Source organism: Peromyscus leucopus, chromosome 5, assembly GCF_004664715.2.
Source record: "Peromyscus leucopus breed LL Stock chromosome 5, UCI_PerLeu_2.1, whole genome shotgun sequence".
NCBI classification, from domain to species: Eukaryota; Metazoa; Chordata; class Mammalia; order Rodentia; family Cricetidae; genus Peromyscus; species Peromyscus leucopus.
This window is the reverse complement of record NC_051067.1, coordinates 67,404,270-67,692,627: the sequence shown is the minus strand read 5'-3', so window position 1 is coordinate 67,692,627 and position 288,358 is coordinate 67,404,270. Positions and strand designations below refer to the sequence as shown.

The window sequence follows — 288,358 nt, the reverse complement described above, 5'->3', positions numbered from 1 at the left end:
CAGACAAAACACGTTTTTCCCATTGGGTCTTTTCCCCTTTCTATCACATACACTCTTACACCATGGCCTGTCAGCATTATATTCACTTCCTTTGCCCCCCTATCTAAGCCCTAGAAGTGTGAATATTTTGGAGAGCTGTGTGCTATCTATTACTCAACAGGTGTACACTTACTGCATACCTGAATGAGAGTCCTTCAAATCTGGATGATCATCACACATCAACGTCTAGTGTATGTGGGGTATGTGGAAGTCAGCAGAGTAATTGCTTTGCATTTTTAAGGTACTGGGTTCAAGCCCCAGAACCACCAACAAACATGCAGCAAGAAGTAAAGCCCTAATAATGCCATCAAATGGCATCAGATTTTGTCAACCCCAAATGAAGCCCACTGTGGCATAGGTATTACTTACAGTTGGTTGAATGTCAACCATCAATACATTCAGGAAGAGTTCTGCACTCTCCCTGTTCTGCATAGAAGTTTAACACAAATCTCTCTCTGTGGCTGTATCTACTGCCCACACCCAGGCCAACATAAGTGACAAAAAAGCAGTTCATGTCAGTGGAGATCTTTGGAGACCACTGGAGTCAATACCAAGAGAAATTTGTAAGATGACATATTACCAAGGAAACTTTTATCTTCTGTTAATTCTTCTGGGTGGCTATCAAATTGTCATTTGTAGACAGAGAGCCCAAGGTGGTGGAGGAAGAATCTTTCCTCTTATTATATTTATTACTATTTCTTTTTATATCAAATAAATCTTTATTCTAGCTGTATTTGTTTCCTTATCCTTTATTTTGTCCTTTTATTCAAACATTTCAAAGTCTCAAATAAAAGCAACAAAATTCTTGATCCCATGGAACTCATTTGTAAGATTTTTTTCTTCTCATTAATATCTCAATCTCAAATATCCACTCTGCGTATGTGTTTCAATCTGTGCTTTGTTTCTTGCTTTGCCACAGTCAGAGATTGCAAAACTCACTTTAACTTACATGATTCTTATCAAGTGACACTATCTTGGAGATTCTTTCAGTAGATTTAGAAAGATAATTTTCCTTTTTGCCAAACTATCCCAAATTTGGATCTTCTTATAGGTATACTGAGACTAATATCTCAAAAAGAAAATGGGTTGAGAAACAAACCTGTCTGCCTTTTGCCATGGGTTTTACCCTGACAACTGGTGTGTGTGTGTGTGTGTGTGTGTGTGTGTGTGTTGCTGTTGTTGTTGGGGTATGGAACCCAAGGCCTTGCACATGCTAGGCAAGCACTGTCGTTGAACTACGTCCTAAGCCTTCTTTCAACTTTTTCTCTTGAAATGACCTAAGTTGTGGTTCCCCTACCTCAGCTGTCCAAGTACCTGGGATTACAGGTCTGCTCCCTGAAGCCCAGCTGACCATCTCCATTTGAGAAAGTTGAATATATGTCACTCATTCCTCTGTCCCACACATCTGACAAAGATATCCAAACAGACCAATCAAGTAAATCCTACTGGTATAATAAATGTGCTTTGACATGATGGCCTTCCATGAACAAGAAGTAATACACATTCAAGATTGCCAAGACACAGATAAGAGTTGGATGTGAATTGTCCCCCACAGGCTCATATGTCTGAGTACTGAGTTCCCAGCTGGTGACATTGTCTTTGGAAATCATGGAGTCCTTGGGACATGTGACCTACATAGCAGAAATGGGTCACTGAAGGTAAGCTTTGAAAGTTATAGCTAACTCTCATTCTGACCACTTGAGTTCTCTATTTCCTGACTATCCACGAAGTGAACAAGTCAGAAGGTTCTGCTATTATCTGCCCAGCCACAATGTCATACCACCTCCACCATGATGGTCTCTCTTTTCAAAAGGAACCAAAATCATTCCTGATTTCTTGTTTTGGTCAGCTATTTTTTTCAAAGATGAGAAAAGCCATACTCCCATGGCTTAGTTCTGTGCTGTGTTCTGTGAACACAGAAGAGACTACTCCTACCTGGGGGTCTATTTGCACAACCTTGGGAATAAGTCTTAGACCTACAGTGATGCTAGATGATGGGAGGAGGGACATCAAAAGCAGGGGAAGTAAGTGCCTTATGCACCTTTAAGTAAGTACAAATTGTGTTTAGAGATTCTGGAATTGTCCTGGTGGGCTAGAGTATAAAGTTTAACAGGCAGATGTGACATCTCCAACTAGAAAGGAAGGTATTTGATGGTAGACTTCAGAACCCTTTGAAAAATCACCTATGAATTGGAACTTTTCTTATAAATGTTAGAAAATCACTGAAGGCTTTGTGATGAAGATAACATGACCACATATTCTTTTAAAGTAAATTCTCTCTTGCAAGTTTTAGCTCCAATTCTTTAGATATGAACATATAACCTAGAGTAGCTACAGAAATCAGGGCAGTACAGAAGAACCATAGGGGAGGGGTAAAGGAGCCCAAGAGAGGGAAATAGAACAAAGGAGAATTGGGAAAATAAGGGAAGGGGAAGTAACGTCCCTTCCAAGAGCCATAATCTAAGAAAACCCAAGTGCCAGGCATAAGAAACTTCCAAGTTATTGCTGGGAGGTCCAGGAGACTCCAAAAAATGATATATCCTATTGCCATTGCCTGTGGTTGCCTCCCAGAACTTGAAAGTAAGATGCTGTTGCTGAGGACACTACATATTTTGGACATAGAACTTGGGATGAATCAAGCTGGAACTGACTTAGAAGCCTTCTCCTTGAGAACTAGCTCCCATAGCACTGGAATGTGCTATGCAAGCTGCCAAGAGAGAACCAAAATCAGTAGTTCTACCCAGCTGAAAGCCTACCAACCACAACATTGACTAGTATGGCAAGATATCCCTAATGATGCAATAGTGACTCATCTTGGGGGTTACCAACAGCTGTCTAATTGGACTTAAGACTTGAGCAAGAGGAGGGAATCCATGCTTGGTATTGTAAACCTAGCCAACTACCTGTGGATGGTGAGGTCATCAACCCTAGAGAAGAACCTACTATAGCCATTTTTTTTTAACCAGTATAATTTCTAATTGCACTTGAAATACTTATCCTTGTACCCACAGGAACATGCTTCTCTCCCTCCCAAGAAGCTTGGTTTTGTTTTTTTTTTCAGTAGGTTAAGATTATTACAGAAACACACAACAAATCAAAATGCAGAGAACCACAGATTTCAGGGTTCTGATACATACACAACCGACTCCTAAGGCTCAGGGAACAGAAAGACTGTAAGAGCCACAGAACAAGGAGGTCTGCTGTCAGACAGTGTCTTCCATACTTGACATGGAAGTTATGCCCATAGAATCACAATGTGGTCACCTAAACAAGACCTGCATAATGGCTACACTGGTTGCCAAGCCAATGTGAGTGTGTGGGGGGGGTGGAATCTCACAAGGCACACACACACACACACACACACACACACACACACACGTGCACACACATATATTACATAAATAGAATATATTATGTGTAATGTACCACTGTTCTCTTCAGGCATTATGATTAGGGATAAAACAGACATGACAACCCTGGATCTGACGACAGATATTTAAGAAACAATCTTAGGTCTGAAGCTCAGTTCTGGACACCAGAAGGCCTTTGCAAACCTGTATAAAACTGAGGTAGTAAAAGTTTTGGAAATATTCAGCATCCCCATTCCCTATTTATAGTGCACATCACATTTGTCTGTTCAGAATTCACTGTGTCTGGACTTCGCTGGGGTCCTTCAGGCTGCACTAATTGCTGTCACTATGAGCAAGTTACCACTGGCCTTTTGGCTTTGGACAGCACAACTCTAACATCTGGGAATTCTATAAATTACAAATCTGACACACTTCCCAGAGGCCTGAAAATGGGATTTGAACTATGGTTTCTTTCCAGAGGCTTCAGGGAAACCCTATTTTCTTCTTGCCTCTAGAGGCTATCCATATTCCTTGGCCTCTTCCTCTACCTTCAAATTTGTCTATGGAGGATAAAGTTCTCATACAGACTCATGACATTTCTTTGTGTATCCCTCTTCCATTTTTAAGGCCTTATCTGTGTACATGGGACCTAAACAGGTAACTCAGTAACATCTCCATATTTAGGATCATCTAATTCATAGCCTTAATTTTATTTTCAAACTTGAATTCACTTTGCCATTTCCTTAGATCCCAAAGCTGAATGAAACTTTGAAGTCTCTTTCAACATACAAGGTAACATATCTACAAACTGCTGGGGTTAAGACGTGAACATCTTTAGGTAGATATTATTTTGACTACTACAAATATATGGTTTTATTTTACCTTCACCACTTTATTGCTTATTTTATTTCTACTTTCCAGAGCCACACAACCCTAGGACTATCATTATTTTGTGTTATAGGCCATGAACCCACTGCTAAGGGGAAATAACACACAAATATTGAAGTGGTAGAGCTAGGATTTGAACTTGTATCTTTCTGTCTCATGCTTAATCACTTAATCACTGTATTAACTCCCCCAGATGTCATGTTCTTCCCCTTTCCTTTATGAGCACAGATGAACCTCCTTTCCCATGTGGGATACATCCCAAACCCCTTAGTGTGTAGCTGGAACTTCAGCAGTACCAAATCCTATATAGATTATGGATCATTTTACATATACTACCTATGATAAAATTTAATTTATGAACTAGACACATTAAAAGATTAATGACTAATAAAACAGAGCAATATTACACTATAATAACCTGTATGTGAACACAGACTCTCTCCTGAGGTATCTTACTGTACTATCTTTCATTCTTCTTGTGTCAGATGATACTCCCATGCTTCATTGTTTCTTTACATATGTGAATTGGCAACACCACACTCGTATGCTTTAGAGCGTTCTCAACCTTCCTCATGCTTCGACCCTTTAATACAGTTCCTCATGTTGTGGTGATCCCCAACTATAAAATTATTTTTGTTGTTACTTTGTAATTGTGATTCTGTTACTGTTAATGAATTGTAAATATCTGTGTTTTCTAATGTGCTGTGGGATGGTCTGTATGTCAAATTGTTCTGATTGGTTAATAAATAAAACACTGATTGGGCAGTGGCCAGGCAGGAAGTAGGTGGGACAAGGAGAGAGGAGAATTCTGGGAAGCGGAAGGCTGAGGCAGAGAGACATTGCCAGCCGCCGCCAGGATAAGCCACATGTGAAGACGCCGGTAAGCCACCAGCCACGTGGCAAGGTATAGATTTGTGGAAATGGATTAATTTAAGCTGTAAGAACAGTTAGCAAGAAGCCTGCCACGGCCATACAGTTTGTATGCAATATAAGTCTCTGTGTTTACTTGGTTGGGTCTGAGCAGCTGTGGGACTGGCGGGTGACAAAGATTTGTCCTGACTGTGGGCAAGGCAGGAAACCTCTAGCTACACTAATGGTCTTAGGTGACCCCTGTAAAAGGGCCATCTAAGGGGTCCTGACCCACAGATGAAGAACCCCTGCTTTAGAGTGCTTTTTAAGTAAAGTCAGGATTACTTGAATACATGCTGTCATCATAGTTGACATGGTAACCAAGATGTCTTCCAGGGAAGAGTATAACCTATACAGTGTGGATACACTAGATAAAGGATTATTCATACCCCATATGCAGTGAAACATGATGGGTGTGACAATCCATCAGTGTTTTTTGGAAGACAGTACAGCTTAAAATTTATGAACTGTTTATTTATATTTTGGTCAATATTTTCAGATTTTAGTTGGATGGCTCAATGGTGCTAAAGCCTCAGATTAATGGAGACTATTGTGTTATTCTTTTTAATGTCTCCCCTTAGGGACCATTATGGTAGGAAAGTATTCATAATTTGTCGAAATTTTAAAGGATGATGGATTAGGGACTGGAAAGATGGCTCATTAATGAAGAACCTGTACTGCTCCTGTGAAGGATCTGAATTCAGTCACCAACTCACTTGTCAATCAGCTCACAACTGCAAATAACTCCAGCATTTAGGGCTCATATACCCCCAGCTCCCATGTCAAGCAGCTCACAACTGCTTATAACTCCAGCATTTGGGGCTCATACACGTCTTCTAGCCATCATGGGCACCTGCGCTCATGAATACAACACATATAGTTAAAAAACAAAAATAAAAATAAAAATTAATAGTGCTTAAATAGTGCTTTAAATGACATCTATAGATAGTAGCCTTTTTGGAAGGTCAATAAAACATTAATATCAAGAAATAAGGCACAAGTTGGAGAATCTATAAATCCAAGTGGGAAAATTTTGAGCTTGGGACCTTTTGAAGCAAAGCTGTTTTCTGCTTGGCTTGGTGTAGGGAGAGCCTTGATCTCAAGCAGTGACTTTGGACACACCAAACCTACTGGCCCCTTAATCTTAGACTTTCACTCTCGGGAATGGTGAGAAATAAATTGCTGTTCTTTATTAAATTAACCCATCTGTGGTATGTTGTTATAGTACCAAAAACTAACACAGGATCACAATATGGAACCAGTTTCTGCCAATAAGCTGAATTTAGGCCCACGTAACCTGTGTAATTCTGAACTTCAGAACTATGAAAAATACTTGGGTACCAAATTAAGCTGATCAGTTTGTGCTGGCTTATTACAGTAGCAAGAGAAGCAGAAAGCTCATGCATCCCATAATCACTTAAAATGCCACCCCAGAGACCTCTTAGTCATAAAACCTAGTGATGTTTCCCTTGTCACCTTCCTTTTCAACCTCAGGTGTGCTGCCAGACACAAATGGCAGTGGGGGAGACATGTTTGTTTGTTTGTTTGTTTTTGAGGGGAGGGGGCGTGAAAATCTCCAACCTGATTTTAATTAATATTCCTACTCAAGAATTCATTCCTAGAATTTCTTAGAAGTGTTTTTCAAGATCCTGAGAAAAATCAGCTGAGAAATTAGGGAAAGGGGACAAATATACCAATTCTCCCAAATGAATAAAGAGTTTAACAATTAACATGAGAAAAGACTCCTGGAGATTTGGCCAGTCTTCCTTGTAGCCATTAACGCTCTGTACCTGTGTGTGCCTGGCTGCTGTGGATATCACTCTATATAAATGAAACACTGATGGCCAGTGACCAGGCAGGAAGTATAGGCGGGACAAGGAGAGAGGAGAATTGGGGAAACAGGAAGAAGGGGGAGAGACCCTGCAGCCACCGCCAGGACAAGCAGCATGTAAAGACGCCGGTAAGCCACCAGCCATGTGGCTAGGTATAGATTTATAGAAATGGGTTAATTTAAGATAAAAGAACAGTTAGCAAGAAGCCTGCCACGGCCATACAGTTTATAAGTATTATAAGTGTCTGAGAGATTATTTTATATGTGGATTATGGGACTGTGGGGCTTGGTGGAAGCTGGACAGAAGCCCTCCAGCAACAAATGGCGCCCAACAGCTCCAGTTTTCACCTTAAACCTGAGAATATTTAATAACCAATTCTAAAAAGAGCCAAAACCAGGTTCCTGCTTTTTGTCTCATACGGGCAGCTAGACGCCGCCAAACGCAGGTTTGAACACTGGTAGTTTCCTGGCATGTGTGTTTGACCGGCAGTATGGCGGGAATGAGGCGTCTGCCAGTGGCACATTACGCTGTGTGGTAGATTTAGTCTTTACTAGTATTAAAAAAAAAAAAAAAAAAAAAAAAAGAGGTTTCTGGGCTACACCCTGCTTTGATAAGAAACATAGACCCACTATTTCTGAGAATTGATGGCTCCCAGAGCTGGCGGAAAACGTACCACCGCCATGTTGGAAAGCTGAAGTGGGCGGAGCCAGCAGCCACAGCTGCTGTTTCAGGCTTAGAAGGCTACAGTCAATAAGACTGATTCAGATGAAATAGTTTATAATACATGTAAAAATGTATGTAGGCTTAAAAGACAAAAAAATATACCATTATATAAACAAATAGTATCTAAAAATAAATTGTTTTTAAAAAAACAATAAAGGTAATAAGCCACATAAAGATGGCTATCACACACAAAATCTGGATTATGTTGTCTTTGATATTCCTAACTAAAGAAAAACATTTGATTATAAAAGCTGTTCAGTTATGCCAAAATGTAAATTTTAAAGGTACCTTGACTTCAAAATTTGGATATAACGATATGTTACTTTGGAAAAGAGGTTCTGCTTTTGTTTCCACAGAAAGCCAGAGGCTATGGATTTGTTCCAGATTAAGATACATCAGGTTTGACCAGCCAAGACCCCCTGAAAGATCTCCGATGACACCATGGCCCAGATGATCCAACATCCAGAACAGTTTCAAGGCAACTGGCTCCCACAATACAGCCTCAAGGACTACCCCATAGGCCTAAAATTTTCTTTGCATCCCCATAAGATACAGCGCCCCCCTCCAGCAGGAAGTAGTAAGAGATGCTACGCCCAAATTCCCAAATATACCAAGCTGGCTTTGGAGGTGAAATTGGCTCACTCCCCCTCTAAACCCAGACATATTGCTTTAAAAAAATGGTTAAGAGATTCTTGTGTCCCAAATCAGAAGAGCCCTCTGGTGTGAGACAGAGAAAAACCAATATTTTTTATTTAAAGCAGGTTGATTATAAATGTGATCTCTTTCTAAAAAAGAAAAGGGGATATGATATAGATATATAGGAGGATATAGAGATGATAAGATAAAAGGGTAGATTAATCAACCTACTTTTAAAGAACAACTTGTTTAAAATGTTTTACATTGGTATAGATTTTAGTTTATGTTTAAAATGTTTTACATTGGTATAAATTTTAGTTTATTGATACAAACTTGAAGTTAATTTTGTTATTATATATATATATATATATATTTCTATTCTTGTTTGAGGTATTATGTTTATGTAACTCATTTAAAATTGTAATGGATAATTAAAAATAGATTAATAATTAGTCATTTATGATAATCATATTTGTAGCCATGTTAGTTAAGTCTTCTAGGTATACATAGATATATTTCAGATAGATAGGTAATCTTCAAACACTTCATAGACCTAGAGAATATGGCATTTAAATAACTTAGAATTCTGTTGACATGAGACACAATTGCTCCTGGCTGCACCAATTTGATCCCAAGAGAATGTTGGGCTTCTAAGACATTTCCATTTGGAAGTTTGTCTTCTTGGCACAAAATGGCCTACTGGGCAAAGAACTGCCCTTGCCTTGACAGCTGACAGTACGAATACAATGCTGTCCTTCCTGGACAAGCGGGACACAAGGAAAGTGACCACTGTACTCTGCCAAGACAGGGTAAGATGGTCTTTCAGAATTCCTACCTCTGAAAATGGTCTGTCAGATACTCTAGGCCTGTAGCCAATTTAAATGCACCAACAATGCTGAGAAACATTAGGTGACTGTCCAGGCTGCCAGCTGCCTTGGTCTACTCTGGCAAGATTCCCAAAAGTTGCTTGCATCCATCTACCATTTCTCAGGAATCATTATATTCCTTCTCAGGTCTTTTATGTGGTTAAAGACTAGATAGTTGTAATTTCCTCAGTTATGATAAAAGATAAGTTAGATATAAAACCTTAAACTCACAAATATAAGATAGATAGGACATCTTCTTTAATATTGTAACTGTAATTCTTGCTTGATAATTGTTTTGTTATATGTAATTTTACTATGTTAAAGTTAAAACCTTCCTTTTTAAAAAAAGAAGAAAAGGGGAAGTGCTGTGGATATCACTCTATATAAATAAAACACTGATGGCCAGTGACCAGGCAGGAAGTATAGGCGGGACAAGGAGAGAGGAGAATTGGGGAAACAGGAAGAAGAGGGAGAGACACTGCAGCCACCGCCAGGACAAGCAGCATGTAAAGATGCCGGTAAGCCACCAGCCATGTGGCTAGGTATAGATTTATAGAAATGGGTTAATTTAAGATAAAAGAACAGTTAGCAAGAAGTCTGCCACGGCCATACAGTTTATAAGTATTGTAAGTGTCTGAGAGATTATTTTATATGTGGATTGTGGGACTGTGGGGCTTGGTGGAAGCTGGAGAGAAGCCCTCCAACAACACCTGGCCTTATTTGCTCTGAACATTGACTCACTCTGGCACATAAAATAAAAATAAAAATAAAATACACACAACTATACAGTGCATAAGTTTCTACACATTATATGCATTATTTAAATCCCATCAATGCTATTCTGGGAAACAACACCTTATAGAAGTGACTGAGTAAAGTTGGCAATTTCATCACACGATTCTCATAGTTCTGTTGGCTTTGCTAAAAGACTTAAATGTCAAATTGTTTGAACACTTCCCAGGACTATTTGCTGGCCATATGTGTAGTTATGAACCTTTTCTCTACTCATAAGCACCATTCAAATTTGTTATTGATGAAGCCTTCATAGTTATTCATGACAGCAAAGTGTGTGAGACTGTTCAATGACTCTCTAGAAGTGTTGGATACTGTTTGATTCAGGGAACTCCTAAAAACCTGGTGAATCTGGCTGGGTCCTAAATACCACCCTGTCCCCAGTTACATCTATGAGGAATTTGGAAGCAACAGTTCAAGTATTGGCTCTACCAATTTAATCCTTCTACAGTCTTGGGGAAATTACTATTTTGAGTTTGAATGGCATTATCAATAAAAGGGGGACAAGAACACCACACAAATTTGTTGTGAAGGTTTAATAAAAGCATACTTTCAAGGTGCCTATCAGTGTTAAAACTAAAAAAACAAAGGGTTTAAGAAAACCTCGGGGTACTTTTTCAAGACCTTGGATTTGTCAATAGAGTTTTGGATGTAATACCAAAATTACAAAAATCTATGGGCAACTAAATATAAAACAGATAGACCAGGCTTCATTAAAATTAATTTTTTCATACATTAAAAAAATTAAAAGAAACCTACTGAGTAAGAGAAAATACTGGAAAGTTATAAATGCAATATCTGATCATACATCTAGGGTATAAGAATTCTTCACTCTCAGTAGCACAAAGAACTAATGAAAAGACTAGCAGAGGGGGCTGAGGCTTAAGCTCAGCTATGGAGTACTGATCTGGCTGCCATGAAGGCATATGTTCAACTCCTGGTACTTCTACAAATCAAATGTAAAAGATAGCAGAGGGAATTCCATTCCCCCCTTTACACATTAAGAGCTGGCGAGTCGCTGCTTTGCCCTAAGGATGGTTAAAAAGCAAAGCTCAGTAACTGAAAAAAAAAAACTTAAACCCACAAAGACCGTGATTTGTTGTGAAGGAGCCCCTGTTCCAGAAACCAAAGAGACAGACAGGAGACCACAGAGCCTCATGATTTACCAGAACCTCTCCCAAGCAGGAACCTCTCCTGAAACTGGCCAGTCATCACTGATTCCTGAGTCTCGGTGTGGAGAAATCTGATTCAAAGACTCCTGTGGGAGGTGGGCAAGCTCTGGGGATCTTAACCTCCAAGGGTATGACCAGGTTCTCGGAAAAGATGGCTTCCCACAGGGACGGGTGGGAGAAGAGAAATACACCATTTTGAAAAACATCAGAATGCTCTCAGAGGAAACTAGTCAACCAGAGTCGAACCCACTGGGCATTCATTAGAGTTCACGCCTCTGCGACTCTGGGGAGAGTAAATGCCAATCTCAGCTATTCATGCCTTCTACCTAGGAGAAGGAAAGTACCTCATACAATCCACTTATCCATCTATCCACACGGCGAGTGGGAAGAGAAACACTGAACACAGCTGTGAAGTTTACTGAGGAGACTCTGAGACCCAATAAAAGGACTATCATGTAAATAAATCCTCCTCAACCTTACCATGGTATTATATAAGAGCTGTTTACAGCTGTTCCTTTTACTATAATATTTGTAACTCTTTAGCCAGGGTTATTGCACGTCTTACCTTTAGTGGTGTAGACTTCAATATCTACCTATCTGTTAGAAATAGATCCAGCTGGCAGAAAATCACTAAGGTGAATTCAATGCCGCCTAATGTCAGTCAATAGGATATAATCAACATCTAAAGAGTACTTTATCTAGCAGCTCAAGACACGTTGTTTTATTCTCATGTAGAATAGCCACCAAGACAGGCACGTTTTATTCATAAAATACACATGAATAAATTTTTTAAAGCGAAGAGCCATACAATGTTTGCTCTCAGGCTATGATAGAATTAACCTACAAAGAAGGGAGAAAGTTCCCGAGAAAGTCCCTCAACAGTTGAAGATTAAGCAACATACTTCTCTCTAGATAAAATACTTTTCAGAAAATGAAAAACAGTAAAGTTGTGTAAGAAAAGGAATTTAAGGTGAAGTTTGTATTATTAAGTTCATAGATATTAAAAAACAAACCTTCAATCAAGGGATGGGGAGATGGCTCAGCAAGGTGCTGTACAGATGTGAAGAGTGAGTTCAGCTCCCTAGCACCTGCATATAAAGTCTGGAGTGACAGCCCACGTCTGTAACTCAGGCACTGAGGGCAGAGACAGGCAAATCTCCACAGCTTGTGTGTAACCAGTCTTGACATATCTATGAGCTCCAGGTACAGAAAAGGACATTGTCTCAAAAAAAAAAAAAAATAGGTAGAGAGTAACTGAGAAAGATACCTAATGTTAATTTTTTACTTTCACACAAATGTGCAAAGTTATGCATATGTACACATACACCTGGGCACACACTCAAACACATATATGCACATATACCACATATACACAAAATAAATCAATTATCTAAGTTACTGTTTCAGGGAGCTAGAAAAAGAGAAACTAATCAAAATTGTGTATCTCCATGTCTGATGTCAAAACACTCTTCAAATCTCCAACTCCTTTCTGCTTTGTTGGCTGCAACACACTTTTTTCTGTTGGGCTGGTTCCACTCCCAGTTAGCAGCTTTTCTCAGCAGGTATCCCACAGCTCTGACATCTCCAATATCTTGAGATCTCCAAGGAAATCCAGGCTTCAACTTCACAGCTTCATGCAATGGCCTCTTTAGGCTTCCATTCAGGGACACCCCTGACATATGACTAGCCTTAGCAACTTTCCTTAGTCTGGGGGGGGGGCAAATTCCATAATCCCTTTCTTCTATCTTTGACTCTAAAGCCAGAACCACATGGCCAAAGCTGTCAAATCATGCTGCTTGCTGGGGCTGGAATATGGTCCCATAGTTCAATTGCATCTACACCAGCTTTCTATCCTTTACTGCCTAAGCTTGGCTGTCCTGAAACTGGATCTGTAGAGGTTAGCCTCAAACTCAGAGATCTGCGAGCCTCTGCCTTCAAAGCACTGGGATTAAAGGCATGTGCTACCACAGCTGACTCTAAACTTTTCTTTAATTCTATTTCACAAGTTGGAAACTTAGCTGAGGGGGAAGATCTTGCCTCTTTCTCCAACAAAGCCACATCTACTTCAGCAGGGTCATATCTCCTAATAGTGCCACTCCTTTTGGGGTCCATTTTCTTTCAAACCACTGCAATTCCTTGTCTCTTTTTTTCATTCAGTCAAGAAGCCTGCCTGTGGAGTGGTGCTGTCCACATTGGATGTTGGTCTTCCCATCTCAAGCAACCAAATCTAGAGACTCCCTCACTGGTAAATGCAGAGGTCTTGTGTCCTGTGGGATTCAACCCTGCCAAGCTGACAAGGTTATCTCACACAGCAGCCCTGCTCCACTCTCCGGTGACAGTCCTGGGAATTGTGTAGAATATGTGCAGTGGTCTTGTCCACTAGCCAGTGGCATTTCTTTCTTTTTTTTAATTAAGGAATTTTTTAATTCATTTTACATTCCAACCACAGATCCCTCTCTCTTCCCTCCTCCTGCCCCTCCAGCCTTCTCCCCTATCCCACCCCTCACTCCATCCTCGGACATGGTAAGTCCTCCTGCAGGGAGTCAGCAGACCCTGGTCCATTGAGTAGAGGCAGGTCCAAGACCCTCCCCCTGCATCAAGGCTGTGCAAGGTGTCTCACCATAGGTAGTGAGCTCCAAAAAGCCCACTCGTGTACCAGGAATGGATCCTGATCCTACTGCCAGGGGGCCCCTTAAGCAGATCAAGCTACACAACTGTCTCACTTATGCAGAGGGCCTAGTCCAGTCCCGTGGAGTCTCCACGGCTGTTGGCCTAGCCAGTGGTATTTCTTGCTTGCTCACCTCCACCTTAGCTCAATATCTTCTTGCTGTGCGGTGGACTGCTTACTCTATGGGGGGGGGTCGGCTACTCTGCTGGAGCAGCTCTTATGAAGTCCTAGGTCGGAGCACTTAGAAAGCCAGTGCTGCCAAAGGGTATTCTGGTATCAAAGTGGTTAAGGAGAAGCATAGAAAAAGGAAAGGAGTATGGGGTGGTGTTGAGTCAGACTAACAAGGCTCTGGTACCCAAGTCCCCAGGTTCTGCCCAAGAGAGGGGGCATGTGGGGCCCCTGGTTGTTTGATATTTTTCTGTGAGTTTCCTCCGTAGAATCCAGGCAACTCGGAGCCAGCGTATCTGTCACCATAAAGCACTAACACGAGGCCAGGCCTACTGCAGTGCTGACCTTCTCTGAAAGGCCTTATGTGATGAGAGGAGACTTGGCAACCTCCGCAGACTCTGCAGGGAGGAAAGGGCGGCGGTGCCGATGGCTGCGGTGATGCCCGCTGCCCCAGCTCATTTCAGCTCCGCTAAATGAAAGCCTAGCAAACAGGGTGTCAACGTGATGACTGAGAGAACACAAACCAGAGACGGCCTCGCCAAGTTAAGTACATTCAAAGGAGAAATATTTATATTTTACATTTTAAATAGTCCCCAAGGGATGTGCAATATGTTTCTCATCTCACTTGTGTTTAAGAACGTACCGTACTTGAAAAGCAAAGCAGGCAGGCCCCCAAGCTGTGTATTCAAATGATAGTGAGCGTCTTATCAGATGGATCAAAGTAACAGACTCTGAACACAAACACTTTCTGTGCAAATGCACAAAGTACAGGTTATTCAGATGAAAAGAGAAAACATTGTCCTAATGACATGAGCACATTCTGTCATAAGACCTGGCCCCCTGGACACGGGGGACTAAATAGATAAGATGTGTGCTGTGTTTCTCCTGTGAGGTTATGTAACAGAAATACACACACTCTCTGGAATATGGTTCCGGGGACACTAGAGGAAGGTACAGATCTTTGCAAGGTGAGAATCAGGACTATTTCAGAAACTCAGAGAGGGACAAATCTGGGTGATCTAAAACTCCCAGTGGGAGGAGAGACGGCATCTTTCTAAACTGCAATTAGGTTGGCAGAGCATAGTACTTCCTCAAGGTCTCTAAATGATCAGGAAGAGGTCCACGCAGTTGTGTTCATCTCAGTAGAAGCCCAGGCTGATAACCAGATGGAATTGGACGTTAGAGGATTGAAAAGCACTACATAAGGAAATGTGGAAAGAGATAACTGTTCAACAGGTGAGTCATAGTCCCCATTCCCATCAAGGGCTACAACTTCTGGAAAACACCAGAACAGGTTCTGAGGGATGTTCTAGTCCCATGACTTTGACCAACTTAACCCATGTGAACTGCTTCCTCCTACTGAGGAATCAGGTAAAATAGATTCATCTCTGTCCATTTTAATAAATACATAAAGTTTATGCTCTGTGGCAGAAACTACTTCAGGTAATTATTTAGTCATTGACACTTATGATGACAGTTACACTAGTTAGAACTTATCAAGTGCTCACTATGTGGCAAAAGCCATGGTAGAATCTGTTAGGGTATGGATGTGACATGACTTCCAGAAGTTCATGCGTTGAAGACCTGGTTCCCAGTACAGAGTTCAGAGACAGAGCACTGGGACCTGAAAGGATCATCATGGCTCGAACCTAATCAGTGGACTAACTCACTGCTAGATTCACAACCCAATGGCATCATTTGTTGGTGATGGAAATTAGGAGGTGGAGCCTAGTTGGAGGAAGTGGGTCACGGGGGGCTTGCCTTGGAAGGGCGTGCCAAGCTCCTAGCACCTTTTCTCACTCTCCCTGCTTCCTGGCTGCCTCCCAGTGAGAAGTTCTCTACTGCCACATGTTTCTTCTATACTCTGCCTTGTCATGCCCATGTCATGGAACCAGCCATTGACTGGAGCCCCCAAAACTGTGAGTTAAAGTCATTCTTTCTCCCTGGAAGTTGTCCTTCTAATTATTTTGTTACAGCAATGAAAAGGTGACTAACATATGTTCCTTGCACATATAAATTTTGCAAATTAGAAAGTTCCATATCCAAGATGAGTAGTGAGACTCAGATAACTTAAAAGATTTACCCAAATCAACATAGGCAATATCAGAGGCACAGGTTGTAGAATATTATTTTAAGACACGTTGCATTCATTTATGCTGTGGAACATTTGTTAAATGATACCAAGTTGTGTTTCACTCTTTTATGTTGCATTTGTTTAACTCTGTGAAGCTGGTGATTCTTTGCCTGTTTAGAACACCTGATTGCTCTAATAAAGAGCTGAATGACCAATAGTAAGGCATGAGAAAGGATAAGCGGGGCTAGCAGGCAGAGAGAATAAATAGAAAGAGAAATCTGGGAGGAAAAGGTAGAAAGAGCAAGAGAGATCAAGCAGTGAGAAAAGAAGGAACCAGCCACCCAGCTACACAGCCAGCCATGGAGTAAGAGTGAAAGTAAGATATACAGAAGTAAGAAAAGGAAAAAGTCCAGAGGCAAAAGATAGATGGGATAATTTAAGAAAAGTTAGCTAGCAAGAAGCCAAGCTAAGGCCAGACATTCATAAAAAAGAATAAGACTCTGTGTGTGATTTATTTGGAGAGCTGGGTGGCGGGCCTCTCAAAGAGCTAAAAGAGCAAAGATTAAAAAAAAAAACAAAAAAAAAAAAAACAACCAACAACAGGTACACTTCAAAACTCATATTCTCTTGCTGCTTTCAATCTATGAAGGTTGGGACTGATAAATGAAGTATAGTACTGGTAAATAGACTACAGATTCTTCTCGACTTAATCGGGTTACTTAAGTTGAAAATATTATATGTTGAAAGTACATATAACACATCTCACATACCGAACATCAGACACTAAGCAGCTCTCCCTTAAACAAGTGGTAATCAGCATGTAGGCAGGCAAAACCATATGGAACAAAACCGATTTTATGATACAGTGTTGAGAAACTTTATTGGATTTCTACATTAATAACATGCTGGCAACTGGAGGGTATCAGTTGTTCCATGTGTTCTCTGTGTAAAAATTGATACATGGTAGAGCAAAGAAGGCATGATGGAGGTCCTCATATGAGATGAACCTACTGTATTTGGTGAGACCTGCAGAGTTCAGAGAACTTCCAGAGGAGGATGTGCTTACATCATGTCCAACAAAAAGACTCCTTGGCAAATACACAGAGGTGAGAAGCCACAGGTGTGCAAAGGAAACACACAGGCATGCAATTTTGTGGGAGCACAAAACACAAGGAAGACGATGGGACATGCACCAGGAGCATCTGGAAGGTAACTCACATGCGGTCTTGATTTCATGTAAATCAACAAGGGTATGTCTGGAAGGCAATAGAGAGAAACAAGATGTTTTGATTAGGAGAATTATGTGACCTGATTTGTTTTCTACATAGTTTATCTTAATTTTGCATTCACTATCAAGACAACAAAGATGTATGGCAGCTGGCATATTTGTTACGTTATTCATATATTTACATGAAAAAGTTAATTCTGGAGCAAAGACAAGCAAGAGTTAACTCTGGAGTTTCTGTTGAGTGCTAACACATTAGTGTGAATATTTCAGAAGAGCATACTCACATACAGTTGGCAAATCCCAAACAGCTCCAAAAATACATGGGAAAATGCCTCCCTTTCCTGAACTGTATGTAGAACAAAGTTTGCATCTTTGTAGGGCAAAAACATTTTCATTCTCCAGTCTGCCCCTCTTACAGCAATATCTGTTCTCAGACGTTTGGTGTCTTAGAAGTTTCCCAGCTCCCCTCTCTTTAATAGCCTCCCCATCTGGGGGACCTTCCCATACTAAAGTAGCTTGTACACTTCTAGGAAGCAGGTACAAACTGTCTCCTTTGTTCCCTTCACTCTTACCTGGTGTCAGGCAGAAGACATTTGGGACAACAGAATCATATTGGCAATGCCTTGTCCTTATTGTCTTGTCCTTGTAAAGTTTCTGAACTGTTCTGACTCAAGCCGCTCATTTCGAAAGTGTTTTGTGTGGTACTTAAGTAACCAGTGAGAACAAAGATAAAGCACTTAGTGAGCACCATACAAATATTCAATAAATAATCTTTACTAGTACTTATTATTTAAATCCAACTTCTACATATGCCTTTACACACACTTCTTTGCAAAAACATCAAAGTCATAACCAGAAAGACTTTACTTTATGTGGTCTCTGTGGTGATATATTGGGTACCTCAATAAAGCTTGCCAGAGGATCAGAGGACAGAGCCAGCCACTAGGTTAGACATCGAGGTCAGGCAGTGGTGGCACACACCCTTAATCCTATCACTCTGGAGGCAGAGATCCATCTGGATTTCTGTGAGTTCAAGGCCATACTGGAAACAGAGCCAGGCAGTAATGGCATGTACCTTTAATCCCAGGAAGTGATGTCTGGGCAGAGAAAAGTGTATAAGGCCTGAGGAATCGGGAACTCACTCTCTTTAGACTGGGGATTTCATAGAGGTAGAAGCTGGCTTGCCTTGCTTCTCTGATCTTTCAGCTTTCACACCAATATCTGGCTCCAGGTTTTTTATTATAAGACCTTTGAAGATTCATGTTACAGGTCTCTTCAAAGGATTTTTACCAACATTAAGTTGTACCATATTTATTGAGAGTCACTTGAACCCAGAGTTCATTAATTTAGCCATTTTTATATTTGGGACCAGCTTATCAGGTATCCCTTCTCTCTCTCTTGAATACTGGATGACAAGGGCACTTCCACATCCACCCAACATTTACATGGATGCCGGAGCTCCGAACTCAGGCCGTCATATTGACACAGCAAGCACTTTTTCAATTAACCTATCTCCCTAACCCTGATAACTCATCCATTCATTCTGCTCAACTGTACTCAATCAGATGACGAGCTCGGGGTCTATTCATTCATTTACCTACTGAAAACATCTCACTGCCCTTAAGTTTTGGTAAAACCTAGTAACATTGATTTAACCTCGTATATTTTTTTATTTAGATGTAAGCTTGGTGAATCATTTGAGTAGATGTCAAAAGTCAATTAAAAGTACAAAAATACAAGATTTCACTGTGTTTTCATTCATTTCATCTCTACATTTTTCATTGTTGATGGAGATCCAAGTTCTGGCCTCTAAAGCAGTTTCTTCCTGAAAATCTGTTTGAAGATTTCTTACAGGAAGAGTATATGGAAAATGAATCCTCTCAATGCCTGTTTTGGAAATTTTTATTTCTCCTATACTTTTGAGGACAGTTTTGTTGGATGAAGTAGTATATGTTGAGGGTTCTTATCCTTTCAAGTATAATACGTGGCATGGTGGTGCATGTCTTTGCAAGTACATGTCTGTAAGTTCAAGGTCAGCCTGGTCTACACAGTGAATTCTAGGCCAACCAGGGCTATAAGGAAACCTTGTCTCATTACATTAAAATAATAAAATATTTTACTTAATTCTTTCTCAGCACTGGGGGTTGAACCTGGGGTCTCATGCATTTAAGTACTCCACCACTGAGTTAAGGCCTGGCCCATCCATTATTTCACATGGATGCGGAAGAGAATCTGATGATAATTCCTATCATTTTTTTTTGGTTGTTGTTCTTATGTAGATTTTTTTTAAGTTTGCCTCTGGCTTTTTTCCATGTATTTTCTGTCTAGGTTTCCTGCAGCTTGAAAAGAGCACATCCAGGTGTAGATTTTTATATTGTTATTCATCCCATTCGATGCTCTCTGATCATCCTGAGCACATGGCTTGGAGTGTTATTATTTCTAAACCATCATTGTTTCAAACACCTCTGCATTCCTTCCCTTTCTCCCCTCCCCTGCATCATCTGATTTTACCTGTATGTCACATCCTCCCTAATTGATCCACAGCTCTGGAACATTCTGTCCTGTGTTTTCCAGTTTTCTCTGTATTCAGGTCTGGATGTTTTCAGGAACACTCCTTCAAGTTGACTGGCTCTTTAACTGGGCATGTTTGTTGATTTAAAGAATCTCCCAACCTATTCTTCACATTTCTGGTTTCTCTCTTAAGGATTTATAACCACATCACCCCCTCCTCTCGTTTTTGAGAAAGAGTTACACACTGAACGCTGACTGTTCTACTACTATGTAAACCAGGCTGGACTTGAACTCGTGTGATGTTTCTATTGCTCCTTCCTTAGTGCTAGTCATAGTCTAGGAGTGTACCTCTAACCTCCATGTCTAGTTATTTATTCTTCACAGTGTCTTTTCTGCCTACATTATTCTTCTCTGCTTTTTTCTTTTTTTTCATTTTCTTTTTTCTTTTCTTTTTTTAATTTTTATTTATTTATTTATTTTTATTCCTCTATGTAACCCTGACTGTCCTGGAATCCTCTCTGTAGACCAGGCTGGCCTCAAACTCAGAGATCCACCTGTCTCTGCCTCCCGTGTGCTGGGATTAAAGGCGTGCGCCACCACCTTTAATGGCATCTCCTCTCTGCTTTAAAGATGGCCCATTTCTGCACCATAAGCTTTATCCTATTAACTACACCTGTTTATGTCTCCAGTCTGATAACTCCAACATCTCTTTCCCTCTTGAGTCTGGTGATGACGCTTGCGCTGTCTTTCTACCTACACTCTTTTGTCTTGTTGACTGTCTTGTCATTTTTCTGATGAGAGCCAACATGTCCTACTGGATAAAAGGATGTGACATGAATAGACCTTTAGCAGGGTTTTGTGATGATCCGGCCACGAGTTATGCTTTGTGTACTCCCTACCATCTCTGCAGTCAGAGCATCTCCTAAGTTATTCTTGTCTCCCATATTCTGGCTTTCCCTAGAGAGTCTTCAGCACTGTGAGATTTTCAGTTGCATTCCCTTCTGATTCTATGGGGACTGCACTGTACTGTGCTGTGGGGGGGTGGGGGGAGAAAGTTTAATCCCATGGTTAAATCTCAGCTTTTAGCCTGGAGTCCTGGACCTTGACCTTTATAACTACATCCCTGCTTTGTTTTATTTTGCATTCTTACATGTATATTGCCTGCACACGCGCACACACACCACACAGTCATATTTCAGCATGATTAGGAATGTGGAGAGGTTTAACATAACAAAGACAGAGAAGCATCAGGAATTTACAGATTTGCAATGTGGGCTGACAGCATGTGGGGAAGGTCTTGTGAAGCAGATAATCCATCTTGGGGACAAGAACACTGGGCTGGATATAGTGAATAGATCATTTAAAGACTTTCTGGTGTGGGGGTTAAGACCCCTCCTGGCTTATGGTCTCCACTTGGCCCCTCAAAACTTCTCCTACATTCCATTTGCATTTTAAAAGGTAAATGACAACCTAAGGTTTATTTCCCCACACTAAAGGACGTTGGCTTGGGGTATGTTCAGCCCCTGAAGCCCAGGGTGCCTCTCCTAGGAGTGCAGACTGTTAGTACACTCAGCTTGAGGAAACTGCCTTATCTAAACAGACCAGGCCTCCAGCAAGCCAATGCCCTGCTTCTTTTGGGGGCTGGCTTCATCCCATCAGCAGGTGCGTTGGAACAGGGAGGTTCAGTTTAACCATTTTTTTTTTTGTTTGTTTGTTTAGTTTTGTTTTCCTTCAGTCAGAATCAAGTCGTGACAACAGCCATGACCTCAGACATGTTCTTCTCAGCCAGGTTCCATTATTCACCCTCAGAAGTATAACTGCAGTGACGCATAATAGATTCTCACTTATTGTGAGAGAGAAAGAATATGTTAAGGGGATGCCTGCTGAGCGTAAGTACTATGACACAGGATGGAGCCTGCCTGGGAGGTTGGGCAGAGTAGGGTAAGCCAAAGGAGGCCCCATCCATTCTCTAGAAGCGAGTCAAAACGAAGCACACACACACACACACACACACACACACACACACACACACACACACACATTCAGGATGGTATTAGCTCCCTAGGGGAAGCTGGCTTGGAGGCTTTAAAGAGAATTATAGATGGATACAGATTTTTAATATTTTTTCCTCAATGTTGAGGATTGGACTTGGGGGCTTCTTCATGCTAAGCAAACAAGCTCTCTACTGTGGAGCCTCAAGCTCAGGGGCACAGGTATACAAAAAGGTTCAATCTCCATTCTACATCAACAAAACAGTAATTTCCTGGTGAAGGGTACAGAGCTGAGAAAGAATAGAAGCTATCAGGAAAACAAAGTATCAAGGAGGAGGGGTGTTTTTAATCATTATTAATATTTTTGCAGGCTCTGTGCAAAGTGTTTCACAAGCAGTATTCTATACTAACATCACCAGAACCTTATTTCATTGGGGAAAAAAAAAGAAATTGTTGTTTCAAGCAGTATGGCCGAGATTTGAACCTAGATCTCACTTTGGCACTGTTCTTAATGACTCAATTGATGAGCCCAAAATAACCTTAGTAATTAGTATCCTGTGACCATGACCTTTATCTTCAGTCCAAAAAAGAAACAATGTTGTAACTGTGCTGTGTCTTGAGAAATGAGTCTCAAAAAGAGATACAAAGTCTCACCTGCAAAGCGGGAAGGTGGCAGGACAGTTGGGAGTGGCCACAGTTCACAGATGCATTTACCTAAGACTCTGGTCTCCTCAGCCTTCAACAGCGAAGCCATCTTTCCCAGACTTTGCATGGGCCAATTCCTCTGTCTCTAAAAACAGACCTGTCAGTAGATGATAGATGCTCAAATACGAAAACTACATGGTCCGCTCTCATTTTTCCCCAGCAACATTTCTAGTCCAGTGATTTATGAAAAAGAACAACAAAAGGAGGAAGGAGGAAGAGGAGGAGAAAGAGGAAGAAGAAGTAAACAAATCACCAGCAGAAATACAGTAGAAACCTAAATTGAGTTCTAGGAAACAGACACACCCCAGTATTATTGAAAAATCTGTGTTTAAGGCATATAAAGTATATTTAGCCTAAAGGGAACCACTGTCAGCCCACCCCAAATTTAGACTTGGTTCATTTTTAGAGGGTCTAGAACTGTCATCTTATTTTTATTATTATCACTCAATTTTGAAGACTAGAAACATTTTAGTAAAAAAAAAAAAACAGTATATGCGAATATTGGTACATAGTTGCCACATTACACATAAAGAGACCAGAGAACAAATTTTGGGAATTGTTTCTGTTCTTCCATTTGGCTTTGAGGCCCAACCCCACTTGTCTGTCACTCCAGGCTACATGGCCCATGAATGTGAAGTCAGTTCTCCTGTCTCTGTCTCCCATCTTGCTGCATGAGGGCTGGGATTGCAGGTACAGGCCACCATATCTGACCTTTTATGTGTGGTTTGGGGTCTATCTCAGATTATCAGGCTTATGTGACAAGTGCTTTTTACACTGAGTCACCACCCTGGCCTGGCTTAGCAACTCTAAGATTACTTAGGGTATGCTGTCTGGAACACATTTTGATTATCAACAAATCAATGATAAGGTGAAGGAGAGAAAAGGGGAACCCAAAAAGGTGCCCTTAAAAGCTACTACATCCTACTATCCTTAGGATGACCTCTGAGTGGCCAGGTCTCTGCTCCCAATCAGAGAACACGAGTGATAAGCTTGCGAAGTACTCGGAATGTGTCCTGATAGCTGGCTCCACTCAAGCCCCCCTGCACACCGATTCCAACTCCACTGGTATCAAAATCACTCTCATTTGAAGGTTATAGAGTACACAGCTCACATCTCAAATTTTAATTTAGCCAAGGCTTCTCTAACCTTGGACCAGAACCACAGTCATCCATCAGAGCTCTTCCAATTAAGTTAGCCTAAATGATGGCTACATGTCCAAATCAGAACCTGGACATTAAAACACAAACACAGATAGTGTCTGGTACTTCTCATTTGCAGCTTCTCCCCCAGGCTGGCCTGTACAAAGGAGTGTTTGTTCAGTTTAGCTTGCTCTCCACAATCAGAAGGCTGAGGTTCTCTGTGCTTCCCTCTGAGGAAAAATATCAAAGAACAGAAGTGTTAACCAACTTAGTCAGAAGCACACAGCTCTTGGGTAATAGGCCTGTGCTCTGTTCTCAAAGCCAGGTCCATATGATTTCTTTCATCAGTGGCATTCAGAGTCTGGCCACAGCCAGCTGCTTTCAATGCCTGAAAGTTCTCAGTCAAGGACTCAGGACTCTCTCAGACCCCTAGAGTCAGAGGTTCTGATGAAGCCTGTCATCTGTGCTCTCTGTAGCAAAGTCCTTAGCTGTTTCTGGTGTACACTGAGTTCTCATACACAATAACCCAGAGTCTCTAGGTAAGTACAAAGACAGATGGAGAAGTCCACTTCATATTGAAATCAAAGTAGTTGTAAAAGATTATGTTTGGGTTGGGGCATGACAAAGAACTTTCACCAGTTGGTGAGTAAGAGGTAGGAGAGATACATAACTGAGTGCCATGAGTCACAATTATAATAAAACAACCTTTTCCCTTGTCAAGACCCATCATTAAACTCTAAGAAAAACAGTAGGCACCATGTTCCAAAGGACAATGTTATTAAAGCTTGAGTTGTTTTCTATTTTAATAATATTCTAGGTTACCAGTAATATTCCTTGTTCATGAATTCACCTACTGATATCCCATTTAAAGTGACCCCAGAGACAATGCAAACATATAACTCATCAGTAAGATTACACACATACACACACACACACACACACACACACACACACACATACACACACACACACACAGCCTATTATATAACCTATGAGAGCTGAGTCATTGGATTCCTGCCTGACTCTTTGTTACCTTATTGATTCAGGAACATCAAACAATTCTTGCCTTGAACAGATGTGTGCTGACTTTTACAGGAGAACAGGTAGACATCCTACTATATCTTTTGAGCTTCCCAAATTGTTTATTCATATCTACCACTGATAACAGGCCTTGATTCTTCCAGGTGAACACACTATAGCAGCTTGAAAGACAGGATTTGTGTAGAAAGCAACAGAAGCTAATTGAAACCACCACATTAAAACTAGCCTTTATTATATTTCTATTCTCATATTTCCTTATGGTCTATAAATCACAAATGTATTATTAACATAAAAAAACCCCACAAGACTGCTGCAGCTGATTTTTATCCCAAAGGGCACCTGTATGCTTCAAATACAACAAATAAACATTCTTCTTAGAGAAATAATATCTTTGCAGTTGACTAGAATTCAGAATTTACTAACATTAACCATTACTGTGGTCCACCACAGTGTCAGAAACAAAATTAAACATTTCAATACAAGACAGACTCAACCTTTATATAATTCTAAAAAAATTACAATAGATAATCAGCAAGTTAAGATAAAAGACAGATTCTTTGCCTAAAATAAAAATACCAAATTTAGTGATCAGCATAGAGTACATGGAAGAAATGAGATAGGACTGGATAAATTCATTTTGTAAGATATTGGAGAATCTTAACTTATATTCTAATATTCTGTTCATATACAGCTAAGAGCAAAAGAGAAAGCCAGCCTAGGATCAATCCAATGTTCTGCAGGAGAAACGTCATCCAGGGTCGTTGTGTTTGAACATGAGTCATTTCAGGCAGCTAAAAAAAGAACGAAAAACCAGAATAAGATCCAGAGATATTCAACTGCTGAGAAAAGCTTGGTGGGAAAGCATGAGTGACTGTTATTCAGAACTTAATAACCTTCAGAATTCCCCAAATAGTTACCAGGGTTGAGTACCTATTCCTGCCACAAGTTTGAAATGTAAGCTAAATAGAGCCACTTGCTGGTGGTTGGAAGGACTCTCACATTGTCAGAAGTCTTAAAATGACATAGCTGTTAATGCAAGCCAACTTTTCCCCTGTCTTCAGAATGTGTTTAAGTGTGAAATAAATAAGACATGAAAGGTACAATTTCTGATTGCTCCATTAGGCTTATGAAACATCTAAATGTACTAGCTTTTGCAAAGCACTCGTGGTTATTGACTGTCAAAGAGAAGACCAAGGTCCCCATGACCTTTAGAACAAAGAAATCATTTCCTAGGATTGTATTTTATTCTTGAAGAGACAAGTGGAAATAACTTCATGTCTATCAAATGTCATTGCACCATTTGGGAAGAAAGCTGCATCCAGGCTTTTGTAGGAAGAGCCCAGTGGGGTTGGGGCTTGGATTAGTTCAAATTCCTCACCCTAACAGGGTCAGAGAGAATATCATGGTATGATTGTTTCCTTTGGAATACATAGAGACTCAGGTCAGTGTGGCCTGGAGATATAACTTAATGTTGGCATCACTGAGAACTACTGTTGGATGCTCAGCTGTCTCCTTGGCTTCCACTAGATGCCATGGTCACCTTGGTCCCTTGTGATGACACTCAGAAACAGATAACAATTTTTCTAGTACCATGGTAGTTAATCAATATCCAAATTATATTAAAGTTCATGTGTATAGTGGACATTATTTATTCTTAAGAGCTTAAAAATGGATTTGTGGTGATATTCTTAAAGAATCAGCAATATCAACTGAATTTTCCCGATATCTTTGAATGTCAATAATTTAAAGCAATTTTTGACAGTTAACTCCAAAGCTAAGCAACATAATTATATTTCAATTATATCACCTATGGTCATTTAACGGCTCATATTTTGAATAAACTTATTTCCAAATACTGAGCTAAGATCCTCTCTCTTACTTAGTTTACAAATATGATGGTTGTCATTTAGTGGATGTGGCTGAATTAGCAGCACACTCCAGGCATAGTGCCACGTGCCTGCAATCCCAGCTCTCGGGAGGTGGAGGAAGTAAAATCAGAAGTCATCTTCAACTATATAGGAAGTTTGAGGCCAGCATGGGATACGTGAGACTCTGTCCCAAAAACTAAGTAACAAAAATATAAGCAATTTTTAATTTCTTACTGTTCTCGTTAACCTAGGCCTATAGACCTGCTGCTTACTTGGAGCGTCTAACAAATGGCAGAGAGGAATGTACCTGTCTATAACAGCCACAGAACCTCTGCCAGTGAGAAGGTCATTAGTCTTGTATTCTATGCAGATGGCGTCACGCTCAAGCAAACACCACAAACACTTCAAGCTCCAAGAACAACATTCACATAGAATATACTTTTAAAATGCTTGTGCTACAAAATCTGATGCACATTCTATTTATGCATCCCTTCCTTGTGTTTCCTCTGCATCCCTTACTCCTCACAATCCGGTGAGAGATAAAGTGCTTAGCTCCTTTCAGTTATGTGGAATCCTGTCTCTGGGAACATAATAGCTTACCCACCACTTTGCAGATGCGATACTAGATCCAGGGAAGAGCCAAGTGAGCTCATTCGGGAGTAAAAAGGCCAACTCAATCTGAAATTCACCCTTGCCTGTTATGAAAATGCCTTCTTATGTCATTAGAAAAATAGGTGGGAAATAACAGTGTTGAAAGGTGTTCCGCTAGATGGAAAACCATGACTTCATATACAGGAAATGATAAAGATACAGGACAGAACCCAGCATCTTTCTGGTTCTGCAGCATCTTTACCACAAAGACACCATAGCACTGGTTCTGTGTTTCTAAGACATATAATGTGGATTAAAAATCTACAAAGCCAGACTGCCTTACGCTGCAGATGTGAACAAACAATGAAAGTCATATTTTTATAAGTTTTATGATATTTCAATCCCCAGATGGAAGTTTTAATTTTGATGTGGGGAATCTGTCTGAATGTCTCCTGCCCACTGCTCAAATGACTTGATAACAAACAGCAGCAAATTTGCTTTTGAAACAACTCTGGGTTCTTTTAGCAAGTCCATGGGTAGACACAGGAGTCACAGTGTGTCTTGGACATGCATCAAAAACGCCAGAAAATCCTATGGAAAGTCTTTTTAAGATAAGAGAGACAAATATGAAATACCAAAGGTCAAGCCATGTCTGATCATTGCTTCTCAACTCTTAGAGTCCACTCAGAGTCTTCCCCATTTCAGTCAGTAATTTTTCTAAGAAATAATGGGAATTAATTTTTAAGGGCATATATTTCTCCCCATTTTGAAAATTCTTAACAAGAATTGAAATGCACAACTCTTGCCACCCCAAGTCTTTCATTAAGAAAAGTCTCCCTGCAGTCTAGGGCAGTAGAACTGTAATATTGTACATTTTTTAATCTCTCTGTAGTCTATAACATAAAATAAGAGGAACTGAAACTGTGGATAAGGTATATTATCACTGAGGTATAGAGACAGGAATATAACTTCAGTAAAAGCATCTTGCTCAGAGACGCACTAAGGAAAATGTTCTTTATGGTTCTGCTAGAAAATTTGAAGCCTTCAAGTAGAAAAGCAACTTACCTCTTTTTTACTACTGTGTTTATTAAGTTGCTTGACTCAAATTAACATCTTATACCCAAGGAACTTTAATTTTCTGGGGAAAACTCATCTTTACCTAGAACAGTTCTTTTTTTCTATTGTCAATTTGGCTAAATGTAGAATCATCATGAAAACATAACTCATGGAACATCTATGAAGGTCTTTCCACAAGATTCTAACAGAGAAGCCTTAATGTGAGTGTAGCACTATCAATCCATGGTGTGGGACCCAGAACTGAATGAAAAGGAGAAAGTGAGCTGAGCACCAGCATTCATTTCTCTCTGCCTGCCATGAACCCACTGCTGCCACTTTCCTAAACCCTTACAATTTCTAACTACACTCCCAAATACTTATTCTTATACTCAGAGATAAAAGTATCTCTCCTTCCTCATCATACAAACTTGTTTTTGCAACAAACAAAGGCAGGTTCCTCATGTCCCTGCCACCGTGTCTTCTCCATATGATCAAAATGCATTGTAGGGAATCCCAAAAAGCTGGAAAATCTATAATAAACTGATAAAGTTCTAGACTCCTCTAAAATTAAATCAAGCAAAAATAAGCCTTTCAACTGGATATTTGACAAACATTAATATTGAAGAAGCATTAGTCTCCCAACAAAGACAATTTTAGAAATGGGTGCTTTACTGCTAAGTTCTGCCACATTGTGATAGAAGAGCTAATACAGCATTCCCCAAAATATTCCATAACTGACCCAGAAACCTCCTTCCTGAGGACTAGCTCTCATAGTATCCAAAGATGCTACGCAAGCTACCAAGGGAGAAAAGAAATCAACAGTCCTACACAGCTGTAAAGCCCACCAACCACAACATGGCAAGATGTGCCCAGTGGGGCAATGATGGCAATTACATCTTGGGGTTAACCCACAGCTGTCTAATTGTACTTAAGTCTCATTCAATAGGAGGGAATTCATGTCTGGTATTACAAACTACCTATGTCTGGTGAAGTCATGAACCCACTGCTGTCACTTTCCTAAACCCTTACAATTTCTAACTACATTCCCAAATACTTATTCTTATACCCAGAGATAAGAGTATCTCTCCCTCCTTATCATACAAACTTGTTTTTGCAACCGACAAAGGCTATCACAGAAATCTGCAACTGGTTAAGTGCAGAGAATAATAGACAGTTGTGAGTATCAACTCTAACTGATAAATATACAATATTTACACTTAAGGATCAGGGAACATCGTGGTAGAGGGGGCACAAAGACTGTAAGAGGCAGAGGACCATGTTGTTTATTGGGACATAATGTTATCTACAAATGACAGAAAAGCTTCAGAAATGAAATCTCAAGTATACAGTCACCCAAACAAGACCTTCACAATGACAACTCAATCGACATGCCAATATGGATGCGAGAAGTCTCATAAGACCCCTTCCCTAAATGAAGAGCTACAGGCAACTAATGGCTGCTGAGGAAAGAGAATCAGTCTTCCCAAAGGATGACAGATGATCCAATTCCTTGTGGTTAGCCATAAACACATAGACATTTGAGCAACAAACGTTAAGTGGACTCAGCAGGATGTGTGAGTGTGTGCGTTCATATGTGTATTTACATATATGGCTGCAGTGAAAGTTAAAGAAAAATTCACGAATTTGAGGAGAAGAGCTGGGGGGAGTTGGGTAATGGAGTGTGAGAATTAGAAATGATGTAAGTATAGTAATCACATATGAAATTCTAATATATGTATAATTTTAAGAAAGTCCCATACAGTTGAGAAGGAAGGAACACTACCAAACCAGTTCTATGAATTTCTAAAATAATTAATAAATGATGGATGAAAAAGAAACATATAGATCACTTTCCTGATGAATGTAAATTTAAAGTTTTCAACAAAATACTTGCAAGTCAAATTTGACAACACATTGAAAAAATCATATACCACAATCAAGTTAGCTTCATCCCAAGGATGAAAGGATGTTTCAACATATGCAAATCAATAAATGTAACACAGCACATACACATATTTAGGTATAGCAACCACATGATTACCCCCAATGAATGAAAAAAAGACCTGTGACAAAGGTCAATGTCCTTTCATGAAAAAGCCCTAAAAAATACTAGGAATACATGCTGGTTGGATATTTGGGTTTGTTTCTTTTTTTTAATTTTATCAATTTGACACAAGTTAGATTCTCTAAAGGCATCTAGGAAGAGTGAGAAATTACCTCTACCAGATTGGCCCACAAGCAAGTCTTTCAGTTATTTTCTTGATTGATGATTGGTGTGGGAGCATCCAGCCTGCTGTGGGTAGTGCTACCCCTAAGCAGGTCCTGGGTTGTACAAGGAAGCAAACTGAGCAAGCCAGTAAGCAGCATCCTTCCATGGTCTCTGCTTTTGTTTCCACTTGAGTCCCTGCCCTGATTTCCCTTAAAGATAGACTATGAAACGGAAGTGTAATCCAAATTAACTCTTTCCTCCCTCAAGTTGGTTTTGGTCAATACTTTATCATAGCAATGAAAACTAGGATTGCATAAAAGAATAATATCTCAACATAATAATGCCTATATATGCTAAGTCCTTTCCAACATTATACTGGGAAAATTAATGTATTTAATTTAAAATCAAGAATGAGATAGTGGTATCCACTTTCTAGTCATCCAATATAGTGTTTGAAGTTGTAGCTAGAGCTAAAAAATACAAAATGATACAAGAGGAAAAGATGATATGGTAATATACTGAAAGATACTATATTCTCTACCAAAAAACTCTTAGGTCTGATAAACACAGTAAAATAGCAAGATAGAAAATCTACATATAAAAATTAGTAACTTTTCTAATAATAACAATTTTCTAATAATTCTAACCAATAATAAACTGATGAGAAAAAAATCAGGGAAAGATTCTCATATACAATAACTTAAAATTTAAACCTTAAATAAGCCTAAACAAGGAGATAAAGGACCTCTACCATGCAAACTTTTAAAAACAATGAAGACAGCTGGGCAGCAGTGGCACGCTTTAATCCCAGCACTTGTGAGGCAGAGCCAGATGGATCTCTGTGAGTTCGAGGCCAGCCTGGGCTGCAGAGTGAGATCCAGGACAGGCACCAAAACTACACAGAGAAACCCTGTCTCGAAAAGCCAAAAATAAATAGACAGACAGACAGACAGACAGACAGATAGATAGATAAGAAACTGAAGGAGATACCAAAACACTTCTCAAGCCTATGGACTGGGAGAACAAATACTGTCTATATTATGAAAACTGATCTACCAACTAAATCTAATCTCTTTAAAATTTCTAATGACTTTTTTTTTTCACAGAACTAGGGGAAAAAACTAACATGCATTTGAAGATACAAATGACCACACAAATAGCTAGGTCAGTCTGAAGCAGAAAGAACAGTGTTGGACGTAACACAATATTTGATTATAATTGTACTGCAGACCTATAGTTACAGAACAGTGTAAGTTAGCAGCAAAATAAAAACTTTATGAAAAATGAAATAGAAAAGAGGCCCCAGAAATAAATTCACCTAATTTTCAACAAAGACGCCAAAAGCACACGTTGGGGAAAAAAATGGCCTCTTTAACCAGTGGTGCTAGGAAAACTGCATCCACTGGAGAAGACTGAAACTAGGTTCTGACCTATCACTGTGTAAAGATAATCTATTTGAAATGGGCCGAAGACCTGAATGTAATGGCTAAGAGAAAACACTTCAGTACACAAATCTCACTGAAGACTTGCTGAAAAGGCTCCAATAACCCCGGAAATAATGGTAAGAATTGACAAGTAAAGCTGTGTAAAATCAAACAGCTTCTGCACAGCAAGGAAGCTAACTGTGGAGAAACAGGCAACAGAATGGGAAGAGTCATTGCCAGCCACACATGTGACGGGGACTTAGTGGGTGAGTGTGCTTGCTACATAAACAGGAACACTTACGTTTGAATTTCCAGCACCTACCAACACAAAACCAAGTGTAGCTGCACTCCACAACCTAACACTGTGTGTGGTACAGTGGTGCTTGCTGGCTGCCAGCATAGTTCTAGGTTCAGCAAGAGACTCTGTCTCAAGGGAATAATGTAGAGTAGGTATATGCACATGAATGCATAGACACACATGTGCAAACATACACACATCACACACACAGGTGTACACACATATATACAGACATACACACGCACTCAAACACACACAACGAGAACTCAAAATTAAACACAAAAGCTCCAAATCATTCAATCCATAAATGGGAACTGAACAGACAGTTGTGTGTGTGTGTGTGTGTGTGTGTGTGTGTGTGTGTGTGTGTGTGTGTGTGTAAATGGCTATATGAAATGGTATGTGAAACAGATACTTGACATTCTTAGCTATCATAGAAGTAGAAACTGGAACTACCCTGCATTTATTTATTGATTTATTTTGGAGATAGAGTTCATTTCTTGCTAACCAGGATGACTAACATCAAGAAAATCAGTAAGAGGTTGGGGATCAGACTCAGTGGATAAAGTTCTTACCATGCAAGTGTGAGGACTGGAGTTCAGATCCCCAGACCTCCCATAAAACCTGGATGGGTGTAGCTGCCACCTGTATCTCGGCACTCAAGAAGCAAAGATAGGGGATTCCCACAGCAAGGCAACCAGTTAGACTATCCACAGTTGGTTCACTCTGGGTTCAAAGACAAACTGTACTCACGTAAAATAGAGTGTGATAGAGGAAGACACCAAACATCAACTTCATGTCTCCACACACATGTATGTAACATGTGTGCACGATACACATATGCATCCATACACATATATACATACATGCCCTGCACATATGTACACATGCAAGAAAAGTTTCTTGGATGCATCTCAAATGATGACTATGAGTATTAGGTTCTTCCTGTCCTCATGTGTTATTCACTATAGGAAAAGAAGCTCATAATGTCTACTTCAAAAAGTAACTCTTGCAGGCACCTGGGTCTGTTTTCCTTAGTTGGACCCAGACATTGAAGTTCCATAGACACAGCTCTATCGGCTAGCACAAATGGTTTCTTAGATGTGCATTTCTAAGTCTATGAAGACAAACTAGAAAGGCAGCATACTAGAAAACTATATAATGATCTGGAAAAGGCAATAGTACAGAGGCAGTAAAAAAAAAAAGCAGTTTACATATGTTAGAAAAGAAAGAAAAGATAAGCAGAGAGAGCATGGATACATTTAGGGAGGTAAAAGTTCCCTGTATAACACGACAGTGGTGGATACATGTCATCATATATCTGTCAAAATCCATGGACACAGAAGACTCAGAGAGAAAACTAATATAAACATTAGACTCTGAGTCAAACTATTAACTCAAAATTGATCAAAGACCTAAACATATTAGATTCAAAATTACAAAATTCTTAAAAGCAAGTATGGAAGATTCATGAAAACTGATTTATTATTGATTTTTTTTAAGACATAAAACTCAAAGGCAAGAAGAGAAAAAAGTAGGTCAAGTGAACATAATAAAAATGTATCCTTGTACCCACAGGGAAGTACAGCTCTCACTCTCATAGAAGAAAATTCATTTTCAAGCAGGTAGAAACTATTGAAGAAATTCACAGTTGGTCAAAACACAGAGAACAGATCGTGGGGTGCCCAACCCCAACCAGTACATCTTCAGGGCATCTCCTACTCCTAAGGGTCAGGGAACATCCTAGAAGAGAGGCTCAGAGGCCGCAAGAGCCAGAGGAACAAGGCGATTGCTACAAGATCGTATCTTCTACATATGACAGGAAATCTGCACCCATTAAATCTGAACAATCTGTTCCCTAAAAATGCCCTACAAAATGGTACCAGATGACATGGAACACAGATGAAGGAAATCTTAGAAGGCCCCACCCTTAGATGAAGAGCTGCAGGCAATTAGTGTCTACTACGAGAAGAAGAACCAGTCTTCTCTAGGGGTGACCCCCTTTTGGGTTTTCCAATCCAGAGTGATCAAACCTAAACACATAAACATATGAGCAGCACTAAATGGACTTAGCAGGATACATATATGTGTTTGTGAAAATAATAACTAAAGAAAGGTCAATAATTTAGAGGTAGTTGTTGTATGTGGAAAAGTTGGAGGGAAAAGTGTGGAAATGATATAAAAATAGTACTAGTGCATTAAATTCTCAAAAAAATTAAATTAAAAATGTAGTCTTTATAAATTGAAAAAAAATAATCTTTGTGCGGACTTAAAAGGCAGTCAATGGCATGGGAAAATATTTGCAGAGCATGTGGCCAATAAAGACGGTATTCAGAATATATAAGGAGCTCCGAATTCAATAGCAGGAATAAGCAGAGAACTTGAGTAGAAGCTTGTCCAAGAAGATATACAGATGGCTAAAACCACAGGACATGCTCCCTAGAGTCACTCCTCCTTAGGGAAAAGCAAGTGAAAACCACGGGGAGATGGATTCACATCAGCAAACCGTCTCTTCTGCGGTCAGCTAGGGCAGCTCTGGTGTACTAACTGCTTGGGCATCTTCAACAGTACTTCATGAAGCTCTGGAGCTTGGGAAATCCAAATCCAGGTCACCTATAGAGACTGTGGAATTTTAAATCTAGTCTTGGTTTATGAAAGTCTACCTTCTCTTGTATGTTCACATAGCCTAGAGAGCACCCGCTTCACTCTTTTCTTATGAGACATTAAACCTGTTGGGCAGGCTCCATCCACCTGACCCCATCAACCCTGGCTCCCATCAAAGCCATCCTTCCTAATATCATCATTCTAGGGATCAAAGTTAATGCATGGATTTTGCAGAAGTGCTAATATATAATCCATAGCAGCTAATCACTTTAAAAAAATAAATAGTATGTTTGTGAAAACAACACACATAGGTGAGCATATGGGGAAATTTAAGCTTTTCTCTGTTGATTATGATCATCTAAATTGGTGTGGCCACAGAGGAAAACAGTCTGGCAGTTTCTCAAAAAACTAACTGTCAAATTGCCATACTTCCCAGCAATTCCACTCTTAGAAATTCGCCCAGTCTAAATGTAATGATTTAAGCCATCTGTTGCCACATAGTCACAGGTAGATTTAGCCAAAATGCTTTTATCTAATAATATTAAAAGTCTGGTCTCATCTCTGTTGCTGTGATAAAACATCCTTTCCAAATGCACCTTAGGGAAAAGAAGGGTTTATTCAGCTAACATTTCCTGGTCACAGTCTATTCTTGAGGAAAGTCAGGCATGGAGTTCAAGTGGGAACTGAAGGGAAAACCGTGGTTGAACATTTCATTGCTGGCTCACTTGCAGACCCACACTTAGCTAACTGTCTTAAGCAGTCTAGACTGCCTACCAAAGGAATAGTGCCACCCACAGTGGCCTGGGCCAGCCTACATCAATTAGCAATCCTTCACAGACATGTCCCTAGGGCAACCTGATCTACATAATTCCTCAGTTGAGATTCTGCTGTCAGATGATTGTAGTCTGAGTCAAGTGGATAGCTAAAGATGACCAGGACCACTATTCATAGCAACATCAGTATCTATTGATTAAAATTATTTTTAAAAATGATACTCTGGAAAGTGTGCACATGTAAGTGTGTTCAGGCATTCACAGAATGGTTTAAAGGAGCAGCTAAGACATGTGGTAAGGGAGAAAATACCAACATCTCCAGGAGCTGGTTTCCTTGCCTTACAGACTGAGCTTGATATGTTAGTATCTTATTAGAAAGTGTCAAAAGTATATTTAACTGATTGTCATTGTTTTACAGAAAGATCAGAAGTCTTTTGAAGTTGTTTGTACAAAGGATTCATACTTCTTCTGTAAAGAACTAGCTATCAACATCAAATAATATTAATTTTGTTTCTGAAATGGGCTCTGAATGCTGGGTACACTTTTTCAGTGAATATCCAATACAATGCCATTGATATATACTGTCTAACATTCGTTGAAAACAAACATGTACATAAAGGCTACCTTACATGCCTTTAAATTTTTCCTTTCTGTGAATGGACAACAGTCAATAGGATTTACTTATATATTGTCATACTTCTAGATAAAATAATTTACTAGTTTTTTTGTTTTTTTTTTTTTCGGATCAGAAAGGGCTTATTTGTTAGAGAACCTGGTGGTGGTCGATACTGAATGAGTTTCATTGAGTTTCTCTTAAGTAGAAAAAGTTAATGAAATAAAAGGAAAGGAAGGGGTGGTAGGTTGGGAGATAGCTCAGCTGGTAAAGTACTTACCTCTCAAGCTTGAGGACCACAGTTCCATCCCTTGCACTCAGATAAAAAGCTTTATGTGCTGATATATGCTTATACTCCCAGCATTGTGGAATCAAAGGCAGGAGGATCCCTGGGGCTCCATAGCCAGCCAGCCTAGCCTATCAGAGAGCCCCAGGCTCCAGTGTGAGATTCTGCCTCAAAAAGTAAAGTGGCAAAGAACTATAGAGAGAAGAAGTGCTTAGAGTAGCATAAAGTGTATTCCCAGGAAGAGGCCTCCAATTGGTCATCCAATACCACGCCATCAGCCCTGAAATCATAGACAGACATGTAATGCTAAACGGACTGAGCAGGGTGTGTGTGTGTGTGTGTGCACGCATGCGTGTGTACATGCATAAGAATAACAGAAGAATCAAACTCAAATTTCATCTCTGGCCTCTATATGCCTATGCACACATATGTATACCTGTACAAATGAACACGCACACATATCCCCTAATACATACATACACACATGTACACACACACACAAATAAATAAAAATAAAACAATGTTAAGGATACAATTAAATCAAAAGCCTAAAAATGGAGGATCCAGTTCAATTTTGTAGTTACATGATCAGAAGTGCAGCCTAGACATGTGTCTGCTTTGCATCCTTCTCATCAAATTTGCTGTCTTGAAATGATGGTAACAGTGACCGTAAGTATAACATTTGCTGAACTGTAGTCACAGTGAAGCAGCCTAGAAGACTACTGACAGTTCATTTACTGGCTGAGTTTAATGATGAGGTCTTCCTTTTTCACATTTTCCACATAGGTTTTAAAGGTTCAAATTAAAAATATTCTGCCCCTTCCTTTCTCACAGAAAATATTCCCGGCAAGCTGGGAAATGCTGCCGGAAAATCTGGCTGTGATGTCCCTGCTGAGAGGCACGTCCTTTCCCGAGGACAGTAGCAGTAAGGTAGTAAATTCCTCTAAACAATGCCCTTCACTGTGGCTTTTCTTCGTCCAATATTACACGAGGCATACATTCAATGGAAAATTATTGATAGTCTTGAAAAGGACAAGCTATTGAAAAGGAACATTTAAAAAAGTATGGGGTGAGGGCAGAGAAAATGATTCAGAAAACTGGTGATAGATTGATTGGTGGGTGGTGTGTGTGTAGGGGGTTTGATAAGAAAGAACCTGGGTATATAGTCATTCCTCAGCCTCCAGGGGACACTTATTCCAGGAATTCCCTCCAATGTCAAAATTAGAAGATGCTCATGCCCCTTACATAAAGTAATTCAATGATTGCATATAACTGATACACATCATCCCCTATACTATAAATCAACTGTATAGAGAGCAGGTAGAGAGAGAACTGACACAGAGCAGATACCATATAAGTAATTGTTATTCTGCACTGTTTGGAGAAGAATGACAAGAGAAATGTCCGTGTCCAGTGCAGATGGAATTCTCTCCTGGGATCTCTGGTCTGTGGTTAACTGATTCCTGAATACCGAAACTACAGCCGTGAAGAACTGCCTGCATTCTCGACTGCCATTTCCTAGGATCTTCATGGAAATGGTACCTGAACTCTGCCCAGTTTTCCTTCTTTCTGTACTGCCACCTCAGTGAGTTTGAGCTCTCCCACATCCACTAGAGGTCTAGTAACATAGTGGACCCTGGGCAGTTGTCCAGTTACCCCAATTTCAGGGACATCTCTAGTTACAGTGCAGTTGGAGTCCCTTGAGGTTTCTACTCACTTGTTGCTATAGAAACTGACTTGCAGGATCTAAAACCTTAGGAAAAATGCCTGAAGGTTTGAGACTTTGCCTCAGCTCCAAAAATAAACTTTCCCTGGCATAACCATGTATGTCTTTAAAAATTAACTAATTTATGCATTATAGAATACATGATATTCACTAAAAAAAAATGAAGCCTCTCCATCCAAATTGCTGAAGAAATTACTTTGAGGGTTCATTCCTCCTCACATCCAAGCTATTTATTAAATTGAGAGATGCTGAGTCTGAGAAATCAGTGCACTTTCAATTCTGAAAATTTTCTCAGAAGAGATTTTAGTTTTGCAGACAGAAAAAGATGCATTTACAAAGCTGTCTCCATTTCAAATTACATCTAAACAGAAGTTGATACCGAGGGATGGATTAGTTTTCAATGGCTGCTATTAACCAATGACCACAAACTGGGTGCCTTGAAACAATAAAAGTGTACTATCTTAGAGGTCTGTAAGTCCCAATTTTAGCACAAGTCTTTTCAGGCTAAGACTCCTGTGCCATTAGGGCTGGACTCCTTTCTTAAGCTTTGGAGAAGAGTCAATTTCCTTGTCCTTTCCATCTTCTGGACTAGAGAGTATCCATGTTCCCAGGCTTCTGGCCTCTTTCTCTGTTTTTAAAGCCAGCAATGTTACATGTTTATGATCTTCGTTTCATTGTTTTAGCTCTTATTCCCCCCGATCATAGCCAGATCAAGGCTTCCTATTTTCAAGACTCATCTTGAAACGTTTAAACCTCAATGACATTTCCAAGTGCCTTTTGACATTAGTTAACATAGTCACAGGCTCCTACAGATTAAGAGGCATTATATGTATATCACTTTGATAGAATATTCTATGTATAAATATTATTTCTCATAAAATATTTGTGGCAAATTCAAGACTTTGAAAAAGTTATCAAACAAATAAATCTAGTTATAATTAAGATTTAGAGCACATGTACTATGAAAATAGAGGGAAGGAATACTGGGGATGGTAAGGTATAAAGAGAAATCGGAAAAATATGGAGTATAGGAAGGTATTTAAGAGAAACTAAGGATGTATAATGAAGCCATATGGAAACTCATCACTTTATAAGGTAATTTAAAAATATTGGCTTAAAAAAAACTTTGCATGACAGTACCAGGCATAGATTGATAGTGCTGATCCCAGAAGCCATGGTTTATTAAATGAAAATCCCAGTGCCAGATATGGGATACTTCCCTGGGAGTGGTTGGCTAGGAAGCCCCTGTCCACAAAAAATTTGTATGGTTTATGGTTATTGTCATTAGTTGTCCACCAGAACTGGATGGTAGTAGTCTATTTCTGAAAATAACACACATCATGGCTGCAGAATAAAAGAATCCAGGCTAGAACTGAACTGGAAGGTTTTTCCCTGCTAGCTAGCCTCTACTAGTGATGAACATTGCTATGTGGGCACTTGGAAAGGAAGAGCTGGCAATGGTCTTCCCCAAGTTTAGCCCTTGCATGCTACAATATCAACTGCAAAGCAAGGCTGCTTACTGGTGCAATAATGGCATGATGAGTATAGAGGAAACCAACTTATTTCTGAATAGATCTAAGGACTGCTCCATAGAAGTTCATGTCTAGTGCAGAAGACCTGGTCACAAAGGCTCATAGGTGGTGAGACTTATAAGCACTAGGAATGAACCTACTGCTGTAAGGGCATGTTGTCAAACTGCCTCTAAATATTTTGTCTCTACCAATAGACTAGTGCTATCCTAGGCATAAAAAACCCACTTCTCTTTGCAGCAAACAGGATCAAGGCTGGAGAGATGGCTCAATGGTTCAGAGCACTGGCTGCTCTTCCAGAGGACCTGAGTTCAACTCCTGATACCCATGTGGCAGCTCACAATTGCCTGTAAGTCCAGTTCCAGGGGATCCAATGACCCTCACACAGACACATATGCAGGCAAAACACAAATGTACATAAAAAACAAAAATAAATCATTTTTAAAGGTTGTATTAAACAGGATCTATTGCAAAGATTCATGGCTGGTCAGGATACTGAGAACTGGCCACTGTTGAATACTCATGATTAAACAGGACACCCATATCCCCTCCCCAAGATTCAGGGAACATTATTAAGAAAGGGCAGAAAGAATAAAAGAGCTGCATGATAGGGAGGGACTATAAAATGCTGTCTTGTGGGCATGATATGACTGTGGCACTCACAAACTCAGAATAGCTGTGGCTGCTCACATAGGGCATGCATAAAACAAAGCCAGTAAGCATTCAGCCATAGATGGGGGAGGGGCTCATGGGGACCCCCATATCCCCGAAGGGACCTAATGGCTATCCAGGGTTGTTGAGAAAGAGAAAGTCATTGTCTTCAGTGATATAGCCACTAATGAGTTACTCATCGTCCAGTGGACAACTTCATATACATACCAAAAAAGCCAAAAAACATGAAAGTGGGATGGAGACTAGGTGGGAGGAAGGTAATGGAGGTTGGAAAAAGATGAGAGGGTAGAAAAATGAGTGACTATAATAAAATACACACACAAATAAAGTCATATATTATAAATATCTGGGGCTGGAGAGATGGCTCAGAGGTTGAGAGCATTGACTGCTCTTCCAGAGGTCCTGAGTTCAATTCCCAGCACCCACATGATGGCTCACAACCATCTGTAATGAGATCTGGTGCCCTCTTCTGGCCTGCAGACATACATGCAGGCAGAACACTGTATACACATAATAAATAAAATAAATCTTTAAAAAAAAATAAAAAAAAATCTATAAAAGTATCAGATATTGTTGGAAAAAGATGAGAGAAGATGGTAGAAAAATGAGTGACTATAACAAAATACATACACAAATAAAGTCATATATTATATCTATAAAAGTATCAAATATTATATATGTATAAAATTGTCAAATATTGTTTTGATGGCTACTCTCAGTTGTCAACTTGACTACATCTAGAATTAGCTAAAACTCAAGTGGCTGGGTAAATCTGTGAGGGATGCTGTTATTAATTAAATCATTTGGAGTGGGAAGATCTACTTCTATCTGGATCTTTTGAGGTGGTAAAATCCACCTCTAATCTAGGCCACACCTTCTTGTGGCAGCCTACATAAAGGACATGGAAGAAGGAAGCTTCCACTCTGCCTGCTTGCTCTCATAGGCAAGTCTTCACTGGCATTAGAGCCTGCTTCTTTGGGATTCCAGCATTTACTGAAGACCAGCTGAGACATCCAGCCTCATCGACTGAACAACTACTGGATTCTTGGACTTTCCATGGGTAGAAAGCCATTATTGGACCAGCTTGACCACCCTTAAAAGCCATCCTAATAAATCTTATATCTAGATAGACAGAGTGGGGGGGTAAAGAGAGAAAGAGATTCTAAATACATAGGATATAGTTTTATTCTATAGGTTCTGTTCCTCTAGAGAACCTTGACTGATATAATTATATATGTGTGAAACTGTCATATATTATATTCTTGTATGAGACTATATATTATATACATTTGTTAACACTTCCATATATCATATGCAAAACTGTCATATGCATGTATGAAATTGTCAGAGGACAACTGTTTTAATGATTTGGAGAACTTGAACACACAAGGTAAATCGAAAATAATCAAAGATCGTTGGTTATGTCAGACACTTCTGCTGGGTCCTCCCTTCAAACATTCTACCTGAACTGTACCACTTAGTTCCCAAAAGGCGTGTGAAAGGTACAAAGATAGAAAGGACACCTCAGCAGTAGTTAAGGAAAACAGACATCAAGACGAGGATTTTCCCCAGATAGTAGAGATGGTGGAAGTGTCAATTCACCAGAGAAACACAGCAGCCATGAGAGGAGTGGATTAGGTGTAGTCTCCCCAGAACTTACAGGTTAAAACCCTAACCTATTTACCTATTATAAAAGTATTTGAAGATGAGGTTCTAGGATGCCTGTCATCTGCTTTTCTACAGCTAAAATATCCGACACTGACAACTTATAGAAAGATCTGTTCTAGCTCACAGTTTGAAAGGGTTGATCCCATGGACACTTGGTCCTGTGATTCTGGGCCCATGCTGAGGCAGAATATCATGGAGTGGGCAATATATGGAGATTTTTTATTCATGGTGGACAGGACTATGAGAGAGAGAGGTGGGGGAGAGAAAGGAGATGAGGATAGAAAATATACCTTTCAAAGACACACCTCTAGTAGCCTACTTCCTAGAGCCAAGCTTCACCTCTTCAAGGTACTGGTACCTCTCAAATCATCCAACCAGCTGTGAACCAAGCATTTAATATGTGAACCTGTGGCACACACATCATATTCAGACCACATCAGAAATTGATAGGTCACTCTTATGAGGCCATCATAGTAGAATTAGAACCACTGCTAGAGATGAGAGATTGAAATTCTCAAATCTCCATTCACTGCCGCATCCCCACATGAGGACACAGCAAGAAGACATCTGTTGGAAAACCAAGAAGAATGTTTTAGTGGGGCCCAAACAGGCCAAAAACTTGATCTTAGACTTCCCAGGCTGTACAGCTGTGATCAGTACATTTCTGTTGCTCAGTCCACCGAGACTGTGGTGTTTGTCATAGCAGCCCAAAATGACAAAGACAATATCCAAATCTATGTGTAGCAAATGACAGAAACCTAGACACACGAAACAACATCAACAGAACCAAGAGAAGAAGTGGGCAAACCTACAAATAGGAACTGATAATTGAGCATTAAACCAGTGGGAGAAATCAGGAATTAATTTGAAAATAGAACCCAGACGACTAATCAAGTCAACTTAACTGGTGCTTACAGGACTCTGTATCTAACAACTAAAATATCACTCACCAAAATGGACTGTGTGATATACAAGTCTCAAAACACACCTCTGCACTAATATAAGAAAAACATGCCTGCTCTAAAAATGCATTTAATTAAATTGGCAACTGAAAGGCATTTAGATTCCAAATATTGCTTAGACAATATACTTCCACATAGTCCATGCATCAAAAAGGAAACAAAATACATGGGAAATTTAAAAACAATTCAAAAGGAGCACCCTGAAAGTATAAAATATATGGGAGTCAGAAGAGATGCCTCATGGAGAAATGCATAGCTTTAAATGCTAATGCTAGAAAAGAGTTCAAACCCATGGTAGATACTACATTCTACCTCATAAACTAAGAAAATAAAGAAAAAAACTATAATTCAGAGCATAAAGGAGGAAATGCTAGAAATTACAGCAGAAGCCACAGCAACAAATCACAGACTCTCAACTCCTCAACAATGTTGCTGTTAGTGTTTCCATTTGTCAGGGTTGTGCTTCCTGCTCCTATAAATGTAGCCAGTACCAGGCCAGAGACTGTGCCTGGAGACAGTGCAGCAGATCCCAATGAACTGGAAGCTATGACTACAATTTGAACATCTGGGGAATCCATAAAGAGCTCAACCAACAAAGAAAGTTGCTATGGTGATGGGAGAACTCACTGATGACTACTGTAAGGAGCCGGGGCTTCTGCTGTGAAGAATCTATCTAGAAACTGGAAGACTCCTTGGAGCACTGGCCATCTCTGTCTAGCAGGAGTGAGCAGGCCACTGGAGGAAACATGAAGGTAATGACCAAGGCTCAGACCACTCAGTGACACCTGGATTGTGCCTGCCAGGAAGGGACCCCCAGCTGGCCCCCATACTATCTGGAAGTAAGGTGAAACCAGAGTGTGTTCTGGAGGACTAGAAGACAAGCAGCAAACAGGACCTCAAGAGCAGCAAAGCCTTGGACATTTTCTGACAATTTTTGTGTTAAGTCTTTGTGGACTGTTTGGGTGGCTGGTACTGGCAGAGAGAAACCTCGGGATAGAGGGAACTTGAAATTCCAATGAGGGCACGAGCAGTTCTGACAGGGAAATTGTTAGTGGCTTTTACTAGGGTCTCTTCATACTCTCAGCCCCATCTCCCATCCCAGCACTGCAGCAAAGAGTCCAGAAGAGCATGATCAGTCTTGCACAGTTCCTTGCTCTAATCCTATGCTCATTCCTCCCTCTGTCTTGGGGTTCTTGATGTCACGGCATTGGGGTTCCTGTAGAAACATCTTTGTCCATCAAGCACAGAAGTGTGGAGAGAGAAGGCCTATAGGAATATCTTTGGACAGTGGAAGAAAAGCCCATAAATAACAGCATCTTTCAAAGCTGAGGGGATAGTACCATTGGTAAAGTGCTTGCCGCCCAAGCCTAGAAGTCTGAGTGTTGCCCCCAGCAACCACATAGAGGTCAGGTAGAAAGACATGCACTTACAATCCCAGAACGGGGAGGGAAAGACAGGTAGGTCCCTGGGGCTTGCTAGCCAGCCAGCTTAGCCTAATCATTGGGTCTCAGCTCCCAGTGAGTGACCCTGCCACAAATACAAGATGGGCCCTTCCTGAGGAATAATATCTGAGGTTGACCTCTGACTCCTAACACACACATATATATGCCCACACAGAGAGAGAATGGAAGAGAGAGAGAGAGAGAGAGAGAGAGAGAGAGAGAGAGAGAGAGAGAGAGAGAGAGAGAGATTCCTTTTTGTCTCAGGAAAGGCATATTTTAAGTCTCAGAAGGTCCTGAGTGATGGAACCTGTAGCCATCTGTCTCCTTCCCTGCTTCCCTCCTCCTGCTCTTTGCTCTGGGTCTCCTCCCAAAAGAATTGTTCTCATGTGTCTTTGTCCTCGCTTTGAGGAAAACCCAGTTGGGACACAGATTTTCATACTAGAATGTTGATTCCCCTGGCCGCACAGAGCTGTGGTAACTCTTCATGTCTTTTAGAAAGGGTTAAACACAACTTGGAGTCCATGTATTTGGATTAGGCCACCCCACTTGGGAGAATGAAGGCTGGCAGTTTTCCCTGGGGAAGATGTCCTTCCAACTTGACCCCATTTCCAATGGCCCCTTCTTGCCCACAGTTCCTTCTCTTTAGGAGTTCCATTTCTTTGAAACAAACAAACAAGCCAAACATGTAGCTTATCTTTTCACATTAACTCTCCTTGGAAGGTGCCTGGTGCACTAAAGGATTAGCAAACCTCATTTCCCTAAGGTGATCCTTCAGCCCTCTAGTTACATTTCATTTATTTTCTTTGCTATTTCACAGTCTCTGAACCATGTTTTCCTCTTTTTAAATGGACAGACTGTTTTCTTTGGCACAGCCCCAGAGTACAGCAACAGTTAAAGTCGCTGCTATGTGAAAGATCTGTATTTGTTTAGAATTTACTCTGAAGGCCGTGAGAGCAAGCGACCTGGATTTTAGAAGCAGCCCCAGGAAATTCACAGTATTTTCTTTCCTGTCTTCTTGCCAGGATGCTGGCTTTTCTTTGGCCAATGGCAAGTTGCAGTAAGGTCAAAATTTATGCTAGCTGGGCTCCCCTAAGCCATCGGCTACCTTGCTTTCTCCCTTACCCTTATGGTATACACAGCAGAAACAGCGAGAGGAAAATGACAGCATTGGCTTGGGCTTCCACATGACAGATGAGACAAACAATCTTCCGGATCTATTTTGGAAGTATATATAACCTAGCAAAGGAGAGGGATTGACTCTGCACATATACATCCATCATACCTTGAAGAGTGATCCAATCTAGGCTAAAAAACAAAATGAACCTCAAGGGAACCCTGCAACCAACCCATAAAGGGTGAAAGAGAATGCTGAAGCAGGAGACTCAGGATTCAACGTGAAGACTGACAGATGTTTGAACAATGGGTAGCTCACATCATTTGATGGGAAGTGGTGTGTGTTTTCCAACTTACACAAGGTTAGAAATCCAGATTGCTTATCTCAGGAGGAACACAGGAGTGACACTGGCCTTGGATTGGGAGACAGGTCAGCGGTAGAATTTGATCCACCTTCAGCTTCATTATCAAAATGAAAATGTTTTCTTACCATGGCAAATAATGTTTAAAAAACATTCGTAAATATAGAGCATGCCTGGTGTTGACTTTGTCCACTTGACTCTCAGTCATTAAGAAAAGGTGCCAGGGTTCAGAAGCACAGGGTTCAAATGCTGGCACTTGTCATGGGAACCTCTCTGAAGTCTGCCTTCAGGATGCTCTGGTAATCTGGTTGTAGAAGTTCTGCTTCATATTCCCTGATTTTTTTTTCTTATGAAACAACTCTTTGTACTTACTTCCTGGACAGTAAATAACTGGATTCTGCAGCCTTCCTAGTCAATCCCTAAGGATGTGCTCCACAAATTACCTTCAAGCCTGTTTATTTTGCTTTATCTTCTCCAGGATACAGGGAATAACAGAAGTTGCTTTTGTTCAGGATGACTTAGCCATTCTTTTCATTTTTCCTTGCTGCCTTCTAACTCACAAGAAGGGTTGATAATTAAGGTTTTACTCTAAAGACTTTTGTTTGAGTTTTGAGACAAGGCCTGTAGCTTAGGCTTATAGAGCCAAGGATGAATTTTCACTTCACGTCATCTGCCTCTATCGCCTAAGTGCTGGGGTAACAGGTGTGCAGCTCCATAGTGCTTTGGTAGCGCTGGGGACTGACCTTGGGGCTCTATGCGTGCTAGCCACATACTCTACCAACTCAGCCACTTCACCTTCCCCACCCTAAAGATATTCAAAATGTGAACAAGTCCAACAGATGGTGACTTTAAGGAAAAATGGCCCATCTTATGGAGAGCAGAATTGTACAGCAAAGAAGGAAATAAGGAAAAGAGGACAGAAGGAAGGAAGGAAAGAAGGAGCCAAGAAGGAAGCAGGGAGAGAAGGAGTGGGCAAATTTTCCTAGGTTCCATTTTTAAAAATAAGATTATAGGTAATGAAAATTAGTGAGCAAAGTTTCATTATCATTAGCAAGGATGTCTTTAGGAAATATGTTGCAGTTACAGACAGCAAATGGCTATCATAATCTTCCTTATTTCATGAGAATAACAGTTCTTCCATATTCAAAAATGAAATCATATTTTTAGAACATATGGTTGGTTAACTAAGTCCAACAGTTAGTTATAAATCTACTGACAAATTTTGGTTGAACTGTTGTGCATTATAGAGGCAGAACTGTTGTGCATTATAGAGGCAGAACGGCTGTTTGAGAGAACTTTCCATTTTCAGCTGCAAGTCAAGGCATTTTGTACAGACACAAAGTCAGGTCACTGGTCTTTTGCCCAGTTGGGGTCTATGATACAGGGTACTTTCCTCTCAGATCACCGTCAGAATGTCACCATTTTCTGCATCGAGTGATATGTCTTCTGCCTACAACCCACCTTCTTGGCTTCCACAGAGTATTTATTTATCTCTATTCTATCTAGCTACATTCCTCAACTCCTACCACTCTCCCCTTTAATTGATTTTCCCTCCTTTCTTTCAGTTGGTTTTTACGTTTTTGGGTGTTAGCAAAACAAAAGAGAAAACTCATAAATCTTACCATCTCCACCAAGGATAAATATAAGAACATTCCAGCAGTCACTGTTAAAATCCAGTCTTGGACATGTGGATCAGCGGACACTGAGAGACCAATGTAGAGTCCTATGTAGGCAGTCAGGGCACTTATAAAATTCATCAGGATGGCAGTCCTGATGGAGAGTCCCGAACTTAAGAGCACAGCGAAGTCTCCTGGAGTTTGGGTGGGAGTGAGGGGGCAGGAATGACCATCATTTATTTGAAGATGCTTTTGACAAATTCACGTCCTACTAGTTTATGTTTCGAATTGAGCAAATGGAACTGATTAGGAGAGCAAAGATGAATGATCAGTTAGTGAGGCATAGCCACCCACATCTCTGGGGCTCACTGCCCAGTTGAGTTGAGGCTGGAAATGGATCTATCCTTTTCCTCAATACAGCCTGTCCAGAGAGGTCTGTGGTCCATTCTCCAATCTCTGATACCCTGCAGCATTTTCAACTCAGAAAAATGGAACCTAAAGGCACCCTCTGGGCTGATGTTCCTCAGTTCATTTCTGTTGTTGCTTTGGCCTAGACCCTTGCCAGGAGAAGTGTGATGCAATACAGGCTTTTATGACTTATTTATTCGGGGTCTGTTGTAGGGAAAGAGGAAAACTGCTTAATCAGAGATTTTTAAATCCTTTAAAAGTTGATTTGAGAAACAAAACCTCTCTTTAGAAAACTGTTTTCTACAATGACCAGAGAATATCATCCCTTCTTGTCTTTCCATACCTTTGTGCCAAATGATGAAAATTCTACCTGCAAATCTAGAGTGTCTATTTCTCAGTCTCCATCACCAAACAGAGGCTGAAATTGAAGAGATAACACATGGGACTCCATTCCCTAATTCCATTGCATAACTCGTCCCAGAAATAGCTTGTGATACCACCACACTGGCCTTCTACACACTGCTACACTGCCCCATGATTTGAGGTTGAGGGTCAAGTACCACACCACTAGCCACTAGTGTAGTAGCTTAACACATGGCCATAGGGTTTGATTCCAAGAACAGTTAAATTTTAATGGGCTCAGAAAGGACCTTGGCTAACATGAGTCAATAATAACTTGGTAATGAGACTTTGGGGAATGGAGATTGAACACAAGAGGGCAAGGACGGCCCATGGGACAACATGAACTTGAAATTGAAAGCATAAGCATGAGCATGTCCTCTTTCTTGCTCTGATTAAACACCCTAAAAACTTAGGGGAAGAAAGGCTTTGTCTTGTGTTATACTTCCATGTCACAGTCCATCATTGAGGGAAGTCAGGGCAGCAACTCAAGCAAGACCTTGAAGCAGAAACCTTGGAGGGATGCTGCTTGCTGGCTCACTCCAGTTCATGCTTAGGGTCTTCCTTATACAGCTTAAAACCACCTGCTCAGGGAATGGTGTTGTCCACCATGGGCTAGGTTCTCCTAGCCCATCAATGAACAATGAAGACAATCCCTCACAGACATGTTCACAGGACACCAATCTCATCTACGAAATCCCTCAATGTATATACCCTTCTGAGGTGACTCTAGGCTGTGTCAAATTGACAATAAAGCTAATTGGCTGGAGGCCTCTCTCTAGGACATCTGTGTAGGCAGCAACTCCTCTACTAATTCTAGGCCTGTTTCAGCAATCCTTATTTTAGTCAGTCTTGGTTCCTAGAAAGCAGATTTGGTATACAAGGTTACAAAGTTTATACAGTAAAAGCATCTCCTAGATATCTGGTACCTTATACATGTTGCTTCAGTTTTATGCTTAGCCTTAATTATTCTGTATTAATCAGGTTGATTCATGCTTCTATTTTAATTTAAATGTTGTTTTATCTCACAGGCCCATTTTCTGGCACAATGGTTTCTCTCTTAACTTGTTTACTATATTTAACATGCAGACTTTATCATTTATGCCAAAGTTCTTTAGAATAAGACTTCTTTGAATGACTCTTCTGTAGTGAATTAGCTGGAATTCCTGGGGCATGATTCCTGACCCTTGGAAAGAAGAAAAGGAGCCCCCTTGAGCTTTATCTTGAGGTACAATGTCTTTGTTTGTTTAGTTGGTTGGTTTTTGTTTTGTTTTGCTTTGCTATGCTATGGTTTAAATAAATTAAAAATTGAAAAATAATGTAACCATGTTTTAAAGTCTAGAGAAGAATCCAAGCAAACTATTGCTGGGGATGTATAGGACACCCTCAAGAGGCAGGAACACTTACCCATTTCATGTGGAATTTCATGACACAAAATAGCAATCGTTGTGGTCACTCCTGACTCCAATGAAGATGAGAAGGCTGTCCCTATTACTAGGCCATCTGCAAAATTGTGCAGGCTATCCCCAACCAGTATCATGATTGCCAATAAGCTGATAGTTTTGCCTAAAGAACCAAATGAAGGAGTGAGAAGTATTAACAAAGCTCTACAGATTCGAGTTCCTTCCCATCCAAGCACCTTTCCCATCCATTCGGACATTCTTACATTGCGCTTCATTAATCAGCCCTACTGTACTCTGCTTTTTTAAAAAAAAAAAAAAAAAAGCCAGAACTGGAAATGAAATGTGGTACTCAAAAACTTGAAATGGCCACGGTGTTTTAACTGCTTTGACCAATTATAAAATAAATGATGTGCTGACATTTGGCCTTTTCATTTTATTTAGCTAAGTGATTTGAATGAGAATGGGCACTGTACATCATATGTTTGAATGTTTGGTCCCAAATTGGTGCAACTGCTTGGTAAGGGTTGGAAGATACTACCCAACTGAAGGAGGCGTCTCCAGGGACAGGTTCTGTTTCATTCTGGGTGCCCTCTCTACCTTCTACTTGTTGTGTGAGATATGAGCTCTCTGCTATTCCTGCCATCATGGTTTTCTTCCACCATCATGGACGCTAACCCTCTGAAGCCATAAGTACAACTAAACGCCTTCTTTTAGAAGTTGCCTCGGTCACGGTGTTTTGTCACATCAATAGAAAAGTAACTAATACATATGCCAAAGATAAAATCTAAAGCAGTGGTACAAACCCTAAAACATTATCAATACCTTTTCTTCCATGCTCTGTGCAAGGCAGTCTAAGATAACTTAAGAACCCTGATGTATGCAGGATGCTGATGACTCTCACATTATTCATATGTTGAAACTTGACTTTCTGATGTGATGCTATGAGGATGTAGAGCCTTAGGGAAGTTGCTAGGAGATAAGATGGGGCTACTGCCTTACCCAGCTTGCCATGTGAGGGCACAGTGAGAAGACACCATCCCTGAACCAGAAAGGGGGCCCTTACTTCACCTTGACTTTGGCCATTCAGGTTCCAGACACTGGAAAAGAAATTTCTATCATCTATAAACCACCTATGTATAGAAATTTGCAATGAAATTGGCTCACAGCAATGGTAGTAGATTGAGTCAACTCTCCCAGTGGGGTACCACTGGTGTGATGCTGACCATCCAGAGCTCTTGTGCTGATCCTGATGCTCCTGTACCAGTCTGCTCAGTATACTTTCTGTCATCATGAGATCATTGGTTGCCTGATCTGACTGGTGTTAATGACTCTCCTAAACTGCCTTCTTTGCTCCCCAACTGTGTCCGCAACAGAATCACAATCAACTCATCCAGCTCCCAAATTATCTTTGTAACAATTACTCTCTGTACTTGTCTATCTGCAAAATAACTTTCAGTACCAGACCAGTTAGATACTGAACAAAATAAAGAGATGTTTTCATTTACATAGGATTACATTATATTGTGCTTGCTATCTGCTTAGTAGTTGATGAAAAGATGATCATAATGGGTTTTAATAATGCATTTTAATAAAAATAATTTCTATTTTAAAAAAACAATTGCATAGTGCAAACCAATTACGAACTTGAGCAACTAACAAAAAGTTCTTTGAGAATAACACTTGTTCTGACAGTAAGCAACCTGGGTAATTTCAGTTAATAAGAATAGACTTCTAAAACTTCATTATTCAGCTTCAAATATGCTGTGAAAGAGGTGTATGTAGTAGCTGTTGCCACTACTAGAACTGAATATATTTTCTGAATAATTGTACTTAGCAGAAATAAGAAGAGGGCAGTTTCTCAGCCATTGGCATTCATGGACTAAGAATGAGAGGGACTGTTTGTTGTATTTTGTAGTAAGACTGATTTGACACACTGTATACTTAATTAAGTGATGAACATAGTTTTTATATTTTCAAGCAAGATATAGCTGCATTGACTGTCTTACAAAGATGGTCTGTGAAATTGACTTCTAAAGCTCATACTTGTTTGCAAATACTAAGAATTGAATTAATGTGTTAGGGTCTATAGTTCAGTGGTAGAGCTCTTGTCTGGCATGTATGAGGGGTTAGATTTAATCTCCAGTCTGGAAAACAAAAGTATAGAACAAACCTATACCTTTTTCAGGGCTTACTAACTTATTTAATCCTTTGTTTAAACTGGAGAAAGTTCAGGAAGTCATCATAAACACACAGGACAAATACCAAATTTTTGAATTCAGGAGGTTCACTCCAACATTGCCTGAAAGTTCTCAGCCTCTAATGACACTATCATATCACTTAGCTGTTCCTGCCAGTTTTCAAGAACAAAGTTTCTTTTTACAAAATAATTTAATTTAAAGTGATATATTATAGCAGAGCTGCCTGCAAATAACACTGTGTTTTCCTTATGCCTACATGTAGTTTTGATACTGATAGAACACATTCAAGTGCAAGATTTTCAGCAATCTAGCCCTTTCTAGGAAACTATATGGCCTATTTTCATTGTCTATTACTTTATTATCTCTAGTTACAGGCTTCTAAATGTCACAATATGGAAATGTAAGAAGATACAAGTCAAATGCACACAATTGCATGTAAACCACAAACAACACACCACACATCTATGCATATTCAGCATGATCTTTTGTGCATTTAATGGGAGATAAGCATTTGCTGACAATTTAATATACTTGACACCAAAATATAATATTTCACGTTTGTTCATGCACCTGGCAGTCTTCAGAGTCACGCATGTCTGAACTATCTGAGATTCTTTGCCATGAAGCATGGGCTAGAACTAATCCGATTTAGGGTTTTGCTTATTTAAATCAGACTGTGGAGAGGATTTTCACATCCTTTCTTCTGAAATACAAGTTGAGTCCTACCAACGAGGCAACACAAAAGAAGTGACCACATAGTCAAAGCTAACTTGGTGTTTTCCTGGCAAACGGCAGCTGAGTGTTCTAATTTGGATTTACTCACTGTCCATTCTGTATGCCAAGCATGATCCCAGCAGTGGGAAGATGATTGCCATGAAATGGCTGTAGCTCCTTGGTGTGGTTTCTACACTCTGCTCCTAATTTGACTTGACATATCCCCACCCCCTTTCCTTTATTTCAAAAGTAAAAACAACAAAGCCTGACATAGACCCTCTCTGTGCCAAATATTCCAAATTCATGCTGGGACTAAAAATTATACAAGGATTAAATAATATTCTTGAGCTGTAGAGATGACTCAGTAGTTAGGAACTCTACCACTCTTCCAGAGGACCCAAGTTTGATTCCCGGTACCTACATGGTGGCTCATAACCATCTTTAACTCCAGTTCTAGGGGCTCTGACACCTTCCTCTGACCACCAAGGGCACTGCACTTGTAAAGAGTACAGACATACAGGCAGACAAAATATTCACATACATAAAACAGTTTTTAAAGATATTTATAAAAGAATTAAACAGTGTCCTGGAAGCAGAATGGTACAGAATATGAAATTAAATATTTTAAACCAAATTAGTAAATTACAAGACTTAGTAAAGCTAAAACAAAGCAAGCACTGTCATAATAACATCTATGGTAGTAATGTGTGTTTATTCTTATTAGTATTTACATTCCAAGCTACGTGGCAAACTACAGACAATGAAGATATGCTTCTTCTCTTCTCCAGAACATACACAAAGCCTCAAGCATAGCACATCTTCAGACTATTTTGTCCATGCTGGTGATCAAATTCAGGGTCATATACATGCTAGGCAAATGCTTTACCGCTGAGCTACTGCCTCAACTCCCCAAAATATATCTTGAATGAATAAAAAAATTGAGAGAATCCATCTATGTATGCACGGATGAGCACAAGGAAATTTTGATGCAATGCCATTGCCTTTGTTCCTGGATGCTAGGGCTCACTAGCTGTGTAACTTCTTCAACAACTGCTTCTTCATTTGTATAACTTAATAGTGCCTACTCTTACTTCATCGTGCTTGGGAGAATCGAGTGAGATCATCCATCCCAAGTGTTTACCTCAGTACCTCATTCCATGATAACTTTTTATACTCGATCACCTAATTTACTATGGGAGAATTGGAGTAGCTAGTTATGACTAACTAGCATTCAAACACCACGAAGTTTTTGTTACAGAAAAAGTAACATAAACAGGAAAGGGGCAGGTATAAGAGCAACTGATGAGAATCACACCAAACACAAACAAAACTTCAAAGGCTTATCCAGAAACAGAAGCAAAGAAGAATGGAGGTAGAAAGTACATACGTTAAATTCAGAAATAAGAGAGACAAACCAAGCATGATGGTTCATGACTGTGTGCCCAGCTCTTAGGAGGCTAAGGCGAGAGGGTTGCCATGAGCGACCGGTCAGCTGGCCTACATAATGAGTTCCAGTCCAGTCTGGCTAGAGGGTGAGACCCTGTCTCAAATAAAAATCTTCCTCCCCACAACAGAAACAAATTAATTGAGGAAATCACAGGAATAAATATTGATAGTTAACCATCAGACAAATAAATGAGTCTTAGAATAAAACGTGAGTGAAAACCACTGACTGGGATGCGGCTGTTTCAGAGACAGTGCAACAAATGAGACAGCTCCTTAGATAAAATAAGAATGTAATTCTGCCTCCATAAGTAACAGTGAATTAGCCGGCCACAATAGCACACACCTTTAATCCCAGCACTCTGGAGGCAGAGACAGGTGGATCTATATGATTTCGAGGCCACCGTGGTCTACAGAGCGAGTTCTAGGACAGGCTCCAAAGCCACAGAGAAACCCTATCTTGGAAAAAAAAAGTAATAGTGAATTAAAGGTCTGGAATACTATAGAAGTTTGATTTTAAAAGAACCCTAGAAAATACATATGCATATACCCTAATGGAAGATTTCAGAAAGTGGCATTAAAAAATTGAAGAAATCAATTGTAAATAATGGAATGAAGTTAATATTGGTATGTGGTGTTCTTAGGAGGCAGACAAGAATGGGTGCTTACTGGTGATCTTATTGCAAACCTTTTCATCAGGAAATAGAGACCCACTATGCAATCTTGTTGGGTTTGACATATTTGTTTAAAAACAGATATAATCATTTTCTGTGTCAGTTTTTATATTTAAATTTTAACTACGTAAAATGGGGACTCACATTTTCTGTTGGAGGTTAACACATCGCCAATGGGTAGCTCAGCTGTCTGTGAATCTTCTGGGCCTTTCTATGTTAAATTAAAATACAATTAGTGAAAGGTGAGTAACTGTCACATGAGGTTGAAACATGAAACATCTAAAGAGTTACATTGACATTTAAAAAACATTTTACTACTCCAGATCCATATTAGAACTGCCATCTTACATATACAACATACAAAGTAGAACAAGGTCTATGAGGAGAACATAAACTTTGTATTACCCATGTGCAGGGAGAAACTGCATCCTCCACAGAGGACTGATGCTTCTGAGCTAACCTGTTGTTCGCTCAAATCTTTTAAGTTACATAAGCCTTTACTAAAGACAAAAGTTTAGAAAATGGTCCTTGACCTGATTTGACATGTCTCCTGAAGGCTGTCCTTGCATTTATCTCTCAGTCCATAAGTGGATAGTACACTCTGGCTAGAGAAGAAAAGCCCAAGTAAACCCAGTCTTACTCATTCTCTTTAGCACAATGCTCTCTTATTGCTTTGTCAGGCAGTGAGAGAATTTTGCCCATATACAATGTCAAACAATAGACACAAAAGACAACTAGATTATTCAAAGCTTTCAACTTTGTGAGATTCTGAAATGGCCATGGGCACGAGTTAAGATTCTAATTTCAGAAATTGGACTGTATGTAGTTCAATTTATGATCTTTATTCTCTGTCTGTACTTAAGATTCTTACTCTAAATTATAAAGAGGACACTTTTAAAATAACCATTCCACCACAGCTGAGCTTGTTGGCTTACTTCTAGGGACTTGAATGAGGGGATACTTGGAGGAGCGTGAGTGACCCACAATGGTCACATCACCAAAAAGTTTCACCCCAGTGTGGATTATGACTTTCCCTTAGCTGTATAAATGGAATATCACCAAGGATACATTTTATCCACTACTAAATATTTCCTTTAAAAAGTGAATGCATATAATTCTTTCAGCCAAAGTTGTGGAAACTGACAATAATTTAACATAAGACAAAAACTTAAGGTATCATTGTCATTGTTACATAAAAGTAAAGCTGAAGTTCACAGGTAACAGCAGCTGTTCAAAAGATGGACTATTTGGGGAGAAGGAGGGCTGTGGTGGTATTATGTCACCCAAAATATTGTGTACCCTAATAAACTTAACTGGGGTCAGAGAACAGAACAGCCACTAGATATAGAGGCCAGAAAATAGTGTCATACATGCCTTTATTTCTACCATTCCAGAGGCAGAGATCTGCCTGGATTTCTGAGTTCAAGGCCACACTGGAAACAGCTAGGCATGGTGACTCACAAGCCTTTAATGCCAGGAAGTGAGCCTTTAATCCCAGGGAGTGATGGCAGAAAGCAGAAAGATATATAAGGTGTGAGGACCAAAAACAAGAAGCATTTGGCTGGTTCAGTTTTTAGGCTTTGAGCAGCACAGTTCAGCTGAGATTCATTTTGGATGAGGACTGAGAGGCTTCTAGTCTGAGGAAACGGGATCAGCTGAGGAACTGGTGAGGCGAGGTGGCTGTGGCTTGTTCTGCTTCTCTGATCTTCCAGCGTTCACCCCAATACCTGGCTCCAGGTTTGATCTTATTAATAAGAACTTTTTAAGATTCCTGCTACAGAGGGCTATGAAAGGGGAGGGGTTATGGGGCACAGCGTATCTCCTTGCCTGAAATGAGTGAGCATAGAAAAAAAAAGCCAGTATGCTAATTATGCCTTATCCAGACATGTACTTATGATCACAAGCTCTATGGTTCTACTAAAAGACATAAACTCAAATATTTATGTCATCCACTTTACCTGAAATCTATATATCATCTCACAGTATAATGGAATTTAGAGGCAAGCCTCCAAGACCTTGCACATGAGGAAAAATAATAAAGTTTCCTTCTTCTACTTACACTTTCCCCAAAAAAGGAAGAAAATCAAATCAATCTGATATTAACTCAATTTTTCTTTCAATACTCTGCTTAAATGAAAAATGAATTGTGACTATGTTAGGGTAAGGAGTGTCCAGACAGTTCAAAGCTCATTAAGTCATCTTCAGAGATTTGCTTTCAGAGATGTTGGAGCTCCAGACCCCTCATTTCAATCCCAATAGTAAAGATAACAGGAATATGATTTTTCAAACTAATCCTAGCCTTAGGTTATCCTCTGTCACACCACATTTTAATGTACCTAAACAATAAATATACTAAAACATTAAAAGAATTTCTATTTCATTAACTAATTATTATCATCACCATCATTATTATTATGCTTTTCTGAGGCAAGATCTCACTATGCAGGTAGTTAGGAAATCACTATGTAGACCAGGCTAGCCTTGAATTCAAGGAAATCCACCTGCTTCTGCCTCTCCAGTGCTAAGATTAAATGTGTACACCACCATGATCAGCTTTAAAATAATTTTATTTAGTTAGTTTATTTATTTTCCATCCTGACCCAGTCTCGCTCCCTCCTCTCTGCCCACTCTCTCCTCATTCTTCCCCTCTGACCTCCCAATCCACTACTCAGAAAGGAGCGGGCCTCCCCTGTGCATCAGCAAAGCATAGCCTATCAAACTGTGTAAGACCAAGCACCTCTCCCTGTGTTCAGTGTGGGCAAGGCAATCCAGCATGAGGAATAGATTCCCAAGAGCCAGTCAAAGCACCTGGGACAGCCCTGCTCCAATTACCAGGAGTCCCACAAATAGATCAAACTACACAATTATTACATATATGCAGAGAGAACTAAAATCATTTTTAAAGGAACTCTTTTATGTCCCCATCTCAGAGTTAACATTAGATCTGCAATCTCTGGCTCCTTTCTCATGCTGTGTGTATATTACATGTGCGTCTAGCATCTTTTCTCTTAAAACTTCTCCTTAAACTTTGACCTCCATACAAAAGTCATGCTCACAAGTTTACAGTTGTTTGCTATTTCCCATTTCCCCTGTCCCTATATGTTTTTGTTTAAGAAATAGAATGAGATTATTTTTGAACTTGATTTGAATTTTATTTTTAAAATTAATATGGAAAATTTTGTTGTGAGAAATCCATCTGCATCGATAGTACTTACTATGGCACACATCACTAGACAAAATAGGTTCTCTTTTAGATTATAAAAGGAACATTCTCTTCCTAGACAAACTAGCAAATCCCTAGTTTGTTTTCATTAACCAAGAAATGACTTAGAATTATACAAAATGGAAAACCCAAAGGTCAACTGGCTTGTGAAAACAAGTAACTAAAATGATGAAAATTATTGTGTCAACCTGATCCGTGGGTGTTACACAATTCAGACAGTGGTGAGTTAACACATTATCTGTGGATAGTGTGCTTTGTGCAAAAGGAAGGAAGGAAGGAAGGAAGGAAGAAGGAAGGAAAGGAAGGAAGGAAGGAAGAGAGAGAGAGAGAGAGAGAGAGAGAGAGAGAGAGAGAGAGAGAGAAAGAAAGAAAGAAAGAAAGAAAGAAAGAAAGAAAGAAAGAAAGAAAGAAAGAAAGAAAGAAAGAAAGAAAGAAAGGGAAAGAAAAGAAAAATAGCTTTCAGGTGCTTGGCAAAGTTTTCCAAACCGTGTTCCTAATGGTCAAGAGCAGGCAAATGGGGAGGAGGTCCTGCTCATTTACCCCGCTGAGCTTCCTCTATGCATGTAAGCGCACAGAAAAGGCAGCTGAAACTATAGACCACTTCAGACCTGTGACCTACCAGTTGGATGGTCGAAACAGACTTGCCTCCACCTGACCGGTCATCTAATTCAGGGTTGAGTGCAAGGTGGTGGGCATGTCCCACATGTCCATTTACCAATGGCAGGCCCTGCAGGATGGGGACAGTGCAAAATTAGTCAGAGGCCAGAAGCACACAGATGTAGACTTTTTCAGTTCCATGCTCTATCATTTAGCTTATCAAAGTTCTGGTGAAGACACATGAAAAAACTACCTGGAAAATCTCGTAGTGATAAGTATTTATTAAAATATCTCACCTTGGAAAAACATTGCACATACTCAGAATATATTAACAATGTGACTTCAGAAAGTCTAGCTGTGACTGAAAGAGGTTGAAATGGAAGTAGTTTAATATTATTGTTTTATTTACTAAAAATTACGATTGCAGAAAAATTGAATTTTAATTCTTTCTGATATAGGTACAAAAATTATTATCAAATTGTATATAATGTCTCCCCAAGTACATTATTATTCAATTAAACATTTGTGAACATTTGAACATCTGTATTCCTTTTATTGTGTACAATAACATGGACCTTAAAAATGTGTTGTCATTATTATTAATATTGCTAAATGTGTCTCACACACATGAGACACAGTACTTGTGTGGCGGTCAGAGGATTGCTTTGTGGACATTAGGCCCTCGCACTTCTCAAATCTGAAATGATCAACTTTTTAAACCAGTCATGAGGGTAAAACCAAAGATTTCAGCAAGGATATCAACTGCCCAGTAACAAGCTTTTAAAAAACATTAATAACTATAGTTTAAGAAGAACATGTTAGTCAGATGATCTGTAGGTTATTGAAACTGCTACGTCTTTTCTTACATAGATGAATTCATGGAAATGTCACTAATTTTTTCTCAGGACTGGGGATCAATCCCTGGTCCTTGCACATGCAAAGCAAGCACTCTACCACTGAACTGATTCCCAGTGTTTTAGTTTTTTAATGTTTAAATTAATTAGATAGTGAATTAATTTAGTTAGTTAGAGATAGCCCGGGCTAGCCATGAACTCTCTATATTGCTGAGAATGACCTTGAACTGATCCTCCATCCTCCAAGTGTTGGGGTTATAGTCTTGTGCTATCACGCCCAGTTCATATAGTGCTGAGGCTCAAACCCTCAGAGCCTTGTGCATGCTAGGCAAGCACTGTAAGTTGAACTACATCCCTAGTCTCCCTATTTATTTATTTATTTATTTATTTATTTATTTATTTATTTATATTTTTAAGAAAGAGTATTGCTCCGTAGCTCAGGCTGGCCTTGAAATTGTGAACCTCTTGCCAGCCTCTAAAATTCCTGGGATGAAAGGCATGCACTACAACATACTGGTTACTTTTACGTTTAAAGGAGTATTTCTGAAATCAATATAAATATAATAAAACCTTAAAGCAAAGGATAAAGGAGACATATACCTTGGTATTTGGTGGTACAAGAAGGATAAAACATTTTTCTATTATGAAAAATCCGTGGATGCCTCCAAGCAATCCTAACAGCTTCCAAATAGGACTCTGGCTATCATGGAAATGTCCAAGTTCTGAGGCTTCCTGCTTATGTAAACCAAGAACCTTAAAAAAAAAAAAATGAAAGAAGACTCAGGCCACAGAAGCAGGTAGGCTAACAACAGAACTTCACCTCTCCCTCCAGTCCTGCAAATCCAGCTCCCAGTCTTATCCCCAGCTTTGTGGCAGAACACTTGCTGTGGCCTCACTTCCTCTCTGTCCCTATCTCCAGTGGATCACACAGATCTTCCAGTCCAAATTTCTCTCTCCTACTCAGTACCTTACCCAGCCTCCCAACTCCAGCAGGCACTACCTGGCAACCCACAGGATACTCCCACCAGGGAAGCAGGTAAGCTAACTTCAGATCTTCACTCTTCCTCCTCTCCTCCAAATTCAACCCCACTTGCCCCACACCAGCTCTGTAACAGACCTCCTGCTGCACCCTCACCTCCTTCCCTGCCCCCCATCTCCAGCTGAACACACAGATCTTCTCCTCCGACCTTTCTTTGCTCTAGTTACCACTTTATCCCAGGCCCCACTCCGGCCAGGGAAGCTGGTGACCAAACTGCAGCTCTTCACTGCTCCATCCTCTCCTCCACATCCAATGCTCTAGTCTCTTAGTTTTACCCCTGTCTCTGTGGCAAACCATGTGCTGCCCCCTTCCTTCTCTGTCTCTATCGCCAGCTGATAACTCAGATCTTTTCCTCAATCTTCCTCCCCACTCCTTCTGTTATTCCAGCCCCCACTCCAGCAGCCTTTCCTGGGAACCCACCAGCCAAACCTACCAGAGAAGCAGGCAGGCATGCTTCAAGTCTTTACTTTCCCTCCTCTCCTCCACATCAAATCCCTCAGGCTCTCTTCAGCTCCTTAGCAGACTGTTTGTGGCCTCTCCTCACTTACTCTCTACCCCCATTGCCAGGGGACTAAGCAGATCTTGGTGGAACACCCTGTTTTTCTCCCTCCTGTGAGTCCCCTCAGCTCCCTATCCTAGCCCATACCCATCCCTAAGTGTTACCTCCTAACACACATTTTACCAGAATCCAACAATAGCTGCACATATTATATCCCAGAGGAATTTCTTAACAGGTACCACATAGCCACCACAACCTAAGAACCAGAGAGGGCAACAGAAACGAAGGAACAAAACACTCACCTGACAAAGACAAAACCAGATATCAGCACCTAGAATTACAATCTTCCAAACCCAGATGTCTAGATACCAGTATAAAAACACAATCTATAACAACCAGGACAGAATGTCTCCACTAGAGCCCAGTAACCCTACCATAGTAGGCCTGGAAAACTGCAACGTAACTGAAGCACAAGACAAAGATTTTAATAAAGCTTTTATTACTATGATAGAGGTCCTTTAAAAGGAAATTAATAAATACCTTAAAGAAATCTATGAGAGCACAAACAGTGAAAGGAAGTGAATAAAACATTTTAAGATCTGAAAGTGGAGCCGGGCGGTGGTGGCGCACGCCTTTAATCCCAGCACTCGGGAGGCAGAGCCAGGCGGATCTCTGTGAGTTCGAGGCCAGCCTGGGCTACCAAGTGAGTTCCAGGAAAGGCGCAAAGCTACGCAGAGAAACCCTGTCTCGAAAAACCAAAAAAAAAAAAAAAAAAAAAAAAAAAAAAAAAAAAAAAAAAAAAAGTAGTAAAAAAAAAAAAAAAAAGATCTGAAAGTGGAAATCGAATCAACAAACAAAACCCAAACTGAAGGATATCTGGAAATGAAAATCTAGAAACCCAAACAGGAACCTCAGAGACAAGCATCACCAACAGAATGCAAGAGATTAGAAAAAAGAATCTCAGGGCATTGAAGATATGATAGAAGAAATGGATACCTTGACCAAAAAAAGTTAAATCCAAAATAATCCTGGCACAAAACATCCAAGAAATACGGGACACTATGAAAAGACCACATCTAAGACTAATAGAAATAGAGGAAGGACAAGAAACCCAGGTCAAAGGCCCAGAAAATGGTCCTAACCTAAAGAAGAGATGCTATCAAGGTACAAGAAACATACAGAACACAAAATAGATGAGGGTGAAGAAAATTCTCTTGGCACAAAATGATCATAACACTAAACATACAGAATAAAGAAAGAATATTAAAAGCTGCAATGAAAAAAGACCAAGTAACATATAAAGGCAGACCTATTACACTAATACCTGACTTTTCAGTGGAGAATCAAAAAGCCAGAAGGGCCAGGACTGATGTGCTGAAAACTCCAGGAGATCACAGATGCCAGTCCAGACTACTATACCCAGCAAAACTTTCAATCATAATAAGTGGAAAAAATAAGACATTTTACAATAAACCAAATTTAGGCAATAAATATCTACAAATCCAGCCCTATAGAAGGGGACAGAAGGAAAACCCCAAATTAAAGATGTTAACCACACCCAAGAAAACACAAGAAATAAGTAATCCCAGACCAGCAAATCAAAAGAGAGGAAATCTCTCTCTCTCTCTCTCTCTCTCTCTCTCTCTCTCTCTCTCTCTCTCTCTCTCTCTCTCTCTCTCACACACACACACACACACACACACACACACACACAGAGAGAGAGAGAGAGAGAGAGAGAGAGAGAGAACATCAAAACAGCAGTAATCAAAAAATGCTAAACCTTGCCAATCTCTCTCAACATCAATGATCACAATTCCCCAGTTTTTTTTTTTTTTAAAAGCACACAGATTATCAGAATGGATGCTAAACAGAATCCATCCTTCTGCTGCAACCAAGAAACATACCTTAACATCAAGGATAGAAATCACCGCAGAGTAAATGATGGAAAAACTATTCCAAGTAAACGTACCTATAAAGCAAGCTGATGCAGCCATTTTAATATCTGAAAAAAATACACTTTACACCAACACTCATCAGAAGAGATAGAAAATGACACTATATACTCAAGAAAGGAAAAAATCCACCAAGAGGACATTACAATTCTTAGCATGTATGCACCAAACACAAGGGAACCCAAGGTCATAAAAGAAACACTACTACAGCTTAAATCTCATGTTGATCTTTACACACTGATAGTGGGAGACTTCAGTACTCACTCTTGCCAATAGACAGGTCATCCAGACAAAAACTAAATAGAGAAATGCTGGAGCTAAATGATGTCAGAAACCAAACATGAAAAACCAAACACATCCACCCAAACACAAAGGAATATATTTTCTTCTCAGCATCTCAGGAAACTTTCTCCAAAACTGACCATCAGGCACAAATCAAATCTCAATAGATGCAAGAAAACTGAAATAATACCCTGCATCCTATGAGATCACCATGGATTAAAGCTTCATATCAACAGCAACAAAAGCAACAGAAAGCTTACAAACTCATGAAAGCTGAACAACTCTCTACTACATAAAAAGTTAGTCAAGAAAGAAATTAAAGATTTTCTAGAATTGAATGAAATGAATATACAATATTCCCTAACTTACAGCACACAATGAAGATAGTTTTAAGAGGCAAGTTCATAGCACTGAGTGATTACATAAGAAAACTAGAGAGATCTAATACTAGTATTAGAGATTGAATACTGGTCATTTAAAAGCCTACCTGAAAGCTCTAGAACAAAAAAGAAGAAATCACACCCAAAAGGAGTAGAGGGCAAGAAATAATTAAAGTCAGGGATGAAATCAATAACATAAAAACAAAGAAAACAATACAAAAAAAATCAATGAAACAAACAGTTGGTTCTGGGATTTTTCTTCTTCCTTGGGATTGTTGGTGCATTGGTCCATGATGGAGGAGGAAGCAGAAGCAGAGAACAGGGTTCAGAAGGCTGTGGGTACAATGGCAACAGCCCTTCTGGGAGAAGACTTTGGTGAATCAGCTCAGCTTTATTTCAGAGTATGGGATGTATGTAGGATTGGGGAATCTGGGGACAAACCCTAATTTGCATTAAGTGGCACACTCCTATCATAAGGCTTTGTATGTGGCAGTTGGGTCCTATACAAAGCTCCTAGTACAAGTCTTAGTTACCATATGTGCAGTAGGGGAAAGGCTTCTAGCAGGAAACTGTGCCAAGGGTCACACTAGAGATAAACCAGGCATCCAGGCTTAGAGGAGGCTTTCAGATAAGGTCAGTCCTAGGTCCCAGAGACAGTCTCTAGGTAAGGGCAGGCAGGGAGCAGGAAGTCTCACTGGTGGAGAGGGAGTCCTCATGTTGCCAAGCTTTGGGGAAAGCTGCCAGGCCATGATAAATTGCAACCTCTGACCAGAAAAGCCTTCCAACAGGTTGCTGAAGAAAATGAATAAGATCAGTGAAACTTTATCCAAATTAACAAAAAGGAGGGGAGAAAACACACAAATTAACAAAATTAGAAATGAAAAGAGGGACAAAACAACAGACATCAAAGAAATCCAGAGAATCACAAGGACATACTCTAAAAACCTGTACTCCAAAAAATTGGAAAATCTAAAAGAAATTTTCTCAATACTTATCCCTTACTAAAGTTAAATCAAGATCAGACAAGCAATTTAAACAGACCTATAATCCCTAGTGATATAGAAGTAGTAATCACAAGTCTCCCACCCACACCCTCCAAAAAAAGCCAATCCAAGAGGGTTTCAGTGAAGAATTTTACCAGACTTCCAAAGAAAGTTAATGCCGATACTCCTCAAATTATTCCACAAAATAGAAACAGAAGTAACATTGCCAATGTTTGGGCATGAAAACTCACTTTATGAGGACACTATTACCCTGATAATGAAACCACTTAAAGACCCAACAAAGAAAGAATTACAGATTAATTTCTCTTATGAACATATATGTGAATATTCTCAATATAATACTTGCAAATTGAATCCAAGAACACAACAAAGGAATCATCCACCATAATCAAGTAGGCTTCAACCCAGAGATACACAGATGGTTCAAAATATGTAAATCAATAAATGTAACTCACCATATAAACAAACTAAAAGAAAAAAAAACACATGGTAATCTCATTAGATAGAGAAAAGGTCTTTGAAAAAATCCAACACCCCTTCATGATAAAAGATTAAGGATACAAGGGACATACTTCAAATTATAAAGGTAGTTTATAGAAAGCCCATAACCAACATCAACTTAAATGGAGAGAAATTCAAAGCAATTCCACTAAAACCAGCCACAAGAAAATGTTGCCCACTCTTTCCCCATACCTATTGAAGATAGTAATTAAAGTCTTAGCTAGAGCAATAAGACAATTGAAGGAGATCAAGGATATACAAATTGGAAATGAAGAAGTCAAAATATTTTTACTTGCAGATGATATGATAGTACATATCAGTGACCCTAAAAATTCCACTGGAAAATTCCTACAGCTAATAAACACTTACAGCAAAGTAGCTGGATACAAAATTAACTCACAAAAATTGACAGCCCTCCTAAATACAAATGACAAACAGACTGAGAAAGAAATCAGGAAAACAACACTTTTCATGATAACCTCAAATAATATAAAATATCTTAGGGTAACTCTAACCAGGCAAATGAAAGACTTGTATAATAATAACTTTAAGAAACTGAAGAATTTATTATAGATCAATAGGATTAACAAAGTAAAAATGACCATTCTACCAAAAGCAATCTACAGATTCAGTGCAATCCCCATCAAAATTCCAACAGGATTCTTCACAGATCTTAAAAGGATGGTTTTTCAGTGTCATATGGAAACACAAAAATCCCAGGATAGCTGAAACAATCCTAAATAATAAAAGAACTATGGAAGGTATCACCATATCAGATTTCAAGTAGTACTATAAAGCAATAGTAATAAAAATAGCATGATATTGGCATAAAAACAAATATGTCAATTAACAAAATCAAATTTGAGGACCCAGACATAAACTCACATCCCCATAGACACCTGATTTTTGATAAAGAAGCCAGAAATACAGAATGGGAAAAAGACAGCATCTTCAACAAATGACACTGGCCAAGCTGGAGGACCTAATGTAGAAGAACCTAAACAGACTCATACTTATGACCTTGCACAAAACTCAACTCCAAATCGATCAAACCTTGGTGTAAAACTGGGCACACTGAAAGTAACAGAAGTGAAAGTGGTGAATAGCCTTGAACACACTGCACAGGGAAAGACTTTCTAAACAGAACACCATTAACACGGGCACCAAGATCAACAATTAATAGATGGGCCCTCATCAAAATGAAATGCTTCTGTACAGGAAAAGACAGTGTCACTTGGACAAAGTGACAACCTACAGAATGGAAAAATATTTTACCAACTACACATTTGATAGAGGGCTAATATATATATAATATATTAGCTAGTACATATAATATATATCTAAGTATATAAAGAACTCAAACCATTAGATATCAAGAAAACAAATAACCCAATTTAAAAATTGGGTATAAATCTAAACAGAATTCTCAATAGAAGATACTCAAATGGCCAAAAAACACTGAAAGAAATGTTCAACACCCTTAGTCATCAGGGAAGTGCAAGCCAAAACTACTTTGAGATTTCATCTTACACCTGTCAGAATGGCTAAGATAAATCCAAAAGCAGCTCATGCTGGCCAAGATGTGGAGTAAAGGGAACACTCATTGTTGGTGGGACTGCAAACTTCTACAGCCACTATGGAAATCAATGTGCTGGTACCTCAGGAAGATGGGAATTGATCTACCTCAATACAGCTTTGGGATTTGGAGCAAGGCTTTATCATCATCTGCAGACAGATTTATTCTTGCTTTGAGAGACAGCTCTTTGCCTACTATATAGTCTCAGTGGAAACTAAACCTCTTGAAATGGGCCACCAAGTTACCATGCAGCCTGAGCTTCCTGTCATGATCTGGGTGTTATCTGACCCACCAAGTTATAAAGTAGGATATGCACAGCAGCAATCTATTACTAAATGTAAGTGGTATATACATGACTGGGCCTGAGCAGGTCCTAAAGGCACAAGAAAGTTACATGAAGAAGTTACCTAAATGCCTCTGGTTTCTACTCCCATTACAAATGCTATCTGATGTCAGGTAAGCACCTTGAGTGTCATGGGGTGTTCCCTATGATCTGCTGACTGAGGAAAAGACTAGGGCCTGATTTACTAATGGTTCTGCATGTTATGCAGGCACCACTCACAACTGGACAGCTGCAGCATTACAACCCTTTTCTGGGGACAACACTGAAAGACACTGGTGGAGAGAAATCTTCACATTGGATAGAACTTCTGGCAGTACACATGGTCATACAGTTTGCTTGGAAGGAGAAGTGGACAGACGTGCAATTGTTCACTGATTCATGACCTGTAGCCAAAGGGTTGGCTGGATGGTAAAGGACTTGGAAAGAGCATGATTCAAAATTTGGTAAGAAAAACATCTGGTGAAGAAGTATGTGGGTAGATCATTCCAAATGGGTGGAGGATGTGAACATACTTATGTCCCACAAAAAAAAAAAATGCTCATCCAAAGGTGACTTCAGCCGAGGAGGAGTTCAATAATCAAGTAGATAGGATGTACTGTGGACAATCTGCCTCTTTCCCCAGCCATTCCTGTCATTACCAAATGGGTTCATGAACAAAGTTGGCCATGGTTGCAGAGATGGAGGTTATGCATAGGCTCAACAACATGGGCTTCCACTCACCAAGGCTACAGCTGCTGCTGAGTGCCACATCTGCCAACAACAGAGACCAACATTGAGCCCCAAATATGGCACTGCACCAGGGGTGACCAGCCAGTGACCTGGTAGCAGGTTGACTATATTGAACCACTTCGTCCATGGAAAGGATAACATTTTGTCCTTACTAGAAGAGATACTTATTCTGGTTATGGATTTGCCTTTCATTCATGTAATGCTTCCGTGAAAACCACCATCGGTGGGCTTATAGAAAGCCTTATCCACCATTGTGGTATTCCACCAAGTATTGCTTCTGATCAAGGAAGCTTGATCACTTGACACACAGAGAAATGCAATGCTGAGTCCAGGATCGTGGAATCTTCTGGTCATACGATGTTTTCCACCATCCTGAAGCAGCTGGCCTGATAGAAAGATGGAATGGCCTTTTGAAGACACAGTTACAGTACCAACTAGGTGGCAGCAGCCCGGAGGCCCAGGACAGGGTTCTTCGGAAGCAGTTATGTGTGTTGGATCAGCATCCAATGTATGGTATGATTTCTCCCACAGCCAGGGTCCATGGATTCAGGAACCAAGGAGTGGGAAAGGGAATAGTTCCACTCACCATCACTCCTAATGGCCCACTAGGAAAATTTTCGTTTTCTGTTTCCAGAACTCTTATGTCCTGCTGCCTTAGATTTGGGTTCCAGAGAGAGGAGCACTCCTGCCAGGAGCCACAACAAACATTCCATTGAACTGGAAGTTCAGACTTCCCCCTGGTTACTTTGAGCTTCCAATGCCCTTAAATCAACAGGCTAAGGAAAGCATACCAGTGTTAAGAGGGTGATTGATGCAGATTACCATGGAGAAATTGGATTTCTTCTCACCATGGGGTAAGAAAAATTATCTCTCGAGTGCAGGAGATAGTTTAGGGCATCTCTTGGTGCTACCATGTCCAGTGATTAAAAATCAATGGGAAACTATGACAGCCTAATCCAGGCAAGGTGACAAAGGGCACAGACCCATGAGGAATGAAGGTATGGACCACTCCTCCAGGAAAAGAGCCAAGACATGCTGAGGTGCTTGCAGAGCGTGGAAGAAACACACAATGGGCAGTAGAGGAAGGTGGTTGCAAACACCAGCTAAATCCATGGGACCAGTTACAGAAATGAGGATCATAGTTGACATGGGTGTTTCTGTTCTATTTTTTTAAGAATGTGTACATATATTGTCAATGGTTATCATATTTAAGTTTGAGATACTAAAAAGAATGTCCCTCAAGGGACATTGCCACCTATTCTAAGTTTATAATGCATTTGCAGTTGTATGAGGGACAATTAGAGCATGTTAGGCATAATTATGACCTGGTTGTACATATAATGCATATGTGATTGCACATGGGATAATTATATCATGTTCAGGTATTATTATGACCTGGTTATTGCTTCCATTGGGAAATTAATCACAACATAAGGAGATATGATTGTGTGTCAAGTTGACAAAAGGTGAATTTGTAATGGCTATTCTTGGTTGTCAACTTGACTTCATCTTGAACTGAATCCCAAAAATGGAGGACGCACTTTTGAAAATTTGTTTAATTTGAAGTAGGAAGATCAACTTTTAATCTAGACTTTTGAAGCAGGAAGATACACTTTTAATTCAGATCTTTCAAGCCTAGAAAAGATTCGCCTTTAATCTGGATCTTGAGGAGGGAAGACACACCTTTAATCTGGGCCACACCTTCTGCTGGAAGCCTAAATAAGGACATGGAAGAAGAAAGATTTTGCTCTTTGCCTGCTTGCCCTCATCTTGACAGCAATTCCATTCCTTCACTGGCATTAGAGCTTACTTCTTTCTAATTTCAGAATATACTGAAAACCAGCAAGACATCTAACCTGGTGGATTGAGAAACTACTGGATTCTTGACCTTTCTGATTGCCACCAGCCATTGTTGGAATAGCAGCCTGTAAGTCATTCTAATAAATCCTCTTTCTATATAGAGGGAATAATTCTATAAGTTCTGTTACTCTGGAGAACCCTGAATTATATAACTCTCAGGCATATACCCAAAGGATACTTCATCCTACCACAGAGATACTTGCTCAACCATGTGCACTGCTGCTCTCTATTCATAATAGTCAGAAAGAGGAAACAACCTATATGTCCCTGAAAAGAAGAATGGATAAAGAAAATGTGGTATGTTTACACCATTTACACAATGGACTATCATTCAGCCATTAAAAAAAATAAAACTATAAAATTGGTAAATGAATGGAACCAGAAAATATCATCCTGAGTGAGGTGACCTAGACCTAGAAAGACAAATACAGAATGTATTCATTATATGTAAAGATTAGATATTAACTCAAGATAACCAAGCTATAATCTGTAGAACCAAAGACTTAGGCATAGGGTAAGGGACTGGTTGGGAGAGGGGACACAGATAGATCTCCCTAGGAAAGGAAAATAGAATAGATAGTTATGGATGGATGTGGAGGACTGGAATGGGAGGATTAAGTTGGAGGGTAAGCGGGGAATAAAGAAGGGAATACATGGAGATATGGCTAATATTAAGGACCATTTGAGGGGTAGTATGCAAATCTAATACACTAGATGCTTCCTAAAACATATACACACATGAAGGCAACCTAAACGAAACTGCCAAATAATGCGAGAGACAAAGCCCCATGTGGCCATCTCCTGTCACCAAATGAAGCTTCCAGTACTGGAATTGGGTTACATCTCATTGAGTTGTTGGCCAAGGGGGTCCCATGGGAATCCTCAAACAACCCAGGCTGTTCAGGCTGTGCCAAGACTATAGGTTACTCTCCACAAAAGAAAGAGCAAGTTCTCCCATTGCTGACTATATATAACTATATAACTCACTGAACATGGAGAAGTCAAGCTGGTGCCTCTGTAGGGCCTTCAGCCCTATGCTCTAGCATCTTTAGCACAGGAAGGCAGTCTGCATGCCACCAAAAGAGAAATGTAAACACCAAGTCGGCTCCAAATGCTTTGATCTACAATACAGAGACCCATAGCCAGACATTATACAATGAGGGACCTCAGAACACTCAGCTCAAAATGGGCTGTCTTCATCAAATCTAAACTCAAAGTTCAGAGAACCCTCTGGAAGAGGAGGAAGAAAGAATGTAGGAGCTAGAGGGTATGAAGGACACCTAGAAAACAAAGCTCTCTAAAGCATGATCGATATACATATGAACTCACAAGAGACTGCAGCAGCATGCACAGGGTCCACTAAAGTCAGCACCATTTGGGGCCCTAGCGCTGAAAGGAGAAGTGGACACATGGCCCAACCCAGAAGGATTTCTAATTGATAACCACCTGCAAATAAAACTTTAGTTTCCTCCAAGTATGTCTCACCAGAGAAAACAAACTACTCTTAAGGGAAGGCTGCATGCCCAGCAATAGATGGCCAACTGAAAATGAACTCAACGGCATTTTGGAAGTTCCTTGTCTTATAATGTCATATCTTATATAATTTTATCTCACTGTTTTTATTTATTTTCTTCTCTCTTTTTATCCTACAGTATTTTGCATATATATTATGGCTTCCAGTTTAGTGTTTTTATGGGATTCCTGAAAGTACAAGTGAATGGGTCTGTTTCCTGTGCTTTCCCTTAGGTGTTTTTCCTTCTGTTTGTTTTGTTCAATTCTAATGTGTTGATTTTTGTTGTATTTTACTATATTTTATTAGTATCCCATAGAAGCCTGTTTGTTTTCTAATGAGAGACAGAAGCAGGGCAGGGTGGATATGCGTGGAAGGGGAGATGGGGAGGATCTGGGAAGACTACAGGGAAACCACAATCAAGATGTATTATGTGAGAAAAAAATCTATTTTCAATAAAGGGGAAAATAAAACAATGAAAGAAGGAAATAACTTTCAGTGTGTAGTGGGTAGCCATTCCAGCTTGGATCTGGAAGTTCCAACCCCCATTGAGACTCTGGCAACTGTCACGCCTACGAGGCGGGGCCAGGGGAGGCGCCGGGGGGACCCGAGAGCTGGATGGGCGAGCGCTCTCTCTGAGCGCTCTCTCTGTGCGCTCTCTCGGTGCCGGGACGCTGAACGGTGAAGATTGACTGTGCAGAGCTCTGGAGAACACCTTCCCCAGACCCTGCGACCTACCCATTACTTAATTTGTGAGTTACGCCATTAAATAAATATCCTTTTAACTACGTGGAGTGGCCAAAATAATTTCTCCAACATCAGTGACTTAAATATCAAAGAGTAAACCTAGAAGTTGAATGAGCTCAACTTTTAGTCTGTGGGAATGCCATGGCAACTGAAATCATTCAAATTTCAGTGTACTGTAGGGTATGTAAATACCTCCATTACATAGTGTGACCAGTATCAAAGAAAATGTAAACAGCAGAAAACAAAGGCAAATTTTGAATAGCTTCTGCTAATGAATAAATAGATGCCAATGCTCTATGTTAGCACCTGGCCTCATTTTCATACATTTTGTCTTTAACTGGTTTCTTTTCAGGAGTTCTGTGTGTATAATAATGCTTCATAAGATATCAATATGCTTTCTGCATGGGACACACACAAAGTGTGTCCCCATGTCAATGTGTCCCATGCACCACTGCAATTAAACTTTCAATTCTGTTCTACCTGAATAGAGAAATCTACCTGAAAGTCAGCACATCACAGAGTGTATGCTCTGTGTGTGGAATATTCCTTTACATTGTGTGAATATATGTTACTACCATTGGTTTAATTAAAAAAAAAGCTAACTGGCCAGTAGCTAGGCAAAGAGAATGGTGAGGAGAAGGCTGTGGAGATGTGAGGGAGACAGCATGAGAAGCAGAGCATACAGGATGAACAGTATGTAGATGAGGCAAACAAGCCTTGGGGCAGCACATAGATTAATAGAAATGGGTTAATTTAAGTTATAAGAGCTAGCTAAAAACAAGCCTAAGCTATCAGCTGATCATTTATAATTAATAATAAGTCTCAGTGTGGTTGTTTGGAAGCCAATTGGTGGGACAGAGCTGACTGCTGGGACACAGAAAAACTCCACCTACAGTGTGACCAGGAGTGTTATCAGTAGTCTGAAGGGCTTTATGAGATTCCCTTTAATTAACTTACTCATTCCATTCACTCAGTCCCTCATTGACTTTATGTATACTTGTAAGTAATTATCACCTAGTATATTCCTTTCCCAAAAAATAGCAATTTGTGAAATAGCTCAGGGGTTTGTAGAAGTAGGGTGTTTCTGAGTTTCAAATAAAGAAAATAGAAATTATAAATTCATATTTATGTTTATGTAATATAGTCTTGGGGTATATATATATGTATATATATATCCACCAAATATAGAATGAAAATACTCAGAAAAAAATAACTGAATTTCTTCTCGCTATATTATTCTCTGAATAGTAGAGTATTGCAGATATTTTACATTGTATTACATATTGTAAGTGATCTAAATTATTTAAAGTAACAAGCTATACATAGGATATATGCAAGTTCTATACAGTTTTTTCACAAAGAGACTTGAGCATGTGTGGGCTTTCATATCCTCAGGAGTCTTAGAACCAACCCCCAGTGGATACCATGTATAGATGGATAAGCACATACATGCAGTTACAACTAAAAAACAGAATATGGTAGTCTCTTTGTACTAACTTGTTTGGTAATAACACTAATGTACACTCACTTCATACTCATGCAACCAACATTTCGTAAAGTTAGGAGCATTATAATCATACAATTAAATAAATGAACAGATCACAATCTCAGGTTAAAACAGATCTTTAGGTTGAACAAATTTAGCAATGATAAAATCCATCAATCAGTGGTATTTTCTTACTTCTGTAAAGATCTTTGAAAATGCAGATCACATTCAGGAACCACTGATTTCTCTAGTTTTCCAACACACTTTACAGGAGATCTTTCTTCATCTTTCTAATAACGCTTGTCCTCATTGCTTTTCTCAAGAAAAAACTTTGCCTTCAGATGTCATAGATACAAGCTAACCTTTTTGCACAGATCTGCAGTATTTCCTATGCACCCCAAGTCCAGGTTTGCTCCCCAGCTGTGCACTGCTCCTTGGAGGAAACCTCCTGCTGTTTCCCAGGCTCCCAGGCAACAAACATATCTGTATCTGCTGCAGTGACCTAGAAAGCGGTTGTGGCCATTGCCTCGAGCCAATACATGAGTCTTGAAATAGTTCCAGAAAATTAGATTATGAGGGAAATTAAAACCAATAGTGGCTTGTTTAATTTCTCCAATGCTCATTTTGCCATTTTTTTTAATATTAAATAATTATTGAGCCTCTAAGCAACAGCAGTGATCCCGAGGAAATCGCCAGCAGCTTGTGGAAATGTTGACCATTTCCTACTTCACAGGAGGCATGATCTTTAGTGTGCTGTCACCATTCCTATCAAGAACAGACAGACAACCTCCTGGGCAGTGCCCCCACCTCACCTCGCACACATCTCAAGTCTAGTCCTTTCATTTCTGATAAATAAAAAAGCCTCCGAGGACTTCAACAGACAGCCACTTTTCTGGTGCTTTTGGCTCTTTTGAGGAAAGAAATCCAGGGGCTATCAGCAAAGGACTCATCTCACAAAAACAAGGACCTGACTTCAGATCTCTAGCACTCACATGAAAAGCTGAGTGTCACAGCACGTATCCATAAGCCCAGGACTGAGGCAGCTAAGACAGGTGGATCTCTGGAACTCAGCAGCCAGCCAGTGTAACCAAACTGGTGAGCTCCAGGTTCTGTGAGAGACCCTGCCTCAAACAGTGAGGCGAGGAATGACTGAGGAAAACACTGTTATTGATATCTAGCAACCACACTCATGTCCAAATACATACATACATACATACTCATACATGTAGGTGCACACACATGTGAGCATACACACACACACACACACACACACACACACACACACACACACAGCACACACACACACAACACAAAAAGAAAAGAAATAATCCAAACACCGTTATTATTGTGAGGAAGGGAAGTCTACTCTGAGGGTTCAAACACAGAGACAATGATGCTAATGATGACACTAAGGCAGACTCAGGCAGGGCTAAGGAACAAGGGACCCAGAGAACAGCCATCCAAGAACCCATTTCCACTGTAGCTCTAAAGGGACAACAGTAAAAAATGACATTGTTGAAACTTTGAGAGAGGGGATGCTATGGAGGAAGCCTCCAGATACAACCTGACAGTCTATGGCTACTTTTGGATGAGGTGTGAGAGCCAGAGTCAGGAGAAAGCTAGACGAAATGGTACAGTCCCTCTTCCTTTAGCCCCGAATTTCCTGTGATACTTCCCCCTGGCAGAAACCAGGCAAAAATCCAATTGGCGAGAAATCAAACTTTGAGGCAAAACACAAGAACAGAGGGAAACAGATCTGATGCATTAGGGTAAAGGGGAGCAGTTGAGAAAGGCCAGCATCACACTCAAAGACTGTGTGTGTGTGTGTGTGTGTGTGTGTGTGTGTGTGTGTGTGTATGTTCTGTGACATTTGCCTCCTGAACTTTTCTTAATCCAATCTAATAACCTGACCTGTGGTAATATTTTACTTGTGCTTTAATAAATAAAGCTTGCCTGGAGATCAGAGGCAAAAGCCAGCTATAACACAGAAGTCATGCAATGTTAGCACACACCTTTAATCCTATCACTTGGCAGGCAGGAATCTGTCTGGATCTCTGTGAGTTCAAGGCCACACTGGAAACAGAACCAGGTGTGGTGATACATGCTTTGAATTCCAACACTAATTAACCATGGAGGTCTGGAAGTCTGTACAGACAGATAGGAAGTGACAGCTGGGCAGGAAGAGGAAGTGATGTAGCTGAACACAGAGCAAATCAGATGGCAAAACAGCAAGGCATACAGGCATGGGTAGACAGGATGTAACTCACATTTGGAAGCTGTCCAGTTGTGAGGTAAGGTTAACTGTGGCTTTCTCTATTTCCCTGATCTCTCCCAGACTTTCACCCATACATATATCTGGCTCCATGTTTTTTATTTAATAAGACTGTTTAGAAATGCATCTATATTGACTACCTTTATTTCAAAAACAAAGATAATTGAGGATGGACTCAATGTCTGCTTATCTCTTTCTTCTCTTCCATGGGTGCAAAGATGCTCAGGGCAAGAGGTGTTCTTTCCAAGGAAAACCCCAGCCTTTGTATTTATTCACTGAGGTTCACACCAAAAATTTTGCATAAATATCTCGTTATTGAATGGAAAGAAGAACCAGATGCCACCCATCTGCAATGGAAAGAATGTAGGCGCCCACAGAGGCTCCCTAAATGATCTTACTCAAGGTCAGAGAATCTCGTTTTACCCAGCAGTGCTGCATAATAGAATGATTTGGCCATGGGCATGGTTACCAGGTATTTAAAGGGTCTACACTTGGCTGTATGTTGTGCTTTGATCTTGAAAGAGGGAGGTCTTTTGCTTCACCCCTTGGCATTGTATAAAAAGCCCTTTGGAATAAACCTCAAGATGGCTGGGTATTGACCCAGGGCCCTCCCGGAGCTATCCTGTGTCTCTGTCTTTTTTTTTCTCCATTTCCACCTATATTTCTATCTAATACTTTCTCATTCCTCTCTCCTCCCCGACAAGAACCCTTCAGCAGGTCGGAGCTAGACTCCAACAGATTCCCACAGAAGAACAAGGTTACCTGAGGGATGAGGTGGAGCAGGGCATCCCCAGAGAGAGTTCCCACAGCCAAGCCCACGAAGAGCTGTAAAATAAGACTGTAGTTCTCCTCACAGCTGTGGAAAAGGACCAGTGCCGTCCCAAGCATAGAACCCAACGTCAGGAATGTCACAGCCACCGTGCTGTAGCCGTACTCTAGTCAAAGGAGGCGACAAAGGCTGTCAGTGCACACTGCTGTCCACTCATGCCTCAGCTGGCAGAAATTCCAGATCTTCTCTCCTACGATAACAGTTTGCTGGGACATACAATGGCTTTGTAAGTTTTGTATGGGGTAAAAGATTACTTTCAGTTTTAAGGCGAAGAGTGAACTTCTATGATCATCTATGAGTTGTTGTGGTCTAAATGTTTATTACCACTCTCACCCACCCCCTAGAACCCAGCCCCCAAGGTGGCAGTACAAAGAAAGTGAGGCCTTTGGGAGGTCAGAGGTCGGTCAGGAGGGCTCTGTCCAAGAGCATGAGGTAAGTGCCTTATAAAGAACTTCCAGCAGGGGGAGATAGTGAGCTGGTCCCATTATATGAACCATAAAGCAGACCGTGCCACCACCATCAATTCTAATCAGAGTCTACCAACACATTGATCTCGGGCCTCTCAGCCTCCAGAACTGGGAGGGACACATTTCTGTTGTTCATAAGCCACCCAGATGATTTTGTTACAGCAAAGACTTAAGTTTTCACCTGACCGTGGCTCTGAAGCTACCCCATGTTTCTTTGTTTTAGTTTGTTTTAACTTAATTTTTTATTGATTCTTTGGGAATTTCACGTCGTGTACCCCAATCCCACTCTCCTCCAGTCCCTCCCATCTGCCCCTCACCCCTGCAGCATGCCCCCCCAAATTAATTAAAAACAAAAGAAAACGAACAAAACCCACCTTGCTCCTCGTCTTTCCAACACTTCTTCACTCATCCCAGTGGCATTGGGAGCTGCATTGTGTCACGTGGTGGACCGTTTTGTCCACTCAGCCCAACCCACAAAATGTTCATTGCAATGAGTCATTGGTCTATTTCAAGGCCTCTGGCCTCTGGCACACCATCATAACTGGACCCTCATCGAAACTCCTTTCAGATATCCTGAAGTTGCCTCAAGCCATGGGCATCCTGTGGATGGCTCAGCAGTTAAGAGCACTGGCTGCATTTCCAGAGGTCCTGAGTTCAGTTCCCAACAACCACATGCCAGCTCACAACCATTTGTAATAAGATCTGATTCCCTCTTCCATATGCAGGTGTACATGCAGAGCTACCCCATGTTTTATGTAAAATCACCTAAGCAAGCAAATGCCCAGACACCTACCACCCACAGAGAAAGGCATTTTTCCTACTGGTAAATACAACACTCCCATAAACTCCCTAGGGAGACCCAAGTACTGATTCCCATCTAATCACTTTAAACACTTCAAAGGCAAGGGAGATGCGTTGGGGAAGCATGGAGTGGGGCTCCACTGCAGACCAGTGCTTATGAACAAACTGAGCACAGACTTCAGGAGAACTTCTTTCTAAAATTGTCCAAAACTATTGGATATGTAAAAATTGATGCTATTCTCAATAACTAAAATGAGTGGCTTTATAGGTGAAAATTGATCCATCAATATGAACGATTGGAAATATAAATTTTAACAGTCTACATTTTAGATTCTATCAAGAATTCTTATAACCCCTAAAATTTATTCCATGTATCTAGGCCTCCAAATAGTGTTTTAATAATCAGCAAAGTAAATGTGATGGTTTGACTTGATTATCAACCTGCAGAACCTTGAATCATCTAGAAGACAGATCTCTGGGTGGTTTTCTAGCTTAAGTGAATCATGGTGGCAAGATCCATCCTTAAGTGTAGACAGCAGCATCCTATGGACTGAATAGAAAGGAGAAAGTGAGCTGAGCTCCTTTCTGACTTTGTATGTAATGTGATCAGATGCCTCAAGCACCTCCAGGATGGACTATTCCCTGGAACTGTGGATCAAAGCATGGCTTCCTTCTTTAAGTTGCTTCCCTTGGGAATTTTCTCACAGCAACTATAAAAGTAGCCAATACAGTAAGATGTTAAGATTATTTTTAAAAATTAATGTATGTGTAAGGAAAAATTGAGGAGGAAATGGAATACTTCAGCTATCATAATACTTAAATCTAATTGCAGTTTTAAAGATTTTATTTTTATTGTTTTTAATTGTGCACATATGTGTAGGAAGTATAGCTTAGAATAAGCATTGAAAAAACCAGGATTGTCAATCACATAGGCCTGTTTTCTTCAATAAGTGAATGAGTCCTAGTCACCTGGAATGCCAGAGTGAAAAGTGGTCAATCAACTTGGTGATTCTTTGCTATTCTATTAGGAGCCAGCTCTCACCTGAATCCCCCCAATATCCTGAGCATTGTTTAGGTCTTAACCCTGCAGTGAATAGAGCACATCCCCATAAGAGAATCCCCATGGACTTTGCATCCTTCACCTTGTGCTTATCACAGATCCTTCCTCTAGGCTCTAGCCCTAAGCTCTGTTTATCAGTCAATAGAGTTCATTCTTATCATAAAGGTCACAAGTTCTATTATGTTTAAATGTGTAAGAAAAATAAATCAAGAGGTCAGTCCCTGGGTCACAGTCCCAGTGCCCACAAAGATGATAGTGCCCCAAGTTTCATTGTCCTGAGTTTTAGTCTCCACCTTGTGTAAATTGTCCCACTTGGCCAGGGTGGGAGAGGGGGGTTGTTGAAGAACCAGCCTGCTTCCATCTTAGGCTTAAAAACTATCTCATAGTTAAAACAAATTAGGTTCGCTCCAGTTTCTGATTAAATCTTTGTTTCTCAAGGATTGGGTTATGCCCCTCCTGCAACCTTAACTACAAATATACTTCCTTATCCAGGGATGACAATCATGTCTTTATTTAAAAAGGTTAACAACCATCTTGCAACTCTACCTTTGTTTCAACTACACATGTTGTTTTGACCACCTTGCAAATCATGTCTTTGTTTCAGGAGGCCACTGTGACTAACTTGTTATGCTTATGTTGTGTTCCTGTAACTCTGCCTGGTTTGCCCACAAATCCCCCATTTGGAAATGAGCTCTAAAGACCTTGTCTTCCTCACATCCAATGCTGACTCATCAAACTGCCTGCATTGGGGGGAGGACCTATCAAACCCCCAATCCCTTAGGGAGGTGTGCACATAGGCATCGACACTCATGAGTGTCGATGTTTATGTGCATCAATGTGTAGGTGCCTACAGAGGCCAAAGGCATTGAATTCTCTGGAGCTAGAGTTGCAGGCAGTCCTAAGTCATTGGACATGAGGGTACGGCACCAAATCCAGGTTCTCCATAAGAGCTGTATATCCTCTTTGCTGCCAAGTTGTCTGTAGCCCCTCCACTGTAGTCTCAAAGAAAATATTCTCTTAAAGTTTATTATTATAGAAGAATGTTGGGGGAGGGTATCATGAACTCCCACTCCTAGCTGAGGAGGTGTGTGGGGGTAGTCATTGCTTTTTCAGGGGAACGGCTGCTGGTAGGTTTCTCCAGCTCAACTGAATGGCTCACTAACATGTGGACAACACTAATTGCACCCCCTGGCTTGTCTTTTTGTTTTTGTTTTATTTTAAGAAAAGAACAGGAAGTTGGGGGATGTGTTAGGGGACTCAGAGTAGTAGAAGAAGAGAACTGGAGGTAGGTATAATCAAGATACATTTTATATATGTATGAAATTGTCCAAGAAAAAAATTGTGAATATTATTTTTTAAAAAGTAATATGCTTTTCCCACCATACTTAGGTTTTCAAGAAGGTTCACCCTTCACATCAGATCATATTAATGATGCATATTAATGTAGCAATAAGCCCGATTTAAGAGGACCTTTGTTGATTCCTAGTTCCCACTTTACTGGGATAAAGGAAGTTGGTAGTGTACCAAGAACAGGCAGGAAAATGACAGTCCTCAATCTTTCACCTTCTCTGCCACTTCTTCATTGTGGCGTCTCTCTATAGTGCTCTAGGGGACAATGAAGAGCTGGTCTTCTCAGTTTGGAAATATGAAAACATAGCTGTTTCATAGCTACGTGAATATACTGAGCACTGCTGAATTATACAAACCAAAGTAAGTAAGGAGCAGAAGCACAGGCCAGTGGTACAGCGTGTGCTTAGAACTCACGGGGCACTTTGTATCTAAAGAAAGGAGTGGAGATAAATTTAATGATGTGCATATTTTACAACAATTAATTTTAATAACTTTAAAGATGGCTGGGATGGTCATTCACCTACACAGCTGTTTTATTTCATTCTAGTTTATTAAGAACACAAGGACTCCCATGTTATTAAAATATCTTTGAAGATTTTCATAGCCCATCCATCCCCAGCTGGACTTTATTCACAAATGCCACTATTCTCACCTAAATACATAAAGTTATTAGGATTTCAACATGGGCAACTCAAGGGTTTTAATAGTGCCTACAAGAGACCATAACAGGTTAAAACCTCATAGGACACATTAGAGTCTGGACGTGTCTCACTTCCTATCTCCCTGTTCTCTTTGTCCTGTGGGCAGCAACAAAGTGATGCTGCGGGAAAATGGTTGTTTCCATAACTTTGGAGCTTTTAAATTCTCTTTTATGTTAGATTTTCTCTTCTTTCTTGTGGGTGGGATAGCCTGGAAATCATAAAAATCTCTGACGTTATGTAAAAGGACTGCAGATTTGCCCTCAGCCCCAGGCCAAGCATTATGGTACCTTGATTGGTGTCTGATAATTTAACAATAGCTTCTGTCTCAACATTTCCCATCATGACAGAACTGGAACTACACACTGAATTCTTGGCCTTTGCAGGGCAGCTACTTAAAGCAGGTCTGAAATTTGATCTGAACATGGTCACATGTTTCCTTCCTAGAAATGAGGTTGAAGGTGGCACGTAAGGCTTGAGTTACAACCCATAGAACTCTGCTTCCTTATTAATGTCTCCCTGTGTTCATCCCACTTTAATGCAACATCTCCCATTGCTCTAAATTTCAAAGCCTCTGTTAATTACATAGTGCCACATTTTAAATTGTGAACAGAGACATCTATTAAGAGAGGTTATTTGCTGTATATTATTAATGGGATATTGCTAAAGAAATTTCTCTAGAAGAGTCTAGATGTTCATAAAAAAAGAGGATAAACCATTCACCTTTTCCCCCCATAGATCTTATGTTCAAACAGCTTTTCTGTAAGGGGTTTGTACACACCAGGCACCGTACCCAGTGGTGGGAGTATGGCCATGCCATGTGCTCAGAGGTGCTGCACTTCTTTCTCATCACTTGCAGGCATCACTGACCACACATGTTGAGTTTCTAGGCTCCTCACTTTAGTGAAGTGTCTTTCCTCCCAGCAGCTAGGACGTTTTAGGTATTTGGACATAACATGCTTTTGCTCACAGTAAACCTTCAAATGAGCTACTTACCACTCAAGAATCCATTGTAACTTTGAGATGAGTAGCTGGATAATTCAATTTTTAAATGGTAGACATTACAGTCTATCACAAAGTATACAACTCTAAATATGTATATTCATATCTGTTCATATATATCATATATGGTCTATTAATGGTCAGTGCTTGAAGTTTTATATTTTCACTGTCATGGCTATTCTTGGCCACCATTTTAGGGAGACGGAGGTCATAAAGCTTCAATGTACTACACACATTTTTGAACTCTTTATCCAATCTGAACTCTGTAGGTTCCCTATAAAATCAATAAATTACTGCTGTGTGGATATTGCTCTATAGCTGTGAATGTGTTGCTCTGATTTGGTTGATAAATAAAACACTGATTGGCCAGTAGCCAGGCAGGAAGTATAGTATAGGTGGGATAAACAGAGAGGAGAATTTTGGGAAGAGGAAGGCTGAGTCAGGAGTCACCAGCCAGACACAGAGGAAGCAAGATGTAAAAGTACTGGTAAGCCACAAGCCACATGGCAACTTATAGATGAATAGAAATGGGTTAATTTAAGATATAAGAACAGATAGCAAGAAGCCTGACACAGCCATCCAGTTTATAAGTAATATACGTCTCTGTGTGTTTACTTGGGTCTGAGTGGCTGCAGGAGCTGGGTGGACACAGGAAAACTTCAACTACAAGTTACTGCTATGGTGACTCAGTGGGATCCAGGAGAGTATAAAGTCCCTGCACTTTCTAGAGCCACCAGCCATTGCTGGGAGGCTGTAATCTCCCTGGCTTTGGCACCTCCAACACAGGCCACCAGCTCGTGTACCTTCACTTACCCCAATACACCCTCATGTTTCACAAATCCCAGGACGTGGGGGTTGCTGAAAGCACTCTACGGTATCATCTACTTCCCACTGAGTTGAAAAGAGCCAGTCCCAAGAAGTGGAATTAGAAATTGCTTAAGATCACACAGTTCCTGAGATTGAAGAGTATGTCTCAGGTATACATTTCCCATTCCAATCCTGGTGTGTTTTCTCTTTTACCCTGTCACTTCTCAACTATTAAAGGGTGTAAACTATGGAGAGAGATGTGTGTGTGTGTGTGTGTGTGTGTGTGTGTGTGTGTGTGTATGTGTACAGATTCATGAATGTGGAGTCTGGAATCAACACAGTGCCTTCCTCAATTGCTTGTATTTTTTTTTTAACAGGATCTCCCACTAAACCTAGAACTCATCAATCTGCCTAGATTGCAAGCCCCCGGGATACTCATGTCTCTACTTCCCTAGAATTCAGATTGCAGGCACATACCACTACACTCAGTTTTGTTTTGTTTTGTTTTGTTTTGTTTTGTTGCTCGGGTGCTAGAAACCCAATTCAGGTCCCCCATGCTTGCCTCATAAGCACTTTACTTATTCATCCTTCTTCAGACCCCCTAAGAATCATAAAATTGTAAGTTGCTTTACGATTTAGTCAAATATGAAGGACAGAATTGATTTAATGAATTATATAAAAAATACGAAATGTGCTTTGAAAATCATTTTATATGTTGGCACACATCCATAATCCCAGCCAGCATTGGGGAGAACAAGTCTGAGGCTCACCTAGGATACAAAGAAAACCTCTCAAAAGTAACAATAAAATTCACTGAAAAGCATCAGAACCAGCAGAAATAGGACTGTAAGACTGACTTGCTCAGGTTTGACTTTCAATGTCATCATGTTAACAAGTCCATAATTTTTAACCTGTGACTAAGCATATACATGTCTGTGTTTCTTTATCTGTAAAATGAGAATGATAGCAATTGTCCCTCCTCACTATATGGAGGACTAAATAATTTGGTAAATGTATAGTGCTCAGGACTGCTCCTTCTACACAGTGAGCACTCTACATTTCCTGCTATTACTACATGCATTGTGCACATGGTTGTGGGACCCAGACTTACTCTCCAGAGTGGTGGGTGGGAGCTTTGCTTGCTGGTCCTTGGGCATTTGGCAAGAGCAGCTGAGTAGTTGCTGGATGATCCCTGGACTTAGCTTCTTAAAATCCTCCTTAGAAATGGAAGGACTACTATGGTTCTGTAGAAAGATCTCCACCAGCTGCCTAGCAGAGAAGCAAGCCTGTATAAAGAAAACACACAGTTACAAACCTCAGCCTTCAATCAGATACAACAGCCACTTCAGGGGCCAGAACTACACAGGGCTGCGACAGCTGCATGGTGACGTGATCGCGGGTATCATTTCATATTTCTGGCATATATATTTATTTTCTGGAAACTAGAGACTGATTTGCAATGCATTGCATGATATTCTAACCAGTGCCACACACACACACACACCCGGAAGTTTTCATATTTTTGTTTTGCCCATTTTTCAATGGTGAAATCTTTGTATGTGCAAAGTTGTGACTTCACATGATAAAAGGGAGCCTTGTAGTAATGAAATTGTTGGCTTTGGTACCATCTCACTTAACAAGCCTGAGCCAGAAACATGTTTTTTAAATGAAATGAGAGGTTAAATTTAGAAGGGAATGCTATGTCAGGTAGCCAGTATGCATGTTAAACACTAGGGTGACCTATCTCTGTTAACATTCTCTATAAAAAGCAGAAATAATTGTTATTTTTGACTGATGTTACCTGCTTTATCTACAATTTCATGTTTCTTCATGCTACATAGGCATGCTTAGATGAAATCCCTAAAATAAATGCAACATGCCTTTAAAACCTACTATAAGGTGTTTTTCCAATTTAAAAGTAAAAACTAGGGTTGTATGCATTTAAAAAAGTTTAGGGTTTTTATGTGTGTGTGTGTGTGTGTGTGTGTGTGTGTGTGTGCATGTATGTATTTGTGTTCAAATGTGAGGACATGTGTACTTATGTGGATGCATATGCACGTTGTATACATGTACATGTGGAGGCCTGAGGCTGACATGGGGCATGTTTCTCTACCACTCTCCACCTTTAGTACAGAGTCTCTCATCTCTCTCTGAACCTTGAGCTCCCCATTTCAGTTAGTCTACTAGAGAGCTTGACCAGGGAATCCCTCATCTCCACCTCCCAAACCTTGCAAATGGGTTACCATGGCCACCAGGCTTTTGCATAGGTTCTGGGTATCTTAGTGCCAGTCCTCAAACTTGTAGGATAAGTACTTTACACACTGATACATCTTCTTAGGCCCTGAAAGTTTTAATGAGAATGAAATATAGTTTTGATATGAGTCACTTTTATTGAAACAAGAACCCAGTAGCTTTGTAGACTTTAATCACAACCAGTATGGTACTTTTAGAAATAAGCAATGATTTACAAGCCTGGCCTGATTTTCTATGGTGTAGAATATAAGAACTTTTCAGTGAAGACATGTTAATCAAGACATAATTATGAAACACCTAGTGGTTTTCTCTCCATTTCAAAATCTTTGGTGGTGACTCTGTGGGTAAGAAAGCTTTCTTCTGGCCAAAAAATATTTGGTTTCATGAAAGAGAAGCCACACAAGCAAGAAAACCAAGAGGAGACTACAAAAGAATGAGAAAAAAATTACACACTCATACAACAAGAAAACCCAGAGTACAAAGGAAAATCCATAACCTAAACTGAAAAATCAGAACCAAAGATGCACATACATGCCTGTCCTGAATGCCAAGTATCAAAGTTGCACATACAGGCCTGTCCTGGAGGCCAAGAATCTCTCTCTCTCTCTCTCCCTCTCTGTGTATGTATGTATGTTTCTTCTCACAGTATGGTCCGCTTATTCTATAAGCACATAGCCATGTAAGTGTCCACTCTAAAGTGACCTTTTAGTAAAGTACTATCAAAACACAGCCAAAAGAATAATGTGTGGTAGACAATGCCTTGGGAAACTATGAGAGAGGTTCCAGGAAAAATAGGTAAAAGGCCTTTTACCTCAGGTGCATTTTGTTCCCTGGATTGTTCTTAGATGTGATTTCGTGCCTGCTGTGACAAGTATTTGCATTCAATTTATAAGACATGTTTTATTTTTGTTAGATGTCAGAACACAGCTATAGAATCCAATCTGGTCAGTGCACACTGGATCTGGATATGGCCCTCTGCCTTGTTTTCATGCTTTCCCAGATATAATCTGTAGTACATGCCAGGTAATTGTGTTTAAATTGTTCTGTCCTGAGAAAGTTCCAGGAAAGGGCTGTTCTGTTAATATTTAGTATGTGCTTATTGGAGTTTATTTACATGTTTTTCTGATCATGTTTTTGTAAACTCAAACAGCCTTCCTTGAATCATTGCTTTCTTTGTTGCATTAGTGCATTCAGTACATTGAAACTGAAGTAAAAGCTGGCAAGTGGTGGCACACGCCTTTAATCCCAGCACTCAGGAGGTAGAGGCAGGTGGATATCTGTGAGTTCAAGGCCAGACTGGGCTACAGAGTGAGATCTAGGAAAGGCACCAAAGCAACACAGAAAAACCCTGTCTCGAAAAACCAAAAAAGAAAAAAGAAACTGAAGTAAAATCGTCTGAAGCATTAGACTGTAGTCTAGCCCATTCTTTAAGATCTTCCAATCCCAGGTCTCACAAAAGTTGACAAGTGGCCCCCAAATCAGGGACCTAAATGAAAAGCTAAGAGAGGATGCAAGGACCTCTGAAAAAGGAGGTAAGCAGGGATCAACATGCGGCTAAAAGTAGGAAAACCAGCACATAGTGAGTTGATACATCGTTTCCTAAAAAAGAGTGGTGTAGCAATGTCTAAAGCCCAGCTCAAAAATGCTGGGACTAAATAACAGAATCTAATCCTTAGTTTCCTGGAAAGCACACTCTAGATCCCAAAATATGATATCAAATTAAAGAAAATATAGTGAAAGCCCATAGACAAGGAGAACGTATTCTGGTACAATTCTGGGTGACTTGGGCATTGGTACACATTGTAATGCAAACAATAAATCGTGATGAGCCAAAGGGTTTAGAAAAGGCTATGACATCACCCAGCTTGGATGATGGCTGTCCCATGGATAAGTAGATGGAGTCTCCTTCCCCTTCCCTTAGTCCTCCACAGTCTGTATGCTCCTAGCCCCTTCCCCACATCACAGAACACATCTGGTTATGGCAACATAGCATACAAATGCCTGGAAAGAATGGCTAGACACAAAGGTGAGGGTCCAAGGACCCTCCAAACTCTCATTCTATGTGAGAATGTCAACAGAAATGATTGATAGCTTTGAAGGAGATATAGCTGGTCTTATGAAGATGGCAGTTGTTTTGATGGGGGACAGCACTGTGTTGTACTGAACTGGCTTTTAAGGGTATCTCAGTTGGGGTTTCTATTGCTGTGAAGAGACACCATTGATCATGTCAACTCTTACAAAGGAAAACATTTAGTTGGGGCTAGCTTACAGGTTTAGAGGTTTAGTCCATTATCATCAGAGCCAGAAAGCATGGCAGCATACAGGCAGACATGGTGCCAGAGAGGTAGCTAAGAGTTCTACATCCAGATCCAAAGGCAGTAGGAAGAGAGAATAACACCGGGCCTGGCTTGAGCATTTGAAACCTCAAAGCTCACACCCTGTGACACACTTCCTCCAGCAAGGCCACACTCCTAATAGTGCCACTCCCTATGAACCTATAGAGGTCATTTTCATTCAAACTATCACAAAGGGGATGTGAAAAGATTAACTTGGAGGTAAATGCTTGTCACCTTTGGGTAAATACCATAGATATGGCTTGAAAAAGTAAAGTCTGATAGACACATTTTATACCTAGCAGAGGTGATAGAAAACAAGAAGAGATGATGGTTATTGAATCCAGGGCCTCACTCACATTAAGCAGGTAATCTATTGCTGAGGGATATCTCCAGCCTAGAAAATGACTTTTTCAAAGACATGGTAGCAAGAATATGTGATATTCCACAGCAATGTATTCATAATCTGTGGGTACAACATCCAGTATTGTTAAGACATCTAAATACTTTTTTATCTTTAAAATACAAGTCATGGGGCCAGCCAAGTAGCTCAGTGGCACAAACATGCATGCACATACATGGCAACCCACCTGTACTTTCAAGTTTACTGCAAGAACAGATGGGATTCCCAGATCAAACCATTTTGCTACACTAACAGAACTGGTGAGTTCTAGATTCAAGTGAAAGACCCTACCTCAATATATAAGGTGACAACCAATCAGGAAGACTCCACTACCCTCTTGGGCTTCTAAACACATGGGTATGCACAAACATGCATGCACACACATGTCAAGAGAAAGAAATAAAATTTTTAAAAGGGCTAAGGATATAGGTCAAAGATAAGTGTATTTACCTAGCCCCAGGTTCAAACACCAGAACCACTTGAAAGGACCAATCTATTATACAAATATGCTTCCATAAGTCAAAGCACAAAGGAATCTCTTCCTAATCTATCTTAAATTTAGGCTGTATGCTTATCATTATTGGGACTTATGTAATATTTAAATTCTCAACTGATTGGTATGAGTCTTCAGGGCTAAGCCTATCTTCACCCAGTGTGGCATTCTTCATGCCAAGGTACTACCAGCTCATATTAAATGCCAGTGTATCTTTTCTAAATTAATTATTTATATGTTTAATATGGACCTGAGAGAAATGCTAAATAATTTGGCTCTATTTCTATGTCTGTAGAAATCCACCTACAAAAAAAAAAGAAAGAAAAAAGAAAGAAAAGAAAACCATAAACATACCACAGAGATAGACTACTTTAAAGAAAAATGTGTAGTATCTTCATAAGAGTTTAATAATTCTGACAGAACTATCAACTTCCTTCAGCAATAGAGAATGATAACATAAAAAAATAAAAATACCTGATCCCAGGAAACAGAAGGATCATCGGAATCTTTCTCCGTTGCTGTAGGTGTCTTAGGGTCTCCCCAACTGGATATTGTCGTGTTTTGTTTCCTTTGGTGTTGATGGGGGGGATCCTTTTTGGCACAGGCCCCTCTGGTAAAGAGCATGTTGAGGAGTTGATCTAGTCCTAGAAATGTCATATAAAATCTGGTGTCACATGGAATAGACAGGTCACATTTAGAACAGTCACAATTTCCATGGCTACAGCTCGGATGTTTTACAAGATAAACTTGGTTCTACTGAAAATGGTTATATTGGAACAAAGCTAAAGAGTATTCGTACTTTGTGTGGGTGCTGATGCCCTTAAAAGACCTTGGTTAAACTTGGATGATGAACAAGTCTTCCCAGAATAACCCTACATTTTTGCATCCTAGAAATAATAAAAGTGAGTAGCTAGTGGACATATGTTTCATTGAAACATGTGTTTTATTTGCTATAAAAAAAATTATAATGAGGGGGAGAAAGAAATGGCTCAGGGTAAAGGCATTTGCTGCCAAGCCTGATGAATTAGTTTGATGCCTGAGTCCTGAGTCGTAGAAGGAGAGAACCAACTATAGGAAGATTTGCTCTGACCTTCATTTATGAACTGTGACACACGCATGTGCACACACATATACACATAAACATATTAATGCACTCACACACACATATATATACATAAAATAACTACAATGTAATAAAAATTCAAATTAAAAATTTAAAGTGGCCTGATCTTTGGGAAATTTACTCCCTGAAGGTACTCTACATCTTCAGCAAATTGTGTATTTCTTTAATGTATATAAGTCAATCAAAATGCTTTCCTTTTAGATGTATATGCAGAACAAAGAAAATAAATGAAATTAAGATAAGGACAGAGAGGTTCACTAGATTCTATTATTTTAAATCTGTTCTTAATGGCACACATATATTACAGTTCAGTTTCCTCAATTCATTTCTATGATTTTAAAATTATTATACAGAAAATGATTAAATAAAATAGCCAGTTTATATGGCATCATTCTTCTTCTTACCTGTGAATAAAATGTCTTTGAAATTTTCCTAAACAGTATAATCAGTTATATAAAATTTACCAAGTAATTTTATTGCAAATGACCAATTTTCAACAACAAAAAAGGTATTATGAGCTTTCCAGATAACTGATAAAGTGTGACCCATGTTGAAGAAAAATAGCAAACAATGAATGCAACTCTAGATATACCTGGATGTTGGATTTAGTCCCAAAGTCCTCAGGCAGTTAGCAAAAGTATGTTTAAGGAACTAAAGAAAATCATATTTAAATAATTAAAGTGAAGCATGGCAATAAACTAGATAAAAGAAATTTTCAATAAGAAGGGAAAAAATTACATAAAGTTCCAAATAGATGTTGTGTAGTTTTGAGATAAAATCGAAAAATAATCACAAAAAGCACTCAACAATATATGTGAGAAAGCAGAAGGTAAAAATCATTGATCATTTAGAGTGGGTAACAGAAGTAATTCTTCCTGAAGGATAGAGAAAGAAGGAACTGAAATAAGTTTCAGAGACCTAGAAAACAACACTTATTATCAACAGACATGGATTGGCAGCCACAGAAAGAGAGGACAAAGAATAACAGGAATAAAAGTGATGAAGAGAATGGCCAAGAACTTCCCAAGTGTGTTATAAAAATCTTCATTCACATTTTCAGGAAGCTTATTAAACACAAAGCAACTTAAATATGCTAACATCCATGTTCAGATACATTATAGTCAAACTGATGAAAATCTAAGATAAAATCTTGCAAGACCACATGCTAAAGTGATTTATATATGTGGGGCAGCAGATGGCTGACTTCCCATCTGAACAATGAAGGCTCCACCACCCAAAAAATTGTAGGATGACATATTCAAAGAACTGAAAGAAACAGATGTCAATCAATGGTTTTATACCCAGCAAAACAACCCCTCAAAATGAATTAGAAAGAAACAAAATCCTGGTAAATAGTAAATGAGAGAATCCTTTATTGGTGGACATATATGACAAGAAATATATTACATTATCTTTATAAAAGATGTGTTTTATTTATATTTATATGTATATATGTCATATATATATGTGTGTGGCTAAGTATGTATATGTGTATACAGTTGCCTACAGAGGCCAGAAGAGGGCATTGGGTTCCCTGGAGCTGGATTTTCAAGCAAGTTGCAAGCCTCCTGATATGGATGTTGGGAACACAATTCCAGTCTTCTGAAAGAGCAGTGAGACCTATTTACCACTGAGCCATCGTGACAACCCCAGAATGAAATTCATCAGGTTGAAAAAAAAAAAGACTCAAACCTTCCTTTGGGTAAAATTTCCAGTTTATTCAAGTTTATTATAAGAAATAGTTTTGGAAGTGTGAAATTTTAGGTTAATATAAGAGATTCTATAGATATATTTATAAATATAAATTTAATGAAAAAAGTAATACAGTCTTTTCTTTCAAACTCAGAACTGTAGGAACACAGGTCACACACAATACTATTTAACACTGTATTTCAATCATTAACTAAAGCAGGTAGATGAGAGAGCAAACAAAATTACAGGAACTGGAAGGAGACAAAGCTATAAATGCTTGGCAATGATACAAATATATATCTGAAACTCCCCAGAAAAGCATTGTGAAAGCAATGGTTTTAGTGGAGCAGATTACAAAGTTAATCAAAATGTCAGTAGCTCCCACTTATATAAGCATCAATCAGAAGACACAATGAAAGAAAATCTCATTTATGATGACCAGGAAGAAAGTGGGCTGCCTAAATATAAGTACAAAAAGACATATCTGAAGACCCATGCCTTGCAAATAATAAAACACCCATGTGGGCATGACAAAGTTGAAAGATATATTATTACTGGGTATAATATGTAACATGTTATAGCTGTCATTTTTCTCCAAGTATTTACACACACACACACACACACACACACACACACACACACACACATATAAGTGTGCCTGCATGCAGTGTTTTTCAGGCTCAACAACTTAGTAATGTTAATTATAATCTACAAACAAGCCAGGAAAATCTTGGAAATAGTTTATTCTTTAAGAACATGAGCCAAGAGTGGGAGAGATGGTGCAGTGCATACAAGCAAGAGGACTGGAGTTCAGATCCCCAGCACCCAAGAAAATGCAAGTCAGGTAGAGTAGCTCACTCAGAAGGCAGAGACAGAGAATTCCCAGGGCAAGTTAGCTAGGTAGACTAGCTGAATCAGTGTATATTAGGTTTAAGTGAGAGACTATGCCTCAACATTTAAGGTGGAGAGCCATCAAGGAAGGTACCCAACACCAACCTCTGACCTCCATATGCACATATATATACTACACATGTGTATATACACATATGACTATGCATGCACATACATCTCACACACAGATACATATGCAATAAAAGGAACCCAAGTAAAATGAAATTGGTGTGGGAGGAATTTTTTTCCTTTATAGAATTATAATATCAAGAAATAGGTAGCTAGATATTATCAAACTTGAAGTATACCAGAGGTGTACCCCTCACTCATAATCAACAGCTTACAACAGCAAGGTCTGAAACTACAAACTCTCATTTGTGGCCAGAAGAATGGATCTGAGTAATAATTGGGAGAAGAGTGTAACATTCCAAACTTCCCAAAAAGTCATGAATTGATAACTATCTAAACCTGGTTTTATGACTCCAAACCTCCTAACTTTACCATCTGGCAGGAAGCATTCTGATAAAGAACAAGGGAGGACCACAGCCCTCTCCTGTCAGGGTCAATCCAAATGGGATTTTCAATCACTTAGACAGGTAAAAAAAAAAAAATACCCCATGGGAAGGTGTCTATTCCAGTCTTAAAACTAATACAAAAACTACCTACAATGTAGGTTGACCCAACTGTCTCTGGCCATCATCTACTCTCACCCTATTGGGTGTTCTGCTCACAAAGGCCCCTTGTCTACTGACTACGGTCATCACTTTAGGATGTACCTTCCTCTACTTATAAAATAACTCTATAAAATAAACTCTGCTTATCTTTTAAACTGTGTTTCTCCTCCAAATTCTTCCAATGGGAATCAAAAGAACCAGAGAGCAGAGAGGAAACCATAATGAGAGCATCAGGACATCATTTTATAAGCTTCAAACAGCCAATTTAGACAGTCATCTGAAGGTTACAACCCTCATTCAGAAGAGAAGCAAATATTCTAAGTCTTCTGGTGGAAGTCACCAACCATAAAATGGTGTTCATCACTAAATACCTGAAAACGAATCCAATCTCTACATATAACCACCAGCATACAGGATAGGCATGAAAGTTCAGGTTAACTCTGAATGCAATCAGTGATCCACAGGACAAAACCCCTTTACTCCTCCAACAAAATAATTTGTGATAAAGTAGACAGAATGAGGGTGGACATAAATGTCACTTGTAAAGGAAATGAGAAATCTACCAACATTTGATATTATATCGATTTTAGTTTTAATGTGTGTGTGTGTGTGCGTGTGCGCACACGCGCGCGCTTATCTGTTTGAGTATAGGTACATATGTGCATGTCACATATGTGGAAGTCTAAGGTGCCAGTCCACCTTGGTAGAGACAGGTCTCTTGTTCCCACTGTGCATGCCAGGCTAGCTGGCCCATGAGCTTCTGGGGGATTCTTCTGTCTGATTATCTTGCCATAGGAACATCGAGCTCACAGATCACTACTGTTCCTGGCTTTATTTGGATACTAGGACCTCAACTCGGCTTCTCATGTTTTCACAGAAAGCACATCACCCCCTGATCCAACTTCCTAGCTCATTTTGTGGGTCTTATCTGGACCCCGATACAATAAAAAAAAATAAGAATAGTTTTAAAACTCAGGAAAATGTGATTCAACATTCTCTAATACTGAGAAGTGATGGCTGATGTGTAATGAGATTAGAAAGAAAATCTACCTACAGACACTTGGATTCAGATACTGGAACTGTCAAACCATTTCAGATACTTAACTTTCAAGCCATGTTCCTTACTAAATGCAAAGAAACATACAAAATGAACATTCAGAGTTCCTTCCTGACATCGCATTTCATCTCAGAGCCTCCAAATGCTGGTTATCAGAAGTAGATGAATAACATACAAGCTACTTCTGTGTAAACACAAATGGCTTACTTTCATGATTACATGCAAGCTGCTACACTGTTCTTGAACCATTTCATACCATTCTATCATCCTACACTGCTCTGCCATCTCAGGCCCAATGTTAGGGGTGAAATAGGAAAGTGTTTAGTTAGTTCTCAAGACGGGTTTTAAAATCTGTCCATTTGACTCTATAGCCACAGTTTCCATCCCCACACAAATGGGCCACGTTCACGTTTATGCTTCATCAACCAATATACTTCTGTCCTGAGAGGCCATCTGTGCTCTCTTATCACATGCCAAGATAAAACAGTGTTTAAAACAGACCTGAACAAACTCAGTCAATGAAATGCTCTAGCCTTTGGTTTTTTGTTTGTTTGGTTTTGGTTTTTGGGGGTTTTTTTTGGCACAACTAATTAGACAGATATGACTTGCAAATGAAATTCATGAAAAACAACCTTACCAGAGAGGGGGAGGGAATTGGAACTATTCAAGAAACTGAAAATATAGTCTGTGAAGTCATCTGGGGAAGGCAGGTCTCCTCTCCCCAGGCAAACACCTTGGAGCGACAGGGCAAGGATGGTTGTGGCCAGCTGAGGAAGCGTCTTTTCATCAGCACCGTCGCTGCCCTGAATGCCAGATGTCCTCTGTAGGGTCTTAGTTTCCACACACTAGCGCCAAAAACAAAGAGAAAACGTTAGCTTCTGGAGTCACACTCAATAAGTCTCCTCTAAAATTTCCCCCAATGCATGAGGAATTGTTCATCTAAAAGAAAACTGGTTTGTAGAAATGACAGTCGTCACTCTGCTATCCCAGAAGGAACTCGATTTAGGGAACATTTGACCTTTTCAAATCTAATCCCACCCTCCTGACTCTCGGTTATTTACACTTCCTCTCTTAAAGATGCACTGTTTTCAAGGGGATCCCCTGCTCTTACAGCTTGCATCCTTTCCTTTGGTGAATTTTCTCCCAAATTCAAGGACTCTTGTAAACTAAATAATTTTTAACTCTGCATCCCAGCTTTGATGGCACACTGAAACCTGCAATGATTAATTTTAACTGTCAACTTGAAAAGATTTATCACCACCTGGGGGAAGGGTTTCTAAGTGTGCCTCTGGGAGATTTTCGTGGTTAGGTTAACTGTGGTAGAAAGACCCATCCACTAGAGCATCCCTCCCTAGGCTGGGATTCCACACTGTATAAAAAGGAGAAAAGCTGGTTACATGTATTTGTTGCTGTCTTCTGACTGACTGTGGGGCTCAGTGTAACTACCTGAGTCAAGTCCCTGCTGCCCTGACTTCCTTGCCATGATGGGCTGTACTTTGAACTATGAGCCAAAATAAACTCATACTTCCTTAAGCTGATTTTGTCAAGGTATTTTATCACATCAACAGAGGAGTAACTAAGATACCACCTTTACTTCTACATCAGCCTTGAGTCCCAAGCTTAGTGTGTATTCACTACACTGAGTATATGGTACACTCTAGAATCATGAATTCCTACAGAACACAGGACATGTAGATGTGTGTGTGTGTGTGTGTGTGTGTGTGTGTGTGTGTGTGTGTGTTAGTTTTTCCTGATTAAATTATGCCCATCTGACAAGGTAGAATTTTGCTTTAAATCCTATTATTTAATCTCGCTCATTTATTAAAATATCTATGTGCCTTGTACTATGATAAGCCCACTATCAATGAACTGGGGTGATCTGGTTCATCCAAAGAGGATGTAAGCATAAATTATCGCATCAACCTTCAATTCTTGTGATGTTGGAATAGAACAGTCTATTGGAGTTATTCTCTCTGAGGTCTGGTGGTACCCTCTAGGCAGACGTCTTTTTACAGCAGTAATGGAAACATGGGATGGAAATTAGGATCTCACATAGGCTAAGCAAGTGCTCTTCTCTGGGCTACATCCCCAGCAGTGCTATCACATTTTTGACAAATTTTGGGAAGTAGTATGAGTGAAAGCAACAAGTTGAGATATAACAGTATGACCCTCACAGTGAATTTTTTTGTAGAGATTGGAAAAAAAGAAAAAGAAAGCATTATAGTCATAAGGTTCTATTGAGAATAGAGGAGAATTCCAGCCACTGTTTTGACACAAGAAGTCCTTAGAATATAGTGAATACCTATCTTCCATGAAGAGATGGTGTTAGGATGAGCTATGAACAGATCCATGTATGTTTACCATAGACCCAGAAAACAGCAGAGAGAACTCCTGAGCACTGGGAATTGATCAAAGACAATAAAACATAGTTCCTTGTGCACATGAGAGTGAAGGAACAGGGTGATGTTTATAATCTGGTCTTAGAGTGTGACTGGATGAGGACTCTGAGATGTAAAGATACTTCCCCCGGAAGTCTGCTGAGGACCGCTGGGATGGCTACCATGGGGCTGACTGCGGAAGCTGAGTCCTGTGCAGATGAAAAGTTGGGAATGTGAGCAGTGGGCTGGTGTGCGGTGCTGTCTAGGACAAATCAGCAGCCTGTAAAGAGATGTCAACAGCCTTCTGCCAAGTCTGGACTGACTATCTACCTAGGTAATTGTGGATAAATAGGTCCCAGGACCCTTCCAGGAGACACAGACATTGATATGTCTGGAGGATCACTGCCCTAAAACCTAGGAAAGGTTCATAATAGTAATTTAGTTCTTGCTAACCACATGGAAAAAGTAGTTTTCTATGTACTGTGATCTTATTCTCTAAAAATGTTTGATCTTACAAACACTGAAAGTCTGGACATTGACTGTATGTGCAGCATAACCAGAAACCTACTGCTACTCACCATCTGCCTTTAAGTACTAGATTTCCATTTCTGTTTAATCTGTCTCAAAAGACAGTAAATGTGTAAGATTGCCTAAAATCCTAGTGGGTGATTCAAGCCAATATTATATCATAGAGAAATTACAATGAAAATCTTACATATAGGGACATCTCCTCATTCAGGCTAAAACTTGAATTCCGCCAAGGAACCTTTATGGAAACAGGAACAATGGGCTGAAGATTGATAGTCACAGGATTAGAGGTGCCATAAAGACCTTCGCAAGGTGCTTAGTAAATATGCTCTTCATTGCATACCAATAAGAAGAGATAGATAGTCAGCCCATCTGCAGACTGTTGGAGGGGTGCTTTCTGAAACAGGACAGTTAGAGACCTTTGGCTTTTCAACAACAGCATGGAGACTAAGAATTAAGCTTGTTTTTAATAAATCAATGAATAATTCAAAAGAGAGAAAAGTCATGGCCACTATTTCATAACGAATGTTTATACTCTTCAAAGTGTGGTATGGATCCTCAATAAACCCTTCTGGAAATATGACTCAAGATTTATAAGATTTATAAGATTTATTGCTTGGTGGTAGAGTGCTTGCCTAGCATGCACAAAGGCCTAGGTTCGATCCCCAATATAATGATGATAGTGGTGATGATGGTGATAATGGTAAGGATGTTGATGGTGGTGATGGGTGTGTGTGGTGTATGTATATGTGTGTAAATATCTATGTGGCCTGTGTGTACTCACGTGGAGGCCAGAGGTCAATATCAGTTATCATCCTCTATTGCCCTCTACCTTCATTTTTTGAGACAGTGTCTGTCAGTGAACCCTGCAGCTTGTCATTTTGGCTAGACAAGCTGACCTCAAGTCCCAAGTATCTGCCTGTGTCCCTCCAACCCCAAGGATTCCAGGAGTAATTGAAACACTTGGGTTTACAGAGGTGCTGGAGATCCAAACTCAGGTGTTCATGTTTGTGCCTCAAGCACTTCACCTATGAGCGCCCCCCTCCCCAGCTGCATTTGATGAGAATAATAATAATAATAAACTTTATGTTCGGATACCTTTGTGTGCCGAAACTTAAAGCGTGCTTGAGAGGCCAGCCTTCCTAGAACTGTAATGAAGGCAACAGAAGAACAGGTACCCATTTCCCAAGAGTGGGGGCTGGGCGGGAGCATGCGGGACATGACAAGCATGTACATGGCTACAAAATGCTAAGTGGCAGAGGGGTGTTGTTTGGGGTTGACTGTTGCAAGTAATGCTTCTGCAAGCTATTTCATCAATGAAATCACTGATGATAAATACATCTCTTAAATTGTTCCTGCCTTCATCCCTGGCCAGAAGCCAAGACAAACAGACATATGGCTTTCCACCACGATCGTTCATCTCTTGGACATTGATCAAAATCTTTGAGTCATAGTTATTCAGGAGATGAGAACTGCCCTGTCACCTGGCCTGCCTACCCACCCACCCACCCAGCTTCTGGCTAAAAGTCATCGTCCACTTAGTCATTCCATTTCCACTTTAAATTTTAAATTATGTCACTTACTATCCTGTAGTTAAAACTCGAAATACCTTCCTCTCTTAGAAGTCCACCCATTTCCTAAGAATAAGGGACATAAGTAAGTCCCAGCCTACACCTCAACAGGATACAGACAGCAGTTCCTCACTTCTTACCTGGCTACCAGACGTGCCAAAGTACATCCTGGTAAGAGCCAAGATGTCATCAGTCTCCTTCTGTGAAAGGAAATAGGAGTCTTCATCCTGCCTGAGGCCCAGCAGGCTATGCAGGTAAAATTCATACTCTCTGTTGCTCATGTTGAGCTTTGAAGAACAGATCTCTTCCTGGTGAATGATGTAATAGAGGAGGAGGAGAGAAACTCTCTGGACCACCTCCTCTCTAAGTTCATCCTCGAAACCTCCGCCAGCTGTGAGTAACAGTACATCTGGTTCCAAACACTGTGGGGGAAGGTAAGGGAGACAAAGCCAAGTTTTGCACACAGCTCCAGAGTATGATCCACACAAGTTCTTGAGTGCTTGTGCCTTGTGAATAGAGGGCAAGGCAGTCAGTCCTAGCAACTACATCCAAAGACTGAGTCATGGTGAGACTTTTATTTGACCATCATCTCCTCCTGGGGACCCCTTTTTGTAAAAGTGGCCTCTCTGTCCTCAAGATGTTGATTTGCTCTTTTGCATAAAACCAACCAACTCCTTGGCCCAGCATGGTGGTGAACACCTTTAAACCCAGCACTTGGGAGGCAGAGGCAGGTGGATCTCTGAGTTTGATGCCAGCCTGGTCTACAAATTGAGTTCCAGGATAATCAGGGCTACACAGAGGAACACTGTCTCAAACACTGAGGGGGGAAAAGCTGCCCTGTTCCACATAGCATCTAATCCAATCTCTCCAACTCTCTCCTTGGCCCGACTCTCGTCGATACTGTCCCTTCTACCTTGTTTTCTTCTTTCTCTGCCGTCTCTCTAAACTTCTGCTCTTGTGATTCCATGTCTGTGAAGTTACATCAAGCTCCTTGCACTGTCTTAGAGGTCTCCGTGTTGCCCTCATTTTTTAGGTCTTAAAATGTTGCTCTTAGCCAAGTGTGGTGGCACATGCCTTTAATCCCAGGACTCAAAGGCAGAGATAGGTACTCTGTGAGTTCAAGGCCAGCCTGGTTCAAAAAGTGAGTTCCAGGAAAACTGGTGCTACCACACAGAGAAACCCTGTCTTGAAAAACCAAAAACCAAAACAAACAAACATACAAACAAAAATGTCACTCTTTCTGAGGCCTTCCACAAAGCTCTCAATCTGCTTTGTCTCTCACAATGTTGTTCTATAGAAACAGTATGCAAGACACATGTCTTTGAAATTTTCTAGATGGCCACATTTTTAATAGTGAAAATAAACACATGAGACTTATTTCAGTAATTTTCAAAATTTACATATTTCAGATGCAATTATTTAAGCATGTAATCAAAAAGTTGAAAATGGCTAATGAGATGATATATGGTTTTCCTTGTAGGTCCAAGTTTTTCAGATCTAGTGTACATTTACCAGCACATCTTACCTCATGCAAGTCATATTCAAGTATTCAATAGTTATGTGTAGCTATATCTACTGTGTTGGGCAGCACATTTCTAGAATCTCATTTTCTTCATAGTGCTATATTATAAAACTCTTTTGTTAACTTGTGTATTTGGTCTCTCTCCAACAAGGACAAGTGTTTATTTGGTCAGGTTTCCAGGTATTTTTTTCAGCACATGGCACAAAACCTGGTACTTAGGAGGTATTAAACGTGCAGTGATCCGCTGGCCCTCTTCTATTCTTATCTAAGAGAATTGCCAAACATATTTCCATTGAAGGGGATCAGAACATATTGTCCCTCAAATACATCACTTGGGCGTATTGACAATTTTGAGGCAAAGGCACCTGGGATATGGAAGTGCTCTCTGTCCTCTCCCTTCCTTCTGAAAAGTGAGGGCTAAATTTCCATTGAGAAGGGTGTCCTTTATGTACCAAGAACAGGACATTCTTATCCCAGGGAACTGATACAATCCTATTGATCTGTATAGACTTCCCAAATCACCCCTACTATCATTTAGTTTCCTTCTGATATTTCCTAATAAGTCCTCATGATTTACTATCCCTAAGCCATTTTTCCTTCCTCTTGTCACAGCTCCATAATTTATTGTTTTGGGTTTTTGTTGTTGTTAAAGTAATATATATGCCCTACTTCTTTGGGGGCATTCTTGTCTTTTTGGGTAGCTGTCTTCACCACATAAAATATCAATACAAATAAAACATACACACCTTTCTCCTGTTAATCTGTCTTTATTCTGTTAGTCACTTGATGTAGTCTCAGAACCCTTCAAGGCTTGATGGAAAGACTTCTCTACCCTACACTTTGATGCACTCTTCCACAGGCCACAGAGAAATGTAGATCCTCTAATTTGAGAGAGTCACATGACTTAAGGGGTTCAAAGTAACAACATTGGACAGTGAAAAAAATGACAGGAATTGTGACTGGAAAGCTTTCTCAACAAGAGAAAAGCTATAGTCAGGGACAGTTGGGGAGTTCTCTCAGCAGCTGAGAAGCAGCTCTGTTGCCTAGCAACAGCCCCAGGCTGAAGCATTGGGGAATGTCTGTCTCAAGTTTCAGGGAGGTTTGTCCCACTGTGGGGATCATTACCCCAGGGTCTTTTAATGTGTTCTTTGAAGTGTAAGATTGAGAGGTTCTAATAACATGGCTCATGTGACATGCTGGGTCACAGATAGTACATGCCATACACATCAGGAAGACACTGCAGACGTCCATCTTCAGAGCAGAGCATGAAAGTGTCCTTCCCAAAACCAAATGCTCTGTAGTCTACTTCCTTAACAATTCAACTTCTGGGGACACACAGAGTTCACATGAAAATCCATGTTCAGTGTGAAGCCACAGCTACCCTTTGTATTCGGGAAGTAGCCCCTTTCCTACAGTGAATAGATGCACTGGTGGCTGATGATAATGCCGAAACCAAGACATGAAAAGTAGCTGGGTTGAAACTATCAGGATGAAACTATTCTGCGTCCTAAACAACCTTGTGTAGCCACACTGCTAACACTGTTACTTATGATGGAGTGACAATGCTGTGCCTAACACCACAACAAGCACTTCACACATCAGATGTTCCTCAGAATATAACCTAGCTAATGCTGGAAAATGTATTGCACAGTGGTTGGGTTTGGTTTTGTTTTTTTTTTTTTTTTTTTTTTTTTTTTTTTTTTTTTTTTTGAGACAAAGTCTCACTGAATAGCATTGGTTGGCCTCCAGTTCAGAGATCTGCCTGACTCTGCCTCATGTGTGATTATTTTTTTGAGGTTAGAAATTTTGTTCTATTATTTTTTGATGGGAAAATATTCGCTACCTCTTTAATAATTCACCAAATATAGCCATATGATATAGGGCATTTATTTTATAATAACAATCATTCCATTATTTAATAGTTAATAAATTAGTAAATCATTTTTTAATATTCAAGGATATTGAACTGAATGAAACATGTAATTTCTCTCCAATGAAAAATGTTTGCCCATAGTGTAACTTATAACCAGATTTAACAGATGTAAATCACTTGCTTAAAGACACACATCTAGTAGTGGTTAGTTATATAAATCTTGAGTCTTTTAACAAATCATTTTCTGTCCTTTCTATTTTGTAGGAAGAGAGGTAAGTTGAGAGAGACAAAAGGATACTGAAGAGTCTAATGCCAGTGATGATGAGACTAGGATGGTGCAAACGGTTGAATGGGCATCTCAATGAAGGCCGTTGTTGTACTGGGCCAGGCCAGTAAAAAGCTTCCAGAAACTAGGTCTGGGTCTAGGAAGTGCATGAGGCCACCACACCAATCACATGCAGTCAACAGGCACGCCGGAGTATATGCAGTAGTTACTCCACGTACTCTATGGTGTGCCTGAGACTCCTGCCATTCCTGGCTCCTCCCTGATGATGCAGCAGCCACTCTGCATACTCTAAGGTCTCTATGGTATGACTGAGACTTCTGCCATTCCTGGTTCCTCCCTGATGTTCAGCACGGAGTGAGTAGCATGTGGCAGCACAGAGTAGAATGTGCATCCAAACTGCACAGTATTGTAGAATGGGTTAGCTCAAAGCACACAACATGGGAGATAAAGTAGCTTCCTTCTGACTTTAAAAAGTTCAAGCCAGTTCTAGAAGCGTCTTGTTTTTCGTGACAAGATTTTATTAGACCAAATAGGAGTTACCTAGCTTTTGCCTGAATTTTTCAGACGCTTGGTGCAGTAAAATATAACTATGAATCAAATACGCTAAAAAAACAAACTTTGTTGTAGCTAGAGTTTTCCTGCCTGGCCCACAGTCAGGACAAATCTCTCCCACCTGCCAGTCCCACAGCCACTCAGACCCAACCAAGTAAACACTGTATGGCCGTGGCAGGCTTCTTGCTAACTGTTCTTATATCTTAAATTAATACATTTCCATAAATCTATACCTTGCCACATGGCTCATGGCTTACTGGCATCTTCACATGCTGCTTGTCCTGGCGGCAGCTGGCAGTGACTCTTTCTGCCTTCCTGTTCTCTCTTTTCTCCTCTCTGTTAGTCCCGCCTATACTTCCTGCCTAGCCTCTGGCCAATCAGTGTTTTATTTATTGACCAATCAGAGCAACACATTTGCCATACAGAACATCCCACAGCACTTTTTTTTTTAAGATTTTTATTTATTATGTATACAGTGTTCTGTATGTATGCTTGCACACCAGAAGAGGGCACCAGATCTCATTACAGATGGTTGTGAGCCATCATATGGTTGCTAGGAATTGAACTCAGGACCTCTGGAAGAACAGTCAGTGCTCTTAACCTCTGAGCCATCTTTCCAGCCCAGCACTTTGTTTTTATAACTATACCTTAGAGAAGCTACAGAGAGCAATGCCTTGAAGAAAGAAAGCTACAGGAGGCTTAAAATAATGTTAATTCCTCCCCTAGGCAACTAGGGTTGGCAATAGGGAGAAAGGGGCTGAAAACTCCCCACTCATCACAACTCGATTCAGTTTCGTGATTAAAGTATTTAGCTGTTGGCACAGTTGTGTTTGGGAGAGGATGTTTAACAAAAGTTTACAAGTATTGCCATCTCATAGGAACCAAATCTACCCAAGGCCACACACTGCTTAAAATATTAGGTGTTAAAGAAGAAAAGCCTCATTTGGGAATCATCCATTAATGTCCCTTTCAATCCTGTCAGGTGGAAGCATGGGGTTTAAAGACAAAAAAACAAATGCAGAGTCAGAGAATTCATTTTTAAAGACTTCATAAAGAAATGAAGCTGGGGGAAAGATAAATTAAACTCCAAGCAAGGGCTTGCCTTACAAGCTCAATGGCCTACCCAGGTTCTTGGTGGTAATTGCCCATCACTCACTGAAGTCAAGTCAAACTGCCTCCTTCTAATGCATAATTCAGCTTTGCTTATGCCAGGTGAGAACTGCAGCCACAGAGAGCAGTATGAGAGCTTTCGATAGTCACAGCAGAAAGACAGTTAAAAAAGCCAGGTTCAGAACTGATAAATATGTTTGCATCTTGTTGTGTCTATCTATCTATCTATCTATCTATCTATCTATCTATCTATCTATCTATCTATCTATCATCTATCTATCTTTCTCTTTCTTGTATGTATGCATGTATGTATGTATGTATGTATGTATGTATGTATGTATAGACATGAAAGTAGAAGAAGGCTCTTTGGGAAAGAGAAAATAAGTCACTTTGGGAAAGGGAAAGTGGTTAGTAGGAATTGTAAGACTAGACAGGAGAGGGTACTGGTAGAAAATATAGCCAAGGTATGTGATATATTTAAATAATTGTCCTTATGAAAACTACTTTGTTCAAAGAATATATGTCGACAAAACAGACATGTGTGTAGCAGGAAAGAAGCCTCAGCAGTTAAGAGCACTGGCTGCTCTTCCAGAGGATCTGTTAAATGGATTCTCAGCACCCATATGGCAGCTCACAACTGTCAGTAGCTCCTGTCCCAGAGCATCTGACATCCTCTACTGGCATCTATGGGCACTGAACACATGTGGTGCACAGACATACATGCAGGCAAAATACCCCCACACACGAAAAGTAAAAAACAAACACATCTTTTAAAAAAGAAAACACAGTTGCTACCTGCTAGAAAAAAAAACTTTAAAAGTTGAGAATCCACCAATGTTTAAATTTGATTTGGAGTTAATGGTAAATGTACTAACCTCTTTCAAATCCCTAGACCTTTATAAGGTACTTTTTAAAAAAGGAAGTTATATCATTTCCTTTTCCAGCCAAAGAGCTTGAAGGGTGTTGGGTGGTGGCAGGGATGCACTATAACCTCTGACTTTTCTGACTAACAGAGATATAAGTGAGTTCAGATAAACTAACCAGACACACACATCAAAGTTACAACAATGAGCTTGGGGTTGGAGTGGGTGTGAACTATAATGGGTTTCTTAAAACAGTGGTCATAGCCTTGAAAGGATCTGAAAACTGCTTGAAAAATTCAGTTAAAATCTTAAGCATCTGAGACAGATGGGGCTGGGCAGGGGGGGGGGACATCTGGGGTAGATGGGAGGGGGTTTCTGAGGAATGTCACTGCTCCAGAGACTCTGGGAAAAGATCCCATTGCCTTGAAGAGCAGAGACTGTCAGGGACTGAAGACAATGTGAGCTCTATGTAACAGCACATACATCTGTGTCCATGTGATCCTAGAGAGCAACAGTTAGCAACCTCTGGGTCACAACCCCTTTGGCAGTCGGATGACCCTTTCACAGGGATTGCCTAAGATCACCAGAAAACATGGATATTTGCATTATGAGTCATAACAATAACAAAATTACAGTTATGAAGTAGCAATGAAAATAATTTTGCTGTGGAGGGTCACCACAACATGAGGAACTATATTAAAAGGTGGCAGCTTTAGGAAGATTGAGAACCACTGCTATATAGCAGTATCCCAGAGAAGATTCATTGCCTTTGACTAAGGATTAGAACAGGAAGATATTCCAGAACAGAGCTATTTCCCCTCCAGGAAGGTATGCAGGGTCCTGATGCCCACTGTGAGTGGGTTTATTCTATGGGGGTTACTTAATCACTCTGTAAGTCCATTAAAACTCTATTCTAGGGACTAGAAATACAGGGCAGTTGGCCGAGCTCTTGCCCAGCATGCATGAAGACTTAGGTTCAATTCTTCCCGGCACTGAAAAACAAAAACATTCTGATTATTCTCACTTTTAAAAATAAAGAAAGCCGGGGTTGAGGATTTAGCTCAGTGGTAGAGCACTTGCCTAGCAAGTGCAAGGCCCTGGGTTTGGCCCTCAGCTCTGAAAAAAGAAAGGAAGAAAGGAAGGAAGGAAGGGAGGGAGGGAGGGAGGGAGGGAGGGAAGGAGGGAGGAAGGAAGGAAGAGAAAGAAAGGAAGGAAGGGAGGAAGGAAGAGAAAGAAAGGAAGGAAGAGAGAAAATAAAGAAATCCGGGATGAGGACCAAACTGTTCATTTTAAAAGACTATAACTTGAATGGTTTTATTTTTAAGTGCCTCTGTCCTCAGAAACCTCATATTGATTTTTATAATCCCATTTTACATTTTCCTTCTCAGAAATTCAATAGCACCACCAACCCGAGTCTTTCTTTTCCCAGACACTGAGAGATACAAACCCACCCTCTTGCTCTTATGCTTTACCACAGAGGATCTTGCCTCACCTGTCAACAAGATCTCTAAAACAAGTGAAGAGATTCAACAACAAGCCATACCCTGTGGTTGGAGTGAGAACCTGAGTGACTGTGAAACTGAATGACTTTTTTCCACTGGCTTTTCATGAAGGACAAGAAAACACTGCTTAGGCTTCTTACAGAAGGAACCCTGAGGGGGATCAAGCCCTCTCCTATCACATTTCCTTCTCCTCAGTTTCCCAGAGAGGAGGAAGAGCAGCTATGCACACGCAACACTCTCAGACTGAGCATTTCAAAGCCCAGGAATAAATATAATTCCAGTGGAAGCCGAACTGACCAAACCCTTCATAATGTCACCAAAAAAAAACATAAAACAACCACTCCTCCTCAGCCCCAAACATGAGGAACAATTCACCCAGCAAAACTAATATTCAACCACCTTAAATAAGGCACTTCATGTCACTAAAGACAAACATGGTCCCGGAGCAGATTCTCAGTGGACATTAATAAGATATGACTCCTGGTTATTTCCAGTGGGATGTCTGTTGTTACTATCTATATCTATTAATGTCATCACAGACGAGCTGCCTATTATTATGACACATCTCCTCTGGGAACCATTGAGCATTTTAATAATTATGGAAATATTTACCATTCACAAAGAGCAGAGAAAAAAATCCATCTGTGCAAGACCCTTTCTGTCACAAGAGAGGCAAAACCAGAAATATGTGACTGGGAAATGTATTCCCTCACCCCATCCTTAGCCTAGAACTCTGCTGGCTTGAGAAAGCCAGTCACAACTTACTTTGGAAGCAGTTACACGCTTCTTTTTTACTTGTTTATCTTTTCACTTATCCATGTATTTGTAAGTTTTTCCTTAAGATTTTCATTGGTCTGGAATGGGGTCACAAAGAGGGATTGTGTTGACAGTTGTTTTAAGACCCAGGTTCTCCTCCACAGTGGGACTTGATGAACCTCCTCTCATGACACCCAAAGACTCTAATGACAGATGGATTCTCAGTCCCCACCAATTACATGTTACAGCAATCTGGAGAGGGTTTTTAAAGCCCATTCACTGGACAGTGGTGGCACAGACCTTTAATCCCAGCACTCAAGGAGGCAGAGGCAGGTGAATCTCTGTGAGTTCAAAGCCAGCCTGGTCTACAAAGTTGTGGTGATATATTGTGTACCCTGATAAAGTTTACATGGGGATTAGAGGACAGAGCCAGCCACTAAATTAGACATAGAGACCAGACATTGGTGGCACACACTTTTAATCCTATCACTCGGGAGGCAGAGATCCATCTGGATCTCTGTGAATTCAAGGCCACACTGGGCTACATGAGAGAAACAGAACTAGGCAGTGTGACACACGCCTTTAATCCCAGGAAGTAATATGGCAGGACACAGAAAGGTATATACGGCATGAGGAAACAAGAACTCCCTCTCTTTAGTTGAGGATTTTGTAGAGGTAAGAATTTGTGGCTGGCTTGTTCTGCTTCTCTGATCTTTCAGCTTTCACCTCAATATCTGACTCTCGGTTTCTTATTAAAAGAACTTTTAAGATTTGTGTTACATCTGGTGCCTAACAAGGACTTTTGTCATGATATTAATGGTCATGTAGAGTACTAACTAATTTTAGAAAAAAGGCTTCATCTAGCTTTCTCTACATGATTTGGGGTTTGAGTTTCTATCAGTTTTCTGCAGGAAACCATGACTATGCCTAATAGCGTCTTTGAAGTCCCCAAAAAGATGATGGGGTCCCACAACAATTCCATCAGGACAATGATAATACCACTAAGATGACAAATACCACCCAAATATCAGTTTTGGACTACAAACTGCTCAGGACAATTTCAAGGTGGCTAGCTGAGATGATTTAGCCTCACAGACTGCTCGATCAAGGACTTGAGACAAGCCCTGCACTTTCCCATTATGCAGAGACTGGACAAATGATACAGCTAACTCTCCCAGGACTTGACAATTAACTCAAAAATTTTCTTTCCAAGATCCCCTAAATATTTCTTTGCCACAGAGAGGAGGAAGTAAATTTTAAGAAAATGACACCCACATTTCCAAGAGGTAGGGTGGGTGGTTTTTGGTCTTTCAATGGGTTAGGAATAATTGTCATTGTTTAGGATGGTTGTTTACAAGTTGTTAGTTAATAATGGTGAAGAAATAAAAAAATACTAGCTAACCAAGGAAATTAGAATTGGGGTTCTTGAAAAAAAAGAAAAAGAAAAAAGAGGATATAGATAAGAGGTAGAATATTCAATCTACTCTGGAAAAAAAGATATAGAAATAATAGGATAAAAGGGTAGATTATTGAATCTACTCTGACAAGTAAAAAGGGGAGGATATAGATATGATAAGATAAAAAGATAGATAACTGAATCTACTTTTAAAAAGTAACTACTAGTTTTAAATAATTTACATTGGATTGGGTTTTTGTATTGTATATAAAATTTGTATATTGATACAAATTTGAGATTGATTTTGTTACAAAATACTGTACATATATTTCTAATCTTGTTCAAGGTATTGTACCTATACAGTTCATTTAACAATGCAATGTAAATTGCTAGTCCTTGAAGGTTATTATTGCCTACTAACTAGGATATAAGAAATACAAGTTAATAGTTAATCATTACAATCAAACTTGTAGTCATATTAGGTATGTTTTCAAGGTTAAAGAGAAATGTGTTTTAGATAGACTGATCATCTTCAAACACTTCAGAAATCTATAGAATATAGCATTTAAGATGTTTTAATAGCATAAATTTTTTTATGAATATGAGACATGTCTGCTCTTGGCAATACCAATCTACTTCAGAGAAGATGATGGGCACTGAAGAAACTCCATATGGAGTTTACTTTCTTTGTGGCAAAAGTTAGCCACTGGGCAAGAATGTGCCCTTACATTGACTGCTGACAGTATGCCATCCAAAATGGACCAGCAGGACACAAAAGAAAGGACTGCTGATCCTTGCCAATACAAAGTAGGAAGACTCTTTAGGAAATCCTGCTTCACAGAAAAGTCTGTCAGGTATGCTAGGCCTGTAGGCCGAAGATGGATGCCCTAATGTTGCAAAGGAACCTTGGGTGACTGTGCAGGCAGCCAGCTGTTTCTGTTATTCCTCACACTTTTTGGAAGTTGCTGGACTGTACTTCTTGTTTACTTAGTTAATATTATTTCCTTCCTGAGTCTCTGAAGGAGTTGAAGATTAGATAGGTTAAAGTTTTCCTTGTTAAAAAAATTCAGAAAAGAAACTCACTAAAGAGGTGTAAAGTATGTAAGTTTGAAAGACATCAAAAGATAGTTTTGGGTTGGTAAGGCAAATTAGGATAGAAAGTAAATTAGATACAATCCTTTGGATTCACAAAGATAGGATAGATAATGGAATATTTTCTCTGAATTTGTCAAATGCAAATGCACTAGACATTGTTGATGTACTTATTGCCTGTATATATTGTATATACTTATTGTATATAGTTTTTCATATATTAGTTATAGCCTTTTATTATTTTAGACAAAAAAGGGGAAATGTGGAAATATATTGTGTACCCCAATAAAGCTTACATGGACAGAGCCAACCACTAAATTAAACATAAAGGTCAGGCAGTGGCACATGCCTTTAATCCCAGGAAGTAATATGGCAGAACACAGAAGGATATATAAGGTGTGAGGAAACAGGAACTCACTCTCTTTAGACTGAGGGTTTCCTGGAGGTAAGAACTTGTGCCTGGCTTGTTCTGCTTCTCTGATCTTTCAGCTTTCAACCCAATATCTGGCTCTGCGTTTTTTTATTATAAGACCTTTTTAATATTCATGTTACACAAAGTGAATTCTAGGGCAGCCAGGGCTACACAGAGAAACCCTGTCTCAAGAAACAAATCAAATCAAACAAACAAACAAACAAAAACAACAACAATAACAAAAGCAAGTCAAGATTCAGTCTGGGAAGGAGGAAGCCTCGATGGAGTAACCATGAGGCTGGCACAACTGCTTCCGTGAGTAGCCAAGGGGCGGTTCACTTGCTTGGTTAGAACGAAAGCAGCATGACAGGCTGTGGAACAGGCCGTGAGAGGCATGGATCCAGTTTCAACTCAACTCAGCATTTCTCTCCTGAAGCCAACACCTCACTGTTAATGATTACCAAGGTGTTAACTATCACACACACACACACACACACACACACACACACACACACACACTCAGAAAACACCATTGGCACCCAGGAGAGGGACCCAGGAGCTGAATGTGAGACAAATGCCAGAATGCTGTGACTGTCTCACGAAAAGGCAATCGCCTCTGTCCAACTCCACGCACGTTTACTGCAGGCTTAAAACATAAAAAGTGAAAATGATCTCAGAAAAGCAGAAAGGAGGAAGGATTGAGTATGCATGCCAGCAAGCCAGTGCCTCTAAAGCAGAAAGGCTACAGAAAGCTTAAGCATTATTTTCCCAATAATAAAACAGTCCGTTGTCTGGATACGCTCCCTGCAGGATGCTGAATGGGTTGTCATAACCCAGACATCATCATGCTACGCTAAACTTCCCCCTTGCGTATGAAGAGCTTTGTACGCCATTCACTGTGATAGACGGCTCTCTATGAGATCCACTGTTCCCTTTCCAACTTCTTTAAAGCACCCAATCCCACTTTATTTTACTAACCAGCTTGCAGTCTCCTCGCATTCCATGTGTCCGCTGTGGACACCCAGTCTTCTCGACCAGAATTTTGATGAGGCTTCGTGGATGGTTGAGGGACTGGTGGTCACCGGCAGAGAGGACCCTCAAGACTTCTAGTAGGCCTTGACTCCCAGCGCTGCTAGTATCCTGAGTGAGGTCTTTGTTCGTCTCAGCAGAGGAAACAAGGCTGAGGAGACAGAGCGGTAGTAGCACCATCAACACCGGGGGATTTGTCCGGAAGCACATGTCCACTCTTCCTTTGGCTTGAGTTGGCCTGAGGTAGGAGCTATGCACAGGATAACCTACCACCAGAGGAATTTCTGTGGTGGAAAGGGAAAGGGAAAGGCTTCAGTTATTGTGCCTGCAACGTGTTTGAAAGGACTCACTAATTGGGTGGCTAAGCCGATTGGCAGCGGCAACAACAGGGGTTTGTATGTAGCATGTAACCCCAAAGACCACCCAGGAAACTTCCCAACTCACAGTGTCCAGGAAACTGGACCGACACTAAATCCACAAATAGTTAAAAGCTGAGAAGAGGGCACATTTCCCTTGTGTGCAGGCAGTGCCTGGCACAGGACCTGGAGTGAGACACACCACTGTAAAAAATAAAAATTAAAAAAAAAAATTCTGTGAAGTCAGTGAAGAAAACTAAAGAGAAAATGACTTCTAATAAATGTCCAGTATTACACTGATTTAGAATCTTTCAAGAGGACAATTTATTAGAAAAAAATTAGTTACATTTGGGAAACAGTAGTGTTTAGCTTAGTAGAAATCAAGACTCTGGATAATGAATATCTTAGAAAAATGAGAACATTTCAAGGCTCCAGAAGGATGATAAATCTACTTACTCAATAGTCTCTAAGAGGAAGGGAAGAGTCTTCAGAATCAGTCAAAATTTTTGTAGAAAAAAAGTCTTCAGTTGATCTGTATAAGGAGTGCAAAATGTTAACAGCATCTCTTGTAGGATCCAGAAATGAGTCAATAATGACTTTGGGGGTAATAAGAAGATCCTGAGATTACTTTTATGGCTTAAAAAACAGTTTCAGACTATTATGTTAGCATTTTTAAGAAGTTAGAGGGAGACACAAACCTTCATAAACCCAGCACTTACCTCAAGAAAGAGAAATGGTTATTTAGCGTGAGCTCCCAGGGCCTTTAAATCTCTGAGAGCATTTCGAGGTTCCAAAGTTCTGTTTTTAAAATTCCTTGACTGTACGCTGGGAGCTGGAGAGGATTATTTCAGCCCAGAGACATTTCTAGTTGCTATGGAGAGGGCTGCTCAGAAGGTAAAAAATGAAGGTGGATAAAAGCGGACAGTTTCTGGCTGGCAGATTTTCAGGATAATTAAATAAATGTAGTTAGGGAATTATCCTTTTATATTAACAGTTAGCACAATATTTTAGAATTATCTAGAGTCATTTGCCTTTCAAGGGACAGAATCTAGGTCAAAAAAAATTCTACCTTGAAAAGTGAAAGAGATCAGTGTTAGATAAAGTATTCTCCTGTCCAGCTGATCGTTGTTTCACCCAGGATTAAACCAAGAATTTGTGGAAAGATTGGCCCTTTAAAACTTCATTTCATGAGCTGCAAATGTTTACAAGACGTAAGGACTTCATAAACAGTGTTAGTAGATAGAAATGAGGGACTCAGGCTATTCACTCATTGAATATGAAAACTGGGCACAAGAGGGTGAGATAATCACAAAAGAAAGTTTCTAGGAGTGTTGGATATTTGGAAGAATAATAGTCTCAGAAAACACCAGGGTTCTATTTAGCTATCCATTGTGTACATGGTTTTGTCTCAGATGTCAAAGGAAGGGACCTGGCCTTGTTCTCATGAACACCATGGTGATGGTAACTGGAGTTAAAGGCTGGGACTCAGCCAAGAGGCAAGGAGTTAGACCAAAGTTAATACTTCCAATCTGAGGGTCCAGCAAGGGCTGAGGAACTAGGAGACTGTGGCTTTTGGACCTCAGAACATTGAATTAAAACTCCCCTAAAGTCATGTGCTCATGGCCAGTGGGCTGTCCTGCCTTAGGAACCACCATGTAAAGGCTTGGCCTACCCACTCTCAAGAGCCTGATTAAAAGGCCACTAAAGAAATGATAGTTCACTACTTATGCAGAAAATTAGCTAGTCTTAATCTCCTCATACATTAATCCAGTTGTAAGGAAGAGATCCTCAACTACATCTAACTCCCATAGCATAACCTGCTCCATTGCTCCACGACTAGTTTCTGATTTGCTCTGACCAGCACTCTCAAGACTCTGGCCTCACCAGAGCGTTTTCATCCACTCTCTAGATCCTTTTAGCCAGTGTCCAGCCTGAAAGTCATACGTGGTCTCTGGTTCTCTGACTCTGAGGTGTAGCTGACACCAATTGTGTTCACTTTGCCTATTTCCCCAGCAAGCTGGAAATTAACCTTTCTTAAGTGTGTTTCCTTTTTTTTTTTTTTTTAGACAGTAGAGTTTCTCTGTGTAGCCTTGGCTGTTCTGGAACTCATTCTGTAGACCAGGATGGCCTCAAACTCATAGAGATCTGCCTGCCTCTGTCTCCTGAGTACTGTGATTAAAGGTATATGCTGCCGCCACCACCTGGCTTAAAGGTTTTGTTGTTGTTGTTTATTTTGTTTTGGAGGGATGATTCTATTTTCAATCCAGACTAATTTCTAGGAAGTGAACTTCATATGTTTATTAACTGCATAGAGAAGGGGATAATTTATTTTTATTGAAATATGTGATATATTTGGCTCACATTTGGGACCCATCTCATCTAATGCAGTATTTCATAACTTATAGATGCTTTTCTGTTCTAACATAGGAAGCTGCAGTGGAAAGGGGGGCTGATTGTTGCTGACTAGTTTTCTTTCATTCAGTTCTTGGCTTTCTCATGCGTCCCGAGCATCACACTTCTGCCATACAGTGTATTTATACATGTTCTGTGATCAAGACAGAACTGAAAAGGACCTCTGAAAATGTGAGAAAGCAGCGATTTAAGATGAGTCTCAAAGAAGACTGAGGCATCCTGGAGGTACAGTCCTGGGAAACAACAGGTAAGCCAGTCTAGGGATGGAGTCTTGCTTCCATAATAATCCTGAATTTCTGTGTGGATTATGACAGATTTTAAGACATGTAGATGTCTTGAGGCTTCTAATAATTTACACATTGTGCATTTTGATCTGATGCCACGGCAGGAGACATTTCTCTCCCTGGGCACCCAGTGGTCTTTACAAAGCTGTTCCTGGCAATAATCCGGAACTGCAGTATGAGCTACTTCTAGGCCACTTTCCCCTGTGTTCACTTTGTGCTGCCTACTTCCTTATTTTCAAAATGCTAGCCCTGCCAGATGTCATTTGTAATAGTGTCTCTAGATTTATGCCTAAGTACTGCACCAGCACTTTCATCATGAAAAAACAAAAACAAAAACAAACAAACAAAAACCTGTTAAATGTCCAAAAATCCTCACTGTGCTATTCTGAAATGCTCAGGGTCAGTTAGTGTGTGTCACCCAAATTCTAAGCCTGTCTACACCAGAGTTGGTGTATGCCTCGCCAAGCAACCATTGGTTGTCATGCGACCCATGGCTTGTTTGTATGTGTGTGTGCCTATCTGAATATATGTATGTGAACCATGTGTGTGCAGGCACCCACAGATGCCAAAAGGGAGCATCTGTGGGTGAAATTTCTCTATCTCAGCAGTTGCTCATGGAAACTTCTTATTATTTATAAATACTCAGTTTATTACTAACTAGCTCTTACAACTAAAATTAATCCATTTCTATTAATCTACGAGCTGCCACATGGTCATGGCTTTACCTGTCCTCTAGCATGTCTTGCTCCTTCTGTGTCTCCTGGTGATTCCTCTGACTCTGCTCTTCTTCCCAGAATTCTCCTAGTCTAGCTCTCCTGCTCAAACCTCTTCCTGTCCAGCTATAGGCCAGTCAGCTCTTTAGTAACCAATAAGAGTAATACATATTTACAGTGTACAAAGACTGTTCCACAACATTTCCTCCTTTTTGTCTAATTAAAAGGGAAGGTTTTAACTTTAACAGTAAAATGTAGACAACAAAAACAGTTATCAAGTAAGAATTACAGTTACAATATCCAGTCCATTTGTATTTGGCAAAATTAGAGGAAATAATCTATTATTTATCTTTTCTTTGTGAGTTTAAAGTTTTATACCTAATTTGCCTTTTATCATAATTAAGGAAAGTTTAAACTATGACTATCTAGTCTTCAATTCCATCAAAAACCCCAGAAAGGTGAAATGTTACCTAATGACAGGGACATCTGGCTGCCTGGCCAATCATCCAAAGCTCTTCTACAACATTGGGGCATCCAACTTTGGCCTACAGGCCTAGTAGACTTTTCTGTGAAGCAGGGATTTTGAAGAACTGTCCCACCTTGTATTGGTAAAGTTTACCAGTTGCTTTCTTTTGTGTCTGGCTTGTCCAATTTGGAGAGCATACTGTCAGCAGTTAAGGTAAGGGCAGTTTCTTGCCCAGTGGCTAACTTTTGCCACAAAGAAAGCAAACTCCATATGGAGTTTCTTTGATGCCCATCATCTTCTCTGAAGTAGACTGGTGCTGCCAGGAGCAGATGTGTCTCACTGTTAAGAAAAGTCTTGTTATTAAAACATTTTAAATGCCATATTCTGTAGGTCTTTGAACTGTTTGAAGACCACCTATCTATCTAAATATATCCACTTAATCTGGAAAACATACCTAAAGTGATCACAAATTTGATTATTATAGACATCTAAGTACTGCCCTTTATTTCTTCATTATACATTACATTTTTAAATGAGTTGCATAAGCACAATATCCCAAACAAGAGTAGAAACGTACATATAGTATAGCAAAAATAACTTTAAATTTGTATTAATGAACCCAAATCCATACCAATGTAAAATATTTTGAGATTAATGGTTGCTTTTCAGATTAAAGTAGATTCAATAATCTACCCTTTTATCTCATCATTTCTTTATCATAACCCCCTTTCTTCCCTTTAGAAAGAGATCTTTCAATTTAACTCTTTTGTTTAGCCCTTTTTTTTTCAACTAAGACCAATAACAATTCGTAACCAACTTCCCTTAAATGATAACAAACATTCATAACCAATGTTTTGGGAATGTGGGCATTGTTTTCTCTAGACTGCTTCCTGTTGTCTGGAGGTACTGGCATTTTGGGGGGGAACTTTGAGAAAATTAGGATAATAATGAAGTCTCATCTGCAGTAGTCTGTGAAGTTGGACCATCTCAGCCAGCAGCCTTGAAGCTGTTTTGGATGCACAATTTTGAGGAAAGTGTAACAGAGGCATTTTGAAATGCTGGATAACCTAGGCCATCCATTTTCATTGATATTTGGTCCCCTTGTTCTGAAAATACATAAACTTTTAAAGATAATATACATTACAAGTATGGAATATGTAGTGTGCCTAAGTCAGTTAAAGATAATTTTTTGGTTCTTATTTGAGCAGGTGAAATATACATTACATGTCTTGTAGTTCTTCCAGGTTTATTAATTTTAATATGTCTGCAGCCAGGATTCCAGGGGGGTCTTCCTTGACCAAACCTGATTTTCTTTAATCCATAATGAATCTATAACCTCTCATCTCCTGTGGAAATAAAAGCATAACCTCTTCCCCACTGTAACATATTTTTTTACTTCCATTTTGAAGTCAAAACATTTTCAAAATATATAGGTTGGTCTAATCTACCAGTTTTCATAATCCAGTGTGTCTTAGCAGCTGTTGCTCCTTTGTTAGCAATCAGAAAATCTGAACTCAACGCAATAACATACAGAATCCAGACTCTGTGTATTCTCCAGCTTTACATGGCTTATTATATTTTTTTACTCTATTCCTTTTTAAGGACTTTATTTTAATATTTTTAAACTATTTTTTTAATCTATGACTGTCTCTACCCTTTCTCTTTTTCTCTCCTAAGCCTACGTATATTTATAAACACATTGCAACATGTTTAGAGTTTTTTTTTCTGTCTGAATCTGTCTCTGCTGAGTAGCTGTCATCTTTTTCTGGCTGCATGAGCCTTTAAACTGCTAAGCAGCATGGAGCATGGCTAGGCCCTCCACCTCTGTTTTGACAGCTGGCTTTGCTGCCTGGTTCCCTGACAGCCTAGCGTCATTACCGTCCCCAACTCTGGGGAGCTTTTGAGTCCCTGCTGTCAGCTGCCACTGAGCAGAGTGCTGCCTGCTGCTCATGAACCCCATTTAAGTGTTCAGTGGCAGGGCTTATTAAAAGAGCTAGGCCCGTTTTCACCACTAGCATTGAGCCAGGAAGCTATCTCTTAAAGGAGTCGCACCTCTGCCTGCCACGATCAAACAAAGCCCACCCAAGAAAAGGCGGTTACCAAGAAGCCACACTCAACTCCATTTTTGTGTGTTTAGAATTCTTTTTAGCTGGGCAGTGGTGGCGCACACCTTTAATCCCAGCACTCGGAAGGCAGAGCCAGGCAGATCTCTGTGAGTTCGAGGCCAGCCTGGTCTGCAAAGTGAGATTCAGGAAAGGCGCAAAGCTACACAGAGAAACCCTGTCTCGAAAATCAAATAAATAAATAAATAAATAAATAAATAAATAAATAAATAAATAAATAAAAATAGAATTCTCTTTAAAGCTTTGTCAGGTCTGATGTGGAAATTCAAGCCACATGTTGGAACACCATTTGTAGGCGGGGTTTCTGTGTCTTGGCAGTCACTCCTAAAAAACCACATGAAAACTTCTTGATAAATTCTCAGTTGATAACTCAGGCTTATTACTAACTACCTCTTACAACTTAAATTAGCCCATTTCTATTAATCTGTGTGCTGCTGCCATGTGGCCGTGGCCGTGGCCTTGCCTGTCTTCCAGCATGTCCTGCTCCCTCTCTGTCACCTGGTGACTCCTCTGACTCTACCTTTCTTCTTCCCAGAATTCTCCTAGTCTAGCTCTCCTGCCAAGCTATATGCCAGTCAGCTCTTTATTAACCAATGAGAGTTATTTATAGTAATATATATTTATAATGTATAAAGATTGTTCCACAACAGGCATCAGATGCCCTGGAACTGGAGTTGTAGGTAGTTATGAGCCACCAAGTATGGGTGGGTACCACAGGCCAAACTCAGGGTCTTTGGAAGAGCAGTAATCTCTCTTAACTGCTGATCCATCTTTCACCCATACTTTTTAAGTTCCCAAATTGCATGTAGATAATAGATTTATAATTCAGGGGACAGATGGTTCCCATGTGTGGTAATTTGAATGTAGTTTGGCCCTCATAATCTCATAGGGCATGGCACTCATAGGAAGTATGGTTTTGTGGGAATGCGTATGGCCTTGTTAGAGGAAGTGTGTTACTGTGGAGGTGGATTTGAGATTCCTTATGTTCAGGGTACTGGCCAGAATATCAGCCAACTTCCTGTTGCCTGCAAGATGCAGCACTCTCAGCTCCAGCACCATGTCTGCCCGCAGGCCACCATGCTCCCTATCATGATGATAATGGACTGAAACTCTGAAACTGTAAGCATGCCACCCTAATTAAATGTTTTCTTTATAAGAAGTGCTGTGGTCACGATATGATGCCTCTTCACAGCATAAAAAAAAAACCCTAACTAAGACATCATGAGGATACATTGCAAAGGAAATAACACATTATGCTTTACATTTTGTCTTCTTGCCCCTTCAGCCCAAGTATTTTCAGAGAAAGACAATTTAGCGGTAGAAATTTCAAACAAATATGATTTAAAGCTTACTCCATTTGTAATATTTGCTAATGATATCTATTACTACATATATTATTAATCAAGTTAGATATTATTTTTTCTCTAAATGGTTTTCTCTGTGTATGTTAGTTTTCATCACCGTAATGAAATATTAAGAAAGCCACTTGACTCCATTGTTTCTAGACCTGCAAGGAGTGAGGTAGAACATCACAACAGGGAGCATGGAAAGTGGCTTACCTCAGAGATTACAAGAAGAAGGGAGGAAAAGAGAGAGAGAGAGAGAGAGAGAGAGAGAGAGAGAGAGAGAGAGAATACAAGATATACCCTTTAAAGACACACCTCTATTAACCTACTTTCGTCAACCAGCTCTGCTTCCTGATAGCCCCATTCATCTATGAACCCAATACAGAAATCCACTGATGAGGTTAATATACTCATCACCCAGTTACATCTTACCAGCACCATCAACTGTGAACCACACCTTCTTATGAAACTTTATAGCCGTTCCAGGCTATAACGGAGTATGGATGGACTATCCAACCAAACAGGAAGTGGCTACAGCTAGGGACAGTCACGTATTCCTCTCTGTGACACTGCAAAGTCATAGTATTTCCAATACTTAGAATTTTTTTATTCAATTTAGCCCTATGAGTTGCATTTCCTTTGGAAGCTGATAGGAAATGATAAAAGAAACAATAGCTATGAATTTTATGTGTGACTCTCCAACAGTGTTTCTTTTCCATGTAGAAATTAAGCATGGTTACAAATTAAAATTTCTAAAAAAAAAAATAAATAATCAAGTAGGTTAAAAACATTAATTATTCAACAAAGATAAAAACTAAAGACAAAAGAGATTATCTTCAATAGTTTGGGTCTTCACTGTAAGTGTTACAGCTCTGATAGAAAGGTATCCTGGCAGTCAGGAGCCAAGGAACATCTACAGCTTGGAAGGGAAAGGTATCCTAGCAGTCAGAAGCCAAGGAATACCTTTAGTTATGAAGAGAAAAGTATCACAATGGAAGTGTTACAGCTATGTTCTTGCGGGGGAACAGTTTCCCCAGCAAGGTGTTACAGTCCTTGCCCCAGGAAAGGTTTCCCTAATGTAAGTGTAACAACTCTCTGCTCCAGCGGGGGAGGGTTTCCCCAACAAGGTTGTTACAGTTCTGCTCCACTCTGCTCCAGGGAAGTGTTACAGCTCTGCTCAGCTCTCCTGGAGTGTAACAATTCAACTCTAGCAAGTGTTAGCTAGTCCTCCAGCTAAAGTGTTACAGTTCTACTCTACTCCAGTTCGGCTTTGCTCTGGTGAAGACCCTCACAGGTCTGCTCCTCTAAGGGAAAGTTTCTCCCTGTGCAATTTTGCTCTACTCTGTGAGCTCTGGTGGGAGCCATTACAACTCTGCTCTGGCAAAGTCGTTATAGCTCTGCTCCACTCCAACAAAAGAAAGTCGTTACAACAAACCTCACTCAAGAAATTTATTGGAGGCAGGAATCCAGGAGAGTGGCTGCCTCTGCCAGGGTGGAAAAAGGCAGCAGCAAATTGAACGGGCACAGGATTTACATAGGGTTTCTTAGGGGCAGAGCTTTTCAGGGTGAAGATTTTCAAGATGGGGATTGGTAAAATCACAAGTCCTGAGCTTGAGACAAGCTCAGAGATTAGTTGGATTTCATGCTCACGGTTTGTTTTATTTTTGTGCTTGGTGATTGGTTTGTTTTCATGTTCAGGGATTGGTTAGATTTCAAGTTCTAAGTTGGTTAGGGGCAGGGTGTATTTCCTTGGACCTTGTCTCAGGGCCAGTGTGTTCTTTCACTGGCCTTTTAATCTTACATTCACTCTTTGTTCTTTTAATGAAATTTCTATTATATATCTATTATTTCTGAGTTCACTGTTTTTCTACAGCAGCCTATCAGTCTTGTTAGACATGTATCTGCTCTATCTTGTAAGATACATTATTTGTCATCTCGAAAGTTCACTTCTCAGAGAACTGAGATAAAATATGCTATTCATGCTACTCATTGACTTGCTGGCTGTCATCTTTGGAGTTTATTGTAAGACCAATAAACTCCCATTTTTGTAAATGTACTTTCAGGGTTTTCACTGATTTGAGCCAAATATCAACCCGAGTACAGCTTGATGCAACAACGATATTTCTTGCCATCTTTTTACAACACTATTTCTTCAAGTGACATTTTCAGGCATGAGAGAAACTAACAAAAACAGAAAGCTGGTGTTAGGAGAAGTAGTGGGTGCCTTCAATTTCATAGCTACACTCTGAGTCACTAGGAATGAATCTCTATGTAAACAAGGCCTGCCCTGGGTTTCTGTATGACAAATGAGCATGAAATAAATCATAACAAGATGCATGACTTACCTTGCAATTTCTGTGGGTCAGGAATCCTCTACTTCAGGGTATGTCACAAGTTGCAACATTTTTAGCCAGGTCTAGGCTTTCTTTTGAAGACTTGCCTAAATGGGGGTCCCCTTTCAAGCATACATGAGTGTTAGCAAATGATGGAACCTAACTGGAGTAACATCTACATTGTTTTGGTTAAAGGTGAATCATTGGTCCCACTCACACTAGATGGGATACCATATGGTCCAGTTTACCAAGGGAAAAAGGGTAAGAAGTTATAAATTAATTGCAGCATCCAAAAGAGCATTCTTGTTATCCATGGCCCTTGCTGTGAGGATGAAGATGGCATTTGCGTCATCTCTTGACCATACTCCAAATTTACCCATTTTTAAATCCCCTGGATTAGCTGCAAATATCAACAAAAGATAGACTTAACCTTTTTATTTATTCAGAATCTTTAATAATCAAGTAAAACATTGGGGATGTTTTCTTTTTTAAAAAATGAATCTTATTTGCTTGATCCTAAAATTATAAACTACCCCACACTTCACACCCATTTGCAAGTCTCTCTTGAGCTAGAGAGATACCTCAGTTGGTAAAGTGCTTTCTGCACAAGCACCAGCACAAGGATTTGAGTGTGAACCCCAGAACTGAACAAAAAGCAAGAAATGGCAGTTTATCTGTAATCCAGAGCCAGGAAAAAAGAGCCAGAAGATTCCTGAACTTTCTGGCCATCAATCTAGCCAAATGAGTGAGTTTCAGTTTTTATAAGGGACATTATCTCTAAAAATAAGGTGGAACATGATTAAGACATCATTGTCATGCCTCCACACTCATGTGCACACCCATACACACAAAGAGATACACACACACACACACACACACACACACACACACACACACAAAGAGAAAGAGAGAGAGAGAGAGACTCTCTAGATAGTTTAGGTTAACCACGGACACGCATTCCTTCTGAATGCTGAGATTACAGGTATGTAATTTTACACTGACTAAAAATTGATACTTTATGATTTGAAAATTTAGCACATAAACATTTATATGGTTTGGATGTAATATGTTCCCCAAGAGCTCATTACTGGCAGATTAGTCCCTAGAGTGGGATGCCAGTATTAGGAGATTAAAAACTTTAAGAAGTATGATCTAGTGGGAGTGTCTTAGATCATGGGTGTTCTTGGCAGAGAGTGGATAGTTGTCATGGGACTTATCTTAGTTACTTCTTCAGTTACTATGATAAAAAAAAACTTACAAAAGTAATTTACAGAAGTAACACTTGGTTGTAGATCATAGTTTGAAGGTATAATCCATCATGGTGGGCAAGGCAGCTTAAAGCAGGTGAACACATTGTATTCAGTCAAGAAGCTAAGAGTGCTGAATGCTTTGACTTAGCAAACATTCTCCTTTTATGCAGTTGAAGTTCTCAACCCAGGGAACAATACCCACAGTGGGAAGATATTCCCAGTGCAAGTGTTCTAATCAACATAATCACCCATAGGGACATGCAGGGACCCATCTTTCAATTATTCTAAATCTTATCAAATCAATGCTTGAGGTTAATCATCACACTATAATCAGAGGCTTTTCTCTGTCTCGCCCCATTCCAAAGCTGCTTCTAAATAATCACTCAAAAGCGTATATTAATTATAAATGCTCAGCCAGTAGCTCAGGCTTATTACTGACAAGCTATGACTCTTAAATTAACTCATAATTCTTATCTATGTTTAGACACCTGGTCGGTGGCTTATTACCTCATTTTAATGTCTTGTTTCCTCAGCAGCTGGCTGGCATCTGCCTGACTCCGCTGCTCTCTTCCCTTCCTTTGTTTGGTTGTCCCACCCATGCTTCCTGCCTGGTTACCAACCAATCAGCTTTATAATTAAAAATGAGAGCAATACATATTCACAGAATAAACAGCATCACAGGATGGCTCAGAGAGCTTTAACAAATGAGCTTCACTCCTGATTCTCTCTGGCTTCTTGTTCTGAGACGATTCTTCTCTGTAATGCCATCTACTGCCAAGTCCTCACTAAAGGCTAACCCAGAAGGGCCCACTCTGTCTCCAACTTTGAACCTCCAGAACTGTGATCAAAATAAACATTTTTATATATAAATTTAGCCTGCCTCAGGCATTTCATAGTGATAAAAGAGACTAATATAATCAAATGTAACTTTATTTCTCAGACCAAAAGCATTGCTATTTTTTACAGTGTTCTTAGAAAAAATAGAATTCTTTATTCTTTTAAGATATTTAATTTGATTAATGGATATATCAAATCATGTAAGTTACATTAAAATTTTTACCATTTAAATAGCATTCAAAATAAGGACACTTTCTTAAAAGTTCAAGCTCAAATATTGCTAAGAAAGAATGATTCAACACTATGCTAATTAAGATAATGGCATTGATGAGTATTCTATCAAATAAGTTGTTCAAAGCTTATTATTCACTGGATTTAGTCATAATATAAAAAGGGATGCTTCCAGTATCTGAGAAACAATTAGATATCATTTATGTTACTTTTGGCCTCTATGAGTAATGTCCTGGAGCTTAGTGGTGCATACTTGTAATTTCAGCTCTTGAAAGGAAGGCTGAGACAGGAGGATCAAAAATTCAAGGCCAATCTGGAATACACAGCAAGAAATCAATTAAAAATTACCTAAAAAAAAACCCACTGAAACATATTTATATATAATGTTATATAAATCATAGCTATATTTCATCTTTTATGGCCAAGTAATTGCATATTAATAAAGCATTAATTAAAGATATCCACTGGTGATTGAAACATAGAAGTTTGTATTTCTTATACTTCCCAAACTTTGATTTTAAAAAATGTATATAATTTTACATAGTCAGAAAAGTAATTGTCACTTTTTTCGAGGGAAGACTAAACTAAATCAACAGTTTATTTTTAATAAAACTATTTATTTTAGTGTCAAAAGTCTTCTTAAAAACTTGGTGGGTGCCATAATTTATAAATCTAATGATAATGATAATTGCACTTGGGAAAAATATTTCTTATTGTATGTGGAACTCCACTAGAGTAAAATATTCTTCAGAACAGAATTTTAAAACTACATGGCCTTAAATCAGGTCACAATGATAGCAAAATTTTGTGATACTTGAGCTGGGACTTAGAAGAAATAAACATCTGTATGTCTGGAGACAAAGAGTATTGGCTCCAAGCAGGACTCAATAGAAATACCCTCTGTCCTTATGACACTTTGGATCTGGCACATTTATGCCCCCTGTAAATGTATTCATCACATTCTAATTGTTATCCAAGCTCTATAGTGTCGTTCTAGAAAACATACCTCCTTAAGTCCTATGATAGTTAATGTCAATTATCAACTTCCCAAGTTCCAGACTCACCTAGAAGATAAACCTTTGGGCATGTTTATGATAGGTTATCTGTATTGGATTATTGAATTGGGAAGACTTACCCTAAACACATGTGGCACAATTCTGTGGGTGGGGGTGCTGGAAGGCATAAAACCAAGCAAGCCAGATGACCATGAACATTTGTGTCTCTGTTTCCTGACTGTGGAAAAAGCATGACCAGCTGCCTATAGCTGAAAGTTTCTCTGCTCCCACCCACTCCCCACGATCACCCATGGTCCTGCAGCTGCTTATAAAATAATCACTCAGAGGCTTAATATTATTTACAAACTGTATGGCCTACAGCTAAGAATTCTTGCTGGCTAGCTCTTTTATCTTAAATTAACCCATTTCTATTCATCTATGTATTGCCACTTGGCCATGGTGTTACTGGTCTGCTGGCATGTTCCTCCTTAGGTGGCAGGCTAGTGTCTCCTCCATTTCTCCTTTCCTCTTCCTGCCTCTCCCTTGGATTTCCTGCCTGGCTATAACATGACTTTCCAAAGGCCAGAGCAGCTTCTTTATTAACCAAGTATAGCAACACATATTCACAGTGTATAGAAAGACATCCCCCAGCAGCTGCATCTAGCTCCTGCCGCTATACCTCCCACGTGAAACATGATGGACTGCACCCTCAAGGTGTGAGCTCAGATAGACCCTTTCTTCATTAGGTTGCAGCTGGCAGGTATCTATCAACCCAATGAGAGCAGGAATGAATGATGCAGCCTCTATCTCTTTGGTTCCTTCTCTGAGCCAACATCCTTTGCTTCTTTGAGAGTCTTTAAAGTTTTCATGCAATTATACCAGACTAAAATGGCCTGTTTTTCTCCCCTCTTCTCTAAACCTGCAGGTTTCTATTTCTTTCAAGACCCAAGTGAGATATCACTTCAAATCAGAGCAATTTATTAAGGGATAGATCTCCCCAGTCTTATTTCCCTTGGCCAAGGAAAGAGAAACCTGTTGAACAATGACCACAACTGTATAGTTATCATGGAGGTTCAGGCCCTCTCAACTGGCTAGCTACAGAGAACCAGTTACTCTGTGGTATGTCTTTTCAGTTGGCCACTATGCAGCCAACTAACCAAGTCATTTTAGATGTACTACTAAAGAATAATTTTTAAAAGCTAGCTTAAGGGGAAAAGAAGGCATATAATTTTCCATTTGTATAAAATAACAATGAGAGGAAGTATATATTGCTTTTTCTTTTTGCTATATATGGAAGTTTATATGTATGTAAATGCTAGTTTTAACTTTTATATTTTCTAGCGATGTGCAGTACATATGTACATGCATAGGAGTGTATACATAGGTATGTATATACATATATAGTATTGACAAAGCTATGACAAAATAGATCAAATTGGCATATCAATTTTTTTCCAACTGATATCACTTAAGCAGCTATAACTTCAGGCAAGGGTATTTGGCCTGACTTTCCTTGTAGCAGGAACCATAAAGATTCTTTTGCAGGAGATGTCCTTCCTACACCAAGGCTGAAAAATGGCTGTGAACATCAGAAACTATTAATGGGGCTGTTACAGATATAAATAAACAAACTCAGAAGTGGCCCTTATCTTCCACTAGCCTCTACTAACCTCCCTCCACCCATCTTTTAGTAACATCCCTAGAATTTACTGCCTAGTCCAGTTAGTTATTTGGCCTGCTCTTCCTTCACAAATTTATTATTATTATTTTTGCCTGAAAAATATAGAAGCATTATGCTTCAGCCATTTCTTTGGACTTTACTCTGCTGTAAAGATCCCCATGCTATGAGAAAAACTCTGGATCTTTTCTCTTTGCAAATCAGCTCCTGACTTAAGTGGGTTGCCAAATGTAGTCAAAGAGCCTATACAGAATTAAAGGGAGGGAATTTCTTTCTCTCTACCCTACAATGTATTATCTATTTGTTCATGATTCTGAGGTTGTGAAGTTGAGAGAGATAAGAACAATGGTGGACAGAGCAACTACAGTAAGATTCTGCCTTGACTGTCCTCAGGGCTGATGATGTTAGGAAAAATAACAGAAGGCCCTTAGTAGCACCCTAGTCCCAGGGCCATTCCTGTCTTGGGGAGGGAGATGTGGAGGGAGCAGGGAAGCCCACTGAACCTTGCTCTCCCCACTCTGGGACACTTGCTCTTGATTGTGCCTCTGGTTGACACTGACTCTTGCTTTTGGGTTGTTTTGGCCTTTGGTTTGGCTCCACCTCATGGCCAGTTCCACTTTATCCTTACCCTTTTTTTCTTCCTCTTGCCAGGGGAAAGAAATTCACAGATAAAAGTCATTGTTCTCCTAACATTTTTTGTTCCATTTTTTTTCTTTCAAGGTTATCTTGATTACTTGAGAGCCCTAGTTTGATTACTCAGAGCCTGACCATCAAGGCTCAAATTCTGTCTCTGCTACATGGGTAGTAGGATAAGCTGTATGATGATCCTAAATTTTCTGTGAGGGTGACTGTCTTAGTTACTGTTCTGTGCTGTGAAGAGACACCATGACCCAGACAGCCAATAAAAGAAAGCATTTAATTGGAGGCTTGCTTACAGTTTCAGAGGGTGAGTTCCATAACCATCATAGTGAGGGCATGGCAGCGGGTGGGCAGCCATAATGCTGGGGTGGTAGCTGAGAGCTTATATCTTATTCCCAAGTTGGAGGCAAACAAAGAGGGATACTGAGCCTGGTGTGGGCTTTTGAAAATTCAAAGCCCACCCCTAGTGACCCACCTCCAACAAAGCCACACCTCCTAATCCTTCCTAAACAGTCCAACCACTGGCAACCAACCACTCAAATATATGAGTCCATGGTAGGGAGGCATTTTCATTTAAACCACCACAGTAACAATAGAAATATATCTTCAGAGCACAATTGATGACAGTTGTGACTGCAGGCACACCATCAAGCCAGCTCAAATTCAAACATGGAGGAGAGACTAGTGGATCCTCACAGTAGCAAAGGAGCTATTGTTAATTGACAGCTGCTGAATATGGGGGAGATCAATTTTTTTCATTGATGCAGCCCCTGAAAGGGGCTCTAGTAGACAATCATATAGAAAGGACACTAAGCAGACTTTGTGGGCTTAAAAAGAACAAAACAACAACAAAAACCATGGAGTTGAAATTGGGAAGGAAAAATGGTAGGGTGGTAGGAAAAAATTGGAAAGGAAGAAATGGAGATTTTATTAAAACATGTTATATGCATGTACGAAATTCCCAAACACTGAAAAAAATTAAGGAGGGATATTCAATGCTCTATGAAAAGCCTTAACTCATTATTGAACATAGAAAACTTGGGTCAATAAAATTTAAATTGGCTTTGAACTTTATAATAACATGGGAATGTCTGTGTGAAATCAAGTGGACCACAGAGGTTAGGGATGTCCTTGAACAAAGTAGTTATCACTAGGCACCACCTGGCATTTAGCCACAGCTGTCAAGGAGTCCTTGGGAGTCATAATGGACCCTCAAACTAGGTCACAGTATATTCTGGTTCATTAATAACAGATCTCTAAGCAGAAACGTGTCTCCTTGTTTGGGCTGCTCAAGCTTTCCTCAGAAGAAAGCAGGAACACTGCAAAGGCAAGAGTCACATGCCCTTGGCATAGAAGGTTAAATGCTCAACTCATGACTCTCAGATTGTTGTGAGCCCTGTCACGGCACCCTTTAATTAGGAATTTCCTAAAATGAATTTGAAGGATCATCCCACTTCCTTCCTTCATTCACTTATTTATTTTCTTCAGTTCTAGTCTGTTCTCTGCCCCTATTTAAACTAAATTGTGTATATATGCATGTGTGTAGATGCATATAGATATATACATGTGTACATATAGAGAGATGTGTTTATAAAGGTCTATATCTGATATGTATCCTAGTAAGATTATGAAAACTTGATTCACAAAACTGTGAAGGCTGAGATTTCCAAAATCTCCCTGTAAGCTGAAGACCCAGAGGAGCAGGTGGTAGAATCCAATCTAAGTTCTAAGACCCACAAAGCAAGGTGGACCAATCAGTGGCGTGACTCCTAGTCCAAGAGCAGTGAAGCCTGCCGCTCCCAGATTAAACAGGATGACTAGAAGCAAAGAGGTGGACTCATTTTCCTCATGCCTTGGTTCTTTCCAGGCCCTCAGTGGACAGAGAGACACCCACCCACACTGAAAGCCGACCTCCACAGTTGAGTCTTCCAGATCTCAGCAGGGTGTGGTGACACACACATGTGCCAGTAATCTTAGCACTTGGGAGGCTGAGCAGGACCTACTGTGCCTTGTTCTACCAAGAACTCACTCTCATGTGCTGGGGCTTTTAGTTTTGATCTTAGCCTATGTGAGATTTCTTGGCAGGGATATTCTCTTGGCTAAACCATTCTGCTTCTTGTGAAGGAGCAAGTGTTTTGTAAGCAGTTCTTTGGTATCCTGAGGCTTGGCACCGCACAACGTAGTCGGTTGAAGACAGTCCAAAAGAACACAGTGGCTTGGACTGTGCAAGGATCAGCTTCAGGAAAGGTGACCTGATACAGCCTCTACTTCCTCAGCATATTCCCCTCACTCCTGTCTATGTGCAGAGCCCGCGTTGTCTGTTGCCCTTCAAGGAAGAAATCTGACTTTTAGACAAAACAAGAAAGGAACAAAAACAAACAGGAAAACTATCCCACACTGTGAGGGGGTGCAGAGGGGAGCTGGGCTTCAGTGGCTCAAGCTGGCCGAGGTGCTCAGGACGAATGCCAGATTCCTTGCTACTTGGCAGTAGATCCGAGTCAGCTGCTCAGGCGAAGGTCCCGACTGAGTCTGCTTTCTTCGTGTCCTGCAGGTTTTGCCTGGAGGAGGTATACCCTCTGCAAAAGAGGAGTCGCACCTGTGATGCAGAGGTCACAAGTGTTTGAGACTCGTTGCTGACACTTCAGTCAGGTTGTTGTGCCTGCTCGGACAGAGGGCTGTCAGCAAAGGTTGCAGAGCGCACTCAACACGGAACCCACTGTTGTGAAGGAAGCATGTATCTCAGGACCTGTTCCTGGTTATGGTCAGGCTGAGGAGATGGCTCGGTGGATAAAACGCTTGCCACGAAAGTACCAGGACCTAAGTTCCATCCCCAGAACCTACATTTTAAAAAGGTAGCACACACTGTAATTCCAGGTCTGGGGAGGCAGAGGCGGGGAACTTGTTGACAAACCAGCCCAGTTTACTTGGTGAATTTGTGTGAGAGAGCCTGTCTCAAAAAAAAAAAAAAAAAAAAAAAGGACAACATCCAAGGAACAATACCTATGATAGACCTCCTTTGGCCTCCACATGTGCACATGTACATCATGCCCACATACAAACATACATACACAAGTAATAAAAGGAAACCAGAACTTGTTATGAGACTCAAACTCAATAACACAAAAAGCAGATGGGGTTTAGTCCATCTCTCTGTTCAGAGCACTGCCCAGAGAGTCAAACCTTACCAACCAAATAAATGCTTCTATTTAAGGAAGCAGATTCCTAAAACACATCAACCCTTCTCCACTGCACACTTTAGGTCCTCCTTTGCCCCACCAGTGTAAGAGCCAGGACCTCTGACTTTGCAATCAGTCACTAGGGTGGTACATGGCAGAGGAGGACTGTAGAGAATCCATTAGACTACACGCTACTGCTCCCCCCCGACACACACACTTGATGAGCATCAAATCGGTTACTATATTATAGCAAAAGGTACCTTGATACTCACACACTTGAGGGGAAAGAGGCAGGATTTCCTTCAAAATGTGTATTGCCATTTCTAAGAAGCTGCTGCAGTTTCTACTTCTGCCTTTTTATTTTAAATAGAGAATAAAGCTGTGTTGACAAGATGTGCTCATTCTGTGCTCTCAGCACAGAAGTTCCTGCTTCCTTCCTTTTAGGAGATGAGAGAACTCTGACCCAAGGAGTCTGAAATTCTCATGAGGTCAGCATCATCGCCCTGGGGGCACACTTCACTCTTATCATCAATTTGGTAGAGATTTAAGTTCTGCCCCAGAACTACAGAATAGCTGACCATTCTTCTTTTGGAGTTCATACTCCAGGATTAGACAAATGAGAAATATTTGCTTGCATACACTCATTAAGGGTGCTGATGACAGGGACCTGGGAACAGTATAATGCCAGGAAAGAGAAGGAGCTCAAGGGAAACTTGTCATGCTCTTAGGTTTCTATCACTATAACACAATAGCTGAGACCATTCATTTATGAAGAGGGAAAGGTTATTATGTGTGGTACCTCATCTTTGTATCCCAATACTCAGGTGCTGAGACATAAGGGCCATGAAAAGTTGAGGACAGAATGAGCTACATACACGTTCTGGGCTAGCTTTGGTTATACAGCAAGGCCTTGTCTCAAAATCAGACAGGCGGAGGAGAAAGAGAGGAAAATGGGAGGAAGCAAAGGAAAGAGGGAAGGAGGAAGGAAAGACATTATTTTGATCATTGTGTTAGAGATTCCAGCCTATGGCTAAGTGGACCCATTGTTTGGGGATTGTTCTATGGCTGTGAAGAGACACCATGACCAAGGTAACTCTTATAAAAGGAAGCATTTAATTAGGAAGTTGCTTATAGTTTCAGAGGATAGTCCATTTCCACCATGGCAGTACACAGGCAGACATGGTGCTGAAGGAGTTGAGAGTTCTATATCCTGATCCACACAGAGAGAATCTGAACCTAGCATGGGATTTTGAAAGTGCAAAGCCTTTCCCCCAGTGACAGACTTCTTCCAGCAAGGCCACGCCTCCTAATCCCTGTAATCCTTTCCAACAGCTCCACTCCCTGGTGACTAAGCATTCAAATATATGTGAGCCTATAGGGGCCATTCTCACTGAAATCATCACAGAAGTCTATGTTAAGGCAACATCTGTGGAAGAGCAAAGCCACTTCATAAAGAGCCAGAGAACAAAAAATGAAGGGACAGGGACTTGGGAGAGGGGCAATTGCTTTCAAGAATATACCTTTAAGCAGCAAGGTGTTTTCACAAGGTCTTATCTCTCAAAGGTTTCTTCATTTCCCAAAAATGCTATGTTGTGCCCAGATTGTGGGGACTCCCCCCCCCCCACAAAAGACCACCACAGACACCAAATCCCATATGTGAAAGCAAAGAGCCTTTATTTTCAAGCTCAGAGCTTGGGCTCTGTCTGATGCAGCAGTGAGAGCAGAGAGCCCCCTCTGGGTGGGGTCTGCCTGAAGCTGTGTCTGGGCCTCTAAGCCTGTCATGGCAGCTGTGTGGTCAAGCTGTTTTGCCCCCTGCCCCCCACAGCTACTCTGGGACCAGGACTGGGCACCATTTATGACACAATCTGCATCAAGCACAGGAGCTGAATTTTTCCCCGACAGGGGAAAAAATGGAGATGCTACCGGTTTATTGACCTGTGCCCTCGGGTAATGTCAGATTTCTAACAATTAGGAGAAACACTATTTTAATCCAATATGACTTCAAACAGAGTGTCAAATTGTCAGACTAAGGAAGGCCTTCTTTACTCTCCTAAGAAGCTGACTGACATGCAGATTCCAGGGCTCTGGCCAAGGTATTTCATCAAAATTTCAAGAATGGGCTCAAAGGAACAGGTTCCCAGGGCTCTAGTGGACAGCAGGAGATCCCCCGCCACTACCACCAAAACCATGCACCAAGGACAGAGGAGTTTGGAGTTTCTTGTCCTTACAGAAAGTAAATAAACACCCATTATTTTAAACAAATAAAATCTAAAAACCAGGAAGGAAAAGACTGGCAGTTATGAAGCGTTCTTTAACATCCCCAGGGTACTAGTCAGACCCCAAAGAAGAAAGCCATGCAGCTGAGGGTTTCCACTTGGCACTCAGGACTAACTCAAGATCAGTAATTATCACCATATAAATTAATTAGCAGCACTCGGTGTCTCCAGCCACAAAAAGGAGCCTTCTAATGTCCTTGTCACCTGTTCTTAAAAGAACTGACTGTCAGGGATCCCTTCTAAATGAAAAAATAATAATAATAATAACGCTATTTAAAGAATGCCAAAGAACTGCTAATACCAAAACATGCATTCCTGGTACTTGGTGGTGTGGTTTGAGTAAAATTTCCAACTGAAACTGTCTCCTCCTGATACATTTTTATGATAACATCTATTGAGTCTTAACCAAGAACAATATTTTAAAGCCATTTTCTTATGTGATATTTGGACTTGATACATATTCCCTACAAAAACCCAGAAACGTAAAAAGGGCAATAACACAGTGATTTTTGGTCAAAGCCCATCTTCAAGGAAAATTAGTTATTTTTCTGAGCAGTCATGCTATACTAGGAAACTGGTCCACTGCTCTTCCTGTAACTGTGAAAATGATCACTACATTTACTTCTCAGGAATTCATACTAATCAAGAATGGGGAGGAATAACTCACACTATCAGCTAGAACTCCTTAATCCTATTTCTTTCCATTGGAGGCCCTTTGTGCTGCTGTAGTAGAAGTAGGTAACTTAAAAGAACAGAACTACTTACTGTCCCAGTTTTTCAGCAGAAATCCACATTCCAGGTATGAGCATCTTGCTAGCGACCCCTCCATGGTGCTTCAGAGGAAAGGAAGGCTTGGTCCTCATTGGTAGAAGGCATGAAGACTAAGATCTCTGTGTGTGTGATAGCTCTTTCCTAAGGAGCCCAATCACAACTCCAAAGCAAGTGTCCCTGACATAGCCCCACGAAACAGCCCACCTGTCAACACTATCTCATTAACTAGCAGGTTTCAGCACTGCTTTAAGAGGGTGTCAATCAAATCCCAGGATGTCTGTCAAGCCACTCATTACCCAGTAGAACTGTCTGGAATTTTTCTTCTGCTTGTTGTTGTTTTTATGCATACATATACACAGAGGCCAGAGCACAATCTCAGATATCATCCTCAGGAATGTTGTTCACCTCCATGGAAGAATCGTCTCTCGCTGATCTAGAGGTCACAGATTAAGCTGAACTGACCATTGAGCCTTGGGGTTACCAGGGCTCATTACCACCATGCTGACTTTTTACACAGATTCTGGGGATCTGGGAATCAAGTCTTCATACTTTCAGGGCAAGCACTTAACCAACTGAGACACACACACACACACACACACACACACACACACACACACACACGAGAGTTTCACTTGTTCTATTGAGTCCCACACCCAGATTCTGATCGAAGAGGTCCGAGGTGAGGGCCAGGTGATTACAATCACAACCTAACACACTTGTTTAACAAAACTGGCTCTCCCTAAGATCTCAGCTGAGAAATTCTCACTCATGTGGGCCTTTTATTCTCTTAGTAATACAAGGGTTTGCAAAAAAAGAGCATGCAAGAGACTCTGGTTTGTCATTGAGAAGGGAATAATGTGATTTTTTTTTTTTCAAGACAGGGTTTCTCTGTGTAGCTTTGCGCCTTTCCTGGATCTTCCTCTGTAGACCAGGCTGACCTCAGACTCACAGAGATCCACCTGCCTCTGCCTCCTGAGTGCTGGGATTAAAGGCGTGTGCCACCACCGCCAGGCTCGATATGGTGATTTTTGATCATTGTGTGTTTATGCACATAATAGTTCTGTGAAATGAAATGTGGAGGCCTCTGAGCTGAATTCCCTGTGGCTATACTAGATTATGGCCCAGGATTTAAATGTATATTAAGCAAAAGTGCCTCTTAAATTAGGCCAGGTCACGCAGGAAGCTTTCATTATTTGGTCCCTTGGGTAGGTCACATGACCAGAGCCTGAGTCCAAACACGTGAGGGTGCTCTGAGAGCAGGTGGAGAATGAGAAGGAAGCCCATCAGAATCTACAGAAGAGTCCCAGGCCAGCTTGCCCCTCCACATCCCTCTCCCTTTCTGCTCAAGGCCTCTTATCCCAGCAGCTCTCCAAGCTCCACCTCTGCCATCCCCCTTCCCCTGAGACGCTCCCCACTCCGAGACCTTCTTCAGGGGTACATGCAAATGGCTTCTCCCAGACACTGTTCCTGGCATTCAGAAAAAGGCCACTGCCTCTTATACTTTAGACCCACTGGCTTACATGGGTCTCTTCTAAGACCCTAGCAGGGATTGTTGTTGTTGTTGTTGTTGTTCTGTTGGTGGTGGTGGTGGTGGTGATGGTTGTGGTGGGAGGCGGAGTCTTGTTCTACAGCCAAGACTCTCTCTCAAACTCACAATCTTCCTGCCTCAGCCTGAAGTGAATCACCATGCCTGGTTACTATGGTTGTGTTTTTAAAATAAAGATTTTTTATAAAACATTTTAGCTATAGCAGTTTTAATTTTTATCAAAAAGTTTTTTTTTTGTTTTGTTTTGTTTTTTTGAGATAGCATTTATCTTTGGATGTTCTGGTGCTTACTGTGTAGCTCAGATACATTTCAACTCGTGAGAGATTAGCCAGTCTTAGCCTCTCAAGCTCTGGGATAACAAGCATGCACCAAGACACTCTGAATTATAATTGCTTTAGATTCTTCATTTCAACTGGCCCCTATCATCTTCTCCTTGTAATGAGTAGTGATGGGATGACCTTGAGCATTTGGGGGAATCAAGGCAAACAGACATTAAGACTGGAATAAAATTTATGTGGCTATGAATATAGAAGCGGTCGGTAAGTCAAGATCCAACCATGGATACAAAAACCAGAGGGAGCTGGCAATGGTGGTAAACTCCTGTTATCCCAGCACTTGGGAGACGGAGACATAAATCCATGTCTCAAAAAAGGAAGTAAAGGAAAAAGAAAAGAAAGACAGGGGGCAGATAACAGGAAATATCAGCAATGAGAACAAGACAGAGACTGTCTTATTCAATCATGCCGGAATGGCTAGGCATGCCTAGGTGTGTAAGTCAGGGCATCAGGAAACGAGGACCAGAGGAGAACTGGGGCTTGCTTGGTCAAAGCTGTGCACCAGGCGGAAATCTCTTCCTTCCAGCTTTCACAACTAAGAGAAACTTCATTCCTCCTGTCTGGGTGACTGTAGATATTTTATTACAGCAAACCAGTAAAGAGGAAATATATCAGGAGATAAACTTCGAACAGTAATACACAACTGTATGCAATTTGTGGTGTTTGGCATCATCATCTGCTCTCAAGAATTTGGTAATTTCTTGTGATCTCATTATATTCTATCATTTTCACTTCCATATCTAACTTTTGTATCCTTTTTGTGAAGACTGCCTCCCCAGGTATAATCTTAAAATTTGGATCTGCTCCTGCAGACAGCAGATCCACAGGCTCTCTGCTCAACTGATACTTCTAGAATGACCTACCAAGACACCCACCACATTGTCATAAAGTGATGATGGTGGGTCTGCAGCTCCACTTTCTGGGAACAGTCACTGCTTTTTACATAGGTGTGAATCTACACTGGCTGCACCATGCCCAGTTCATCTATTTGAAGACAGAATGGACCAGTGTGTACTCAGAAGCTTGAGTGAATGCTGAAAGATACAGGAGTGACCCAGACTCTGTCAATCACTTTTGCTTTTAGGGTTCAAATTGCACTCTGTTCATGGTATTTTTTAGTTTGACTGGGGAAAAAGAGTGCTTAAGAATATTCTGGCTACTGGACAATTGTGAAAATCAGAAGCTAGTAAGGAGATCAAGAGCTTTGAAATAGCTAATCTCAGGGATAAACTTCCAGTTAAAGACAGGTATACACACCAAACCTGTGATAGCAGCCCCAAACATAAGTGAATGAGTAAGAAGATCCACACAGAGATTGCTCTTTTCTGCCCAATACCCACTCAGGAATGCACCTCTGGTAACTTAGTGCAGTCTTGGGTGGGCACCTGCATACACAAAACTTAGCTATTTGGTTGTGTACTCAAGGGAAGGATGTGAGAGTGTGAAATACAATATTCAGCAGCTCTGTCAAACACAAGTTGTTCCTTAAAATGACAGTTTTATGGAACTGTGATGAACGCTGTTTGTCGTACAAAGTATTTTCTATGGAAACATAACCCTGAATTACAATGAAATAACTTACATTAAAAAACTGTAAGCCATGCTCACTTGTGTATTTCCATGTTTCATACTTGCTGTTATTTTCATGTACCTTATGGAGAATGGTGGGACAGGGACACATACACACAGAGAAAGGAATCTCACATCATTTCCCAACTACTGCTTTGACACTGTGGCCATTATTTCTGTTGGAACATGCTCACTTGGAAAATGTTTCATTTTTTACCAAGAAAATGAAAAGCAGTTTGCTTTCTATTCTTTGACGAGTAGAAGGGAGTTGTTTGTGCCCAACAGCATCTCCCACAATTCCCACATCTCAATTCCTGTCTCCTTCTTCCTGTCACATGTGCAAGCTTGGGTACGGGCAACTCCAACTCCATCACACCCCTACTCAGTCTCTTGCTTCTTAACCTTTTTAAAATTATGGGCTTTCTTGAAAACATAATTACTCTGTCCTCAAATAAAAACCCACAAGAACACATGCACACAAACCCACAAAATTCTCGTTGGGTGTGGTGGTACATAGCTATACTTCCAGAACTGGAGAGATGGAAACTAGAGGACTCCAGCAATCTGAGTCCAGCCTGAGCTACATAGTGAGTTTAAAGCTAGCCCAAACTGCATAGTAAGACTCTACCTCAAAAAAAAAAAAAAAAAAAAAAAAAAAAAAAAAAAAAAAAAACAGAAACAAAGAAAGAATACAGTTTACATTGTCTCCACCTCAGTAATGTAGGGCAAAGAGGCTGTGCATGAATGATCCCTTAGGCAAGTGAAAGTGTAAGGCTGGTTGTGCAAGCACACTACTGTAATCAGCACTGGGGAAGCAATGGCACCAAGAGCAAGAGTTCCAGGCCAGGCCAGAAACGTGTCTCTTGCCACCAAGACAGACTGCCTGAGTTTGATCCCTGTAATCCATAAGGTGGAAGGAGAGAACCAACTCCCATAAACGTTCTGTGACCCCCATATATGTGCCTATGGCACATGAGTGAATGGGGGCACATGCGCGCACACACACACACACACACACACACACACACATGTTAAAAAAAATTGAGAATTTGGGGCTGGAAAGATGACTCGGTGGTTAAGAGCAAGTAGTGCTCTTCTAGAGGACCAAGTTTGGTTCCCAGAACCCATGTCAAGTGGCTAACAACCACCTGTAATTTCAGTTCTAGGAGTGGAGAACCTGACACCCTTTTCTAGACTCCATGGACACACACACACACACACACACACACACACACACACACACACACAGAGAGAGTCACAAAGTCACACATATATACACATAAATACAAATAAATCTTAAAAAGCTAAAAAAGACTTTGAAGATGCCCCAGGCTCCATGGTTAGACTCTGTCTCTAAACAAATAAGCAAACAAACAGAAGCAGTGGCTCTGGGGTAACTGTGGGAATTTTGAAAGCTACAAAATATTTTGCAATTGACATAGAACTTTTTTTTTTAATTTAAGGCAGTATTTTTAAATAAGGAGAAATTACTAAAAGGGAAGAGGGTTATTTGGATTTCTCATTCCCAACAACGGTGCCTTTGATTGCTGGATTCTGAGTTGTATCACTGTTAAAGTGGAGGATCTCAGATGATTGTGTAGCTGTTATAAAAAAAAAATTATCTTCCACTGGGTGGTGGTGGAACACGCCTTTAATCTCAGAACTTGGGAGGCAGAGCCAGGCAGATCTCTGTGAGTTCGAGGCCAGCCTGGTCTACAGAGCGAGATCCAGGACAGGCACCAAAACAACACAGAGAAACCCTGTCTCAAAAAACAAACAAACAAACAAAATAATCTTCCACAGTATTCAGCAAGAGATGAGTTTAAGTTGGTATTTCCCTACAAATAGTTCACTTATTTTAATAGTAAAATGTAAAGTAACTAAATTGCATAGCCAAGCAAATTTATACTTAACAAGATCACAGAAATCTATTAAAAATAGATGTCATCTTTAATGTTTATTTCACATTAATTAGATAATAAATAATGTTATTTATTATCTAAGTACATCCAGTTATGCAAATTTACAGGTTTTTTTTTTCTTCACATAGTCACCTTCCTGATATACATACAACAAGACACAGAATACATTTGCAACATTCAGCCTGTCAGACCTTGCCAGGGACAAACAAGATTCTCAGTAGCTTTATTATTTGACCAGTGGATAAATACAGTTCTCAATAATTGGCATGAATCAAGCCTGCTGAAAAAGAAACTGAGTACTCTTATTCTATCCGGGGTTATGTGCACTTGTTTATTTTAACATGGTCTTCGAATTGTTGAATTACAACTCAGTGCATAACTTATTTCTGGGAGGTCCTTAAAATACCCAAAGTAGCTTAGTGGTTATTTCTAGAGCTCTTGAAATCTGCACAGAGTTGACATGAGAGACCTACCACCAATGTAGCAGTGTTGAGACTATAGTGCTGTGTGTTCACCTAGGTATTTTCCAAAGTGGTAATCAACATTGTTACCCCTCTCTTAAAAAAAATAAAAAATAAAAATAAACCTTGCCAGACTAGAAAATGAGCAATTGTTGTTTCCATGAGACGAAGAAAGAAGACAGACCGGTGCAACCCAGTACTAACTTGGAAAGAAACAATCACACTGCAGAGACAAACAGAAGACTTTAGTTAAAACTTCATGCGATTAAAATATAAGACAGTCGCATTACGGTGCTAGATGACCGCATGCTCGTTCTGTTCGATGTTGCCCATGAGATCTTTCGTGTCACTTATCCCTGGACTCCGATGACTGTCAAAGTAAAGAGTGTTTTCGAAGGTGGCCTCTTGAGGTATGTTCAGTGCACGCCTTTTCTTATAAAGGAAATAAGCAGCAACACCGGCACCCATCAGAATCAGGAGGACCACGATGACCACTCCGGCTGTTCTGGAAGACCTCTTGGGTTGAGGATCCATCTTTTGTTCAGCTATAGACAAACCATTAGCAAACAATTGGGGGGGGGAAGGTTTAATGCTAGGAAAAACAGTACAGCAGATCTTGCTGGCAATCTCTGATGCATAAATATTCTTTCAAACGGCATTTGTCACAAGACGTGAAAGCAGAAGTCAATGAGACATAGAGGACACTTTAACATGTTCAGATGGTAATTTAGTTGTTGGAATACTTCATCTTTATTTAGTTGTTAGAATAGCTCACCTCTACCTGAAACACTGAAGGAGCTCATCAGTTGAAATTCACACATATACCTTGTATCAAGGTAATTGAAGGATGGATGAAGGGGAGGCTCAGGGGCTAGAGGCACTTAATGCTCTTCCAGAAAAGAAGAGTTTGGTTCCCAGCACCCACTTCTGACAGCTCACAACTGCCTCTAACTCTAGCTCCAGGAGATCTAATGTTTTCTCTGGCTCCTCCAGGTGCCTGTATTCACACAGACACAGACATATACAGACCCATACATACAGACACACATTAAAAAATTAAAAATATTTTAAAAATGAAATAATAATTTAAGAGTGCTTACACATACTTTCAGAAGGTAAGCAAAATGGTGGTGGTGATTGTGGTTGTAGCAATTATAAACAAAATTTTAAAACTAGGGTCAAATAAGAATGAAAATCTGAACTCCTGAATGTAATTAATAAACAAATGTCACCAAAAAGGTTAATAAGATATTTACAGGCAAGCCATACCTCTCACTTTGAGTTTCTTTAGCAATCTCTACAATAAGTAAGATAGAATTAGTCACCTAATTCATGTCTACAAAGACCTAGAAAGACCTTGAAGAAAATTCCTTCCATGAGCTCTCACGAGGCAACTTTTTGTAATATAGCAACATCTTCAAGGACGTTTTAAGATAAAAATACCAATCTGACTCCAAATCTTCTTTTTTTTTTTTTTTAAGTTTTTTTGAGACAGGGTTTCCCTGTGTAGCTTTGCACCTTTCCTGGATCTCACTCTGTAGACCAGGCTGGCCTCGAAATCACAGAGGTCCTCCTGCCCCTGCCTCCCGAGTGCTGGGATTAAAGGCATGTGCCACCACCGCCCGGCTCTCAAATCTGCTTTTCTTAAACATCCTGAAAGGTGGTTTGTGACCCTAATGACAAAGGTTGGCATAAGCCATTCCACTGAAAGTGAAGGAGGAGAGGGATGGATATTATGGCTTTTTAAAAAAGCTGAATCATTTGGTGACCTAGAGATTTCATAATGATCTTACCTTTTGTTGTGATGGATGACTGTGTAGTTGCAGGGTCAGTAACTGTTTGAAAGAAGGAAAATAAATAGTTATAAAAATCCATAATCACTACATGTAAACAAATTGTATTTAGGTCAGCTATGCATGACATCTTCCATCATTAAGTGTGATGTGATGTGATGTGATGTGATGTGATGTGATGTGATGTGATGTGATGTGATGTGATATGATGTGATGTGATGCGATGTGATGATGGACCATAACATAGGAGAATTCATGGATGGTATGTATCTGTACCTTCAGCTATCTACTACCTACATACATATCTACCTATCTACCTATCCTTCCACCCATCTTTCTCTGTCTTTCTATGCAACTTCGGCATCCTATACCTATGTGATGAGTCTGAATAAACTAGAATATTTGAAAATATGATCCTTCAAGTTTTATTTGAACATTGATACATCCAAATAGCTATAAAATCCACTTGTAACTAAAGTATCCTAGGCTAGGGGTTTTGAAATTGGCATACCCAAGTCTAAACTGTTACAAGACATTTGAATGAAAAGTAAAATAAAACGCCAGCATTAGTTCAGAGGCTTTAACCACAACTTTACACCAAAGGGTGTAGAATCTTAGGCAGAGTTAAAAACTAAAAATCTATGCAGTTCCAAACAATAAGACCCATTGAGGAAATAGAACTACTTTATCCAATGTTTGGCCAACTTGCTTGATTGACTGATTACAGTCATGGGAATCAAAGTCTGGGTCTTCCCCATGCCAAGCAAGTGTTCTACCACTGACCTACACCCCTGGTCTCCTAACTCATTTACTTCTGATTCCAACTAATAGATTTCTCTCTCTCTTGGGAAAGATAATGTATAAGGCAGAATGGCATAAAAATGTCCCATCGGTAGCACACAGAGATTTACCAACTGTTTTTCCTTTTATGATCTACCATTCACTCACAGATGGAGATTGGGTTGGTTTTACATGGCTTAATCCTCTAGCTTCTTATGATGTGGACAAGTGGCAGCTTTCCCCCTTCCCCTAGCATGGTAAAACTGTGGAGATGGGCGGCCCAGACTGCTTGTAACTTAGGAAGACATTACAAAAGCATCAATAAACCATGTTATTTGGTTTATTCAAGTGAGAGCCGGCACCTCTCACTTAAAGCCACGGGTGGAGACGGATCCTCACTGCTGGATGGTTCTCACCAGTAATGGGAAAAGCTTACAAAGGGGCTGCACCCGCCGTAGTCCTGTGCCAGCATGTTACAGTCGAAAAGAAATGGAAATGACCATACTACAACATTTTTAACTTACTTTTTGGCATTTTGCAAATGAACCCTTTGTAGGAAGTACAGTGGATGTTATTCCAAAACCCAGAAGATGAAGATAAAACTACACAATCATTCCGTTCACCAGAGGGCTCGCCCGTGTTCCAGTTGACAAAGGAGACAGGATTATTATTCAACCAAAGCCACTTCCCTGGTCATCAAACAAACAAACAAACAAACAAAACCACAAGTTAAAAACAAACCTTCTTATGTCCCCCCTTAGCACAAAACGTTTAAGCCTATTATTTTACACTAGAACCAATGGTTTCTGCACCTCAATTTCTACCCGGCAAGACTCTAATGAGGAATTATTACAGGGAAGAAAAGTAAGATGTGTTTGTTAGATTACTTTAGTTGAAAATTTATTTCTACCTAATGGAAAAAATGTATACTTATCTTTTTCTAGAATCTTTATTATGACAAAAAGAAAGGGAAATTGTTCTCTGAATATTCTTTAACTTAGCTACAGGAGAGTTTTTAAATTAACAACTTCCAGGACTGGATAATATGTGAGTCATTTAAACTTTTGGTTATCACAAATAAAAGTATGATTTTAACTTTTCAAACTCACCACAGATTAATCATTATTTAAGGCAAGAAAGGGTCTCTGGAACCAAAACGCTGTTTTATATACAATACTTTTTAAATACTGGTTATTAAATAATGGGATTGTGAGAGTTACCTTCAACATTTCGGAACATGCCTATCCAAAAATTGGTTTTACTTTTAAGAGGTTCAACACGATATGACAGAAAACTGGACTCAGCAGCCGTTTCAATGGAAGCCAGGGAGGCCCCTGCAAAACATAAGGTGAGAATGAAGATGAGGATAATGATGAGAGCAGCTGAAACTATTCCTATGAATGGTCCTGATGTTAGGACTGACAAGTGCCATTCTGAGCACTACTCAGGACACAGTACACTATAGAAGTTTTAATTCAGTGCCGTGCATAGAATGATTCAAAAAGGAAAAGGAAAATTGAACACTAGTCAGCCCACATACAACTGACAACTCACCATCAACCACCAGTGTTAGCTTTAATCCTACAGCATAGGACTAACTAATATATTTTAAACAATCAGACAGATAGTTTGCCTTGGACCTTAGACTCATTCTTCTATTAAGTTTTTATAAGACCATATAACAGGTAATTTTGGTCACCTATTTTTTCAAAAAAGAACAATAAAGCACACACATAAGTAATTCATTGCCTGGGGTCCCAGCACTGGCTGAGCACAGAATCCTGGAGTGATCTAGGCATTCTAAACCTGGAGAGGGAATCTATAACCACGTGGTATCTATCCTATATACTGGATTCTGAGTTATTCCCTTGGTGATTGTTAATTACATGCTTATTTAATCCCTCAATGTATTTCACAGCTATTAGGCATTTCAAAATACTTTGGACATGTTTTGATGAATGACAATCACTCCTTTTATCTGCTAGGTAACACACCTAAAACTGAAAATAAAGTTTCTGCATATTCATTGTAAAATTAAAAAAGAAACCCTTAAGCAACACGAAAGAATTTTTATTTTAATTCGAAAAGTCAAAGGCAGACTTCTGATGCCCTTATCATAAATAACTGAGTAAACACCTCAGAAAACCCTTTGCTTTGCAAAAGAGATGGGAACATTTTCTCAACTACAGGCTTGAGAGGGGGAGGGGAGTACACACACGTGCACGCGCACGTGTGTGTGCGCGCGCATGATGTTCGTAATAAAGGATGTGCGCCGTGGGTTTTGAATTGTCCTAAGTCCACCATTCTCATTCTAACTCTGCAGTACCTTTGAAAGCCCAAATCCCCAGGGCCACAATGAAAAACAGCGGCCCAGTAGCCACAAGGGGGTGTCAGAAGGAACCTGGAGCCCTTTTCAAGTTACAAAGTTCATCATAATCCTCCTGGTAACCACTAACAACATGACTAAACAGCAACTAGAGGTTCCTCGGCTTACAGTGGGGCTGTGACCCAATAAGGTCATTGCATGGTTCAAAAACCGTAAGTTGAATGAACCATTGAATACTGGGGACCACACATATGACGACAGAAACAGAGTTAAACAGTAGAAATGGGCTCTTAATATGAAAGAAGGCAATACTGGAGGAGTGGTGAAACGAAGACATGAGAGAAACAGGGAAAAAGAAAACAGAAAAATAACAGACATAAAAGCTCCTTTCAGTATTACACTAAGTGTAAATGGCTTAAACACAAACACAAAAACAGATCTACAGAATATCTACACCAATGAATCAAAAAGATCAAACCACATGCTGTCTAAAAAAGACACACTTGAGCTCCAAAGTCATAAACCAACTGGGAGTAAAAGCACAGTAGAAGATACGCTACACAATAGCTTTAAAAAGGCCAGAGTAGCTGTACTAATATCAGACAAAAATAGTGATTCTTAGACAAAAATGATTATTAAAGACAATGAAGACAGTCTATAATGGTAAGGTTTCAATTCACGAGGAAAATACAATCATTACTGGCATGTGTGTATCTGACAACAACAGAGCCTCCAAACATGAATGAAACCCAAGTAAAGCAGGTTCCATCTCCCTCAGGACTTAGAGTGCAGAGTCAACAGTGGGTCTCGAATGAACGTGAAGGGAAGGAGACTGTAACCCCTGCACCCCCCCCCCCCGTGAACAGAGAAAACTCTAAATGAGGACTGAACAAAAATGCAGTAAAACGGTCGCAGTGAAACAACCAGTGGCATTTAGTCAAATGGCTTTTAAATATTTTCTGAGAAACCGTCTTGTGCCAGGTGTGGTGGTTCTTAGGATACTGCAAGAAGCTGAGGCAGGAGGATCATGAGTTCAAGCCCTGGCTAAGATGCATAGTAAGACTCACAAAGAACTAGTTCTTTTTAACTTGGGCATGGTTCTGTATGCCCATTATCTCAGCACATGGGAGGTGGAGGCCGGAGGGAAAAGAGTTGAGTCATCCTCAACCACATTTCAGGTCTCACAGTCACTGGAATATGTGAGATCCTGTCTCAAAACAACCACAAAGCTATATTTGCCATTTAAAAAATTGAGTTTGGTTTTTGTTTTTCTTTACAAATATAATAGCCAGGCATAAAAGCGTTTCTGTGCAGAATAAAGAAGATAGTTCCCAGTCAGCTGTAAAATCTAAAGTGAGAAGTAAGCCTGAAGCTTTGAACACCTGAGGACCAGAATCCTAAGAGTTTAGAACATTACGACAGAAAGAAAGATTTTATATTTTAGTAAGTGGACTTTCTAAACTAAATTCTTCAAAGTTTTGAGGGGGTGTGATTAGAATTACATTTGTGGGAAATGATGTTAACTGTTCTATTAATAAACAATTATATATATTTTTAAAAATACACATGTGGTTAGGAATCCAGCTTAGGGGCAGAGTTAGAGAGCACTTGGCTAGCAAAGCCCTATATGTTATCCCAGCACCACAAAATAGTAGAAAGGTACTTATACGCCTTATGTTTTCATGTATAGTATTATTAATACCACTGAACTAAAAATAGGTTATTATGGAATTTTCTTCCAGGAAATGTGACACTCACCCATTCGGAGACATTCCAGGGAAGCCTGGCCCCAATTCCTTGTAAATGAAGACTCGATATAGTAGCAGTGGCCGTGAAAAGGAATCCACGCCGTCTGCTCTGACTCCGGGCACTTACCAGGCAGTTGTGGAGGTTCAGTAGCAGGGGTTTCTGTTAATAAACCAGTATTTAAATCAGACTCAAAATAAATCATAAATCAAAGCTGGAGTTCCTGCAACCTGTGGAATATTTTTATAGCTAAGGAAAATGATATGCTCTACCATTTCATATAATTTACAAATGTTTGTCTTTTAGAGCCACCATTTTTCTTGGGTTTTCTTTGACTTTATTGTTTTAAATGTATTGCAATAGAAAACAGTGGCTATGAATCATATTCCTCATCATTTATAATTATTAATATTTAGATTTCTGCAATAATGCTACAGGTTTAAGTTGGGAGTGGTGGCACATGGCCTTTAATCCCGGCACTCTGAAGGCAGAGGTGGGTGGAGCTCTACATAGCAAGACCCTATCTCAAAAAGGAAATAAATACAAATAATGTTGCAGGTTTAACAAAGTACTCAAAAATAATTAATAAAGTGGATTTCCTTTTCGAACCACTTCTCTTTTTCTGAAACTCTATCTCCTACAATTTCCTCTTAGCTAATGACAGATCCTGGGAGAGAACTACTGTAGCTAGAATTCTAAGACTGTGTCCACAGCATTGCTGATTCAGCACTCTATACACTTTCTGGGGTAGCTCTGCTGAAGCTGATGTGCTGTTGACACCCAAAGTAAGCCCACTTTCTTGGAAACTCTGTCACTATAGATTCAGAGGACAACCTCAATAACAAATATTCTGAGATCTATCGTGAGCAAGTAAATCCTAGAAAAATGTCTATCTCTGTCATTTCGACCTCTACGTATTGGTTGATAGCCACATCAGTCTTTTTACTAGGTTGAGGGCACTTTCCATTTTATTCTCAGCAACCCAAGATACATGATTGGTAATAAAGTCAGCAGTGATGCGGAATAGTTTATTCCAGAAAACTTGAGGTTCCCCAAACCCTTTTTGTATATCCAATTACCGTCTGATTTTTTGCAGAGAAAGTAAAAGCTTTCGTTGCAGTACGATGTCTTCCAGTAGCCATCAACATCCATGTAAACACATGCTGACTTCAGCTTGGGCTCATCAGTACCCCAGTTAGTGTATCTCACCCTCCATTTATCAGTCCACGTATACTCATTATTAGTCTGCCCAAATAAAAACAATCATGACCCTTCAGCCTTACTTCTCATAAAAAAGCATGAAGGAAACAAGCAAGGAATAAGTATGATACTTAAGGTGGTAATTTGACATGGAACATTGAACACTGTAAAATTTAATAAAATTATAAGTCATTTCTACTAACTCAAATTCATAAAAACATCCTTTCTTAAATGTGACTATTTCATGAGGGCCTTAGGTCTACAACCGGGAAACGATTTTGGCAATTTTTGTGTTATTGGTTTTCTGTTGTTGTTTGATTTTCATCTTTCTTTTTCTTTTTTTCTCTTTCTTTCTCCTTTTTTGAGAGGAAGGGAGGGAGGGGAGACAGAGTTATGAAAGATATGGGAGAGAAGAGAGAGAGAGGGTGAGAAGATAAAGTTGAGTGGGTACAGAGGTGGAGATGACCCCTGGATGGAAAGAGTTGGAGATAAAAAACATGATCAAAATATATTGCATGAAAATTTTGAGGAAAAAGTTACAACTAATGATAAGGAAAAAAAAAAGAAAGAAAGAAGAGGGAGAAGAAGAAAACTGGTAAGAAAAGACAATTATTTAAAAATGTGTCTTATTTTATAGAACTGCCTTTGTTTTCAGGCTCTTACGGCCAAAGAGAAGTTGGATCCTTATAACAATGAAATGTACATCTTACTGAAATGATAATAAGCATTAATTTCATTGAATCCCTGAAAGAAACACTTCTTGTCATGATCTCATTGTTCTGCTGCTGACATCAATGGCTAGTGGCAGCTAAGACCATCTATCCTTGTAGACTCTAAAGGAGCTAGGTGTCTTAGTACCAAATGGGTAACCTTTCAACTACATGGATCAAAGCTAGTTGTTTTGTTCCATTTGCATATTTCACTTACTTTCTTATTAAATTTAGACAAATAAATATATGACCTCATCCAAGCTAATTGGCAACATAAAAAATACCACTTGTCAATCATAGTACCCAATCAAAAAGTGGTTTTATAACTAATGACTAAGATCATATATAAAAATTAACCAAGAATAAATAATTTTTTAAGGTTGAAATTCTTTCCTCATTTTAATTCCATCATTAAGTTTACCAAGACAATTACTAAAGATCCAACACCAAAATTAAAAGCACATGTTATTGCAAAGTAAATTGTACCACATTCTCCAATTTACACAAATAATTCTTGAATATCATTGACTTTGTAGGTGTCATAAAAATAGCATTACTCTTATCATCATAAATATCAGCATTGTAGGAAAGCACTTAATCTTTCTAAAAGTATTTGATGGCCTATTTGAAGCTCATTAGAGAAGTGTAACCACATCTATGAAAAGAAATGAATTATTTATCAGATATATTAATTATTTAAAAAATAGTCAACTGAGATATGAAAATATCTTGTCTAAGCTCAGTCACCAAAGCCATTTGGGGCTAATTATTTTAAATATTCACCATCCTATTCAGGAAGTACCTAGTACATGATAAGTTTTCATTGCCACTTCCCAACTGAAAGCTCCATAAAACCTGACCCCGGTCCACTGTCCAATCCTTACATTTTTCTTTCCTTTACTAACAAGCCCTCTTGAGCCACTCCCCTGCCCCAAGACCTCTGGCAACACTGTGTGCTGGTTTGCTAGCAACTGGGTGGGTATAAGGAGTCAGAGAAGATTTGTCTCAAGAGTCTCTTTATTATTCTGTTGCCCCCTTTTGTTCAGAGCCTCATCCCCCACTCTGTCCTGGTTCTCTACCAACTTTGCTCTCTCTGCTGTGGAATAAAAGGATGAGACTACAGTGAAACACTTCTCACACATAGATGGAAGCTCCATAAGTCTGAGACCCGTAACAATTCTAGAAGGCTTTGCAACAAAAAGCAAAGTACTCCCACCCACCCACCCCCACTTCCTATGCTCGTGACCTACTTTCTTAATTCTCATGGTGCAGTTGTGTAACCATGACACTGGAAAGAAATAAACAAATGCATGAAGCGGATTAGATGTATAATTTTAGATATAACTATTCAAAGCCAGTTATAGTAAAATACCAGCGACTTCTCAGTTTGGTTTCTGACACATATCACTAGGTCACTAGACCACTGACAGCAGTGGAGTCGCATGAAAGTGTTCAGCTGAAGAAACAGAAAGAGAAACATATTGCACCATAAATGACCAATCATGCCAAGCTATTAATGTTTCTAGCATCTTACCAAGTTGCTGTTCAGGGCAATCCATATGGGTACATTAAACGGGTGCATTTTCATCCATGCAAATGCATTACTGTAGGGATCTAGAATGCTAGCAAGCAGGGAAGTATGATCCTTGCAGTATTTCTCTGCTTCATGCCATGGTAACTTCAATTTCATGAGGGAATAGCTGCTTTTACCATATTTAACAAAGCCATCTGTTGGGATTGTGGTTGGAGAAACAGGCAAGGAAGGGTCTAGAATAGAGAGATTATTTTCATTAGCATTATCAACGAGCAATAATTGAGCACCTTCAGTATACAACTCCCATGCCCATCTATCATAGAAGTCAACGCAAAAGCATAAGTCAAAACTGGCAGGGCTTAACAATATTTTCACCAGACATTTTACAACAGAAAACTAATTTAAATATCTCTGTGTATTGGTACATATTTGTGTACATTCATGTGTGTATAGGAGCACATGTACATGCATGTGTATGTAGAGCCAGAGGTCAACTCGGGTTTTTTTTCCCCCTAGAAACCAACACCTTGATTTTGAGAAAGGACCTCTTATTGACCTGGAATTCCTCAAACAGTGCAGGCTGGCTGGTCAGTGAGCCTCATGGATCCCCACTGCTGGGATTACAAGTGTGTGGCACTTCACCTGTCTTTTTTATATTGGTTCTGAAGGTGGAACTCAGGTCCTTACGTTTTTAAGGAAAACACTTTACTGACTGAACTATCTCCTCAGCCCACAATGTTGGATTAAACCATTTCTAATCTGTATGAAATACATATTATGCATGTGTACATATGTATAAACATTCTGTATATGTATGTGTAATATATACATATAAATATACACATATATGCAGTTCCAGGGAAGGAATCTGATGCCCTCTTCTGACTTCCATGGGCACCAAGCGTGCACATGATGTACAGACGTGCAAATAAGCTAATCACTCCTACACATATTAAATTAAATTATGTTTAAAGAATATATACACAAAGGAACAAGTTTCTAAGTAGAAAGACTTGCAAATTCACTGTGACCTAGTGCCACAGTTTCATGCCACAAACTAAAGAATATATGTCTTCCTCTTGTCATTAATTCTGCTTTCCTCTCATGGTCAAAAGTCATGATTAAGAGCATCTTCTGGGACCAGAGAAATGACTCAATGGCTGAGAGCATGTATGGTGGCCCTTGCAGAGGCCCCGGGTTTGGTTCCCAGCACTGGCATAGCTGCTCACAACCATCTGTGACTGCAGTCCCAGGGTATCTGATGCCCTCTTCTGGTCTTCTCAGGCACTGCATGCACATGGTGCACAGACATGCACAAAAGCCACACACTCATAAATATATAAAAATACATTATTTTTTAAGAGAATATCCTGTGGCCCCTCCAGCCCTTTCATGATTTCACCTTTATATCTCTCTAACTTTACCTGCAATACCCCTATAGGGAATGGGGCTGCCTTAGCCACACTAATATGGAGGCATGGAGTCCCTCTAAGACGGAGTTTTTTTTCTAATGTTCTTCTCCCTTTTTTAATGTTCCAGCCTGGCCCTCTAATTGCCGTTTTCTATGTGAACTCTAAGCCACTTAAGACACAGAAAGCAGAGGTTATTCCTATGAGCCTCAGCTGATGCCCTGGGGCAGAGACCAGCAAACAGGCAAAGAGAGAAAATCTGATCTTTTCTCTAAACTACAACTCGCTGGCAGGGGTAGGGGAGACAAACAACTAATATTTCTTGACGTTGTATGAAAATCAAATCTGTGCCTATAAAGTTTTATTGGAAAGCAGCCACTTGCATTTGTTTACATATGACTAACATTGTCCCTAACCATGACAGAGCAGAAGGATCTTAACAGACACTGTGTGGTCATCCCACCTCAAACACTTGAGTCTTTAAATAAAAGTAACCAATGGCCTCCAGTTCTAACTCCCCTTGCCTACAGGTTCTGTCTGGGCCAATTCTCAAACCTGTTCCACATACACATCATCCGTGATGTGCCTTACTCAGTACCTAAGAGACTGCCAAACTTTCTTTTGGGGCCATGCTTTTTAACCATAACTCATTTTCAGGAAGGGAGCAGCCTCCCTCTCCTCTGCTGCTGCCATCTTGTGTTGGTAGGAGACCCTCTGACCAAGGGACCCTGCACAGACTCCTTAAACTGTCACATCTTGTATGGAAGTGTTATAACTCCCCAGCCTAAAGAGATCTGGGCACCATTCCATCGGAAATGTTTTGGACCATTAAAAGTGCTAAATCGAGCTTGAAGTGAAGCTAAAAAGAAAAAAAGAAAGAAAAGAAAAAAGAACAGTTTCACAGAACTTACACACAATCAGAAAGTTTGAGTTTTCTGTCCAGTTTGCTTATTCCTAACAATATCTGCAGGGGCAAAAAAAGCTACCAAAATATTGAGAGGTTTTTTTCCATACCTCTTAGATCTTAGGCAATATTTTATTTTTAATTTTATTTTCTGTGAGTAGGTGTTTCCCATGCATGCATGTCTGTATACCCTGTGTGTGCAGTCCTCACAGAAGCCAGGTGTCGGGTCTCCTGGGACTGGAGTTACAGATGATTGGAACCTGAGCCTGGGTCCTGTACCGCTGCTCTGACATCTCTCTGGCCCCAACATGTGTTTTCCAAAAGCTCCATCACTAGCCCATGGCACTACTGGGAAGAAGAGCATTGGAGATGGGGCTTTTTTTTTTATTGCACATCACTCTTTTATTATACTGATCTGGAAAGTGATTTAGTATTTATGCCCAAACGAGTTCTGAACCTACATGATAGGGTCAAGCAGCTAGAAAATGATTCAGACAGTGAAAGACAAAACCTAGACATGGTCAAGGGGCACTTCACCTCTACAAGACAAGGCAGAGGAATCCTAAAACACAGCAAGAGGCACTCCTGCCCCTTGAGGACAAGGAATTTATCCCATTTGCTATGAGGAATGGCTTATTTTCTGGTGACCACATGGGACTTTTTCAATCACCACTAGAAACCTCAGAGCGGGAGATGGGTCTTAATGGGAGAGAGCTGTCACTGAGATCATACTCTTAAAGGGGCCAGAGCTCCTTTCTTCCTTCCTTCCTTTCTTCCTTTCCTTCTTTCTTTCTTTCTTTCTTTCTTTCTTTCTTTCTTTCTTTCTTTCTTTCTTTCTTTCTTTCTTTCTTCCTTCCTTTTCTTTCTTCCGTTCTTCCTTCTCTCTCTCTCTCTCTCTCTCTCTCTCTCTCTCTCTCTCTCTCTCTCTCTCTCTCTCTCTCTCTCTCTCTCATCTATGCTTCTCTGCAGCCTGATCCATACTGGATTATGCATTGCCACAGGCCTGAAGGGATTGAGCCTAGAGACCAAGAAATGAAACCTCAGAAACACAAAACCAAAATATACATTTCCTACTTTTAAGTTGATTCCTTCAGGTATTTTCTCATAGACACACACACACACACACACACACACACACACACACACATACACCTTACTGGCATATATTCTAAATTTCTAACAATTTCTTTTTAAGTTTTCACTTCAAATTTAATTTACACAGAAATTTCTGGAATGATAAAGGAGCAGACTCATAAATAAACTATACAAAATACAACCTCTTTGGGGAGGAGGAGGCCCCACTTCTTTTAACTGTCATGGGCTCATGTGGATTAAACTATCAAAGAAAAACCTACTGATATACAAGAAAATGGCCTTCCTTTTGAAAACACATGTAAAAATCCAGCCCTTGCTGGTGAGGTTTGGTTTGGTGAGGTTTGGCAGAACTTACCAGGCTGTGTCTGGCATATATAGCCTTGCTTACTGTCACAAGTGTCATCCATCCATGCCCCTGCCTCTCGAGACTTGCCACCAATCACAACAACACAGTCAGCCTGTACATTTGTGGATAAGGAAAAAGGGAAGCAACAAGTATAAATTAATGATTATTTAAGTCAATTCTTTAATAAGAAAACACACTCTCATTATGCCTCACTGACAATATTTTAGATAATCCTTCTGCCCAGTATATTCAATCCATCATCACTTTCCAATTGCTATCTCTACCCCTCATGTAGATTCTTCACACCTGAATGTTCACTTCATGTTGCTGTCCTGGTGTGTTCTGTCTATTTTAACCTCAGTAAGTTTTCATCCCTATTTTACACAATCAGGATAAATAATTTCTGCAAAGAAAAGTCACTTATTCATCAAGAGAATATATCTACCTTGGATATAGCAATCAAGTTAATGGTCGTAAGAGCCTTGTTGGTCTGATCATTTCTCTACTCAGTGTTACTCTTTGCTCTCTGACAACACCCAGACTCTGTCATGGAGCATCAAAGTTCCTCTCAATTCTGCTTACTCGGAGTTTATTCCTACTTCTTTTCTAACATAAAACCCCCCACTGCTGTCAGAGACATTTACTCATTCCCAAACACACCTGGCACCTTTTCCAGGATGTCTTTGTTCAGCCCACTCACCTAGCATGGCTGCTATCTTCAAACTCATTAGTGTCCCTGATGATTATGTTTTAAGATTTTTGAAAAATTTCCCCACAGCTGGTTCTTTTCCACAGCCCTCCCCCATACATACATCGTGTCATGCAATGACATTGTTTGACACAAAGAGCCCCATAGGCATGTGCCCACCAATAAAGTCACCCTTTCCATGATGCTGTATCCTCTCTCTTTCAGGATTGGGAAGCAGACTGTCCATGTTACACTCTGTTACATTGTTTCTAATATAAGACTTGTGCTCTGGTCTAAGACTTTCATGAGATAAAAACAGACTCATATTTTTTCATGCTGTTCTTATTCCCTAGCGTGATGTTTGATATTAGCCAATTGATTGTTCAATGACATATAACTGTAATAAAGATTTTTTAAAAAGAAGGTAGAGAAGCAATAGTCTATATTGTAATGTACAGAGGCATTTAGCATGGTGTTTGGCACAGATCAAGTGCCATATAAATATAGGATGAGTAATGGTGCTGATGCTGATGATGTCTTCAAAAGTAGTGATGGCTTCCAGATCAGCATCACAATCCCTGCAAAAGCTATAAGGGATGGGGGCAGATGGCGCAATCATAACCTTAGGTTCATGTCTTTGTCCCGGGTACCAGTGAGGCTTAGAGCAAAGCTGGATTTCTACTGCTTATTGCCAATGAAAGGTTCTTAACTAAGCCTACAGCCCTTCCTCTAAGGTTGATTCAGCCTGAAACTGATAAAATCTGCAAAAACAGAACACAGAAAGGAGAAGTCTGGTGGAGATTTCACAGCAAATTAATCAATAAGATGACTCTATGCACATGGAAAGGGTATGGAGAGGTGATCTGAGAATTGTACTCACATCTTCGTAAGACAAGCTGCTTCTTCTTCCACCAGGGTAGCCTTTCCCCCAGTTTGTATAATGAACTCCTCGTCCATCTGTCCAAAGGAACGTGTGTTCTGAATTGACATCATTTAGCCCAGTCCAGGCATTAAAAGTGGAGTCTTTCATATGATAGGTAATAAAGGCTGAAAGAAAGTTATACAAGATCATTTTAAAATTGGTATAGTGAACAATCCAAGCACACAAAAAAATATTTTAAATATGCTAATTTCAAAACACGAGCATATAAGCCAAGACTTTCTGTTACTATTTCTAAACAATGAAAAGCATTAAAAGAGCCACAGTCTAATCTTTGTATCACATCAGCAACTGAGTCTTGGACTTCGATGTGTTCCTAGGTTCTACATAACCACTGCAGACAGTTGGGAGAGTTGTATCCTAGCCAGGGACACCAGAGAACAGGCTAAATGAGTCTCAAGCCCATCCTATATCCCCTCTTCATGTTAAATACCTCAATATGGTACTGTGGCTGCCTACTATCCTGCAGAAAGAAGCATGCTCTTCTAATTCATTAAAACTTAGCCTATAATGCTATTTTGCATTTTCATTTTTCTTCTTTTTTTTTTTTTTTTTTTTTTTTTTTGGTTTTTCGAGACAGGGTTTCTCTGTAGCTTTGGACTTTGTCCTGGACTAGCTCTGTAGACCAGGCTGGCCTCGAACTCACAGAGCTCTGCCTGCCTCTGCCTCCCAAGTGCTGAGATTACAGGCGTGCGCCGCCGCCGCCGCCGCCGCCGCCGCCACCACCACCACCACCACCACCCAGTTTGCATTTTCATTTTTAAGGGTTTATTTTTATTGATGCACAAGTGTGTGTGTGTGTGTGTGTGTGTGTGTGTGTGTGTGTGTGTGTGTGTGCTTGCGTGTACTCGAGCGTAAAGGTCACAAGTGTTGGGGTGCCTGCAGAGGCCAGAAGAGGATGTTGGATCCTTTGGAACTGGAGCACAGGTGGCACAGGACTGTAGTCCCAGCAATCTTGAGGTTGAGGTAGGAGGATCACAAGTGCAGCATCCTCCGGACTACAGAATGAATTTAAGGTCAGTCTGGGAAACTTACCATGACCCTATCTCAAAAGATAAGATGAAAAGGTGACTGATGATATAGCACAGGCAAGACTCTAGTTTCTGTCCCCTCTACTACTCCCTCTCCAAAAAAATCCTGTAAGTTATCAGTTGTCCTGATTCTACAAATAAAATAATCTGGTGGAAATAATTAGGAGAAGAAGAGTTAGGAGAAGAGTTTCCAACCAGAAGGCTCTGAAAATCAAAGCCATTTATCGAAACAAGAAGTACCCTGTTCCTAAAGTTTCTGTGTCACAGGATATCCAAGCAAGGGTTACCTAGTTGGTGTCCTTCCAGGCAAGCAACTCCTGGGGACCATTGGCCACTTAATAAAGAATGTACAGACCCAGACATCCTTAAGCTGAAGGGTTCATATCATAGAATTAGAAGGTCTAGAGTATATAGAATAGTTGAGGCTTTTTGTTGCATCAGTAATTTCTGTGGTAGAGTGGATAGGAACAAATATCAAGAATCAATGACAGATTTCAATGTCCATATGCCCAGTACCTTCCCTTCAGTCTGCCCCATGCCTCTCTCAGCAGCTGCCTCTTGATCCCACCATCCATACCTGCCTGACCCATGGACTGCCAGGTAGACAGAGTCTCTGTTTACTAGAGCAGCAATATATGTCCCCTGAAGATGGACAAGAAATGGAATGGCCCAGCATTTGGGTACTCTGATAGACAATGCAAAATAGGGGGCCAGCGAGATGGCTTTGTGGTTGAGAGTGCTTGCTACATTTTCAGAAGACCCAAGTTCAACTCCTAGTTCATAAACACCTGTAACTCCAGCTTCAAAGGATCCAATACCTTCTTCCAGCGTCTGCAGGCAGCCACATGCATGTGGCTTTCACACACTAATAAACATAATCACTCACTTGTGCATGAACAAACAACTCTGTGGAACAGCCAGTGCTAAATCAGTACCCTGTTTTCAAATAGGAGAGCCTTGTTCAGATATTCTTTTTTCTCAATAACTAAAAATAATAATACCCCCAAATGTTTTTCTTCCAGTATTCTTTAGTGAACTAAGAGTGCAGATAGATATTCATTTTGATTTTATTTGTTTCCTAAATAAGATGGAAACATTTGTGAACAACTTGAAATGCGATGTGGAACAGCTCTATCTGGGAGCATACCGCAATGACTTGTGATGCCAACAGCCACATTAAGTATTCAACAACTGTGTGTCTGTTTTGCCAGGAATAATGTTATTTTATCTGAAAATTGCTTCCTTCTGCACGTCTCCACTGCTCAGGTTCTAATTATGTTATGCCAGGAATCAGCACTTTGTGGTGAAGAGAGGAAATCCATTACCGTGTTTCTCTGCTGGGTAGCTGAGGCAAAAATGCGGTAAGTCAGCTTGAGAAATGTGAATATTATGTTCTTGTATCATGTGTTGTGGTTTGACCCTTTGCTTCGGGTGTCTGAACAGCTGGTGAACTTGTCAAAGATTCTTGTGGAAGCGTGGTTGGATTCATGTGTAATGTGTTCTAAGAGTGCACAGTAAGAGACCAAGGCACTTGTGAGAGCCACACATAGGTTTCTAGGATCTTCTTTCCTGTACTTTTTCATAATTTTGAGTAGTGGTTTTTAAAACAAGAAATGCTCTGTGGCTGGAGATATGGAGAAGTAAGTAAGAGTGGGGACCCAAGTTTGGATCTCCCAAACCATACGAAAGCTGGATGTGATGATATGCATGTCTGTCATCCCAGCACTGTGGAGGATGGAGACAAGAAGGGCTGGCTGGATGCTAGCCTAGTTACAACTTCAGTAAGAGACCCTGACTCAGAATAACAAGACAGAGTCACAGAGTAGAGGACACCCAGTATCTTCCTTTTGTGTCCACATGAGAGGACACAGCTATGTGTATGTGTACCTGCACACACAGGCATGTGCACATCCTACAAGTATATCACACACACACACACACACACACACACACACACACACACACACACACACACACACATCACCTATTCAACTAAAAGAGATGTTAGAGCATATCTAGTCTAATTTATTTTCTACAACCTTTTTACACATTTAAATACATAGCAAACCTCTATTGGACTTCTGTACACAACATGCTGGCCAGTGTATGTGGCTTTATGGTGTCCTGCTGGGCACCCCCCAACTTAAACATTTCAAAATCCTTTGAAAACCTCACCCCCTCATGAAGCAATGTATCTTATCAGTTCTGGCTACTGAAATGGCTTCCCGATTTTGAACCTATATGTTTTTCCCTGCAACTGTCACTCAATGGCCCAGATTTTCCTCTTAGGACCATATAAGGTAACCCTTCAAAAGCCATGTGTTTTCTTTCTCAAAGTGTTTAACCTAAGGGTCTCTGATCCATAACTCAATTGTGGTTTCCAAACTCCATAATACTTTAGTCTAAATCTCCCAAACTTATTCAACATCTTCCTTAAAGAACATATCATAACTTGAATCTTATACCTATTTCAGCAAGGGTAGTCCCCAAAGGATCATGCAAGAGAGGTCAATACCTTTCATTCTGTGTAGAAAGAAAGAAAGTCTGTGCGTGCATGCATATGGGCATGTGTATTGAGACCAGATGGTACCTCTATGTTTTTCCTCAGGAAGCAGCCATCTAAGAGTTTTTGAAAATGGGTCTCTTACTGGCCTAGAGACTTGGTTTTGTTAAGCTGGCTGGCCAGGGAATCCTCAGGATTTTTCCTTTATCTCCCAGTTCCAGGACTTAACACGTCACCAACCATGCTTTGAACACCGGTGAACTCAGGTTCCCATGCTTCTGCAACATGCTCCTTATTGACTGGGCCATCTCCCCAGCCCCAGTTTCTTTTGACAGAAGAATGAACTTGAGGACTTCTGTCTGGCTGTGGTGAATACCAGACACTCCCATAACTCCAGCTTATCCCTGTGTCTCATCAAAAGACTTTTTCCTGCACTTGTTCAAAGTTCACATTAGAACCTCACAGCTTTGCTGTGTTGAAAACAATATAATCAAGAGCCAGACAGGGAGTATATGGAAAATGAGCAGCTGCTTGTTGTAGTCTCAGAACCACTTTCCCTTGGCTCTCTGCATAACAGGAATCGGGCAAAGGAATGGGATTTGCGCTGGCACCCAGGGTTTTGATTCCAAACTCCACCTTCTGACCAAGCATGCTCCTTTTCATAAGGCTCTATGAACATCACTTTTTTGTCCACAAAGTGGAGTAATAATTCCTGGTTCATAGAATTAAAATTGGAAAGGATTTTATGTAGAAAAAATCCCAGTATGGTATCTAACACTAAATAAAATCAGTCCTAATAAGTAATTTATATGATTTTCCACTACTGGCTCTTATTCTAGAAAAAATAAAAAAAACAGTTATAATAAGCAATAGTCTATCTCTCTAAGGTCAAATTCACATATACATTCGTTACTGACAGCAACATAGCCTACGCACCTTGCTCCTTCGCATTCTGTATGGACACTAAGTTTCCTTTAAACCCTATGCAAGTTTTTCGTGCCTCTTGCCAATTTTTTTTTTCCTCTTCAGCAAATCCAAAAATCCTTAAGCACTGAAATGGAAGGAGAGGACAAAAGCAGAGGTTTTAAGCTAAAGATAATAAACTTCAAGAAATCAAGTTATTCATGAAAATTATAGCTAAATACAAATTTTCTCAGGACCAAAAGAAAAAAAATTAAAGTCAGCTTAATGGTTCACAGATTTTCTTTGCAGAGTTTTATTTTTCCCTTGAGATAAAGGGTACAGCTCTTTGAATAATATCTCAAGTATTTACTTTCCATTTAGAATTTGCAATGGGAATCTCCAGTTTTTCCTGTAAAAATGGTCTTAAAGTGATGAAGTATGAAGAAGGGGACTCTGAATGGTGAGACTGGCATCTGTCACTGCTCCACGAAGAGCAACGCTGTTGGGGTTAAGTGCATCTGAACACTTGGTCCCCAGCTGGTGGTGCCGGGTTTTAAAGAGTACGCAATCTTTGGGACATGGGCCTGACTGGCGGATATAGGACACTGGAGGTAGGCCTTCAGGGGTCCAGCTCCTCCCTCTTCCAGCCCTTTGCTTCCCAATCCACTCTAAGGTGTGAGGAGCCTCTACCATACGCTTCCACCTCCATGGAGCCGTTTTTGCTCTACCTACTCTGCTCTGCTAGCCTCAGTCTTCTGAAATTCGGAGCCAAAATCTCTCTTGTTTCTATTGTGTATTTTGTTACATCAACAAGAAAAGCAATTGTTACAAATGGCAGGACTGAGATTAATCCCCCCCCATACCTTGTTGTTGTACAAATGCCAACCTTCCTTGCAACCACCCGGTGTCGGGGGTGTGGTAGGAATGGCAGTGGCGTTGATGCTGTTGTTATGCCTCTGGCAGATGAAGTTATTTGGAAAACCACAGTTGATGTCATTCCAGAAACCTGCAAAAGAGAACAGCTAAGGTGGATCTACATGCTCCTAGTTAAAAACAAACCTTCAAAGACACAGTATCTGAGACAGAGTCTCAGAATGCATTTTCCTCATTTTCACACATGACTAGAAGAGTCCATGCAATATCTCTCTCACTGTTTCACTTAGCTATGTGCTGAGCAGGCTCTTGGTGTTGCAGATATATTATTAAATTATTCACCACCCATAGTCAATCTAATAATACTTAAGTATGTGTTCATCTTTAGATGATACTTCATTTAATCTTGTCAACAAAAGACAAATTACATCAATATTCCCATTTTATGGAATGAAAAAGACTAGAGAGAGAGATAAAGGTAGTTATAAACATATTCTAGGTCTTTTCCTCACATAAGAACATTATAAATGTCTCACAATTTGGAAGAAATAAGATGATGTGTCATTTGTTAGCTTGCTCATAAACATCCTGATAAATTTATCTTTGCAAACTGAACCATTATGCTAATAAAATTGGGAGTCTCTGTTCTTTTACTTTATAAGTGCATTGCTTGCTACTTTCAACCTAAAGATACAAGGAATGCCACACATCACACCCCAAAGCAAGTTCAATAAGATTGGTATATACGATCTACCTGAATTTGTGTACATCGTTACACAGTTTTCATCATCGTTTGCAAAGTTGGGTTCCCCTGTAGCCCAAGCCACAAAATCTACTTTGCTTCCATCCATCCAACTGGAAAAGAAAATTGAAGTATTTTTCAGCAATTCAGCCATTTAAAAAAATGACTGGCTGCAACTTAGAGATGGGAAAGGGCAAGTGTATCAAGATGAAGGGAGCATAGGATGCTTCACAAACAGAAGGGGAACCTGGGGAGATCAGCAGGAACTCCCAAATGCCTGGTAATTGGCATCCCTTGTGTTCCCCTGTAGTGACCCTGATACCTTCAGGTCAAGTTCACAAACAACCACAGTTAGATTTAATCTTGTAAGATACAATTTGTCTTTATTTGGGGATTTCAGACTCCATCACTAAAGAATCTACTAAGAAGATGCACCAGAATGATGTTAATACTGAATTCTGGCCCACCCTCTTTGCTCTCCTTAGAACAAGCTCCTGATAGACTTGAAGAGGGAGACACACATAGCCTGATTAGTCTGGAAGCCAGCAGCAAAATTCCTTCCACAGTACTCTTCAATCATGATTTCCACACAATTTAAATGAAATCACACAATTTAACTACCTATAAAAGGGGCAGCAAATGCAAAATTTCTCATTAGCTCCATTTTTAGTCTTTTGCTTATTCTGTTTTTTCATAAAGTGGGTGAGCCAATGACTATTTTCATAAGTTACAGAAATTCAAGGACTCAGAGCTGGAAAGAAAATAAATCATAAAAATCAGCCCTCTTACTTTAGAGATGATCAAATGAGTGTTGGTCCATAAGGGCATCCAATGTCTCTATTCCCTAGAAATAACAAGCTTTGACATTGGTCAAAGACAGCAATCAAAGCCACACAGAATATATGCCACTAAAACAGCTGTATGAAGGATGGACAGACACATCTGCTCTTGAAATTCAGGAGAACATATTAATGAACATAGAAAGAAACTCCCAAGTTATAATAATTCCCCCCCTCCAGTACAGCCATTCCTAATCCTGGTGTCTAACAAAGCAGTAAGTCTTTTCTTCTGAGAGGAAAGTTTCACCATCAACTTGAATACATTGCTGTGAGGTGGGGCAAAGAAAAAGAGACATTTGGTACTATGTACAAACACTGGTCCAAAAAGGATCACAATTTTTAAAATAAATTCACCATTCATCTCTATTTAACATACTTTCTTATTCAATGATTGACTGATGGCTGAGGACCCTAAAATAGAGACTAGTGACATTTTATGAGGTTAAATCCAATTTTGAGCTTTTTTTTGGTTTTGGTTTTGTTTTTTGAGACAAGGTTTCTCTGTGTAGTTTTGGTGCCTGTCCTGGATCCTGCTCTGTAGACCAGGCTAACCTGGAACTCAGAGATCCACCTGGCTCTGCCTCCCAAGCGCTAGGATTAAAGGCATGCACCACTGCTGCCCAGCCACTTTTGAGCTTTTAAATAATTAACAATGCTGAAATTCTTAATATAATAATCTTAAATATGTTTCCTTTCATGTTTTATAGGGTTTTTGTTTTGTTTTGTTTTGTTTTCAGATTCAGAGTGCCAAAGAACTTTAAATGCATTCGGCAAGAAAAGGTCTCAAGACAACTCATAGCTAATTTCATAGAGAATTTATCAGTTCTCTATCCTAAACCATGACACTTTAGCTTGATTTACTTACATGAACTTCTTATCCAAGCTGATCAACAAGCCAATAAAATACGGTGACTGTGCACCATTCTTGTTCATCTGGAACATGAAAGTTTACAAACACAATTTATAGTCATCTACTAAGAAAGTATGTACACAATTTACAGTCATCTACTAAGAAAGTCCATACACAATTTACAGTCATCTACTAAGCAACTTCTTGGGCAAAACCTATATATTAGTAAGGCAGCCTATTTATTCCTTATGCAGAAATACTGTAGAATTATATTCATAAAAATGAAAATGTGCTCACAATGCAATAATCTCTGTTTATAAAGCAAATGCCTTAAGTCATTCATTATAATACAAATGTCTATGACAGTTGGTTGCTGAAGAGAACCTTTAAAACAAAATAGGCAGTGGGATTTGTACATCAAAAGAATTACTTTTTCACACATAAGGATTTCATATGTAGCATCCATTCCAGACAGGCATTTGTGCAACATTAGGATATATCCTGAGAGTTTCAAAGCAAAGCATATCCACAAAGATGCTAAGGATAAGCTATAGCTTCATATCCTTGTAGTCAAGTGAACTTTTCCTTTAAATATCAATAAATCCATTTTTTTAAATATTCTCCCACTTCCTCTCTGGCAAATAATAAGGAGGACACGTGAGGTTTTTTGTTTTTGCTTTTCTTTTAGCAGAAAGGTACTCAGCAGGAGTAGCTGACAATTTGGGTACTACTGAAATTTTTATATGAATAATAAAATTGTACTGTCCACCAATAATTTGATCCAACAAACAGATCTTTTAATAAGTAATCATACTGTTCGTTATGCAAGTGGTCTGGGATTGAGACATAACAATTAGTTAGGATATAATCCTTGAAAACTAAATTCACCAACTCAAAGGAGTTGTCACAATGTTTAGACTTATGGCCCTATCTCAGAGCCTCTGGAACTTTTATCATTTACCCTCAACTTCAAATTTAGTACACAATTTGAAAATATGTTCTAAGGTACCAGTCTCAGGAATTATCTTTGTTTACAGCATGTCCTTCTACTCCTAACCATAATCTTACATATTTCCAGAGGAACTTCTTTTCACTTTCACTCTTAATCGTAGCAAGATCACCAAAATTCTTCTTGCAAAATGCCCGTGCGTTGTCCATGGTATCCTTCTCTTTGCTAAAATAATACTGGTAGTCTTTGTAAATGACCCACCCATCTGCAGTAACTGGTGGATCTGAAAAAAGAAAGCCACAACAAAAGATGATGTTTGTATTCAGATAAATTAAAGAATACGGTAAGTAGAGGAAAGAGCTATGTCAACGATATGAACAACTCTAGGACTCCAGAATATGCAGGATGTCTCAGTCACAGACAGACCAGATTATTCCAGGCCAAATATCTATATCTACCTTCTGCCAATCCTACAAAGCCTATTTCTCTTCCTAAGCAAGATCCATGGGTTGCTAGTGGGTAAAAGAACTCCTGGTATTACTTTCATTGGCAGGAAAACCTAGCTAGGAAGACTTATACAGGTGTCTGTGATGTTTGAGGGCTAAGACATTGGGGCTACAAAAACTCAGATTCCAGCCCACTACAAAAAAAAAGACTTCTTTTTTTAAGTTTTATTTATTTATTATTTTATGTATATGAGTGCTCTGTCTTCATGCACAACAGAAGGGGTAATCAGGTCCCATTACAGATGGTTGTGAGCCACCATGTGGGTGCTGGGAATTGAACTCAGGGCCTCTGGAAGAGCAGCCAGTGCTCTTAACTGCTGAGCTAGTTTGTTTATGGTAGAATTAGAGTACCAGGCAGTTCAATCATGAAGAAGGTGGCTTCTAAGATTTCTTTCAAAGGGTGGAATTTTATGTTTCTATACTGCAAAAGGTTACAAAGACATTCACAACCTAATTCTAGGAATCTGCATACATCAGATTACAATGGAAAAGACTTTGTAAATGTGATTAAATTGAAGATCTTGAGAAGGAAAGATTATCCTGGATTATCTGGGCGGGCTTTAAATCTAATGCAAGTGCCCTCAAAGAAGGATGCAGAGAGGAAGGTCCAATACACAAGGAGGTCACATGACAGCTGAACCAAGATGCTACAAGGTTGGTTTGAAGATGGAACCAGGGGGCATTTAGGGAAGAATTCAAGGAACACAAGTAAAGGCAACTGACCAGAACCTCGGGAGGGGTGTGGTTATGTGAGTGAAGGTTTGTGTTTTGACTCAGAGGAACCAATTTCCGGTTCCTGACTTGCAGAACTTTCAGAGAATTAACAGTGCTGTTCTGAGCCACTGAGTCACAAGTCAATATGCTCATGTGCTAAAGTAAACCTTAGACTGTTGGATTTGACTCCTAAAACCACAGAAATCATACTAGCGGGGCGACTGGTGTGTGCAGCCTGCTCATTGGAGACAAAACTCCAGCCCTCCATGAGATCCTCAGAGACACTAAGAACTCTCTGCTTACCATCCTCTCAGGATAATGTTTTTCGTTATAAAAGGAAAGGAATCAGAAGGCTATAATGAAGAAATCAGAAAACACAGGAACACTTACTGTCTTGAGGAGCAGGTGTGGGCTCAGGTAGTAATGTTTTTCCTATAAAAATAAGGAAAAATATACAAGGTAATCAAGCATCTGCTAGTACCACCCCTTGTATTTTCCTGTGTCTATAAAACCTTGACATTTTCCACTCTTGCCCCCATCCCTCCCTCCGACCCACACCACGCTGTGGTTAAAGAATGAAAGAAAAAGAGAGGAACTAAAGTTTATATAAATTGGATAGTGGCCACTGTAAGTGGGAAGGCATTTCTAGGCCCGAAGAGTGCCACATAAAGGAAATAAAAGAACACTAATTTCAGAATCGTAAAGCCCAGCTTCAAATGCGAAACACAGGATTACACTGCTTGGACTTCATCTCCATCCCCTCCAATTACAAAAAGGAATTAACAGGGTGTATAAATAGGCAGGGTAAAAATTTAATTTTTGGTATGTGGTCAGTGTTCACTACACCATTTTCTAAGGGGACATGTTAGCAGTGGCTATGAAGTAATGTACAGTTTATTATCTGAAACTATTTAATGTGAAGTCACATATGGATAAGACACAAATATATTCTTCTTAAAGAATCTTATGCTTATTAAAGGTATATCTTACTGGAATTTTTAAAAGGTATTTTTCTTTCGAAACAGTTAATATCTGGATTTTGTTGGAATTTAACAAGATAATGCATGTCTTCGAGTTACCACATTTTCTATCTACCGGAGTAAAAAAAAAAAAAAAAAGCTACTAACAACATAAAAAGGCCAATGAGAGCCACTGGCAACAAGAGACCCTTTTAAAATACAGCTCACTGATTTCTCTATTCTGGAAACTAATCCAGAATTAGGAAAACGTGTGTATACAACCAGCAGAGGGCAGTACCAGGTCTCTTAACAGCAGAATGGAGCCAGAGGCCATGCTTCCCCAACAGCAGAGGGCAATGTGGTTCCATTCATCTATTGCAATGGCGTCAATGTACGTTTTGATCCAAGGGTGAGCTTCCCTGTTTCCTTGTTTGTTGTAACCCAGCTCCTCTGGCCTCAATGCCTGACCTGACTTTGCGCTATTTTCTAAAATAAAAATAACATGGTGGGTCCCATAACACCAGGGCCTTGCTCACACTTCTGGTTCTCTAGCGTGTGTTTTGAGCATGAGATTATTCCGACTTGGAGGGAGCGTCTACCTGAGTCAGGGATAAAGTAGAAGGTCAGAGGGTGAAAGTTCCAGAAAGCGAAACTGAATTGCCTTCCTACTGAACTACAGGGCAGGACTCCCACCCGCCCCTACAGCTGCAGAGTATGGCCAGAGTCCCGGCTGCTGGTGGGAACATTTCTGAGGACGTGACTCTTGTCCTGGATTCTCGGATGGCCTTTTGATCTTCTGTTCCTTTGGAACATTTATCTGTACTCAACGCCTTCATTCTTATCCTGTGAAATAAGGGCCTGACACTTCCCCGATGTTGGTATTTTTGTTTGTTTGTGCCAGCAGAAGGAACATACTGGGGTGTCAAAAGGCTAGCACTGTAATCTAAGGTGGGGGGCAGGGTTCATACCTTTTTGTATCTGACAAATCCAGTTGTTGAGGTGTTCACAGTTAATATCATTCCAGGACATACCAGGGTCTCCTTTCAGTTCACCACAGTACTCAACATTTTGGTAATTATTTGGCTCACCATAAGCCCAATTTTCATAGGAAACCTATATTGGAAAAAATATACTCAATCTTAACCAAAATGCCAGGGTGCTATGCTGTTAGAAACATTAGGCTGCAGATATTAACCATGTATAACACAGCAGTGCAAATCCAAATGGAAAACTGAAAGAGGAGATGTTTGGATTTTTCATTCATTTGCTTTTCCCTTTTAGCTTTGGAAGAACATTTTATGGACATGGGTGCGAAGGAAACAGCTTTTATTACATGGAAACTTTTGAAGCTGACCAGAGTGGGGAATTGATTCTTATAACATTTTTTTTATTCTCATTAAGCAAAAATGGATCCAAGGGCCACAGAAGTGGGATTTATACATAGGAAAAAGTTAGCAAGAAACTTCCACTTCTCAGTCAGTAGTTGTAATTTCCTAAATTTACAGCCCATTCTTAAGGGACAATATTTCAGTAAGCTGTTGGAAGCTTTCCCTCTATTACCCAGGCTACAGAAAAAATAATTAACTCTTCTTAAAGAAGAAAGGGGGGATTATAAAATGCAGCTAATGGAATGACTAGCCTTTGACAAAATGAGCCATGGAAACAAACTAGGGCTCTGAGTTTGGTCGTTTGGGTTTTGATAGTTTTCAATGAGCAGTCAGAGTCTGGAGGGTTTGGAATTAAGCATTGCTATCTGCTTTCTGTAAATACAAACATGGAATCCAAACATCAATGTAGCTAGCAAATAAACCATCTCACTAAGTACCTTGAAAGATACTCGTGGGTTCTGAGAGGAGGTAGCATTAATATTATAAAAACATCCTTTCTCGTGATGCGCAGGGCTGCTGAATGTTGGCAGCAAAAGCTCCCCAATTCTCAAATTTGGAGAAGTGTGCCTGGCTCTGGTGCCTACCAAAGTTGTGTCCAGTTTTGCTGAGCTAAAGGCAGCTGCAGAACAGCTTTGAAGATGGTCAACTATCTGCATGCTGGTTTTGTACAGAATAGAGCTATTTTATATTTTATATAAACTGGTGATACCGCTTTTCATTCTTTATGTTATTTTCATCCCCTTAGCCATAGCTATATTTAGAGTACATGGAGGCCAGGGGCTAGGCAGTGAATGTATACTGCACTTGTATTTATTTTGCATCAAAAAAATCTTAATTACTTGCCTTGATAAAATACCAATTAAGCCAAACGATAATGTCAAAATAAATATATTACAAGGTAAGAAAATGATATATTTAAAACTACTTACAGGAGAACCATCACTCCAGGTGAACCCCTCTGAAGGACTTCCATAGGTCAGTCCCAACCAAAACAGCTCATGGTAGCTTCCACTGGCCCTGCAAAATATAAAGAAAGTATATGCTGTGTCCTGAGAGGGTTTAGTCATTCAAAGGACCATCAAGAGTTGATAGGTCCCTCTGAAACACATATTAGATACTGCAGAGGCAAAGAGATTAATAACTAAATCTAAGTGTCCTACAAAAACATGTCTTTGAGGGATGTCTCATTGACCACTTGATGACTCTAGAATCATCTACCAAACAAGTCCCCGGGCACACCCATAAGAAATGATCTAGATTATGGGTGTCTCTAGGCATGTTTGTGAGGGATTATTTTGATTAGATTGACATGGGTAGACCCACCCTAAAAGTGGGTGGCACCATTCCCTGGAATGGTGTCCTACTACATAGAGTGATAGCTAGCTGAGCAGCCCATTTTTCTCCTGTTTCCTGACTGCTGATGTAATGTGACCAGCTGGTCTTCCACTCCTGTTAACATGCTTTTTCTGCAAGGATGGCATGAACAACCTCTCAAGCTATAAGCCACAATAAGCTCCGTCACCTTTAAGTCATTATCACAGCAAAGGTGACTATGAAAATGTGAATTTGGGTACCACTCATCAATGCCCTGAAAATTGACAATTTTGGGGGGTAGGGGGTCATAGTAGAGCACTGAAAAACATTCATTCATTCAAATAAGTACTGAACGTCTTGTGTATTGATAGAGTGATTGACTGCAGGATTTATAACTATTAAAGGCTTTGAAATGAAAATCAAAAAGGGCCTATGGATTTGGGGTATGACACAGAAACATGAGTATTTTCTCAGCATCCCCAAATAGGTTACAGACATCGTTGCTGTACAGAAGAGGGACTTACGTAATCAGCCTCCATATCACCTGTTGTTCATCTTTATTCTTAATACTCGCCAGCTCGCCACCTATAGCTCTGCAAAAGTCTCGAGACTCAAACCATGTTTTCTTCTCATGTTTTCCCTTTGCATACAGCTGAAGAAAAGGTTTTGGAAATTATTTTGCACGTGGTAACTTATCAACTCAAGATAAATAAATCATCTCCTTCCAATGGAGTTCCCTTTATAGAGAAAGTAAGCAACGCGATGATCCCGAACAGTGCAAGTCTCTTGGTTGAAAATCAATTTACGAGTGGCTATTTGAATAGCTAGACATGGGCCTGGGGGTGGGAGGTACAATTTCATGGAGAAAGCCTTAGAAAATAAAAGCAGTTTAAAGCAGAGGACAAAAATAGATTAAAATATTGGAAGCTGGAGACATGTGGACTGGGTATACAGCTCATTGTAAGAGCGGGAGAGCAATTTGGTTAAGTATGAAAAATTGCATGGGAACACAAAAATGTAACAAAGTTTTGATACAAAAAAAAATAAAAATGAATAAGCAAAATGTTGTTCCCTTTGTTATCCTGTTTAGCTTAAACAATGAATACCCTGGCAAACATTCAACAGTGTTGGTGGTGTCCTTCAAAAAACGGTCATCTCTTTTCCTTACGTTTGTACATTTTAACAACTATCAGAACACATGCCATAGCAGACTCTCACCTGACATAAATGGGTGACGGTTAAACCAAATGTTACAAACTGTGTAAGTACTAGGTCTTAGTACTTAGTCCAGAGGACTGTAAATAGGACCCACACTAATTCAAATACTTCTGAAACCACATAATTCTTACTGATGCACATGCACATAATTGAATCTGGTGAACATCTGGATTGTTGCTATTGGAATCCCTAGTTCACAGCATAGCTACAGACAGTTCTACTGTGATAAATCTCTACAGCCTGTTACCTTCAGGCATTTGTATGGTAGTAGATCTGGCACTTGAATGATAATGCGAAATCTCCAGAATCCATTTTATAAATCCTCTTTTGTCTTGGGCCCATATATTCCCTTTCAGGAGAATTATATATTTAGCTCTGACTAGTCAAACTAAATTAAATAAGGCATGGATCCCCACTGCTGCTAATAGAGATGACCAGCTCAAGTAGACACATCATGCCCTACTTGAGTTAGAGCCCAGACAACTTCATCTTCTCACAAGTGATTTTTTTCTTTCTTCAGCCCTGGAGGTGGAACCCAGCACCTCTCACACACTGAGCAAAGGCTCTACCCCTGAGCTACATCCCTAGGCTTTGATTGAATTCTTCATCTCTCCCACCAAACTGTCTTCTGAAGCATGTCAGGGTCATGTGCCTTTGAAAGGGACTGAACAAAAGAGCATAAGACTTTATCATTAAGCAGTAGATACATTTCTGTATTAAAATAAATCTAAATTTTTCTACAAAGATTATGATAACAAAGAGAAAAAAGGCCCAAATCTTTATTTCATTAGAGCTGTGATTTTTTATTTGTTTGTTTTGCTTTTGTTTCTGGTCTTGTTCCTATTTGTGTTTGACAGGTTGACTACTGGTGAACTTGACTGCAAAAAGAGAAAACAGAGGGTTCAATCTAAGAATACATAAAATAATGGCAGAACATTGAATCCTTGTAGAAAGTTATTGGGGGCTATGTACTTGCAATACTTTAATTTTCCATCATTATAGTCCTTATGGGTTAAATAAGAAATGAAGCATGAACTCTGTAATACTGACACAACATAACTGCAGACGAGTTTATCAATTAAGCTAGCAGAAAGCTTGGGCTTGAAAGCCAGGGCAAAAAGGAAATGCCAGAACTTAGAGTAAATAGGGGCAATTCTTTACCAAAATGAAGATGGCAAGCTCAGAACAGGGTTAGAAAGCCATGGGAAACGGAGGGGAAGCAGATGGAATGATAATAACAAGCAGATGATGTAAGAGGGCAGGTCCTACCTGTCCTGTGGCCTGTGTTTGTGGGTCTTAGTTCATGAATCATTTGTATCTATCCAAGGCACGGTCCATCAACAAAATTAGATTAAAATTTCTGCATGTGGAACCTGAGCTGTGTGTTTTATTTTTTTGTTTGTTTTTAGTTCCCGGGTATTTCAAATTCTTTATTAGTTTAGCAAGTTATACTTACCTTGAAGCACATGCTGGTTTTGCTGGTGGTACCCCAGTCTTCCGGGCATTTGGGCTCGGGGGTTGTTGTGGGCTCTGGTGGGCGAGTCACTCCTTCTGCCCAATGTTTGCACACAAATTTTGCCTTTTCTTCACATTTCAAAATGTCCCATAAACCACCTGCCACCCCAGTTTTCATGGCAACACACCCTGTCTTTCTTCCTGCATAAAACACAAAGTAGAACTCAATCCACAGGTACTTACTCAAGACCTGCCATGCTCAAGAAAGGCAAGGTGGTGAGATTGAGTGGCACATCCTTGCATGTGATAAGGAAATTCAGCATTTGGAATTTGGATCACCACCATATCTTTGCCTTTTACTTGTGAGTTTTATATTCCCAACATGATCACCATAAGTGTAGCGAGTTTTGAAGGCATTTTTATATTTTCCACATCTGGCTGGGTGGCCCACATTTAGACATTTAATAGTAAAATATTTCTGCTATAATACAACGATCATAGCATAATGGATTTTCCTTCCTGCCCTCCTGCTGGCCTTCCTCCTTTCCTTTTTACTTTTCTGAGATTTCCCTCCTCCTGCCATGGTCCACTCCATGCTTCAGAACGGAGGCCCTTGATAGCTTTCCAAACAAGACACATCTGAGTCGGAGGATTCGGGTAAGTTACTCAAGCTCTCTTCCTTCCTCATCTTAAACTTCAAACAGCAGGCTCTGTTGTGCAGGGTTGGGTTACAGGTAACAAAGGAGGTCATAAAAATCAAACAATGATCACAGTAGGAGTAACACTTTCTCTTTTGTGGTCATTGTAGCAATAAGTAACACAGAGGTTTGAAAACATCAAGATTCTTGCTGCCAAGAGGAGCTAGTATTAGTAGTTTTCAAAGGATATTGGGTACTTAAAAGTTTATAATCATAGTTCCAGGGAGATACCACTTTTCTAGAATGTTTTCTCTAAAGAGAGTCCTCTCCCTTCCACTCAGTCTTGCGCTGACACTGACTACTCTGTGATGGATGGCAGCTGAGGCTCCAGGGACCCACTGATCACAAGAGTCATTCCTCTTTCCTGACACTCAGGCTGGGCACCCAAATGCCCTGCCTGTTCCTGAAGCTGTACACTCTGGCACTCAGCCAACATCTCTCGAGCCGAAAACATCGTCTTTCTGTCCAGTACCTAGGCTGTGGTGGGGCCTGATGACAAGGGCTGTGTGGGGTCCTCTTTTCCGTCTGTTGGTCACCAGTCTGCAAGGGTCAAGGGGCAGAAGCAGCAATAGAAAGCTTTGGACGCAGCCTGGGAGCACAAATGGAAACAGCCCCCTCCGGGAGACTACTTTCGGCAAAATAGCTCAACTTTTTTCCAGAGTATAAGGAATATATAGGATTGGAAAGCTGAGGGACAAACCCTAATTTGCATTAAGTGGCACAATCCTATCACAAGGCTTCGTATGTGGCAGTAGGGTCCTATCAAAATGGCTAGAGCACTTGCCTAAGTACCATGTGGGTCATCAGGGGAAGAGCATTTGCAGGGAACTGTGCTAAGGGTCACCCTTGAGATAAGTCAGGCATCCTGGGCTTAGAGACAGCCTCCAGATAAGGCTGGGTAGAGAACAGGAAGCTTTGCTGGGGAGGGAGGGAGTTTTCATGTTGCTGAGCTTTTGGGGTGGGCTGCCAGTCCATGAAAGACTGCAATGTCAACCAGTCAGCAATGTCTTCCAACAGGGCTGTGACGTCAGCACATGGAAGGTTGAATCAGGAGGATCCTGAGATTAAGGTCAGCCTACACAGTGAGCTCCATAGGGAGTTCTACCAGCTACCTCATCAGTTCCTGTCTAACCCTGGACTACACAAGAGACGTTGTCCTCAAGACTCATTGGTCACAGCTGAGTTATGGTTCTAGTTTAATGAATTGTTATTCTTAAAGGCATCCCAGGGTTCTTCACTCAGAATCCTCCTGGTACATAAGTAACAGAGACCAAGCAAAGCTCCATAGGAAGAGTTGTGACTTTAACCAAGACTGAAACAAACAAAGAAAATTCATTTGTTTACATGCTCTGGGATCTCACAATTCCTATAATGCTCAATAATTTCATAATCAAATAGCAGTTGCACAAGCAATAAGCTGATTAGTGACATCTGTTCCTCACTCAAAACTGAGAATGCAAATTCAAAACACTGCTGGAAATTAGGATGTCTCAGGCCAAGTAGCAAATCCATACATAGCTGTTATCCCTCTTTTAGTTTTGCTTCCGGCACAATGACTTGTTTTCTGTAAAGGGTGTTGACTTTCCAAGTGACGTCATATTCAGCAATATCATTCACCAGTAATACCAGTGTAGAAAAATGATAAAGGAGCTTTCAGTGTCTGTGAGAGAGGCCACTTACGAGCTTCAGTTAGAGAGAGCAAGTCACAATGGAGGGGCAGCTGGTTGGTTCAAAACCAAATAGCTCAGACTTGATGACTAACCAGATAGTGTAAATCTAGGCTTGGGCAGTTCTAGTCCTATAATTTATGAGTTCCAATTTCTCATCTTTTAAATGAAGATACTTAAATGACCCTTGTCATTCTTAGAAGGATAAGATAAAATCCAAGGCATGTAAATGGCTAAAGATAAAGATACACAAAAGAAACCAGAATAATGATCCCCAGTAGTTTTCTCCTTGAGCCCATCATTCAAGCACGTGAATATTCATATTCAGCCTCACCGAAAAGTTTTACATCTACTTCCCATAGAGTCTTAAGTTTTCAGAAATTGGGCAAATATTCAGAACATCTGTGAGTACTTGGAATTTTGCATCTTTTCAAATACACAAGGACCAAATTACTTAACAATTTTCTCTTCCTTTTTGCCCTGGAATACTGCACCTGGATGGGAAGGAAGGGGTAAAGAAGTGTAAAAGTTACTGGGAACACGATTGGCTTCCACAGTGCATTGGGAAAGGTGTGTGGAGGAGTTTCAGGCTCCCTGAGGGAACGAGGGAATGACACTCTGAGCTCAACACTCCCATACCTGGCATGTCGGCATTCCAGTGTGTGAACTGCACCTGCTCTTCCACGGTCCATCGAAATGTCCCTTTGTTTTGCACATCTGAAAGTCCTATCCAGAAATATTTTTCAGGCCTCAATCCAACCAAACTAGTCAGGAATGCTTGTTCATATCTTTAAAAAAAAAATTAAATTCAACTAAACTTCAGAAACATTTATGCAAATTTCTTAAAATATCAACATGAAACGTATTTTAATGGTATGTTTGAGTTATGATTTAGTCAATAATTCAAGAATATTGCATTACTCTTCTGGAGCTATTTCCTCTAGATTCTAACATTCTCTCTTGATGGGAGGAGACAGCACGTAGCTCCAGGAAGCTCCAGGGAAAGTTACAAAACTCACAGGGCCTCTCCCTGAGATTATAGACACAATAAATACTGCTAGGTAGAACAGATTGTTCTATGGAGCTGCCTATAAATTGATCAGGGAGCATCCGGGATGCAGCCTTCATGAGGCATCGTGCTGGGGTGGGCTTTTCTGTGAAACAGCTGTCAATGAATGACTCATGGTCATCTATGTAAGCTTTCACTTACGCTCCTCCTCCTCTAAGTAACCCCATAAACTCTCTGATTCACCAAGCTGGACTGGGTGGAGTCATTTTATTTGATGCTCTCAAGCTTACAGACATTTCACATCTTCCCAGGAAAAAGTCACACAGTAATCATAGTTTTACATCATTTAAATTATAATGGTTTTTTTTTTCACTAAGAAAATGTAAACTTATAAAGAAAAAAATACTATCTAGCTGAGTTGATCAATCCACTCCAGAAGACTCAAATCATTCTTCTCTGGTTCTCATTTTGGCCTCTCTGGCCTTCACAAAGTTTCAGAGAATTTTGAAAATACAAAGGAGGACACTATAACAGTTTTAAAAATTATTTGCAACAATAGGTGCACTTTTCACACAAGCCAAGTGGTCTGCTCAGTTGTGGGTTATCCAGGTAAAGGTATAGTAGGTTTAACAAGGACAATTACAAATGGGACCATCACATTTATTTCCCCCTCCCTTTGATAGTCAAGGCAACAAAGACTTGTCTTAGCTGAAACTTGAAACAACACAGGCAACATGGGTAGAAATGCCTCTGGGAAGAGGCTCTCAATTTTCAGGAACACAGAGAGCCTCAGAGTGAACAAAGAGGACCGTGGACAATGCTAAGAACGGCAGATGTTTTATTTAATCATAGTCCAAATAATTCCAGATGCCTAAATACAGTAAACAAAAAGTCACAAGGGCAATTTACTTTTTAAAATGTGAAAAGCAAATTTAGTGACAGTGAATTCTTAAATACAAATATCATAGAGAACACATGAAGAAAAATTCTTCTTTTGTACATGATTTGTTAACCAACCAATCACAGAGCAGTCCAGAATGTATATCCATGGTACTTAAATGATTCACCTCCCCTGTCCTAAAATAAGCTGTATCTGGCTTCTTGTGGTCAGATGTTTATATTAGCATCTCATTGCTGTGCAAGGAAGATGAATACTGAAATGCAATCCCCTGATATCTATTTTTATCACAGGATTTTTAGTATCAGCAGGACTCTGTGGATTTTGATTCTGCCTCGAAGCACTGAAACTATAATAACTTTTACTTTTTTTTAAAGTTTCTTGAGTGTATAATCCAAGCTATGCAAAGAGTAAATAAAAATAAGTAAATAAATCTCAAAGATGGATGAGACCTCAAAGGTTAAAGTTACATTTTTAAAAATCCTCTATTTTCTTTTGATTTTCTTGACCTATCAGTCTATTAGCCAAACCAAGCAAAAACTTAATTGATTAATTAATTAGTTAACTAAAATAAAAGGAGAGAAAGAATGAGTAGATTATTTGCAGATACTGTGATATATATTTGGGAGGTTGGGGTCCTAACTTTAGGCCTCTAATTCTGACCTGTCTTCTTTAATAGTAGGTGATATGACCCACACTAGCAATGCCAAGGGGTCTGTATACCACGCCCTGGAGGGAGGGAGGCTGCACAAAGACACAGGAGAATCTTGACAGGTGCTGTGTTTCCCTGAGCAGACTGTTAGCAAGCACACTCAAGGAAGGGCATCTCTCTAATAGCTCAAGAACACAGTGTTCAGAAAGCTCCCCAGGGCTGAGCAGGTGGAGACTCCTGGAGGATGGCAAGACAACAGAGAAGATGGACTCTCCATTCGCCTTCTCCTCCACCTCACCCTGGGTGTCCAGAGATCAATGCTGGCTATCTTCCTTCCACCTTGTGCTTTGAGTCCTGGTTTCTCACTGAACCTGGAGCTCACCAGGCTGTCTGGCCCATGACCTGTAGGAACCCTCTCTCTGCATACACTACAATGCCTGGCTTTTTACCTGGATGCTGGGGGTCCAAACTCAGGTCCTCATGCTTGTGTGGCGAGCACTCTATTCACTGAGCCCTCTCCCCTGGCCCTCTCCTTATGCTATCTGTCCTTCAAGTGAATCAGGAAATTTAAGGGCTTCCCAGAGTTCTTTGAGTTGTTCAAGCAAATGAATGGAACTCGGCCTGGGGTTGTAAGATTGTCTTTCTATAGCTGGTCATTCGGAAATGCAGGCAAACAGCTTAGGGCTTGCAGCCTGGACCTGACACGGGTAAGGTACAGCCTGGAGGACTGAACCCTTGGCCTGTAGGGTCTGTTGACATTGCCAAGCAGATAGTGTAGGAACTGAATTATATTAGGGGACCCTGGACTGCGGTCACTGAAGAATTGCTTGCTGGGAGGTGTGGGAAGTCTTGACCCCTTTGAGATCACAGAACTGATGGAGTTGTGAGTGTGTGTGAGGAAAGCATGCATGTGAGCTGGTCTCTCCTCAGTCAGTCCTCTCCATGCTTCTCCTCCACGGAGTGAGTGGTAAAAGTACAGAACAGGGTGTTAGGTGGACAAATCTTACATTCTTTGCTTTAAAATGTTGACAACTAACAGATTAGAAAACACTAGATCTGCAACATACATCCAGTAGATTTGCCATAAACTGATGCCGATCATGACGGCTCACTCAGTTAATCCCAGATGTGAGTTCAAGGCCAGTCTAATCTATATAGTAAATTCAGGCCAGCCAGGGCTACACAGTGAGACTCTTTCTTAAAAATAATGCTTTAAGTAAAATAGATGCATAAAGTGACAAAGTAGTTTTATAATGTTTTCAATGAAGCTTCCAAATAAGAATATTTTAGATATCTCCACCTTTGTAATGCATGACTCAAGATCATATACAATCTACTTCAAAAGTTATAACATGTTAATTCTTAGATCTTTTTTAACACTTTTCACTATTTGACATATCTTAGAATGGATTAAAAATGGTTACATACCTGTCTTCAACCGTTGTTAAATAAGCTTTCTCATTTGTGCATGTCTGGTTTGCATCAGCAAATGTTGCAGGGGCTTGTCCAATCAAGTAGCAGTAAAAACCATGCCTTTTCCAGCCCTATGAATGTCATCAAGTAACAAAAATATGAGAGAATTGTCAGACATATTTATTAGGGAATATTTTTAAAATGATTCCTTCATGAGTTGATAAACAGGGATGTCTAAAGAACACAAATCAGAATGATATTAAATGCAATAGAAATTGTTTGTGCATGTGAATAAAGAGAACAGTACAACATGGTTCCTCACATAACAAATAATGGCACTAAATGAAGGGAAGACTGGCCTCTTGCATTCTAATGCCTCCTCCAAGGAACACTGCTTGTGAAACAATTCCTGAAGACACTGAATGATAGAGCTCAGGATTCATTTCACATGAGCTAATCCCAGAAAATAACCGAGGAACTGTAACCTTAGATGTCTACTGATGTCAAAGGTTGGTGCTGAACATAAAACCGTGCTGCCTGGCCATTGGAGAATGGGCATCAAGTCTCAGACAACACAGCTTAATGACTTTCCTTTCCCACATTTCAGATACACAAAGTACTACTTATAATCATGCAAATAAAATTTTAAGTTCCCAGCAAGAGTTTGAGAGGAAGAGAGGAACTCTCCAGTTACAAGATAGATAGATAGATAGATAGATAGATAGATAGATAGATAGATAGATAGATAGATAGATAGACAGATGATAGATAGATAGATAGATAGATAGATAGATAGATAGATAGATAGATAGATAGAGAGACAGACAGACAGACAGACAGACAGACAGATAAAATAAAAAATTTTAAGGTGAAAGTTAAGCTGTGTATCAAACACAGACTGAGGTCTTAGGGCAGGGTCCTCCCATCCACACAGAGCACAGTGTTTGACCTTCTTCTATGGCAAGAGAAATAGAAATTTCTAGCCACACAACTCCAAATTAAGAGGCCTGTTATCTGCTTGGGGTGTTAGATACAGAAAAGAGTCTTAAGTTTCAAAATAAATGCCATCCAGGTATGCCTGTAATGCTAGTACTTGGGAGACTTGGAAGTTAGACGTCAGCTTAGGCTAAAGATAGCATGGCCTTGTCAAAAAAACAAAGGTAGGAGAATGTATCTCAGTGGTAGAGTGATTGCTTAGTGTTTTCAAGGCTGTGGGTTTTAAGTCCAATACTGCAAAAATCAATCAATCAGTTCCCAAGACTGTACTACAGATAGAGTCCATTTCCAACTTTGTCTGTAGACACTGTGTGAGCATACATGACCAAATGACAAAGTAATATTTGGTCTCCACAAAGAGATTCTCTTAGACAGTCTAAGAAGAATATAAAACTACACAATAGAGAATTTTCCACACACCAAGCCATGGAGGATGTGAGCCCCTATGATAGAGAAATGTAGCAACTAACTAACAAGCAAAAGTTTAAACCATGTGAAAAAATGTCTTGTTTTAGGTGAGAATCACTGAATTCACATAATAGAACAATCAGAAAACTGTATTATATAAATAATCATGTTTGAGATGATTTAAAAACCAAAGAAATAATAAAGATCAAAATATGAGAAGTTTAAACCAAAACAGAACTTCTGGAATTGAAAAAAAATATAGAGAGAAATGAAGTTAAAAATACAACAATCAGATTAAGTATAGTAAATAGAGTTTCAGAAAGAATTATAAATTGGATAGAGGGATTAAAACATATTCATAGAAAATATAAACACTAATACTAGGGATAATGTACTTGCTGAGCAAGTGTGAGGCCTATAGTTCAAAACCCCAGGACCCATGTAAAAGTCAGGCAAACGTGACATCCACCTGTAATGCCAACACTCAAGAGGCAGAGACAGATGAGCCCCAGGGCAAGAGGACCAGCTAGAGTAGTCAGAATTAGCAAGCTCCAGACTCAGTGAGAGACCCTGCCTCTACAAGCAAAAATGGGCAATCAAAGAAGACACACAGCATTAATTTACATACACACATGCACACACACATACAAACACTCCTACAACTACACACATGTAAACAGGCATACACACATGCATGTGCACCACATACACATACAAAACAAAGAGAAAAAAACAGACACTAGGAGACTGAAAACCTACCCAAAACATGTCCCAGAAGTTCAGTGAATAGACTGAGGGAGTGACATACTTCTCAAGAATAGAAAGGTAAATATAAGTCCTCAAAATGAAGAATTCCACACAATTACAATAACAAATAAATGGGTCAAAGAAATCCTAATAGGAATAAAATATACTTGGGATTACATCATAATAAAAACAGGGTTTTAAGCAGTGGTTGATCCATGGTCTCAGTTCTGCCTTTCTTTCTTATTAGCATTTAAAACACATGCATTATCATGTCAGATTCATTAACTCCCCTGCATGAAAATCTTGGTAATGCATTATAAGTCGGGCTCAAAAGTTGTTCAGAGCCACTCTGTGTTAACTTCTTTGTTTAGCATTTTCCACTCTGGTAGCATAGAATAGAAAGTGGAATCCCCTGAGGCTGGTGAGACAGTTCAGCTGGTTCAGTAGACACAAGGACTTGAATTTAATCCCCTAGGACAAAAGACAGGTCTCCTAATCACAGCACTGGACAGGAGGAAACAGGAGGGATCCTGGTGTTGACCAGTCACTCTAGCCTGTTTGGTGAGCTCCAGGCCAGTGAGAGAACTCGTCTCAAGAAACAATGTGGGGTCATTATCAGAGAAGCCTCCTCTGGCAGCAGATAGGAACAGATGCAGAGACACCCCCCCCCCCAGCCAGACATTGAGACATTATGCAGAGAGAGAGAGTCTAAATGGAAGTTATCCATCAAATCTTTCCACTTGGAGCTCAGGGAGCCTCACAGAGGAGGAGGCAGAAAGAGTGTAAGAGCCAGAGGGGATGGAGGACACTGGGAGAACAAGGCCCTTTGAATCAACTAATCAAGGCGAATATGGACTCACAGAGTCTGAACCAGCAAGCTCAGGGCCTGCATGGGTCTGCACCAGGTCCTTTGCATATTGCTTTTTAGCTTAGTGTCTTTATGGGACTCCTGAGTGTGTGAAAGAGCGGGGCTCTGATTCTTGTGCCTGCTCGTGGGGCTCATTCCCTTCTGTTGGTTTGCCCCGTCCAACTTTGATAGGATAGTTTTTGCTCCATCTTATTGTATTGTGTTTCATCATGTTTGGTTGTTATCTCTTCAAAGCCTGTTACTTTCTGTCACTAGAAAGTGACATTGAGAGACAGAAATGGAGTGGATCCGGATGGGAGCGGGTGGAGAAGAACTGGAGGAGTAGAGGGAGGGGAAACTGTGTGAGAAAAGAATCTGTTTCAATAAAAGGAAAAATGGAAAAACAAAACAAGTAAACAAACAAAACAGTGTGGGAAACCTTCTCACTAATGATGCCATTGGTTGTTAAATAGCCTCTGTTTGCATACACATATGTACACAAACATGTGTACACATTCATGTACCCCAGAAATGAAAAAGAAACTGGAACTTCAGACCAGTGTAATGGGCTTCTAGTTTTCAACTCTCAGAAAGGAGCCTGTAAACAATGCATGTCCAGGTACAAAATGAGCTTTATTATATCTCCCCCATACTCTTCCCAGCGTCTTGAGGAAGTTACTATTCATGACCAGTGTTTTCTTTTTCACTTTTTATTCCATGACATAAAAGTACATAATTTTAATAATTTTGTCATGGCACCTTCACAATTTTAGCAACAGTTCATGATATAGTGATGTTTCCAGTGTAGGCAGGTCAAAGTGTATTAAGAAATTGTAAACTGAAGTGAGTAATACACTTTTGGTCCAGTAAGTCAGACTGTTCTCAACTCTAATGAGCTGGAGAATCCTACAATATACATTCTTTGCATTGCAGTAACCATTGCCCTCCCTGCTTCTTTCCCTAAAACAAATTGGTTTTGGACATGCATTCAAATAGTCTATCTCAAGCTATGGCATATGTTTTATTACATGCAATTTTAAAAGATTATTGCAAGGAGTTGACTCAGTGCCATCAGTGTTGAATTTGGCCACATGGATTTCTCTGAGCACCAGGTTCCTGTTCTTTCTAAATAAGACTAAAATAGGTTTTCCTGTATATTCATTAGAACCTAATAATAACTGTACTTGATAAATTATTTCCTTACTTTCTTATTACCATCTAATGATTAAACTGGATTATCAGATTGTACATATGTGGCAACTGGTAAGAAATGTGTATAAAATATCAGTTATAGAGAAGTAATGTGTTCATTATGTTAAAAAATGACAATGCCATATGATCTCTTACATATGTGTATGATTACACAAAAACTCTAAGTGTGCTGGTAATGAAACAAAGTGCATTGGCTTGGAGACAAGGGTCTGGATGCTAGTCTTGCCTCTGTTGATGCACAATCTTTACCAGAGGTCAGCTAGTGAAGTGCTTGGCAAGCATGAAGACCTGAGTTCATCCCCCAAACCCACATAATATCTAAGCTTGGAATATGGCTGTAATCTCAGTGCTGGGATGGTAGAGGAGACAGATGGATCCCTTGTGCTCACTGGCCTAGTCCTAGTACTTGGCTCCAGGGCAGTAAGAGATTCCATCTTAAAACACACTCTCTCTCTCTCTCTCTCTCTCTCTCTCTCTCTCTCTCTCTCTCTCTCTCTCTCTCTCTCTCACACACACACACACACACACACACACACACACACACACACACACACGGAGGGGGGAAGGGGATTAAACATAGTACTTGAGGAATGACACCCAAAGTTGATCTCTGGCCTCCATACAGACATGTGTACATAAGACACAGTACAAACACCAGCACACACATGTGCATACACACGAGCATACACACAAATCAAAATAAAAAGAAATCTTTATAACTTCTCTGGCTAAAGTTCTGGAATGGAAAATTAGGAGGAATTTTGACCATTGTTAAGACCCTTCATACATCTCTCCCATGCTATGATATTTTTTGGCTAATTGCTTTGTTTTTTATTACAGCTTATTTGTCCTATACCAAGTTATATGTCATAAATTCTTGTCTTGTGGTGTTTGCTATCAGGTCATGTGACCACAGCAGAGCACTCTTGAAAAGACCATTAGTTCCCACTTTGCCTTTAGTTCAGGAGAAGTGAGAAAGGACAAAAAAAAAAAAAAAAAGGAAGATGAGCTACTCAGCAGACAGGAAAATAATAACCATAAGCCTACAAAACTATGTCTGCAGTTTCCTTACGCTTTAGAAATCATTTGCAAGATGATTTATTTCAGCCTCCTAGAATCTCTGTTTGTCTCTGTGTCTGTGTCTGCCTCTGCCTTAGGTTCTGTCTCTCTTCTCTCTGTCTCTTCTCTCTGTCTCTGTCTGTCTCTCATGCTCCCCCCTCCCCCGTGTGTGTGAGAGTGTGTGCGTGTGCATGCAGGTGAGGCAGAGACACCATGGGCTTGTGGGATTTTATTTAATCCAGTTACTCAGCACAAGGTGGAGGCTAGGTACCCTGCCTCTTACTGTAGTAGTATCCTGAAAAGCTTCCCCCCTGGAAGAAAACTCATCAAAACACTTTAAGTAGGAACGTGGCCAAGGACAACTTGCTATCAGCATGTCAGCATTCAAGATTATTCACTGGAAATGTTAACTGCCCATAGGACCACAGACTACACATTCCTGCCCAGCACTTTCTTACGCAGCCTGTCTTCATCACCCACCCCAGGCTCTTTTAAGTGCTTCATTTTATTCCCTGTCAGGACATTCTGAATGGGGCCAGGGAAGATGTGCACCTCCCTATGAACCAGAGACCGCCCAAGGAAACTTCAAGAAGGACAGGGCATCAGACACAGTAAGACACTGAATATTCACAGCTGGAACGTTGGTCTTGGATGATAAGGAAGCACTGCCTCATACAAAATAAGGCCCAGTGTACCAAATGGCAGTCTTCAATCACTGTGCACAACCTGTACTCACTTTCCGGCAGCCTCTTTCTGCCTCGGCTGGTGCTGGAGCATGGGCTTGGGATGCCATCTTACAGATGTAACCAAGTGGTTGCTCACAGGCTCTGTCTGCCCAGTACGCATCCTACGGAGCAAAAAGAAAAACAAATGATTGTCTGTTTCAGGACCTACATTTGTTTCTTTCTGGTACTGAATCCAGGCCATGTGTATGCTGGCTAGAGGAAGCTAGCATCTACACATGAATGGCAAAATCATGACTTACATGTAAGCAGCATGTTTGGCTCTAACTACACAGATGTAAAGAGATTTAGTTTTGATATGATTCTTCATTTTGAATACTTAAATACACTCTGTGGAGGGAGCTGAAGAAAAATTTTAAATACTTTCAGGTCCTTAAAACATGATGCTCACCGATGGTTTGTATGTAGCCTCCTCGTTGGTCTTCAGGTTAACCCAGTACATGCAACCCATGCAAGAAAACACCTTGCCCTGACAAACCAAACTACAAGCAAACATGAAATCACAGCAGTTCTTCCTTCCTTCTCCCTGGTTGATGAGGGTCCTTGGAGATCAAACTTCCACCTTGTTTAAGATCCTACCTTTCCTACTTCCTTAGACGCATCAAGTTAAGATATCCTTGTTTCCCTTATTGATAAATATTTTGAGGATTTTTATATATTGTACTTCTTTAATTCCTCATCTCTAATTCACTACAATCGAGTTTCCAACTCTACAGCCAGAGCAATGTTTATAAACTGCAGATTCTTCTTCTGCTCTTAAGATAATATCACTCTTATTTCTTGAGCTTCAAGGCTTCCTCTCCTACCCACCATCTATCTCTAACTCCAGAATGTTATTCTCTGGCTTCTTCCATCTGCTCTGAGTGAATCACAACTATTCTGTTCTCAGGATTCCAATTAATTATAATATTTTTAAATAATAAAAATAGCAGGTAATATTTATTAACAACACATTTGGGCCAGGAACTGTGCATAATATATGTATAAACCTTTTTCATCATCATTTCCACTTGTGGGATGCATAAAATTATTATTCTCTATGCAAATGAGGAAGGGAGTTATACAGAAAGGCCCATAGCTATCATCTATTAACAGAAGAAAATATATTCATTGATTACTGCAATCACATTTAAAACACAGAATGAATCATTTAATACAAAGCCTACACATAATCTGAAAAATCAAATGTGGCTCCTCAGCTACAGATTTTAGGGTGAGACTCAAGATAGGATCAACTAGGTCTACATTTTCTACTCAGAGCAACCAGTTGAAGGAGTAAGCAAAGCTCTGAATTGTTGGATCAAATCGTATACACACATATAAATGTATACATATATACCATATTCTAAACAGTACTGTATACACATACACAACATGTGCACATGTATGTATATACTTCAGAATTTAGCAGAGAGTCAGTATTAGTTATCAGTTAATGCTACCTTTTAGCCCAGTGATTCTCAACCTTTCTAATGCTGCAACCTTTAAATACAGGTCCTCATGCTGTGGTAACCCCAACCATAAAATTATTTTCATTGCTACTTCGTAGCTATAATTTTGCTACTGTTACGAACTGTAATGTAAATATCTGTGTTTTCTGATGCTCTTAGGTAACCCTGTGAAAAGCTCATTTAACCCCCAAAGGAGTCCCAATCCACATGTTCAGAAGCACTGTTATGCATCATTTATCTTATGGTCTTCTTGACATTGCTGGACAATGGTGAGACACTCACGAAACTGAATATGAATTGTGCAGCTTGAATCTATATCAGCAACAGAAGCAATCCCAACAGATAACAATCAAGGCAGAAAAAAGAGGCTCCCAAAACCATCGTCGGGCCTCAGCAGAGCACCTCACCTTGCCCTTCATCACCACGCAGTCCTCCTGCCTGTTGTTCTCATGGCTCGGCTCTCCACGAAGCCATTTGGTAAATGTCACTGGGGTCCCATCACTCCACTCAAAGAACATTTGAACCTTGATGTCGTTTAAACCAATCCACAGCTCATCATGTGGCTCTACACAGGAAGAAAAACACCCAAGGAGTTTATCACTTTCCAAGGTCAGCAGGGTATCAGAAAAGAGGCCACTAGGCTTGTCCACTCTGCTGTGCTCCCTTGAGCTTAGAGAACCATCATAACAGATAATCCTCTACATGTATATTGACTACATGTCATGAGGTCAATTGTAGCTTTTTCAATGTTTTCTTTCCTTTGTAAATGTGACTGCATCTTTAGTTATAATAATGTATTTTTATGGGAGTTGTAAAAATAAAATAAGCAACCCCAACCTTGTAGAGCTATGTTATTGTTATATTTTGGAACTACCGTATCATGTATCATGATGTATATACAGTATCATGTGTGGATATATATATATATATATATATATATATATATATATATATGATATATGCATATCACTAAACTTGACTATCACTTCATTATTACTAAACCTTTTGAATACTTTAGGATAAATTTTAAGTCACTCCTAGTTTATTGGATGCTACTATTAATAACATAAGTACTTCTGTTAAAGTTTAATCACTGAATTTCAAGTGAAAATTACCTAGACAGTGATAGAAATTTAAACTAAGGAGATAGGGGAGGAGAAATGGCATGGTGGTTAAGAGAACTGGCTGATCTTCCAGAGGACCCAGGTTCAATTCCCAGCATCCCTCTGGAGGACTGGAGAGATGGCTCAGTGGTTAACAGCACTTGTTGCTCTTACAGGGGACCCTGGTTCAGTTCCACACACATAGTCACACACATAGTGACTCATAACTGGCTATCACCCCAGTTCTAGAGCATCTGATTTCCTTTTCTGGCCTCTGTGGGTATAAGTGGTACACAGATATACATGCAAGCAAAACACGCATACACATGAAATAAAATACTAAAGAGGCAGGCTGCCAACTGACATCTGGCACTGATTCACATAAATAAAAACATATTTGATAATTTTCACTATAAAATGTTGTACAATACTAGCAAAACTAAAAATTCAGACTAAACTCACAACAAAACAATGACCTAACATACAATCACTTTATCTTGATGTTCTCTGGAGGGCATTATTAACTCTATGAGCAGTAACATGCCTAAGATATAAATGTCACACCAATAACGGAACAAAGTTGTAGTGATTGAAGAGATTAGGCTACAAAACAAATATTCCCAAATTTAAAAATTAGATGCAATACAATTCAATAACTGTTTAATTTGTTTAACTGGGAATAGCATTTACTGAACTCTGATTCTAATCTTTGAATAGTAAAAGACAATGACTTCAAAGGGTTATAAAGATAATGCTTGGTAGAAAAGGAGGAAAACATCCCACAAGAATTTCCCTAAGTGGCGAATTTTCTTCCTCCTGAAAGTTGCCAATCAACTTTTGGAGAAGTCTTCAAATGGCCTTTTGCCAGCTCTAGCAGATGTTTCCAACATCCTGAAGCATGGGGATGGTGCCAGGATGGGCCTCTCTTCCTTTCACTTGGGTTGGCAGTCAAGTGCTTCTGAGTAACCAACACAGGCTTCAAAAGATTTCATGTACCCTCAAGAACCTTAGGATGCAGACCAATGTAAAACTACACAATTACATGTAAGAGTGCTCTGTGTATATTTGTTTTAATTAGTTTACAAAGAATTGAGCTTTATTATGGTATTCCCATATACATTTTTCTTACTAAACTGTTTTTCTGTTAGATTGTTTACAGTTCTACTAATATTCTACAAATACACACACACACACACACACACACACAGAGAGAGAGAGAGAGAGAGAGAGAGAGAGAGAGAGAGAGAGAGAGAGAGAGAGATTGATTTCAAGTTTTTAAATCAATTTTCATAAATCAGTTAAAGAAATTGTATGAACTGGTATTCATACCTTGTCTGCTCAGGCTCCAGACTGTCTACTTACTTTATTTCCATGACTAATATCTCGCATGACTAGTAAGAGCTTCTATCTAAACTAACAAAAAAAAAAACCTTTGAAAAGTTTTTATTTAGTTGCAATAATCTCAATATTCTATCACCTAACTTTTATCAAGACTATTTCATTCTGTTAAATAAGGAAATGGTGTCTGAAGTAGCATAAATGATATAGTTTAAATGCTTTGTTTTTAGTAACTTCTTTCTTTGATGTATTTATTTTCCTTTTATGTGAATGAGTTTTTGTCTGCAGGTATGTCTGTGTAACAGGTGCATACAGTACCCACTAAGGGCAGAAAAAGGCATTAGATTCTCTGGAACTGGAATTACCACAATTAGCAGTTGTGAGCTGCTATCTGGGAACCCAGGTCCTCTGCAAGAGTAGCAGCTACTCTCAACAGCTGAGTCATTTCTCTGGTCCCCGAAACTCCCTCTTTCAAGGTAAGCTCTCTAACTCGTCCATTTATCCTAGGGCTGATTTGAGATGAAACCTTGATCATACAGCTTTCCCAGATAATTATGGCAATAAAAATACATGGCTCTGCTGTAGCTTTATCATGCCATACAGAGTAGAACTGACAGTCCTTTGCATCTTAACTAACCTGCTTCCAACACTGGTCCATTTGCAAGCTTCCCAATAGGTCATGATACACGTAAGTGACGGTTACTTAGATATTCTTGTTGTGATTACAATCCTATCACTTAATTGGAGTTTCCCAGGCTAGATAAGCACAGAATAATTAAGATGTTTTTTACATGAGAAAGGGGCTATTTTTGTGTATGTGTATGTGTGAGTGAGGGTAATACAAGCATGCAAGTGTGTAAGCACATGAAAGTAGGAGCTAGAGGACAGACAACCTCAGGCATCCTTCCTCAGGCTCCATCAACTAACTTACCAAGTAGACTGAGCTGACTGATTGTCAGGGATTGGCATGCCTCCATCTGCCCACCACCAGGGTTACAGGAAGGCCACCACACCCTGGTTTTATTTATTTTTAGGAAACAAACAGGCACTTAAAGAATAATAATAAAACAAAAACAAACCTGAATAGGACAAAATAAACAAGCAAACAGAAGAAAAAGAGCCAAAGAGAAGCACAAGAAGCATCAGGTTTTATGCTTATTCTGGGAATCCTCCTCATGCTACAAACTATAGAGGTATCAACCTCGCCCTGGCGAGCCTCGGGACCACACTCAGTCAGTTCCTCAGAGACACATGGTTTCCACTGGACCTGACGCTAGGAACAATAGCATCTGCAAGTTTTTGACATCTTTTTCTGCTCCTCCTGTCTTTTTTCCTCGTGTACTTGCTAAATGCCTTTTCTTCCCCTGCACCCTGATAACTTTTCAGGCAATAAACATCAGGAAGCGAGGTCCTCCACCACCGTCATCCATTTCCTCTTGGTTTTGCTGGGTGGAAATTAGGAACAGCTGCAGCTGCTCAGCACCCCACCACCACCCTGCATCAGTGAGAGATGAAAATGAGCATCATTTAATCAGCAGGGCCTGATGAGGACCTGTCCTTCTGTCTCCTGGCCTGCTTCTTTTCAGAAGTGCTCCCAGGTCATTTGGCTCAACTGGCATCTTATTTCTAGTTTTGTACATTCTCTACACACACACACACACACACACACACACACACACACACACACACACACTTCCAAATTTTACACTGTGGTCAAGTTAAACATAGAATCTCCAAATCCAGATATGTGGGGAAATAATACTGAAAACTACCCATACAGAGAAAATGTTAAATTTCTTAATGATATACTTATTTACTATATAATCTTTGTTGGCAGAAGTATCATTTACTTAAATTTACATTGTCAATCAACTATCAATTTAAATTAATTAGACTGAACATTTATGATTATATTTGCTAGAGATGGGTGGCAAGGAGGCAGCCACAATGAGCTTAGTGTCAAGAGGAAGTCTCTCACCATATCCTAGCTGGGAGAAGATGAAGTCAAACTCCTCGATGCTGTGGATACTTGCCAGGTCACCTCCTTCCTTGCGACAGGCTTGCAAAGCGTATCTCTGGATCTTCTTCTCTTCCCTATAGATCTTGTAGCAGTAGCCTGCATAAGGCCACCACTGACTAGGGCAGCCAGTGGGTACATCACTTGCTAGAAAGGAAAAAGAAGTTTAGAAAGCATATGAGAGAAGTTTATTTAAATTTGCAACAATGTTTTCAACTACTCTGTATGTAAAATATTTTATTATGTAACTATATAATACTTGACAATTGTAAACATAAAGATAACATTCTTAATTTTATGGCATACACCTTCACAAAAAAAATATATGGGAAAGAGGTATTCTATTTTGCTTATTTTGTTTTAAAATGGGTGATTTGGGGGAAAAAATCTTTTACTTTAAAATGAAGTCTGAGCCGGGCGGTGGTGGCGCACGCCTTTAATCCCAGCACTCGGGAGGCAGAGCCAGGCGGATCTCTGTGAGTTCGAGGCCAGCCTGGTCTCCAAAGCGAGTTCCAGGAAAGGCGCAAAGCTACACAGAGAAACCCTGTCTCGAAAAAACCAAAATAAAATAAAATAAAATGAAGTCTGATATCTTAGACCATTCAGCCATCCTGGAAGCTATTGAAGAGAGTTCTTAAAAATTGTGATAAAGATGCTGAGATGTGGCTCTTCCAGCTGCGGCTCCGGGTGGGGGATGGGGTGTGGGGAAGGGCTCAATTATCTTTAAGGGACTGGCAACTGGGAGTTTGACCGTGTTCCAATGAGTATATGGACAACACAAATGGGACTGGGTGTATTTTTTTTCTTTTCCTGAGGAGGGCATAAGGATGGGAGGGTAGAACTGGGAAGAATGGGAAGCAAATGTGATTGGGGTAGATGGTATGAAATTCTCAAATAATCAATAAAAATATTATCTTGAAAAAAAAATAAAATGAAGCCAAGGGCTGAAGAAATAAGCACAATGTTACTGCATGTGTGAGACCCTGGGTTCAAATGCCAGGGCCTAAATAAATAAAATTAAAACAAATAAGAAAACTATTTTTAGAATGTGTTCTTACAACAAGACTATACAACAGATCATCTAATTTTATCTGTCCTTATCACCATCAAACCTTAACTAAACATCTGTGATACATTAACTGTGGGAAGCCTGGAGAGTGATCGAGCCTCTGCAACATTGCAATATATTTTGTTCCCATGGACACTAAGGAGACTGTCATTCATTAGAGAAAGAGCAATACTCCTAAAGCAGGTAAAAGAAAGTATTGAAGTAGGGAGTAAGAGGGGTATAAACGTGAGAGTCACAAGCCTGCCACTTGTGCCTTTAAATTGATCCAACACCATTTATTCACTCCCCAAAGATGCCGCCTGTTATAGTGGCCATGACAGCAAGTTAGGCTTAGAAACTTTTGGGGAGAAACCTGAATTTGCCACAAAGAGGTTGTAAGGAAGTCACAGCATATGAATCAAAGTAGCCACATAGATTTTTTTTTAAAAGCAGAAACCATATTAATGCTAAATTACCCATCTTCACTGTGTTCTGAACTAGGAAAGAACAGAGACTGCACTTAATAGACAATAAGCCACATGAAATCATTATTATTTAAGTAAATCAGTGTTAAACATCTCATTGTTGCCATGAGAAGCTGTGGTCAAATGTTGTAACCTTAATTACATGTTGCAAAAACTTTAATAGTAATGAGCCATGGAGGAACTATACTGAAGATGTCTGAAGGGAAAGACACCCTCTACTTACAAGAATGCCCTTGAACACAGTAAGTGCAATGAATGTGGGTTGGAAAAGAAAATGATATTAGATTTGACATACAGCAGCTTCCTTTTGCTGTTTTACAGATCCCATCTTAGACAATCTTGACGTTGGGTCGGTTTATATATTTAAGCTAGATATTAAGTGATCTCAAATGTGCTGCTCACTAAATGCCTAGGACAAATTCCTTTCTTTGGCACCTGCTGATTTAGGTGGGGGTGGGGAGTATGAAACAAGGTCTGGCAGTAACCAAGGATGGCCTTGAACTCGCTTTTCCCTGCTTCAGCCTCTCAGCTGCTGAGATGACAGGTAGACACTCTCAATGTCTTTTGTCATTCTTTGAATCAATGAGTCCCATTTGTCCTTAAGAGCAGAGAGTGTCTGAAGCCTCTGTGTGCATGGGTGAAACTCAAGCAAGTTCTAATTGACAACGCCCTAAGTGGTACTGTTGTAAAACAAAAATTTGTATTTAAAAACTGTCATCCCTTAGTACAATTTCAATTCTGGATACTTTCAGGGATTGCCAAAAATTAAAAAAAAAAAATGGAAAGGTTAGTGAGGCTTTGGAGCCCTCTGGTGGGATGCTTTCTTTTTTCTCTCTGGGCAAATGGCAGGCGGTGCTGAAAGCTTCAAAAGCTGAACAGATGAGCCTGAAAAGCACTTTAGAATGTGTTTCCTGTGGCTCGAGCTCGGTGGTAGCATCCTCTCTATCATGCATGAGGTTCTGTGTTCAACACCCAGCAGAGCAAAGCTCACAAAAAGTCTGAAAACAGGAAATAACCAGCCCAAGTGAAATAAAGGGGAGTCCCTTGGAACCACCACAAAGGACCCCTGATCTTCAGGAGGACCAGCACTGCCCACAGCATAGCTGCCAAGGTAAGCCACATGCCTCGTTTTGGATTTGCTGCTAGCCATAGTCGATAAAAGAAAAGTGAAGTGTCAGTGTCAATAATATAATTTCAGCCGATATATCCAAGATATTATCATTCTGATACATGACCAACTAAAATGAGATTGTCCATTTATTCCATGCTAAGTTTTGGAAGTGCAATGTGTATTTTTTATACCTGCAGCATATCACACTCACAATAACACATTTCATTTCAACAAAGACCCAATGGTTAGTAGCTACAAAGGTGCACAGGATGGCTCTCAAGATGCGGGAACTGTGAACACACAGGGAGTATGGCAAGGATTAAAGGGTGCCAGGCTGGATTCTTGTCAAGAGGGGTCACCAGTCAGGAATGCTACAATTTACTCAGGTGTACAGTGGGGCGGGGCAGGGGAGGGGATATTAGTTTTTCCAGACAGTGTTCCTCTGTGTAGCTCTGCTGTCCTGGAACTCACTCTGTAACCCAGACTGTTCTTGAACTCAGAGACCCACCTACCTCTGCCTCCTGAGTGCTGGGACTAAAAATGTGGGCCATTACATCTGGAAAATGCTACACATTTAAATCTCTGCTTATAGGGTTATAGGTATACAGTAGAACAGTCCCGACAGCATGAAGATGTAAGGTATAGCTGAACAAGTGAATCAGGGGCAGTAGAGAATTTAGTAATGCAAGCTTGATGGTATGATTAAGATTTTGCAGGAAGAGAGTTACCCACATTCATACTTTACAAAGGAGGAACTTAAAACTGGTGGATTAAGCAAGAAAGCCAAATTATAGAATTCTGCCTCCCATTCCAGAGAAACTTAAATATAACTTTTCTCTACTTCCCCAAAGTGGCAACTGCAAGTCTCTGAAGAACTATAGGAACTCTCCCAAGAAAGATTTAGCCATCCCTTCTGCAATAGCAGTAGAAGAGACAAGTCGAAAGCACAGCTGACGTATCCACAGGTTTGTCCACAGTCACTCTAGAAAGTCTGCAAAGTGGAACTGAGACCATGAAGCAGGGGCTTCTACCCATATCCATCAGAGGTTATAAACCAGAGCCTACCACCATATCCATCAGGGATTATGAAGCAGGGACCCCATCTACTTGCATCAGCAATCATGAACCAGGGCCCCCTCACCATATCCATCAGCGAGCTTGTCTGTATCTCTACCTGCTAAAACTGTAAATATACCTACTCTCAGATGTATCAATTCTACTTCCAGGAATACAGAGTCTGCAAAATGGCATACATATAAGGTTATTCAACTTCACAAAAGATTAGAAGCAAACTAACAATCAAGCCTGGGGGGTGATAGCTCAGCTGGGAAAGTGCTGTCTTTTTAAGCACAAGTACTTAAGTTTGAGCTCCAAAATGCATGTTGAAATATAATATATGTACTTATAATCCCGGCCATGGAGAGGTGGAGATGGGAAAATCCCTGGGACTTATGAGCCAGCCAGCTTAGCCCACTTGGTGAGTTCTGGGCTGATTAGAGACCCCGTTGCAAACAAAGTGGACAGAACAACTGGGAGCTGTACTCGAACCTCAAACACATGCACACAAAGTAAATAAACAAAATCTACTAACATAGGACTGATCTTTCCATGCAATGCCCGTTATCCAGCCCCCACCCCCACCCCCATACACACAATGTATGGAGAATCAATTTACATACAAAGTAGAAGGACAAATAAAACTGTTGACTAACAAAACCTAAGGAGGACAACGGCATAAAAAAAGATGCTGAGATTTGTACAAAACAGAAAAGTAAACCACTGTAAATGCATTTGCCTATCCACCACAGAAGAACCAACCAAGGAAATACATACTTGGAAGCAGTGATCTTCCAGAAAACAGGCCTGGGTGGCAGAAATAAACCGGTAGCAAGGGGATATCACTGTTGATCATTTAGTGCTTTTGAATTTTTTTCTTTCTTTGGTTTTTTTTTTTTTTGGCCAGGAATCACGCTATATGCTTTTGAATTTCTAACCATGTCAATCATGTTTACAAAAAAATGAAACTGCTTCCAAGAGTCAAAGGATAAAAAGTCAAAAGTGGGTTGTTTTAGTTATTTTTGTTGTCACGAGATATCATGACCAAGGCAACTTAGCAAAGAAAGCATCTAGTTGGGGCTTATGATTTCAGATGATTAGAGTCTATGACAAATGTGGGACCATGGCAGCAGGAAGGCAGGCATGGGGTGGGAGCTGAGAGCCCACATCTTGAGACACAGCCATTAAACAAAGAGAGACCCAGTCAGGTGTGGCGGCGCACGCCTTTAACCCCAGCACTCGGGAGGCAGAGGCAGACAGATCTCTGTGAGTTGGAGGTCAGCCTGGTCTACAGAGTGAATTCTAGGACAGCCAGAGCTGTTATACAGAGAAATCCTGTTTTAGGGTGGACAAAAAGATAGAGAGACCCTGGGAATGGCACCAGTCTATTGAAATCCAAAGCCTACCCCCAACAAGGTCACATCTCCTAACCCTTCCCAAACGGTTCCACCAACTGTAGGGACTGAGTATTCAAAAATTTGAGCCTACGGGGCCATTCTTATTCAAATCACCACATGGACCATCAAGTTTCCCAAGCAGAAAAATAAATAAATAGATAGATGATAGAGAGATAGAGGGACAGACAAACTCATGTAAAGCATGAGTCATCTTCCCAATGGCTGTAGTGATGAAATGAAGGTGGTCATTCAATACGTTGAAAGGACAATCCATTACTGCCTTAGCAGATGAATTCTTCTACAGAATTATAAAACCACTCATTATTTAGTGTTCTATTGGAGCCTAGCCTGTATACAATGATTAGTTACTATGTTTGTTTTTGGAATCATTTATTCCATTGTGTAAAGATTTCAATGTAAGATGCTACATTTAACCCAACCTTATCTGTGAGGACAGAATAAAATCATCCTCTCCAGATATCTATTTCTTAGTTTTAATTCCAATTTTGTCAGGTGTACAGGAGGTATACAGCCTATGAATTTCTCTTTCCTCTTTTATAACATGGGAAAAGAATACCTACTTTATAGAGCTAGAAAGATAAAAATTCTTATTTATATCAGAAGTGTCGTACAATCTTCAAATACTTCTTTATGTTCAGGAAACATTGGCAGACAGTAGCACCCACCAAGGAAAAGGACTTTAAAAGACATGTGATTATATTTACCTATAACCACCAACAAACTCTCTAGAACTATTTCATGCAATTTTAATTGAGTTATAGTTTCATTTATCTTTAAGTTCTAATATTTTATACATTCTGATCAAAGAGATCCACTTACCTGAGGGAATAATAAATGGATTCAAAGTGTTGTTGCCCTTTTTACAAATGTATCCCAGCTTCTGAACACATTCCAGATTCTCCCACTTTGCATTTTTTCCAGGGTTTAGTGACACGCAGCTCTTTCCAGGTTCAGATGATGGACTTCCTTCAAGCAAATTACAAAGTTAAAGTGGGACTACTGGAGTTCTCATAAGTGGATGGCTTCCACCTCCCCAACCACCACACCTTACATCGTCATCCTTGGGATTTAATGGATCCCCGCCCTGTCTTTTGCTACACATTCACATATGAATATTTATTGAGTGCAGAGCAAAAGGCATGGTGGGTATCTATTTGGTTTCTTATTGCTGGATTATTCCAAGGCTTAAAATGCTGATTACACTAGTAGAGTGCTTGAAATAACCAACCCCAACAATGGGTAATATTAGACCTTAAACTTGAAACAGCTCTGATGATGGATGACATCCTGTGTCACAGAGAAGGACTGAATGTGAAGAATGTACGCTGCTCCAAGTTGGCCATATTAACCGAAGAAATAGGTCAAATGACCTCTGTTAATCTTCCCCAGTTAGAGACCAAAGTGAAAGGTAATGGGAGGGACAAACACAAGGGAAGAGCGATCTGGAGGTCAATGTGCCACACTCCCAGAGGCAAGATTCTTGGTGCATTTAGTTGAGCTCATTAAAGAAAAACTTTTGGCACTATCTTCTCACCCATTTCATACAGGAAGCCAGTTAAAGAACCAGAGTAGGTTGACATCTACTGCAAAGAACAGATGCATCCACCTCTATGTCCTCCGATGTATAATTTATTGACTGAAAAGGATATATGCATCTACCTCTACATCCTCTGATGTATAATTTATCTATACTACAAGGGATATGGGCATCCACCTCTACTTCCTCTGATGTATAATTTATCTATACTGCAAGGGATATGGGCATCCACCTCTACTTCCTCTGATAGAACATTTTTCTACTGCAAGGGATATGTGCATTCACCTCTACATTCTCTAATAGAACATTTATCTGCTGCAAGGGATACATGCATCCATCCCTACATCCTCTTGTATCATTTTGATCCCAGTGTTCCAAAAAGTAATTTCATCTCATTCCTGAAGTCTGACAAATGAGCTACACACATTCTGTTAATACCTTTATTTTGTGACCTTTGACAAATGTTTATCATACATCTGAATTTCACTCTCCCAAGAAGGAAATCATGTCACCTGCCCTTAGAAGTCTTTAACAGACACATTTTGCAGGTTGTGTAAATACTACATAAAGGAAAATATCATTAGTATAAGTATAAAGAATTTGTTTTTAAATCTGTTGCTAACATGACCAAAATAACAGGATAGTGAAGCTCACAGATTAGATGTTAGTACTAGAAAAAAAATGCTTCCAAGAGACAATAGCACATTTGATAGATACTAGTCTTAGCTAATCTGCTCATTAGTAAATCACATTATATACTCATTTATTAATGCAATACCGCTGCCAACCTTGAGATAATTGTTAGTGGTCTTTACTGATCTTTGACTATTACATACTTAAATTTATATTTATTCATCATTCACATAAAATATTCTTAATTGAAACGCAAACATAGCTTAGCAGATGCATTAGTTAGTAAGACTTTAACTGAAACACTTGACTGGGTAATTTGTACATAAATAATTTAGATTGTTCCACAATGTTTCTAGTTTTAATTTCAAGAAACTCTCATATTATTTAAGAAGGTAATTTAGTGTTGAATCTGTTTCCCAGGAATAAGAAAACATTTTTCCTTTCCTACTATGCCTTCACCTAAGTTAACCCTCAAATTCTCTCAGTGAGATATAAGATAACAAGGGGTTGGATATTAAACTCTTTGTACAGAACTGAATAATAGAGAAAATGGTCTGCCTTATGTTGTGCAGGACTTTACCCTCTAAAGAGAGAATGAATTGTAGTCGTCTAACAAATAATTGTCATTGTCTAAAGCTTCTGAGCCCAGCTGTGATTCTCCAACTTCACTTAAGCTCAAGAACAGCAGACAGATGATATCTTCATTTATGAAAATAAAACAGATTATTATTTCAAGACTCAAGTCATGGGGCTAGGGATAGCTCAGAAGTAGATTAATCAGTCATGATTTCTAGTATAAAAAAAAAGCCTCAAAAATAGCCCTGTGGTCATCAGGCAGTGAAAGAATACATTAAGAGTAAAATTTCAAAGTAAAATATAATCAATACATACATACATACTAATTTTTGCAGCACTGATAATTGGATCCAGAGCTTCGTGCATGCCACGTGAGTGCTGTCCCTGAAACCTATTCAATTTAAGTCCATATGTAGTCCTATAGACTCTAAAATTCCCTCTCATGTTTAAGTACTTTTAAAAACACTATTTTTTCAAAGTTTTTTTCTTTTTAAAAAGTAAGTCAAGATATGAAGCAGAAAGTTTAACATTTGTAAGCCTAATGCTTTAAAAGGGCATTTAGTGGCAAAAAAAAAAAATTGTGAAGTTAGGCATGGCGGTGCACACACGAGTGGTCAGTTCTAACACTCAGGAGGCAGAAACACAAGGATCAATTGTTTGAGATAACCTGGGCTATAAAGCAAAAGCAGGTTGTGAGTAAGGTTGTGAGGAGAAGAGTGGGGGAAAGGGAGGAGGAAAGGGAAACCTCAGCTGTTCAAACACTATCTCAATAGTGTCTGCAGCAAAGCTGATAAACACATGACTAATGTGTTCCTCCTCTCCTTTCCTGCTCCATGACAGACATCACTAATCATTAACTGCACTCTTCTACAATAAGTCAGGCTTGGTAGTGTGCTGGAGTTAGAAAGGCTGGACTCATACTTAACACACCTCAAGTAGCTACTACCCAACAGCCAAAAACATTCAGAACTGACTTTTATGTTTCTCTGAAGAATCGCTTCATATGTACAACTTACATTCAATAATCGGTCTCCTTTTGTGTTCTGTCAACTTGTATGTTATGACAACATGGAAGTAATCCACTCACTCTACTTTCTAACTTCCAGATAATCAGAAAGCTGCTGGAGTATCTACTGACTCTCATTTTTACAACTGTGTGTTGTTAAGAAAAGCACTAGTAAATGTTCATGCTAGTGTGGAATTTTATAATCTGTGGCTGAGATAGCATTTTTAATTCAAGGCTATTCTATTTTAAATAGCAAAAAGAGTATCACCATAGACTTTAAGATCTATTTATATGGTAATAGTAGAAATATCTCATGACCCAAGGTAATGAGAAATTCACCAACCCAAAATATTCAGTTCTCTTAAATCCATAATGTGTATTTGTAAATATTAGTAGACACAAACATATATGTATATCCAGACATCATGTCACTGAACTGAAATCCCAGATACTCAGGAGGCTGAGGAAAAAGGATCCCAAGTTCAAGGTCTTACTGGGGTAGAGTAAATTCGAGACTAGTCTGTGTAACGCAGTGAGTCTGTCTCAAAATTAAAAGTATATAGAAGGCTGAGGGCATAGTTCAGTGCTTATCTAATGTGCACAAGGTCCTAGGTTCCAGCCTTAGTATCCACCCAAGTGTGTAAGATCATTGATGTCTGCATAGCATTGTATATATTAGAAATATATATGTATCTTATATATAAGCACTCTCTTACTGAATTTTAAAAATTCAGGTAGGACAAGAGAGTCACAAAACCCAAAGAAGACAATGGTCATACAAAAAGCTGAAAGCACTTAGTCATACTTAATAATAGTCATGTGATTTCAAGGACAATGACCAAGTTAATATAACACAAAATATATATTAGCAGTAATAATTCTATTATCTTTAACCATACTTAAGAATAGCTAAAAAACATCCTTTTGAATGTAAGAACTTAACAAATCAAAGCTATTTGGAAAGTGCAGGCAACAAACAGAAACACATATTGACTGTTTCGATTATCCTGGGAAAGAAGTCCTTACCCCAGGAAGCCGGCCCTCTGTAAACTCATACCTTTAGAATATTCAAATCCAGGCTGCAAATTTCAACGCATGGTGAGAAATAGGCTATGTTCCATTAAGTCTCTTTGAAAGATATGTGTAAGGAGAGGAAGGTCTTTATATCCCAATGAAATATTCAACTAGTAATACTCAGGCAGGTTTAACCTTACCTGGTAGCCAGTTCAGATATCGGAACGGGCTGCCTCCGCTCCACTGCCAACCACTGTGGAAACTCAAGCTGTTGAGTCCAATCCAGAGTCCTGAGCTCAAGGAACTAGTCAATCCTACATGCAAAAAAAAAGCACAAACACAAAACAGGTATTCAGAAATGACAGTGATATTAAATATGTTAATCCAAAATGTGAGATCAGGTGATGGAATAATGGCTCAGTGGGTAAGAACACATACAGTTCTTTCAGAGGATCCTCGTTAGCTTCCCATCACTCATGTTGGGTGGCTCACAACCATTTGTAACTGCAGCTCCAGAGGATCCAATATCCAATGCCTCTGACCTCCAAGTGCACTTGTGTGTGTGTGTGTGTGTGTGCACAATAGATAATAATGATAATATCTGTTTTTTAAATGTGAGGGGTGTAGTGATTAACACAGCTAATATTTTTTCTAATAATCTAAAACAAGTAGAACCATGACCTTCACTTATGAAATAATGACTTTCTTACATCCTTTGAAAGTAAAAGTAAGATTTATTTTATGAAAAAAGCACAGCTTCTCTATGACAGAAAATTTTATTAGGCATTTTTACCCACATTATCATAACTCATTACCTCAACTTTGTATTTCAGAACTTATTTTGAGAATTTTATGATGTTTAAAATCAGTTTTGCTACTTTAGAAATGGTTATTAAACTGAAAACGATGTTCATGCCAACACGAGCAATGTTTTATTTAAACAGATAATAAATAATAATTACAATGGTTTAGTCTACTGATGCCTAATATGGAAATAAAAATAGAAATGCACATGCACTACCTAACACGAATATTTCAACCTCTTACTGTTTGTATCTTTTAAAAAATCAAAAGTAGGAATTTTCTTTTTTTTTTTTTTTATTTTAAGTAAATTTATTTTACAACATCATTTAGTTCAACATAATAGCCACAGATTCCCCTGTTCTCCCACTCTCGCCCCCCTCCCCCTCCCCCCATCCCACCCCCCATTCCCACCTCCTCCAGATCAAGGTCTCCCCTGAGGACCGGGATCGACCTGGTAGACTCAGTCCAGCCAGGACCAGTCCCCCCCTCCCAGACCGAGCCAAGTGTCCCTGCATATGTCCCAGGATTCAAACAGCCAACTCATGCAACAAGCCAGGACCCGGCACCAACACACGGCTGCCTCCCAAACAGATCAAGCCAAATGACTGTCTCACCCGTTCAGGGGCCTGATGCAGTTGGGGGCCCCTCAGCCTTTGGTTCATAGATCCTGTGCTTCCATTCGTTTGGCTATTTGTCCCTGTGCTTTATCCAACCCTGGCTTCAACAATTCTCGCTCATATAAACCCTCTTCTTTCTCACTAATTAGACTCCCAGTGCTCCACCAGGGGCCCAGCCATGGATGTCTGCATCCAGATTCCTCAGACCTTCCTTGGATGGGGTTTATGGCACAACTAACAGGGTGTCTGGCCATCCCATCACCGGAGTAGGTCAGTTCCTGCCGTCTCTCGTCCATTGCCAGCAGTCTTTTCTGGCGGTATCTTTGTGGATCTCCGTGGGCCTCCCTAGCTCTCTGCTTCCTCCCCTTCTCATGTGGTCTTCATTTACCATGGTCTCCTATTCGTTGTTCTCCCTCTCTTTTCTTGATCCAGCTAGGATCTCCCACTCTCTTTCCCTCGACTGTCGCTCTTCATTGTTCCCACAAAAGTAGGAATTTTCTAATCTCTCCAAATTGGTTGTTAATGGGAAACAATTTTTAATTCTATGCTTTTGATTTATTTTTTAAAACACTCAAATCTGTATACATGTTAGAAAATAAATTTGCCAGTTTATGCTCACTGGTTAAAAATGGTGGAATATTTTCCTCAGTAATACCTTTTAGTGGTGAGAGTCATCAGTTAAACACTTACAATAATTAGAGTCTCATACTTGCCCATTTGTTTCCAAGGCTAAAAGCAACAGAGAAGAGGAGGCAGAAAGGATGTAAGAGCCAGAGGATGGGGTGATGTATGACAGGAAGATGTCTTCTGGACATAGCACAGCCACTGCACTTACAAGCTCACCAGGAAAACCGGGCTGATCTCAGAATCACAGAGATCTGCCTGCCTCTACTTGCCAAGCACTGGGATGAAAGATGTGTGCCACCTTGCCTAGCTCGTACTATGACTTTTTAATATGAACTAATCTGAGAAAAATGAAAAGAAATTAAATACTGATATGTAAATTTCAATGACAGCTAATTCAAATTCACTTATTTTCTTAATGTGTACAGGTAGTTGGCCTACATGATATCTGTGCACATATATGTGCCTGGTGTCCAGGGAGGCCAGAGGAAGGTCATTGGATCCCCTGAAACTGGAGATTTGTTTGTGAACCACTGTGTGGTTTCTGGGAATCGAACCTATATCCTATCCTCTGGAAATGCAGCCAGTATCTTAACTGCTGAGATATCACTCCAGCCTTCATTTATTCTTTATCAGGAATTCTAGAAGAAAAAGGTTGAAGAGCTAGTGTAGCTTTCTGAGGGACCTTATATTTGGGAAAGTATCAAGTCCAGTTCCTTTATGGAACAGCCAGGACAATCTACTGTGTACCCTAATAAATTTGCCTGAAGATCAGAGGACAGAGCAAGCCGCTAGATTAAACATAGGGGCCAGGCAGTGGTGGCACACACCTTTAATCCTAGCCCTTGGGAGGGAGAGATCTGTCTGCATCTCTGTAAGTTCAAAGTCACCCTGGACTACATGAGATTGACTCAGTCTAGGAGAGAAACAGAGCCAGGCCATGGTGGCACACACCTTTAATCCCAATACTTGGGAGTCACATGCCTTTAATCCCAGCACCAGGAAAGTTGAGACAGGAAATGAAATGGGTGGGCAGAGAAAGGTATATAAGGTGTGAGGAGACAGAATTGAAGTCTTTGTGCTGAGGAAAGCTTTTCAGGCTGAGGAGTCCTAGAGGTAAGAGGTGGCTTGTACATTTGTCTCTCTGATCTTTCAGCAATATTTCATCCCAATATCGGGCTCTGGGTTTTTTATGAAAAGACCATTTAGCAATTCATGTTACAACAATCAAAGATGGACAAGCTGAACACCTTGCTGAGAATTACATGGTAGTATGGGTCAGAACCAGAATCCAAGTTCAGTTGAGTATTTCCAATGGATTTAGTTCCTTTAAACTTAAATTTTCAGGGGCTAGAGAGGTAGCACAGTGATTAACAACACTTAATTGCTCTTTCAGAAGACCAATGTTCAGTTCCCAGCACCCACATGACAGCTTACAACCATCTGTAACTCCATTTCCAGGGGATCTGATGCCCTCTTCTGACCTCCATAGGCATTAGACACACGTGGTACACATACACACATAAAGGCAAAATTGTCATACACATAAGGTAAAATTAATAAATCTAAAACCAAAAATACTCAGTTAAATTTCCCTATAAGTAATTTCAAGTGCCAGCAAGGTACCTTTACATGAGGCACAGTGACCTAAGCAGGTATTTCTGATCCGTGACCTCTGTTCCTGGCACTTTGTGCATACTGCTCCTTGTTATGTGACATCAACCAAAGACTCAGTGCTAGGTTTTCAAGGTTAGACTTAACTCTAAATTATAACATTATTTCTTATAAAAACTTGCTAGAAAACAATGTCATCAAGATGGGAGGGCTTCACTTAGTTGTAGATCTGTGTGATAATTATCAAATATTCTTCAATAAAATAGTGGATTTGTGTAATGTCGATTTTATAGTTTTCTGTGCCATCATTAGCTCCTTTTACTTTATGTTTCTACATATTATTGAAATTATTTTGAGTAATGTATCATCCCTTTAGGATGAAGAAACAAGCTAAAAATTGTTGCCTCACCCTTCATGCAAGAGAAAACATGTCTCTAGACTGTGCTAAGAAACATTTGGGGATCAATAGTGTATTGATATTATCCTTTATATTAAGACAGTTACTGCTGAATGTTATATTTTTTTTCACAAATTCTAACATAAATAAGGTTATACTAATTTGAATAATAATCACTCTTATGTTTCCAGAGGGGTATAGGGAAATGTTCTATTAAAGTAGCATTTCAAGTTGAGCATGGTAGTGCAAGTCTATAATCCCAGCACTCAGCATGTTGAACCAAGAAGTATCAAGAGTTAAAGGCTTAAGGTGAGTCCCAACTAGTAGCATTTCAAAATGATAAATATAGCTTACAAAAAGTAAGTGCTCTAAAATAATTAAAAGTATTATCAACTAAAAAGTTAAGAGCTAAGCATGATAGCACATGCCTATAATTCCAGCACTCTAGAAGCAGAAGCAGGAGGATTGCTCTGTGTTTGGGACCAGCTTAAGCTATATAGTAAGTACCAGGCCAGCCAGGACTACATAACAAGATTCTGTCAATAATAATAATAATAATAATAATAATAATAATAATGTGGTTTTTCAAAACTATGAGAAACTCACTGATTGGTGAAGAATTAAAGTGTGTTTTGTATAAGGTTTGAGTTAAATTACCAGGTCTGGCATGATGAGAAATGACTCGGGTGTTTAAGGAAACCACCTCTGGGATTCCTAAACCCCATACCCTGTACTCCATAACCCATACCCCATACCCCATCAACTCTATGGGACTTCTGAGCTCAAGAATTAAATTGATACTTTTAAAGCTGGACCTACAAGATAGTCATGGGTCCAGTAAGTACATGTGATGGCTATCATTTCCATGACTGTTAGCAGCTACACGTTGAATTTAGATTAGCGATAGTGTGATCTGGGACAAAATTCAAGTCTTGTACTAAGTATGTCGCTTAAAAGTCTGCCATCTGTGAGGTTCCATTTTCAGCACAGGGGGGAAGAAAGCACCCCTGAAAGCAAAAGAGCATCACCCTCTCTTGTGCATGTGTGTAATTTTATAAAGGACCAGACCAAGAATTTTTATTTTAGCTATCCAAGGCATCAGTTATCAATTCCACAGGATTTTCTTTTATTTGGGGTACATGCATTATATAATAATGCACACTTTTAAGTCTACTTTTGAACCTAGTTATGATAGAGTGTGCCTATTATTACACTGGTACTTTAATTTTTCTTTCCACATGTATATCTCATTTGTTTTCAGGAAATACCAAAGGAAATCAGTTTACACACACACACACACACACACACACACACACCTGGTAACAAGCCAAATTTCACTTCCTTTCAGTTCTGTAAATGATCATTGAAAATACACAGTTATGAATCGTGTTCAGGGACTGAGGATTAATGGAGCATCCTGCTTTGTTTCCGGGGAGAAGATGAAGAGAAGAAGATAGAATGGCAGTGGGTCATGTGCAAACACTCATCGGGGTGGAAGCATGCCACCCTAAGGACAGCATGAAATCAGATTACAAGCTAGAAAGACCTTTACTGGCACAAGGAGATTTTGGTGAGTAAATTAAGGTTCTCCCTGGAGCTTTGGGCATGCCAGATACATCCTCATTTCATGAGTGAGACTCGGGCAGGGTAAAAGAGAAGACAGAGATGGACTCCAATTCAACCCTTTCATTCACCTGAAACATGAAACAACCAACTTCAACTTTAGCCCACTGATCTGTTATCTCCTCTATAAAGTGGGATAACAATATTCATTTAAAAGATTGATGTGTGCTTAAATAAATTCCAGTGTCTGGCACATAGCCCCTATCCAATAGAGGACAACACACTTGTGTGTTTGGCTGTTTATGGCAGTCTCCCTATGAAGTCCACACTGGCCTCAGCTGTGGTTGCCCCACCTCTGCCTCCGTCAACCACTACATGCATCTTAACAAGTCTTCAACTTTAGAGTCTTCACTGTGGAGTATGCGGTTTTTAAAATCCTGCTTACTTAAAGACTCCTCTCGTAGAATATACTTTACTTTATATCTGAGTTGTTTTCCATTTTGAGGGCATATTTCTCAAAACAGAGCATATCCCAAATGTCAGTCCACCATGCCATTCTTTCCTAGAATCTTCCTCAGTATAAGTCCATGGATATCAAATACTGTGAATATCTTTCTTCTAGAGAAAAGGAATGTCTTTCCTCTGTTGGAGATATTTTTTTTGCATTTCCTGTCAGATAAGCTTTCCTCATGGCATGGTATTTTTGACTTACAGAAAGGCAGGAAGTGCCCCAGCTCTCCCTAGAAAAGCTACACACATCCAGATCCTACTGGAAATACGCTGACTGCAACTCTAGAAGTTAAATAAGATTCAAAGAAACATGGGAAGTAAACTCAGCTCTGAATCTCCGGGGCCTGCCTGCTGCCCTGATGAATACACTAACAGCACCTGCTGATCAGTGTATCTATGTGAACCAGAGTCCAGGTGCAGGTCATGTAGAGTTACTATCCACATCTACAAATCACCTGGGATGTAGACAAAATGCAGGTTCCTGGGTGCTCTACTCATCTGGACTGGGATATAGTTGAAGACCTCCACCCCAAGTGATGATAACGATGGGTAACTAATTTCACTTTTAAGAACTCCAACACCAGGGCTGGCAAGACACCAGCTGGAAAAAGTGCTTGCCACCAAGCTTAGGAAACCTGAGTTTGAACTCTGGAATCCATACAGCAGAAGAAGAGATCCAGCTCCTACAGGCTGTTCTTTGACCTACACACACACACACACACACACACACACACACACACACACAGGCTCACTAAACACATAAATATAAAAGTAAAAATGAAGAACCTATTGCCCTGTGTTCTTGCTATCAACTAATGGTTCCATTGCTCAAACTTTAGGGTAAACTTCTAAAAAAATTACCTTTACTTTTTTCAGTCATCATTTGTCAATCATCAAACATTGAGACATTTTTCCTTGGAAGGGTCTGTGTGACTCTCCCCGGATGGGAGGCATCCCCATCATGAGCCTCATCTCCAGCAACTTCCCTCACTAGCTCACTCTCCACACTGTTCTCCCCATTGCTTCCTATCTCTGTGCCTGGTCACTTCTTGATTTTCTTGTTTATATCTGTTTCCCCTGGGGAACTTTAAGTCCCATGTCAGATCAGCTTGAGTATCTCAGAGACCTCACAGAATGCCCACTAGAAAGTTTTCGATAGGAAGCCTGTTGGGAAAGTAAATGAATAAACGTGGAGGGGAAATCACAAGAATTTAAAGTGTTTATAAATACATTATGGGATATTTGAGCAAATAACTATTATAGAATGGCAATAAGAAGGGCTGCTGAGATAACTTCAGCTGCAATGTGCTCGCTGTGTTATGAGAACAAATTCACCAGTAACCACATAAAAAGCCAAGTGTGACTTTAGTCATATGCATATAGTCCCAGTGCTGGGGAGGCAGAGACAGGAGGATCCCTGGGACTCTCTGGACAGTTAGATTAGCCTAATCAGGGATCTCCCAGTCCCAGAGAAAGGCCTTGTCTCAAAAAACAAACAAACAAACAAATAAAAGGCAGGGTGTATGACTACTGAAGTATCTCACCCAAGGTTGATGACCTCGGTCCAGGACAGGACCCACACCCAAGAGTTACTGGCCAACACAAACCGGATGCCATGGGTTTTGTTTTTTGCTTTTGTTTTTGTTTTGTTGTGGTGATGATTTTATTTTTTTGAGTGAGAACATGAAGATGGGCGGGTAGGGAGGTAGGAGAGGATCTGGAAAAAGTTGGAGCAGGGGAATGAATATGATCAAAATATGTTGCATGAAGTTTTTAATGAATAGATAAAAACATTTTTAAATGTGTAAGGTGTCTGGCTTCTGAGGTATGTCATCCAAGGTTGACCTCCAGTCTCCACAGGCACAAGTACATGTATGTACACAAACCTGTACATACACACAAAGTGTAAATAAATAAGTCATAAAAGTGCTAGTAAGCTAAGAGAGATGGAGTGGATTCAATCCTCACTGTGTAAAGTTTGGGAAAATCTAGGTTTAAAACAGTGTAGCAGAAAATGTGTCAGAGAGCATTATGAGACAAGCCATGCCACCCCCGAGGAAGCAGAGACCTTTGCTAAAAGACAAAATGGATGAAGTGGGGATCGGTAGGTGGACAGATGGCATCCTAGAACCAGGGAAAGGTGTTTCATGATAGAATCGTAGGGGACACTGAGTGTGCTGTCAACACAATAATCACAGGCCCGAGATCTATTATGTACCAGTAACACCAGTCGAACTAGAGGAAGTGGGCTCTGGCAATGGGGAAGCAGAGATTTTTTTTTATTTATTTCCTGATATTTGGCTCTAATATCTGCTTCCCCAAATGTGAATTTTATTGACTTTTTGCTTAGTTTTATATTTGAGGGAAGTATCTTGCAGCTCAGGCTGATCTGCAACTGGCTGTGCGGTGGAGGATGACCTTGAACTTCTGCCCTTCCCATCTCAACTTCCTGCATGATAGAAATATAGGTGTGCACCACTGGGCAGTGGTTGGAAAGAAAAGTACTCCACACTCACCCATAGGTCTGTTTATCTGAACATTTGGTGTCCAGTTGGTGGCACTGTTTGGGAAGATTGTGGAATCTTCAGAAGGTTGAGCTTTGCTAAAGGAAATACGTCGCTGGGGGTGAGCTCTGAGATTTTATAGACCAGCCTCACTTCCTGTTCCCTCTCTTTCTCTGCTTCTCCTGCATGTGTCACATGTGATCTCTCTGTTTCCTGCCTGCCAGGCCAGTGACATTAATAATTCATTGTATTATCTACTCCAAAGTTGCATGATGTGGCAATCAAGTAATCTGCTTTTACTTACAATTTTGAGTTCTGTCATTACCTGTCAGGTATGTTTGCTCGTGGATCTCCGTGATACTCAAGAGCTCGGCATTCTGCTGTTTGCAGCTCTCCCTTGCCTGATGCCAGGTTAAGGCAGACCTGGAGTTTATCTGGTAAAGAATGCCGGTCAACGGGTCTTTAGTCCACAACCTCTCGCTGCCCTCAACTGAGAAAAAAGACAAGCAATTAGCTGTGCTACTCATGGGAGATGCTTCCAGGGAAGCATTTTAAAAACCATCCAGTGCCCATCATCACATCTTCGTGGTTGCCCTTTGACTTCTCTTTAAAGCCATCTGCACTTCCGTCACTCCTGAGATGAAGAGTAGAGGTCTCGTAGCCAACCACACCTAGAGTGTTTCATGTGCCTAAGGCAAGAAAGAGACACAGCTTCTCCCTGTTTCCCTGCTGGGACATTTGAATAGGATAATGTAAGACATGAAGCAGACACAAGGAAGAAAAATCAGGACACCAGCCCAGCGTTGGATCAGTGAATCGGTAAGGGAGAGAAAGTAAGTGCCTGGTTTCTCATGGCAAGTGGATCTACTGCCTAGTTTGGTCCTTTAAGAAGTAAGGCATAAGAAAAATGTTCACAGACTCCTTTAGACAAGCTGGTTGCATCTGAGTCTGCCAGGTAGAGAGTAAAGTGACTTTCAGAACTTCGTTTTCTCATACCAGGATGCATTCAATCTAGATCTTAGCATTAGAATATGCTAATTGTTTTAACCAAGGGAAGAAACCCTTGGTTAAAAAAAAAAAGGCCACTTTAGCTTATATTGGCCCTTTACTATTATATGACTGTAAATATCTTTTATAAACTTAATGAAAGCCCAATAGTATCCATACATAAGTATTATTTATAGCCTTTTACATATAAGATGTTTGGAAGCTAGCAAATAAAATGTTTTTCTATGTTTTATGCTATGAGAATGTTCCTTTCTTGTTTTTTAATAACACAAAATTCTGCTTACAACCCTGGGAAAGACAGCACAACCTTTGCATTTATTTATAAGGAAAAGGAAAGTGATTCTATAATTTTTAAAATTTCCTAGAAAGTATTCAGCTTGCTAAATTGTCTATACCATCTCATGTCTGGCATTGTAATTCCTAACTCTAGATCTAATTGTGTTTCATGTGTTATGAAGAAGTGGCAATCAGAATGCTCCCAGTCACACATGCATAACACACCCTGTGATCTGACACTTGTTGTAACATGACATGTCAAAAAGGAAAGAAAAAATATATTAGAACTTGATTCAGGCAATAGCATAGAAATGTCCAAAGTTCATTGTTGTTGATGACGATGTTGTAGATGGAACCCAGGCCTCTGCTGTAGGTAAGTGGGCACTGGACTACTGAGCTACACCACAGCACTAAAATAACTAGAAAATCACTGTATGCTTACAGAAAAATAAATTTCAATTACTAGTGTAAAACTTAGAATGATCTGATATCTGAAAAACTTAATGTTTGTGTAAATGTGGCTTTCCAGTGAGATTTATTTGGATTTTATTTGAAGACAAACATTTTTAAAAATACTTTATGATTATGGGTTTGCTTAGAATTGAGACAGAAGATGTTACTGTTGATTTAAGGGAGCTATTTCCTTATTTGGGAACAGTCAAGAGGATGTAACAACCCTAACACAAAATAAAGTAACTCTTCTCTTTATTTAAAGAAAGTTTGTCTTACATTTTAAATCAAAGGGTTAAAACCTGTCTCTCGATAAACACACACATCTGCTGACTGTGCAGCTCCCAGAGCTCAGCTTCCCACAGTAAACCAGGGAAGCCGGTGCTGTAAGCCAAGGCTGCAAGCTACGGACAATCGGGAGAACGGGGTCTCTTCCTTTTCCTGTTCTCATGATACGTGAAATGAGTGTCTAAATAGAAGGAAAACATGACAATAAACAACCCAAAGGACAATGGAAGCATGTGTCTAATGTCACTAGGTCAGTAACCAACACCTCTTTGTGCTTTATCAACGCTACTGGGCTTAAGGTGATTATAAAATAATAAAATTATAAGATAAAATTCTACTTTGAATGAACCACAAAACAAAATTAAAATTTTATGCAGATGGAAATAAAACAACTTTTCTACAGTCACTTGCCTTTTATATATGTTTTATATTAAAAAAAAATATGTCATTTGGCTTTGAACATACAGAATTAACAAGGCTAAATGTTGTACTGGATACATATGGAAATTCCATTCCTATACATATCCAAGGACATCAAAGTCTTTATTATTGGTTTTCCATTTGTTCGCCACACTTTATCCACCACACATTCAACAAGTCCTCTATCAATACCACTTAAATGGAGGATACTAGTTGGAACCAAGATGCACATATCCCTAAGAAAAATGGTGACAGATTTAGAAAATATCACTCCTACTAGGTGAAGACAACTCTTCACTAGTTGAAAAATAGGAATGACTCTTTATAAAAACTTCACTTTTTCAGACAAAAAGAGTTCTCATTCAAAACATTAGACAGCTATAAACCTTAAATTGAAATCAAATTTCTAAATGTTGATATGAGAGGCAAATGTATCTACCTCCATTAAGGCTAGAGAATTGTACCATTGTGGACTTGAAGCCTGTGAGCTTCAAGTGTTGTTATAAATGCATCTACCTCAGACAAGGCCAGAGCATGGTATCATTAAGGACTCAAAACCTATGACCTTCATAGGCACTCACGAGATGCTAAGGAGGCAATTACAATGCCATACAGAGTATGAACTCAAGTTTTTTTCATAAGATGATTGGGAATTATAAAGCCAAAAGGTCATGTAGGAAAAATTCTCAGACGTCTGGATCTAGTTTGACATTAAGAAATTTTGCCAAGTTTTACTGACTTAGATAGAATATTGGCATAGTAAGAATTCTGATGTGTGAATTTGTGGTCACAAAAATCTTAGGGGGAAACAATGGTGTTGCAGCGCAGATAATTCCATAGCAGTTCTGGACCACACTGGAGTCTCCTCTCTTGCTCAGTTTCCTTTATGGGGCAGCAGAAAACCAGTCCTGGGTGATATGAGGAGACATGCTGCAATAATCCAGCAATGGGTGTGAGAGAGGTTGCCCTCAAGTAACTTAGTTAGAAAAGGGCACCTGACTGCAGGAAGACTGTTCAGAGAAACAGAAATAAAAGAAAGACTTCAACCTCTTCCTCCTTCCTCAGCCCTAGCTCTGGCCCCCCCACTCCAGCTGTCCCCCACCCCCAACCTCACCTAAGACCTGTCACACACTTTCTTACTGATTCTTAAACATGAACACAACCACAAGAATTCAAGCTCTGGTACTTGATATGGTCTTGCTAGTTCTAGTAACACCTGAACTTCCATTTTCAAAGGGCTTCGAAGCATAAATCACTCACTTCCCTTGATATCCAGTTCAATCAAATTCCACCCTTCTGATGTTGAGTTTCACAGGCCTCCACCAGTATCCTTTTCACAGCAAGGAGCTCCAGCACACACTGACACAAAACATGACAGCCCTCATAGTCTCTCTCCCACCAAACAAACTTGCCATGACATTTAAATTCTGGTTTCTACATATGTTTTATAAAGCTGAAGCATTTGGGGTTTGGGAGAAGAAGATGCCTACCTCCAGCATTAAGTATATATAATACTGTACACAATATAATTTGCCCTAAAGTCTCAACAAATAACTGATAGGACCAGGGTGTATAGCTCAGTGGTAGAGTGCTTACTTAGAATGTGCAAGGTTAGGTTCAACTCTTAGCAGAAAGACAGATGGGGAAGGAGAGAGAGAGAGAGAGAGAGAGAGAGAGAGAGAGAGAGAGAGAATGAGAGAGAGAGAAGGAAGGAAGGAAAGGAAGGAAGGAAGGAAAGGAAGGAAGGAAGGAAGGAAGGAAGGAAGGAAGGAAGGAAGGAAGGAAGGAAGGAAGGAAGGAAGGAAGGAAGGAAGGAAAAGGAAGAAAGGAAGAAAGAAAGGGGAAAATTAAGAAACAAAGAAAAGCACAAGATAAAAATCAGGGGTTATTCCATACAAGGAATGTTGGGACAATGAGAGTGCTGTCTACTCTTCCTCCCCAAATCTAAACACAAACAATGGTCTTCAGCCACAATGATTCATAGCTCCAGAAGGGGTGCTATGGCATCTGTAAAGGGTTAGAGAGGGATACCCTGGAATAGTAAGCATGAAAACACTGGGGGACCATGTTCTATGCAAAGCCGAGGTACTACCACCTTGTTGTCATGGTGAATGTGCCAAGCAAATCTTGATCACTTACATTGCAATGGACAAAATCCAAACAGCTTGTCAGCGTCGTAGTCAGTGGTGGTTCCACACCAGAGCCATCCATCTGAGCGCCCAGCGCTGGTGCAGTCTGCGTACCACTTGTTTTCAAACTTGAAAGGAAATGCACAGATGGCCCCATTTGCATTGCCCAGTAAGGAGTACATGGCTGTAGGGACATAAAGGGTTTGAAAGTGAGTGACACATGTCTGCATGCCGACTTCACAGTGCACCCTGAAGGAGTCGGTCTCGCTCCTCTACCCTGTGGACCCGCGTCCCCTCTGCCTCCACGCAGTGTTTTGCTTGGCACTGCTTGCAGCAGGCACTTAGGAACAACTCTAGCTCCACCCCTTTCCAACCACCTTTTGGAATGGACTATGTCCCTTCTGCTGGAGAAGCAAGGGCGATAAGCCCTTGGGACACCAGCTTTAACTTCTGCCTCTCCTCCAAGGCAGGCGGATGCTATCCTTCCTCTTGGGTAGAATTATAGTCTCAGTAATTCTTTAGGTTGAAAACAACCTTAAAGCTATGAAGCTTGCCACAAGTGAGGATCAGAGTTTGGATCCTCGGGACCCATGTAAGTGTGAAAATGGAACCAGATCTCCCCCGAGCAAACTAGCTAACTAAACTCACCGAATCAGTGAGCTCCAGGTTCAAGTGAGAGATTCTGACTCAGTGTATAAGGTACAGAGTGATGGAAGAAAAAATTCAACATCAACCTCTGACTCATGTGCACACACATCCACAACCACATGTTTATCCACACACATATGAACATGAATACCACACACACACACACACACACACACACACACACACACACACACACACAAAGCAATGAAGTCAAACCACAGGTGATGTTCAGATCCCCTCCCACTACTTCTGAGCAAGTCAGCCTCTAAGTAATCTCTCAGCAGCGACTGTGTGTGTGTGTGTGTGTGTGTGTGTGTGTGTGTGTGTGTGTGTGTGTAGCGGGGAAGGTCGGGGGAGGTTGGGTAGGATCAGCAGAGTTCTCTAATCCATGTCCTAAAAAGAAGCCACTCAAAACCCTTCGACAGTATTTACTGTCGATACCTTTCTTCTTTAATTATGAAATTTATTTATTTTGAGACAGAGACTTACTGTTTAGCCTACAGCGGCCTCAGACTTAATCCTCTTGTCTCAGTTTCCTGCACGCTGAGATCACAGGCAGGTGCCACCATCATTCCCAACCACTTCTTTGCTGTTTGTTTTTTTCCTTTTACCCATTACACTTATTTCATCTGGATTTGTTTTCAATTAATCAAAAATTACTTTATAGTTAGTTATCAATAACTTCAAAATGCTATTCTAGCCAGGCAGTGGTGGTGCACGCCTTTAATCCTGGCACTTGGGGGGGCAGAGGCAGGTGGATCTCTGTGAGTTCGAGGCCAGGCTGGTCTACAAAGTGAGTTCCAGGAAAGGCACAAAGCTACGCAGAGAAACCCTGTCTCGAAAAAGAAAAAAAAAAAATGCTACTCTAGCTTTAGTTCTGCTAAGATATAGGTCGAATCTTTTTGTCTTGTTCTGTTTTTTTGTAAGGTAAAGAGCATTGTGTCAGTGTACACATGAGGAAGTGAGAGGAAACTGGTGGGGTAGGTTCTCTGCTTCCACCGTGTGGATTTCAGGAACTGAACTAGGTCAGTGGGCTTGGCAGCAAGTGTCTTGACCACTGAGCCGTCTCTCCAGCCCCAGGGCCAATCTTCACATCATACATTCGTATAAGGAACATGCAAGATTCAGTAAGAACTGGGACAATTCTCCATGCCAAGGATGCCTGCCCCTTCCCATAAAGAAAGTCCATGGGAACCACAGCACCAGTGCACCCTTCAGTGAGTCAGAGAACACATTCTCCTACTGGATTTACAGATGCCAATCAGAAGGGGCTCTTCCAAAATAAGATGTTCATTCAAAAATAGCCACAGAAGAGGTCCAAAGAACCAAACTCCACCCTGCCCACCTCATTTAAAAAAAAAAAAAAAAAAAAGCACAAAACTGCCATCAAATTAGTATTCCTTTTAGAGCTCAGACTTCCAGATAACCCTTTAAATCATCCAAGTCTACAATTCTGGCACTATTTTTCTAAAAACAATCTCTACAATCAACCAGTTTTCCAAAGAGGTGTCTTCAGTTCTAGCCTATATAGCACTAAATGAATTTAAAGGTTACTCTGGGGCCGGAAAGATGGTTCAACAGTTAAGAGCTGGTAGTGTTCCTGCAGAGGATTCAAGAACTCATGTTAGGTAGCTCACAACTGTCTGTAACTCCAAGTACATGGGATCAGGGGATCGGACATGTCTTCATGACAGATACTGACTGCACTCATACTCACACAGGGATTCTCTCTGTCTCTGTCTCTCTGTCTCTCTCTGTCTCTCTCTATCTCTCTGTCTCTCTCTCTCTCTCTCTCTCACACACACACACACACACACACACTTTAATTGTTTCTAAATTAAAGTCATTTTGAGGGCCTATTCACCAAGATAATTTTACACATTGAAAGATCATCAAAGTGTTAGCAAAAGGTAACCGGTGGGCCATCTTCAAAACTATCACCCAATTCTTCATAAAAATAATTCAGACTCTTGTGTCATCCTCGTGTACTAATTCAGAATCTGAGTGGGGGACAGAGCTTGCAACCTGCACATTTTTACAAGTTTACCGGATGTTTCTTAAATGCATTAAAGTGTGACGGTCACTGCCCTAAGTACTATGCACGCTTGCCTCAAAGCAAATGGCAGAACAGAAAGATGGGGACTTACTACTGTGCTTTTACATAAAATACGGCAGGCCTGGTGGTACAGACCTGTAATTCCAGCTACTCAGGAGACTAAGGCAAGAGGACTTCAAGTTTAATGTTACCTGGGCAGCAAAGGAAGTTTTGGCCTGGGCAACCTAGTGAGACCCTACCTCAAAATAAAAAGCAAAACCTAAAACGACTGAGGACAGAGCTCAGCAGGAGAGCACATGACCAGAATGTGTGCAGCCTTACATTTAACCCCAGAACTGTAAAAAGAGAAGTAAATAATAAGTTCAAAGAGATGACCTCTAACACTATTATCCTCAAATTGAATCCCTCAACTTGACAATTGTCCCCTTCTTAGAATTGGACACAATCGAGTTTGAGTAAGCCTGTCCTGCCCTCTGAGTTTTCTATTGTGTTTCCCCTGGTAGGTGCCGTTACTTGGGTTGCCTCTCTCGGAATTTCTAAGTTTATATCATGTTCAATAAATCCCTAGAAATAACTCTTTTCTGAACTCAACCCTGTGCAACTTCAATTTCTTCTCTGATCTTCTCTTTAGATGGACAGAAAACAGAAAGCAGACAAATAACCCCTTTACAAGGAACTGGCTTCCTGTGCTGTATCACTGTGATAAGCGAGGTTCAACCCATCTCGGCAGCCCCAGCAACAAAGTCATTTTGGAATAAGTTTCCCCTGTCCCCAAAGGCTTGTTCTTCCTCTGACCTTGACGTTGTTCTAGATAACGTCGCACAATAGCCAAGTATCCAAATGTGACATGGGGTTGCAGCATCATCTGACTCAAGAGAGCAGCCTTTGTAAAAAGTTTGAGCCTCTTTCGAACTGTCTTGTTTTACTGTCTGATTCTGAGTGAATGAAATTTGACCAAGACAGGGGGAGTGTGGTGATACTGTGTCCCCCAATATATTGTGCCCCGTAATAAACTTATCTGGGGTCAGAGAACAGAACAGCCACTAGACAGACATAGAGGCCAGAAAATGGTGGCACACACACCTTTAATCCTATCACTTGGGAAGGATCTCTGTGAGTTCAATGCCACACTGGAAACCACCAGGAATGGTAACACACGCCTTTAATCTCAGGAAATGACGGCAGAAAGCAGAAAGGTATATAAGGCATGAGGACCAGGAACTAAGTTTGTTAAGCTTTTAGGCTTTTAGCAGCAGTTCAGCTGAGATCCATCTGGATGAGGACACAGAGGCTTCCAGTTTGAGGAAACGAGATCAGCTGAGGAATTGATAGGGTGAGGTTAGCTGTGGCTTGGTCTGTTTCTCTGATCTTTCAGCATTCACCCCAATATCTGGCACCCATGTTTTTTATTAATAAGACCCTTTAAGATTTGTGTTACAGGGGAAACTAAAGACTCTGACTTTATTTCTCCTTTGGTAGCTCAAAGAATCCACTTCAAATAAAGCAATTATCTTCCCTGATCATGCTGCCTCTTTCTGTGGCAGGTGACTAAATATGTCTGCTAATTAATTCATGAGCCAGTTCTTCAGTCTGAATAATCCAGAATAATTATTGTCTCTGAATACCCCAGTGTGACAGAATAAATTAGAAACACTCGGAGTTTCATTCCAGGAAATCTGAAGTAAAGAATGTTCTTGGGATCATTTCTCCAGAGAGATCTTAACCTTACCCTGGAGGTAAGGAAAAGTGTGGTTAGAGCTAAGGAGACAATCCCTTGTGTCGAATAGGAGGCTTCTGGTCAAAGGTCACAATGAAACACTCCCGAAAGCTATAACTCATTGCTTAAAAATAAGTAATATGAAGGCATTCAAGGTAATTTTTACTATGAATTCCCAATAACTAATGGTTACCGGGAACAGTTTCTCACACTTATTCACTATCATGTCTGTTTAGAACACAGAATAATTCAAAAGCTCCAAGTAAAGACTTACTATTTTTTGAACAGACCAAACTGGGGCATGTTTATCTCCTTCAGTGTCAAACAAAGAGACAATGATAAAAGATAAAATGATAAAATAAATAATAAAATGACAAAAGATAAAAGCTGATAAAAGATGAGCTTCTCTCTAAGCCCTTACCTTCATATCCCCTTGAGCACAGGTCATCTGTGGTTCCGTAGACCTTCCATCTGCTCCACAAACCAGAACCTTTATAAAGCTTGATATTCTTTTCTTGCCTGTTGCCGTAATTAAAATACAACTCTGTGCCCTTGATTCCAAAGAGTGTGTCGTTTTTGCACTCCCACTTCTGAAATTCGCTTTTCGAGTCGCAGGCATACAGAGTGACCGAGGCCCAGTCTGTTTTCGATGACACACCCAAGCATAATTTGAAAGAGACACTCATAACCTGTGATTCCGACACCCAGCGGAATTTCTGGGATTCAGCTTCTGGGTTGCAAGTTGATGTCTGAACAGAGCTGGCACTTAGAGCATCCACACAGCGCTTGTGATCTTCATTGTATATTAAGAATTGCCTCGTGTCTGTTCAGAAAAAAAAATGAAAGAAAACATGCTTAAGGATGTTCACATAATGAGGGCAGTATTTTAGGACAAAAGTTCCCACACTTCCATTTCCCTGAAGAGTTATAATTCCAAGGAAACTGGTCGAGGTAACTGTATCTTGGGATGCTTATTTCCCTCCTGGAAGCTGGATGGAGAGACTGGAGGAGGGAATTAGTAGTTGAAGTAAATGAGTCCGGATAGCTTTGGCTCATCTTATGTGGCTGATCAAATGGGACTTCATATGATGGAAAAAAAAATCAAGAAAAACAATTGGTAAGCACAAATTTTTCCCTCTCTATGTCAAGGTATTTCTTTTCTGTTGACTTTTAAAGAATATACAGGGAAAATAAAAGATGGATTTTTTTGACAAAAATGTACACTAACTACTTCTTGTGACATTTTCCTAAATTTCTTCTGTCTACTTTGTACAGTCTTTTCCAAATGAGCTGGTAGGGTTGTAGGTTTCTGAGAATCTGAAAAAAATGATCTCAGTTATTCTGAAGCAAACCATCCTGGGGTGGAAGGAGGAAGGTGGAAGGGGAAGGGAAAGAGAGCAGAAACACCACAATCAAGAGAGTCCCTCCCCATTTCCAGAGTGTTTTCAGAAGAGTACTTCTGTTTCCTCTTCTCAACTCCCCAGCGCAGTTGGCACTACCTACACCGTGAGGTCAAGTCTAGGACCTTTGCCTTAAAGCCTGTAATGAATCATGGCCTCAAAGGCCATTGTCTCCTGACACACTTGTTCCTCTCTCTGTCATGCCCACACTGGACGTGACCCCCTGCCTCTCCTCACCCATATGCCTAACTCTTGCCACTCTCTTCTGGGGTGCTTTATGTCATAAATACGTTATATGTGCCATATGTTATAAATACGTTAAGCTCCACACCGCATAGATCCAGAACATATGTTACCACTTGCTTCTCTGGAGTTGACAACTGTCCCCAATATATGCCACACCCGACTAGGTCACCTGAGGAGACCTAGTTTCCACACTTGTGTTGACCTCCTTCCCATACCTGACCTCACTTTGTGGCTGCCCTGAGTCAGTGTGACAAGATGAGTTACTTTCTTCTTCAACAAAAATTAACGTTTTACAAGTAGGGTGCTTTGCTCACGATAAAAACACAGGAGAAAATGAAATAAGACTTTTTAAAACCCACTATGAGCATTTATCATCCACGAACACTAGTTAACCTCCTCTAATTTGAGCACTCTGAGACTCTTCCATTTAACTTAGTTCTTCCCCCTGTGTTTTCCTAGCTAGTCTTGCCCTCCACTTTTGAGAGCATGGCTGGGTGTAATCTCAGCATTAATCACACATCTATCTTTCACTTCAGATTTCAGCCATTTTGATTGGACTAACGGCTGGCCTTATTAAAAACCCTTATTAGAAGAAAAGGCAAACCAGGAGGAGACAGCCATTCATTGATGATAAAGGACAGGAAAGTCTGTACATGGAGCACAGCCTCCTTTCAGAGGCCTTTACTTTTATGTGCCTAATTTTCATCTGTAGTTTATCTTAATTTCACTCTAGTCACAGTAGTGTTAGTTAGGTTTCTATGATGTCGTAAAACACCGTAACCAAAAGCAACTTGGTGAGGAAAGGGTTGATCTCAGCCTTCAATTCTTAGGCCACACTCCATCATCCAGGGAAGTCAAGTCAGGAACCAGAGCAGAAAAATGAAAGGACACTGTCCTGATTTGCTCCCTTTGGCTTGCTCAGCAGGCTTTATACAACCCACGGCCCCATGTCCAGGGTCAGTACAACCCCAGTGAGCTGGGCCCTCTCATTGCAATCATTAATCAAGAAAATTCCCTTCTAACTTGCCTACAGGCAATCTGATGGAGGCAGTTCCTCAATTGAAGTTCCTCTTTCCAAATAATTCTAGCCTGTGCCAAGTTTGGAGAAGAAGAAGAAGAAAAAAAAAAAAAAAAAACAGCCAGGGAATGAACCAACATCCAGTCTTTTCTTTCTCAAGACATCATCATGCACCCAGATTCACAAACCAAATCCACTAGTCACCCTGGATTCCCAGCTCTCTCTCTCTCTCTCTCTCTCTCTCTCTCTCTCTCTCTCTCTCTCTCTCTCTCTCCCTCACTCTCTCTCTCTCTCTCCACCCTCCTTCCTTCCCTCTCTCCCTCATCCACCCCTGCAGATTCTGTGTGCAATCTGCAGGGGTGGACGAGGAAAAGCTGCAAGCATACATTTCCTCCTCCATTCTCTCCAGTGTCATTGTAACCAGTCTGTGTCATGCCATCATGGTCTTGCTCCACTCTCAACTCTTTTTTTTTTTTTTTTAATTTTTTTTTCTTTTCAACCTCAGATTTTTTTAAATTTAATTTCCTTTTTATTTTTTAATTTAATTTTACATATCAGCCATGGATTCCCTTGTCCTCCCCCCTCCACCTTCCCCCCAGCCCACCCCCCATTCCCATTCCCTCCAGGGCAAAGACTCCCCTGAGGATTGAGTTCAACTTGTTAGATTCAGTCCAGGCAGGTCCAGTCCCCTCCTCCCAGGCTGAGCCAAGTGTCCCTGTATAAGCCCCAGGTTCCAAACAGCCAGCTCATGCACTGAGGACAGGTCCTGGTCCCACTGCCTGGATGCCTCCCAAACAGTTCAAGCTAATCAACTGTCTTACTTATCCAGGGGGCCTGAACCAGTTGGGGGCTCCTCAGCTATTGGTTCATAGTTCATGTGCTTCCATTCATTTGGCTATTTGTCCCTGTGCTTTTTCCAACGTTGGTCTCAACAATTCTCGCTCATACAAACCCTCCTCTTTCTCGCCAATTGGACTCCTGGAGCTCCACCTGGGGCCTGACCGTGGATCTCTACATCTAGTTCCTTCAGTCGTTAGATGAGATTTCTAGCACGACAATTAGGGTGTTTGGCCATCCTATCACCAGAGTAGGTCAAGCTATACCACCCTTGGGCATATACCCAAGTAATTTCAATCATACCACAAGGGTACTTGCTCAGGTTTGTTCATATCAGCATTGTTTGTAATAGCCAGAACCTGGAAACAACCTAGATGCCCTTCAACTGAAGAATGGATAAATAAAATATGGTACATATACACAATGGAATACTACTCAGCAGAGAAAAATAATGACATCATGAGGTTTGCAGGCAAATGGATGGATCTAGAAAAAAATCATCCTGAGTGAGGTAACCCAGACTCAGAAAGACAAACATGGTATGTACTCACTCATAGGAGGATACTAGAGGGGAAACAAAGATGACTAGACTGATACTCACAACTCCAGAGAGGCTACCTAGAAAACAGGACCCTAAGAAAGACACAGGGATCGCCCAATGACAAAGAAATGGATGAGATCTACATGAACAACTTGGACGTGAGTGGGGATAATGAAGGGCAAGGTTCGAGGGAAAGAGAGCTTAGGGGAGCGGGAGATCCCAGTTGGATCAAGAACAGAGAGGGAGAACAAGAAATAAGAGACCATGATAAATGAAGACCACATGAGAATAGGAAGAAGCAAAGTGCTAGAGAGGTCCACAGAAATCCACAAAGATACCTCCACAATAGACTACTGGCAATGGGTGAGAGACAGCCCAAACTGACCCACTCTCAACTCTTCTTGAAATAGAATTGTGAAGACATATAACTCCTGATGACCCAGTTTCCTTTGAGGAGATGGTCCTGACATGACTCTGTACTGCAAAGCCTTCCCCACATAATGGTTGTTGCATCCACTGAACCACATGGAAGAGTGGGATTATGTGTATTCTTGCCATCTCTTCACTGGATTGCCCTGCATGCATTGATCTGGTTGAATACTCACTGGTTATCACAGTAGTTTTGTTTCTTTTCTATCGTAAGGGGTTGGGAAGAAAATTTGTTTCTAATTAAAAAGTCGGTTTTCTAACTGCAGAATCCCTTCACGACTGGAACCACTGAACCCAGGAGAAAGCATCTGTCTTTCCTGGACAGGGAGCCATCCAACCATGACATCTCACTCTCACTCCTCATCATTCAGCCCCGTGGCCCCTCACCCTTTGCTCTCACCCTCACTTACCACCTTTAGCTCTGGGACTTTCTGTTACTCAACACTCCTGGCTGGTTGCTAGTTTAGCTACTTTATGGTCCCAGCTTAAGGGTCAGTCCCTCCATGAGCTGGCCACCCTCACTCATTTTACTCCTCCCTTTTCTATATGATACCCACAAACATCTTAAAGCATATGCTCTCCTTTTATTTGTGAGCTTTGTGCAGGTTGGGGATTTTTGAGACAGCCTAGCCTTGAATTCTTTATAGCACAGAGGCAGGTCTCGAACTCCTGAACCTCTCACCTCTGTCTTCCAAGTACTGAGATAACAGGCGTGTGCCACCCAATCTTGTTTACTTATTCTCATTGTGTCTGGTTTTGCTGTAACATAAATTCCATGAGAAGGACCTGACCTCTCTGGTTCAATGCTATCATCTTTCTTCAGAAAGCATAAATAATTTTTCAATAAATCTTAGTTGAATGAATGACTCCTGTAACTGGAGTGCTTTTACTCAGACAAGTTATTTATTCAACAGTGGGTTCATGATTACGGGGCTATTTTAAATGAGTATTCTTCCCTGCAAACTTATCTTCCCCCAGACACATCTATAAGTGTTTGGATTCCTGAGAAGAGTGCTGGCGGAGCTGCTACTACAATACACACTTCTCTGTGCCTGTTTCCTGTGCTTCTCCTTTGCCGTTGGAGCAGAGCAAGTGTGATGTCGCTGCTATTGGACAATGCCAGGAAATGCAACATTATCACGCCGTGCTGGCAGAGACACAGGCTTCATTCTCCCAATCATCCACACACAGTTTCTCTTTCACCATTGTCTCTGTCAAATGCCTCTGGTTTAGAAAGTCGTACATCTTCCTCCTAGAAGACGTTTAAGACCTTGACCAAAAGTCAGCTTGGGGCACCATTGACATTTCTAAGCATACCAGCGGAACGCATTTGTAAACATTCTTATTCTTGTCCATACAAGCTGTGCTTTTGTAACAGAAATGCCACAAAGCTGACCACAGAGGGACAGATGGACAGCTGCGGTCATTTCTCTGCAATCTCACTATGGACCAGGATATCCTAAGATTTTCTTTAATACTTATAGACTAGAAACATAAATATTACAAGGTTCTCCATTCATCTTTATCTTTCTCATCTCATACCTGCTTTACAATGAGTACTTGGCAAACATCTCCTGTGCTGAGTGTTGTACTGGTGACAATATGAAGAATTCAAAAACATTCATTTCTTCCCCACACCAAGGACACAAGCTGCTGTGGTTATTTCAAGGGCCAAAGATGAATAAATGTAAAAATATATTTTGGAAAGCAGGTGATAAGTTTCAATAACAATATCTCAGATAAAATAACAACAATAATAATAATAACTTAAGAGGGGCCAAAGAGATGAGTGAAGTGGGTAAAGTTGTCTGCATCCAAGCCTGACTACCTGAGTCCGATCCCTGGGACCCTTGTGACATAAGAAAAAAATTGATTCCCACAAGTTATCCTCTGACCTCAACCTAAATTCCAGGGCAAGCACGTGGATAGCAGAAGACTAAGAATCCAATAAGGTGTGAGTTTTCTTCTAGGCATGTTTTAAAATTATTCTATAACATGAAACAAAGTAATTAATGTCAAAATCTACCAGCAAAGAAATGCAGTCCTACTTGGCTTAGTCTGGGAGGAAGGGACTGGACCTCCCTGGAATGAGTCTACCAAGTTGATCACAGTCCTCGGGGGAGGACTTGTCCTGGAGGAGGTGGGAATGGAGGGTGGGCTGGGGGTAAGGGGAGGGCGTGGGAGCGGGGAGAATAGGGGAACCCATGGCTGATATGTAGAACTGAATGATACTGTAAAATAAAAAATATATATCACAAAAAAAAAGAAATGCAGTCCTAAAAGGGGAGTATTCGGGGATAGAAATATAATGCACTATACTCCCCTAATACACTTTTAGATTTTCTATACTGTCGAGTAAAATACTGACACTAAAACACATAGGAAAATAACTTCTGGAAGACAGAGGAGCTGAATTAGAAAGGATAGAAAAGGACTCTGTAACAGGTATTATCTGAACCATCCTTTCTTTATCAACTTCCACAGTGTTCTACACAGTGGCACAAGTCCCCAAATGTCAGGAGGATCTCTCTGCCTGGGGACATTTTATGTCTGCACACAGGGCAGATTTGGTGGCTCAGAGAATTCACATCCCCTGTAAGGAGTATATCCTCTGACTTGTGGGAAGGCATAGACACCCCATTGCTGTGGATTCTAGAGGACAGTGGGGATCCTGTTACAGTGCCACCCAGGTCTCTACTGCAAATCTGAGTTCCTCACAGTGGTTACAGCCATAATTACATTTTTCCTTCCCATCTCACTTCCCTATTTGTGCAGGCAGTGTTTCCTGAGATGGCTTCTCAATAAAACTACAGCTATCCAACGTCATCTTCTGCAAGAATCCAGACGGAAGACAAACAATGTGTCTGTTAACCCCAGTAAATAAAGTTTAAACCTACAATACCAACCACCTCCCCAACCCTAGAACCAAGCGGGAAATGCTCGCCACGCACCTCAAATACACAAAAGGCTATGCTGGAAGAGGGGAGGGGGCAATGACTGAGGCTGAACAATGTTGGACGAAAGGGTGAAGGAAAAGGAGTTATCTTATTCTTCACTTTGATCCTTTTCATTCACTAGCAAGTCATAGAGATTACTAATTTATGTCACTCCCCATGGTCACTTGGAGAGGCATAAATTAACAAAATCGATTCTGAGCTCAAAGGGAAAAAAAGGCATGAAATTTTCCAATACCCTTCTTGTTTCCCTAAAAGTGTAAGTTCTACACCTTCCCTGTTACTTAGTCCCATCTTGCAGGAAGGAGGCCTTCTCCACTGCCCGATGATCCCTTGTTCCATCTGTATCCTGAAGCCATCCCTTCAGACTCCTAACCCATCAACTTCCCAACAGCAGCCTCTTCCCAAGCTTAGGAACAACAAATGCCAGCAGGTATGAAATTGGCTCTGCATACTGTTTTGTTTTGTTTTTTGTACATATAGTCATACCGACAGACTCATCTTGGGTATCCACCACTCAGTACATAATCAGAGCTTCAGCACTTGCTAGCAGAAAATGAGAGTCAGCTGCTCACCGGCTTTGTGAGTTTGCTAAGTTTCTTAGTTTTCTGTGCTTCCAGACTATCAAATCAACAGTGAACCATAGAGTACCTACTGTGTCTGCAAGAATTAAATGAGACTGTCTAAAGTGCCTAGAACAGTTCCTGATGCAGAAATGACTCTATACATGTTCCTTATTCTCATCAGGAGTGTGGAGAAAACAGGCTTGAGTGGGGTGTAAGGCAGTTCAGCACAGGATGAAACCGGAAACAAACAAACAAACAAAAGAGCTGATGAAGCAGCTAAGCAAAAGGACAGTGGAAGTTTGAAGAAGGTCACGTGGTCTGCAAGGGGTGTGTTGGAGGGTCTGTGACTTCCTGTGTCAAACTCATCATTTCAGCCTCAACATCCTCATCTATAAACTGGGGTTAATATTCTCTGATAGCGTCACTGGGAACCTCTCACTGACAGGCTGCAAGGTAAAGCACCCACAGGGCCTTTCTTCCTACAGAAAACCTAGTAAATATTGATTCCCTTCTCCCCTCTTGAAAAGAAAAAAAGTTGATGTAAATCCGAATATCTAAGACCACCTTTTAATGTACTGTTGTTTTGGATCCCACATGTCTTTCCTGATTAAAACAGGCCAGCTGGTCACTGATGTCACCTCTCTGCCTCAATGCCAGAAAGCCATATTCAGGAGCTGAGTGTCACTGGCTCACTGACTTCTGAAACTCACTTACTCTTCAAAGTCTAGCTGTTTTCCAGGTAGTAAAACATGCTGTCATTTTCCTTTCTGCTCTATGTGAAACTAAGGCCTCCAGCTCTATGCTGTGTTTTAGCTCCATTAGTTGTGTGCATATGTGTGTGTATGTTATGTTTTATAGCTATAACTATACAAACTATATGTTAAACTATATATAATTAAACTATGTATATTATACATATAGTTATATATAACTATATACAAAATGTTATATACGGTGCTATAATAATATTATATTTGTGTCTAATCTATATATAATACCTATAGATTAAAATTTAAAGTTATGGGACTGACCAGATAGCTCAGTGGGTGAAAACACTTTCTACCTGAGGGCCTAAGTTTGATCCCCGGGACCACCAGGGTGATACGAATGAACCAAATCCTGAAAGTTGTCTTCTGGCCTTCACATGAATGTCATGGCAAGACCAGGTCCACACACAGACACAGACAGACATAATAAATAAATTAAAATGTAACAAAAAATATGCTTAACTAATACCAATCTGGCCTAGGTATCTATTCCAAGGATAAGAGAAAATGGGCTCTCAAACAGGAATTTTGAGGAATCTGTGGAAAAGATCACAGGAGCAAACAATTTGAACTCAAGTAAATAAGTAAGCTTAAGCATCCATGTCGTAAGAGATGTATTTAAAGTGAAATCAAAGTTTGCAGGGACGACTGTGAGAATGGATACTGCAATCACAACATGACAATTAGAGTCATTCTTTTCCTGGCCTTAGATGAAGACAGTGAAACAGGACACACATGAGGGCAAATGCCCCTGCATGACGTCAGTGTCAGAGTCACAACAGAGCTGCTTCCCATCTACTTCACGCTCCCCACATGTTCCAGCAGGGATGACCTAACTCGCTCACTTGGCTTCATATGATGGCAAGAAATCAAGGGGGCTGGAAGAGCAAGAGTTGAAAGTGAATGGCATCCTGGGTTGACTTCTACCTGCTAAACAGTGGCCTTCTAGGCATTTGACTGCCCACGCCTATGGCCATCATCAGAATGCATCGTTTCTAAGGTAGCACTTGTGCTAATGAATGACTCATGACCCTAAGGCTTTTCTCTCATACCATGACTTCCTCCCATTTTTATAGCTTGGGCTTCCCATCATGTGACACTCCGCTTTGCTGTTCCTGAGATCTGGGAAGTTGCCCTGTTGCTTTGTGGCACCAGCCAGCTAGAATCTGTTGCTTGCTTCTCTTCCTAGTTCTGCTTCAATGGCCTCAGGGTGGTAGTTGGAAATGAACCATGGTGGGATTATTTACTTGTAGTGGGGGTAGGGGAGAATCAGCAAATGCCACGGATCAGTTAGTGCTTTATGTTTGTTTTCTCTTACAAACAATTTATTCAGTTTGCCAGCACACCATTGTCCATGAGCCAAACCTACCAAATTATATTGCTCTGCTTAGTCCAAATTCAGTTCCCAACAGCTCTCACAGTGTCTCCACTATGATCAGGACTCCCCACACACAAACACTGGCAATAATGCTTGAGAGGCATCAGGCCAGCCAGCAGAGCAAGGAGGACAGGGGGGGCCCTGTATTAACCTCTCTAGACTCCCGAGGCATAGCGAGCCCATCAGTGGCATCCGGACACAGATGGGTAAAGTAGTACTGGGGGTGGGGTGGGTGCTCCCTTGGGGGTGAAGAAAAAGTTCTGTGTCATCAGGTGGCAAGGAGATCATCCCATGGGTCTTGTGAGTTGATGGGAAACTAGAAAAGGGGGTCCTGAGAACTTGGGTGTCCTTTAATTAGCTGCCAACTAAGCGAGTGTTCTGATTTTACCCTTTGGAACTTGGGCTATAGGGACCACAAAAAAATAAAAGAAGCCTAGCAGGCTCCTAGGCCAGGGATGGCTCAGCAGGTCAAGGTGTTGGCTGCCAGGCCTGACAACTTGGATTTGATACCTGGGACCCACATAGTGGAATGTCTTCTGACCTCCACATGAATTCTATGGCACGCTCAATAAGTATAAGTATAATAAAACTCTTTTGAAATAAATAAATAGTAAAAAGAGGCTGGGGGCATGGCTCTACAGCAGAATCCATACCTAGAATCCCCCAGTGAGGGGCTGAAAATCACAGGCTCTGGTGTAACACAAAAATATCTGGATCTGGAAGGGACTCTGGTGGCCCCACTTTTTGTTTCTTTTTTCATTCTCTAGAGAGACCTGCAGGACTTCACACTCCATGTTCCCATATCTATGCCTGCAAAGAGACCTACAGGACACTCTGTCCCGGTATCTGTGCCCAAAAAGACCTACAGGACCTCGTGCTCTGTGTCCCAGTATCTGTGCTCCAAGAGATTTGCAGGACCTCACACTCTGTCCCAGTCTCTGTGCCCACAAAGAGAAAGGCATTAGGGAGGCATTCTGCTGTCTCAAGGAGGGAAACATCCCTCAGAAAACCGAGGAAAATTTTATCAAACAGCTCCCTAGAGAACTTCCTGCATCAGCTGTCACAGCAGGACATGGTCTAAGACCAAGGGTACAAACTGTGTCCAGCAGGCATTAGCTGTCATCTGATGGAAATGAAGGGCGATAAGAAGCCAAAATAGTCTCAAAATAGACCTGGAAGTGAAAACTCTCCCAGGCCCTCTCGTTCTGATGCTTCAGTCCAGAGAAATGCGGACTCAACAATGCCTTTGTAGCAGCTCCAAAGCCCTGGTCATTCCTAAGGACACATCGACCACCATCTTTACCATCAAACATATCCACTTCTGAGACAGTCTGAACAGTTCTGGATACAGATCAGGATGGACTTTCTAGCAATAAAAGTTATGAATGAAGATCCATGCATTCCCCCCCACCACCACCAAGGGCCTTCCTTGTTACCTAGCTAGCCTCTCTATGTCTGTGGACTAGGGCATGGTTATCCTTTACTTTACTGTTAATATCTACTTATGAATGCGTGCATGGTATGTTGTTTGCCTTTCTGGGTCTGGGTTACCTCACTCTGCATGATTTGACAAAGGCCTGTCCTTTTCTGAGCAAATACGGAGGAGGTGGGTTAGGAGAGCAGGAGGTGGGGAGAGAGGGGAGGAGGCTGCAGTTGAGATGTAAAATTAATTAATTAATAAACTTAAAAAAATTATGAATGGCAAGGTTCACAGGAAAAGCCCATTGTGAGAATCCCAGAGTCCCCCCCCCCCAAGGGCAATTCCCCCTCCTCATCCTTTTGTATCAAGGATGAGGGGAAAGAACTTCTTCTTTTCCTGCCAGAGATGCTCAGAGGGCATTGCAGGGCATGGGTGGGCAATGGTATCAACTGAAAACCAGAAGTGGGGCAAACCACAAAACAAGAAGCCATTGCACAAACCAGATAGAAATAAAAAGACCTGAGAGATACCCACAGGACAGAGGTGCTGGGGGGCTTCGGTCTAACACTGGAGGGCAGCAGCATTGCCCCGGCTCCAGCTTCACTCCCACACTGTCTGCCGGGCGGGCGGTTGTGGGGGCGGGGGGGGGGGGGCAGGTAAAACCGCAAGCCTGGTGTGCTCCACTCCTCCTCCAGATGTGCACAGAACTCTAAGCATCAACTCCAAACAAAAAGGTGTGCAAAGCCCCCACCTCAGAACAGACTTACCCAATAGCTGAACAGTGAGCGGGAGGGCCGAGATAAAAGCCAGGAGCAAGGGAAGCCTCATGGCCCTGACCCTTGTCTTCCACTGATGGAAGGGAGGGGAGAGGAAAAAAGAAAGAATACACCCAGGTCTCCCGGTGGCACCTCTGCCTAGTCCCAGCTGAAAAGGAGGACAGGGGAAGTTGTCCCTTTTATAGGACTCCTGAATTTAGGAAAACCCTCCACTTGAGAGATATCCTGTCACATGGGGGCGGTTAGAAAAACAGGAATTCAAAGTTACAACTTTGCTTTGTAAGCTAAGGCACAGGGGGAAGGGGAGAGAGTCACACGTGTAGGAGAGAGAGAGGAGTGAGCGCAGGATGTGGGGAGAAGTGAGGAGCCAGGCCTGGTCTGTGGGAGGGAGAGGCAGCCCAGCTGAGCGTCCGGAGTGCTCCACAAGTGCTGGGTGGTGACCAGTAGGGTGGGGAAATTGCGGAGGCAGCTGTGGAGGCTCCCATAACATGCAGCCTCAATTCTAGTCAGGAAAGGTGGACTCTGCAAAGGAGAGAAACATTTCCTGGAGGTGCAAAACTGACCCCCCCAACCCCCCCCAACCCCCGCCACCCCAATCCTCTGTATTCCAGGCATAGAGCTCTCTCTCTCTCTCTCTCTCTCTCTCTCTCTCTCTCTCTCTCTCTCTCTCTCTCTCTCTCTCTCTCACACACACACACACACACACACACACACACCTTAGAAAGGATCAAAGGTATGGCTCACAAAGAGCTCCTTTTGCTCCTGTTGCTAGAAGGAAAATCAAAGAGACCTTCTAAGACACAATCTCAGTGAGGCCAGGAGAGACAAAAGTTCTAGAAGCCTTTCTCTAGAAAGCTGGAGGAGACAATGGCAAAAGTTTTGCAATCAGCTTGCGGCCGGGCCTCAACCATCACAGTCCTCTGGGGTTTGAAAAGGGAAGACCTCTAATTCGCAAACGAAAACTTGGTTTGAGTCCAAGAGATATGTACTGCTTGAACGAAAGTGGAGTTCTGTTACAGGGTCACTCACTAAGCACCACACCTACCCACCCAAACTTGGATTTTTTTTTTTCCAGGAATACAACAAGAATTAAGAATATTTTGAAATGGATACTAGAGATTAGATAGCCTGGGGAAGACCTGAAACTGGAGCATGGGAAATGTCGGTGTTTCAAAAAGAAGCTTCTAGAAGACTGGAGATTCAAAAATATTAAATAAGTTATCTGTTTTTAAATGAAAAACTGTTAAGCTCCACCAGCTCTGGGGCAAAGTTACACACTTAATTTCCTAATAAAAGCTGTGATTTCTCTCATTAATTTTCTTTTTTAAAAACCTACATTGAGCCGGGCGGTAGTGGCGCACGCCTTTAATCCCAGCACTCGGGAGGCAGAGGCAGGCGGATCTCTGTGAGTTCAAGGCCAGCCTGGGCTACCAAGTGAGCTCCAGGAAAGGCGCAAAGCTACACAGAGAAACCCTGTCTCGAAAAAACCAAAAAAAAAAACCCTACATTGAGAAGGATTCTGGGAGAAGATGTAGAGAGGGGAACCTGCCACTCTTTTTTCATTCTGCCAGGACTTAACTGACAAACTTCTTCCAAAACTGGTGACACACAAATGTTTCATTTTCAAACAGTGCTTAACTGACTTACCAAAAGAAAACTGAAACACATTCTTGCTTTCTAGGTCAGACTGGCCTTGAACTCTTGATTCTCCTGTTTCAGCTTCCTGAGTGCTAGGATGATAGGTGTGTCCCACCCTGGCTACTCCACAAAAAATGTTTTCATTGAATTATTTAGGTTTTTTAAATGCAAGCCATCCAAAGAGTTTTGCCTAATTTAGATTTATGTTGATTTCAGAGGGAAATACAATTTAATTATTATAGACATCCTTATAGTCATGGTTGTGAGGGACCAGCCTCCACCTTTTTCCCCAGGGTACTTTTGAGGAGAGAGGGATAAGAGATTTAGATAGAAATATAGAGGGGAGAGAAACAGAAACACAGGATAGCCTCAGGAGGGCCTGAATACTAATCCACCAGCCCCTTCTGTCTCTTCTACAGGGCCTTTTAAAGGAATGCCAAGGGGTGGACCAAAAGACCTCCCCCTAACACAGACAAGTGCAGACCTTTCCAAACACCTGGTAACTACACATGTGATCAATCCATCCCCTTATGCAGCCCTGCTGGGTAAAGCAAGCTCAGATCTCACTAGGAAACCTCTGTGGGCTCCCACAATGGTTTTATTATTCAAATATGTCATACATGCATTTTTGTGAATAACAATCAGATTCAGTAATAAGACCCATGGATTTTAAATAAAGTGAAGCCCACTGTCCCACAAAAGAGTTGTCTCCATAATCTTTATCTTATTGGAACAAAGATTTATCAGGTTAGAAGAGGTTAGTTACCAAGTCCGCTCAAATCCATGGTTTCAGGTGATGGTAGAGTAGGAATTTTCATTGGTCTGTTCTTAAAATAATCTTTGTATTGCCAGGAACTGTTCAAAGTAACACACTTGCACTCCTGGTGTCTCTTCAAAAACTTAAAGCATCCAAGTAAGAACTTGACCAAGCAGACTACAACCCACAGCTCCAGAGAAGCTAGGAAACAAAGAGGACCCTAGAGGGACAGAGATGAATAGATCACCATGGGAAGGGAAAACAGATGAGATCTCCATGAGTAAGCTGGAGGTGGGCGGGGCATAAAAGAGAAAGGGTGAGGGATGAGAACATAAGGGAACAGGATGGTCAAGCTGGGGGAGAGATGGAGTGGGAAAACAATGAAAGAGATATCTTGATAGAGGGTATCATTATGGGGTGAGGGAGAAACCTGGTGCTAGGGAAATTCCCAGGAGTCCCTAAGGATGACCTCCAGATCTGACTACTAGCAATAGTGGAGAGAGTGCCTGAGCTGCCAACCCTGGTAATCAGATTGGTGCATACTCTGCCATCACAGAGTCTTCATCCAATAACTGATGGAAGCAGATGCAGAAATCCACAACCCATCACCAGGCCGAACTCTTGGAAGTTCAGTGGAAGAGAGGGAAGAGGGATTATATGAGCAAGGGAGGTCAAGATCATGATGGGGAAATCTACAGAGACAACTGAACTAAGCTTGTAGGAGCTCAACAACTTTAGACTGACAACTGTAGAACCTGCATGAGACCAGACAAGGCCCTCTGCATACAGAAGACAGTTGTGTAGCTGGGTCTGCTTGAGGGGCCCCTGGCAGTGAGATCAGGATCCATCCCTGATGCATGAGTGGGCTTTCTGCAGCCAGTTACCTATGGCGGGATGCCTTGCACAGCCTTGATGCAGGGGAGGGGCTTGGACTTGCCTCCATTGAATGTACTAGGCTTACTTACTCCCCCATGGAGGTCTTACCCTTTTGGGGGAGGGGGTGGGAGGTAGGGGAAGGGAGGCTCTCGGGGAGCTGGAGGAGGGATAAGAGGGGGATCTGTGGTTGGCATGTAAAATGAATAAATTTTTTTTTTAATTAAAAAAAGAACTTGACTAAAAAGTTGGTTAATTGGGGGTGAATTTCAACCCTTCACTTCTGGAGGCTTCCATCCTCCATCCCTCATCTGTCACTCCTCATGACTTGCCTCTCAGGCAGCTCTCAGTTTATATATATATATATATATATATATATATATATATATATATATATATAGAGAGAGAGAGAGAGAGAGAGAGAGAGAGAGAGTATCACCTATATAAGCCAGCATTCAGAGAACCAGTGTGGATAATAAGGACCTTATCTTCCAAATACCAGCCTGTGAGCTCTGAGGGATGACTGGATGACTTTGTAATTACTTCAGCAATTCTGTTCAACTTTAAACTAGAAGTTCTAGTCAGAGCTATTAGGTAAGAAATTTAAAACTCTAAATCGGAGAGCAAAAAGGGAACTTTCATCTGTAGATGGCATGACTTTATATGTAGAAAGTTCTAGAACTTCCAGAAAAATCAATGTAGCCAATGAACTCAACAAAGTTGCAAGAAATATGCAAATATCAATTATATCTCCATACTCCTGGGATGAACAACTCAAAATGGAAATCAAGAAAACCATTCCAACTACAACGATACCAGTGGTTTGAATCAGAATGCCACCCTCCCTGGTCTCACATGTTTGAATGCTTAGTCTTCAGTTAGTGGAACTGTTTGGGAAGGATTAGAAGGTGTGGCCTTGTTAGAAGAAGTATGTCACTGGGGTAGGCTTTGAGGCTTTAAACACCTGTGTCATTCTCAAGTAGCTCACTCTCTGCCTCATGTTTGTGGGTCAACTTTAAGCTCTCAGCTGCTGCTCCAGTGCCATGCCTGCCTGCCTACCTGCTGCCATGCTCTCCACCATGATGGTTATGGACTCACCCTCTAAAGCTACAAGCCCAATAAACATTTCTAGTTTCCTTGCTCATGGTGTCTTTGCACAGCAATAAAAAATAAGACAACATATAAAGAATAAAATACTTAGGAGTAAATTTAACCTCAAAAAAATTTATCCTGAAAAAAATATAAGACATGGCTGAAAGAAATTAAAGAACTAAGTAAGTTGAAAGATTGCCCAAGGTCATGGAATGGAAGACTAAATATTTAGAAGAGAGTGAAAGTACTTGAGGAAATAGGCAAGTTCAGGCAATCCTTATCAAATCTCAGTGCTTTACTTCAGATATAGGGAACCCTATCCCAAAGTCTACATGGACTCTCAAAAGATTACACACAGCCAGAGCAATTTTGAAAGAAATTAGAGAACTCGTACTTTCTGATTTCAAATTTTACTACAAAACCACAATTCAGTAATATTAACAATGTGCTACTGACCTAAGATGGATTTCTAGGTCAGTGGACTACAACACAGAGCCTAAATAAAAATTCCAACATGTGTGGCCAGTTGACTTTTGACAACAGGGCCAAGACTATTTAATGAGGAAGCAATAGTGTGTTCAACAGGAAATGCTGGAGAAACTAGATACCCCCATGTAGAATGACATTTGGTTTAAACCCCACATGAATCAAAGGCCAGCATATAAGTGCTAAGGCCAAGGAACCCTCACAAGAGTCAGGTAAAATCTTCATGACATTCGATTTGATAATGACTTACCAGCTGTGACACCAAGAAAAAAAAATTGAACTTTCTCTAAATTAAAATTTTGTTTGTTTGTTTCAAAGGACACTATCAGAAGAGTGAGCTGGACACAATGACACATGTCTATAATCCCAGCACTTGGGAAGCTGAGACAGGAGGATGATAAGTTTAAAGCCATCTTAGGCCACATAGGAGATCCTGACTCAAAAGGAAAAAAAAGAAAAAGAAAAAAGGATGCAGGATTGGAGGTAAGGGGGGGGGAGAAGAAAAATGAAAAAAGAAATAGAGGAAGGGAGAAGCAGTAGAGAGACACAGATTATTAGAACATATTATCAAAGCACTTATTTGCTAAGAGATTAATGCTCATGATAGAACCACAGACAGTTAAGAATGAACACTGGATCTGGGCTAATATTTCTCCAAAGAAAATCTGTGAGTGGCCAGTGAGCATAGGTAAAGAAGTTCAATCACAACAGCCAGTACAGAAATGCAAATCAAATTACAAGATACCTCTCCTCCAAAAGGATGGCTCTTATCAAAAGTAGACATGAGCGTTAGTGAGGGCACGATGAAACCAAGACCCTTGCTCCATGAGAGAGTTAAATGGATTAGTCCATGTGAAATACAGCTTGGCAGTGGTTCAAAGAGTGAAATAGAGAATTATCATGATACATCAAATCTATTTCTATTATACCCATAAGTGAACTGAAAATGGGTATTTGTAATATTCATAGCAATGTGATTTATAAAAACCAAAAGACAGAAGCAACCCAGGTGTCTGTCAAGAAAATTAATACATAAACAAAAAGTGTTAGGTATATATAATGGGACATTATACAGCCACAAGAAAGGGATTCTGATACCTGCTGCAATATGAACAATCTTTAGACATGCTGTTGAAGTGAAAAAACTCAGACATCGAAGGACAAATACTATAAAAATCCAATTACTTGTGACATAGAGAATAGGAAAATTCATGGGGACTGAAAGGAGAGAGATTGATAAGAGATAGAAAAGCTGGAAGTGAGAGAAAACAAAGAGTTAATTTTGGGTTTATAGGAAGAGTTTGGGAGGATGGGCAGTTCTTGAAAACACTGCCAATAGTTAAACAACACCAGAGTAAACTCAACACTTCTCAGTTGTATGGTTTAAAATGTTACTGTGGTAAATTTTATGTTATGTATATTTTAGCACAATTCTTTAAAAATCCAACCTTTGACATTCTCTTTGTATTTTTGAGTTATTTGAGTTCTGTTTCTGTGGCTAATTATTAATGATGGTGTCTACTTACCTAGACCTTCCTCAAGCTAACAGTAAAGGAAATCCTCATTTGTAATGGGCAAGATAATTGCTGAACTCTTTCATTTCCTCCCAGACCTTCCCAAGCACCAACCACCTCACACCCACTGAATTCCACATACAATGAAGTTGGTGTCTGCTTTGCTTTGAAATGGTTCCCAGAAAATTAGCACAATAAATTCTTTGGTAACCTGATTCAGTCATGTCTTGGCCAGATTGAGATTCATTCTCAGACCTTCACAACAAACTGACTGCTGAAATACAGCTGGTTACACATTCTTAAAAATTTCTCATACATAGCAATAATGACTGCAGAATACATAGACCATTAAGATTGTAATATCATCTTGTCTAGAAAATGCTTCATGCTAAAACGCTTTATTGCTAGGGATGCTAATGGCCATGTGAGCCCTTCGGAGACAGAAGAAAAGCCCTTATATAGTGGTGGGTCCTGCCTCTGTGTTGATGGGTTCCAAATGCTTGGAATAGCAGGTGCTTGTCTTGGTTGTCGTTCGCACCCTGGGGACAAAGTCCCTGACAAAGAACTTCGGGAAGAAGAACTAATTTGGGCTCACAGTTTGATGATGCAGTCCAGCACGATAGAGAAGGAGCATGAAGTACCTGGTCACATTGCGTCTGCGGTCGGGAAGCAGAAAGAGCTGGACACTGGTGCTCTCTCCTATTTATGTAGCCTGGGACCCCAACCAATGGAATGGTGCTGCCCACATTTCAGTTAGGTCTTCCCACCTCAGGCATATGATACACACATATTAAACACATGTAGAAAAATTAAAGATAAGCTACAGAATACATTTATAATCTAAAAGTAACATGTGCTTTTCATACATGGATGTCAAGACACAAAAATACTGGATTGCTACTTAGACACTGAGCATATATGTAAATCTATAAGTAGTTCTTAATCATTTGAATATAGATTTTATCCATTCATATGCTGTAGAATATAGATGCTTTATAGCATCTAAAATGAACTTGAAAAAAAAAGGAAAAAGAAGCCAAATATGATGGTAATCTAAGCCCACGATCACCCAGCACAGAAGGAGGCCGTAAGGTTATGGTCAGCATAGACTACATAGTGTGATTCTGGCTCAAAAAAGAAAAAAAACTAATGTAGAAAAGAAAGGCATTGTTGAAAGAGAAGGTATTCCTGAAAACACCCATTAATATTCCCAACTCAGTATAAAGAAAAGTAAGAGTTTTTACAAAAGCACAATTTAGAAAATGAAAATTTGCATAAGTATAAATGTCAATTTCACATACATATTACGATAGTAAACATTATCCCTAAATTCATGTTAATTAATTTGTGATATAGACTAAACTCCTTTTTAAGGTAATTCTCCAGATGTTCACACAAAACACAATCTGGCCTATGATGGATTCTCAAACTAGTTGAATGAGTGAGCTAATAAAATATTTAGAATAATTATCTTCAGAATTGGAGTTACAGAGATGGCCCAGTAGTTAAGAGTGCGTACTGCTCTTGCAGAGGACCTGTGTTCAGTTCCCAGTTTCATGTCAGGGGGCAGCTTACCACCACTTGAAACTCCACAGTAGGGGATCTAATGCCCTCTCCTGGAACCTTCTGGCATCTGCACTCACACATGTGTGAGCAGACATATGCACACACACACACACACACACACACACACACACACACACACTTAAAAATAAAATAAATCTAAAAAGAAGAATTATCTTCAGAGTATATTGGTAATGGGGTTGGAGAAACAGTGGGTGAGAGCGCTTGTCATTAAGCTGATGGCCTGAATTCATTTCCCAAGACCCACAACATGGAAGGAGAGAACCAACTACTGAAAGTTCTCCTCTCACTTTCGTCCACATGGCAGGACATGCCATTCTACATTAGTATGATAAATAAAAAAAAAACATAATAAAAATGAAATTTTTTAGGAAAAACATGGTGATATACCCATAAGCTATTGTAAGTTATTACCCACAAGTGCTCTGGCTTCACTTCCCAGAGATCTTCAGCTTGAGTCAGACTTGATTTGAAGGGGAGCTGTCTGCTAGGTCAAGACCATTATATATATGGCTGACATGACAGATACACCCAGGAGTATGATTTCAGGTTCGTGAGCTGAGGCCTTTTGTATGGTCTTGGAGCATTTTCAGAGGGTAGCTGGATTTGTCCCTGTGTGCTCACGTGCATACACCTTTGTTTCTCTGTCTCTTCCCATCCTGACTTTGCTGTCTCTGTGTTTGGACCACATGACTATACAGCTGGAAAGAGGGATGATAGGCAGACTGCCAGGCAGCTGAAGGATGAGAAAACACACCCTCCCAGAATGAAGCAAAGCTCAGAACCAAAGAGACGCTTAGTCATAGGATTTTAATTAGACAGTAAAGTAACGGGGCATGGTGGCAGACACCTGTAACCATCCTAGCACCTTGGAGGCAGGTAGAACGATCACTACTGGCTTGAGGACAGCCTGGATTATGTGACAAGTCCCAAGAAAGCCATAGCTATACAGTGCAACCCTGTCTATAAATAAACAAATAAGAGTCTTTAAGATTAAAAATGGTTAAAAAAAACATTTTGTTCCATTTGTTACACATTTTCATTTTATTTTTTATTATTTCCTCTAGGGCATAGGGAGCTAGATACCATACGTTCTTGGATTTTTTTTAATCCAATTTAACATACTTTTAATGTTTATCAGGAAGAAAAGGCTGTTGGGGAATTCACTAACAAGTCTTGTTCCACATAGCCCATATTCTGCACACAGCTCATGTCCTGCACACAGCCCATGTCCTGCACACACAAGCTTCTTCCTTCCTCTTTAGGTGCTTGTGCCTTAGAAGAACAGCCACACAGTGAAGTGGAATGCTCACTGTAGAACTCAGGCTATAACATTGCCACATGTAAATGCAAACATAAACTTGCAGAAAGAAAGAGCACTAGAAACATTAAATTTTTATAAAAATAGATTTTATGAGTTCCCTCACAGATGCATTTTATGTGTCTCAGCAATTAACCTTATATGAAATTGACACTTAATAAAGACATAATTACCATGCAGCTCCAGATTTTATTTGGAGTTAAATACAGATCTGGCATTCACACTTTACAGCAGAAATTAAGCTTTTTATTAGGACACAAAACCTTAATATCAACAACTATAAAAAGCTATGAGAATTACAGTATAATTTAGTAATATAGGTTTTAATCACATAGTATAGAACTATCAATACTGCATTAGCACAATTTCTTATCTCTTAAATACCATGGGCTTGAATTTTATAAACATCTGTACACTCACTTAGGTCACAGGATCAAGGCTTTTCCTGCCTTACATGATCTGTTTGTTATACATGCCTTCATTATCTGTGTAACGTATTGCCAACATCCCCAAATATCAGGCATATTCATGTTCAACTGTCAGATACAAAATGCAGGCTTAGCCAAGGTAATACTTCAGAGTTCACTGAGTGCCACTCACTCTAAATTGCAAGATAAAGATATATACATTAATGTAAATGAGTTTCACATTTATGGATATTGTAATTTAGTCACTTGGTTATAGGCATTTCTTAATTTTAAAAGATACATGATATGTATGTATGTTAGAAATATTGGTGGAGATAGAGGTGTGGCTAAATGTGTCACTCTTAGGCTTTCTTTTACAGGATTGACAAGTTAACAAGGAACCAAGAAAAGTGAATATATAATAAAAGGTTTTCAAAAACAAAAAGTGCAGTCTGGGGGTGTGGCTTAGGGATAGATTGCTTGTGTGGCACTGGTGAGGCTGTGTTTAATCCTCAATGCAAAAAAGTCCGTGTTGGGTGGGTGGCACATACCTGTAATCCTAGCACTGGGGAGGTGGAGACAGGAGGGTGCTGAGTTCAAGATAAGTTTGAGCTACACAGTGAGTTCAGACCAGCCTGGGCTACATGGTGAGACCCTGCCTCCAAAATAAAAATGGAAATAAAAGAAGGAAACAAAGTGCTATAGTCTGGGTTATTTGAAAACTCATAGACATTCTGTTCAAATGGAAGAATGAATTCTCACATTCACATTCATCTAAATGTAGGGGTAACCTTAAAATCCTACATGTTATGTCCCACAAATGCCAGGTATAAACTATTATTCCCAGAGGGTGGGCAGGATGTGGGATGGTACCATTAAATGCTTAGCATTTGTTAAGGTGTTATTACTTATCAGACACCATATTGAGAGTGTCCCAAATCCTACATTCACCCAACACTATTAAAGGAATATTTATATTGTGTTCATCTATTACACAGAGCAGCAGGGGCCAAAGCATTCTAGGAAACAACCCCAAATCACAGAGCTGGCAAGCAAGGCTTAATAATTATGTGTAGACTTTCTCTACAGAGTGGGAGCCATAAGACACAATGGGAAAGGAGCCTGTGGGCCTCAGTGCAGAGGCCAGAAACACTCAGAATTATCCGTCTATTCATAAGCTATTTGTTTCCATGGGTCAGGGAGGAGATGATAATGTGAATCATTGCTCTGCACCCATAAACCTCTTACAACCCACTCTTAACTGAGACCCTCTGCTGTGGATATGATATCTGTGCCAACAGAGCACCTGCAGAGTTCGTGACTGTGTGTATGACTATCAAAGCACCAAGACATTCATGACCTAATGCAAGATAAGCCACCTTAACTATCATGCTACCTTCAAGCTCTCATTTTAAATATGGCTTGTCCTTGATTTTTTATGATGGTATCAAATTCCATCCACGTTACATTCTTATACCTTGTCTACAGTTTATGGTTTCCATTATAAAACTTTATCTAGGAATCACCGTGTACCTTGTCTCCATACCAGACCAAGTGGCTTTAATGAAGCTTTGCTGAGTTAGTGTTAGCTGAAGTCTCTCTCTCTCTCTCTCTCTCTCTCTCTCTCTCTCTCTCTCTCTCTCTCTCTCTCACACACACACACACACACACACACACACACACACACACACACACTCTCTCTCTTTTTAACACAGTCAATGAATTGAATAGCAGTCATTGTAGCAGGGCAAAAAATGTATTTCTAAGACTAAGGGTGCAGCTCATTGGTAGAGCACTAGGAGAGTGTGGCCAGGGCTCTGGTTCAATCCTCACTGCTGCATGTTTGAGAGAGAGAGAATGAAATTTTATGCTTTGAAGAAGACCCTAAAGCTACAGTTTTCAGATTTCCAAGAAAACTCTAAAATAAATTCAATATCTTTGGGTTTCTAAAACTAATTTCAGTTAATTAAGCCTTAAAATATTCTTCAATGTCCATGTGATGAAAATCTCATTCTTGAGCTAGCTCATGGTTCCCAGCACTTTAACAGGCTTTATTGAGGAGTGATTTTTAGAAAAAAAAAAAAAAAGTGGGATATGCATGGCTAAAATCAACAACTAAGGTTTTCAGAAGCCAGGAAGAAACAATTTGGAAGAATATAACTTTACTTAAAGGTAGCACCACTTATATATTTTTTTTTTTTTTAAAAAAAAAAAAAAGCTATGCTACAGTTTGGAAGTGGTTAATTCTATGTAATGCAAAAGCTTCTGCTTAGAAACACTATACAAATGTGTTTGTGTGCGTAATCAGGAGGACTTACTTTCTTAACATTTGCTGCTTAAAATGGAGATGTTTCAAAGGCAGAGAAAGGCCTGAGTTTGGTGACATAATTGAAGTAAACGTAGGAGACAGTCACTAGGATATTTTTACAAAGGCCCAGTACTGGCGTGATCGTCCCCAGGGCAATGATTAAACTGAGTCTAAGAAAAACAAAGGGCAAATCCTGCAGCAGGACCCCCATGGAATTGAGAAGAGGATTCTTAGGCGTGAAGACCATTCGCAGGAGAGAGATGTAACTGAATATGTAGACCGGGTACAGCCAACCCGAACTGTACACGGCGTAGTGCCCAGCCACACGCAACATTTCTATAGTGTCTGACCACGTGAGGAAGCTTCGCAGGAACAGCTCGGCTCGGACATCTCTGTGAGACATTGTCCTCAGGATTCCAGAGTGAAATGAGGGCTCCAGCGGCCCCACCAGCACTGTCATGTGGTGGTGGGGCTGGGACATCACAGTGGGCTTGGCTGCCTGGGCAGGTGCAGGATTTTCATCACCATGTACCACCTGTTCTGTCACAGTCTTTATCTGGTGCAAAGAGGTTATATGGATGTCGTTGTCTTCGTGACCTGAAAAACATCAATTAATTTACATTTTAAGCATTTCTTTAATCTAAAAATGTTTACTTTAATTGTTACTAAACTGAGTTTGATGGCGATCCTAATATACCAGTATGGAAGGAGGACATGGAGGCCGAAGGATGGCAAAATGTAGGCTAATCTAGAGTGCATAGAAAGACCTGTCTCAAGAACAGACAATGTAGCAGATAGATAGATGATAGATAGATAGATGGATGATAGATAGATTGATGATAGATAGATATTTAGGTAGATAGATAGATAGATAGATAGATAGATAGATAGATAGAGAGAGAGAGAGATAGAGGTAAGATTGATCAGTTGGTAAAAACTCTTGTCAGGCAAGACTGACAACATGAGTTCATTTCCCAGAACTACCAAAAGTTCTCTGACCTCCAAATGCCCATCTTGGCAAATGCAGGACAGTACAGCAGTGATGATTCAAACTGTTCTGCCAGAAGGTCCAGATACCTGAGTTTAGTTCCCAGCACCTTGTCAGGTGCTTCACTGTATCGGCAACTCCAGCTCAAGGGAAACTCGGTCCTCTGCTCTCAGTGTGCACCTGCACTCACATATGCACATACCTCTCCATAGACACAGACCCGGAACGCAACAAAGCTTTCAAATTGTAATTCTTAAAATGAAAGTCTAAATTTTTGACATGTGGAAAACAATGACTGAGTGACTTATTGATTATTTATTGGATACTTGGAGCAAATGAAGAAATGATTACCAGTCCATTTTACAGTTTTAGAAACTGAAGCCCATGAGGTTAAATGATGCTCAAATTCAGACTCAGTGGCAGAGCTGTAGCCCTCTGCCTGGCTTGCTCAACTCCAAGTGACAAACTTTTAACGTCATGGCTGCTATTGTCTGCAGAGAAGCAAGACAGTGTGTGCTGATTATAAAAGACATGGGTATCGAAACCCAGTGAATTGACGAGCTTACCAGTCCAGGACTGTCCCCCTGTAAGAGGAAATGGACTTCCAGGACTGATTCTACCTTAGTTCCCTAGCAGGGGAGTTTAGTGCTCAGAGGGAAACTGACCCACAGAGAATCATGAGAACAGTTCAGCTGTTCTTCCCCAGGGGCTTTAGAAGCAGTCAACAAGACTGGTCAGCTGACCTATCATGTTTAGGTCATGGGTCAGGAGGCTGTATGTTAATCAATATATCTGTCAGATGAATGAGAAGATATCTGATCCTTGTCACTGTGTGTATGTGTGTGTGTGTGTACATGTTTGTGTGTGTGCAGATGAATGTGTGTGTACAGGATGCCTGCATGTGGATGATAGCTGCTAACTTTGGATGTTGTTCCTCCAGTGATGTCCACCTTGTTTTTTAATACTGGATCTCTCACTGAGAACAGGGTTGGACTGGCTAGCCAGAAATAGCCAGAAAATCTGTCTCCACCTCCCCAGTGTTAAGCTTACAAGTACCTGCCACAATATCCAATATTTTTACATTTCTCTGAGATTTATTTTATTTTATTTGTATGGGTATTTTGCCTACGTGTGTCTCTCTACACATGTGTATCTGGTGCCTACAGAGGCCAGAAGAGGGCATTGGATCCCTTGGAACTGGAGTTACAGGTGGTTGTTAGCCACTATGTAGGTGCTAAAATCAAACCCCTGTCCTCTGGAAGAGCAGCTAGTGCTCTTACCTGCTGAGCCATCTCTCCAGCCCCTGTCCAGACTGTATGTGGGTTCAGGGGGTTGCCCTCGGGTGCTCATGTATGCCTGCAAGCCCTTTACAGACTGGGCTGTCTCCTGGGCCCTAGAGAGCATCATTTGTCCCCCACCTATCCACTTAAACACCTTTTTCATGTTGCTAAGATTTTATCAGCCTGGCAAAGTTTACCAAGAAAATGTTCTGAGAGGTCCTGTTACCTGAGAAAACAGAAGGTAAAGGAGTGTTAGGTGGGAAGGCTTGAAAGGCAACAATGTCAGTAAAAACTTGTTGGACTGAAAGTGAAAACCCTGGCAGAGGAGTGAATTTTGATTCATGACTAAGCTACTTAGTGACTAAGTTAAGAGTATTTATTAAGTATTCAACAAACCTCGGTGATTTTTCATATAGTTAATTATTTAAAACTTTAAAGGTTAAACTGAGTATTTTTTTTAAAATACAAAGATTAAGTGTTTTTCTCTTTTGTTTATATGTGTATATGCATATACGCACTGGGTGTAGTGTGTGTGCATGTGTGTGTGTGTGTGTGTGTGTGTGTGTGCATGTGTGTGTGCATGTGTGTGTGTGTGTGCGTGTGTGTGTGTGTGTGTGTGTGTGTGTGTGCAAATGTAGAAGCCAGAGGTCAACTTTAGGGGCCTTCCTCAATTATTGTTCATTTTCTTCCTTTTTTAAAAAATAAAATGTGATTATTCTTTTTCTTTTCTTTTATTGAAAATAGATTTTTTTTTACATAATATATCCTTATTACAATTTTTTCTCCTTCTGTTCCTCCCAGTTCCTCTCCATTTCTCCTCCCATTCAGATCTATTCCCTTTCTGTGTCTCATTAGAAAAACAAACAGGATTTTTAGGGATAATAATAAAATATAATATAATAAGATAAAACAAAAACTAATGCATTGGAGTTGGACAAGACAAATAAAAAGAAGGCAAAGAGCCCAGGAGAAGGCACAAGAATCAGAGACCCACTCCTTCCCACACTCAGGAATCCCATAGAAACACTGAACTGGGAGCCGTAACCTAGACACAGAGGACCTGGTGCAGACCTGTGCAGGCCCTGTGCTTGCTGCTCAGCCTCTGTGAGTTCACATGAGCTCTGCTCAGCTGATGTAGAGGGCCTTCATCTCCTGGAGTCCTCCATCCTCTCTGACTCTTACACCTTTTCAGCCTTGTCTTCTGTGGGTTTCCCCAATCCCTGAGGGGAGGGGTTTAGCGGAGACGTCCCATTTAGGGCTGAGTGGTCCAAGGTCTCTCACTCTCTGAATAATATCTGGATGTGGGTCTTTGTATTTGTTCTCATCTGCCGCAGGAAGAAACTTCTCTGATTGTGGCTAAGCAAGTATTTTAGTGACTAAAACAGATACTAGATAGCCCAGTAACCTAGGGTAAAACCAAATACTACTGTTCGGTGGGGGTGGGGGTGGGGGGTGGGGGGAGTAGTAATAAAATGACTCCTAAAGACATTCTGCTATGCTGTGGGATGTCATTCTGTATGCTGTGAATATGTATTGCTCTGATTGGCTGATAAATAAAATGCTGATTGGCTAGTAGCTAGGCAGGAAGTATAGGTGGGCAAACAGATGAGGAGAATTCTGGGAAGAGAAAAGAAGGAGTGGGGTGTCGCCAGCCAGACACAGAGGAAGCAAGATAACAAGGCAGAATTAAGAAAAGGTGCCAAGCCACATGGCTAAACATAAATAAGAATTATGGGTTAATTTAAGTGTAAGAGCTAGTCAGTAATAAGCCTGAGCTAATGGCCAAGCAGTTATAATTAATATAAGCTTCTGAGTGGTTATTTTAGAAGCAGCTGTGGGACCTCAGGTCTGGGTGGACTGGAGAAACTTTCAGCTACACTGCTACACTCATAGATCAGTGCCTTCCACATTCTTTTTTTAAGGAAAAGTCTCTTACTGAATCTGGAACTCACTGGTTTGCTGAGGCTGGCTGATTATGAGCTTCAGATCTGTCCTTCTCCATAACCCTCCCAGCACCTACCTCAGCACCTCAGTACCTCAGCTCCTGGCTTCCTGCTTGGGTGTTAAGGATCCATAAGAAATATTCTAGGACTTGTAACCCCTAGGTACCTCTTAGCCTATGTTAGAAGCCACAATGGCCTGAATGGGTATTATTTCACAAACAATACTAAGAGATAGTGATATGCTATAATGTATTATTTCTGTAACGTCCTCTCTTTAAACTCAGGTGCTCACTTCTACATTTCACTTAACTTTAAAGGATTCAGTAGAGTGCTGGAGAGATATCTCAGTTGGTAAAGTACTTGTTGTGAAAGCATGCTAACCTGGATTGGTCCCAGAACTCATATTTTTAAAAAATTCTGGATGTGGAGAGGTGGAGACAGGCAGCAAGGATTCACTGGCTATCCAGCCTAGCATAGTTATCAAGTTCGAAACCAGTGGGGAATCTTGTTTCAAAAACAGACTGATGGTCTCTGGAAAATGACATGCAAGGTTGACCTCTGGCCTCTATATGTACAATGCTGTTGTGTAACAGTTCCCCCAACATTGAAACAGTCCATCCTGTAGGGAAGCTTTTAAGCAGGAAGGTAAAGAAAATAGCTTCAGGAAGTCCCTGCAGCTGACCAGATTCACTAGGCTCCTCCCTGCCAGAGTAAACAATGAAAGCTGAGAGTCCCACTCAGATTAAGGAAGCTGAGCCACGGTAAAGACTCTGTAGCCAGACCAGCTACCTGGAAGAGGTTTAGACCAACTGAGGCACCCAGAAAAGAGCCTCACCAACCTGTTGAGCAGCCTGCAGGCTGTGTGGTGTGCTCCCAGTTTCCCAGCTTTTGTGAGCTGTTACCCATGCTGGGTTGGGCTATGGTGATGCAGCTGTCTTTGAGTCATTTCTGCTTCTGTAAGTACCCCCTCATGCATACTCTTGTTAAGTAACCCCAGTTAAATTCATTGGTTCACCAAGTTGGACTTCGGTGGTATCCATACTTTGGTCTGTTGTGGGCTCTCTATCTGGTGTGAATAGACCTGTGTGCTGTGTCTCCCTAGAAAAAAAAAAGTTTTTTTTTTCACATAACACATGCACATATATACACACTTGAAAGAATTCAAGAGAAAATCCATTTCTTTGAGTCGCTATGGCATAGAAAATCTCCTTTGTCCCACTTAACACACAATGTTGTTTGTAAGGAAAACCAAATCTTGAAAGTTGTAAAAAGACAGGGAAGTGCAAAACAAAATAATAATGGGAGATGTAGCACATGAAAGCAGAAGGGGGGTCCCTATTTGAGAGGATGAAGGGGACCAGCAAGAGAGGGGGAGGGAAGACAGAGAAGGCCAAGGGGAGGTGTATACTGTGACTAGAGTGAAGCATGTCAATACAAAAGAAAAAAGGAAAACCTAAAATCCCCTTGCCAGCATTAAGAACAGCATGCACAATACCAGCTTGATGACTGATTGCAGACTCAGCTTTGTTTCACAGCCAGGAAGTGACCCTGTAAGAAATGCCACATGAACACGCGCTCAGTGCTCACTGAGAGTTGCACTGTCTCAGAGGAGCTGTTGGTCAGAACACTGAGTTCCTGGCTAGTGTTTGGCTTTGAAAGATCCCAGGAGTCTGTGTATATTTGATGAAGTTGGATCTGGAAACATCACGTGTCATGCCAGCTCAGTGGAGACTTGTTTAGATTTGGGGGTGTCATCTTGATTTCCAATGTGATGGGATAGAACTAAAGCAGAGTTCTCCGCCTCCTAGTGGGGTAAAAGAGAGCTGAAGAGGCCAAGAAACACGTGGGCCATTGGAGTAGACCAGCAGAGGACTACCAAGAACAGAAATACTGCTCGTTCAACAGCTAGCCCCAGGACTAACATCTTCTCCAAGTTAACGCTGCTTAAATGTCTTCCTACAGCTAGCGTTCGTTTTCTTCCTGTCAGTTATTTAGGCAAAGCTATATGTGTATGAGCAAAATGAACAAAAGAAGTAAGCTCAGAGAGTACAATACACTCACTTCCTGAGAGGCTCAAAGTGCCCTGAACAAAATGAAAACCATAGCAAATTTGTGTCAGTGGCTGAAACAGATTCCTGTCTTTACTGTACTAAATGAACAATTAAAAGGCATTATTTTGATAATGGAGCATTTCAGTAGGTAATCTTTCCCTACTTTACTTCACCATTGGCTTGTATTGATTTATTTCTACTTCTCACTTACTCCCCCAATGTCTGTCAGAGAAAATTGGTAGTGAGACATTTTTAAGTGATATGCATTCCTCTTGCAAAGAAAGGAAGGCAATAAATTATGTAAATAGAATGAAGAATGGTAATAGGGAGGGATCATGGGGAAGGGGACTTGAAACGCCAGGAATGAAGCTAAAAGTCACAAAGAGACACCCAACAGCCTCTTCTGATCAAACAAATATCAGAGCACCACATAGCAGCTGGGCATGGTGTGCACACTTACAATCCCAGCACTTTGGAGGCTGAGGCAGGAGGATCACCATGAATTCAAGAGCAGTCTGCAAAGCAAAGGCTACATAGCAAGATATTTGTCTCAAACAGTAAAAAGGTAACCAAATAAAAAAATCACTGCAGCAGGCCTAAGCTAGACTTTAGAAAATTATAAAGCAAACAGCATGAAAATAGACCTCACTGTAATGACTCTGAGTCTCCTGTGATCAAAGCAAGAAGGATAAAATAATACACAATAGTGAAAATAAAAAGGAAAGTACAGTCATCCCATGGGATCAGTTCCTAGGATGTTCATGGGATGCTCTAGCTCATGACAAAAAAATGATGCAACATTTACAAATAAGCTGTCTATATCCTCCTATAGAGTTTGGATCTTCTCTGTACTGCCTTTGAATATGATACAGCAAGAATGTTCTATAGTTGTTATGATCTATATATTTGTAGGGAATGATGAAAAGGAGTCAGTACATGGTCAGTGCAGATGTAATTTTTCTTATCATTTACTTTTTGATATGTGTTCGTGTGTGTGTGTGTGTGTGTGTGTGTGTGTGTGTGCGCGCACTAGCATGTCCACATGTGTGAAGGTCACTTGACCTTGGATGTCCTGCTCATGTGCTCTCTATGTTATCTTTTCAGGCAGACTATTTGACTGAACCTAGAGTTAATAGATTCAGCTAGACTGGATGGCCAGCAAATCCTACAGATTCTCTTGTCTCTACTTTCCCAGCTCTGGGATTACAAGGCTTTTTTTATATTGGGATTCCAGGGGTTTAAACTTGGGTTCCCACGCCTGCATAGCAAACGCATTACCCACGGAGCCATCACCCCAGACCTTTCAAACAGTTTTGATGTAATGTTGGTGAATCTGTAGATGCAGAAACCACAGATGGTGGGGGAGGCAGGGCAACTGTAAATTCTGTGATGAAATAAAATCATCGGGGGCGGGAGCTCCAAATAACCACATGAGTCAAGGGGAGCCCATCTGAGAAGTGACAGAAGAAAAGGGAATTTGACAGGAAGCAGATATATCCTTCAGTTATCAGAAATGAAAAGAGTTGCTGAGAAACTTGAGAAGCAGAATGGAGATGCGGTGGGGAGCTAATGTTCACTGTTCTATGTACCAAGCACAATTCTAAGCTCTTTCTTTAAAAAAAAAAAATCCCAGCCATATGAACAGCATTATTTTCTCCTTACAATGATGAGTAAACTGGAGTACGAAGAGATTAAGAACTGTTTCCAGTGCCACAGAATTCACAGGTAGAAAAAGCAGAACTTGAATCCCAATCCCACAAACACTATATACAACACTCTCTGTGGTAGAGACAGATGAAATAAAACCTTTGGGCCCAAGATTAATGTTTCAGACTTTATTCTAAGTTCAGTAGTAGAAACTTAAAAAAAAAAAAAAAAAAAGATCTGAGCAAGAGAAAGACTCACGTAAAGGAGAAAAGAAGGCACTGGCCAAAGAGGACCAGCGACATCAGCAAAGGGACAACCGACAATAAGATATCAATTCTCCGGACACAAAGAGTTACTCAGAAAAAAAAAGTAACATTAGCCTCTTAACAGTAATTAAACTATTTTCTCTGAGAGTAACATGTTCTAAAGAAAAGTAGTCTATGATGACTCAGACAGAACATTGTGGGGAAACGCAGAAAATTAATTGTTATTTTAATATTTCTTTAAAAAAAAACAGGCAGTCACAAAGCGTGTTTGAGCACAGCACTTTTAGAGAAGACAAGGGGGAAAGAAGGCAACACATTGGAGTGCGTGCCGAGGGAAATGACAGGCATTGTGACTTTAGCACTATAGACTCCTTGAGGGAGGAAAGACAGACCACACTCCGAACTGACAAGTGATGAGGTGTGCCTCCTACTTCACAAGGCCCCTATAAAGTAGAATGAGTCCATGTCCATGAACACTGACTAGTGTGTAACCCCCACAATAGTCATGGATGTGTTCACAAACAAAAGGCAGAAATGGCTTGACAATGCACTGCTCTCAGTTGATTGGAGAAGAACAGAAAACCAGGAAGGTGAAGCAAACAGTGTGATTGTGGGCAGCCCATGGTGAAAGTCCAAGTTTGAGAAATCAGGTTACACTACTGTCTTAACAAAATCATGAGATGATTCCTCGTATTTGCCCATCCTCACCACCAAGAAGAATGCTACCCCAGATCCCCAGATACAGTACTGGAGTAGAGACAGCTTATATCCTCCAACAAGAGTTCACAGTGTGCACCTCTTCCCAATTCTGTGATCAGTAGTCTGGGATTCATCTTGGCTGTGTTCATTGGTCTTTGTAGGAATGTTTACATCACAGAAACAGGCATGTTCTATGAATCAGGGGCCGGGAGATGGCTCTTAGCTAAAGTGTTTGTCATACAGGCAGAGGGACCTGAGTTTAGATCCTAAGCACCATATGAAAGGTGGGCATAGTGACTCTCATCTGTAATCCCAGTGTTGCGGAGGCAGAGACAGGAAAACCTGGAGGGGTCACTGACCAGTCAGTCTAGCCAAATTGGCAAATTCTACATTTAGTGAGAGACCCTGTCTCAAAAAAAACTAGGTGCATGACCAAGGTAGACATCCTGGCATCGATTTCTGCTCTCCACATATATACTACACATGTGCCTATGTACCATCACACATATGAACATGTACACACACACACACACACACACACACACACACACACGCACACAATTAGAAGTCAGCTTCCTTATTCAGAGTTCTACCCTGGAGAGCAGCTGGTTAAACATTGACCAACATAATATTAGCGGTTCCCAAAACCATGCAAAATTTCGCCAAAAATGATGAGGGGAAGGAGGGAGAAGAGAAGGAGGACAAAGAGAGAGAGAGGAAGTAGAAGGCATGAGGGGTGATGGCAATAAGGAAAAGGAGTAGTAACTCAAGACAATCAGCCCACCATCACTTTGGGAAGGACGTCTGAATACACATTCCTAACTGTAAAATAGCTGCACCAATTCCATACGAAAGATGATGCATTGTTATTTGGAAAATGTGGAAATTCCAGTGTCCACTTTCAGTTCCCTGTTAAGCATTGCATGAATCTGCTAATTAAAGCATATGTCATCTCTGGGTTTTAAGCAGTGGAAGCTTTGAAGGAACCCTTATCTAAGGATACAACTGAAAGGCTGGAGCTTTGGAGACTGTTTCCTCCACTGCCATTACTTCCCAGATGGATCTAACACTGACCAAGAATTGTCAAAAAACCTGGCACAATGGCGTTTGGAGTAATTGACTCCATTTTTGAATGTTGAGAATGCTTCCTGATCAGAACTTCCTAGCCCCCAGCTTCTCATGCAGGCTGTTCTGGCCTTCCTCCACAGTTAAAATAAGGTTGGAAAATAGAGTTGCCTTACTGTGTATGTAAATAGAAAAATCACAATATTGTACATTATAGCACATGTATTTCTAATCATATAAAATGTAAACTAACATGCCAAGTTTTTTAAGCACATACCTAGGCACAATTAATTCTAAACTTTGAAGGTTAAGCACTTTTAGTATTTCCTGTATTGTTGCACATAATTGAGGGATTCAAGCGTCTAGATACAGACTAGAGTGAGAAATGCTGATATAAGCCCAAGCTGCGTGACCAATGGTGACACACAGGAAAACAAGCGGATTCACTGTCTTCAGGGCACTCATCTCAGCTTTATTTATACACACTCCACGGCACAGCTGGTTGACATCTTCTCAAGTCCCCTAGACCATGAGCTGCACAGACAAAGCCTCCATCTGTTTTACTCTTGTGCCCCAGCAGCTAGTAGAATACCCAGCTGCCTAGCAAGGGAACAACAGGTTTGCTAAGTCAAGGATGAGAGGAATGTCCACCCTGGAGTCTGTTAGCACAGGGGAGCAATGAGCATTCTGGGAAACAACCTACAGTAAGGTACCAAGAAAAGGCATGAAAGCATGGTCCAAAAGCAATGCCCCTGACTCAACAGACAAAAGCACTCTGGAGTCCTGCATAGGCTCCATCACTCGGATTGGACCCTGGCCCTGTCCTTACATAGGCTGTAAGACTGAGTCCCTTCAAAAGCCCTTGAGGACATCAGGAGAAGCTGGCCCTGTGGGCTATGTAGCTCTGTGGTAAGAGAATCTGTGGCATGGCTTTGGACCCAGGGAAGAATGACAGCCTAGTGCAGCGTTTGCACAGCCCACAGGACTCACCCCCAACAGCTGTCATTCACTAGATTTTAGAGGCCTCTCAGATATGAGGGTCATGGAGCTAGGGAATAAAAGCACTGATGTAGTGGGTAGCCATTCCAGCTTGGATCTGGAAGTTCCAACCCCCATTGAGACTCTGGCAACTGTCACGCCTATGAGGCGGGGCTAGGGGAGGCGCCTGGAGACCCGAGATCTGGATGGGTGAGCGCTCTCTCGGTGCTGGGATCCTGAACGATGGAGGTGGACCGGGCAGAGCTCCAGAGAACACTGCTGGATTGCGATACACCTTCCCCAGACCCTGCGACCTATCTTTCCCTTTTTTGTAAGTTACCCACTAAATAAATCTTCCTTTTAACTAAGTGGAGTGGTCTTAATAATCTCACCAATACACTGATGTATTTATTATTCAGAGAAGACTGTAAGCTCATAGAAAGCAGCTTTTACTCACACCCCCAATAACCAACCCATGCACACTCGTTGAAAGAGGGGCTTGGTGGAAGCAGAGCATAAGAAATGCAATGTTCCCAGAGACAGGATCCCGCCGTCAATGTGCACACAGTGAGAACAGAGAGTGATGGAGAATGTGCTCATTGTGCAAACAGCCCCCCCACCGCCGCCTTGTCTAAGGTAGGAACGTATAGACATGGAGACTCAATAACCCAGGCCAGTAATTTTGAACTTGTCTTGGCTAATATAGCTGTGGAAAATGGGGCTTGGTATTTATTGTAAAGAAATACATATTGAATTCTTTATATCTCTTTACTCTTATCAGTCTCTCTGGAAATCTTAATATCTATTACCAAAATATCATGCAACTTTCAGTTGTCTTCTTTTGCATATTAAAATTGTTCATGGTTCTTTGCCCACTAAAGAAAAAGTCACCATTTTGTAATGCACTATTAAAAGCATCTGTGAAGCTTTAAAGATGGTTCAGGTGGCACAGCACTTGTTTGCAAGCATTAGGACCTCAATTTGACCAACACCAACATGTAAATCTGGGAAAGGGTTTGTGTATGCTAATCTTCATAGTGGGGAGGCAGAGGCACACATGCATGTGCACACACAAAGCTGACCTAATCAAATGGGGCCTGAACTCAAGGCTATTTACCACTGATGCCCTGTGTCTGCTGGTATGAAGCTTATACTCAGAGTATTTGGGGACCTGCCCATACTGTCTAATCCTGACAGCCGATGCTTCATTAGGAGATAAAATCAGAAATTTCACTCTACTCTCACCCACCATCTGGGAAATGGTCACTTATTTCTTCAGAAAAGGAAAAAAAATCCTCGAACTCTAGTGTTCTGAAACTTCCTTCTCTGTAGCAGAGGGCCGCAAGGAAGGAAGCGGGCTCATTCTTGGCATAGGCCTGGACACAGTGTTCCTCAGACTCAGCCTCCAGCACATTGCAAAACCACACATTGTGGAAACCCAGCGCACACTGTATGTGCCCATATTGTTTAATAAGCTATTCCTTAAGAAGAAACAAAGAGGAAGTCAAAATGCCATTTTATTCAGAAAAATATATCCTGTGCCCTCTTCCTTTTTGTGGGGGTTTCATACATATATACAATCTACTGTGACTATATTCCCCCTGTTGCCCTCTAGTATCCCCACTTCTTTCCCTCTGACACCATTCTTCTCTCCTGGACCCCTCTTGGCTTGACTAGTTCAAAAAAATGGCATCCCTCCTCTCTTTGTTTCTTTCAACCTCGATATAAAACCACTTACTTTATATTCAATTTGGTTAAGGTGGGATGGGCTGCATAATTAAGTCCTTTGGAAATCTGGATCTGGTCTCTCTGAGTTAAACTGGCATTTGCCACAGTTCCTAATGCTTCCTGTCTCAAGGCAGTCTTATCAGTGGTTTAGGGAGCCTTACAAAGGTTACAGGTGGCAGAGTATGTCTTCCTATGCTTGGGTCAGTGAGTACATATGTACTCTCATGTTTTAAATTTACTTTTTCATACATTACATCTTGATTATATTCTTTCTCCTCCCCCAGGTCCTCCGAGTTCCTCTCCACTCGACTTCATGTTCTTTCTTTCTCTCAACCCCCGCAAAAACAAAAATTAAAAGTAAATAAACAACAAAAAAACCAATAAGACAAACTAATATAAAACAAAAAGTGCATTAAAAAAAAAAAACACCATTGCCGGGCGGTGGTGGCGCACGCCTTTAATCCCAGCACTCGGGAGGCAGAGCCAGGCGGATCTCTGTGAGTTCGAGGCCAGCTTGGGCTACCAAGTGAGTTCCAGGAAAGGCGCAAAGCTACACAGAGAAACCCTGTCTCGGAAAAAAAAAAAAAACCACCATGGAATCTGTTTTGTGTTAGTCAGCTGCTCCTGGGTACAGGACCTGCCCTCAGGTGTAGGTGACACACCCAATGACATTCCATTAGAGGGAACACTCTGCTTTGGGTAGAGGGTACCGAATGTACATAGCTCCTTGTTTAGGAGTGGGACTTTGTGTCCACTTCCCCTTCTCTGTTCTGGTTTGAACCTGTGCAGGTCTGGAGCATTGCTGTCACGGTCTCCGTGAGTTCCTAGGTGCATCGGGCCGGATGTGTCTGGAAGAGCACGTCTCCTTGGAGTCATCCACTATCTCTGCCTCTTACAATCTTTCTGCCTCCTCTTTGGCATAGATCCCTGAGCCCTGAGGGAAGAGGGCTGACAAACACCACTTACAGTGTTTGTTTGTTGTTTTTTATTTTCTTGTCTTACTATATAGTCCATGCTGGCTGTCTTCCTGCTGCACTACCCAAGTGGTGGGAGTGTAGCATGCAGCATGCACACCAAGTTTGAAGAGACTCTCTTGGTGGTTTGACTTTTAAGGCCACCCTCATACATGTGAAAAGGTGGTTTCTGGTTCATCAAAAATAACTTAAAAGTTCCACGTATATTACCATTGCTATTCCTTTAAGAAATCATGTCTGGGGGCTGGGAATCTGGTTTGATGGTAGAACACATGGTTAGTATATACAAGGACATGGGTTCACACTGAAGCACAGAAAGAGGAAGAGGAAAGTAAGAAGGAGGAGAGTGAGGAGGAAGGGGGGAGAGAGTAATTACATTTTGATAAAACACTATCAGGAAGACATGGCCCAGAGGAATGATTCCTGTTCTTCCTTCCCTCCCTTCTCTACAAGCTGCTGAAGCTGGATCAGTTCTACCATTCTACAGTCGATGTGCAGATTTCTCAGTATTGTTGAACAAAGTCACGCACTGTTGATTAGAAGCAGAAGGAATTCTTTCCACGATGTTCTCAACAAGTCGCTCATGAACCTGTTTACTCTCTCCCTTGCCTGCATCATCCCTGTCGCCCCCAACATGAGCCCAGGGCTTCCCGAATTGCACACTCTCCCTCTAAGCATCGGTATCATTCTCCACACTGAGGGTGTGTCCTATTTCATGAGGAAGTTGTGACATCACAAGCTGTCAGATACCCCTGTTTTATTTCTCCCACCCCCCTTCTTATTTTCACAATTGAAAGTCACCTAGGAACCTTTAAAAATTACTAGTCCTGTGTAAGAACATTGAATAATAGAATAATTCATAACTTCTAAAAAGTTGCTAGGGCTGCCAGGTGGTGGTGGTGGCGGCGGCGGCGGCGGCGGCGGCGGCGGCGGCGCATGCCTTTAATTCCAGCACTCGGGAGGCAGAGGCAGACAGATCTCTGTGCATTCGAGGCCAACCTGGTCTACAGAGTGAGTTCCAGTAAAGGCACAAAGCTACACAGAGAAACTCTGTCTTGAAAAAACAAACAAACAAAAAAAAACAAAACAAAAGTTACTAGTGCCACAACCTTACTGCTCAAAATACACGTTAACTATCATTGGTTGCAGCCTGGGTTTCAAAAACAAAAACAAAAAACAAGACCCCTTAACTGATTCTAATATATATCTGAGAATGAGTACCACTACTTTTATTTCAAGACACAAACAGAGGCTCCTCCAGTGAGAATTTTCTGTTTAACAGTCTACATGTGTCCAGTCTTGTCCCAGAAGTTCTAGTTCAGTCATCTGGGACTGTACTTGGCTCTAATATCTTTAATATACTCTATTAAGGGGCTTATTTTAATTTTATGTGCTCTCTCTCTCTCTCTCTCTCTCTGTATATGTCATATACACACATGTGTGAATGCATGTTCTTGAGCACACGCATGCAGAGCACAGAGGAGGATACTGAATATCTATCATATTCTGCCTAAGCCCTAAGTCAGTCTGCCTAGGTCAGAGTTTCTCACTGAATATGGAGCTAGGCTAGCATCCATTAAGCCTCTAAGATCCTGATGCCTTGTAGGCCACAGTACTGTAGTTACAGACACAAGGAGCCTCCCAGACCCCCAGCACTGGGGTTGCAGACACATGGACAGCTATGACCAGCTTTTTATGGTGCTGAGGATTTGAACTCATATGCTCATGCTTGGGCAGCAAACGTTCTTACCTACTGGACTATCTCCCCAACTCCTACAGGTATTTTTTATCTGCTATAGCCATCAGAAAAGTAGAAATACAAGAGAGTCAAGTAAATTAATGTCTTATCTTACTTAATTTATTAACTATTTATGGATTAGCAAATTTGCATCCTATACAGAATTCAACTTTTTGCTGGCTTGGTTTGGTGGTTTGGTTTGGTTTGGTTTGGTTTGGTTTGGTTTGGTTTGGAGACAGGGTCTTACTATGTAGCCCAGACTGACATGTAACTTAGGATTCTCTTGCCTGAGCCAGTAGGGGCCTAGGATTGCAGGGGTGGCCATTAGGCCCAGGTTCGACTTTTCTGCATCAGCCTTCATTTGCAAAACAAATTAATAATAATAATAATTTTCATTTAGAGAAAAAGAAAACTTTTAAGCATAATAACAAAGACCAAACCAATAAGGAGAAATGGGTAGCCTGAAGAATGAAAAAAATGAAAGATTCTTTCTATCAAAGCCACCATGGCAAAATTGAGAGGCAAATGATGGCGCTGATGCTGCAGCCATGGCGGGCGGAGCTTAGGTTCCCCAATATTCGTGTCACAACCACCCAGTACAAAGAAAAAGACAGTATTTCATTATTAAAAACTAAAAATTACCAGTGAAATGAAACCATGTTGAATACCACTATAATTTTTACAACTGTAAATTCTGAAAGTCATAGACATGATGCTATTTCGCCTCTGGGACTGGCAAAAAGAGAATGAAAGACAAAGCTGAGAAGGTGAGTGTGCGTGCTGACGCCACTGCTTGGGAACTGAATTAGAGCATTCGGGGAGGGAGCAGTTTGGTTGCGTATATTAAGTGTCTTACAGTCTTAACGTGGACATTGAATCAGAAATCTGACATGTAACCTAAAGAAATATTCACCTGTGCTACTGAGGTCCCTGCAGTGCCTAGCCCAGGACTGTGAGTCAAAAAAGGGGCACAGAAGGAGTTGGACTAGGGCCCTTGTGAGCAGATTTATTTGAGAACCTTACCCTGCCAACATCATACCTGGCACCGCCTCCACTCTGCAGAGCGCTGAGGTTTTCCACTCAAATAGCCTGCTGACCTCATCTCCAGCAAGGCCTCTCTGAGTATGCAGAAGGCTCTAAGGCAGTCCAACCACTATTGCCACGCACCACCCTGGCTTACCATCCCCTTCTCTAGTTCCCTGGGTGAACCGTCAGCCTCTAGTAGTCACTGTCTTCTGGCAACATGGTTGCCAAGGAGTCTGGGCACGAACAGATGCTCCAGGTCTTCTGAGGACACTCTGCAGTCATCATCCTGACATCTTTAGGCTACAGTCCAGAGGTGCTTAACTCTTCCCATTCCCAGTTCTTGTTTGCCCATTCGCCTCCCTGAGTGGCTTCTAATTCCCACACAGAGTGCAGCGTCACTTTAAAGCAGACCACCTGCACCATGCTATACATGTGCTCTGCCCTTTATGTGGCTCTCCTTCCTGAGTCAAACAGACATTGCTTGACTAGCCATGCCCCTATCCTTCTGTAACAGCAGCACCTTATAATAGAAAGATTTTAAAAAGAATAAATCACAAATCTAGATGCATAACAATAGGTGACTTAGACACAACGTGAGTCATTAACATAATGGAATATTATTTGACCAATAAAAATAGTGGTATAGTCGATAAAATAACAAGAACAACAAGCCCACCATACACTCACAATAGGGGGAGAAATCACAAAATAAGTTCCTTTAACTGAACATGTAACAAGATCCCATCAATTATAAATCTCTAGCTTGCAGAGTTACATTAGTTAATTTTTTCCCCCTTTTAAGACCTCTATCTTATAACCTCTTTAGATGAATATATATTGTATGGGAGAAATACCCCAGTCAAAATGAAAGGGTTCAAAATACCGTAATGAAAAAGTTGCATGGTTTGCAAGAGCACTGTGCCTCGACCCTGTGTGTTCCATCGGAATAGGCCTGCTAGGCCTACAGGCTTAGTAGACGTAGGCCCTGAGCAGCAGGAGCCATGATGAGGCTTTGTGTGGAGCTCCCTCTGCCTTTAGATGATACAGAGCCATGCTTTCCCCGGAGCCAGGTGTATAGAGTGACTGAGCTATTCCAGACTGCTCTACAGGAGACAGAGTCTAGGCTCTAAATTAGTCGTCTTCAAGCCTTTGGCAGAAAGACCTTTGTTATCTCCAGACAGAACTTTGTATAAAACATCTCCTCAACAAAAGCCCTATTGTCTGGCTGAAGCAGGGACTGAGACCGAGACCTCTTATCTAATTAAACCTCCGTCACTTCCTTCTACAAGTCCTTTCCCCCAGCGTTTTCACCGAAACAGCAGGCCTTCAAAGTGACAAATTGACAAGCTAGTCATAGGTGGTTTTAAGAAGGCAACCTCTGTTCCAGCAAAAGCTTTGTTGACTGATGGTGTGACGTCAAGCCAAGTCATTTTTTTTACTTCTCGAGCACGCCCATGGGTTACATGCATTCTCGACCTCCATGAGGTCCAAGTTTACTCTATGGAGAAAGTTTCCTCTCTATGTCCACCTACAAACCCCTACAAAACAGAGGCCTCTCTCTCAGTCTCTGCTGACCTCTAACCCCTTAGATGACCTGAATGCTCCTTCACCTGTAGTTCAACAATAGCACCTTACACACAGACCCTAGAGCACTTCCACAATATACTCTTAATGTTTTGTAACATGGGGTCCAACCTGGGCTACAAACTCTACTTAACTGAGTTCTGCTGGTAAGACTAAAAACTCCCCCTCAGCCATGGCTCTTGTTGTGTTTATGCTTATATCATCCTGTTTCTGTGGGGTTGAGAGATCCTGTTAGAGGCAAGAGGGAGGAATCCAGTGATAGGCATCATTAGGATTCAGGCAATGGAATATCTATTATAAATCCTGAAGTAAGGAGACCTATGAATCCTCTAGAAAAAGTCAAAAGACTGCTGGTAATGGTCGAGAGACAGCCGGGACTGACCTACTCTGGTGATGGGATGGCCAAACACCCTAATAGTTGTGCCAGAAACCCCATCCAAGGACTGAGGAATCTGGATGCAGACATCCACGGCTAGGCCCCTGGTGGAGCGCTAGGAGTCTAATTAGTGAAAAAGAGGAGGGTTTATATGAGCAAGAATTGTTGAAACCAAGGTTGGATAAAGCACAGGGACAAATAACCAAACGAATGGAAACACATGAACTATGAACCAAAGGCTGAGGGGCCCCCAGCTGGATCAGGCCCTCTGAATAGGTGAGACAGTCGATTGGCTTGATCTGTTTGGGAGGCATCTAGGCAGTGGTACCAGGTCCTGGGCTCGTTGCATGAGATAGCTGTTTGAAACCTGGGACTTATGCAGGGATGCTTGGCTCAATCTTGGAGGAGGGGACTGGACCTGCCTGGACTGAGTCTATCAGGTCGATCCCAGTCCTCGGGGGAGACCTTGATCTAGAGGAGGTGGGAATGGGGGGTGGGCTGGGGGGAAGGGGAGGGGCAGGAAGGGAGAGAACAAGGGAATCTGTGGCTATTATGTAGAACTGAATAGTATTGTAAAATAAATACAAAAAAAAAGGAATCTGACTCTACTAGATCCAGCTTCAAGTCTATGGGTAGGAGAGGACAGTGTGTTGTCCAGTAGAAAGTAATGAACATTATTTGAAATTTCTAAAGCCCAGGCAATATGTTAGCACCTGTACATTCTGGAGCTAAAGGACTGTGTTTCCAAACAAAACATCCAATCTTCCATTTGCAACTTCTCCAGAAAATTAAAACTCTGTGGAAGAAGTCAGCATTCCAACTGGCTGAAAATGAGACAATCCACCCAAAGTACATAAGGCTCATTCCAGATGCTAAGCACAGGGCTAACTCTTTGGAGTTGAGCATGGTGGGTAGCCACACATCAAAGACAACTATGCTTAAAGTGGGGATTCTGGGACAGTCACTAGTCTGAACCAAGGAACGGGGACACAGGAGACTCCAAAGGAGTTGGGCTTGGAAATGAGAACAAGAACAAGATGATGGTGGAACACAAAGTAGAAGTGGTGGATATTCAACTATCTAGACCCACAAGTAAGAGCACAGAAGAATCAGCGTGAGTCTTCTCATAAAGTAGGAGCAAGAACAAGACAGTGGAGGATGAGGAGATGGAAGTGTGGTCATTAAGAGGAGATTTATCTAGAAGTGAGAGCCTCGGACTTTTTTTTTTTGTCATTTGTTCTCATATCTGGACATAGTAGATACTACATATATCTACAAAGTTATCATGTCACAGAGATCCATGTACCAGCAGACTATGCCCACGAAGGCTCATGTTAGGTGAAACGCTGCCCTCAGAATCCATGCTGTCATATCACTGGACACCTCAACGTTCTCACCGGTGCACACCTGTAACTCAAGCCCTCAGGTGATGAAGGCGAGAGGATTAGGAGCCAAAGATCAACGCGGACTACACAGCCAGCCTGTTTTTAAAAAATGATTTTTAAAACCAGTGTGTTTAAGCCGTAACTTCCAGAGGATAAGGGAGAATAAACTATAGACTCAAAAGTCATGTAATTTATTATATTAATATACATACTGAAATGAGGATAGAGTATCTGAGTTTAAATTTTACATAAATATTGAATATATATATAACATGAATATTTGCAAAGGTATTTTGAACAAGTTCTAGCTTTTAAAGTGTGATTTTATTATTGAATGGCAGAGTTATTATAGTGTATGCTAGTCAACCCTCTAAAGTTGGGGCAGAAAGGGGTTGGGGGAGGGCCTCATGTAAGAAGCTCAGGGCTTTGCTCTGTTCTAGTCCCCTTCCCAAGACTAGTTTGAAAGCCTTCATTTAGTTTCTCAAAATATCACTGCTGGATACAGAAGAAAGATTACAATCATCACTACAGACAATAAAGTGCCATTAACTTGAACTAAAAAGAACTTTCATTTGGACAGAAAGTTTACATCGACATGCAAAATACAGAGTACTCAAGAACAAACAATCTGAAAACAGATCTGCAGTTTTAAGGAGCTAGAGATGAAATAAGCAAAAAAAGTTATAGAGTCCCAAATATTTAACATAAAGACACTTGGCTTTAGAGGGAATGTGGAGCTTGGGAGTACTTTTCCTCAGCAGGTGACCCTTGGGCTGTTATTGAATTATCACCAGTATAAAGTTGAACATAATGTCATACAATCTCCCACCCAAGGACAAAGTGTAAAATGAAAGACTCCATTTTCCCAGTGGTTCACAGGACAGTCTTCCTTTCAATCTCCAGAGCAAGAATGACAGCATAATGGTAGTGTGTGGCCCATAAATGATGGACTGTCTCTGGCCGTTATCCTTGTCACTGTGAAGCCTTCTCCATCCACCTGTTGGGGAGTGATCTCCCAGCCTCCGACCATTTCAAGCATACTCCCACAACAAACTTTTATTCTCATAATACAGCATGTCAATAAATGGAACCAGAAAGAATTTATGTCTGAACAAAGATAGTAATCAATTAATGAGAAGCATTTTTAAAGGTCAGCCTATATTTAATTTCAACTTTTCACTTTGTAGGTATGTGGTTTGTCTCTGTCTTACTGAAGGTGAACTTTGGCTTCCTTATAATCCATAATTTGAAATATGTAATTCTCTAAGATGTAAGTAGGATTTACAGTTATTACACTCATTCTTATAGCAAAGATACTCAAACAAAATCACTTTTTTGTTACTTTCATTGTTTGTTTTTTGAGAAAGGGTCTGGCTTTGCAACTCAGACTCTTTCCAATTCTTTGTCCTCCTTCATCAGCTGAGAACATAGCTGTGTGCCACCAAACCAGACTCAAATAGTCTTCTAAAGACTTAAGAACATCTCTAAAATGATATATCAATAATGTTTTCTTGCTAGAGTAAACATTAAACTTTATTGGTATTAAATAATTGATATTTTTATAAATCTATAAGCACTACCAATATACAAATAAGTAATAATGACTGGTATCAAAGTATGTTTTAAAATATTTATGTCTAGATATCTTTATTTTCACTCTTCTCTCGGTGATGTTACCCCTAAGGAACACTGTCATTAAATGTTCCATTAAGTAAAAGAACAGTAGAAAGATCAAAGATAAACAAAAATTTTAATATTCATATTTGAAAGGCTACTTACTTTGTTGACTCCCTCTTAGAGGGTAGATCCTGAGTTTCTCAGTAATGTCAACCACGATCAGAGAGAATAGGACCAGGGACACTGGTAGGTCAGGCAAGGAGTCAGGCACTGAGTTTTGTGATCCATTGAAATTCTTTTGAACCTGTTTTCAGAAATCCATGTAAGCATATTTAATTAGTTTGCTTTGTTCATTCTAAATTCTGTCACTAGTCTGCAGACAGTGCTAAGTTTATCATAAATATAGTTACTGAAAATTAAAAGCTCTGTTTTTAGCTTCTCAGGTTTTTAACTACAAGGCTTTGAACCATTTCTAAATATACAATAAGGATTCTCACAAGGGGGGATAGTTTTTTATTTAAATACATGCAAAAATACAATAATACAAGGCTGTGTATATAAAGCTCAGTAGGCAGAGTACTTGCCTAGTATACATGAGGACTTGGATCCCTGGATTTGATCCTCATTCCATGTGTGTATGTGTGTGTGTGGGGGGGGGGGGGTGTTTGTGTGTGTGTGTCTTTGTGTGTCTGTGTCTGTGTTTCTGTGTGTGTATGTAGTGGCTTGAAAGAAAATGGCCCCCAAAGGGAGTGGCACTACTGGAGGTGTGGCTTTGTTGAAGTAGGTATGGTCTTGTTGAAAGAAGTGTGTCGGGGTTGGGGATTTAGCTCAGTGGTAGAGTGCTTGCCTAGAAGGCCCTGGGTTCGGTCCTCAGCTCTGGGGAAAAAAAAGTGTGTCACTGTGGGGATGGGCTCTGAGGTCTCTTTGGCTTAAGCTTCGATCAGTGTGACACTTAGACCATTCCATGTTGCCTACAAGATGTAGAACTCTCAGTTACTTCTCCAGTACTATGTCTGCCTGCACACTGCCATTCTCCCTGCCATGATGATAATGGACTGAACCTCTGAAACTTTAAGCGAGCCACCCCAATTAAATGTTTCCCTTATAAGAGTTGCTGTGATCATGGTGTCTCTTCGCAGCAAAAGAAACCCTAACTAAGGCAGTGTGTATGTGTGTGTGTATGTGTTTGTGTGTCTGTGTATATGTGTCTGTATGTGTATCTGTGTGTTTGTCTGTGTGTCAGTGTATATCTGTGTGTCTGTGTACGTGTATGTGTGTTCCCAGTAAAGGTGAAATGGGCCATTCCTTCCACCTCCACTGCTAAACAGAGCCCTGACAGTAGCAGGTAGGCTCAGCTAAGCTTTCTTCTTCATCTGCTTATGGTATATATAAACAACACAACAAGCTATGGTGCATCATATTCTTGATGAAATATTGGAAGTTTCCTTTCAGAAACAAGACAAAGATGCCTTCATGACCAATTCTATTCAACTTGTCTTGGATATCTTAGCAAATAAATCAAGCAAAAATAAATACAATACAATAAACTGTCTTAAAAACAAAGAAAAATTAAACATCATTTTCATAAACTATATGAGTATATATGGAGAAAATGCTCCCAAATGGGTGTATTCTTTTTAACTACAAATGACGAAAACATAAAAATAAGATTTTTAAAAAATAAAACCATTAACTGCAATTTAATTAGCATGTTAATTATAAAGCATATTCTAAAATGTGTGTGGAAATATAATGGGCGAAAAATTCTAGAAGAAAAGGAAGCTAGAATGATTGCTCTTCTGGTCTGTAGAAAACTTATAAAGCTATAAGAATAAACAGTGAGGTGTGAGTTAGCATAGGATAGACAGCTATGAGGTGTGAGTTAGCACAGGATAGACAGCTATGAGGTATGAGTTAGCACAAAATAGACAGCAGTGAGGTATGAGATAGCACAGGATGGACAGCTATGAGGTATGAGTTAGCACAAGATAGACAGCAGCAAGATGTGAGTTAGCACAGGATGGACAGCTGTGAGGTATGAGCACAGGATAGACAACTGGGCAAAGTGATGAAACAAAAAGCTTGGGGACAGCTCAGACACATGAACACCTGACTTACAATAAAGAGGACTCTGTTGAAACAAAGAACTGAGTTTTTACAAAATGATACTCTACTCATTTGAAAAAAAATGAATTTGACCCACCCTTACACAACATAACAAAACACCATTAAAGCTGGACTGTGGATCTACAGAAAGAAGGGGGAAAAAAAACACATTTTCCAACAGGTGAAATAAGTTCATGATGAGATTAGATCTTTAGGACTTTGCAGTTTAGGTTCATCTATCTTCTTAATTCTCTCAGTATTTTACACAAATGCAAGAAGTTGATAAATCAGACTAATTTAAAGCAAAAAAAATTCTTATCAAAAGACACAGTAAAAGTGTGGAGGTAAGTCCCAGGAGGAACATATTTATAGTGTATACATTTTAAAAGGGTTGTAGCCAGGCGGTGGTGGTGCACGCCTTTAATCCCAGCACTCGGGAAGCAGAGCCAGGCAGATCTCTGTGAGTTCGAGGCCAGCCTAGTCTACAGAGTGAGATCCAGGACAGGCATCAAAACTACACAGAGAAACCCTGTCTCGAAAAACCCAAAGAAAAAATAATAATAAAAATAAAAATAAATAAATAAATAATAAAATGGGTTGTAATTTGAACATGTAAACAGCACTTTCAAATCACTTTTTTCAAATAGTTCCTTTATTTTTGAGATTATAATATAATTACATCATTTCCCCTCCCCTTTCCTCTCTCCAGACTCTTGCTACTCATGTTACCCTCCACCTTGCTCTCTTTCAAATTTATGGCCTCTTTCTCTTTAATTGTTTTTTTTTTGGTGTGTGTGTGTGTGTGTGTGTGTGTGTGTGTGTGTGTGTGTGTGTGTGACTGTGTCTGTGTTCCTAAATACATAAATACAACCTGTTCACTCTGTAAATCAAATCAAACTTAAAAGATAAGCAAAGATGAAAAGATGCTCAACCTCACTAATTTGGGTAAAATAAATTTTAAAGTACAATGAGTTTCAAAAACCTATCCCTCGGATTAGCTAAAAACAAGAGCAAGTTCTGGTAAAGAACGTGAAGCTGAGAGCACGTTCATTCTCTGCTGCTGAAGTGTGCAGACAGATGGCAGCATGGTCTCCCTTGAAACGTGCTTGACATAATCCATGCTTTGGATGGTTGGATATTGTATAGCCCATCCATTCTGCTCCTATGTGTTAAATCAACTGATACAATCACATCTATAAACATGTTTAGGCAAGTTCCTGGCAACATTAGCTCAGAATGGAAGCAATTGGTATTATCATCAAGAACAGAACTGTCATACAAGTCTTTCACTTGCTTGGCTAGAGTGACACTGAGATATTTTATATTATTTGTGGCTATTGTGAAGGGTGTTGTTTCCCTGATCTCTTTCTCAGCCCATTTATTGTTTGTATATAGGAGGACTACTGATTTTTTTTTTTAGTTAATCTTATATCCCATCACTTCACAGAAGATGTTTCTCAGCTGTACACGTTCCCTGGTAGAATTTCTGGGGTCACTTATGTATACTATCCTATCATCTGCAAATAGCAGTACTTTGACTTCTTCCTTTCCAATTTGTATCCCCTGATATCCTTCAGTTGTCTTATTGCTCTAGCTAGAACTTCAAGTACTATATTGAATAGAGAGAGAGAGAGGAGACAGCCTTGTCTTGTTCCTGATTTTAGTAGAACTGCTTGGGTGACCCCAGCTAAGGCTCCTAGCAATAGAGGATACTTAGCCCGAACTGGCCATCTCCTGTAACCAGGAAAGATTTTCAGTAGCGGGATTAGAACACCATCCCAGCCGCATAACCTTCGACCTACAATTTGTTCTGCCTACAAGATGAGCTGGGGTAAAGAGCACAGACATTGTGTGAGTGGCCAGCCAATGGCTGGTCCAGCCTGAGACCCATGCCACTAGAGGGAGCCCACCCCTGACACTGCCTGGAGGGCCAGGACCCAGAGGCTGGACAGCCCAGACACCTTCGAGAGAACCAAACATGACTTGGGGTGGGGGGGAGTCAGTGTAATGATTCCTAATGACATTCTGCTATACTCATAGATTGGTGCCTCGCCCAATTGTCACCAGAGAGGCTTCACCCAGCAACTGATGGAAACAAATGCCAAGACCCACAGTCAAACATTAGGCAGAGTTTGAGGAATCCTAAGGAAAAGGGGGGGGTGAAGGATTGTAGGAACCAGAGCAGTCAAGGATACCACATGAAAATCCACAGAATCAACTTACCTGGGCTCATAGGGGCTCACAGAGACTGAACCAACAACCAGGGAGCCTGCATGGGACTGACCTAGGCCCTTTGCATGTATATTACAATTGTGTAACTTGGTCTTTTTACGGGATTCCTAACAGTGGGAGCAGGGGCTGTCTCTGACTCTTTTGCCAGCTTTTGAATCCCTATTCCTCATACTGGCTTGTCTTGGCCAGTTCATATGAGAGGAGGTGCTTATGCCATGTTTGGTTAATATCCATGGTAGGCTGCCCTTTTCAGAAGAAAAATGAAGGAGGGGTGGATGAAGGGACAGAGCAGAGGTAGGAGTTATGGACTGGGAGGAGAGGATGGAGGGGAAACTGTGGTCAGGATATAAAATAATAATATAAACCTTTTTTTAAAAGAACAGCACTGATGGGACTGAGAATGTAGCCCAGGGGCAGAGTGCTTGCCTCCTAAGTTCAGTCCTCACTACAGCAGCAGCAACAACAACAGAATAGAACTGTACAACTGAAATGTAAATTGCAGCCTTGGGCTGGGCTGGCATACCTCAGATGCGAAGTATGTGCTTCACACCCACAGAAGTCCAATCCCAACACCACAGAATAAATAAAGAAATTATAATGGGTTTTAAGATGAAATACTTGAGTCTACAGCAATGAAAATAAGTGAACTATAACTAGACATAAAAACATGAATGACCCTTACATTATACTTTTGAGTAAAATGGAAGATATATTATGTAATCAATAAGTGTAGTTGTAATTTGACTTCCCCAATAGAACATGCAAAAAATAGATAAATGTCTCTGTTCCAGAAGTCATGGTCAAATTAATCTTGCAAGGGAGGCAGAGCCCATGGGGATGCAGCTGCTCAGGCTGCATTTCTTCACCTGAGTGATGGTATAGGGATATGTTTTGTGACATTGCAGTGATATTATACAATTATGCTTCAAGCATTTTTCTGTTAATGTGTGACTATTCAAAGGCAATTTAATAAAAAAAAAAGGACATCTTAGGAAATAATGAAAAAAAAGCCATCATTTTATGAACTGAAATTAGAACTTCTGGGAATGCCTCCCCACCCCCTTCCCCAAAGATGATGATGTCCTCTTTCCTAATACCTTGCAAGTTAATGATGTCATTCATTGATGAGGCCTTCCCTGACTTCTGTGGAAAGTGAAGTTCTTACAGCCTGTGAATTTTGCCTATAATAGTCCTGCCCTATGGTCTGGCTGTCGGCTGAAAAACTTTTAAAGCCATATTTCATTGAAACAAAAGGCTATCAACATAATTAACATGTGCAAAATATTTATCAATGGGTAACTTATCAACGATAATTGTGTCAAACTGTGTAGATAATTGTGAAGAATGTAGATTGACTGAGATTTTTTTTTTACTCTTTATGACTTTGAAATACTCTTGTGTCATATATACAAGTACAGAAAAAATATGTATTTTAAAATGCCGGACTATCTCTCAAATCATAGAAGTAATAATTATTTTACAATAGTGATTATATATATATGCATATATATGTACATATATATTAATTTGGAAGAAGATTGGAGTAAAATCAACTTTAGAAAATGTTTTGGGCATACTACACTCTTGAAAATCAAAACCATGACATTTTAAGACCACGAAGTCCTGCAACAGAAGAAATGAAAATTGCATACCTCGGTGACTGCTATAGAGAAGCTGAAGCTGGGGAGAGTGGTGAGCACCACACACATCATCAGAACAGGTCTCCTAGCAAGGGAGAAAAAAATAAGCAACAGCAGTAACACTGCACATCGACAGTTCCTGTTACATGTCGCTAATTTCATAGTTCCCCTTTCATTCATCTACAGTTTTTCTAAGAAGCTCACTGCTTCCCTATTTCCATTTCCCAAATGTTTGAGTATGGCAAAAAAGTAACATGTGCAAAAAAAAAAAACACAGAATGCTTTTCTCCAACAAAAGGGTGAGAGATTTCCAAATAGCCCAATAATTAGTAAACTAGTGATTGAGATATGAAATAAATATCATACTGTATTTTCTGACAGGGAAAATTCAAACAAATGCTTAGCTTCTTGAATTAACAAACAAAACAAAAGACAGTCAGAGCTAGTGGGTGGAGGCATGTGTGAGCGCAGACACCTGTACAGTGCAGCATGTGTGTGGGGGTCAAAGGGTAACTCGGTATTATCCTCACCTTCACCCTGTTTGAGGTAGGGCTTCTCTGTTTTAACACTGGGTGTGGTGGACTAGCCCATGAGTTTCTGGAGTCTCCTGTGTCTGCCTTCTAACTCCCAATAAAAGCAGGGTCTGGCCCTTTATGAGGGAAGGTTCTAGAGAATTAAACTCAGTCCTTACGCTTGTGGGATAAGCATTTACCCACTCAGCCATGTTGCCAGCCTATCAAAGCATTTTTGTCACAGTAAAATATTGATCTCCTCTTTCCCTGAACACCTTATATTAGTTACATCCGTGTAAAGTGCTCCACAATATAAGAAGTATTGAATAGTTCAATTGTTAACAATTTCTCCTTACTTCTGCCTTGCCTCTCTTACTTCAGCTCCATCTTAGACACAGCCATAATTATCAAGGGAGACAGCATCCCCTCTGTAAGCCACACCCAGTGCAAATGGCTAATGCTAGGTACAATGGGATTTGAAATTGATATATCAGAAACTGATCATTTTGTTCTTTTTAATGAAATAAAGTATAAATAAGAAAGCTGGTTGCTTTGCTTCCTGTCTAAGACCAGAACTACATATTTGCATCATGAGGCTACCTAAGGGACTGTGGCTAAAAGACCACAGCTAAACATGCATGGGGCTCTCATCCTTGTAATCTGACTTCTGAAAAAGAGAATGTCCAGAGGATTATTCCTGGGCTCTTCTCTAAATAATCTCCCTCAATTACTGCACTCATTCCCATGTTTTTAATTACTAGCTCACTTCCCCAGGACACTCATTACATACTGTACCAGCTGACACCTCTGCCTGAATGTTAAAGAGGCAGTTCAGACTAGTTGTGTCTACACGACAACGGAAGTCCTCCCCCACAGTCACTCTGACACATCACCCCATCCTCTCTGACTTCCTGCGGAAATCTAAGTCCAACCCATCCTCTACTCACACCAAAGTACATTCACCATTGTCTCCCATCTCTAACTTCTCTAACAGTGTTTCCTGTTAGAGTTTACATTCTGGAAACCATCTAGTGTCTTCCTCTATTGCTCTCTACCTTATACCTTGAGACAGGGTCTCTCACTGAATCTGAACCTCATCATTTCGGCTAGACTCTGTGCCCAGTGATTTCTGTGTCCGCCTGTCTCTGCCCCCACGATGCTGGAGTTAACAGTACACACCGTCATCCATGCCAAGCTTTTTACATGAGTGCTGGGGATTCAGACTCAGTTTCTCATGCTAGCACCCTTATCCATCTCACCATCTCCCCTGGAATCACGTTTAAAATGTAAAATGCATTTTGGGGGTGGGGGATTTGTGTTTAATGGGCACAAAGATTCGGTCTTGAAAGATGAGAAGGGCTTATGGGCAGAAGGTTGACAGTGATGGTAGCCCAGCAACACAAACGCATGTAATACCCCTGAGCTGTACACAAAATGCTTAAGGTCATAAAGTTTATGTTGTGTGTGTTTTACTGCAATCACAGATAGCTCTCAGGGATGTGCAATGCAATTGGAATACAATGGAGTCTTCTCATGGGAGCCCACACTTGCTTCAAGAATCCTTTCTTTTATTTTCCTCCTTTAAAATGATCTACCTCCCCACTACTTGACTCGAGCTATTCCAGCTTTCTGGTTGTCTCATGATCTCTCCATGCCGGCTTCTCCTCGGTCTCACTCTATCTGTTCCTCCTGCTAGGAGCTCTCTGTCATATCTGCTGTGGCGGAGTCTAGTTCCTCTGTCACCTCTGTCCCCCGCTTTGGTCATTTTCCCACATTCTTTCTATACACGTTTAGAGCACTTGACCCTCTGACAACTGGAAATCATGCTGGTTTTCTTCTGCTTTTTTCTTTCTTTTTTTTGTTTCTTGGGTGTTTTTGTTTTTTGTTTGTTTGGTTGGTTGGTTGGTTGGCTGGTTTTTTTGAGACAGGGTTTCTCTGTGTAGTTTTGTTACCTGTCCTGGATCTCTATTAAAACCTACTGGGAATCTAATAAATCCTGAGGTATCCTCTCAGGATAAAATTTAGATGAGTAAAATGAAATACAGACTTTCATAACAAATTAAATTGAAATTATCTATAACTCTTTTAAAAAAATAATCCCATTGCCCTCCAACCTTCTTGCAGAATTACATGCAATTATTCAAGTTCTTTCAGATTTGTAAACACAGTAATGCATGTACCTGTCTATGATGTATTTCCCCAGTTGTGAAGTGCTTAAAACATGATGGAAATTGTAATCACTTAGAATATCAATGTAGCTACTATTGTGTACCACATTCTAAAGTATCTGCTACATCTGCTGTGTGACATGAATAGATCATGTGATCATGGTGCTATAGATTGTTGCCAACATTTATATTGTGTAAAATGCTAGCTTTCAATTACAAGATATGTATTTATTATCTACTCCATTAGTTTGGTATGGGGCTGTAAAATACCTGCTACCTACTAAACTAATGGAATAGTTAAAAAGTAAACACCAATCCCTACTTATGTTTTCTTTAATGAGTGCTTGAAATCCTCACACATTGCTAGGTCCTGCTTATAATTTATTAACAAGATACATGAATTAAATGATGTACTTACCTAAAAAGCATTCTGAAATCCCTACTCCCAAGTACCATGGAACACAACCTCATTCGTAAATCAACTTTTATACAGATTTAACCAATTAACATAAGATCCTTAGAGTGGGCCCTAACTCAATATAACCAATATTCTTATAATACAGACTAGCCTATAAAAAAGACTTGGAAACATTGGCAGAATGTCGTATGGCAATAAAAACATATGGCAGTAAAATCTTGGTGATTCCCATATTAGCCAAGGAGTGCCACAGACTACCTAAACCCAGCAGCACTTAGGACAAAGTCAGGAGTAAAGTCCCTCACATCCCCCAGCTAATACCTTGTCTCAGGCTTCTCGATTCTAGTCTGGTGAATAACAAACCTACACTGTATGCATCATGTGGCTGGGGGCACTTTGTTCCAGCATGTATGGAAGTAAATAGAGATTTGCCCCTGGGAGAGAGATGCAGCTGAAAGATCTGAAAAGGTAGGCATGGCTTTGGAAATGAGTAACAGGGAACTTTGGAGATGTGCAGCAGAAATGCCTAGAACACCTTGAGAGGTTGTGGGTGGAAATGTAAGAAATTCTGGACAGGGCTCAGAAAAAAAACAGAGGAAGGCTCAGAGAAAATATCTATCATCTCAGAAAGCAGGCGTGCTACAGCTCATGGCAGTAGGGTGTGGTAGACGTTCCTCACATGGCAGAGGGTGAGAAGCAGAGCTCACTAGAGTAGAACCAGGGGCCGGTCTGCTCTCAATCTCCACCTCTAGTCACCTACTAACAGTAGCCAGATCCCTGTCTCCTAAGATCTTCACAGCTAAGAACCAAGTGCTGGAAAGAGGAGCCTGTGGAAACCTTCCCATTCAAACCACAAGAACTAGCAAGCAATGAATCCGACGCAGTGCTGAGGACATCACTAAGCAAAGAGCTAAAGGTATGGTGTTAGGATCCTGCCCTCACTCCTGCACATGTACATCATCAGGGGGACGCTGGCGACTACATATGCACAGTGTAGTCATGCAATCTGTGCCTTAAAAGCCGGAAGCAGATACCACGCTCCCTCTGCTCTCTGCTCCCTGCTCTGCTCTGCTCCCCTCTTCCACCACCCTACCATCTTTCTCTCTCACCAGGCCTGGTCCCTTCTCTTCCCCCCTTTTCCTCCAAATAAAGCTCTGAATACTGATACTGGGTTCTGTCGTGACCGTGACCTTTCCCCGCGGTAACCAGCACTGCCACCAGCGCTGATTATTGTCCTTTCATATGGTCTGTTTTCTCCCTGTTGTTTCTGGTAAAAATGTAACTAAAGAACAATAAAGTGAAAAAAAATACATGTGACAAAAAGAAAACTAGAACTTTGCTATTTAGAAAATTCCTACTCCATCCATATGGAGGGGGGGGGAGTAACAGAAATATGCTCAGAAGAGAAAAATCAAGATTATGGCTTGTGAATTCAGTCCACTACATCAGCAGAAACCCTTGGGTGGAAGGTGATGGGGACACAGGACAAGAGGAAGGGAGGCTGTTGGGCGTCTGAGACTCTGAGGAAAGGAGCTGATAGAGCTATTTGGCTACAAATAAGTTGTCCCAAAAGAGAGAAGAGTGGCTCCGACAAGTTCGGAGGCCGAACAAGCTGAGGTTTTTCTATGAATTCAGAGAGCAGAGGCCACCAACCAGGAGCCAGCATAGTTGGGCCTAGAAGATGGGTCCAGAGAACAGAGCATCCAGCAACAAGAGATCATCCCCAAGACTTAAAACTGAATGGAATTTTCCTTCCTAAGCTGGATCTTTCTTGGACCCCATTGCTTTCCCCTTTCTTATTTGTCTCTCAAAGAATAATAATGTCTATTCTGTCCCACTATTTTGTTTTAGAAGCAATCTACTTTTTAGAAGATTCATATTTTTTTATTTATGAGCGTGTGTGTGTGTGTGTGTGTGTGTGTGTGTGTGTGTGTGTGTGTGTGTGTGTGTTTGCAGGTGCCTAAAAAAGCCAGGAGAGGTCATCAGATCTCCTGAAGTTGGATGTTTGAACTTGGGTTTTCTGCAAAAGAAACAAGCATTCTTAATCCATCTCTCCAGGCCCTGCAACCTACCTTTTGTCTGGTTCCACATGGGTCACTGATAGAGAGGAATTGTGACCCAAGATAGTCATTCCCCAAGCCTTGCTCATAAGATGGTGATTTGGGGCCCTTTGAGATGATGTTTACATGAGTTTTTGAACACAGAATTGATATTGGAGTGGATCAGACGTTTTGAGATGCTGAGATGAATGACTTTCTGCAAGGAAACAACATGAAATTTGTGGGTCCAGAGGATGGGATGCTGTGGGGTTAAATTTGCACCCCAGTTATGGTTGAGTCCCTATTTCTAGTCCCTCAGAATATAAGCTATTTGAAAATAGTGTTTTTACTAAAGTAATTAAGTTAAAATAGGGTATCAGGATAGATTTTAAGTCAATATTATGGGAACATTTTTGAAAGCAGACATGCACAAAGGGACTTCTAGGAAAGGAAAGAGGGAGAAAATGCCATGTGAACGTGGAAATCAAGATCAGTGAATGGAAAGATGGCTGGCCACCACTATATACTTTCTGATGAGTGTAGAACATACTCTCCCTTATGTCTCTTCAGAAGGAACAAGCCTTGCTAACGCTTTGATTCCAGACTCCTAAGTCTCTAAAACTTTGAGATAGCAAATTCTGTCTGATATCACCAAGCTTAGACACTTCGTTCTAGCAAATTGCAGAATAAGAGAATTTCAGCTAGACGTATCAGCAAATCTTTCACTGTCTACTTACGTTTAAACTAACAGAATACCACTATTCTACATACAGCTTGGAGGGAAAGAGAACTTGTGGGCATGGCGGCAGGTGCATATTGAAAAAGGACAAGCTCATGACTTCAGCAGCCATTGCCGCTGAATGGGCAATGAGAAGACTCTCCCAGGAATTGAGCCCATGACTAGAAGACCACACTCACCCACCATGGGTTAAAACTTCCTGTTTGTGCAGTAAGTTCTTGCTTGCCCTGAGATTACTCATGGAGGAAGTTTGGTGGAGGAGAGGTCAGATAATTACTTGGGAAATGACTCTCTGCTCAGAAATGTGTAAGATTCTCTTTTCCCTAAGTCATTAAATCAAAGGTTCCTGCCAGAAGGCTCCTTTGAATCTGCTCTTGACTCCAGAACACTCCTCTACTATCTTCTAAGTTGCTACTGACTGAACACTGAGTACTGTGGTGAAACATGGTTCTTCCATCACTCAAACACCACAAAAAGCTTCTCACTGATGACGAAGCTGATGCTGAAGGTTTAATTAATTAACTCCCACTCCTTAAAACATGTATGCTTCTTCCCCTGTCCATACATTATCCATCCTCACCTGTGGGCATATCTTCTGCCCTCATCTCTCCAACTTCAGCTCAAAGTCTACACTGTGAGCTTTTTTTTCTACTCTGAAACCTGTGGCCCAAACCTGAAAACCTGCTGCATGCAGGGCACCGCGATGGAGGGAGACGGGGTGGGGCAGAAGGAATCATTTGAAAGGGGGTGGGGAGGGAACTAGTAAAGTGCTTGCTGTGCAAGTGTGAGGAGTCAAGTCAAAAGCCAGGCACTGCAGTGTGCTCCTGCAGCCTCGGCACTCGCGAGGCAGGAACAGACGAAGGTGGGTCAGGGCCGTCTAGCCAAAATAGCAAGATCCTGATTCAGTGATAAAGTCTATCTAAAAAGAAAAAAATTGGACAGCAATGGAGGAAGACACCTGGCATCAACCTTTGGGCTTCACACATGCACACACACACACACACACACACACACACACACACACACACATGCACGCACGCACGCACGCACACGCACACACGCACGCACGCACGCACTCACTCACTCACATATGAATGCATATACCACATACACAGACATACAATAACAAAACCCTCCCTTACTCTGTGTTGTGTCAGTCTTTTCCCTGCCTAATTGTATGATTTCTACAGTAGAGCACAATTCTTTGAAGAAGGATGTAGTACCTAGTGTGGGGAGAGACTTAGTTGCTTGGGATTAGCATCAACAAATGAAGCATTTGTACAATGAGATAGTTTGGGGAGGTATGTCAAGGTTAGAGGGTAGACAGTCATGAATGCTAGGCTAAGTCCTGGGATATGGGAATTAGAATCCTGGATACCAGTTTGGGAACAAGCCTGCTAGGCAGTGAATGGTTAATCTTTAAATGATTATTTAGAAGAGGATTGTACTAATAAGAAATGGGAATTGCAAAGAAGTTCAGATAGCTGAATTTATAGTTACGTATGCAAACCTTTCATTCGCTTAAACCAGTAGAGGAGACTGGTAGATTATTACGAACCTGAGAACTGGTAGATTCTTGTGAACCTTATTTAGGCTAAGACATTTTATGTGACTTGACAGGAGGTAAAGAAGTCACTTCAGCTCACTTGAAGACAACACAAAATCAAGCCAGGCTATCAACTTTGAGTGACACTGTCAATATTTTAAAGGTTTCAACCAAATAAAAAGATTAAAACTGCTATAATTATATTTAATAGGGATAAGAGTAAACTACTGGCAGGTAGGCCAGCCGCCTGCTGACATCCCCTACTCTCTCAGTTCCTTTGGGCAGACACCCCCTATTCAACCACAGGCCATGCCTGCCAGAAGACCAGATAGGCTTCCCATAGACCTCTTCTACTCTCTCAGTGACCCCCATACACACTATCCCCAACCCCCTCACCTCCTTGTCACCATATCCCAGCCCTCAACTCAGCTGGAAACTCCCTGCTGCGCCATAAGCCGCACTAGCCACCAGAACTCCAGGTAGGATGCCTACCTGCAGACCTCCTCCACACTTTCAGTACCCCCTTCCCCAAATCCTCCCTCCCCTTCTCATCAATGTGTACCAGTCTACAACTCAGGAAGAGACCCCCTGCTTAACCACAGGCCACACAGGCCAGAAAACCAGAAAAGAAACAGAAACCAGGGAACAACAAAGACAAACTAGAAATCAGCACCTAGATGCATCATCACCCCAGGTGCATAGATGCCAGCCTAAGAACACAATAAACAACAGACAGAGCAATATGTTACCATCCAAACCCAGGGATCCTACTACAGCAAGCCCTGGGTATTCCAACACAGCTGAAGCACAAGAAAAAGACATTAAAACCAACTTTATGAAGATGATAGAGGTCCTTAAAGAAGAAATGGATAAATTGGAAGAAATGAATATATTCCTTAAAGAAAGCCAAGAAAACAAACAAACAAACAGTTGAAGAAAACTAACAAAACTGTTCAAGACCTGAAAATAGAAATAGAAGCTGTAAAGAAAATACAAACTTAGGGAATTCTAGAAATGGAAAATCTGGGTAAGTGAACAGGAACTATAGATGCAAGCACCACCAACAGAATTCAAGAGATGGAAGAGAGAATCCCAGGCATTGAAGATACAATAGAAGAAATAGATTCATCAGTCAAAGAAAATGTTAAATCAAAAAATTCCTGACACAAAGCATCCAGGAAATCTGGGATACTATGAAAAGACCAAGTCTAAGAATAATGGGAATAGAAGAAGGGGAAGAACCCCAGCTCAAAGGCACAGAAAATATTTTCAACAAAATCATAGAAGAAAGGTTCCCTAACCTAAAGAAGGAGATGCCTATAAAGGTAAAAGAAGCATAATATGGTGATTTGAATAAGTATGGACCCCATAAAGTCATGTGCATGAATGCCTGACCATAGAAAATGGCACTATTAGGAGGTGTGGCCTTGTTGGAGTAGGTGTGGCCTTGTTAGAAGAACTGTCACTGTGGAGGAGGGTTTGAGGTCTTATATATGCTCAAGCCATGCCCAGTGTGGCAGTCTCTCCTTCTGCGGCCTGAAGATCAAATTGTAGAACTCTCAGCTCCTCCAGCACCATGTCTGACTGCACACTGCCATGTCTTGCCATGATGATAATGGACTAAACCTCTGAAACTGTAAGTCACCCCAATTAAATATTTTCCTTCATAAGAGTTGCTGTGAGCCTGGCAGTGGTGGCACACGCCTTTAATTCCAGCACTCGGGAGGCAGAGCCAGGCAGATCTTTGTGAGTTCGAGGCCAGCCTGGTCTACAGAGCGAGATCCAAGAAAGGCGCAAAGCTACACAGAGAAACCCTGTCTTGAAAAACCAAAAAAAAAAAAGAGTTGCTGTGGTCATGATTGTTGCTGGAGGGCTTCTCTCCAGGTTCCCCAAGCCCTGCAGTCCCACAATCCACTTATAAAATAATCACTCAGACGCTTATATCACTTATAAACTGTATGGCCGTGGCAGGCTTCTTGCTAACTGTTCTTATATCTTAGATTAACCCATTTTTACAAATCTATACCTTGCCACGTGGCTGGTGGCTTACTGGCGTCTTTACATGCTGCTTGTCCTGGCGGTGGCTGCAGTGTCTCTCCCCCCTTCTTCCTGTTTCCCCAATTCTCCTCTCTCTTTGTCCCGCCTATACTTCCTGCCTGGTCACTGGCCATCAGTGTTTTATTTATATAGAGTGATATCCACAGCACTTCCCCTTTTCTTCTTCTTTTAAAAAGGAAGGTTTTAACTTTAACATGGTAAAATTACATATAACAAAACAATTATCGAGCACTGCAGCCACCGCCATGACCAGCAGCATGTGAAGACGCCGGTAAGCCACCAGTCACGTGGCAAGGTATAGATTTATAGAAATGGGTTAATTTAAGATATAAGAACAGTTAGCAAGAAGCCTGCCACGGCCATACAGTTTATAAGTAATATATGTGTCTGAGTGATTATTTTATACATGGATTGTGGGACTGCGGGGCTTGGTGGAACCTGGAGAGAAGCCCTCCAGCAACACATGATGTCTCTTTAGGGCAATAAATCTCTAAGACAATACAGAACACCAAATAGACTGGACAAAAAGGAAGTCCCCTCACCACATAATAATCAAAACACTAAACATACAGAACAAAGAAAGAATATTAAAAGCTGCAAGGGAAATAGACCAAGTAACATAAAGGCAGACCTATTAGAATTATACCTGACCTGGCAATGGAGACTCTAAAAGCCAGCAGGATCTGGACAGATATCCTTCAGGCTGAAAGATACCTCACATGCCAGCCCAGACTACTGTACCCAGAGAAACTTTCAATCACCATAGAAAACAAGATATTCCATGATAAAATCAAATTTAGACAATATCTACCTACAAATCTAGCCCTGCAGAAAATACTAGAAAAAAAACTCCAACCCAAGGAGGTTAAATACAACCATGAAAACACCAGCAAAACCCATAAAAGGGAAATACACACACACACACACACACACACACACACCAACACCAACACCAACAACAAAATAACAGAAATTATTACTTTCCGATTAAAATCTCTCACTATCAATGGTCTCAATTCCCCAATAAAAAGACACAGGCTAACAGAGTGAATGTGAAAACAGAATCCATCCTTCTGCTGCATACAGGAAACACACTTCAACATCAAAGATAGATAATACCTCAGAGTAAAGGGTTGGAAAAAGATTTCCCAAGCAAATGGACCTAAGAAGCAAGCTGGTGATATAGCCTTCTAATATCTATCAAAATATACTTCAAACCAAAATTAATCAAAAGAGATGAGGAAGGACTCTTCATATTCATTAAAGGAAAAATCCACCAAGATGATATTTCAATTCTTTTTTTTTTTCTGAGACAGGGTTTCTCTGTGTAGCTTTGCACCTTTCCTGGATCTCACTCTGTAGACCAGGCTGGCCTCGAACTCATAAAGATCCGCCTGGCTCTGCCTCTCAAGTGCTGGGATTAAAGGCGTGCACCACCACCACCCAGCAATATTTCAATTCTTAATAACTATGCCCCAAACTCAAGGGCACTTAAGTTTGTAAAAGAAATATTACTAAAGCTTAAATCATACATCAGCCTTCATACATTGATAGTGGGAGAGTTCAATACCCAACTCTCACCAACAGACAGGTCATCCAGACAAACAATAAACAGAGAAATACTGTAGCTAACAGACATTATAAGCCAAATAGACCTAACAGATACCTACAGAACATTTCACCCAAACACTTAAGAATACACCCTCTTTTCAGCACCTCATGGAACTTTCTCCAAAATTGAACACACACTCAGGCACAAAACAAGTCTCACCAGATACAAGAAAATTGAAATAAGCTCCACATCCTATCAGACCACCACAGATTAAAGCTGGACTTTAACAACAATAACAGAAACAATAGAAAGCTTACACACTCATGGAAAGTGAACAACTCTACTGAATGACTGCTACATAAAGAAAATGAGTATTTCCAGTGCAGAGTTGAAGACATCTAAATACATATACGTATATATACTAGTTACCCTAACCTGATCTTTATAATCATATACATGTATTGAAATGCCTCAGTGTGCCTCCAAAATGGGTATAGTTACTATGTGACAATTTAAAAGAAAATATACTTAAATATTTCAATTAAAAAAAAAATAACTCTCTTTATCCAGACACAAAGGTACATATCTCTAATTCTAGCACTTTGGAGACAGATGCAGGAATATAATGAATTCCAGGCCAGTGTGGTCCATATAGCAAGACTCTGTCTCAAGAATAAAAAACAAACAAGCAAAAAACTTGGGTGTAGTTCAGTGATAGAGGACTAACCAGCCTGGCATGCAGAAGGCCTTGAGTTTGATCCTCAGTACTGCAACCAAATAAAAATATCCTTAACAGTACACAATATGTGTAGAGGATTCAGGCACATATTTCTTGAAGCATCAAGAAACTTATTTCTCAGAAGGTATTCCAGCTTTAAACACACATGACTGCTCTATCCTATTAAAAAGGACCAGGCAAGAATGAGGGATGAACAGACATCTCAGAACCCCTACCATAATTAACAAAATGTTCTTTGTGTTTCCTTAAACCAACTCACGACAATGGCTTGACACTACATCTGAATACATAAGACCATGAGGAACCATGCCAGAAAATCAAATCCATGTTAGGACTGGAAATGAAGGTCCAACTTGGGTGAGATAAGCAGTCACAGGGAAAAGGGAGCTGGTCCACAAGAGAAGAAATGATAGACTATGGTGACTTATTACATATGGTGGGTAGAGACCAAAAGGGTGGCTCTTACTGACTTATGGAATAGAGTAGGGTAAAGAAGGAAAGCCTACAGTCCCAAATGATAGCGACACTGATTCTGAACAAAGAGGAAGATGACAGCCACATGGGAACACTGGTAAAGTAAATAACTATAAGGCACCAATATATAGATACTGGGATCAAGGTGCAGATGCAGCTGAGTTGACAGGCTGCTTCTCTAGCTTGCAAAAGGTCCTGGTTTTGATCCCTAGTGCTGCATAAAATTGGGAGTTGGGGGTGCATTCCTGTGATCCAAGCACACGGGAGATGGAGGCAAGAGGCTCAAGAATTCAAGATCATCATCAACTACACACAAAGTTTGAGGTGCTTCTGTGAGAAATGAGGTCCTACCTCAAAAACACCCATCATAATCATAAGTAATAATAACAACAACAACAATAATAAAATAGTTATGGATATCCTACTAAAAACAGTGGTCTACATTCCCTGCAGGTTAGCCAGTCTGTGCAGTGTAGCACAGATGTCACAGGTGCTGTGTGTCCTACCAGAGGACCCTGGAGACAGACATCCAAGGGATGTTCTTACATCTCTTGTTTGTGTGATCTGTTAGCGTCTGTGACTCAGTTCCCTCATTTATAAAAGGGGAGCTGAGCTTCTTGAGTATCAAGTTTAGGGAGTTGACCGAACTGATGCAGCTAGCATGACGTGTAGGAAGTGATCAACAAATACTTGTTCTTATTCTACTATGAGGACACCTACCACCACTGCCACTTCCATTGCCTAACACCACAAAGCAACAGCAAAATCTCAACAAACTCAAATGTCCCTCAAAACATGGCCTTTCAAACTTCACGATCCTGAGGATTCCTGACACATCATAGTTTGTAAGAGTTGTATCATGAAAAAGAGTAGGAAGAATCCGGGTCCTGAGGCAATCTGGGAATTTCCACAAATCCTCCAGAGCTATCCTGTCCCCAATGAGACTTCTGATCCTCCAGGAAAGGATCTCTCTTATGGACTGTCACATACACTTGGGTATTTACTTCAGGAGCTTTTCTTTATTCCACCTAGCCTCTCCCTAACCCACATGAATGATAACAGGCAATGAAGAGAGGAACAATGATTCCGAAAGAATGAGGAAGTGCTAAGCACAAGTGAAAGTTCAAACTCTACTGTTGACTTGGTGTATGTCTTCAGCTCTGTGACTTGCTTCCTCTTCATAAAAGATTTATAGCCACCTGGTCAAGTCACAGCCCTGGCCAGTAGGTCACAGAGAAAGGGAAACTCAAAGCACTTGCGTAAATGCAAAGATTACTTTTGAGATTATAATGGTATCACTATAAGGGTTCTCATGTTCAAATGGCAAAAGAGAGCCTACAAAATTCTTCAGATTCTAGGAGTACCACTGACAGCATCTACTTCTCTTCAGTTTCATCATGACATCTTTCATGATCTTTCTCAAGATTACTCTATGGATTAAACAAAGTTCACAGTTTAAATGGAAATAATCAGTTCGGCTGGCGGGCACTAACACTGATAGTCATATAGTGCTTTGAGGCACTATATTAGCAATTTTAGATGCACAATCTTATGCTGTTTTTGTTGTTGTTGTTGTTTGTTGGTTGGTTGGTTGGTTGGTTGGTTTTTCGAGATAGGGTTTCTCTGTGTAGCTTTGTGCCTTTCCTGGATCTCACTCTACCAGGCTGGCCTCGAACTCACAAAGATCTGCCTGCCTCTGCCGCCTGAGTGCTGGGATTAAAAGTGTGCACCATCGCTGCCCAGCCTTATGCTGTTTTTTTGTTTTGTTTTGTTTTGTTTTTCGTTTTTTTGTTTTTAATGGAAATGGAAACTAGATTGTTCCTGTTTGGTTCTTGAGAAAACTAAAGCTTAGAAAATATAAATAACTCATATAAGACAATGTCAAAGCTGAGATTTGAGTCCATGTCTGCTCTTTCTTATTCTTGTTCTTTGGGCAGATTCTTTATCAGTGCTCTAGTCCCTCTCTCTGAAGACTAGTTTCATAGGGTTCATGTGGCGTTTTGGGGATGTGCTCAAATAGTCTCATCAATATCAAACCTATGAATTTAAGGATTTATTAAACTTTATATGAAAAACTATCTACCTAGTTACTCAACAATAAATAATTAAAATAATGTTTGTGATCTCCACTATGTATATTGTTTTAAAAAGCAATCTTCATGTAGCAATTAAGATTTAATACCCTGTACATGATTGCACTTCTGTAAATACAAAAATAACTTTGGGGTTGTAATGGTATCACTATATTGCCTCTCATATGGTCAAACGACAAAATATCATTGGAAATCATGTTATGAGTACTACTGAAATGTACATTTGTGGGAGAAATATATTCTAATGCCAGTAAAGCAAACCATGTTTGGCCTTCAAAAATCAAAAAGAAGAAAGAAAAAATTTCCTAAAATAGAAGAACTTGCACAGAATCGGACAACTCTGGGCTTACAAATCTCAGACCCACCTCAAGGCAGTCATATCTTTTAACAAAGTTGTCACTTTAAGTTTCTGTTTCACCACATATAACATGAGGACAGCAACACCTAACTCTACTGAGTTGCCATAAAGTCTAAATTTAGCTTTGCTGAGCATGTAAAATGCTTACAAGTTGTTTTTTTTTTTCATGAGCTGTTTATTCTCTTTAATGACTCTGAAAGGTCACTACTAGATAGTGTTCATGAATGAGCCCATGAGGAAATAAATAGCTGCAGAGTTCGCTGAAATTACAGATAAACTGATATCTATGTAAAAGCATTCACAGCACCTGTGGCCAGCCTCACCCACAAGCAGAAACTAAAGACAGGGAGAGGATTCCCCAGAGGAGAGATGAAGTTGGGGCAGCAAACCCAGACCCTTTGATGCAGATGTGTAACTTGGGACAGGTGTGGAAAATGAAGTTTGAGCAGACAGCAGAAGGGTGAGGATGCACCATGCATTGAAGACTAGGAACAAAAGACTTCTCCTCCATCTCAATTGCCCTAAAGGCCCGAGACCTGGTTCATCAGAGATAGTCTAGAATCATGGTTGGAGTATCAGGCATGGACTGAGACAGGCCAAAGTCCAATGTTCAGTTCTATCACTTACTAGACTGGCTTTGGGAGAGTTGCTAAGTTTTTCTGAGTATCAGTTTCCCTTTTGGAATACTAATGAAACATTCATTAAAAATATCTACTTTTAAAGGTAAAATACTTGTATGAGGTGGTACAGAATTAAGAAATAAAACTCCATGCATAACATCCTGAACATACAGGATCTGTGAAAAAGCAATTATAGCCTAATAGTTGTCATATTGATAATAATTATGAGGAAAAGTTGGCCATCTGAATAACATTAAGGGCATAAGGTGCTAGAGAAATGAGCCAATGTCAAAACAAGCCATCAAAGCCAAGAGTCTTGGGGGGGGGGCGGGTACTGCAGTGGGCTATTGTCCAACTGCTTTATTCTCACTGTCATTTGGAATTGCCATTATCTCTTCAAAATCCTTTGTTCATTTGTCTTGGACAGTCAAAGCAATTTGGGGTGTGTGGCCCATCTCTAAGACACCCCATTTGTGAACCTGAGGCTCATGCCAGGAGTGGAAAGTCTCTGCTTCCCATGGCAAAGGCAGTGCCAACCACAAAATTATTTACTTCTGAGAAGTCTTGCCCTTAGGGAACAGAAAGTGCCCTGGCAAGGTTCAAGGAGCCACATCCAGGGTCAGTACCTAAGGAACCCTTGGTAAACACCACTCATACTTCAGCTCTCTGTGTCAACATTCTTTCAAAGATTACTCTATTGCTGTAGGTATGGCTTTTACATTTCTGCCCTAAGTTATACTACAACACTCAGCTTTTCCTTTCTCAAATTCCCTCTATGTTGCTCACCTGTAAAGTAAAGGATCAGTAACAAAGTGACAAAGAGAATTGAACTCATCAGAGAAGAGAAAGAAACCCCAGATAAGTGAGAACCAGATCGGAAGATCTAAAAAGGAAAAACACAATAGAACAGGGATTGTTCTCCAGCTCACCAGTCAGAACTGACAGTAAATGCCAAAGTAAGGCAATTTTGTTGCTGCTGTGTTCACTTTTTTTTTCTCTTGAGAGTCGGTGTCTTGCTATGTAGCCCATGCTGATCTAGAACCCCTGGATCCTGATACCTCAGCCTCCTGACTGCTGGATGTGCCGGCATATACCACTGAACCTGGCAACATCAAATATTTGTTTAAGGCACTTCTGTATTACCATAGACATATTTTCTCCCTGCAAGGGTTAACAACATGACTTACCATCACCTTAAGCATTCTTTTTGTTTTTAATCTTAATAATCAGGTTACCTAAAACACCTCAGTTAATAAACGGCCAAATCATGCCTTAGACCCATGAAGTGCAATGTAAACACTTAAAAAGATATGTTACTTTCAGTTTGGTGCAAAAGTGAAATTCTGTGTGCTAATGATCATGATGTGTATAGGGTAACTCTGGAGACTTTGTACAATTCAGTGCAGAAAGTATTGGCAACATTCAAACCAACATACCTTATTAACATATGTAATTTGTTATTCAGAAAACAAAGTGACTATAGAAAAATGTAGCAATAGCATAACATCAACATGTTTATATAGAAGACATAAAAGATACCACAACATCAATATATTTACAGACAGTGAATGCAATGTCACCATTATCTTATACACACTTGTGCTAAGTTCATATGCTTGGCACACATGTATACATCACATCCATGGATTAAAAATATGGCAGGGACTCCCTGCTAATGATCTCTTTTACTTACCATCCTACAATTTTTTTGTAAAGATGCCATCTCTTGAATAAGACAACTTTTATCGGAACCCAGATCAAGAGACTCATTGCAGCCACATAGGCAATGGAGCAGGAGACAATGAGCCAATAGTGCGTCCTGTCAGAGCCGTCCCTTGTCTTCTGATAGGCAGTAGCAAACTGTTCCATTATCACAAGGGTAGGGACGGAGAAGGCAGCAAACTCAAGAAGCTCAAAAACCACCAGCTTAATTATTCTGCCAGAAAACATCCTGAAGAGCAGCAAACAGCCAAGGATCTGGCACTCCTCTGTTGACTGTGAGCAGCATACACTGGGATCAAGTTCCTTGTACTCAAATCGCTAACCAGTGATTTTATTCTTTTATTGACCCTCATATGGTTCAATGATCTTCTGACTTAACAACCATATTCTCTTAAAGAAACAGAACCCCTGTGGAAATGACCACTAAATGTATTCACACATCTCCTCCTAGAAGTCAGAACAGCTCTCAAGCATGAACACTGGTAAAAAACAGAGGTTTTTATTGATTTTTTTAATGTAATGTTTATGAGTAATTTTGATCTAAGTCATTTATGTAATAGTTAACACTTATTAGGTAGAACCATTAGAATAATGTAATTCTAAAGTTAAAAAGAATGGATTTCATTTACTAGATTGCATTTATACTTTTAGTCCTGTTTTTATATATAAGTAAACTCATTCAGAAAGGTACTCAAAGTCTTTATCTTCAAAACTACTCTTTATAATTCTTCCAAGTTCAGAGAATTGGGGGGTTTGGATTCAGTTTATCAACTTCCTAACCAGGATCCCGCCTGATATAGTCTTCACTCATTATTACATGCTGATGGATATGGAACACAAATTTACACTGTTCTTCATTCACTGGTTATGAAACTGTCATAGTATTATCAGAAACCTGTTATCAGGATTTTCACATTCAGAGCTCCATATCTTATCTAGAAATCACATGAAATATGTAAAATACATACCCATTTGTGAAGGGTACTTCCTTCATAAAACTTACTGGAGGCCCCACAATGACCATTTTACTTAGTATTATGGTGTGAGGATGACGGACAGGGCTGCCTGCTCTGAAAGTGTTTATAGTCCAATAGAGAAAACAAACCTATAAACAACAATAAAGCGCAAAGGCCAGCGGTATAGAACTACATGATACAGTAAAGCTAAGGCATGGGACGACTTCGTCTTTGGGTCATGAGAAAGGGAAGGAAAGATAAAGGATGACTAAGATGAATGAGGGATGTTAGTGACACTTCAGACAGAAAACTACACAGGGAGCTGCAATGGTCAGCAAGAGCTAGTAGGACATAGCAGGAGCTAGGAGAAGGTGACATTAGAATACCACTGAGTCCTCCCACAAATAAATGTCCCTCCCATAAGTGTAGAGCAATGACATGGAAAGAATTTATTTAAAAAAACAAAACAATGTTTTCCTCTCTCTCTCTCTCTCTCTCTCTCTCTCTCTCTCTCTCTCTCTCTCTCTCTCTCGTGTGTGTGGTGTGTGTGTGTGTGTGTGTGTGTGTGTGTGTGTGTGTGTGTGTGTGCATGTGCAGGAACACAGGCAATCGTAGGTCACCTGATATGGATTCTGGAAACTGAACTTGGGTTCTCTGTAAAAGCAGTATTCTTTTATGTGTTTGGGGGGGGGGGCAGCGGTCCAAGACAGAGTTTCTCTGTGTAGTTTTAGAGCCTGTCCTGTAACTCGCTCTGTAGACCAAGCTGGCCTCGAACTCACAGAGGAGATCTGCCTGGTTATACCTCCTGAGTGCTGGGATTAAAGGAGTGTACCACTACCTCCCAGCCAAGAGCGGTATTCTTAACCACTGAGCCGTATCTCCAGAGGTGACTCTTGCTCTCTGCCCACAGGAAGCCCAATACCATAGGAATAAATGTTGACTATATAGATATCCACTGAATATTTAATGTATGCAGACCACTGGAGTCTCTGTGGGAGATGATACAAATACATAGTAAGACCTAGAAATCCTTATAGAAGATGCTGAGTAGATCAGAGATAGGAGAAGCCATGGCGTCCAACTCCTCCACTCTTCTCCAGCCACATCTGCCTGAACAAAGGGCACTGGGTCACAGAACACCCAGGAATCTACCTAAGAACTGAAGTCCTCTTGGCCTATCAGATTCATTCCTCAGCAAAGTGAGCTAAGAAACATGAGGAGTATCCTAGTTTGTTTCCGTTGCTATGATAAAACACCAACAAAACCAACTTGGGTAAAGGGGTCTCTCATCTTACAGTTTACAGTCCGGCAGGAAGGGAAGTCAGGGAAGGGACTCCAGGCAAGGAACATGGAGGAAGGAACTGAAGCAGGGGGCTGTGGAGGAACACTGTGTATTAGCTTGGGCTCCAGGCCCCCATTCAGCTACTCTTATACTTTTCAAGACCACTTGTCCAGGGGTACAGTGAGCCAGACCTTCCCTTATCAATCATTAATCAAGAAAATGCCCCAATGGACTTGCCTACCTGTGAGGAGTAGAGGAAACCCTGAGTGTGTAAAGGCCCAAGTGAACATGTTATTGCCATGGTCATGGTCATGCCAAGGACCATAGCCTCCAATCCATGGGCAAATGTCCCTGCAGGTGAGACTCAGAAGGATGGCTAAACACATCTGGTGCACGTGTGGAGGCTGATAGTGTGTGCTGAGAATGTCCACCATAGCTTTCTCCCCACAACCCACCCTGGATGTTTACAGCCTGAAGACTGCTCGTCTACAGAGACTGCTCCTACCTTTATTCAGCTGTATGCAATAGCCCTGACTTCCTGTTCTACTGGATATGTTAAACATGCTGTGGTTTCACCTTTAGAGATCCCAGCCCATCTGATTCCAGCTCTTCTCTATCCTGGAGTCCATGTGTCTATCATTGCCTCATCCCCTTGCTGCCCCAGACAGGTCAATCCCTGGAAGCCATGCGATGACTCAGCCCCTAGAGGCAAATCTAATGAAAACATTTTCAGAGTTGAGGTTCCCCTCTTCCCAGATGACCCAGTTTGTCTCAAGTTGGGGGAAAAAAACTTTTTTTGTTGGAGTAAGTATGTTCTTGTGGGAGGAAATCTGTCACTGAAGGTGGACTTTGGAGTTTCAAATGCCCAAGCCAGGCCCAGTGGCTCTCTCTTCTCTTCCTGCTGCCTCTAATCCAGATGTAAAACTCTTGGCTCTCTCTCCAGCATCACCTGTGTGCCACAATGCTTTCAGCCATAATGATAATGGACTAAACTGTAAGCCAGCCTTAATTAAATGCCTTCCTTTATAAGAGTTGCTGTGGCTGATGCAGAGACCCACAGCCAAGCACCTGGCCGAGCTCCTGGAATTCAGTTGAAGAGAGGGAGGAAGGACTATAGGAGCAAAGGGGGTCATGATCATAACGGGAAAAACCACAGAGACAGCTGACCTGAGCTAGTGGGAGCTCATGGACTCTGGACTGACAGCTGGGGAACCTGTATGAAAGCGAACTAGGCCCTCTGAATGTGGGTGACAGTTGTGTGGCTTGATCTGTTTGTGGGGCCCCTGGCAATGGGACCAGGACCTATCCCAGGTACATGAACTGACTTTTTAGAGCCCATTCCCTATGGTGGGATGCCTTACTCAGCCTTGATGCAGGGTGGAGAGGTGTAGTCCTGCCCCAGGTTGATATGCTAGCCAGTGTTGACTACCCAAGGGAGATCTTACCCCTATGAGAAGTGAATGGGGGTGGGACACAAGGGAAGAGGGGAATAGGAGAAGGGGAGAGAGGGAGAACACTGATTGGTATGTAAAATAAAAAAAAATAAATTTAATAAAAAAAAAGAGTTGCTGTGGTCATGGTGTCTCTTCACAGCAATAGAAATCCTAACTAAGACAAATGGACTATCTCAATTAGGCTAAACGAGGTGGAAGACTTGCCCATTGTGTGCAGTGCCGTCCAGGGTGTCAGACTGAACACAAAGGAGAAAGCCAGCTGACCACAAACCATCATCTCTCTCTGCTTACTGATCGTGAATGGAATGTGACAGCTGTCCCAAGCTCCTGCTGCTGTGACTTCCCCTCCATG

The 288,358-nt window shown here is 40.6% G+C and overlaps 3 protein-coding genes across 6 annotated transcripts; all 3 read right to left on the bottom strand.

Moving 5' to 3' along the window:
• Positions 1-16,963: 16,963 nt before the first annotated feature.
• Slc39a12 (solute carrier family 39 member 12) lies at positions 16,964-112,799 on the bottom strand. 4 transcript variants are annotated; one of them, XR_005091624.1, is made up of 17 exons: positions 111,516-112,799; positions 111,253-111,328; positions 110,885-111,000; positions 110,390-110,724; positions 98,188-98,469; positions 94,208-94,415; positions 88,608-88,777; positions 83,763-83,937; positions 76,400-76,572; positions 60,058-60,210; positions 58,626-58,733; positions 54,928-54,994; positions 49,759-49,917; positions 47,551-47,738; positions 22,502-25,523; positions 17,918-18,049; positions 16,964-17,373 (listed from the first exon to the last, which is right to left on the bottom strand). XR_005091624.1 is itself a non-coding variant. In XM_028870507.2 (14 exons), the coding sequence occupies exons 3-14, from the start codon at positions 110,648-110,650 to the stop codon at positions 25,395-25,397; spliced, it is 2,073 nt and encodes a 690-aa protein (XP_028726340.1). In that variant the 5' UTR covers positions 110,651-110,724; positions 111,253-111,328; positions 111,516-112,798; the 3' UTR covers positions 20,398-25,394. The 4 variants fall into 4 exon arrangements, 1 of the variants encoding a protein (XP_028726340.1); XR_003734624.2 differs by lacking the exon at positions 110,885-111,000 and having other exon boundaries at positions 111,516-112,798; XR_003734625.2 differs by lacking the exons at positions 110,885-111,000; positions 111,253-111,328 and having other exon boundaries at positions 111,516-112,798.
• Positions 112,800-137,707: 24,908 nt separating this feature from the next.
• Positions 137,708-228,162, bottom strand: Mrc1 (mannose receptor C-type 1). Its single transcript, XM_028870508.2, has 30 exons — positions 227,965-228,162; positions 216,063-216,464; positions 211,231-211,404; positions 206,975-207,139; positions 198,217-198,330; positions 194,070-194,216; positions 188,094-188,279; positions 184,082-184,239; positions 182,217-182,327; positions 176,227-176,342; positions 172,879-173,027; positions 169,876-170,075; positions 167,726-167,853; positions 166,817-166,904; positions 165,468-165,612; positions 163,931-163,972; positions 162,440-162,603; positions 161,387-161,454; positions 159,695-159,795; positions 158,931-159,073; positions 158,101-158,215; positions 153,571-153,737; positions 152,012-152,114; positions 148,249-148,481; positions 145,884-146,049; positions 144,817-144,966; positions 141,953-142,066; positions 141,257-141,421; positions 139,953-139,994; positions 137,708-138,704 (listed from the first exon to the last, which is right to left on the bottom strand). Exons 1-30 carry the CDS (start codon positions 228,023-228,025, stop codon positions 138,454-138,456), a joined length of 4,368 nt encoding a protein of 1,455 aa, XP_028726341.1. The 5' UTR covers positions 228,026-228,162; the 3' UTR covers positions 137,708-138,453.
• Positions 228,163-238,269: 10,107 nt separating this feature from the next.
• Positions 238,270-284,592, bottom strand: Tmem236 (transmembrane protein 236). Its single transcript, XM_028870537.2, has 4 exons — positions 284,286-284,592; positions 267,289-267,361; positions 261,461-261,602; positions 238,270-240,550 (listed from the first exon to the last, which is right to left on the bottom strand). The coding sequence occupies exons 1-4, from the start codon at positions 284,540-284,542 to the stop codon at positions 239,982-239,984; spliced, it is 1,041 nt and encodes a 346-aa protein (XP_028726370.1). The 5' UTR covers positions 284,543-284,592; the 3' UTR covers positions 238,270-239,981.
• Positions 284,593-288,358: the final 3,766 nt, after the last annotated feature.

What these genes read in the sequence shown, in the direction of transcription:
- Slc39a12 (XM_028870507.2), bottom strand. Translation starts at nt 110,650, where the DNA reads ATGTGCTTCCGGACAAATCCCCCGGTGTTGATGGTGCTACTACCGCTC. An exon ending in TGCTCCACCTCATCCCTCAG is followed by an intron (nt 60,211 to 76,399) that starts GTAACCTTGTTC and finishes TTTTTTTTTAAG; the next exon opens with GTTCTTGGTTTACATAAGCA. An exon ending in GTTAACCTCCAACAGAAAAT is followed by an intron (nt 49,918 to 54,927) that starts GTGAGTCCCCAT and finishes TTGGTTCTTTAG; the next exon opens with GCAAAACTATCAGCTTATTG.
- Mrc1 (XM_028870508.2), bottom strand. Translation starts at nt 228,025, where the DNA reads ATGAGGCTTCCCTTGCTCCTGGCTTTTATCTCGGCCCTCCCGCTCACT. An exon ending in AAACCAGCATGTGCTTCAAG is followed by an intron (nt 167,854 to 169,875) that starts GTAAGTATAACT and finishes CCTTTTCTTCAG; the next exon opens with CTGTATGCAAAGGGAAAACA. An exon ending in TTGCCCTGAACAGCAACTTG is followed by an intron (nt 146,050 to 148,248) that starts GTAAGATGCTAG and finishes TTATTTGGGCAG; the next exon opens with ACTAATAATGAGTATACGTG.
- Tmem236 (XM_028870537.2), bottom strand. Translation starts at nt 284,542, where the DNA reads ATGTTTTCTGGCAGAATAATTAAGCTGGTGGTTTTTGAGCTTCTTGAG. An exon ending in TACAAAAAAATTGTAGGATG is followed by an intron (nt 267,362 to 284,285) that starts GTAAGTAAAAGA and finishes CTCCCTTGCTAG; the next exon opens with GAGACCTGTTCTGATGATGT. An exon ending in TCTCTATAGCAGTCACCGAG is followed by an intron (nt 261,603 to 267,288) that starts GTATGCAATTTT and finishes TTCTGAAAACAG; the next exon opens with GTTCAAAAGAATTTCAATGG.